The following is a 244,571-nucleotide window of genomic DNA, read 5'->3' on the forward strand; positions in this document are numbered from 1 at the left end:
CCCAACCAATCAAAATAAAAAACCTCAGCCCTTTTCTCTGGAATACGAAAGTGGCTGGGGTGCATCAGGCAAAGTACTGGGTCATGTCTTACATATTTTTAAGAACACCAGCTTCTGTTAAAAATCTAAAAACGCAGGACATGGCCACAATTGCATTTTCACCTAAAAGCATTAATGGGTGAAAAGGGATGCGTTGGTTATGAAACGGAGAGAAGCACTTTTTTCCGTAGCTTTTCCAGTTTCGAACATGAAATTAAAATGTGACTGACTAAGTTCATCTCCACCTGCACAAACTGGCTTGTCTTCTTTTGTTAGCAGGAAGTTGTGAGTAATGTGCGTGTGACCTATACCGAGGCGGCAGATAATGACTTCGTTGAAACGTTTCTGATGCACACATGAGTTCCATTCACCGAGCACTGGTTTTATTAAGTGTAGCTTGTTATTTACTTCGCTGTCCCAAGTGGACTGCCAAATTTTCCTTGCCTTACATTGCAGTAATTTCATGCAAGCTTTATAGGACACATTTGCATTCTTTATTTGCTTGCCACAAGCTTCAGCAGCACACAAATCTGCTCTTTCATTGCCCTTTATGCTGACGTGACTTGGTACCAGCAGAGTCTTATGTTTTGTCCTTGAGCTAGGGCTGTTGTAATGTTGTGTATGAAGTCGCCAAGCAGCGGGGTTATTGCATTTTTAGAATGAACGGCTGTGAGCACACTTAGCGAGTCTGTGTAAATAATACTGTTGGCGAGGTTCTCATTTACTATTTTTTCTATGGCTACACAGATAGCGTAACATTCCGCAGTGAAGACTGAAGCACACTGTGGAAGGCTTACTATTTGATTCCAATTCCCGTGTACCGCTGCACTTCCAACGTAAGCGTCTGTTTTTGAACCGTCTGTATAAAAAAAGCTGCGTAATTACTGTATTTTTGTTCAAGTGTGAGGAATTCTTGTATGATATGTTCTTGCGGAATTTGTTTTTTACGGAAGTCTTTCAAAGTGAGATCACAGGTCTCCGGAAAGTTGTACCATGGCGGAAGTCGACCTCGTCTTCGAGAAATGCTTGGCAATATGTCTAGTACGCCAAGGTTCTGGCACATGTCTTCGAATCGTAAGTACACTGGACGGGTAGCTTGCGGTTTATTGTTTAAGAGTACTCAAGATGGGCACTCTGTAGCGATGGGGTAACAAATATGTTTGTGCAGTGAACGAATTTTTAGAATGTACGAGCATGTGAGCATGGCTCTTCTGTCTGTAAGTGACGGCTGGTTGGTTTCAACATAAAGACTGTTTATAGGTGACGTCCTGTAAGCACCAGTTGAAAGGCGTAAACCTAAATTGTGCACTGAGTCGGGTCGTTTCAAATATACGATGGCCTTGCTCAACCATATACTATACTGCCATAGTCTAAGCAGGATCGTACAACAGAGCGGTACATTTTTAGAAGTCTTGCCCTGTCAGAACCCCAGTGTTTATGTGAAAGGACTTTGAGTATATTCAGTGATCGGAAAGTTTTCTTTTTTAATGCATTAATATGAGGCAGGAAAGTGAGTTTTTTGTCAAATGTTATACCTAAAAATTTGTGCTCATTTTTTGCGGGCAACTCGGTGTCGTTCAGATGTAGGGTCGGATCTGCCTGTAATCCTCGTTTTAATGAGAACAGAATTGCCACTGATTTCTGTGGGGAAAACCGGAAACCATTTTTATCCGCTCATGCTGCTAGTTTATTTATTGTGAATTGTATTTGTCTTTCACATGTTGATACATTGAAGGATGTACAAGCTATTTGAAGGTCGTCTACATAGACTGAGTACATAACGGACCTCAGGATTATTTTACTAAGAGAGTTCATTTTTACAACAAAGAGGGTAGTGCTCAAAATACAGCCTTGAGGTACTCCATTTTCTTGAATAAAATCTCTCGAAAGCGTTGAGCACAGGCAAACATTAAATGAACGGTTAGACAAAGTCTTTAAGAGAGTTCAGCATTCTGCCACGGATGCCGAGCTCAGCTAAGTCCTGGAGAATCCCGAACCTCCATGTTGTATCATAAGCTTTTTTCTAAATCGAAAAAGACTGCAAGATAGCATTGTTTGTGGATATAAGCTTCTCTGACAGAATTTTCTAGACGGGCTAGGTGATCTGTTGTGGAGCATCCCTTTTTAAAACAGCATTGATGGATATCTAGAAGATCGCAGGATTGAAGGACGAAAGTTAATCTTATATTCAGGACCCTTTCAAAGGATTTGGCGAGGCAACTGGTAAGGACTATGGGTCTATAACTGCTAGGAGATGTTGGAGGTTTATTAGGTTTAAGAAACGGTACAATAATAGCTTTTTTCCAGGCTTCAGGTATTTTCCCCGAAACCCATACTTTGTTAAAGAATCTTAAAAGTGCTTCTACGGCAGGCTCAGAATGATGGGCGAGCATTTCATAGTGTATTTGGTCGGCTCCTGGAGCAGTTTTCTTTCCGGCAGACAGTAGTGTGTTTATTTCTTGGAGAGTAATTAAATTGTTGTATTATTCTTTTTCACCTCCATTTACTGGAAGTCTTCGTTTTTCGGTTACATTTTTGTGTTTTATAATTGACTGCGTATATTGCGATGAAGTGGAAACTGCAGCGAAGTGTTCACTCAAGATGTCTGCCTGTTCCTTTGTGCTTGTTCCTTTGTGCCAGGTGCAGTCAGAAGAGGAATTGTGAACGGTGAGAAGTTTAATTTTCGAACCTGCTCCTACATTTTTTTAGATGTGATTTGACTGTTTATAGATGAAACATAACTCTGCCATGAAGCTTTCTCGGCAATGCGACGGATGTACCGAGCTTTAGCTCTTGCCTTTTTAAAATATACAAGATTTTCATAAGTCGGATACCTGCGAAATTTACCCCAAGCTCTATTTCGCTGTTTTTTTCTTCCCTGCTGTCTCTTGACCACCACACTTTGTGTTTTTATCACACTACTCCAGAAGACTGCGGAATAGCTAATTGTGCAGCCGTTACGATACAATTCGTGAACTTTTCGTTTATCTGATCGATGGTCAGGTTTTCTAAATCTATATTTTGTAAAGTGGCTTTTGCTCTAAAAAGTTCCCAGTCTGCTAGATGCAGCTTCCAGCGCCGCGGTTTTGTGGGGATTATTTCCGGTGGAGATATTAAACTGATTAGTATAGGGAGGTGATCGCTACCGTATGGGTTCTCAATGACATCCCATTTAAAATCGTTAAAAACAGAAGGTGAAGTAAATGACAAATCTAAACAGGTCATTTTCCCCGAGGTAGGGGAGCAGTATGTGGCCTTTTCTGCATTAGTAGTTATACATTACTTGTAAGGATAAAATCTTCGATTATTTGTCCCCTAAAGTCACAGCGCTCGCTTCACCAAAAAGGGGAGTGAGCGTTAAAATCCCCAACTACTAAATATGGTTGTGGAAGCTCATGAATGAGTTCTTGTAGATCATGAACCGTTAATGTAAAATGTGGAGGAATATATACAGAACAGATAGTAATTGTTTCATAGCTGATGATGCTGACCGCAACGGCTTCAAGTTTTGTTTTGATTTTGATTTCTCGAGGAGGGACAACGCTTCGAACGACAATCGCGACGCCTCCTGAGAGTCTATTAGCCTGCTCACGATCGCGTCTAAAAGTTTTGTAATGTTTCAGGATATTCATATGTTGTGGACCTAGATTGGTTTCCTGAACACATAAGGCTACGGGCAACATTGACCCTAAAATATCTGTTATGTCACTGTAATTCGTCAACAGGCCTCTACAGTTCCACCGAACTAAAAAAGCCATGCTTATATTTTGGGGTGCAACGATATGAGGTTTACTAATGTTCTGGACCCGTTATGAGGGGCCTGTCTTTTTTCGATCGAGAGAGCTGTTCCGCCTCTGTAAAAGAGGCGGAGTGGGAGTTGTATCCATAACCTCAACAGAGGTGCTGGAGGGCCGCGGAGAAGCCGCGGTTGTGTTAGTTTCAAGCCTCCCCCGACGGGGGGAAGTCCTGTGGGATGCCGACCCATGGACCGACGCTCCCTGCTTTGATGGTGGCAGAGCAGCCTTCGCTGTCGCTGCCTGGGGCGTGGAGGGCCCTGTCATCGGCTCGATGGAAGTGGCCTCGGCAGGTGCCGGAGTGCTTTCTGGTGCTACGCCCCTGCGCACCACGTCAGCGAAGTTTGGTTTTGCTGTGAAAGAGGATGTGTTGGTAAGCGCAAAACGCCTCTTTGCCTCTTTAGATGAAATGTTTTCTTTGGTCTTTATGCTGATGATTACTTTTTCCTTTTTCCAGGACGGACACGCCCTGGAGTACGCAGCGTGGTCTCCTTCGCAGTTTGCGCAGCGCAGTGCTGCGTCACATTTCTCAGAATGGTGGTCCTTCGAGGCGCATTTCGCGCAGGTTTTGCGGCCGCGGCAGGTCTGTGAGCCGTGGCCAAACTTTGATAGTTGAAACATCGGCGGGGATTGGTTTGGTTTATGGTTTATGGGGGTATAACGTCCCAAAGCGACTCAGGCTATGAGGGACGCCGTAGTGAAGGTCTCCGGAAACTTCGACCACCTGGGGTTCTTCAGCGTGCACTGACATCGCGCAGTACACGGGCCTCTAGAACTTCGCCTCCATCGAAATTCGACCGCCGCGGCCGGGATCGAACCCTCGTCTTTCGGGCCGGCAGCCGAGCGCCGTAACCATTCAGCCGCCGCGGATGCATGGCGGGGATTGGGTATATAAAGTTTGACATTGACTTTCAAATATCCAACTTCGATCTTTTAGGGCAAAGTGCTGGTGTTAAATGTGAGGACCATGTGTTTGGTGTCCATTTCTTTATTATCCTTGCGGATTTTGATTCGGTGAACGTCAATCACATTCTGGTCGATGAGCCCTTGAAGCATTTCGGCTTCTGTTAAATGGATGAAGTCACTTTCTGAGATAACACCTCGGACTGTGTTAAGGGATCGGTGGGGAGTCACGGAGACAGGGATGTCCCCTATGGAAGTAATGGTTGAGAGTTTCGAGCACTGGATGCTCTCGCGCAATTCAAGGAGTAGGTCGCCGCTGGCCATTTTTGATATCTTGTAACCAGGGCCCAAGGCATCTGTTAAACACTTGGACACAAGAAATGGTGATATTATTCGGGCTTGGTTTTGTTCGCATTCACTGTGGATAACATGAAACTTTGAAAATGTTTGTTTCTTTTTAGGGAAAAAATCCGCTTCGTTCCGCCCTCTTTTTCGAGAGCGATCAGGTTTTGGAAAAGAGGGGAGCCATAAAAAATTTAGTTTTTCGGTCATGGTGCCAGCCACCCACCATGGAGCCCAACTAGGGGACGGGACAGGAGCTTGCTAGCAAGCCCTGCCCACGCGAGCTGTACACCCTAACTATAACCAAATATGACACAACACAGGGCAGTTGGCCACACAAGGTTAACCCTCGCCGCCTATGAAAAGTGAAAAAACGGAGAAGAGAGGAGGAGACAGGAAAGTTGTAAAATAGATGATAGGAAAGTGAAATACGGAGGGGAGGACAGGAAAAGGCGACTGCCGATTTCCGCCGGCCGGGTCAGGCCAGAGGTGCCGTCTACAGGAAGCTGGGGCCAAAGTGGTGTGTTGCCTCCGCCGAGGGGCCTTAAAGGTCCAAACGCTCGGCATCGGCTCAACCACCAGGATCCACTTTTCCACGGACACGGCGATGCCACGAACGGCTAGGCGCGGGTGCTCGGGCCCATGGTGATGCACTGTTCACCATCATCCCTTTGCGGGAATGTCCCTGCGGATGCTCGGGAACCCGTGGTGTCGCCACTCACCAACGCCTGCAAGCTGCAGACGCCCCCCTGAGGGGACCGCGCCCCTAAGAGAAGGAAAATGAAATGAAAATTGGTTTTAAGGAAAGGAAATTAGGCCTGTCGCAAGCTTAAACTCCCCGCGTTGACCTGCTCGCTAAAGAGAACGCTAACCAGGAGGATTGGGATGTGGACGCTGTCGACTGCGTCCTGTATGTTTATATGTGATCAGTCTATCGCGGAGGGGTTAGAATGATCGCTGCTGCTTAAAAGCATACTGTGGAATATCCAAAACAGTCAGCTTTGAACCGGCTGAACCGCCGCTTCGACGCGTGACGTCACGCGGCGAACCGCAGAGAAGCGGGCCGATTCCAAAGCGAACCGTTTCGTGGATATACCCTCAGCATATTTCGTTCCGATATTCTCGGGACGTCGTCATCACAACCGTAGTGCATAGTAATGAAAACTTTGGCTAGCTCACTAGGTGAACACTAAGAGAATGTTGTCCCGGTGATGTCTACTGGGTGGTGTCGAGCATGGTCTCATCAGTGGTCGCGTGACGCAGCTCGGCATAGCAATGCGTGTACTTCCGGGGGCTGGTGCGCGGTGCGACTTAACTGTCGACGTCACATCTTCCCGTATAGAATGAAAGCTTTGCAGGTTTCCAAGTCCGGTCTCTGGAGGCCCCTTTATTAGCGCTGCAACTTCCTTGTCTCCCAGCCATTTTTCTTTTCTACAGGCAACGCGGCCTCAGTCGGTTTGGCTACCTCAATTGTGTTGATTTGCCATGTTCACCCCTGACGGTCTACTGCCATCTTGCTCAAGAATACAGGCCAGTGGCAACATCTTGCGACAGAAATGAATGACGAGAAATGACTGAAAAGAATACGAGAGAAAAAAAACATTCTCGCTTGGTCTTTCAGTAAATATAAGTAAGTACCATAAAACATCCTCTCCAGAAGAGAAAAGAGTCAGTAACAACCCTTGCGGTCTTTGCAGCTGGCAGCTAGTGCACAAGCCATGGATGCACAGACGGCATCTTCAAGGAAAATCGAGTTATGCACGCATTTACAATTGGTGCACATGGCTAGCCATGCACAACCTTAGTTGTGGTTTCGCAGGCGAGTGTTACTCCTATTTTGACAGAGTTGGCGGCCTAAAATTACACCACTACAAGAGATAACGACGATAGGGTTTATAGCTCTTTCTGAAAGGTAAACGGCGTCACCGTAGCATGCCGCAACCTGTAAACGCAGTTTTCACCCGTTGGCTAATTATACTGCTATTCAGGCCTGCCTCAGGTATGACATGTTACGTTTCGCCTACGACGCGCGGTATAGCCGGCGCGGATGCAACGGACGCCGCGGCTTCGTTCAAAGTGGCGGTCATTTTTGGCCCGTTCAGTGCTGCCGTAACGCCTCTCGCCAAGCGCGTCCAGGCAGGTTTCAATGCCACGTGTCGTCGTGTGTGCGTGCGTGTGTGTGTGTGCATGCTGGTGCCCACGCTTGTCAAAGCGCGGCAGCCGGGGAGAGGAGCTCCCCAACTGGGAGGCGAGGAGGTCTGACCGGCGCCGGCCCGGCGGACGCGCACGTCACGTCTGAACATGTCTGAGCGTCGCCGTATCGGGCGCCTCATCCCAAGCCGTTCCTTCTTGCCCTCGACTCCGAGGGTATAAAAAGCCGCTGCCCCGAACGCCAAAGAGACTTCGATTTTCTTCCTTCGAGTAACGTGGTCGCCCTGACCGGCTGCTCTTTTGAGATGCCAGAATAAACAAGTTGTTCTGTTGCCAGTCGACTCATCCTTTGCCAGGACCTTCGGATGTTTCCAGTTGTGCCCCAGGCAGCCAGGCCAACGCTACCCTTGGGGCTTGCAACCCATTTGCAACAACTGGTTGGCAGCGGTGAGATCGCGACAACGGAGGCCAGCAGCGAAGATATGCGGTCAACTGTATGCTGAGCAGCTCAACGACCATCCGGGAGCAGTGCAACGAGCCCCGTGTGATGACTGGTTGCCTGCAGCGGAACGACTGCGCTGAATTCTTGGCTGCGAGGTTTGGTGAGTGCGGGACTTTCTTCTTCTGAGTTTTGCCAGGCTTTTGTTAGTGTCAGAAACAGAGCTGGTAATTGTGTTGTCGTTGCTGCCGGGTTAGTTTGCGGCAAGACAATAGTAGGCAGTAGAGAAAGCAGCATTCGGAGCAGCCATGGATTTGAAGTCGTTGCGCAAAGCGAAATTGCTGGAGCTTGCAAGAGAGTTGGGTCTGGATGTCTCAGACAAAACTCAGAAAACCAGAACTGCTAAGGGCTATTCTTGAGTTGGAGGCTGAGGATGACGAGCTGTCGGAATGCCTTGAGACCATTGAGGAGAGGGAGCAAAAAGAAGAGAAAGACGAGCGCGAACGTAAAGAGCAAAAAGAGAAAGACGAGCGCGAACGTAAAGAGCAAAAAGAGAAAGACGAGCGCGAACGTAAAGAGCAAAAAGAGAAAGAGAAAGAACAGCGCGACCGTCAACACGCTTTGGAAATGAAGCGTCTCGAGGTAGAGATGGAACGCGCTCGTAATGGAAGTCAGGCACACGGTGCAGGAGAACGAGTATCGTTCAAAATGACTGACCTGATGCGGCCGTTTAAGCTTGGAGAGGACATTGGTTTGTTCCTGGTTAACTTTGAGCGAACGTGCGAGAAGCAGGGGTTCTCTCGGGAAACGTGGCCACAGCGCTTGCTCACTTTGTTACCCGGCGAGGCGGCCGACGTAGTCGCTCGCTTGAAGAGAGAGGAGGCAGAGGATTTCGACCAAGTGAAATCGAGTCTGCTAAAAAAGTACAGGCTGTCAGCGGAGGCGTTCCGTCGGAAGTTTCGGGAAAATGAAAAAGGCAGAAGTGAGTCATATACAGAGTTTGCCTACAGGCTTATGTCAAACATGCAGGAGTGGCTCAAAGAAGAGAAAGCGTTTGGTGACCACGAGAAAATTCTGCAGTGTTTCGGGCTGGAACAGTTTTACAGTCGGTTACCTGAAAACGTGCGGTACTGGGTCTTGGATAGGCCAGACGTTAGTACAGTGGCTAAAGCCGCCGAGCTAGCCGAGGAGTTTGTGACGCGTCGGGCTCGCGGAGCTAAGGACGGTCAAAAGGGTGAATTTGGCTCCGAGTCTGAGAGGCCGAAGTTCACACCCATGAGAGCAAGGGGGGACACACGTAGTGCGTATGCGAGTGAAAGCAGACCGACCGAACGTAAGGAGACGGCGGCAGCCGAAGCCGAACGCAGAAAGCGGTTCGAGAGGAGGCAAGCGCGCGTGTGTTATACGTGCCAGAAGCCGGGTCACTTTTCGGCGCAGTGTCCGGAAACAAAAAGAAAAGTCGTGTGTTTGTTATTATGTAGCACTGACGAGAACATGAAGCTTCTCGAGCCTTACATGCGAGACTTCCTCGTGAACGGGAAAGAGTGCCGAGTGCTTCGTGATTCTGCAGCTACAATAGATGTAGTTCACCCCTCTTACGTAGAACCCGATATGTTCACGGGCGAGTGCGCATGGATCAAGCAAGCCGTGGAAGCTCATAGCGTGTGTCTGCCCGTAGCAAAAGTGCTTATTGAAGGACCTTTCGGAGCACTTGAGACGGAGGCCGTAGTGTCATCTATGCTGCCCCCCCCCCCCCCCCCCCCAGTACCCGTACCTATTTTCGAACAGGTCCGATCACCTCCTGCGCGAGAAGGGGCTTTTGTTTGATGAGGCTAGCGTTCAGGCCTTAACCAGATCGAGAGTTCGGGAGCTCGCTGCAAAGGCGGTAGTTGCGGGGCCGACGTTGTCGAACAATGAAAAAGGGTCGGAGGCGCAGCAAGCTGATATTCCGAGCACGTCCGAACTGGATAAAATTGAGCCTGTAGCGTTGAAGGCACCAGGTACTGGAGAGGAAATGCCCGACACGGGAAAGTTAGAAGAGCTTCCGGTCGAGCTTCCGGGACTAGGCTCAGTGACGAACAGGGAAGACACCGATAAGGTCATTAGTGACTTAATCATTAAAGCACCGCTGTCGGCTGAGCAGAAAACCGAACTACACCAACTCTTATAAGAGTTTCAAGGTCAGTTCTCTGAGAGGCCTGGTAGGACTTCTGTCCTTAATCATGATATAGAACTTACCTCCCCAGAGCCAGTACGATCCAAGGCGTACCGGGTGTCACCCCGCCAGCGCGATATTATGGAGGCTGAGGTAAAGAAAATGCTACAGCTCGGTGTTATTGAGGCGGGTGAGAGTGATTATACCTCCCCTTTGATTTTAGTTGAGGTACCGGGCAAGGAACCTCGTCCTTGCGTCGACTACCGCAGGCTTAATTCCATCACTAAGGATCAAATTTATCCGATCCCTAACATCGAGGAGCGCCTTGAGAAAGTTAGTAGCGCTCAGTTTATTTCCACCCTAGATCTTGTCAGGGGTTATTGGCAGGTTCCACTTACAGAGGAGGCTAGTAGGTATGCGGCGTTCATTTCACCAATGGGAACATTCCGTCCTAAAGTTTTGAGTTTTGGTTTGATGAACGCGCCATACTGCTTTTCAAGCCTCATGGACAAAGTGCTGCGGGGACAGGAAGAATTCGCTTTACCGTATTTAGACGACGTAGCGATATTCTCCGCATCCTGGTCTGAGCATATGGCACACTTGCGGGCAGTGCTAACCCGCCTGCGCGAAGCGGGCTTGACAGTCAAGGCTCCCAAGTGCCAATTAGCACAGGCCGAGGTTGTCTACCTCGGTCACGTGATTGGGCAGGGTCGTCGCCGCCCCTCTGAAATAAAGGTGGCCGCTGTGCAAGACTTCCCGCAACCGCGCACGAAGACCGATATTCGGTCGTTCTTAGGTGTCGCCGGCTACTATCAGAGGTACATCCCCAGGTACTCCGATATCGCGGCTCCCCTGACGGATGCTCTAAGAAAAACAGAGCCCCAAACAGTCGTCTGGAGCGAGACAAAGGAAAGAGCTTTTAGCGCCCTAAAGAGCGCCCTAACAAGCCAACCTGTGCTACGATCGCCAGACTACACAAAAGGGTTCGTTGTTCAGTGCGATGCTAGTGAGCGAGGCATGGGCGTTGTACTGTGCCAAAGGGACAATGGAGAAGTGGAACACCCCGTCCTGTATGCTAGTCGTAAGCTGACCTGTTGTGAGCAGGCGTACAGCGCCACCGAGAGTGTGCGTGTCTCGTGTGGGCCGTTCAGAAATTGTCATGCTACCTAGCCGGCTCGAGGTTTATCATTGAGACGGATCACTGCCCTCTCCAATGGCTGCAGACCATCTGTCCCAAAAATGGCCGCCTCCTGCGCTGGAGCCTCGTTTTGCAACAATATTCCTTTGAGGTGCGTTACAAAAAGGGGAGTCTCAACGGTAACGCCGATGGCTTAAGTCGAAGCCCCTAACGTAGGAATCCGCCTCACAGTTGTTTGTTACTGATGTTTTCTTCCTGAGGCAGGATTTTTAACATATTGCTTTTGTTTAGTGTTTCAAAGTGATGACGTGCTTTCTAGTGCAATTTTCTCATTTGTGGACGCGTTCTGAGTGCTGCTTGACTACTGTAAGGAACTAGGCAGTAGTATAAAAGGGGAAAGAGCCTGGCAGAGCTTAGTGAGGGTTGTCTCGTGCTTGCTGACTGAGCGGTTGCGTTTCGGCGTAGTTCTAACGCTTGCTGGGAACGAGCACAAAAATGGCAACTCTCCCGAAGTCACTTTGCAGTGCCCTGTGTGAACCTGAACCTGAGAACGAGGCCTTCTCTGTGCGCTGCGCTCAAGCAACGTCGAGGGACGACCGGTTTCGATTACGAGCATCATCGAGCGACATCCCTCCGGACAGCGGATGCAGTCCCCTGACCATCGGGATCTCCTTCTCCCGGCGGGGCGGTCTGTTACGTTTCGCCTACGACGCGCGGTATAGCCGGCGCGGATGCAACGGACGCCGCGGCTTCGTTCAAAGTGGCGGTCATTTTTGGCCCGTTCAGTGCTGCCGTAACGCCTCTCGCCAAGCGCGTCCAGGCAGGTTTCAATGCCACGTGTCGTCGTGTGTGCGTGTGTGTGTGTGCATGTTGGTGCCCACGCTTGTCAAAGCGCGGCAGCCGGGGAGAGGAGCTCCCCAACTGGGAGGCGAGGAGGTCTGACCGGCGCCGGCCCGGCGGACGCGCACGTCACGTCTGAACATGTCTGAGCGTCGCCGTATCGGGCGCCTCATCCCAAGCCGTTCCTTCTTGCCCTCGACTCCGAGTGTATAAAAAGCCGCTGCCCCGGACGCCAAAGAGACTTCGATTTTCTTCCTTCGAGTAACGTGGTCGCCCTGACCGGCTGCTCTTTTGAGATGCCAGAATAAACAAGTTGTTCTGTTGCCAGTCGACTCATCCTTTGCCAGGACCTTCGGATGTTTCCAGTTGTGCCCCAGGCCGCCAGGCCAACGCTACCCTTGGGGCTTGCAACCCATTTGCAACAGACAGCAGATGGGCGCCCTCCAGTAATCAACGCTCACGGCCACGTGATCCCAGCTGTGACATCGTCTGAATGAGTGCGGCTCAAAAAATCGCCACATGGTGCATTCCTTTGTTTATTTAGTTCAATAAGAAAGCATTACTAGAGCAAAATGAATTTCATGAAACCTGAGTGAACCTTCTCGTGTTGGTGCGACGTAGCTATTGGTGACGTATTTCTCTGAAGGCGGCTGGGAGTTTTATTTCTCACTTGCTCATTTACACCTGCATGATCAGTTTTGTAGCGATAGCTACATTACGGTAGCATTTCGAGCCTTCAGCGTGGCTGCACCGCCACGCTGTCACGTGGTTGGTCACGTGGTGCGGAGCAGCTGATGGCGGCGCGGCGCCGTGGCTGATCACATGGCTAGTCACGTGTTTGATCACGTCACCAAGTTCGACCCGGCCAGGTGTATACCTATCGCGTCCCTCCAGGTTTAACCAGAGCTAAATTTTTTGATGCCCCCCATCGTCTTTTTACCGTGCCTTAAAAAACCTACAGACCAACATGGAGGAATTTCTGAACGATCCTATGGAACCGGACATTGAGTTCCTGGTTTATCCCGAAGACAACCAGATCTATGCGACCATCAAAGCCCACCGGGGGATCCTAGTCATCAGGAATGAAGAGTTTCTGCAATTGCTCTCCTTGCGGCATCCAGGGAAGACAAACTTCTATACATACACGACTTGCATCTGGATGGCGTCCTCGTACTGCTGAGGTGAGTCTCCGCTTTGCACACGGATTTTCTGTCAACGCTAGCGAACCGCCAGAGGCACACGCCAATGTGAATTTCGCAGAGAGAAATGCTCTGAGCTGTAACAGTAAAACATTACACGCAATTAGAAATGAATCAAAAGCAATTATCGTCTGCAGCGCTTCCAAGTAATTTACTTTTCAGTATCGTGCCTCTGCCTAAGAATTGCCCAGCGTTAACCAGCTGCGGATAAGGTGAAGCCAATATGCAAGGAGAAATTTTTGAGCGCTCAATTGTATAAAAAAAAATTGTGGTCCATTAAAAATGTATCACGTAAAGCCGCTGTCGTCAGCGCTTCAAGTACCGTAATCACCCCATTCTAACGCCCCCCCCCCCCTCCTGCCTAGATTCTAATAAGGAAGTGATTATCATGTTTGCAAAATGGAAAATTTGCCCCGCCGCGGTGGCTCAGTGGTTAAGGCGCTCGTTTACTGATATGGAGTACCCGCGTTCGAACGCGATTGCAGCGGCCGCGTTTCGATAGAGGCGAAACGCAAAAAATGAAGATGCCGCCACCGTCTGGAAGACATAGAAGTAACGAGCGTTGGCTGTTTGGTTCACTAAAATTGATATGAATGAGACTAAAGTGAGGTGCACCAATGAAAATGCGAATTTGACATCTTGGATTTATAATAATAATAATAATTGGTTTTGGGGGGTAAGGAAATGGCGCAGTATCTGTCTCATATATCGTTGGACACCTGAACCGCGCCGTATTGGGAAGGGATAAGGAGGGAATGAAAGAAGAAAGGGAGGATAAGTGACGTCACCAATCAATCACCCATTAAAAATACGAATGACACCACCAGTCAATCACCAATTGGGCTGCTATATCGATTTACTATAGGGGCCGCTATCTTGAATTCCTCGGACATAGAAAAATTTACGTCGAAGAGAGGTGGCAGACCCCAAGCAGTAGAGAAACGTGATGAGTTAGAGCTAACGCTCTTAAAGGGGCTGTGAAGGGGGCTCTAATAAAGTTGCGGCATGCCTGGGATATTGAAGCACGCTGCTTCACGAATAGTGTCCAGCAAGGATTTTTTTAAATGCGCTTTGTAGAAGCTGAGTTATATGTAGTCAAAATTTGAATTTCAGCGTCTTCGCGCCTTTCCCTCTCCTCTCGTCACTTTTTTCACGCTGGAAGGTAGGCGCTCCTTCGCCGGCCCCCCTCTGGGAGCGGGCTTCCCGACCCGCCGGAAATAAGCGGCTTATTGGCCACGGCCAGGGTAGCTGCCTGACGTCTGAAAGAATCTTACCAATGGCCACCTCTCACCTTGTCTACGCAGATGCGGGGTACGGAGGAGTGTGCGAGCAAGAAAAAGTCGCCGGGAAGGGCTCGCCAACTTTGACGCGTGATTGTGGGTCGTCTGCTGCGTGTAGGATATTATTTGGCTCTGGTTTGGTTTGGTTTGGTTTATGGGGGTTTAACGTCCCAAAGCGGCTCAGGCTATGAGAGACGCCGTAGTGAAGGGCTCCGGAAATTTGACCACCTGGGGTTCTTTAACGTGCGCTGACATCGCACAGTACACGGGCCTCTAGAATTTCGCCTCCATCGGAATTCGACCGCCGCGGCCAGGATCGAACCCGCGTCTTTCGGACCGGCAGCCGAGCGCCGTAACAACTCAGCCACCGCGGCGGCTGGCTCTGTTTCCATGGCAACACAGTGCAGTGATTGAGTTAATGTGCTTTCCTCGGAAGGCGTTTCAGAGCCCCTTTAAAAGACGCCCGTGTGTTGTGCGATGTCGTATCATGGGTGGTACTACCAGCACCATGATATCCGATTTAATATCTGCTGTGAGTCCTTGAACTCAAGATATTAAACTTATTTTTGGAATATGGCGGAGTGCTTGGCTTGAAGCACTCTGGCACGGGTCGGCCCGGTATTGCACTGCCTCCGGGATCAGCCCGGGGCATATTAGCGCGCGCCTTTTCTTTCTATCTTTGCTCTCCTATCCTTTAACTCTCCCACTTTCAGCACGCGGCAGCGAGCGTGGCTCGAGCTTGAGCCAGTAGACAGGCCCGTGCACTTTCCTTTTCTTCCTATTAGCAACAGCAGTAGCAGTGGCAGTGCGATGTCATAGCAAATTAGAGATCCCCAGGTAGTAGAAATTATTCTGGAGCCGTCCACCACGGCACCTCTTTCATTTCTTCTTTCACTTCCTCCTTTATCCCTTCCCTTACGGCGCGGTTCGGGTGGCCACCGAGATACGTGAGACAGTTACTGAGCCATTTCCTTTCCTTAAAACCAATTTTCAATTTTCGAGCTGGGAATGAAAGAAGAAACAGGTGCCGTAGTGGAGAGCTCCGGGATAATTTCGACCACCCGGGGATCTTTAACGTGCACTGACATCGCACAGCCCACGGGCGTCTTAGCGTTTCGCCTCGATCGAAACGCGGCCGCCTCGGTCGGGTTCGCACCCGGGAACTAATAATAATAATTGTTTTTTTGGGGGGGAAAGGAAATGGCGCAGTATCTGTCTCATATATCGTTGGACACCTGAACCGCGCCGTACGGAAAGGGATAAAGGAGGGAGTGAAAGAAGAAACTGAATAATTTCTACCACCTGGAGATCTTTAACGTGCACTGACATCGCACAGCACACGGGCGCCTGAGTGTTTTTCCACCATAAAAACGCAGCCGCCGCGGTCGGGTTCGAACCCGGGAACTCCGGATCTGTAGCCGTAGTGGAGGTCTCCGCATATAATTTCGACCATCTGGGGATCTTTAACTTGCACTGACATAGCACAGCACACGGTAGCCGTGCTTTCGCACAATACGTATTTATCGCTTACAATGCTAAACCGCCAGGCAATTTTTTTTCTTACTGCTTCCGAATATCTCGCTGCCTATCGTAACATCGTTGAGAACCGTACCATGCTTAATATTTTCTGTTCTTTGTTCTGTGCTGCTAATGTTGCTCACCATCGGGCTGTTCCACAGGTACCTGTACATGGAGAACCAGGAGGAATTTATCCTTAGCTCCGTAGAAGAAGCATTTTATACGCGCGAAGCAGCCAAGGTATAACAAGAGAAGTCCCTGAAGAACATCTGCACTGAATACATCAGGGCTCAGCTGACCCCGGAAAATGTCTGCGAGTTCCTGAACTTACTGAAGACTACGGACATCGACGTCTTCGACAGACCAGCAATCTCATTCCTTAAACATGTCGGTGTTGGTGTCCTGATGTCTAACTGCTTCATCAACTCGCCTGACACCATTCTGCAGGTCGTCCTGGACAATGTGGTCGCGCCCGAGAGCTTCGTGGCCTCTGCCCCACTCTGCAGGAAGTCCTGGACAATGTGGTCGCGCCCGAGAGCCTCGTGGCCTCTGCCCTGCGACGTTGGGCGGAGGACCGTGCAAAAGTCGAACAGAAAGCCGGAACCCCGTCGGAGCTGAGGGAGTTGATGATGCCTTTCTTGCCCAAGCGCCGGCTCCTGACGCTTACTGCGGACGAGTACAGGAAGGGCCCCGGTGCGTGGGATATACTCAAGATATCCTCAAAAATATCGAAGAACCCGGCTCGGTGGGACTTCCCAATGGGTGAACCCCCGTAGAGAGTTTCGCGACGTGTTCGAGTGAGACGGAACGCGAGACGAAACAAAAACAGCCTCCATGCACAACTGCAGTCGATCGCAGTGTCACTATTTGTCCTCTCAGAAAAGCCACCTCTCACCGGGCCACCAGCCACTTCTCGAACCACAGCTGGAAGCAGAGTGTGTGTAACGCCGTGGCAAGGAACATCCGTTATATCAGGAACGAACGCAACGGTGTTCCATGTTTATCGGTCCGGGTTATAAAACATTCTCCTGAGCAGACTACTGGCCTATTTGGGCACAACTACCAGCCGCAAGGTAGCTTATGGTAGTGCGCGCTTTTCAATAAATAATTTAACATCGGGACGTTCCTGGATTGTCCGGAATCGGTGAAAAGCTGCAGTTGGCTGCTGCAGAACAATTTTCGTCGCGGCGAGCGGAGTAGCCGATTTGACAGGCCGCGCTGTCACGGAAACTGCGAAACCCACCCGGTTGCTTCATCATGAGCTAATCAAGCGCGCAACCTGTGCACATTTCTTATTGTGTAAATAGTTTGTGCACATTACCTCACCCCCTATACTCTCTTCCTGTCCCCTCACCTTTTTCATTTCTTCATTCTGCCTGCTATCCTTTATTTCCGCTGCCCCAACTCAGGTGCTTCAGTATCGATCGCAGATGCTGTGGCTAGCGAAAATTTTCTCCTTCCTTTGTATTATTTTAATAAACCACCACCACTACTACTACTACCACCCACTCGGCGCTCGTCTACTGAGCCGGAGTACCCGGGTCGGAAACCAACCGCGGTGGCCACGTTTCGATGGAGGCGAAACGCAAAAGGCGTCCGTGTGCTGCGCGTTGTCAGTGCACGTTAAAATCCCTATGTGGTCGAAATTATTCTGGAGACATCCACTACGGCACCTCTTTCTTTCATTCTTCTTTCACTCTTTCCTTTATTTTATACCTTCTCTATACGGCGCGGTTCGGGTGCCCACCTAGATGAGACAGTTCCTGAGCAATTTCCTTTCCTAAAAAAAACAATTTTCTGCCGTGATGCTTTGTTATTGAATAATAATAATAATAATAATAATAATAATAATAATAATAATAATAATAATAATAATAATTGGTTTTGGGGGAAAGGAAATGGCGCAGTATCTGTCTCATATATCGTTGGACACCTGAACCGCGCCGTAAGGGAAGGGATAAAGGAGGGAGTGAAAGAGGAAAGGAAGGAGGAGGTGCCGTAGTGGAGGGCTCCGGAATAATTTCGACCACCTGGGGATCTTTAACGTGCACTGACATCGCATAGCACACGGGCGCCTTAGCGTTTTTCCTCCATAAAGACGCAGCCGCCGCGGCCGGATTCGAACCCGGGAACTCCGGATCAGTAGTCGAGCGCCCTAACCACTGAGCCACCGCGGCGGGGGTTGTTATTGAACTCCAGAAACTGAAAAGAAGGCACCATGGGGCGATGTTCTGAGCTAAACTGCCTATAGGAGGTATTCACTGAGGCCGCGCTGCCAGACGGCACGAGAGTCGTCGTGGCAAACGCGCCATGATGGCGGTCGTCTAGTTTCACTCCAGCTCGCGCAGTGTCGCGGTATACGTTGAGGTACCCGGCCTTAATGGTTAATGATCCACAACATCTTTGCACGTTGCTAAATGCGGCAACGTCCACTTTTCTTTGTGGAACGCATATTGTGCATGAAGTTTGCAGCAGAATACTCCTGTGCCGTGATATCACCGAGCTGCCTGCCGCAACTCGGCAGCGAAACTGGTCGGCTGCACTGCACGCAAGAATGTACACGACAAGTAATTTTTAATATAAGTTGATAGCACTGGCGAGCAAAAGTTTAAAAAGTAGTTTTCAGAAACGCGAGACCACAGAACAGCTACTGATCGGTCATCACGTAGCCATCAATATGTCACTACCCACTAGTATTGACCCTGCGCTAACTATTGCGTGTTTAGAATGGCCACTATGTTTACGAGAGGATGTTTTCGAATTGTATAAACGCATGTATGCGTAATATGGCGATGATAATGTGCGCAAGAAAGGCCTTTTAATAAATAAGAAAAAAAGAATAAATGCTCGAGTTGGGTTCCTTTTACCCCTTTCTCTTCCTTGATGTCAGCCCGAAGGGGAAAGGTAGAAGTTGTTGGATGCCGACGTCTTGAGGTTCTAAACTTGCTCAGTCACATTACTCGTGGAACTTCAGGAAGTAAACTGTTTAATCACACATAAAATAGTTAAGACAGAACGGAAGGTGCAACAAGGAGAACAACTATGTACATAGTGATTGATCCGCAGAGTGACCAGACGAAATCAACCCCCGGTCCCACCAATACGTCTTCTTTTAATCCCTAAGTCCCCGCCCTCAGTGGGGACACCAACCAATTAGGTCAAAACACAAGCACACATCCAAACAAGGACCGTGGAAAGGAAAACACATCCAATAAAACACATGGGAGAGGAAAACACATTGAAAAAAAGACAGAGGAGCGTAAAACACGCCCAATCAAAGATTGGGGAGAGGGGACAGGTCACTGTCACGAATACTAACAATTCCCCTCTCGGATCACTCCATCCTCCCCCGCGGGGCGGCATGATTACTCGCTTAAAGAGCATGCGAGGGCCGCACAGATTGTCGAAAGCCGTGCCACTTAAGGCGCCGCCGCTCCCCAATTCTTCCTGATGCCCCACGTGCACAGGAAGTGCCTGGCAGTCATATGGAGCTGATAAGCGCTCACAGTGAACATGAGGAATGCGTCTTCAAAATTGCCTCCTAGCCACACACTGAACGACCGCCGCCCGGGTAATGGCCTTGGGCAGCGTCGCCGCGGTGGGGATGAAAGGCGACGCGCCTTCGTTGCTGCTTCTCGGAGCGGGCGGCGAACAATGGGGCCCGGCCAAGCTGGGTCGTCTGCGCACCCCGAACTCCCCTCCGTCGCCGTCCGCTTGACTCGTTAGTTCCATGTGGAGTCAAAAGGAAATGGATCACAGCGTACGCACTCTTGTCCACATACAGGCGGCGTTCCGTACGTGATTACTTGAGGCTCCGGATGTGTCCAAGCCAGCCGCGCACGACACCTCCCCACCAAGTGTGCTGCATAACATCTTGGAATGAAGCACACACAGAAAACCGAAACAGACCAACGTGCCGCGGGCCCGGAGCCGAAGAAGCACCATCTGCCGCTGCCGAACCATATGCGTTGCCAAAGCCTCAAGGTACACCTCCATACATGACATAACTCCAGGCCCCGGATACGCCCACGCCTCTAGTTGGCAGCTACGAGTCGCGACATTGCATCGGCATTAGCGTTTTGCTCCCCCTTTTTGTGCTCGACCCGGATATCGAATCTCTGCAGAGCGAGTGCCCAGCGTGTCAGCTTGGCGCTGTGCGGACTACTCAGAGTCAAATATTTGAGCGGGTTATGGTCCGTTATGACCCTAATTTGTGCGCCACACAACCAGACTTCAAGTCGCCCTAATGCCCAAATGATGGCATAAGCCTCCTTCTCGATAGTCGCCCAGCGGGTCTGAGCCGGGCTTAGCTTTTTGCTCAGAAAAGCGATAGGCTGCTCGCGGCCCTCGTCATCGCACTGGGCAAGGCAGGCACCCACCGCGTAGTCCGAAGCATCGGTTGCGAGCACGAACTCCTTACTTGGGTCAGGCGCATGAAGTGAGGATGCGCTCTTCAAGCAAGCTTTCACCTCATCAAAAGCTTTCTGCGCCTCGTCATCCCATGGGAGCCGCTGCGGTGTCCGCCTGTTAGTTAAGCTCGTCAGTGGGAGCACGACGCGAGAATAGTCGGGGACATATTGTCGGTAATAGTTAGCTAAGCCCAGAAAGCTTCTGAGCTCCTTCTTTGTTTGGGGCCTCGGCATCTCGTCTATTGCCTTGACCTTTCCTGGATTAGCGCTGTGCTTCCCCGACCCAACCACATGGCCCAAAAATTCGACTTCTCGTCTCGCGAAATGACATTTGCCTGCGTTCACGGTGAACCCGGCGGCTGCGATCGAAGCGAGCACCGCCCGAACGTGCCTCAAATGCTCCTCCCAGGTGTCTGAATAAATCGCGAGGTCATCTATGTAGGCGCATGCGTACTCGCGGTGCGGTGCTAGTACCTGGTTTATGACCCTCTGAAATGTCGAACTCGCATTTCGAAGGCCGAAGGGCATGACCCTCCATGCGTACTGCCCCACCGGAGTGACGAATGCCGTGAGGGCCTGTGCCTGCTCGTCAAGGGATATTTGCCAATAGCCTCTCAGCATGTCTATTAGGCTGATGAAGTTGGCCTTCGCTACTCGGAACAGCAGCTCGGACGGTAGGCTCATCGGAAAGGCGTCCTGCTCGGTTATCGCATTCAACTTCCGATAATCGCAGCACAGGCGCAGCCCCCCATCTTTTTTAGCGACGCAAACCACTGGGTGAGCATGAGGACTCTCAACGGGATATATTAGTCCCCACTCCAGGAGCTCATCTACTTGCCTCTCCACTTCCTTCCGATACGCCATCGGGACCTTGTACGCATGGCCAGCCCGTGGCTGAGCACCCTCCTTTAGCACGATTTTGTGCGCTCCTAGCGTGCATTTGCCGGGCCTACTGCTGAAAACCTGGCCATTCTCCTCGATCAGTGCCTCTCGATCTCGGCGCTGCGCTTCGTTCAAATGTTCGAGAGCACCCGGCGGCAGCGCGTCGCCTGGCACTGAGCGCATGGGTAACGTGGGCACGTCGCCGAACTCCGCGTCGCCCTCGAATATCACCCCTACTACATTCACCCGTGCGTGGTATGCTCTGAGCTTGTTTGCGTGGACAGCCCGACATGCGCCATTGTCGAGTTTGATCAGATAACTGTACGGGCGCGTCTTCCGCATTACCGTCACAGGCCCCGTCCACTTGGACATCAACTTTCCCTCGCCATCCCTTTCAAGCAACAACACCTGCTGCCCATCTGTGAAGTGTTTATCGACAGCGCGCAAGTTGTATTGTCCAGTGTACCTGCGTTGCGCTACCGTGCTGTTGTTACTAGCCTTTATCCGCTGAAGCGTTTTCCGCCCGCCGAGATGACCTGCCCACACTGAGTCGTCCGCCATTTTTAACACCTCTGCGCGTCGCTCGGTTGGGAGGACAAGCTGAGTACATGGATGCCCAGCAACAGGCTCCTGGTGGAACAAAAGCTCGTCCCGGACCGCCATGCCGTGTGTTCCCTCTCCAGCCTGAGCCCACGCTTCCTGGAGGGATTCGTCTCCAATCTGCGCCTCGCGAAACCGTTGCCGCGTCGTCTGTGCCACCGCGGTTTCCCCTTCGCTGCAATCTGCTGCTACCGCGCCCGCTAGAACCTCGTCAACCCGCTTCTCCCTCTCTTCGATTTCTTCGTCAGAACCCTCGGCTTCTCCCTGTTCTTGCGCATGGACACGATCGCTCAGAAGCTGCTCATAGTCTTCGGGAGTGATTAACGCGCTTATCCCAGTTATAAGCTCGTCTGTGACTGCACACAGTATGCCCCGCTCCGACGGGTCAAATGATACTCGCGGTGCTCCCTGAGTTGTTACTAGGGGAACGTACGCCAGCTCCGCGACAACCTGCTTTCCGAAAGCCCCGGTGAGTTTTATTGTTGCCCCCGCGCATTCATATCGCGGCACGAGCGACCTGCGGATGACCGTGATGTCGGCCCCTGAGTCAATGCGCGCACTTATAGCGTTCCCGCTACTCAACAATGTCACCTCTCCGGCGCTGACCTTCTCCCCTGCGGGCTGCCTTTCCACTGAGCCGTGCACTGTCTCCCTGTCATGCAAGGGGACCGATATTCGGGCGATTACTGATTTCTGGTCTGCGCGTCCGCCCCCCATGTCTGGCTTTTCCGCGGTTTGTCTTTTCGGGCAAAATCTTGCGATGTGCCCATGCCCGTGGCAATGGAAACACTGTCCACGTCCCCGGGGCCGCGTGTTGTTTGGTCGGGACTGGGTTCCGTCGCGCTGTGTTGCCTCGACTGCCTCGTTCGTCGCCACCGCCGCGCTCGCTGCTTTCCCGACCTTATATCTTCGGCTTTCGTCGTAGTTTTCTGCCAGCGTGACAATCTCACTAGGTTTTAGGAACCCTGGCTTATCATTTAGAGCAACGTGCGCTCTCGCCTCTGCACTGAGGGCTTCCTTTAGTCGGTCCGCGACGGCTAGCAGTTTGAACTCCTGTAACGAAGTTACCTGACAGCTGTTTAAATAGTATTCCAGGTAGTTCTGCAGGCGTACCGCAAACTGCTCCCACGTCTCATTTGGGTTTTTGTTCGCGGATGAGTAAAGACGCTTGTATTCGGCGGCAGTGAGCCTCAAGCCGTCTAACACTTTAGCCTTCAGGAGTGCGTACTCGCTCCTTTCCTCTGCGGACAACCGCGTGAGTAGCATGCGTGCCCTCTCGCTTAGGTGTGGCAAAACTAGTCCAGCCCACCACTGGGTTGGAGCTTCGTATGACCCCAACGTGGCCTCTACGTCCTCGAACCACCCTGGTACCAGGGCTTCTTGAAGCGGCATCGGCGTGAGGACGCCTTTCATAAGGTTAGCAAATTTCAACCTTCTGTCCTCGTCCATTCTTCCGCTCGCTCCCGCGCTCTCACCAAGCCCACCCGCTGTTCCGCTCTGCTTAAGATTCAGCCTTGTATTTTCCAAAGCCAACCGCTCCTTTTCCACCGCTAGTTCAGCAATTCGTAATTGCACTTGCAACTCGGTCATTTGTTGCACCGGCGCGCTAACTGTCAGAGGGTGCGTCGGACCCTCATTTGCCTGACCCGCGGCTGCCAACTCTCCGTTTCCTGCCCCGTTCTCCATCTCTTTCTGTTTAACACTGTCACTTCTCAAAACCCAAGGCTTTGGCATAAGCACAAGCCCGACAGAAACAGAAAGGTACTCGCCTGGCTACCGAAGCTCCGCTTTACGAGGCTGCCGGTGCCCCAGCATGGAAGACTGGCCCGGAAGTTGGTCGCTGCGCCGCACGGTCCCGGTTGGAACTCGTCTCCTTGATCCGCGTCGTCGTCGGCTCCTCCTGATCAACAGCGCCCTCCTTGACTCTGGTCACCTGGTTCCTTCAGCTGCCCGCTGACTTGGACCTTCACCGTCACGTCGGCGTTGACCAGCTGTCACTCTTCAAATCTTCTCCTCTGGACGTGCCACGCTATAGCTCGTCCGCCGCCTTGTACTTCCGCCCTCCTTCAGTTGCCTCGAGTAGGAAGACGTCGCATCCTGCCGACTGCGCCAGTTGGGTCCCTTTTACCCCTTTCTCTTCCTTGATGTCAGCCCGAAGGGGAAAGGTAGAAGTTGTTGGATGCCGACGTCTTGAGGTTCTAAACTTGCTCAGTCACATTACTCGTGGAACTTCAGGAAGTAAACTGTTTAATCACACATAAAATAGTTAAGACAGAACGGAAGGTGCAACAAGGAGAACAACTATGTACATAGTGATTGATCCGCAGAGTGACCAGACGAAATCAACCCCCGGTCCCACCAATACGTCTTCTTTTAATCCCTAAGTCCCCGCCCTCAGTGGGGACACCAACCAATTAGGTCAAAACACAAGCACACATCCAAACAAGGACCGGGGAAAGGAAAACACATCCAATAAAACACATGGGAGAGGAAAACACATTGAAAAAGAGACAGAGGAGCGTAAAACACGCCCAATCAAAGATTGGGGAGAGGGGACAGGTCACTGTCACGAATACTAACAATTCCCCTCTCGGATCACTCCATCCTCCCCCGCGGGGCGGCATGATTACTCGCTTAAAGAGCATGCGAGGGCCGCACAGATTGTCGAAAGCCGTGCCACTTAAGGCGCCGCCGCTCCCCAATTCTTCCTGATGCCCCACATGCACAGGAAGTGCCTGGCAGTCATATGGAGCTGATAAGCGCTCACAGTGAACATGAGGAATGCGCCTTCAAAATTGCCTCCTAGCCACACACTGAACGACCGCCGCCCGGGTAATGGCCTTGGGCAGCGTCGCCGCGGTAGGGATGAAAGGCGACGCGCCTTCGTTGCTGCTTCTCGGAGCGGGCTGCGAACAATGGGGCCCAGCCAAGCTGGGTCGTCTGCGCACCCCGAACTCCCCTCCGTCGCCGTCCGCTTGACTCGTTAGTTCCATGTGGAGTCAAAAGGAAATGGATCACAGCGTACGCACTCTTGTCCACATACAGGCGGCGTTCCGTACGTGATTACTTGAGGCTCCGGATGTGTCCAAGCCAGCCGCGCACGACAGCTCGACTTAGAACATTCGCGCAGAGTGCAGCCTGCCATTAAGGAAATTAAGAGCAAAAGATAAAGGATTGCGCGTATTGTAGAGAAGGAACTAGAAAATGGTCAGTTATCTTTGTTGGAACGAATTACCCAAAAGAACAAAACCTTTTGCTACAAGAAACTATTTCTACCAGGCAAATATTGAATTAAAGAAATGGCGCCCGATTTTTACTACCTAAATTCCCCCCCCCCTCGCCAAAAAAATATGAAAAGGTCAAGTAAAAGAAGGGTTTTATGTACATTTTACGTTGGAACAAATTTGGGGCGGTAAATGCTACTTTTGCTACTTTGCACACAGCTACTTTTGCCTATAGTGTGGTTCTATTTTGACTCTTTTATCAGTTGCTAAGAGGCAACCCTGATCATAAGCACCCTTGACTTTAAAAGAGAAAGCTCTATCGGCCAGAGCTGCAAAATGCGGGCCATCCGTCAAGCTTTTACCTTTAATCAATCAATAAATGAAATAAATATTGCCGCGACTGGTACTCGAACCCGCGAAGGCGCGAACAGGTCAGCTTCGCTGGACACTGCACGAGAGTACTATGCTATATCGCCGCAGGCCGATCACGCCTAGTGCTAAACTGCAACGCACTCTCGCGCTGTGCATTGCACATCGTGGCCTTCATCAACTTCCATATGTGACGCGAACAGATCAGATCAGCTTAACCTGAGTCTAATATCGTCGCCAGACGTGCCGACTACCCAGCAAAGCAAAACCATGAGCCAATAAGGCTAAACACGTGCTTGCTCACGTCTACTCGGTTTGACGACTTTAAAACCCTACCATTTGTTTTACCTTGGTCGAAGTCTACAGTGCGCAAGAGGTGAAAATTATGAACTCAACTTTCCACTATAGCATGAATTCTTGACTTGCTAGATCAACAAGGATCTGAAGGTCCACACAACCGAGGAGGAGGAATAAAAACTTTATTAAAGTGAAGGGGAGCTGGGCGAACTTACGGGCTGTGTCCTCATTCCAGGGCTCCACTTGCTTGAGCTGCCGTGCGGACCTGTTGCATGACGGCCCGTTGGTTCTCCAGGTTATCGCTAGTCAGCAGCGCTTCCCGCCGCTTCAAAGACATGCTTTTTCATTATACATGAACTAAACGGGCATTTCTCACATTAGGTGCTGATCTCTAGCCTACCTATAATGGATACATGAGCTTCAGTTCGGAACCACCCGAACTGTATGTTCCTGTATACTGTCTGGGAAATATCCGATATTGATCTCACTGAAGACGTCTGGAAGTTTTTACGTATGTTGGTGTTAATTGAGAACTGCGATAACTGGCAAATAAGTTACACAAAGTTACAAAGATATTCCTTTTTATTGGACTCTTCCATCTTGGGTGATCAGTTCTGCAGCGAAAAAGCCGCTCCTCCACGCGACGGCGTCAATCTTGACCAGACTTGGATGGCGGCCTGGGACGCAGTTCCTAAGGTATAGCTCTGTAGTGACGCTGGAACTGGCTACGAGCAGTGCTGTCAGTGTTCACCCAAGACGGAAGCAGCACTGACCCAGGAGCAACGATGTTCTCGAGGATGGCGTAATTCTCGCTATCACTGAGTATGTCCCAGGAGCCAATTCCATTGACGTACTCGTCCGCAGTGAGGGCCAAGAGCCGGAGCTGGGGTAAGAATGGCTGCATCACTGTCTTCAGCTACAACGCGGTTCCGTCGGCGTACAAGTCCTTTTCGCACTTCTTTTCCGCCCACCGCCGCAAGGCGTCGACCACGAGGTTCTCGGGAACGCCGGCCACCACGTCCAGGATGACGTGCATGGTTGTCTCTAGTGAATCTACGAACGTGTCCGAGCGCAGCACTGAGGCGCCGCTGTTCTTCAACATCGCGATGGCAGGTTTGTCGATGAGCCCGATGTCCCTGGTGTTCAGGCAGTCCAGGAGAGGACAGAGGTTGTCCACGGTCAGGTGCTCAGCGATGTACTTTGAGCATGCGTTTTCAAGGCCCAGTTCTTTGTACCGCTTGGCAGCTATGCGGGTGAGCATAACTTCTTCGAAAGAATTCGCACAGAAAGTGCCAGAGTAGAGATACCTGCGCAGCACAGACCGTTCGCGGGCAACATTAGCAGCACTTAACTATGAACGGAAAACAGCAAACATTGTTGTGATCGCGTTTACACTTAGTCCACATCGCAGCGGAGGATTTAGGCCATTTGGGGTTCTTTAACGTGCACTGTCATCGCACACCACACGGCCGGTTCGGCTAATCCCATTGATTAAAATGCAGCCGGGATTCTAGCGCGCAACGCAGGGCAGCAGTATGAGACACCGCGGCGAGTGAGACGAAGTCTGTCAATGCATATTCTGTACAGCGTTTGTAAAAAGTTTAGAGTCCAGGGGGTTGGCTTCTAAGTCAAGAAGTAGGCATCTTGGAGCATCCGTGTAAATCTAGGGGGCAGGACTATAGTTCCCTTTACACGGAAGAGATCTGCAACGCTGTGGTGCATAACGAGTCATACGGCGTGGCCGAGAAGTAAACATCTTGAGAAAACGAAGCAGCACGAAAAAACCGGGACGAAAAAGACACACATACGACAGAACGAAAGCAGCCTGTCCTGTCGTATGTGTGTTGTTGTTAGCCTATCAAAAGATGGCACATACCCACACTGGGGGATCGGCCAAGCATCGGGTGGCTATTCACCTGAACGCAGTTAACAAAAAGGAAAAGCACGTGGGAGCGCAACACCGGTGAATTCTTCGTCATGAACAGAAAAGGGATGAGAGTTTTGATTTCAAAATTATAAGAATAATAATAAAGAGAGGGATTAAATAATAATGATTTAGTAAAAAAAATAAAACTAGTCTTTTTCGTCCCCGTTTTTTCCTTGCTGCTTCGTTTTCTCAATATGGATCATTACCAACTAGCCCAAACTTCGGTGCTTTTGCGAGAAGTAAACACGTTGGCCTGTTTAATTTTTGACAAAGAGTGCACATTTCTAGTAACCAAAAACCTTTCAGACCTACATCTGAATGCCTGTTTGCCAGTTCTGGCCAGAAAGGCCAACGTAAGGCGCAATTTATGCCCGAAACGCACTCACTTGAGCAATCCGTAGAATCCGTCGGGATGCAAGTCGTCCACGTAGAACTTCGTGTCCCCCCGGTGGCTTTCGAATAATAGTTCGTAAAGCACCTCATTCCTCATCGCCAAGAACTGCTTGTGCACACTGATGGTCCTTGGGATAGGGTCGTTACCGGTGCGAATCACGAACTCCGCGTCCGAGAGCGCAGGGCTGTTCAAGTACTTCGCCATGTTGATCTGCAAGTTTTGAAAGAAGCGAGAACGGGAGAGAGAAATGAGAAGGACTTCATTGGCTTATATAGTGCTTGATACAATGATACCAATAACACACAGATGGGTACGTGTGTTGACGCCGCCTGGGCCTTTACAGGTACAGGTAGCGACAATATGAAAGGGAACACGGGAGCGCTTGGCATTCACGCTTGCTGCGCATGTGCCTTTGCTGCCAACTCTCGCCGCATCTCGGTGGCAGCGCTTCGCGATGCTTGAAGGCCACGCACTCCCGTGTCCCCTTTCATATTGCCGCTAGCTGTACTTTAGAACATACGGTTCGTGAGATGTCACGCAGAGGAAAGGACGAACAGCGTTATAACATGGGCCTTGACTCGCGTTTGTGATGTTAGAAAGTGTGCCGTCTTTATTGTCTTTTTTATCTGCGTCCTCCAATTATCATCATCCCCCATAAAGACGTTGAAAGTAATTAATTTCCTGAGAACACCGGTTAGTATTAACTTTAAGATACACACCAGTAATCGTCTGGTGCCTAGCGGTGCCTAGAGAGTCGGCAGCGTTGCGAGCGAAAAAGCAAGTGGCCTACCTGCCACCTATGTCACATTACCTTGTGATGTAATCACAACTAGCTGCCCATCGTGGAAGGCGGCAACCTTCCCACCGGATTTCGCGCAAACAGCCCATCGTGACAAGTGGCAGTAGATTATTAGTCGCGAAAGGTTGCTCAGGAAGAGCACCCTGGGTCTCGAAAGCCCCACCGGGGAGTTGTGTTTGAAACAGCCACCAGTCGGGGCAGTGGCGCATAGCTCAACCGCTGCGCCAGTGCACCAGGGGTGGTGTAAGGAAACCCCGCAATCTGTGAATGTAAAGCAGAAAACGACCAATTCTGCACATATGGGCATCAAGGCAGAACACAGGCGAAGAGACATGCAAAGAGGACCTCGGTCTGCTGAAGAAACCAAGTAACGCTATCGCGTCGTACTCTTAAGGTGGAGCTCAAGTGACCCCTCAAGTTTTTTTAAAAGAAATCTGCTTTGAGAGGTGCAATGAATGGGGTAAAATGGGACTTTAGCTGAACTTGACCTAATCTAAAGTTCGAAGCTATGAGATGGGAGCTGCGCAAATGAACAAGGGGGTATAACACAGAAGGAGGCAGGAAAGGAGTAGCGAGCATTACAGAACACATTCGAGTTAACATCTTAGCGAAAGTAAAAGGCAGCAACACATGAACCTTGGAAAGACACTCGATGATCTGTGCGGGCATCAGGAAAATGGTAGCTGAGGTCAGCATATAATTGTGTGGCGAGATAAAATAGGAAAATTTATTACGCAATGGGTGGCCGCGGCCGTATCTGGGAGAGGACCAGTTGGAGACCACTGAGAAAGGTTATTGTCCTGTCGTGGATAAACAAACCCCAGTTGATGAGCATTATTACGATACTTACGACTCTGGCAGGCGCCCCCGCTGTGGTATCTTTTATAGAGGGCATGGCGAAAAGAGGTGGCCGCAGCTCGAAGGCCTCCACAGGTGGAGCTGCCGCTGCTTGCAATGGACGTGGAGAACGACCGGCTTCCGGGATCTGCATCAGGTACGAGTGGCCCATTTCATTTTCAAAGTAGACTGTAATGAGTCTTTATGACTAGGCAACATAAAAACTTCCGTGAGACTTTTGCCACATTGCGTACCGCTAGCGCTCACAGCTGGCGTGCGCCGTCAGTGTGCATGTGCAGGTCGCCCTTGGGCGTCAGATTCATTCGCTCATTTACAAGCAAATGGAAGGGCCCAAGGTAAAAGCAGCTATTCCGCAGCTTGAGTTGTCGCTGGCCCCCTCTTTACATATAGGCTAATTACCCGATGGAATAGAACTTTGAAAAGAAAAAACTTAAAATAACGTGGTTACAGTATAGAAGGGTGATTTGAATGATAAGGTGCGGGGTTCGATCCCCAGTGCCACCGGGTAACCACCGGTGGTACAATGGGTACAAGCTCTCCCCTGCCTGCTGCTCGGCTTCTTTAGGGTGAAATGCTTGGGAAATGGGTTTTTGACCCCACCCCACCTTGTGCAATGAAAACTGCCTTGTGCCATGGCGCTCTTTGGCCAAAGCTGCCCTTGCGATATAAAAATTCATCATCATCATCATCCTTTCTTAAGAGAAGTGAGCGCCGATGGTGCCAAGGGTTGGATGCCAATTCCTATATTCAAGTAATAATTTAATAGCCATGGAAAGGTGTTAGCCATCATCTGACGGTCATTTGTTCTTGGATGTGGAATATACCTTTTTTTAATGACTGTGTGTATTGTTTTAAATTTGTTATATTTGTTTTTACATTATAAATTTTTTAGAGAAGTAGGCACGCAAAACTTTTCGCTTGTAAAGCTGATGACTTTCAGTATGTCATACTTGCTGAAAATAGGCTTTTGGCGTATGAATTGCAGTGCATATTTACAATGACACCTATTACTTTTTTCATTAGCAGTGTTCTAGAGATTAGAAACTGATCTGCCCCATGAAAGATGGCAATAATTTACATATGAGTTTAAATTATCATTTTGGATGATCTTGATAGAAGCTACAGATTTTTATTATACCTGCAATGCGGCTTACTTGACTTAGTTTCTGTAGCATAAAATTCACATGAGCATCCCATTGCAGCGCGTCAGTAAAAAGTAAACTAAGTACTTTTAACGAGTCAGTAACCTGTACATTTTCTGAATTATATAAAATCTAGAGGGTCAGTGGGAATCACCTATGCCTATTGTTCTAAAGATTACTGCTGGTGTTTTGTAGCGATAGCTACATTACTGTAGCATTTCGAGCCTTCAGCGTGGCGGCACCGCCACGCTGTCACGTGGTTGGTCACATGGTGCTGAGCAGCAGCCGGCGACGCGGCGCCATGGCTGATCACGTGGTTGGTCATGTGACCAAGTTCCACTCGGCCAGCTGTAGCTATCGCGTCACTCCAGGTTTAACCAGAGCTAAACCACTGCCAATTTGTTTTTCTGGCTTACCTAATATATTGTTCTAGCTCCATTTTGTGGGGTTTGACATGGGGAGATAAGTACTTTCTCCCCACTCAATCGCGGCTGACACGGTTCAAAGCCGCCCGGACCCCACCCCGTGATCGCGTACGCTACCGAGCGCTCGCCGACCACGGCGGGCTTTGCTCTGGGGGAACAAAGGAACGACACATTGGCTGACACAAACAGGCTAGCTCAGTCGGTAGAGCATGAGACTCTTAATCTCAGGGTCGTGGGTTCGGGCCCCACGTTGGGCGCCAGATGTGGGGTTTGACATGGGGAGATAAGTACTTTCTCCCCACTCAATCGCGGCTGACACGGTTCAAAGCCGCCCGGACCCCACCCCGTGATCGCGTACGCTACCGAGCGCTCGCCGACCACGGCGGGCTTTGCTCTGGGGGAACAAAGGAACGACACATTGGCTGACACAAACAGGCATTTATTGCTACAGAAACAATAACGCCAGCTAGCAACAAGGTACGCTAATGAATCGAGGTCGTCCGACTCACCAGCAAGGTTCCGAGCGAATGTTCGCCCGCGCTAGGGCAAGGGATATAAACTCCGCAGGCCGGACGGGACGAGTACGGGAGCCTGTCTCCCCGTCGCTTCTTCGCCCCATCGGCGAAGAGCGGAGCCCCGAGCGACGCGTCCGCTCAGGCTCATTATCCCGGCCGAAGAGAGCCCATCTCCCGCGGGCAGGCTTCAGCAGTCTCCCGCGCAGCGACGCAGGCCAGTTAATGTAACTGACAAGGGAATCCGCTCAGCCTCGAGGTGAGACCGCCGCTGCACGGTGCCTCGCGGGAAAGCAAACTCAGGGGCTGCAGGGCAGGTCCCCACAATTTTGAAAGATGTTTGGAAATTGTTTGCTGCACTAATGGAGCTTGTATTGAAATTTAATGACAAAAATATTCATAAATTTCATAAACATGCACAGTCTGAAATTTTCTACTCTGTGGATAAAAGCAATGTCATTTATGTATATATTGAATATAATGCTCTATAGATGGTACCCCTTGCCCATCAGCTGCAGGTACACTTGCCATGTCGTGGTCATGGCGCATGCGCGCTCACGGCGCACGTTAGCAGTACGCGCTATGGTAAAATTCTCTACTGTTAATGCCGTACAACGGCAGCTTCTTGATATCCTGATCGCGTTCTCGCATAAGGCTCACAGGTATAACTATCGCACTGTTGTGACATTCCAAATTATGAATAACAATTCTTTTTCACACTATAAAGTCGTACCTTGCATAAATTAAACACATATTCGCCTTGCCCTTTTTCTCCTCTCCATAATGCACTCTCATATACTGTGGTTACAATAAATAAAGATTAGTACCTGACATCAAAAATCGCGCAAATAATGCATTAATCAACTAAGCGGAGAATAAAACGGCAATTCATGCTTCCCGCAATAGTTAAGAAATTGATAACACTGGATTCTGTGTTCCTATAAACGCTCCAACTAACACCACTCGGGTCCGTTCACTCGAGAAAACAATGGGCGCAATTAAAGCTTGGAAACTAAAGAATAGTTTCAAATTTGCTACCAAACGACACACTTCCATATGCAAGTCGCTAAGTGTACAGGTCGAATAATGCAAATTACTATATTTACTCGCGTCATTTATGCACCCTCAATTTATTACCCCGATCTATATATAAAAAAACTTCCCTGCGGGTGCGTTCAGGACAGTCTTGGAAAAATGGGTGCGGCCGCGAAAGGTCATTGGACATTGGCAAGGCCAAGCAGCCCTGTGGTACATATCGCGAGGGGTGAGCACGACCGGTTTTTTTTTTTTTTTGGATGAGCGCCACATTCAGGCACCAGAACCAGCGTGCCTCGATCTGCTGCGAGAGCAAAGTTCCGGTAACCTCCGGAGCGTGCACGTCGCGCCAGAATCCGAAACTACCCAACCGGTGGCTGTTCTGTTTGCCGCCACTCAGCAGGGCCGCACGCGAGGTCGCCGTTTTATCGCCCCCTATCTCCATTTGCCTCTTAGTGCTGGCTTTGCGATTTCATCTTTCCACCTTTATTGCTTTGAGCTGCACACGCGCTGTCATTGCATCTCGTGGGGAAATATAAACACATAAGTGACGCGGGGGGGGGGGGGGGGGGCGAGGGGGGGGGGGGGCTGTACGACTTATATTTGAGTCAACTTTATTTTTTGGCCAGAGAGAGGTTCGAGTTGGGGGGTCGACTTATACACGGCAATACACAATATACTGCGCGTTATGACCTTTGTAGAGCTTTATTTTATAAGTGGTCACGAAATCTCGGCGCACGCCCTTTTTGAGGCACTAATTTTACGCAGGTAAAAACGGAATGCCACAGGAGCGCGAAAACCGTCGGCTAGAGGCAGGCGCGAGAAACAGAAATGTGAGAGCATCGTGGGATCAGTCGGGCAGCAATGGAACTGATTTTATTCGCGCGCCCTGACCAACACCAGTGTGAGCTGGCTGCGACCGCGCCCATGGCGGCGACGTGATGGGCGCCACTACACCAGCACCTTCTGTACTCACCAGTGTGCTCTCGCATATTCCTAGGAAGCGCGCCAAGCTGCGGAAGCGAGTTACGTTCACACTGTGAAGAGAGTTCATGAGCTTGTCAGGAGATGTTCATCGTGCGGAACAATTGAGCAGTGCTGATAAGAATTAAATACCAAGAACCACAAGGTTGACGCTTTCGTTAACGCGATATGTAAAAGCAGATTTCAGCCGGCTTAATATATGACAATTCACCATTCTGATTGCAGGTAGGAAATTGAGTGAAACCACTGGCAATTGAGAAAAGCCCTATTCTTCACCATTAGGTATATCCATAAAAAAATTTGCAGCAATAAAACTTCTCCCTACTAATTTTCCCGTCTTTTATTTTGTGCACTACTCTTCCTTTTACTTTTTTTTTTTGGCTGCCGATAACAGACCCCCACAAAGAGCGGCACCTCGGCGAGTTAAACGCGCTGGCTAGTCTGCGGTTCTTTTCACTTCCTCTGACGCGGTTTCTCTGTTTCTCTCCTTGTCATCTCAACTCACCACGCGAACATTACGCGAATTTCAATGCAAAACAAAATTGCACGGAGAAAACCAGAGTGCGGCATCGCCCGGTGTTTGCGGGCACAATGGCACCACAGAGCTAGATTTCACCGCATGTCAAGTGCTGTCAGGCACGCACCGTTCTTTTCTAAAGCTCCCAGGCCACAGACATTGCAAGCGGGCCATAAAGCGGAGCTCTAGAAAAGAAGAGGTACCACCTTAAAGATTTTTCACGCTGTCGCCAAAACATGGGGCGAACCTGGAGCTTAGTAAATAACATTATTGGAAGACCCCTAAGAAGAGTATTGACGTCACTCTACAACAAGCTTTTCCGTCCAAACTGCTGCAAACACTTGCGAATGACTTCAATAAGCATTTTGTTGACTCCGTTCGTAAGCTGCGTCTTCAGAATCCACCTATTCAACATCAGTACACCCGTCCGTCGGCAAACATTCACTCTGCACATTTGCAAACAGTGGATGAAAATGAAGTATGGAATATAGTTTCGTCAATATCAACCACAAGATCACCAGGTATTGAAGGCATTAGAATAAGCGACATTGCACGGAAATTTCCACCACTAAAGTAGCTGCTGCTCTATATCATGAACAAAACGTTGACCACAGGACTAATTCCGAAGGGAATGAAGATTAGTGTAGTAAAGCCTCTGCCTAAGAAAGGATAAAAAAATTCACTAGAAAACTACGCACCAATAGCAATCCTATCTACTCTTGCTTGCATATTAGAGAAGATTGTTTACAAGACTATGATTAGTTGCTGTAATAGGTATGATTTACTGAACCCAGCCCAGTACGTGTTTCGGAGCGGGTTCAGTACAACACATCTTTTAGAAGGTTTTAATTACTTCATCTGAAACGCAATAGATAAAAATAACACAGTCCTTAGCCTCTTCATCGATCTAGAAAAGGCATTCGATACGAAAGATGACGACTTACTTTTAATCAAAGTGTACAATTTTGGTTTTCGGGGTATATTTCAGAATTTTTTAAAGATTACTTCACCGATCGCGCTCAGTGCGTTTGTGTTGCCAATTCATTCAATTCAATGCTTGACTTCATACACGGGGTTCTAAAGAGGTCAGTCCTGGGACCTTTGCTGTTCAATGTATACGTAAATGAGCTGCGTTATCTTCCATTGATATCAAAAATTTATTTATATGCGGATGATAGAGCCCTTGCTCTCCCCAGTGCAAGGTATGATGAAGCAATGCATATTTCACTCAACATACAGCTATACTTTTAAACTGGTTTTCTACGAATAGAATATTTGTAAGTGAATCAAAGACAAAGCTACTCTGTTTCCATAGTCCACACAGAAACCTAACTCCCAAAAAAATCCATTTATCTACGTGACGTTAGCTGCCAACGCTGCGATTGCCGCACGTTGCCATTATCGAAAACTGTCAAATATATTGGTTTGACTTTCGATGATACCTTATCGTGGGTGAACACATTGATGAAATAGCAAAACGATTAAAAGCTGTCTGCGCACAAATGTACACATTAAGATCTTCGTGCGATCTGCCAGTGAGGAAAATGGTGTACAAATCCCTAATCGAATCGGTCATAAAATATGGTGTTACAATTTATGGATTCGCTTCTGCACACAAGTGGACTAAATCGCACCATTCATAAAATATGCAATAGTCTCACTTACGGCACCCGATATCACGGAGAAAATTTCTTAAATACCATGTGAAGATTAGACATTCTTTTCACTGGAGAGCAGTACGTGTGTGTTCGAGATCTTGTGCAAGAACTATGTTTCTTTTGCCTTCAAAACTGACAATATTAAAACGCATGCCCTTCGGTCGACAGAATGTTACGTGCTACCTCGATTTTTTTACTAAACACGGCAGAAGGACTGGAAAATATTATACACCGTTGTACTTCAACCAGCTTGTGTACGATTGCTGCTTTCTGAATTCAGTTCAGTAAAAAGCTCCTAAGAATGTGGCTATCAGCTCACATATAATCTTTTGTTCGCTACTGGTTTCTGCCCTTTGGATTCCTAGCGACGACGCCTATTTCAAGCAGTATCTTTTTGAAGTGTTTTTCTTAAGTGAATTAAGCACGATGCACTTTATTTTTTCTTCCCCTTTGCGTTTAACACCTTTCTCTGTACATATACTATCTGCACGTGTGAACTTCGCATCGACTGTATACCGTTTCACAGTGGCCATTTGTTAAAGTTGTTTTGCAACTACGCCTAGCAACGATTTCTGTTTATATCATGCAATATCATTTTGAAGTGTCTTGTTTTCTTTTTAGAGTTTTTCTTTTTTCTCGCTCAGGAAGTTAAATATGCGCGTTTTATTGTCTTGTTTTCCTTTTTCCTTTCTCTTAAGCATCTTCCTTGTCAAATGTGCTCCGTACACGTGTGCACATTGCGTGGATACGCTACCTGGACACAGTGGCCTTTTGATTCTGCAAAGCCGCTGGACTTCCCAGCTTCGCACACAAGCGACCCCACGCTTATGAGAACTGGATACAAACTGTACGTTATATGAATAAAAAGCTTAGTATTATTATTGGCAACCACCCCACGTTTATGCGAGCTGGATAGAAACTGCATGTTATATGAATAAACACCTTATTATTATTGATGGCAATCTGAAGCACCGATCACGAGAGAAAAATTCTCACCCTCTAGGTAATCTTCAAGGTTGCAACGAGATACAAGGAACACAGGTACGCCCAGAAGCAGACCCCGTGTCATACAAGCTTTTGCAAACGGCGGTGCGTAGTTTGACCGGTTCAAAACTACGTCACAAATGTCCAACTTAATTGTGAACCTAGATGTTTTGGGACAGCGGGAAAGATGTCCCACTTGCTTCAAATGCAGACAAACGGATAACGGTACACTTACATATGTTTTTACGCGCTGAATAATCCCGAACTATCAAACAAACCATTAAGTGCGGTTTTATTTTATGCCAATAAACTTCCTTGGTGTCCTGTGTTTTATAGAAGAGCAAGGCGAAGTTCGACGCGGCACATTTAGGCGGGTAAAAAAAAATTTAAAAATCGGAAACTCTTAAGCTTTCTAGCTTTTCCCAGCAGTCAATTAATTGCTTCATAATACTTCAATCAATTCCCAACTATAATGCTTATTCTCATAGATAGAGAGGACAGAGGTAGGTACGGATATATAACAGATCTGGGGTCTTAAGGTACAACATGTACAGTACTCACGGATTGAAATAGGACATTCGGAGCGCGTGGCCGTCGCTTCATGGAGTGCCGCCCGTAGACGCTCATGAAACCAAGGTGGTGCATTGTGGTATGGCGCGAGAGGGAGAACATCTACAAAGCAGAATTGTTCCTTCCAGTAGTCAATGAGCCGGCCTGTGGTTTACCACATGCCGCGTGGCACTGCAAGGTTAGCGCTCCGAATGTCCTATTTCAATCCGTGAGTACTGTACCTAAAAATCCTTGAAAAAATTCGTCGAAACAACATGCAAGGAACGTCATTCGATTTATAAGGACGTTCTGGGCGCAATTTTGTCCATTTGTATCCATGCCAGACATGCATACAGCTGGCGCCTTATAAAGAAACAAAAAATGAGGGGACGCGAATGTCATGCGTACTTTTTCCGTAGTATGCGGAAAGACGGGCGGCGACATTTTCTACATCTATGGATGATAAGCTGCACAGACGGGTTGAGTAGACCCGCCACCAGTCTAGCTGTTATCAAAAAGCGCACACGCACTAAACGCCATTTCGAGGGCTTTTAACACATGCCGAGAACCAACGGCAAACAAACACCTCACTGAGTCCCGAGGCCGCGTGCAGGCACGTCGATGAGTGGGAGCACTGGCGCTCGTAGCTGCCCAGCCGGTGACGCTACAGGCAGCAGGAGAAAAGCGTGAAGAGGAGTCGGGTCACAGCTGCAGAGACTCGGCTCGCAAAGGAAGCAAGCAAAGTGCCGGTGCCTCTTCGAACCGCCAAGCGCGACTGCGATGCAGCGCTATCTCCAAACGCCTCGTGGAGCGCTATCCGGACACGTTCCCTCGGTGACGTAGCGTCGCCGGCAGAACACCCCCCTCGCCCCACCCAGCGACCGTTTGTGACCTTGACTAACAACGCTTGCTACGCCGCCGCCGGCACAACGGTTGCGTTCGGATGCATGCGCGAAAGGCTCTTCCGCTTACGCTCTCCACGCAACGGCTTTCGTGCCAGCACTGAAATTGGAGAGAAGCGATCAGTGGGGCGGCGGCATGCCGACCGTGCTGCACCGTAGGCGGTCTCACCATGCCTCACGGTCGCAAAGCAAACACATCATCTTATCGCTACGCGATAACCTCTCTCTCGGACCGTCTCGCTTCGGCCAGGGGATGCGCGATGCGTCGAGCTAGTGTGCAGCGATGACCTATCTGTGCATTCGTAGTACTACCCTAATGCCTGTTTCACATGCAAGCGAACCGCTCGCGAACTCCGCCGCGGCGGCGAGTACACCCTCTCTCAAGCGGCGGAGAAAGCCCCAGCGGCTGGAGCGGCGAGGTTCGGGCAAGTTGGAAATTTTCGCGGCGGTGACGCGGCAGCACCGCATCTCAACCAATGACAGCCCGGCGTTGTCACGTGACCAGTAGAGGCCTCGTGCTAGAAAGCATGCACCAGTGTTTGTGTTTGTGTCCTACACGTGCAACCTAGAACATGCCTCGCGAACTTTTCAATGAACTGCTAATTGCGGAGGTTGCAAAGCGGCCACTTCTGTGGGACATGAAAGACAACAACTTTCGAAACCGGGCTTGGAAAGAAGCCCTTTGGGAAGAAGTCAGAGACGCCCTGCGCAAGAACTACGCCACCGGTAAGCAAAAACACGAGTTGTAAAGAACTCCTGGATTGCGAGTTTTTTTTTTTTTTTTACGCTGCAGTTTCTTGAAGTGCATGACGCTGCGTGTGCTTTGTCGTAACAAATTTTTCTCGCCACTCCAGTGAGGCGGCGGAGCTTTTCGGAAACTCGGGTTTTTGTCGCCGCGCAGACCGCACTTGTGCGATTGCAACGATTCGCACACGAGCGCTCTTCTTCGTCGAGGCTTCTCCGAGCACGCATTTTCTATGTATGTTTGAGACGAATAAGCATACAAGTGTGCATTGTACTTGTCCACGCACACGTTACTGTAGGCTGCTCAGAATTTAATTCTTTTTCCCAGTGCGCTCGGATGCTCTGTGCAGTCGAGTTGTACCAGTATTGTTTGCTTCACGTGGCCGTCAGAAAAAAGCTGGCGTTCGTGTGTAGCCTTTTAGTCACTCGTGAAATGTAATTTAATGCACTGCCTGCCTGCTTTTATATGCAACTCTATGGCGCGTTTGTAAACGGGAGTCGGCCCTTTCGATTTCGCACAGGTGTGGACTTGTTGTTGTTAACATACCCACACTGGGGGATCGGCCAAGAATCGGGTGGCTATTCACCTGAACGCAGTTAACAAAAAGGAAAAGCACGTGGGAGCGCAACACCGGTGAATTTTTCGTCATGAACAGAAAAGGGATGAGTGTTTTGATTTTAAAATTTTAAGAATAATAATAAAGAGAGGGAGTAAATATTAATGATTTAGTCAAAATGTAATAATTGATAGAAAAGAAAAGGTTGGAACACTTAGCAAGGCAGTCGGTGAGATTCTATCAGGAAATTTAGAACAGCGGTACAAACAGATCTGTGGCTGAACCCTAATGTGGTGGCGCCAAATGATAGCATTTTAGTGGTGCGTGCACAGGCTGCAGTATCTGCATGTTCATGCATGGTTTTAACACTTTTATGTGCACTCATAATTCTTTATTTCTTATTTTAATTAACATCACGCTGCGTGCTGCTCCCCATTTCAGTGACAACGGAAGAGGTGATGAACCGATGGAAAAATCTCAAAGATACTTTTAGGAAAAAGATAAAAGATGAAGCTGACAGTAAGAGGAGTGGGGCAGCAGCTGGCATTAAATCGTCGTGGCCCTACATGCAGCAGATGGAGTTCCTCAGGGACACCGTCGAAACAAGACGGTAAGCGACGAGTAGTATAAATGTGAAAACGATTTAACAGTTCGCGTACATTCCTCCCAGGAGCTTCTGCAACCTGGCGCCAACTGATTTGTCGGTTGGCAGCGCAGAGCTGCACATGGCCAGCCCTGTGTCCAATGAAAAGGAGCCAGAGACGCCTCTGGACGAGCTTGAGGCAATATTTGGAGGACCAGGCTACACAGAGGGCAGTGAAGCCGGGCTACTTCCAGCGCCAACCCAAAGCACAAGTGCTGTTCCCTTAAGGGGAATAAAACGGCAAAAAAAGCGGCAAGCAATTCAAGAGGCAGAGCGAGAACTACACTCAGTAAGAAACGCCATTACGTCCCTCAGGCCTATGGACGCCTCAAGCCACTTTTTATTATCTTTAAAACCACAGATGGATGCCACTCCGCCACATATGCTCATGCATTTAAAAATGGAGCTGTTGCATGTATGTGAACAATACAGTCAAGGTCAATATCCAACTGACATGGCTGTGAGAGCACCACATGAGTAAAAAGAACTAGAAAAGTGTACTATAACAGGCCTATCTCTCAAACATGCATATGTTGCAAAACAATAGAACACATTATATACAGTGCTGTGACCTTCAAAACAATTTCTTTTCGAATGTTCAACCTGGATTCAGGCCTGGCTTGTCATGTACGACTCAACTGGTAGAGTTCTCCCATGATCTATTTTACTCTTTTCACCTTGGATTTCAGGTAGACTGCATATTTTTGGATTTCCGGAAAGCTTTTGACACCGTTTCTCATGCATTGCTGTTACATAAATTACCTTGTCTCGGTATACACCCTGCAATAGTAGATTGGATTAGAAATTGTCTGTTTATAGATATTTAGTCTTTATAAATGACATTGTCTAAAATCTAGAATGTAAAGTGAGATTATATGCTGATGATTGTGCCATATACAGGAATATAGAAAATGATTGTGATGTTAGTAGTTTGCAAAACGGGTCTGTTTTGGGGCCTTTCTTTAGTCTTTATATAGATGTTTATATAGTCTTTTTATAGATATTTAGTCTTTATAAATGACATTGTCTAAAATCTAGAATGTAAAGTGAGATTATATGCTGATGATTGTGCCATATACAGGAATATAGAAAATGATTGTGATGTTAGTAGTTTGCAAAATGGGTCTGTTTTGGGGCCTTTTTTTAGTCTTTATATAGATGTTTATATAGTCTTTTTATAGATATTTAGTCTTTATAAATGACATTGTCTAAAATCTAGAATGTAAAGTGAGATTATATGCTGATGATTGTGCCATATACAGGAATATAGAAAATGATTGTGATGTTAGTAGTTTGCAAAATGATTTAAACAAAATTCATGCTTGGTGCACTAAGTAGGGCATGTCTTTGAACAATGCTTAATGTCAACTTGTGCCATTCACCCGTAAACGCTTTCCTGTGAGATCAGTGAATAAATTGGACGGACTACTTCTTGAAAAGGTCCAACATTACAAATACCACGGGGTCTATTTCTCAGAAAGTTTAACATGGAACAGACACATTGAATACTTAACCTTAAAGTCATCTCGTATGCTAAACTTGCTAGACGTATCAGGCCCCCCAGAAAGTAAGCTTTACATAACAAACGTTCATCCGGTACTCGAATACACTTGAGTGGTATGGGACCCTCAAAGCTGTAATCTTGTTGAAAACCTTGAACGCATCCAAAACCGTGCTGCGAGATTTGTTTCTGGTAATTATAACTTTCACAGCAGTATTACATTAGTTAAAGGGAACCTTGGTATGATAACACTAGCACACCACCGGTTAACTGTAAAATTAGAACTTTTTTCCAAATTTACTCTGACCTCACAGGAATAAATAAGAACTTGTACATTTCCCCTCCCCATTTCATCTCCAAACAATGTGATCACGAGCTGAGAGTTCTTGAAATGCACTGTCGTGCTGATGTCTACCGTAATTAATTTTTTCCGCATGCTTCCGCACGGTGCAATAGGCTTCCCAAGAGCATTGGTGAATGCAAAATGTGTTCAGAGTTCCTGTGTTCATTGTCACGCAGTCTGCCATAGATTAATATCTCATTAACTTCATATCTTTTGACTGGCATTGTACTTCAAGCGATAGTGTACCCTTTCCATTTCTGTGTTGTAATTTTGCACCGCGGTACACTGAAGACCGTTCGCCCTCGAGATGACTCATCGATGTTACCTATTTAGTTACTTTCTTGCTTTTACCACCTGTGCTTAGCTGTTTGTTTTTGTCACATGATCATTTTCCTCCCATTGTCACCTCTGCAATAATGCCCTTGTGGTGCTGCAGGTACCTGTATAAATTAATTAAAGTATATTTTAGTAACTTCAGTAGAGTTAGTTCTTGGGCTAGTTGGTATTGTTGATTGAAGTTCATAGTTCTTCAGCGCAACGGCACGTTTTTAGCCAAGGAAAAGAAGACAAAAGACAGAAAAGAAGAAGAACGAACAAGGACGAACACAGCGCTGACTTACAACTGTTTATTCAGAGTCACACACACAGCTTAAATACTCTCAGACCAGCGCAGGCGCACACCGTAAAAGAACCAAAAAAAGGGAAAAATAAGAAAAACAATCTCATCATATCTTTATCGCAGAAACTTTGACAGGAACGCCTTTTCTGTATAATCTCATCATATCTTTATCGCAGAAACTTTGACAGGAACGCCTTTTCTGTATTATACAGAATGACTGAGGTATCGCTGACACACTCTGACCCAGCTTTTTTAATATAGTATGCCTCTATCGTTACACGGGTTGTTTTTAATTTGCTTCTGCTTAGAATCTTCACTGCCGAAAACATCGGTGTGCAATCTTTGCAAGTTGCGCAGTGCTCAACAAGGTTAGCACCTTCCCTATTCCTTAAATCTCTTTCGTGTTCCCTGAGACGGTCGTTGACGCAGCGCCCCGTTTGCCCTATGTAGGACTTGCCACACGTCAAGGGAATTTCGTACACAACGCCTGTGGCGCATTCCGCAAAGCGGTTCCCGTGCCTCTTTTTACACCCAGGTTTCTTGTCATCACCTGTGATGCGTCGGGCCAACTGGCCTAGCTTCCGAGGGGCTGAAAAGACCAACGGCACATTGTGCCGGTTTGCCACCTTTTTGAGGCCATGAGATAGTTTGTGCACGTAGGGCATCACTGCAGGTTTTACTTTAGCCTGCGGGGGTGTTATTGCCTCCTTCCGAGTTCCGGGCTTCAACTTCTTCAATAACGCTTCTGCAACAGCGACAACTACCGAGTCAGGGAAGCCGGCGGCCTCAAGCCTAGCCAATTGGTTCTCAAAACTATCTTGCATATCATGCACACAGGATTTTAAGAGTGCAGATTCTAAGCAGAGTTTTGCGATCCCTCTCTTCACAATCTTTGAATGGGATGAACTATAAGGCAAAAGTTCTTTTTGTGCTCTGGGCAAGTAAGACCAGCACACGTGCTTATTCATAAACCTTAATCTCACATCCAAGAACTGCAGGCTGTTTTCAACCGGGAGCTCATACGTGAAAGTGAGCCCCCTTCCATGCTTTTTGAAGTCATGCAGTACACTCATAAGCGTATCCTCATTGGGAATGGCACAATGCTTGTCTAAAACAATTAAAAAGTCATCCACATAACGAAACACTTTTCGAACACAGTCAATCTTAGATTGCTTAAAATGATAACATCCATAGAACTCCTCGCCAAAAATGGATCATTTATCTTGAGGCCATTCAACACTTTTTGAAGGAATCTGCTGACATGATTTTGCCATGTTCCCCTTTCACTTACAATTGTACGAAGGGGGGCATCAGGTTTATGGGTCTTCACACTAAAAAACACCTGTAACCCGCCACTTTCACTACTTGTGATGGCTTTAGCAAGCGGTAATAGCTCTAAACGCTTACAAAATTCCGCAAATTTGCCTTTAATCTGGGTGTCACGTTTTTTCACTGCTACGAAATTTTTATTCACTGCTTGCAAAGCTTTTTCAACAAACATGGCTCTGGGCATGGCAACAAAACCTGTGATTTTATCCGCCTGTAGAAGACAAAGCTCATTATCCGTAAAAAAATTCACAATACGAGCCAAAGATTGTTTAGCCTTGTCTTGTCTCTTAAGTTTTACATTCTTTGACAGACAGTCTATGCCATCTAAAAGGCAACGTCCCTGATTTTCCTGAGCTGCCTTCTCGGCTATGCGACGGTTCAGGCCCACAAGCTCATGAGGGGGTACACAAGGTTCCAGACCGAATTTCGGACCTTTGTCAAGCAAGTTCGAGATATTGGCTGGGACAGAAACCCCGCCCATCACTACAAGTCCTCCCTTACTGCGCCCTTGTTTCTTAGGCTTCCTCGCGCTAGCAACAATCCATTTCAAGTTCTTGTTCCACCAAACTTCTGTCAATCTTGCAGCTTCACTTCTGAGGTGATGAAACAGTCTTGAAGCAATCCATTCCGGATAGCGCGCAAAACATGCAGCGCGCAGCCAGTCGGTGTATAACCTTACTTGACGCCACATTTCAGACCTTAAGAGTTTGCAAACGCGTTTCACATGCCCCCACGACGGCGGAACAGCACCAAACAAGGCACTCACTTCTGCGGGCGTCACTCTCTTCTTTAAGCAGAATGCTTAAACAGTAAACAGCAGTAAACGCTTATTTTCATGTTACAATTGCTTGCTGCACCGCACACACGCACACATAGGCGACATAATAGCATTTGCAATAAGGAACGTCTTGCAAAGCACTGCATCGCAAACAACCAGTGGTACAGTCGAGCTACAGACCAGAGGCAGCGGTCAGTCCAGAGCACGCACGAGGGACGGAGCGTTCGGCGCTTCTCGTTGTCTTCTTCGTTAAGCGCCAGCCTCTGAAGATTCCAAATCCGAAGGCCAGTCTTACAATTTCCCCCCGGCCGAAAAGGCGCCATCCTGGCACCCTAGGGCGATGTGACGACGGCGGGGCCATAGCATGGTTTGAGGCGGGTCGTGTGGACAATGGCGCGACCTCGGCAACGATGATCAGGGGACAACATAAGGGGCTCGATGAGGTAATTGATGGGGGATGTCTGCTGAAGAATATGGTGGGGTCCCTCGTACTTGCTAAGAAGTTCGGAGGAAATACTTGGAGCTGGGGAAGGTAAGCGGGAGGGAGTGCAGGGGGATCACGGGTGCTTTTCTGCAGCTGGGCGCGAGAAGTGAATGACCGGGTATGCTGTCGGCATTCTTCGGCTGAGTTGCGGCTTGAGAAAGAGCTGTAAATTCGGAAGCATCACAGGGCAGTAAGGTAGAATGGTGTCCATTGTGCAAGAAGGCTCCAGCGGTTCCCGGTTGATGTGCTGGGAAGAGGACTGTAGAGGTCAATGCTGACACAGCATTCGGCGCTTCTTGTCGTCGTCTTCGTTAAGCGCCAGCCTCTGAAGATTCCAAAGCTGAAAGCCAGTCTTACACAGTCTTCAGTGCCGCAGCCGAGCTGACGTCCACTGCCATGGCACAGCTCCTTGTGTGCTTGTGAAATACTTGTTGAAGATGTCCCTTGTTGCAGCTGCATTACGACTGTAGTTATGGCCCACTGGAGGCTCCAAATCATGCATGGCTGTTGTACCCTCTTCTTCTTGCCGCCACTGACCTTCAGTCACATTGCCGTAACAATCTTCTGTGTCTGCATAATTTGGAGGCATATAAGCTGTATCTTCAGTGAGGAAATTATGCAGGACACATGCTGCCAGTACCACATAATCTGCATTCTCAGGCAGCAGATTAATTACCCGGCGAAAGATTCGGAACCTGGAGGCCATCACCCCGAAGGCGTTTTCAGCACACCTCCTGAAAAGAATTTTGATAAAGCACATTGTGTTTGTGATATCGAGAGACGCGTCAAATTATGTCAGCATTTTTTGCCACCCTGCTAGTGATGACACCTTTACAATAAATCAACTTATCATTGCAACAAACCTTGCTCGGCTGAGCCGGTAGTTGTATATTCTTTTGTCGTCATCCAGGCCTCTGCCTGGGTAAGGCCGAAGAAAGTCTTGCCGAAGCTGAAAAGCTTCGTCCCCAATGAAGACATGGGGTGCCACCGTTGACGTTTCGGGAAACAATGCTGGTGGCGGAAGGCCAAGAGGGCCACGCTCCAGGGCTTTGCCAAATCTTGATGATCCGAGCGTCCCACCATCGCTTTGCCTTCCATAGGCCCCAACATCAACTAAAATAAACTTCAAGTTGCTGTCAGCCACAGCCAACAGCACTATAGAGTACGTGCCCTGTAATGATGAACAGTTCATATATACAAGATAATAGTGAGATTTTCAAAAAAAATGGGGGGAGGGCAATGTGGACATTACCTTATAGTTGAAGTACAGGCTTCCTGAATTTGGTGGGGCCTGTATCTGGACGTGTTTACCGTCCACGGCACCTACGCAATTGGGGAAATTCCATCTCTCAAAAAATCCCTTGGCGACCTGCTGCCAGTCAGCGGTAGTTGGCACCTGTGCTGGCAATGAGACACAGGAAAGCATTTCTGGTGTAAAAAGACCAGCAGTGCAAACTAAAAACAGGTATGCGAGAGAAGCACCCGTCTTACACTTCAACATCTCGGAACCAACATGGTCGGCAACATACACTTCGATAAATTTTTAGTGTTTCAAGCAACTGATCACGTGCTGTTTTCTTTCTTGGGGAAGGGAGGAGGGTGGCATGTGAGCTGTAGGACTAGTTTACTAATCATGAGATTCAAACTTGCGCATGTGGATGGGAAGACTTAACGGGCTTGCAATTGCTTTTGTAGCATAACTGTTGGGTTTGTATTTAAAGAGACGGGGGGGGGGGGGGGGGCTTCTGGACATTCCTGACATGTGCTTCTCCCTTTCATCTCATTGTTTCCTTGTCTCATTTTCATTATCGTTATCATTTAAAATGTGTAAATAGAGCAGACAGCGCCTGTTTCACATCATTCGTTGCTGAGCTGTTCCTGAAAACAAAGGTCTTATATACAGCACTGAATTTTTAAAAAATAATCTTTGTTTATTATGCATTAGAACAGTTGGTGCCTTTCCATTATGTACGTTTCCTGCTCGGTGATGTGAAGCAAAAAACAGGAAAACGATTAAAGCGAATTCCGTAATATAATACCGCCTGGAGCTCACTGGCCTGTGCTGTGAGTCTGCACTCCGTCACTGGTGCACCTGCACAAGCAGCGTGCTCTGAAGCCAATATTTAGCTCGTTTACCGGAACAAATTAGGAAGCAGCACATTTACGTCCTTTTGCTGCCGACAACGCACCTTGAGGAAAATGGGCTGGAGAACTTGCCACAGCACCTTGCACGTCTCGTGGATAATATTACTCGCTGTGGAAATGCCCACTCTGAAGGCCATGGCGACGTCCTGAATTTGCATCCCTGATGCCATGTACCTAGAAGAAAATGGAGAACTGTCAGCTAGGTGTACTGGTGTCAGCGATCGTCAGTAAATGTGAGCGCACTCCCTAGTACCTCAGAGTCATCGCAAGTCTTGCTCGTGACGGTATGGGTTCGCGCACAACGAAGAGCTTGGTGAGCGGCCCTTCGACTAAGGAATGCAGTTCCTCAAACTTTTCAGAAGACATCCTGTAGTACTTCTGAAAGTACTCCGTGTCCCCGTTCATGAGCAGCGGCATCTGTAGGAAAATATTGCAGTGTAAAGAACCAGCACACAATAACTCTTCCTATGCGAACAAACTCACCGCGGTGTGGAACTCGGATTCCTGCTTCCGATTCTCCCATATGGGTCTCACCCACCAGCGCCGCGGAGACGGGAGTTCGAGCAAAGCCTTCTTCTTTTTTAAAAGGCAGTACTCCTCGAGCAACAGAAGATTAAGTAAAGAGTCATCATATGGCGCGCATACATCCATTTCGGCTGTGAGCTCAGTCATCTCATCCGACTCGCGAGCGGCCATTTTTGGAAAGTATCTCGCGAGTTTGTACACCGCAGGTACGAACTTTTGTTTAAAAAATAAATTTTATAAAGTGCTTTTTAATGCTCAAAACGCAATAATTATATTTAATTAAATAAACTGTGAAAAGAATTTACAAAATAATGTTTACATAGCACGCTTTTATTGTTTGCAGGCTACCAAAACCGGTTGAAGGCGCATATCTTTTGCCAGCAACATTGGTTTTCGCAGCGGTGGGAAACGCTCCGCGGCGATGCATGTGAAACGAAAGCTTGCGAACCACTTCGCAGCGCCGCGCCGCTGTTCGCTCTGTTCGCAAGTTCGCTTGCATGTGAACCGCCCTTAATGCGAACGACGCGAGTAACATAGTGATGAGGTCATTAAGCGTCGAATTACTGAGGTGGTTATGTGTAATGAATACTAAGGTCTAGAACATAACCACGATGTGCACTAAGATTTTTCGTCTTTTAGAAAGTAACGATGACCGCCACTCGCTGGACAAAGTTTGGCGAGTACGGGCTTCCCTTCGGGGTTCTCCGCCGCGAAAGAACCTCGCGAGCTCAAAGTACGACCGCACTCCGTCAACACAAGCTTTACTCTGATGTGCATGAAAGCTCGCACAGCAAGCGCGCTTCGGACCGGCCAAGCATTTTTTTTTCTGTGAGGTGAACAAAAATCAATTTCTGAGATTATACCTGGGACGGTGAGATCGACGTGAAGTGCCGGAGACAGGGATGTCCCCTATGGACACAATGTGTGACAGCTTTGAGTACTGCACAGTGCCTCGTCATTCGAGCAGTAGGTCGCCCCTGGCCATTCTCGATACCTTGTAACAAGGCCCAAAGCCTATGTTAAGCACTTTTATACGAGAAACGGGGATAATATTGATGGTTGCTTTCCTAATATTTCGCTTCGGATCACATGCAATTTCGGGAATGTTAAGTTTTTTTCTGAGAAAAAGGAAAAACGTCCCCTGCATTGTTCCGCACTCTTTTAAAGGGATCCAGAAAGGGGGTTTCAATAAAGGTGCGCTATGTCTGAGATGTTAAAAGACGACGGTTCATAATTATCCCCCAGCAAGAATTATTTTAATGCGTGTTGTGGGAGCTGAGTTATATGCAGACAAAATTTGAACTTCTGCGTCTTCGCGCCTTTCCCTCTCCTCTCGCACGGCAAAACGGCGGCGCTCCTCCACCGGCCCCACTCGGCCCCTCCCCTACCTCCGCCGGCTGTGGCGCGCGCGGAGTGACCGCGACCGCGGTAGCGCGTGACGTCTGAAGGAGTTTGGAGCTCTGAACCAATGATAAGCTCCGGCTGCTGACGTCATTTGCAAGACGTGACGTCGTCTGCCAGGTTTTTGTGCGAAAGCCCGGCACCGCGCGTCGCCGCGAGGTGCGAGAGCGGGAATTTTTAAAAATGTATTGTAAATTTCCAGCTCGCGTCTGAATTCTCGCATGCGGCATGGACGCTCGGTGGCCTGTACTCTACACAGAGCAAGAATTTTAAAGCCAAGCTCAAACACCCCTTTCTGTGGCCCTTTAAGCGTCCTCCAATTTTTTTTCTCCGAGCGTTAGAAATTCTTGTATGGTATGTTGTGGAGTTTTTTTTTTGCGAAACTGAGTGAGATTGAAATTGCAGAGAGCAGGGAAATTTTACCAGGGATGTAGTGGGTCTCGTCTTTGCACAGTGCTAGGTAATGTGTTGAGTACGCCGAGATTATGAAATATCTCTTCAGATCGTAAGAGCAGTGGCCTGGTAGTCTGAGGTTTGTTAAACACTGTTCTAGATGGGCACTTTGTGACTATTTCATAACAGATATGTTTCGGTAGTGAACGAATTTTTTAGAATGTAGGAGCATGTGAGCATGCTTCTTTGTCTGAAAGGGCTTGTTCATTAGTTTATACATAGAGACTGTTTATGAGTGACGTCCGGTTGAAAGACGCAAGCCTAAATTGTGTACTGGGTCTAGGCGTTTAAAGTATGAGGGCCTTGCTGAGCCCTGAGCTATGCAACCATAGACTGAGCAGGATCGCACCACAAAGCGGTAAATTTGTAGAAAGTGTAGCGGCAGTTTCAACATCAGCAGTGCTGCGCCGCCTCGGTGCACTGTAGCCTCGGCTCGTGACATGCGCTCGCGATGGCTACGTGGGGTCGCACAACTCTCACCGGACAATCCGAATTCATATATTGCATCGACTCAGGGTCCATATCATCGTTCACCTCTTGATTTCATCAGATCAGCTCAGCTTTTTTCATTTATTTAAGCATGTTACTCATCTCATCGGTCATGACAAGTACTCTGTACGGGCGTTGCGTATGCTTATATTACCGGCAGCTTTGTCGCACTGAAATACGCGATTTTGACGGGAGCGAAGTGCGAGTTTGTAAATACTGCAGATTTGAGTTAAGCGATTTCCCCGTCTGTGTACAGTACACACCTTAGATACCCCACCGGCAATAATGGCCCTCAGCAGCTGAGAAAAGAAAAAAAAATAAACTGACATTAACAGGTGATACAAATTCACTCAGCCACCTAGCTCAGGCTACTGTTCTGCTTGAGGAAAGATAGGTTACAACAGTAAAAGGACTATAAATCAAATTTAGCAAATATTTAGGGCCTCTTGTTAGTAGTTAAAGCCTGATATTACCAAATTTGTGCACCCGAAACATAAATCACGAAAACCAGCGTAAACCCAATTCCTGCTCAAAAACTGGCAGATGTCTTGAACCTCAAGGCAATGGATAAACTGGCCATGTGATGGTTTCCATGTCATGAATTACTGAGGAAGACATCGTTTTGTTTATGCTCTTTTAAAGTGCAGTTTCGGGTAATGCCAATTTCACAAACTGCCAGCAAGAGCCCAGTGCTACAGAATCCACCTCGTTTGCAGCGAGTTGCAATCCCAGTAGCACTGCTAGGACTGTTATCTTGCCTTTCTAAAATACCTAGAAAGAACATTCAATTTAAAGGGCCTCAATTACAATGTTCAGTAGGCTTCAGCACCCGTTTAGCAGTTGTAAAAGCAGTATGTTGGCGAAATCTTTTTTTTTTCATTAGCTTTGTGGAGCATTTTCTGCTGCAATGGCATAAACAGGAAGGAAATATGCGGTTCTGCAGCAACACTTCAGACTGTGATGCGACACGCGGCAAGCACTTACCTCAAAGATGAGAAGTTGTTACTCATTTATTCATACGCTTCATCAATTACTGACAAGGCGTGTCGGTAGGAATAGTTTATTTGGCAAGGAAGTCCTGGCCCACGTGGGCCTAATGTGACTGCCTGTAGGCCAAGGTGCAGACTTGTGGGCACAATCTTGAGCCAGTAGCCTGGAACGGGGAATAGGCGCCTTGGACCAGAGAACGCTGCGCCATGCATGCAAGGTCGGCTGCTGCAGTCCCTCCACTAGTGTCAGTCATACACAGGGTTGGAGGCCATGAAAAGAGATAAAAGTACGCAAGCTCAGAACAATAAAATGCAACTGATAAACCACTAAGAGAAACCGACAAACAAATACACAAAAAATGGAATGCATATGTAGGAATTTTTGGTTGGAGTGTTCTTAGTTTCAAACATTGCATACTCCCACCAGGCGCGTGATACGTGCTCCGCAATTCAAATATGCAGATTAAATATTATTGCATTATTTCCGAGCGATTTCGGTTTCTGAGTGTCGGGGTGCACTATGACGTCACTCCCGAGGAAGAGCAGCAACTCTGGCCATGTGGGCTCCAAAAGTAGTGACACAGGGACCGCTGCATCGTCTGCTCTCGTACACATGCTGTGCATATCAGGGCCTTTCGAAATGCCGGCCAGTACTCTGATATGCTTTATTTTCGAGTAGTTCAAATTATAAAACAGATATTTGAAATTACAATACAAACATGTTTCCACAAAATGCAGTGATGAAAAGAAACATTTCACATAAATATTTCATTCCTCTTCATAATTTATCGCACCCTAAAGCTTATTGAGCATCTCAATGAATGAGGGAAAATCATGTAGAATGGTACAATTAGTCTGAGCAATAACTGTGTTCAGGAAAAAACATGACAGCTTGACTTTGTAAGCTGCCGAACGACAATCTTTCGGCTTTTCATTTCTCGGCCTTTCGGCGATCATAGGACCGAAGTGCGGCCTTGTGGTAGAGCATGCGCCTCACATTCGGGAGGTGCTGTGTTCAAATCCCAGTGCCGCCAGGTACCCACCGGTTTTAAGATTTCCCCGCCATGGTGCTCGGCTCATCTGGGGTGAGATGCTTGGGAGAATGGTCTTCGACCAAACCGTTCCCTTGATGGATAAGTTCCGCCGTCAAGCAACCCTAAATCCACCTCGTGCGGTAGAAGCCCATCTTTTTTTAACCCGTTATGCACACCTGCCGATGCGTGTGAGCCAGCCAGAACGGTAGCAAGCAAATACCGCTGCACTTTGTTCGAAGGGGGTTTGTGAGCGGAGAGTGCTATGGAACATCTCTCTTGAGGCTAGAGAAGTGAAAGTTGTAAGTTTTGTAACTGGCACAAGGCGAGGAGTTTTGGACTGCGGGTTTTAACCACTTGGAGACGTTTTTGTGCCCGCATTTGACGGGAATTTTGAGACGCAGGCTATCCTTCCCATGCAGTGCACCCGTGGAGAGCCAAGCACTAGGCCGGGGGACCGCCTGTTCCCACTGGATTAACCGGCTGGTGGACTGGAGGCCCCGGGAGTCGTACCCACGACCTCCTGTAGCCAAGGCGAGCACTCAAGCATGAGGCCACGGCTGCGGTGGAGATGCTCTTCTAGTCACAATTCAGACACTGAAAAGGCATATGACGTGATGTGGCATTGTTGAGAAAGAATGACACAAAAAATCGATGAACAGCAGCTTAAGCTACAACAAGAGTGAGAGCATTAATAAGACGACCTCTTCCACACTACCTTGCAACACCTTCAGCTGTGGAATGCTACCCCAGGTGCAGCATTCTTGATGGGACATGGCCCGCTTAACTCTTGTGTATGTGTTTCACCCCACAGGAAACCCTGGCCGTAATGGACCCACAGATGCTGGCACATTTCAACTAGGAATCTGTGCAGGAATTTCAGCAGCTGTTTCCCTTCTCACTAGATGAAAAGTGCCTGGCTGATCCAGTCTTAGATTTGGAAGTTTCTTAAATTATGCTCAAAAGTATTTGCTTTCTTTTATTGGGTTATAAGAGTGGTGGCCATATGTGCTGACATTACATGTGCTTTCAGAAAGAAACAAACAACTCTACTTTGAGAAAATTCTGTAAAATTTCTATACGGTACACTGCATGCTTTCTGGGGCTCCACAGACTTCTCATTGTACTGCAAAAGAATATTTCAGGCTTTCAAGAAGCAACCCTTGAACAAGAGGGCTGAAAAAGTTTGGTTTGCTCATCACTGAGAAGTACTGCCTTTCCAATGAAGACACACTCTGGCATCCCTTTCGATAGCAGCAATGCCACAGGACAAGCACCAAGCGATTTCCACAAAAAGTAACAGCTTTTTACGGCCTTGTCATCACAGCTCGAACCGCAGAGAAACTAGCCTCTATTTGTTTGTTTCTACAATAGCCTACAAGATTGACGAGGCCTGAGAGCAAGATTTACAGATCGATTTTGATGCCACACTGGGGTGGCGTGGCACCTCGCATATGTATACTGAAAGTGCATGAATTCTGCACATTACTATGACTACGGCTTATCCCACAGAAAATACTTTTGAACGTAGCTGTGTCTGTTCATATGCACCAGACCAAATTTAATGAGGAGCGTGGCGACCTGTACAAAACCAACCAGTATATAAAATGCTCACCTAATTTAAGACGAGAAAAAGACAGCTAAAACAGACAGGCTGCCATGCCTAATACTCGTTAGAAGCAAAAATATGTCATGCCAATAAGAACGAACCATGTGCTGGACACTCACAGTATTGTTAAAACTTGCAGCAGACCTCTGCGTTAATTCAAGTCCGTCCTTTTCCCAGACTTGACCACTTTCTTGATGGTATCCCTCACAATTCCCTGATTTTTCCAGGTAAACGAAATTCCTCCTGACACTTCTAGTTTGCTTGGCACCCTTTAATACCATCACAGCCCTTCAAAGAAATACAGTAGAACCTTGCTGTTCTGTTCTTGGTTAGTGTAATCAGCAGTATCACAAAACCAATTATGCATGTTGCGCTATTTTTATTCACAATACAAACCCTGGATAACTTTTTGAAACGATTCCCTGGTATACATGTCCACTATTTTGCCAAATTCTGACCATATGATGCATTCAGAAACCAAGAGCAAATGCCAGCCAGCCACAAATGGGCTTCTACCGCACAAGGCGGATTTAACGTTGTTGATGGCGGAACTTATCGCTGATCGATCAGAGCAACTGTGGTCAAGACCCTTTTCCCAAGCATCTCACCCAGAAGAGCTGAGCACCAGGCCGGGGGAAATCTTGTACCATTAAAAACCGGTGGGTACCCGGCGGCACTGGGGATTGAACCCAGCACCTCCCGAATGCGAGGCGGATGCTGTACCACAAGCAGTCACACTTGGCGACAAGTTCACCGGTAGGTACTTTTTATTTCTAGAGATTATATGCGCCTGTGCTGCGATTTACGACGTTTGGCTCTCGCACTCCCGTATTTAGTTATGTTGCGTAACTGCAGACGATACTAACGTCGGCGGTACCCTGTCAGCGCTATTGGGTCTGGGGATTGCAGCCTGCATATAAAATGTTATCAACGAATTACCACTTCTGCACGCGGTGTGCCCGTGCGGTGTGCATGACGTCTTTTTCTTTCAGTTCTGCAAATACGGAACAAATTCACGAACTTGCGCACCACCTTCACACGCGAGAAAAGGAAGATTCAGAAGCGCTCTGGTGCCGGCACTGACGAAATCTATGAGCCCCGCTGGGTGCACTTCAGACGGCTACATTTTTTATCGAGTGGGTGTTCATCGGAGCCCAGCATTTCTACCATGGACACTGAGGAGGGAATTGAGGTAGGTTTAAAATATGATTTGGTTCCTGCAAATATTTATTCTTTGTTGGCATTGAACATTGCAATGCTATATATGGCAGAATACAGTGTTATACATGGTTCGCATGACTTCAAGCAAATGCACAAGCAAATGTACAATCCGTCGTGCTCCTGAACAGCATTTTAAGACTCAAGAATACATCTCAAGGAGGGTATCCTCCCTACATGCAGCCAAAACGCAGCTTCTGCCCATTAGGCATCTTTTTGACAGCTGTCTAAATGTTAACATGGCAGCACGACTCATTCTTCGTGCAAGTACTCAAGGCATACCAAGCCTTCAGAAAACGATCGCCAATTAAGAGCCGGACTGGTGATGACTGGTCATAAGAAAATGGATTATACACAGAAGACTTTTTTCCTTTTATTTCAGCAGGTAGATTCTGCAGAAACCTTTCAAACCACTCTGGAACCTAAACAGATATCCACGCCTGCCAGCTGTGTTGACGCAGCTACAGGCAACCATGCAGGAAGTGTGGATGCCCAGTTCCAGGAGGATGCACTAAGGAACTCACGAACCAGGGCTGGGGAAAAAAGAAAAAATCAGGATGAAGAGAAAAACCAACGCAAACGTCTCCTCACATCAGCTGTAGAGGCATTAGAAAGTAGCCAGAGGCTGACTGCTAAAGATGACTGCGACACCTTTGGCACACTTGTAGCGCATGCCATGCGGCAAATAACCACAGGGCCTCAACGCCAGTTGGCCATGTTGCAGGTCTACCAGTCTGTAGTGAAGTGTAGTTTGTCCGTTAATGGCACAAACACTGATGTTAATGTAATTGATTTGCAGCAAATATGATAACATACTATTGTTGTATCCCGTACCGTTGGGGAACTGCCCGGTCCGACTGCCCGGAGCAGCCGGAGCACCACCACGTCAAGCACCCGCCACCTACATACCTCGACCAACTCTCTTATTCCAGTTCAATGATGAATATATATACAGATGTGCGAGTCAGCTGACCAGATAGGGTGCATGCCTAGCGCCACCTAGTTTATACAAACATAACTACAGAATACAATACCACATTATTCCCCCTCAAAAGAGTTAGCAACTAACACTGGAAAAACACAATAAACACTCAATGTCTTTCATAGTCTTTAAACCACACTGGTGGTCTTCTTTGTCTCGTCGAATGCCTCAGTCCTGGAACGTCCCTTTCAACTGGCGTCTGAACAGATGGCTGCTGGGGTGGGTCGTGGTTCTCCTGCTGTGGTTCGCCAAGTGGTTTTGCTGATTCAGGCGAACAACTTTTCGGAACTGTAGGTGGTGGAACTGGTTGGGGGCAAGGTACCAGCCGACTCCGATTCCATGTGCGGCCATCATTGAGCTTGTAGGTATCTTGACCACATTGATCCACAATGGTGAATGGACTCGAGTAGCTCAGAGCGCCCTTAGGCACGTGACCAGGCAACTTGACTCTCACCGGTTGACCTGTTGTTAATGGAGAGTACTTTGCAGCTCGTCGACGGTCAGTGTAAGTCTTACTTGCTTGTTGCCTTTGTGCTACTCTGCTGTGGATGGACTTCATCGCTGCCTGCGGATCTTGAAAAAACTCTTTACCTGGCGCTCCTACAACATCAAGTTTTGTTCTGGGATGACGGCCGTGAAGAAGGACGGAAGGCTTCACTCCTGTGGTCGCATGTGGTGTGAAACGGTAGACTCCCAGGTATTCGGTGATAGCTTCCTTCAAAGGCCGATGTTCTTGTGCGCAGACTTGAACGTACTCTTTGAGTACTCGATTAAACCTCTCTACCTGCCCGTTAGCTTGCGGATGATAGACTGCCGAATACGTATGAGCGATGCCACGTTCTTTGAGGAAACTGTCAAACTCCAAGGCTGTAAACTGAGCACCATGATCACTCACAATCTCGTCTGGATATCCTTCCCTGCTGAAGATGCTTCGCAGAAAGGAGATGACTGTTGCAGTTGTCACCCTTGCTGAGAAACAAACCTCAGGCCACTTGCTGTAGTAATCGATGGCTGTAATGGCAAAACGGCAATCTGCAGGCACTTCGGAAAAAGGGCCCACAATATCGATGCCTAGCTTCTGCCATGGTGCAGATGGGAATGCAACTGGCTGCAGAGGTGGTGTCACGGGTTTTGCAGACTTGTCAACAGATTGGCATACCGCGCAGGATGCAATGAATTGTTCTACTTGCTTGCACATAGCAGGCCACCAGTATTGCTCACGTAGTCGCTGCTTTGTCCTCGTTATTCCCGGATGAGACTCGTGGGCTGCGTCAAGAAGCCGTGCTACGAGGGACGAAGGTACCACAAATTTGTCACCACGAAGCAGGAGGTCTCCAACGACTGAGAGCTCAGTTTGCACCCGGTAGAACGGAACTGCTTCGGCAGGCAACATCTTCACTGCGGGCCATGCCGATGTCACCCACTTTATAACCTGCTGCAGCAACGGGTCCTGCATCGTTTCAATGACAAACTCTTCATGAGTAATGCATGTTGAGACAACACAAACAGTCTCTTCTTCCTCTTCCTCCACACGACCTGGAAGGGGCATCCTTGAAAGAGCATCAGCAACAGTATTCTTGTCACCCTTGTGAAATTCAATCGTGAAGTTGTATGCCAACAGCCTGGCGTGCCACCTCGCAATCCGGAACGGTCGGCGACCTACTCCCTTTGTACTAAGGAGTGTGACCAGAGCCTGGTGATCGGTGCGTAATATGAATGAACGACCCCAAAGGTACACTCTCCAATATTCGCATGCCCACAAGCAAGCAAGGGCTTCCAATTCCCCTACAGAATACTTCTGTTCCTGTGAAGTAAGCCTGCGAGAAGCAAAAGCAATCGTCACCAGTTCATCATTCCTTGTCTGTTGCAACACTGCTCCCAAGCCAATGGATGAGGCATCCGTAGTGACAATAATGTCACCCGCAGGATCAAATAGCTGTAAACATCTTGTGGCCAGGGAACATTTCAGTTGCTCGAAACAAGCTTGTCTTGCAGGGTTCCATGTGAATGTGGCATTCTTACGTAGCAACTCTCGAAGAGGCTCGACAACCACCGCATAGTCAGGTATAAATTTGGCGTAGTAGCCTACCATGCCCAAGAATGAGCGCAGAGTACCGACATTTGTTGGGGCTGGCACAGCCTTGATGGCATAAATGTTACTTTGTAAAGGGCGTATTCCCTTGTGACTGATCCTGTGACCAAGGAAGTCGACTTCTTGCACATTAAAAATGCATTTGTCATTCAACTTCAATCCAGCCTTTGCAATCAAGTGCAGAACTTGTTTCAAATTCTTGAAGTGCTCTTCACGTGTGCTTCCGTACACAATGACATCATCTATGTAGCACAAATTGTTTTTGCAGTTCTGCAAAATAGTGGCCATCATTTTCTGAAACGCAGACGGTGCTGATGCAAGACCGAAACAGACGCGCTTGAATCTGTACAGTCCACTATCGGTTATGAAGGTAGTCAGTTCCCTGCTTTCAGGGCTTAGCAGAACTTGGTGATATGCAGCTGCTAAATCAATCTTTGAAAAGTAATTTGCGCCATGAAGTTTGTGCAATATTTCTTCCGTGTGCGGCAGTGGAAATTTGTCAACGACAATCGCTTTGTTTGGTTCGCGCAGATCGACACAAATTCTTATCTTGCCGTTTTTCTTTGCTACTACTACGATTGGAGACACCCATTCAGACGTGTCAATCTTTTCTATGACATCTTCTTGCTCAAGGCGCTGCAGCTCTTCGCGTACTCGGTCTCGCATTGAAAATGGCAAACGCCGCAACTTAGCAACAACAGGCGTGATTCCTTCTCTTATCTTGACCTTATGGACAAAATTTGTTGCAAGCCCTAACTTGCCATCAAACAAGTGCGGAAACTGGCAAAACAGTTCACTCACGGTCAAGGCCTTCTGGCGCTTGCGTAATATGGGTGCATTGCAATGACGTACCGTTGATTTGCAGACGCAGCGTTTCGACAGCGTCGATGCCGAGAATGTCAGTACCGTCCTTGACGACGTAGAAGAGAATGTCGGCCTGCCGATCCTGGAAGATGACTGGCGCCGTGAAACACCCCTCGATGGTTATTCTGCGGCGAGAGAAATCGTAGAGTGACGCTGATGTTGGCTGCAAAGGGAAGCGTTTCAACCTTGAATACGTGGCGTTCGACAGAATGGAGACAGCAGAACCCGTGTCTACGAGGAAACGTATAGGAACATCTTGTACGAAGACTTCTGTGTGTATCCCTCCTTTGCACTGCCGGTCGAGAAGCAACACGTTGAGATCGCCGGATGCACTGCAGGTGTCGACTTCTCGGACAGCAAGGGCCCTTTCGTCAGGCATGCCGCTTCTACAGACACGCTGAAAATGTCCTCGTTTGCCACATTTGCTGCAAGTTTTACCCCGCGCCTTGCATGTCTTGGAATCTGCAAGATGCCCTGAAGACCCGCAACGGAAACAGGACTTCGGCTGCTGCGAACGCGGTAACTGCGTTTCTGAGCGGCATGGCATCCGATGTTTTTCGACCTTTTGAACGCTCGCAGCCGATGACTGCAGCTCAAGTGAGTATTTCGTGGCTTCTTCGATACTGTTTGCAATAGCCAGTGCGCGTTCAAGAGTGAGCGAAGTGCCTTCAAGCAGTAAGCGTTCCCGAAGAACAGGGTTGCACGTTTTCGCTACAAGTTGGTCACGAATAAAATCGTCAGCCTGCTTACCGAAGTCGCAACTTAATGCCAGCTCACGCAACGCCGTGACGAACGCTGTTGCAGTCTCCCCGGGCAGTTGGGTGCGTTGTCCGAACCGATGCCGCTCCACGACGACGTTCGTTTTAGAAGTGAAGTAAGCGTCCAACGTAGCCACCGCTGCATCGTACTCGTCGCTCGTACCGCTTCCTTCCTTTCCTTCTGTAGGCGGCGTCGACGATTTCTCCTCCGGCAACGCGTAGTACAAGCGTTGGCCTTCCACACCCAAACAGTGTAGCAGCAAAGCTTTACGGCGCGCAGGTGGGTGAGCGTCGCTCCCGGACGCCAGGAGATAGTTCTTGAAAAGGCGGTGCCACTGCGTCCAAGGAATGGCGGGCTTCCCGGGCGTCGGCAGGAACTCGGGCGGTTGATGCAGGCTCATTGCTTCCGCGTTCGGTTACTTCACCACTCGTCGCCAACTGTTGTATCCCGTACCGTTGGGGAACTGCCCGGTCCGACTGCCCGGAGCAGCCGGAGCACCACCACGTCAAGCACCCGCCACCTACATACCTCGACCAACTCTCTTATTCCAGTTCAATGATGAATATATATACAGATGTGCGAGTCAGCTGACCAGATAGGGCGCATGCCTAGCGCCACCTAGTTTATACAAACATAACTACAGAATACAATACCACAACTATGACACCAGTCGCCACTGCCAGCTGAGTTGACCTTCTTTATAGAAGTAGTCTTTAAAATCTCTGATCCTTCGAGCCTCCTGGCTACAATTGCTTCCTCTTTTCTTGAGTGGCTGCACTGCGCCTGCTTGGCAGTCTGAATGCTGCCCCGTTCCCCGCTGTATATCTCCTGCAAAGAGCATTAAAACATCAAACTGACGTGACAGCTGTTTTTTGATATTGAACTAGGTAACACTTACTCTGCAGTATGAAATTGTTTCTCACAATTGTACCACAGATTCTGCATACATGCACCTGCATCAGGTCATGCTACAAGTTTAAAAGACCATTGTATGCAGTCTGCTTGCAGTGGATTTCAGAATAGTAGTATCAAATTACTTGCATGCATCCCTGGCTTGCATGGATGCCTATCCTACTGAACTATTTCTTGGGACATAAGCATTTTCTATATTCAATGGCAAATGATATAATATTATGACACCTCATCAGCCTCGTCTAGCCCAGCTTAACTTGAGCTAAGGAATATTAGAATAAATGCTGTAACTGAGGAAATTAGTAATCTGTCTTGTTATATCAGGAATTTTTCCAAATTTCTGTTTCATGATAGAAAGCATTAGTTGTTTATACCACACAAAACACCCCAAACTTCACTTCTTTGTAATGATTAACAGGTTATTTAGATAAGATTTCATATGGTAGATTAGACCAAAACTAAAGTATGGCTGCGTCATCACCTATAGATTCACAAACATAAATAGTATGCTGACACAGATCCCAGAGAATTGGCTGCACAATCATTCTCTTCAAAGTTATGATCATAGTTTGTCTAGACATCCTGAGAACTAAGTGCCATGATGAGTACAAGAAGACCGACGTCTCGTGGTTGGCAAAAAAAAAAGCAACGTGGATAGAAATTGCAAAAATTTGCAATTTCAACCATGGGATTCGCGCCGTGATCATTTACAGTTGAAGAAATGTTGGATGGACCTAAAGCAGAGATGGAAAGAAGCAATCGCTAAACAAAAGCGGGAGCGCCACAAGACTGGTAAGCGCGCATTGAAAGTTTTGCATGGCTGGCACATGTTGGGCGTTTATATTTCGTTCGCCCTCATCTTTTGTATTCAGTGGATGGGTGTGTGCCAGTTCAGCGTGCTGAGCATAATTACGGTCGTAAGCGCTATGGAAAACATCATTATGGAAAATGTGGGACTAGGACAAGAAAAATAAGCTTGAAGTGATGCTTTTCGCACCCCATGTTATTAGTTACTTTATGACCACACGTACAGTGAGGCCGTAATAAAACGCGATAGCATGCGCTCTGTTCACTTACTTTTCTGCAAAACTGTCCTTTGCTCCTCTAATGCTGCATTGCAACACCAACATAATTTGTTCTTCCCATTTGTGTGCTAAAGTCTATTTATTCTGTTTCAGAACTGTCAACTGTCTCATCAGGACCATGACATCCCGTTTTACAGCACAAGCACTGCGTCAAGGCTCTAACAGTGCAAAGATAATTAAAGACTTCGTTCAGGTTCTATCACGCGGGGAAGTGCGTGCAAATGGAGCAGGATTCCCGAGTCTGTCAGCGGCAGTTGGCCTTAAGGTCACACTTTTTTGCACCCTCGCATTGTTGTACTACTTAAGCACACAAGGCTTCAAGCATTTCATGGCGTCTTGTTTAAGCCAAGACCCACTGAAGAACTTCTTTGGCATCGTAAGGCAGTCCTGTGGATCTAATAATCATCCAACACCAACCCAGCTTTTGATAGTTGTAAATTGCCTTTCGTGCCATTCAAGTGCACTGCACTTGAATGGCAGGGAACGGCGAGGCCTGCGCTCATATTCCTGTCATTCTTTTCTTCATCGAGTACAGTGTGCGTGCTCGGCAAGAGCGTTCTTGCACCGACAGCGTGAATGCCTGGCTTCCAGCCCACGTACGAAAAGTGGAAGTGTGGCCCATTGCTGCCATGGATTTCGTCGGCTCAACTGTGAAAGCACTTCAGTTTGTGCGCCCAGCGTGACCGAGTGTACTAAGGCCCCTGCTCCAACGAAAGAAGAGTGGAACTTCTTCTTCGGGGATCTTTTAAAGTCCGGACATCGGCCAGTTGTGACGAGCACGGACCCCAAGTGCAGCGACATGCATGTGCCTGCGGCAAGAGCCTGCAATGGTGCAGACCTGCGTCGACTGTACGACCGCACTGCACAGAGCTTGTCTTCCCTTACAAAAATAAGCATTGCCATTTCGTTGACCAAATGTTGACATCTTATAGAATCAATAACTACAGGTAAAATGTAGATAGCAAAAATAAAAAACACAACCATACTATAAAAAAAAAACAGAAAATAAATGCAAAATTCACGAACATTTTTTTGCTCAACTAATTACACATGCCTATATTGCAAAAAAAAGAAACATGTATAATATAGAAATCATATATACCTTTCAGAAAAAAGGTGCAAAATCATGCAGTTACACACATACAAGTAATACACAAACGTCAAGAGAACAAATCAATTTAACAATGTCAATATTCAAAAGGAACAAAAACGCATGAGTGTGAAATTCACTATTTGTGCAGCCAACATTAGTTTGTCCTGGTTGTGGCTCTACGATTGTTGCCACATAAGGCCTACTGACATTACACAGCCTCAAGAAGGAATCTCTCATGCAGTGGACACAGGAACATATAGTTTGTGCCATCCAAGCAGATACACTTGATAATTTTTGCGGCATTCACAACACAACTGTGAGTAGTGGATTCCACTTCTACAAAATTCAAAACGTTGTCCAGAGGAAGACCCACAAGCAACTGCTGCTTTGTGTCAAAAATATTGATGCAAACACTCACTTTCTCACTGCCTGTTCTGCATGAGCTGCCTTCACAAATAATTTTGACAATGTGGCCAAAAAGTCCATTGGCATACACATATGAATTTTTTCAGCGAGATTTGTCTAGCCTTGCTGTACAAAAAAAACATGAAGGGCCCAATCAACATTTTCTGAAACTGTATCTTTTTCACTAGGTTGGCCTTTACCCAAAAGCAAAACAACTCCTTTTTTCACAGCATTCTTTCAAAGACCATAGCCTTTGACCAAAGATTTAAAGAGGGAATGTTTCCGGTCCTTATTTTCTGTTATAGTATTTAACGACCACAACTTCGACAGCATTTGAAGCATGCTAAACTTCTGAATCACCTGAAGGTGTGCATATCGAGTGCCATTTACCAGTCTTCCCAGCTTTCCATTCATGGACTCAAATGGAAAAAGTGAATACCCCCACAGGGGACCCCAGTTCACAACACTTTCCACAAGGTGTATGAGGTGAGAGTTGTAGCTCATGTATTCCATGCCATAGAGTTCCTTATACTCTAAAAGGAATTTGGCCATCTCTTTCTTTAGCTTCAAAACTTGTTGTATACAGACAGAAGGTCCAAGGAGGTAGTGCATCATACCTACGAACTTCAACCAATGGCAGTACTCTCTTTCAGGAATGCGATCTTTTAGAACAATCGGTGAATAGAAAAGTAGCCAACTGCGCCAGTCTGCAGCCTTCCAGTCCTTAATGTCATATAAAGACCTTGGCAGTCTCGACATTTCCCAAAGTGGGGTGAGGCCTGAAAGACAGCTGTCAGCACTAGCCAGACGACGACGGAATGGAGACTTTTTACATCGTTTAGAGTTGAGCCACATAAACATGGTCATTCGCGCAAAGCCTAAGCAAACTGCGTGCATGTAGTCCACTCTTGACACAAGAGTGAAAAATGCAAGCAGGGAAAGCACAGACGGACCTTTGATACCACAACTAGGAGTTTTCTTTGTCCTGGCTTTGTTGGCATGCGCAGTGAATGATTCTGGAGTTCTCAACTTTCCTTCTGAGGCAGATTGTGGATAAACACGGCAAAACCCATTGCCCTTTGAAACGATGATGCCTGTATCCTCGCACCATGCACATCCATTAGCCCCATTGAATTGCATGGTGTTCATTATCTCGCATCTTGCAACGGTGTCAACAGCAAAAGGGCCAGGATATGCTTTTGTCACGTGCATGTCCCCGTTGTCATCACGCCATGTCAGTCCGTTAGTTGAAAGGCTATTCAACATCTTTACAAGGGGAAGCAAAAAAGAGTTCATGACAGGCTTTTTTGGACCTAGCCACAAGCCTGCAAGAAGTAAACTTTGAATATGCTGTTTATAAGGCAATTCATTTATCATTAAAAAAATTGGCCACATGGATACCTTTGAGCTCTGGAAAAGGGGCATGCCATCTGTATTTAGTGTGAAGGTCACATCACCTGGAGCTAAAGGCAACTTATTGTAGTCCACGCTCTGAGTAATGTCCTCCACATCATAGGACATGGCTCCATAACGATTTTGTAGAATGCCAGACTGCAGTATGTCACGCAGCTGGGCTTCAACATCAAGGATGAAGAAAAATGATGACGACTTCACAAGGCCGTCTAAGGTGTGTTCACTCTTGCATTGCTGGCAGGAGACCTTTTCTTCAGTTATTTCTCCTATATATGCCATACACACATCGCAAAAGAAGTGTCTAACATGCTGTGCTTCTGCACCACAAAACTGCCGAAAGAAAGAATACTTTGATGTTGGGTACAGTGTTTCAGTAGGCAGGTGGGCTTCAATGAGCTGCACCAAGCTCTCAGTTGCTTCCTTAGAGCAACCATGACGCAAGCTGTGTGCCATCACCAGAAGGTAACTTTCAGCTCTGGTAAGCTTTGCTCCAAAGAACAATGGCTCTCCCTAGAGAAATAAAAGAAAAACAAATGAACCCCTTCATGGGACTATAAAACAATAAAAATGCAAAAAACGCACAAAATTTCCAGACCATCAATTTTCTCTACTCTAAGACAATAAGACTGCAATATCCGTACTGCTGCCACCCCCTTCGTTTAGAATGAACACCAGCCAAAAAGGACGAAGAAAAAGAGGAGAGAAAGCCACACAAACTAACGTATCTGCTGCTTGCCTTGCTGGGGGAGGTAAAGCTGTTGTAAGTCTCTCTTCATTTTGTGGCTTTCATCTTGTCATTCATTCTTTTTGACTGGGGTTGGTTTAAAAGAATGTACCAACTAGCCCAGATTTCGACTCTCCTGCATCCCGTTATCTTCCCATCCTTTAAAGCTCCCACTGTTGGGCACATCTGGATCATCTGGGCAATCAAAGCAATCAATCGAGAGCGTTAATTCTCAGGTCCACGTGAATAAAGCTTTCAATGGGTTCAATGCAGCAGTTTTTGGTTATGACATACTACGACTAAGCCGACGGCATCGCCGTGGAGAAAAAAATTGTGGCTCCAATCCACACTGTGAAGGTGGTTGGACAGTAGCTGTACAACAACATCCAATTACCAATTGAGATATCACTAGAAAATTCACACACGTGGCTGTACAAAGTGAGAAAGCTGCCATTGACCCCTATCTGAGCTTCTATCCCAGAATCGACGGAAACCAAGTCCGCAACCAAGTTTCGTCGCGGCGCCTGTTTCCTCGGCCGGCTCGAGCAGCGCTAACTAGCGCAGCTGCCCAATCGAAGTGGCGTTCGTTTACGGCGTAGTTACGCGCGGCTATCGCGCCGAGCGACTACCGGCCGAATCTCCGGTGCACGTGGATTCCAAAACGGCAGTCTGAATACCACGCGCGAGGAAAACATGCTTGCGGAGCAGGAGTTCGTCTGCTACCTGCACCTGAAACATGGCGGCCGGCGGGTGCACCAGTGCATATATTACCTATACCAGAGTCGCTCAATACTTCTACTGGTCAAAAACTTCGCCGTCACGCTATGGGAGAGCTTTGTGCGCTGCCAGCAGCGGCCGCAGTGCAGCGCTGCGTGCAGCGGAGGGGCATCGCGGCGGCGGCGACCGAAGGCGGCAGCTGCTGTCAGTCCGGAATCGCGTGGCATGTGTGCTCACAGTTTTCGGCTTCTCCCTGTGCTGTGTCTTATGAAAATGTGCCCTGGGTGTGCCTGAAAGTCAGGTCAGGATGCCGCGTACTTGTTGCGTACCTGGATGCCGCTCCGGGTACTGGGGAAACGAAGAAAAAGTGTTGATGTTCTGCCTGCCCAGTGACAGCGACCGGCGGGTAAAATGGAAGCGCGCCATACCATGCCAAGAAACTTCTGGCTTCAGTTTTGACTCCCCGCATGTGCGTGTCTGTGAAAAGCACTTCGATGCGAGTGACATTGTGCGTGCAGATCAATGGGTAGTTGATGGCGTGGTTGTAACGTCGCAGCGCGATGTGCCAAAACTTTCGCCGGATGCCGTGCCGAGGATTTTCGAAGGCCTCCCTGCGTATTTGTCAAATCCGAAAAAGCGCAGAACTCACTCGCCTCGGCAGCTCAAGGTTACCAAGCGTTGCCGAGAACCGTCAGCTGATCTGGAGAACTCTGGCGCTGCAGCGACGATGTGCTCGAGTTCGACGGGCACAGATGCAACGGAGACTGACGCAGGTAATGAAAGTAGACATGCGTGTGCCTTGTTGCTTGCCACGGGAGATCTATGAGTGAAGTTTTCCCTTCTTGCTTTTACGTAGGCACTGAGGTGAACGGAAACGGACGTGTAGATGCCGCCTGTCAAACGGAGGGAGCTGTATGCAGCTTCTCGCAGCTAAAAAAATTGAAGGCACATATCCGCTGCTTGGAGCAACGACTTCAGCGCTGCCAACTGAAGCTCGCCAGGGTGGCAGCTCAAGAGGCGAAACACCGAAAAACTGAACTAAATTTGCGCAAGCTGTCAAAGCATGAAAAGTTAATTTTTGATCAGTGTTTAATGAAAGTGAACGTGAAGTCGCCAAAAGCAGTACGGTAAGCTTCAAATAGATAGGCACATTACTCAGCGTTTTATTTATTGAGATTTGTACATTTTGCCTGCTTCGCTACGAAAAAAAAAAGAAAACTTTTCCAACAGGTACAAGAAGGAATGGCTTCATGACTGCATGCTGCTGAAGATAAAATCGACATCGGTGTACATATTTCTTCATGAAAATGGGTTTCTTCCCCTGCCACATCCTCGCACGTTGTACACTTATTTGAAGAATCTAAAAGCAGAGTGGATTTGACAACAATTTGTTTCATATTTTGAGGGAAAAGCTACAAGGTCTGCCTGAAAGGGAACGTCGAGGTGTGCTTTTATTAATTAAGGTTTAAAATGGTGACTAATTTGTATTTCCTGACAATTCACTCTGTATATTTTCTTCACTTTCAGGAGTTTTGATGTTTGATGAAATGAGCGTGAGGAAGAGTGTTCACCTACGAGAAAGTGACATGAGGCTTCTGGGTAAAGTTGATTTCGGTGAATACACCAGGGAATCTGATCACTTCAAGGATGGCGATCACGTTTTGGTGTTTGTGTTTCGGCCATTCCTTGGCGGTTGGTCACAGACCGTTGGTGTGTTCTGTGAGTCTGGTGCTGCTCCAGGCACAGTCCTTGCAAAACTCTTGTTGGAGTGTATTGTTCACCTTTGTAACGCTGGAGTGGTTATAGATGCAGTCACTTGTGACAATTCCGCATCTAATAGGTCAGCTTTGAGCTCACTAGGCAAATATTTTACTGTATAAGACGTATTAGTGGTATTAAATTTGCGAATTGTACATCACACATATGGCAATTTTCTTTAGGTGTCAGTGGAGAAATCAATGGACTGCAGACCTCTTTTCAACATCCATGTGATCCCGGGAGAACCATTTATGCTGTGATTGATCCGCCACACATATTTAAGTGCATACGAAATACTTTTTTGAACAGCTGCCTGGTGACAAAGAAGTCTGTCATTCTTACTACTCGGCCTTGCTGGAATATGAGGAGCAGCAGTCTGGGCTACGTGCTGTCCCAAAACTCACAAAAGCTCATATATTTCCGAATCCATTTCAGAAAATGAGTGTGAAGCTTGCAGCTCAGGTATGTTTACGTGCTGGTTACAGGATGCTTTCATTTGTGGTTAATGAGCCTTATAGTATATTTCTTACTTTTCAGTTGCTGAGTGAAAGTACAGCTTCAGCCATGGAATTCTACAGCAAACAAGAGAACTGCAAGAAGCTTCATGGATCCATAGACACTGCTCATTTCACAAGGCGCATGAACAATTTATTTGACTGCCTGAACACTAAGTGCACAGAGCAGGTTCTGTTCAAAGAAACTGAACATATTGCAGTGAGTAGTATAATTACGGTTCTTTGCTATTAGTAATTGGCTATATTAAGAAAAAATTTTGTGCATTATGCAAAGAAAAAACTTTTTGTTTTCAGACTCTGAAAGACAACATTGCATGGCTCGATGCTTGGTCTGCTTATATCAATCAAATCTTTGCCAAAACAGCAACAAATTTTCTTCTTAAGCAAGCCAACTTGTGCTGCTCTCAGAATAACATTGCATAGCACTGTGTCCCTTATAGAACGTCTCCTCACTGCTGGCTTCCGTTACGTTCTCGTAGGAACTATTGGACAGGACCCCTTAGAGGTAAGCCAGAAAGGTATGCCTGTCAGAAAATGTAATGTCCTATTCAGGTTGCCTCTTGTGCTCGCTGCCACATTCTTAGAGCTATTACATGTTTAATGCTTATAAAGTGCCTAGCGACGAATGAATGCATGTTTATGTCCTCTTTTTTCTAGCGATTTTTTGGCATAGCTAGACATGTGGCCGGAGATGGAGGTCAACCAACTATCCAGCAGTTCTTGTTTATCTACCGTATGCTGAGTGTCAACAACTTGGTACGGCCTCCAAAAAGAGCGTCAGTCGAAGGTGAAGCACCAAAGTTGCTCCTCAAGTTGCAAGATATTGACTGCAAGAAAGCGCCTTCTCCAACTCATGTAAGTTACGAATTTTTGTTTTGTGACAAGCTTCTATGCAGTTTTTCATTGCATATAAGCAACAGTACTGCAAATTGTGTATTTATCAGGCCGATACACTGGCTGTGCTCTTCGATGATATTCTTTTACAGCCTGCTGACTGCATGGAAGGCAACAGTGGCACAATGCAGCCTATGTCACCCAAGGAGTGCATTCTAGATCATCTTGCTGGCTACGTGGTCAAGAAGTTTGCAACGATGGCTTGCTCGTGCTGTGTCCAAACCTTAAAAAATTCAACTCGGAAGCCAAATGATTTGACAGCAATAAGATCAAAAGGCTATCTACAGGTGCCTTCAGATCACTTGCTTGGCCTTTTAAAAATAGTAGAAGGCTATGTGGAGGAGTTCACAGTAGAGAAAATTGCATGCCCTAATCTCTACATGAATATTATTGAAAGCATATTGCATGACAATAGAATTCCCTCTGCTAGCGTGGGCTGTCCATCACATTTCGTGGCAACTACTGCAGAAGTTATTCATTTTTTTTCTGAGATGCCGGCTGCATTTCTTCACCAGAGAAAAAAACAAGAAGTCCAGGGAATCATCGCGCCGGTCTTGTCCGGCAAGTGGAGGGAAGAAGTTGAGCTAAACGTTGTTAAACCATTCCGAGTTATGTAGCTCTGTCATGCCTCTGCAAAATGAAAAGATTTGTGTGATTTTTCGCTTTAAATGTTGTTGTCCTGTTTTCATGAATAAAACTATTGACCCCACTTTCTTCATCTTTGACGTTGGAAACTGTTCTGACTTAGTTTACTTTATTAATGATGGTCTCGGTCATGAAGAAGAATTACTTGATTGTATTGATAAATTATCAATAACAGTTGCAATGAAAACGAATAAAAGCAGAATGAAAACTACAAAATACTGTATGTGCAACCTTAACCCTTTATAAGGCAATGGGACATATACATCCCACTTTTTACGCCGCCGAAAAGGGCTCTTCAAAGGCATTGGGAAGCATGCATCCCATTTTTTACTGTGCTGCCATCTATCTGTGAATACTGTAATTACTTTTGAAAGTAGTTTTGCTGCTTTCCGACAGGTGGTACTAGGCGTCCGTTGTTTGGAAAATTGTGTCTCCGTTCGGGAAGGCGAAGGAATTTTTTTCTTGTTGTGTCTCCAAACAAGAATAATTCGAGATGTCAGGTGAGCATTTCCGTTTCTCTGCTTCAAAACAAAGCCCACTAGCTTGTATGAATCGCGTTTTTGAGGAATACAAGCAATATTTAGCCTGGAAATCTTGTATAAATAGGACCACCCTTAGAAGAAGAAGAAAGGGAATTTTAATGAAAGAAAGGCGGAGAGGTCGGCCGGTGGTAACAGGGCCCTGGCCTGCTACTCCACACAGGGGAAAGGGAAGAGGAGGAAAAGGAAAGTGTGAATGAAGGCTGATGATGGCATAATACAATGAGTTTCACGGGTGATGTCTATGCACACGCACACACACACACACACAACACTGGCTGGCGCTCGCATCGCGGTTACTGGACACACATAAAACTCAAAACTGGTGTCTGCAACACAACACCGACACATGTCATTAACCATGTAGGTTGTGCACAGGCGGTCACAAACGAGTATCCAGGCCTGTTTCACACAAAAAGTTGAGCAGGGCTTTTGTCACACGCCACCAATCAGAACGTCTCGTCCTTGCGCCCAGAAGAGTTTCCTCAGAGAGAGGGCGAGAGTCCAGGTTTTTCACGGTCGCCTCCAATGTTGTTCTTTCAGAAGTATACTTCGGGCACGCGCAAAGAAGGTGTCCAATAGTCTCTGGTGTGTTGCACTGTGCGCAATTTGGGTTACTTTCGATGCCGATCTTGTGAAGAAAACAGCATGAGTTATGCTAGGACTAACTTCCCGATTTTCGGGGCAATGTGTTGAGGAATACGTTACTCAAACTTTTATATTTTGTTTGTTCTTGAAAATGCAGATAATCGATTTCTGACGGCAGCAGAAGCGCTTGAGCTATATTTTAGCCTTCCGGACGACCCCACGTCGAGTGACTCGGATGGGGATACAGACGTCGACTTCGTACCAGAGCTCGCTCCGCCAGACTCTGATGACGAAAGCGGCGACGATGGAGCAGCAGCTTCAACAAGCAGACCTAAAAAGCACAAGGCTATTTACACGAGAAAGACAAGGAAACGACCGAAAGCGCCTGCAGTTTCTGCTGAAGAAGAAGTCGAAGAGGAGCCTGGAGTCTGGGGTAGCAGCGAACCGGAGCACGCCGTCCGCGACCTGAAAATTTGGGACCCACAGTTCTCATCAAAATCACCGGCGAGGCCGTGTGAAGCTTTTGCTCTATATTTTGACGACAGTGTCATGCATACACTAGTAACAGAGAAACCGGTTTGCAAAGCAGAAAAACCGCAAGCACTGGAAAGAGCTGACAATTGATGAACTTCGCGCATATTTCGGCATACTGCTGCTGATGAGCACGAATCCAAGGCATCAAATGTATCTGTACTGGAGCAGCGACAGTTTCTTCAATTGTCCCGAAATATCAAGGGTCATGTCTTTCCGCCGTTTCCAAAACATTATGAACTGTTTACATATCAACGACCTAAGCAAAGAAAAAAAGAAAGGGGAAGACGGGTACGACAGACTGTCGAGAGTACGCCCTCTCATACAAGCGCTGAATGCCAGCTTCAAAAGGCAATACCCTCCGTCAAGCCATCAATCCATTGATGAGAGCATGGTGCGCTTCAAAGGACGGTCTTCGTTGAAGCAATACCTCCCTATGAAGCCAATAAAACGCGGATATAAGGTTTGGTGCCGCGCTGACTCCCAGACAGGATACCTTATTGATTTTCAGGTTTATGAAGGGAAAGCTGCTGACCGCCCAGCCAGCATGGGTCTTGGAGAACATGTTGTGCTCTCCCTGCTTGATGGTGTGGAGCCTGGTACACAACTATATTTTGATAACTTTTTTACATCCACACGGCTAATGGAGGCCTTGAAAGAAAAGGAAATTCTGGCAGTGGGGACCGTTCGAACAAATTGCAAGAATCTCCCTGAAGAAATCAGACATGATAACAAGCTGCAGAAGGGTGACTATATATGGCGGACAAAAGGAAGCATCACGGCTTACCAGTGGAAGGATACGAAAAACGTCCACGCACTTTCCAACTTTCATCACCCGAACGACACTGCAGACGTTGTTCGAAAGCTTGCCAATGGCTCGTCCGTGTCTGTCCAATGCCCAAAGGCCATCTCAGACTACAACACCTGGATGGGTGGAGTCGACAGGTTTGACCAGAGGAGAAATGCGTATCCGGCAGACAGAAGATCTAAAAAGTCCTGGTACCGAATTTTCTACTTTCTGCGGGATGCAGCAGTAGTGAATGCTTTCCTCCAAATGAAAGAAGACAATCAAATGAGCTACCTGTGGTTCCGGCTTGTCCTCGGTCGCCAGCTGATAAACGGCCAAACCTTCAAAGGCTCTAACAAACAAGCCACAAACAAACAAACAAAGCCAATAAAAAAGGCACCAAAAATGGCCAAAAAATGGTAGGAGTTCAGGACGAAGTCCAATTTCTGGGAGATAGACACCACCCTCAGAAAGTCGCGAAAAGGAGGCGATGTCGCTGGTGCTCCAGTGCCAAGAAAGAAGCTCGCACCAATTTTTTGTGCTCTGCATGCAATGTGCCACTTTGCGCAACATGTCTTGGGCCTTTTCATGCTGGTCGAAAGTGAAATGAAAGCCCTTGAGAGGCGATGGGACAAATACGTCCCACTTTCTGAAATTTCATTGAGTGTCAGTGGGACACATCTGTCCCACTTTTTCTGAATAAACTACTTGTTCTTATGGCTTGAAATTTCATGCAAACTATTTCTGTTGGCTTCATTTAGTCAGATAACACAACATTTTTCTTAGTTCTTGAAAAAAATATACCTTGCCTTACAAAGGGTTAAAGTCAAATGTGGCACGAAGGCAGTGGCAGTAAAAAAAAAAAAATCATATGAAACAGCACTCGGTCTTCATTGCTTATTCCGGAATTCGCATCAGTGCTTCATTCATACTGATTGTAGTTATGAAAGGGAAAATAAATGTTTGCAAGTAAGCGTCTATATAGGAAATAGTGAGGCGTGGTCGCGAATTACAACAATTGTAATTTGTGGGAGGCATTAAGGCTGGTCCGAGTCTTTAAAGTGCCGTGGATCGGCTACTGAAATTTGCACTAAATGCTTCAGAAAAAAAAAAAACATGTTTTATCAACATTGTGTGTTGCATAGCATAAATAACATGCTGTAATTGCCATCGAAATTCTCGTTCTAAAGCTAGATTTCATACTAAGCCCCCTTAATCATCGTTTACCCAAATTTCCTTCAAGTAGTGCGAGCAGGCATAGCCAGGGGCGCCCATTGCCGGTGCGTGTATGCGCGCTGCGCCTCGTACCTTGAACGGACGCGCCAGCCCCGCTCCATCGGACCGGCAGGTGATCATCTCTGTATCTTAATACGGACTAGCCAGCATATACCATGCTAGCGCCTGTCTTATTTGTTTTTTAAATAGGAACTAGTATTTCGCGAGCGAGGCCCGCTGGCTTCCTGCGCAATCGGTTGCGTGCGAATTTTCCGAGTGTTACCGTGTTCGCCGGCCGCCAGTGCGCTGATAAACAGTTTTATTTTTCTCTGTGCCTTCTCCTGCCCAGAAACACATCCTTCTCACAGTAGTATCACTCCGGAGATGTATTTATTTGCATTTTTCAGTTCCGTCGAAGGCCGCAGAGCGCCAGCGCCGGATTCACTCCGATGCCCCCCGAATGGCGAGGGCGCCCCTAGCGGCCACTCTTGTCCCTATATCAAACTTTCGGGGGAGTTTCATGACCAGTAAAATATTGAGGGACTCTGCCTATACCATTAAATTTTTAGCCTGGCGTTTTTTGCTCACGCCGACAACACGAAAATTTCCTTGCACGGTAGAAGTATACAGCTTCGCTGTAAAACTATATTAAAAATAAGAAATTAAAATTTTGAGATTTCACGTCTAGAAGCGACCCATAGGCTATGAGGGGCGCTTAGTGAAAGACCCCGAATTAATGAGACCACCTGCGTGGGATTCTTCAACGTGCGCTAACATCGCGAAGCAAACCGGCCATTCCATATTACGCTGCCATCGAAATAGGGCCACCGCGGCCGAGACTGTGCCTGCGAACTTCGAATTAGCAGCCAAGAGCAAAAGTAACTGAGCCACTGCAGCACATTATCGCAGCGAGAGTTATAGTTACCGCTGTGGTTCTAAGTTGACCGAATGAAAAAAAAAACGGACTACACGAAGGTCATAAGAATAAAGTACGCCTTTCCTCGCGCTAAAAAAGCAGGCCCGTGAAATGAAAGAAAAGAAGGGCGAAAAACTCACCAGTTCGTCGTCCCGGATCTTGCTGTCGCTTCGGAGGTGAGAATCAGCACCATCTGACTCGGAGTCGGAGCTTCCCTCGCTTCCTGTAGCCAAGTCTCCCTCTTCTGTCTCCTCTGGCTCATTTTCCGTGCCTCCGAGTGCACATTCTTGCAGCTCCCTTGACAACGCAGGTGGCTCCTGGAGTTCGTCAGCAGTAGTAGAGACATTGTTGAGAAGAGCCAACTCTCCATTGCCTGAACCTTCGCTGCTGCACTCTGAATCTTCAGGACTTGCAGGCAGTGTGCCAGATTTGCTGCGACGTTGGAAACGGCATTTCGAGCGATAGGGAACGTCAGCGGATGCGTCCCAAAGATATCTGCTGAATTCTCGCTTACGGGACATTGTAAATTGTCCACCATGCGGCTGAACTGAACTTTATACAAAACACAAGTGATAACCCAGACGAAATAGTAGCGATTCCACTTCCAGTTACAAATAAGGCTCAAAATTATGCGCAGCTACAAATTCAGCCGCGTATAATGCAACTCTGTAATCGTCTCGCCGAGATTGACGAACTGAAAGCCGCCAGGGCCGGATTGCCGCGAAGGGCTGAAGTGGTGCCATCAAATGACCTGGGGCCCTATTCTCGACACGCATGGCCGCCGTTCGCCGCCATATTGTCTCTCTGATTGGCTCATTGGGCGATCACGTGCAAGTCACGAGTTTTAAATTTGTGGCGCGAAACCATCAGGCTTCGAAATAGCTTTCTGCCGTGACGTCAAAATGACGTGTACTTGAAGACTGATTTTTAGCGCAGTTATATTTTGTGCCGGGTTGGTAAATTTAAATGTCTGTGGAGGGGAAACGAAGCTACAGCTGGCATAGAAGAAAACACTTGGCTCGTTTTAGCAATTTTGAGGAAAAAAAGTTCGTACTGTGAGGGTTGCTTCCTAGAATGTGATTGGCTGGAGGAATGTCACGTGATTCACGTGATACGCAAGCATAATTCAGTGATGTCAAAATGACGTTTAGTGACGCAAAGGAAATGCTGCCATTGCTGAAAAATGCCCCATTTCGCCGTCGTAATTTGGTACGGCCGCGAGGTGGTTGAATTACGGCCAGAAGAAAATGGCGGATACAAGGCTGAGTTATACGTCTGACTCCGCAGTTTGGTACCAATTTATTTGAAGTGATGAATTATGGCAAGGTAAACCTTGTTTTGAATGTAGAAAACTTTGAAACAGCTTTTTAAGGGCACTTATATAGTAACTATTTGTTGGAAGGACCGACACAAAGAAGGTTAATTTTTTTAATCGTCTGAGGAGGTCTCTACGTACTTTTCTGCCTCAAACACTTTGCGGACGTTACTACGGCATCATCAACGCACCGTCTCTTCCACGACGACGAAGACGCGGAGGCAACATGCGACGGCATGGGCCATCGTATTTGAGGCAACAACGAGGACGTTCGGACTAGCTAGAAGTTCGCTAGAAAGAAGTTCGGACGATGGCTTTGTTTCCGGCATTACCCGTCGTATTGGACTGGCTAGGAGTGCTTTCGGACAGGCATTATCGTGAGCGTCGAGACGCTTTCGAGATGCCCGATGACTTGTTCAGGCAGCATTTTCGCCTGACAAAAGACTTGGTGAGGTGGCTGTGTGACGAGTTGCGGGAAGATCTGGAGAGGCAGCGCGTCAACACGGCAACTGTGCTCACCGTGGAGCAGCAGGTGCTGTGTGCGCTCCGGTTTTACGCCACAGGCAGTTTTCAGGGCATGATTGCAAGCGACGAACACCTAGCGGTTAGTCAGCCGAGTGTGAGTCGCTGCATCCATGCAGTCACCGACGCGATTGTGAACTGCCTGGGACACGAGTGGATCTCCTTCCCATGCTCTCCGGCTGAACTGGCGACCGCACGCGAAGGCTTCGAGCTGCTGGACAGTAGATTCCCGGGATGTGTTGGCGCCATCGATGGGACACTTGTCTGCATAGCCGCACCATCTGACGAGGTCAACAGACCTGCGTACTTCTGCCGCAAGGGATACTATGCCTTGAACGTCATGGTGGTAAGAACGACAACAATAAGCTTTGTAGCGGCGCTCTTCGGTGCATGACCTTTGGTCTCATGTAACCAGAAACATGACGTCGTCGGCACTCGTTTGCGGCGTGCTTACCTGCATGTTTTATTAGACTAAAGGGAGAACGGTCTGCTGGAGAAAGCGGGTTAACATTTGTGCCTGTAAAGGAAAGCAGAAAAAAATGGCACAATCGTGCCTTCGGAAAAAGAAACATACAACGCACGGAGCCTCCAAAGTGCCTGGAGTGCAGCCTTTGTGATTTTCTGTATTTTGCTGCGTCTGAGTTCTTATATTCTGGCAACATGACACTCAAAGGTAGAAAGAAAAAGAGGTAGTAGACTGGCACTTGCACACATAGCCCATTGCATGCCCATGTATTTGTTCCTGTAAGCCCTGCAACTGCACATTACTGACAGGACAGTGTTCATTGCTGGAGTAGTGGGAGTTGCACAAACAAGGTGCTCTTGGACAAGGATTACACAGTATGACCTTGTTTGCACAGTTCATGTCATGTGCTATGTTATCTTTATTGTTTTATGACACTTTGTCTTGGGTGATGCGGGTGTCCCCACTTCACTGTGAGATTAGATTCTGAGTGCTCAGTCCAGTTAGTGTTGGAGCCTCTTTTTTCTCATCTGTGTCAAATATCACAATCAATCACTTTGGTTTTATGGTTTCAGTATGCTGTCTGCTGTAGTGCAACATACTGTACCAGTGTGCAGTTGATAATGCAGTGGAGGAAAGTCAGTGTTTTGGCGCATGTCTGTGCTAGCAAAAACTATGGCATAAGGTAAAAAAAAACTGCTAACAACAACACAGACGGCGGCTGAAGTTGTTAAATTGCAACACAAAATATACACCTACGCCACATCATAAATGTTACAATACGAAGACTGGTTCGCACTTGTAAATTGGGCGGGTAAAAAAATAAATATTTGTTCATGCTTCTTTACAGGTGTGTGATGCCCATCTTCGCATCAGGGCACTTGACGCTACATTCCCAGGGTCTGTGCATGATTCCTTCGTGTGGCGGACATCACCGGTGCATCATGCACTGTGCAACCACAATTTTCTGCAATGCGGGGAATATCTACTAGGTATGTGAATTCTGGCACAAGGGCGAAATAGTTGGACTGAACAAATGTAAATCCAGTCAGTAGATCTCAGACAACAGTTGCATGTAGCTGGTTAAGCATATCTACAGTGAACACACTGTTGAGGCAAGTTGCTTTCAAATTAATGCAAATCCAGGGTTTCTACATGTCAGCAGTAGTGTCAACGAAGGTGTTGCATTAGTGAAACTGCTATCGGTAAGGAAATCGGAGGGCAGGAAGAGTTGAGGCTTTCCTTCAAGGTATTTATAACAACATATGTACATAATAACATAATAACATTAATAACACAGGATGCAGACCTGCTTATTCCTGCACACAGAGTGAGTCAAAAAATAAGATATTTGTTCACGTTCCTTCACGGGTGAGCAATGCAATATAGAGTAGTATCACAACTATGTAACAACATAAATATCACAACATGCAGATTTGCTTTTACTTGTAAACCGAGAGGGTGGAAAAATAAGGGATACTTCTTTATGCTGTACCTCAGAAAATGTGAGGTCACATATAGCTGAGGCTCTCCTTCAAAGCTGATATGTCTACCGGTGCATGTTACTATTTGTATACAGCAAACTTACAGGCTGCCATATTGCCTGTATCATGGCTGATAACAATGACAGCAATAATTATTGTATCATAAATAGAGGCCTTTGTAATGAGGGGAGAAAAGTAATAAATGATGAAATAAATAATGGACTGAAAAATTCATGCACCCAAATTGCAGACGTTGCGCATTTTGAAAAATGTCAGTCTTCATTGGCCTGCAGGTGATGGCGCCTACCCGCTGCAGCCATGGTTGGTCACACCCATTCCAGGATGTCACGCTCCTGGCAGTCCTGCTGCCAGGTTCAACAGTGCACATTCATCGCTGAGGTCTGTTGTCGAGCGCACGATTGGTGTCCTGAAGAGCCGGTTCAGGTGTCTACAACGGTACCGCGCACTGCACTACGAACCGGAGACTGCAGCGAAGATTGTAGCAGCTTGTGCAGTGTTGCACAATGTGTGCATATATTCACGGCTGCCTCAACTTGCCCCCCCTGACAATGGTGACCCTGATGATGACACAGACCTCTGTGATGACAACGGTGCCTTTCCTGCTCTATACCAGGCAGGTAGATATAAGCGTGACCAGCTGCTGCAGACATTTTTGTGCCAGCCTCGCCTGTAGACACGTTTATGTGCAGCCAATCAGCTGCCTCGGCAGCACCAGCCGCCTCGCCTGCACCAGCCACCTCGCCAGCACCAGCCACCCTGCAAGCAAGGATTGGCATTATTGCATACTTTGTTTCATACGGCAACAAGTATGTTGCACTGTTTATTTTTAAGCTTTTGTTTAAAGTGAAAACTGAGTTCCAGCTATTTATTTAATATACTCGTGCCGCAGCATGTGCTGCGTTTCATCATACTGCATTGTGTCTGTGAGCACAGAACGCTGCCTTCGCAGTATTTCTTCCCTGAGGCACGAAGCCTCTGCTCACTTCTCATTGCATTGTCTTCATCAAGAGGATGTGCCCCCGCAAGGAATTCAGCTTCAGTGGTGCTGTACAAACGCAGTGTACAGTGTGCTGCTTCAAGCTGAGTGCTTCATGCGTGAAGTTATGTGTGGTGGTGCAGTGTTGTGAAAAGCTGCTACTGTGCACAGTGCTCTTTACAGTGGAATGTGCAGCATTTGGCGAAGTCCTGTCATAGTCGTCATTGTGGCAGTGGTCGTCGTCGCCCTTGCACCTGCCATCATTGTAGTGTTAAAGGAGGTGGGCGTCGCCCACCATTGGAGCAAACTGTGGCCATGTGAGTGACCTTGTATCACGCCTATCCTACACTCTGTGAAATGTGGGCTGTATGTTAATGCTATCTTCAGGACTTGTTTGTATGCTGTGCCGTGTACTGTCAGTATGTATGCAGCATGCCAAGAGAGCAGTCTGTGCGTTCACCATCCACCTGCAAAAGAACTTAACTTTTTCCCTGTCCTCAGTGCCTCCAGTATGGAGCCTGTGTCGTGTGTGTTGTGTTTTGGCTACCATTCATTGGCAACCACTTGAGCATTATGTTACCTCTCTGGGCTGCAGCATCGCTGCAGGTCACAAGGTGCGCACAGTACGCAAGATGCAAGGTGGCAACGGTATCTCCCTGAGAGTGCAATTTCATTAAGTAGAGAAGTGTTTGTGCAAGACAGGAGAGGAAATGTTCGCTGTGCTTTTATCTAGTTATGAACTTAGTATAACATTGAACTCTGACTGATGTGCTTCGCATGAGAATCGTAGTTTTTTACACATCCTTAATGAGCAACCTTACATCTCGTTCCGTTTCCGCTTCACTGTCACGGGCAAGACACGTTATATCAGAGATGTAACAAGTTCTAAAGAGTTGCCATCCTGTGCTGCACAGTCGAATGGCATTACAGGTTCAGTATGAGCTCAGAAAGAAATGTATACACAATTACTTGTTCATTGAAGGAAATGATGTTAAGGGCATACGTGTTTTTGATGAACACACGATGAACACAATGCCGTGAAAAGCAGTCATAGTGGCCCTTATATTCCATGCTGCATTTGCCACCTTTGCGTTGCTTCCAAACACTCTCATTGCAATTTTTGAGTGATTGGAGTGTCTTGGCTGGACTTAGACAAACCTCACTTGCTGTATTGAGGCGTTGCCTACATTTTACTTGTATGTTAATGTGAAATTTTTTTGCTTCTGTTGATGACATGTGCTACCTGTGTATGGCACAGTAGTGTCACCATTAAGTTCGTGGTTATAACCTAAGGGCACATTTATACATTGCCAACACCTCTGGTACACATTGTACTGTAGATTGAGTTGCCACCTGACTGGCTTTATCAGCATGCATGCTATAGCATCTTAATGTGCCACTGCTCCCTCCTTTTCTTTTATCGCTTCAGACCATTCATTGTTATCCTTCGAGGACTGTCTCCTGTCACATATGCCAGCTATTATGTGTTTAACACCTTAAGCTATGAAATTTGGTTTTTATAGAAAGGAAAGACACAGTAACTATTCCACTTCCAGGAGGTCACCTCAACAGTGCTGTCGGCGAAGGGATGGAGGAGGAAATGAAAGCAGGAAGAGAGAAAAAGGCACAGTAGCAGAGGTTCCTGTATTAATTTTGACTGCCTAGGGCTCCTGATCATGCACAGACATTACATAGCTCATGGGTTTCTTCGGCGTTTTGCCTCCATCGAAATTCGACCGCTGTGACAGGTATTTAACCTGCATCCTAGAACTGAGGAGCAAAAAATACCTCTCCGTACAGTAGCCTGCACGACCTATCATGGCTTTTCTCACTACACTGCTCTGACTGCCAAGGTCATGCTCTTTTCTGTTCCTCTGAACTCACCTTATGGATCGCCACCATTCTCACAGGGCACCTGGTTGCAGCCCTGCAGTGTGCTGTTAATGTCACGCAGGGCCTGCACCAGCTGCTCGACGGCGTTGACCTGGCGGACCTGCAGGCTTTCAATCTTTTTTTTGCAAAGACAACAAGCGTTCTTTATCACCGTCCTGGGGGAAACACTGAACAAACATAGTCAATAATACTTTACCCCTGCCAGGTGGGTCCTGATGTGTGCCAGGGCTGTCGTTATCTGCCGGAGCTGCTGGTCCTGTATCGTGGCCAGGCGCCCTTGTTGTTCTATTAGGGCGGCGATCGCGTTGTGCCTTTGCTGCACACTGCCTGGGTGGTCTTGCTGGCGAGGTGGAAGTGCATGCGGCCGCCTGATTGAGCCACCTTGCTGGTGCGGTGCAGCTTGTATTGGTGGCGGTGCAGCTCGCGTACCTGGCTGGCCCTCGTTCTCTGCATATGTGTAATTTCAGTGTGTTTTCCTGTAGTGAAACCACAAGACACCTCTGCCTTGGAACATGCGTCACATTTCTGTTGCATTGTGTTATGCCTCACTTTATTGCAGGAGCATTTTTTGGGTCGTACACCTTTTTTCATTTCAGGTACCATACATTGAAATTTGCCACCATGTGTACAACACAATTTGGCCATAAATGCATAAAACTAATGTTATGACTGCAAAAACAGAAATGTTTTACTGAAAAATACAAGTTTGTTCAATGTAAATCAGCATATATATTAGCCAACTGACAGTGTGATAGTTATGATCACATTTCCTGTAACAATGCTTAAAAGCTATGTCTCACCATGCTTGCAACTAACTGTAACCTGCACCATGCTTAGAAAGCTGTTGTCTACTGAAGTACATGACAAACCTTGTACTGAGGAATAGTCATGCTCGTCCATGACTTGTGACGCCTGTGGCGCTGGGCTGGGTGCCTGCGAGTGCATAAGATGAATACTCACAGTTCAGTCATACTTCAGCGGCAACACAAGCATTGATTTCTGGTTATGCTTTCGACGCTGTGTCATGCTATATTTAATTTTGAATGAAAAAGATTTTATATATTTACGATCACAGCTTCATTCTTTTTGAGACATCTTTCGCTGTGGCATATTTTCAGAAGGATGTTACGAATTTACCTTGGTGATATGGGAACAAACGCTATGTCATTTTACGCACGGCCAACACGTATGCTTGCGTCATTCTGTAATGCGCTTACAGAGTTGCCTTGCGATTTCAGCTCCTGCCTGATAGCAGCCACCGCTTGCTGTGGAAAGGTGCTTACATATCTTTTTGCAAGTTGGAAAAACTCTTTCATAGTTACTCACCGGTGAAACTGAGGCTGCTGGTGCCATGCCGAATACGGCCGGGGACCTGCACCCCACGGAGCAGTCTTTGCCAACGATTGCCAAAATGCGGGCATCACTTGGGCTCAGCACTGCCTCTGGGTTCGGCAGCCCCCCGCCTGTAGTTCTGCATGAATAAAAGATATGGCTCTCATACCTAAAGTGGAAGTGAGGCGGGAGAGTTATAAGCATTCCGAGAGGCCCGACTATTTCTTGACAAAATCTAGGACAAAAAGCTTGCAGCCTAATATGCCAAATGTATAGGTTGCCCTGCTGGATTACACAGAGTAAGGTATTCCAATATGTCCAGTTTTTAACTATGTGTCTCTTAACGGGTCTCGTGCTGAAAGTCATGTATCGCAGCACTGGTTGTTCAGAAGCCGCCAGAGCGTGTGACGACGTTCGGTGCGTCTGCGTATGTTGCACTGGGTAAGCACAAGTGCACAGCAGTATACTGGCCTTTGCACAGGCGCTCCTAACTGGACGAGCAGGCAAAATTCGCAAGCACCGAAGAGCACACACGTCATAGTGAAAGTGTAACCATGCCATGCCGCGCACCGAAAGCAGATTAGCTCACCTGTGCTCTGCACCGACTAGCGAGCCTGCAGTTCGCGCTTGCCTCACCCGATGCTGCCAGAAGCGCTTCCAGCCTTCCGGCGAGCGCGTTGCCGGCCCCAGCCCGTTCAGCTCGGCCGCGAGCTGCACCCACAGGCGCTGGCATGTTTCTGCTGGCATCGCCTCACTGGCCCCGCGGCCCAGACCGGCATGCTGCTCGATAAAACAGAGCATGGCTTCTAGTTGATCTGCGCTACAACGCAATGTATAAACACCGCGCTGATTACTGTTGGCCACGCTCGCGCACGGAGGCTCCATGTTCGTCACTGGCGCTCCGTAGCAGACGACAGCAGACGACTGCCAAAACAAACACTGCTCACGAGAGTTCAGTCGCAGACCCCCCCCCTTTTCAGTGTAGTAGCAGGTGTACAAAAATAAAAATTTAGTTGCATTTATTTCATTGCGAAATGCCTCTAGTTGTTGGATGAGCGTCATTTTTTAGCGCATCACGAAGCTGTCGAAATCATCGGCATTTTTTGTCACCAGAACCACTCATATACAACGGTGCGATGCTGGGGCCATGGAACAAAATTCGTTTCCAGCGGCCGAGGCGTTGCTTAATGTGCTTTTTTCGTTTTTCGACCGTGGCACTTTGCAAGGCCCAGTTTTCAAGGGCAAGCATTACTCTGCCAGTGAAAGTGCGCGCCATTCGCTGCATATGCGTGTTCTCACCGAAGCCGCTGTGGTCTGTGTGTACGCACCGTTTGATCCTGTTTACAGCTGGTGCCCAGTGAGTGCTGTTTAAGACGGCCTCGCAGCAGAATGACTATAATGACGCTCCCCGAACGTCGTTCTTTTTCGCACTTGGCGCCAACAGTAGCAGACGACATCGTTTGTGTTTATCCTTTTTTGTTTTATTCTTCACATTTCATAACCTCTTTCAGTGCTTACGTAACCTGGCACCGCCTTGATGGTTACGTCACGCCTACATCACAATTTGAACAAAATGGCGAAATGTCGAGAATAGGGCCCCTGCACAGTTGTAATGCTGACCTCAGCGCCCCTCGCGTCATGGTGCTTTCTTACGAAAACAACAGATGGCACCGTTAGCGCCCTTTGGCGAAAACCATGAGTTGCGACTTTCGGTTCTTCGATTTCGAGGCAGACGATTACGGGTTTCCATCATGCGCGGGTGATCATGCCCGACTCGCTTAGCCCACCGTGTCTCCGCAGTTTTGTTTAGTAAACGTTGCACGATGGCACGACCATAAAACAACGCGATTCGGCAGAAACCAATGAGGCACAGAAGCAGACGCCGCGCGTGTTATCTCGGCGCCGCAACCGATGCGACCGAGCAGTTACTATATGCATCTATATAGTAGCTTTAGCACTCTCTTACAGCCAGCGCCCTCTACGCTTTTCATCGCTCCAGCGACCAACACAGCGCGGACGGTAAATTGGCGGGCTTGGCAGACGTTGGCGGGAAGACGTAGGGGGGCTTTGTCGTCGTGACGGCGTTGCTTTGTTCGTGACTCATGTCGGTCTACCCACAGCGACCCGCGGGAAAGTTTGCATTGACGTTGTGCCGGAAAATGAAGTGGAAGGACGAAAATAAGTGGGACGTGTACCCTGTGAAAATGATTGAGGATGCCGCTGTGGGCATCAGCCTGTTAACCCAGGAGAACGCCATTAGTGAACTGCGCGGCCAAGAAGTTCGGGTGCGCTGGGAGGAGGGTCAGGATGCTGCACCAGCGGAGCTGCTTGCTTTCGGTAAGTTTTGTCTAACAACGTTCCAGCACATGACTACGCAAAAATGAAGTGCTGGGTAGGTTGAGTTCATATTGGAGCTTGTTTTAGAAGGACCTCGCCAGTCTTTACCATCTATAGTCAACGCGCAAAGAAATTGGACCAGCGAATGGCCTGTTTACGTTGCTTTCTTTAGGTGCCTAAATTGCCAGTTTTCGCGATAACTCGCTACGGTCGAAAAGTTTGCAAACCGGAAACTCTTGCGACGTAATATCACTTCCTTTGTCGTCATATGTTGTATGAAAGGCGCCTTGTGCTGTATTTTTTTTTAAACATATATAACTGTAAGCAGACTGGAGTGCTCAAGCAGTTTAACAAAGCAGAATATTTGTGCACCTGTTATGGGCTTCACGACTTTCTATGGCGTTTGTGTGCTTCGCGTCATATCATTAGTGCAAACAGTCTCTGAAACTAAGCATATTCTTTAAAATTTCGCTTCCCTTGTTCCGGAGAACACCGCTCGAACACTCTAGGCTAGTGCGCTAATGACTACACTGTAAGAGCTATCTGATGCGACGTTTTTAGTGCAGATGATTTTGAAACCATGCTTTAAGATCAAGATTGAGGGCTCTCTTGCAAGCATATTTTGTGCCACCCGAAGGCCCTTTAGGGGCATTCATCACATACTTTTGTGCATTATGTACCATCTTTATTTACAAAACATTACACCACGCTGCATAATATTGTTTATGCATTGTTTCAGGGAAACCAACTGTCCTTGAGCGGAAGAGAAAAAAAATTGTTGCTGCAGCGGCCAGCGCTGAAGAGATTGCGACTGCATCTTCAACAAGTGTTCAAGGGAGTGGGGCAGCATCACCTGTACAGGTAGTAACTCCTGGCTTTACTTTAAACATCATTCAATGTGTGTCAAACATGCTGATCCAAGCATGCTGATCCATGCTGACCCAAAAGACGCGGGTTCGATCCCGGCCAGAGCAGTCGAATTTCGATGGAGGCGAAATTCTAGAGGCCCGTGTACTGTGCGATTTCAGGGCATGATAAAGAACCCCAGGTGGTCGAAATTTCCAGAGACCTTCACTACGGCGTCCCTCGCAGCCTGAGTTGCTTTAGGGCGTTAAGCTCCCATAAGGCAAACCAAATTCACATTTTTACTTTCTTAGGGCTGTGGAAGAAATGTGCGTGCATCTAGGGATATTGCAAATGCTAGGTTCTGAAGTTTTTAGTTGTGCTAACTGAAGGTTTAAATTGGGTGGTCACCAGTCTTTACTGAAATGTGTATTCTTATCGCTTATTTTTCGTTTAATGCATGCACCTTATCATAGCTGGTTAGCAATTGGTCTCAAAATATACATAATAGAATTTGGACGAGTTGGTTATGGACTTTCATATTAACAGCAACAGCGCAATGACTGCACAAAAGAAATAAACACCAATTATGATAAGCATTTGTTATTATTATTGACATTTATACAGTATTGACTCATTTTCCATTCACTCCGCATTATCCTACAGATATTTTGGCCTCCATCTAACACCATCGCTATCATGGGTAACTCACATTCAAAACATCTGTGCTGCAGCCTCTCGCACATTCGGGTACCTGCGCCATAACTTGAACGCCGCATACCCTGACATAAAAAACTAGCATGTATAACATTCATTCAGCCAATTATACTAGAATATGCATCATCCATTTAGCACCCATCACAAGCATACCTCGCCGCTGACCTTGAAGCCGTACAGAATCGCGCCATCCAATTTATAAAGTCTTGCTATTCAAGGAAAACCAGTATCACCGCACTGAAACACTCCCTTGCCATTCCATCACTCTAGTCACGCTGCATCATATCTTGCCTCTGCCTTCATCATTTCTATTATCACTCACGCACGAGACACGAAAACCTACAACCCCCGCACAGGACGTCTAGCCACCTAAGCTATGACCATAGTATTGCACGCATCAGCTGTGGCACCTTAGCACTAAAGTCATAATTTTTTCCGGACGCAATAGCACTACGGAATGGCCTGGCCAAATACCATCACATCATGCGCTGACCGCAAATCATTCCAGTATAAACTAAACGACCATTTTTTATGAGGGCAAAAAGTTCCTGCCATATTCACCTCGGCATTTTGAACAGCCGTTTATTGTTGCTTTTCTTTTTTATGTCATGCCTTTTGCAGTTTTTCCTGTTTAGATCCCATGCATTCCACTTTGCATTGTATACGCGTCACAAGATTATTTAACTGCTATATCCTGTTTTTTTTCTTACTGTTCTCTTTTATGAGTCTTCTTTCTCTCTTTTGGCCTTGATTTTGCTCCCCCTTACGTAATGCCTTTGGGCCTTTAAGGGAAAAAATGAAATGAAATAAAGTGCATGTTTATCATCAGCCTAACATCTTTCTATTCAGAAGAGGAGGCCTCTTGTACCCGAATATTAGCATCTTTCAGTTGCTCCGTCCCGTTGAAGAAAAAGTTAAAGGGATCCAACTCGCAGAAATGCTGATGAGTGCTCATTCAATATGTGTGCGGGTTCTTGTGCTCATCTACAGCGTCGGATAAGAAAGCCTCTGTGGATGCTGTCAAGTACTACCAACTTGAAAGGGGTACAGACACCAGATTTTGGTTGCATGTTGTCTTGTTAATCATGCGTAAAACATTACTGAACATGGATCATCATATGGTATAAGCTAGAATGTGTAAATCATTTATCGTTGAATTTTTCTCTCGCTCGTTTTGGTTCCTACAGCAAGATGACGGCTATGACGTCAAATAAGGTTTACCTGAATGTTTCCTTATCTGAACCTGCATAGTGTCTGCATTTTTTAAACAAATGGCTTCTTGCAGAGGGCACTGTGTTGCACTGCTGAAACCGATGAGGAACAGTTCATGTACGACTATGAGAAAACGCTTATGTACTGCAGGCGAATTGAACAGACTGCTAGTAAACATTTACTGCTGAACACAGCTGCCTCAAAGGGAACTGGGCAAACTCGCTTCATGCAGTGCACACATACTTCATGTTGTCTACATGCGTAGCTTTGATACCATTTCTTCAGGAAATTCAATAGATATGCCAGAGATTGAGGAATTGCGTACCATAAACTGTAATACATTTTGCTGGTAAAAATATTCTTAATGGGGTGCAAAAGACTGCTTGAATGGATGCCGGCTATACTTCAGATGGATTCTTTGTCATGCAGATGCTGACTCAAAAAGAATTAAGGGAATGCAAAGGAATGGGAGTATTTCAATGAAGAAATTTCAAAATACAAGAAAACAAAATGCCACCCTCAACCCTATTAGCACTGTGAATGTAATCAGCTGAACTCGTGTCCACTGATTAACTCGGCAATGATTCCATTTCTGTGCTTGTTGCAGATGCATACAAGATGGTGAAAGTCTGAAGGGGATGATGGCCAAATTCGAAAAGAGTCCTGGTCCCTGCACGCCAGCCGATAAGGAATGTGCGCTTGCTCACTTGTCACCATCAGTGTGTAGGCATTCTCATATTACTACTAGACAGACTCATTGCAACTGGATTTTGATCAGGTGGCATTCGGACTATAGACAAAGCTCGGCAGTGCTCCACAGCTATTTTCAGGGATAATGATGACATTTGAGGTTCACTCACAGATTGCTGTCATAACTTTGTGTCCCTTTTAAACATGTGACTGGATACAAAAGGAATGTGAATAACCCTTTAGCATGCTTTGCACACAATTGTGCACAAAGCGAACTCAGCTTTTTCTGAGACTGCTGCACCTAGTTGTGATTTCCTTGTTTCAGGTAAGTTTTGCATACTTCATGTTTCAAATAAGGTGGTTTCTTGATATCTTTTTGGAGGCATATAATCTACCACCAAAAGTAACATCACTTTTTTTATATGCGAAAGCACTATATGGTTACATCGCGTCAGCAAAAAGTGTCTACAAAATTTTGTCTGCATGATTATGTCGTGCGGAGCTAAATCTGGAAAAGCTTGATTGTGTTAGGCAGAGCGTGAGTAGGTCTTGAAATGAAAAATAGTTTGGTTGATGAATTTTGTTATTTAAATAATTTAATTGAATTATTATCAGCAGGTTTTGCGTGACTGATTTAAAGAAAGGTTATATAAATGCATGAGAAGGCTTACTTAGAATAAAAATAAATGAAAAACAATGAATTAAATAAAAGGCAAATTTTTAAAAATGAGCAATTGAGGGAGAAAGAAAAGAAATGGAAATGTGAAACTTTTAGGCAGACTTAAGTGCAATCCTGTAATTTTTCTTTCATAATTATAAGCATAATGCATACATACTAAATTGAAAATATTTTTGCAATTTTTATGGTATTAATTTGATAAATTGCATTTTGATGGTACCATTTCCATTAGCCATGACATTTTGAATGAAATTTTTGACATCCCCACAAAAGATTACCTGCTAATATCGTACGCTGGAAAACTAATTGTCTTTATTAAGGGTATTAAAATATTTCTTCAAATATTTTTCTTACAGATTTAAAAACAATAGCATAGTTGAGTTTGTAAATGATGCCGGGTGCCCATTCCTTCCATGCTTCCATGCATGGTCTTTGGTGCTTGTTTTTCAAGTGCACAAGGTGCCGGAGGGCTGTGTGTGGCTTGTGACTTGAAGCTTTCCGTGTTCCCAGAAAGGTAAATGTATTGACCAGCCATCTGTTCCTTGGCAAAAGGGCAGTCACTAATGCTAGCACTCTAAGGAATATATTTGCCATGTTTTCCAAACTGGTATTTTTTTCTTTTTGAAAATGGTTTTTGGGGAGAGGAAATGGCACAGTATCTTGGGGGAAACCTGAACTGTGCTATCAGGGAAGGAATAAAGGAGGGACGGAAAGAAAAAAGGAAGAAAGAGGTGCTGTAGTGGAGGACTCGAATAATTTCTACCACTTGGGGACCTTTAATGTGCACTGAGATCACACAGCACATGGGACCATCTCCAAACTAACAATCAGGACACATCAAACACTCTGATTGATTAGAATAGCCAACAAGCACCGAGGCATGCGTGAGCATGACCCGAGGCATGGTTTACTCCCTTCCTTACCTCTACCTCACAAAGGTGGAAGAGGAGAAGGCAAATGCAGTAATAAGACAGGCATACAAGGCAGCCTTAAATCTCCCACAACGAGCTCCCACCACCCATCTCCTATGCATGGCAGTACGCAGTACACTACAAGAACTGAAGCTCATTGCACGGCTCAGATCAACAGACTCTCCTCCACAAGTACAGGTAGACACATTCTCGCCGCTCTAAAGATTCGGCCAACAGGTCCACCCCCCAACAACTCCCACACCATCCCAACACACATCAGGGACAGACTCGTAGTTCACCCTCTGTCCAAAAACATACACCCAGTTCACAACCAGGCCAGACGTGTAGCCGTGTCAAGGGACGCCGTCTACGCGGACGCGGCTGAGTACATCCACAATTCGGCCTCTGCCATCACTGTAGCATCACATGACCTCAAACACATAGCCTTGTGCTCGACCAACACAACAACCTCACTTGAAGCCGAAGAAGCAGCCATAGCGCTTGCCATTTCTTCCTCTGCTTCCACACTCATTCTGAGTGACTCTAAAACAGCAATCACGAATTTTGCACGGGGACAGATTCATTCTACCACCCGAAAAATTATCAATTCTTGCTCCACAGAACCCCAACCCCGTTCAAATAGTTTGGGTGCCAGCCCATGCAGGCAATCCCGGCAGCGAAGTGGCTCACTCTCTTGCTCGAGCGTACGTCAACCGAGCAGACCACACCCTAGACCGGGGTAGCGTTAGGGACCGGCTCGTCACCTATCAAGAAATAACCCTCTATTACAGGGAGCAAAGACTCGTCTATCCGCCACCAAACATCTCCCTCGAAAGAACAACAAAAGACATGGAGACAGCTCCAGGCTCGCACATTCCTTTCACCGGCTTTGTTAGCCCTTATCCACCCAGGCCAATAAAGACCTGAATGCTCTCTTTGTGGGGCTCCGAGAGCCAACTTTGACCACATTTTATATCTCTGCCGAGAATTCCAACCACCACCTCGCTGGAACCTCACGGACAGAGAGGGTTGGGAGATCGTGGCCTCCAGCTTCGAACCGGCCTCACAAAGGTGGCTGGTAGAGTGGGCTGGAGAGGTCGCCGCACGTCATGGACTGTTGGCCACCACCCGGGATCAAGAGCCAGACCAACCCTTGGCATTATCTCATCCATGAGGCTCATCAGTAAAGTTTTCACCTACCTACCAGCACACGGGCGCCTTTGCATTTAACCTCCAATGAAACGCAGCCGCCCAAGGTCCGGTCCGAACCTGGGTACTCTGGCTCAGTAGAGGAGCACCTTGGGGGGGGTGTTTGCTGAATTGCTTTTGAGGTCATGTCATGTCTCGCTTTGAGCGTTTTTTTACGTTGTTGCTCTTGGGTTGCTTTTACCTCGGAAGGTGCTCCTAAATTTGTTTTTCTATTTTGCTACATAATCGCTGGATGCAAGTTAGGCTTTTGTGATGACCAGTTCTCGGAAGGGCTCCTAAATTTGTTTTTCTATTTTGCCACATAATCGCTGGATGCAAGTTAGGCTTTTGTAATGACCAGTTCTCGGAAGGGCTCCTAAATTTGTTTTTCCATTTTGCTACATAATCGCTGGATGAAAGTTAGGCTTTTGTAATGACCAGTTCATCACATTTGACTCTTTTTATGTTATTGATATTTGGATTATTTATATTTTGGGCCATGTTTATATTCTGCCACCTTGCGAAAGCTGTTCTTCCTCAGAAGATGCTTATGATTAGCCCCTCAAAGCTCTTTTGCCTACTGCCCTTGTAAGAGTGATTTTATAATATACAAGCACTCTTTGGTTCCTACAATCAATCACTGACGTCACTCAGCTTGAGAGAATGCAACGAAAAGCTGCAAGGTTCATTCATAAAAAATACAAACCCTCTGACTCCCCTACTGATACTACCGCATTAGCTGGCCTTCCATCACTATCACCTAGGGGAAAAGAATCTCACCTGAAGTTTTTATACCAATTATTATGCAGCAGCTATAGTGTAAATGTGTCTAAATATGCATCCTTCTGACACTCACTGCAATCCCGGCACAAGCATGCACATACGCTGACTGAATACTCACGTCAAACCAACATTCTCAAGCATTGCTTCTTTACTTTAGCCATCAGCAAATGGAATTACCTCAATCCATTGATTACTAGTGCGTACTCACTATCACTATCTTCCTTCACCTCTAGATTAGGATTCAACAAAAATCAGTAAAGTGGTCATAGTCCTACATTCTACCAGATGACTGCGCAGCCATTACTTGTTGCCATTTCTTGATATGTTATTTTTACAGATGGTTGTGTGGACCATTGTGACCTGTTACCTTCTTTTTCTAGCATGCTTACTAGCAAGAGTGCTACTCTCTTTGTTTTCTTTTTTCTGCTGCTCTGAATTTTTAAGGTATTCTTTGGTAACCTGCCTACTAGTATTATATAACATCTATTTTCAAAGTTTCCTTTCTGTACATCCTCTGGAAGCAATTTCTCTTTATTGTTTTGAACTTTGTATTGTACTGATTGCCCACCTCCTATGGTCTCGTATTGAGACTAGCAATAAGCCAATTATACTGTATCTTATGGCACAACCCCATAGCAGGAGCATGTTTCATTATTAGGTAGCAGTTTCTGTGTGGTCACTGTAAAACAAGGCCTTCTATAAAACTTTGTTCTCTTCTCTTTTGCTCTCTTGCGAATGCTTTTGTCACAAAGGTGGAACATGCTTTGTCTTTGCAGGTTGATATTGGTGGTGGCGTTCTTGTTGATAAATCGGTGCTCGGGCTGTTGAACCATCCGAACAGTGGGCCTGGGAAGTATGCCCGTGCGCTGCTCCGCCATGTTTTCGCCTGAGGAGCTGCAGGGCAGCTCTCTCTTCGGGCAGCAGAACACTCGCACACACTCCAAATGTGGGTCTCTGGACCAAGAGAAGGTCTCGGCAGTAATTGGTAAGTGTCCTTTTCAGACATATTTTTATGTAGGAAGCCATCTAAAATACTGTTTATAAATCCATATTGCTCATTTAGAGTTTAGAACTCTATTATTGCTGAGGGTAAAAAAATCCAATATCTTAGGTTGAAAGCACTTGAGATTTTTTTGCAAACAAAACAGGAATCCAAACTAGAGAAACGAATGGTACTTTTTTAAATTGAACATGAGTAGTGTAACTGGCCTACCAAGTTTAAAACGAATAGAATATTTGTGGCAATATTTGCTACTTGTGCGAATAATCGGACAAAACGGAAGAATAGCGTTAAACATTGATGTGATAGCGGCAGCAGGGGCGTAGCGAGGGGTGGGGGGGGGGGGGTATGGGCCTTCAGCCCCCCCCCCCGAAATTTGACAACATGAGCCCCCTCGAACAAAATTTCTGGCGGTGCCACTGCAATTGAGCTGCGGTGACGGCTCTCCAATCTGCTGCTCTCGTGGGTAATTTGTTTATTGCGTGTAAGCGAACCTCGACAGTGTTCACATGCGCCACCCTCGTCATACTGGCGGACGCAGCGCGTCTTTTATTACTGTGAGTGTGACGTGGAACATCATCCAAACATCATCCAACGGCGAGGGCGGAAACTGTGCGAGAGCCCTCTTATGCTAACTATGGCATCAAGACTTCCAGAACCGAGACCCTATATGTGTGTGTATGTGTGTACATATATATGTATACACACACAATACAGGGCGGCTCGACGACATGAGCCCCTCCCCCGAACAAAATTTCTGGCAACGCCACTGAGTGGCAGCGTTGCAGTACGATTCTAACTTACGGAGTTAAAGATATAGCTGTTAATTACGCAGCACTAAGGTGCTGCAACACGTATTCATTATGTTAACTCTATGAACGTCAAGTTATGCGTGTACAAAAATTATTTTCTTATTGACAATGATAGAGAATAAACCAGAGCCACAGCTAAGGGCATGAGAGGGGCGAAAGCATAATTAGCCATGGCCTCCATGGCTGTTAAACTTGGCGAAGCCTAGCCGTGTTGTCGTGTCTTAGAGGTCATGTATGAGCATTACGAATGCTGCCACACGAAAGGACCATGTAGTGGCACTAGACCCTTCATCACGCAGATATTGATCACCGCAGGATGGTACCCAGCATTAGTGTGTGCCCTGTTCTTTGAAAGAACAATCATTGAGGGAATATACCATGCCAAGCCTTATTTGAACATTATGCCAATTGTTCAAAAGCTGTTCGAAAGTTCATAGCCAATTTGATCCGGTTCAAATAATTTCCAAAATACACTATTTGACTTGTTCGATATTTTATAATAGTCCACTGGCCGCAATGGCTGAGTGGTTATAATGCTCAACTGCTGACCCGAAAGACGCGGGTTCGATCCTGGCTGTGGTGGTCTAATTTCGATGGAGGCGAAATTCTAGACGCCCGTGTACTGTGCGATGTCAGTGCACGTTAAAGAACCCCAGGTGGTCAAAATTTCCGGATCCCTTCACTGCGGCGTCTCTCATAGCCTGACTCGCTTTCGGACATTAAACCCCCATAAAGCATAAACCAAATGGTATGTAAAAAAAGAAAAGAATAGGAAAGAATGAGAAATGTCATTGCTGAATGCCTTGAAATTGCAGATTGCATGCACGCATACAAGAATACTGCTCCCACTATTGTGACACGTATCTGTTAAACTGCATGAAGTAACTTATTATATTTGCTGTTATTAGCAATAGCTTCACACTGCACATTTGAGAGGAATATAGCTGTATTGATTATATCATTGCTTATAGTTTTATGGAGAAAACAAGATTTACTGTACAGATAAGGAAAAGGATAGGACAAGTCGATTTGGCAAAGGCATATATGAATGTTGCAGAAATGTGAGGGTGATTTTTTTACTTGTTCAACATCAGTTTGCTATTTTGTTTTCAGGCTTTACATGCAGGAAGTTCCCAGATGCAAGTGCAGCCCTAATCAAGAATAGCCTGGCGAGCTACCTGGCTCGCCTCAACAATGGCCCGGCAGCAGCAATGCCAGAGCAGGCCCTCTGGAAAATAGCGTCACACGCCATGTGACGCGCCTCATTAGATGGAACCCCGTTCATATATGTTCTTCACCAGACCGGGGAAAAAAACCACATAACTGCCGGGAAACTGCAATAGTGAGGAAAGCTCCGAAAATGAATGAAAACAGTGCAGCTTTGACTTTAAAACTATTTATTTCCAGATAAAAAATCGAGAATGATGGATTGCCGTTTCTTTCGCTCGCTGGAAAGCACCACGCGTTTCTAATAGCCTGGAAGGCCGCATTGTTGTCAGCGTAGCTTTGGGGTGTGACGTCTCTGCGCAGGTGGTCCAGAGCCGCGAAGGCTTCTCCAAAACTTGTATCTGCCAACTCCCCGGAATCATGCGGCTCGTGCTGTTCATCGTCATCTCAGTCAGCGGCTTCACTCGCGACCGAGTTCGCAACGATTTCGATCATGCTTTGGCACCCCGACATCACTACGGCAGCATCCACGGCGACATAGTCGTCCATACTTGGCGCCACCAGCCTGCTTAGCTTTCGGGCCAAACATGGCGGCATTCGCTTCTATCGGCATGCTTCGAGACAATGCTGTTAAGCGTTGAGGGAGGCAGACCAAGGTCTCGGCGTTGTGGAATATATTCCGCGCTGGCTCCCTGTCGACTGTGTTTAGTACGTCCAGTTTTTGCTCAAGGGGAAGCGCCTTCCACTTTCTTGATGCCATCAAAGCACGACAAAAATTGCAGTTACATTGTTCTATGTTCACGGGGCAGATGGCGATCTAATGGCGACCTCTCCAGCTCTTGTGCGGCTTCTTGCAGCCACTTGCATACAGCAAAGCCTGGCCAAGACTTGTCAAAAGTAAAAGTGGCGGTTGGCGCGCATTGCCCAGACGGGTTCGGGGTGCCAGGTTGCGACGTATCATTCTGGAATGGTTTCACACCTACAACAGTGGGGTTCCCAATACATTGGATCCTTTGGGAGATATTGCTGGGACCGGATGAAAGCGAGCAGCAGCCGGAAAAATGCGCAGTGAAGAACATAACAGCGGGGTTCTACTGTAATGGGCCGGCAGCAACATTCACCTGCTGTGACATATAATTTTTAATTAGTTTATTTCTTAATTACAACTTCAGCTCTAGTCAGGCACCTGTGATATTTTACAAATAAAACAATTTTTAACATTTTTTTCTTGTACATCTTGAAGTGCATGCAGGTACGTGTGCCACAATCCTCATTTGCATATATATATGTCCTTCCAGCAGGATTGCCTTTCTGTGTGCATCAACAAAATGACTACAACTTCTCAACTCAACAACGGTTGAACAGGGGATCAACAAGGTTATCTTTCTGTGTGCATCAACAAAAGGGCAACAACTTCTCTACTCAACAATGGTTGAACAGGGGATCAACAAGATTATCTTTCTGTGTGCATCAACAAAAGGGCAACAACTTCTCAACTCAACAGGTTTCAACAGATGGTCAACAAAAAAGTGTGCCAATATGCAAGAATTTGGCAACAATAAGTTGCATAGCCATTATGTTGATATGTCATTGACTGTGTTGACGGAAGTCCACGAAACGATCACTAAAAGAACACACCGATTTTTGTAAGGGTTATGACCAGCTGGCACAACACTGCAGAATTGTTTACAGCAAGCTAAAAATTAGTGATGTGCATATGCAGTCAGCAGCATAGAACTAGGCAACAGTCGATGAGTACTCAGTGGTTTGCATACAGGGCTGGCCATATCACAGCGCCCACATTTATGATGTCTGTCATACAAGACTGGAGGTGCCTTCAATCAGCTTACCGAAGCGCATTTGCTACCCGCATGAAAATAAAGTGTCATCAACTGCTCTTAGGTGCGGCAGGCAAAATGAATCAAATGCGCTCGGAGAGTCCAAGCTGACTGCCACAAAGTTTCACCAACAAGTACAGTTTAAGGAGGCAGGGCTGCTAGTTTCACAAACCCACATTTACCTTGGTGCCACTCCTGACATGCTGGTAGAATGTGCATGCTGTTGTGAGGGCCAGTTGAAGTGAAGTGTCCCTGGAAAGTCAGGGATGGGAACTTAAGTGACCTCCTGTGTGATGCAAACAGCTGTGTCGTCCAATCTGATGGTGCACTTGAGGTCCAAATGTTTGTGCGCCAGAGAACTTACTGTGACTGTGTTGTGCAACAAGAATGGAATGAGCGTGCAGAGTGAAGGCAGAATTCTCTTTTGTTGTACCTTTATTGACAAGAGCAGAGAAATTTTTCTGCAAGGTGCCTCTGCTTGAGCTGGTAAGGCCGTTGGTATACAAGGCAAGAAAACAAAATCGACCTCTAACACTGGGTCAGTCTGCTGCAGCCTCAACTGCTAACATGTCTTAGGCCAAACTGGACGAGTCCACTACAGCCTCAACTGCTAACATGCCTCAGGCAAAACAAAGCCAAAAGTTGTCGAAGAGGACTGAAGGTAATGATAGTACGAAGTACTGTGTGCAAGGGACCAGAGAAATAATAATTGGTTTTGGGGGAAAGGAAATGGCGCAGTATCTGTCTCATATATCTTTGGACACCTGAACCGCGCCGTAACCCAGGTGAAAATTTCCTGCTGGGAATCTGCTGGTTTGTGCTGGTCCCAGCAGCAATTTTGCTGGTTTCGGGCTGGGCCTGCTGGTCCCAGCAGCACCATTTGCTGGTTTCGGTCTGGGCCTGCTGGTCCCAGCAGCACCACTTGCTGGTTTTGGTCTGAACTTGCTGGTCCCAGCAGCACCACTTGCTGGTTTTGTGTTGGGAACTGGTCCCAGCAGCAATCTTGCTGGTTTTTATGTCTGAGCTTGCTGGTCCCAGCAGCACCACTTGCTGGTTTTGTGTTGGGAACTGGTCCCAGCAGCAACCTTGCTGGTTTTTATGTCTGAGCCAGCTGGTCCCAGCAGCACCACTTGCTGGTTTTGTGTTGGGAACTGGTCCTTACACTGTCTGCCATGCCATCAAAGAGAGTCATTTACTGTGACACCATACAGTGATACCAGATATAAAAAAAATCACCATGCACAAAAAAAACAGGGCTGTAACATGCCCACAAATTTTACAGCGCACAAAGCATAATTTTTTGCAGGGAGCTGCGTGCTTAGACAATGTATAGTGGTGCTGTTTGAGATGGCACCTGTGTTATATAAATGGGAATCCTGATTTATACCATTAATTTAGAGCTGTTTTTCAACTATTAATGGCAAAGCTGCTTTGAAATTAAACTGCGAGACTAACTTCTATGCTGCAACACTGCACAAAAATTGTGTGCATGGACTGCCACTGCTTTTGGCCTGCTAAGAAGTTTCACATCTAGCACAGTCAATCATAAATGTGATTTTGGTCACTATCACTTCAGGAAATTAGCACTTCAAAACAGAGTGTTTTTCACCAACTTTGGTGCACTGCTGATTATAGTTTATAATCGTGTACAACTCAAAATTAGCGGCAAATGTCCCTCAAAGGGGGCCTCAGCCAATGGTGTCGACAGATGCTCCTGTTTGGCAAGTGCAAAGACATTAACCATATGACATCATAACAACCACTCGACGACTATGACCAAACAACCTCTTTTGAGGGGCATTTGTACACTTCGTTCGTGAGATGTATACAACTACTGAGTCATTTGTAGAGTCCAGTTAACTAGCAGACTGCACCTTCAGAGAGTGTTTTATGAAAAATATGTTTTGATCATGCTCTATGTATGTACACGGAATGACATTGGTCACCAATTCAACAAGGTTCTTTGAACCTGTTCTTTAACACTTCATTATATGCTTGGAATTGTGTACCAGTTGTGAAGAAAATGCCTCGGAGACAACAAAAACCTTTGGATGCCCACTGAGGTCCTTAAAAGACACAATGTGCTTTACTTTCAAGCACATTCCTTCGTTTGTCACCAAGGCAGTACAGTTTGTCTTGTTTGGCCTCGCATATTGCTCACTATGGAACATGTGCCCAGACACTCTAGCTCGGTCATGCTCCACAACAGGCCCATTTATGTTGCCAATCTGGTTTTGAACAAAGTCGAGCAACGGCCCAGATACATCCCGTGGCCTGCTCAGAAGCAGAATGCCTCCAGTACATGCTGTGCGAGTATCAGACAAAAAGTGCTGAATCCGAGGACTGGCTTGTGTTCTCAGACTTTTGTAGTTACTGGCCAGCATGAGGCGTTCTACTATTTGTAGAGGCACACCTTTTGCCGATGTCACAAGTTCCTTCAGGTGGCCAATGTTGGATTCAAAGGTGAAACAAGAGTGCGCCCACAGAGGCCCTTGGTTTACCACACTCTTTGCAATGTGCAGTAGCTGGTGCACATTGTAAGTCATGTGCCTTTCTCCATACAAAAACTGCACGTCTACAACAAATTTGACAAGGCACGCTGTACTAGTCTCAACATCAGCACTGCACACTGTTTCCTGCAAAAGAAGAGCAATGCCCTGTACAAGAAGTGCAAAATGCTTGAAATACTGCCTTGGAAGGATGCCCTCCAGACATGGCAAAGAAAAAAACAAAAGCCACTGTTGCCATTCCGAGGCCTTCCAGTACTTTCTGAGAGACAGCGAGCGGGGGAGCCGAGAAATGCAAAGATGTGGCCGTATGCTACAAAGGCGCCCATCTACTGCAGATAGACAGTGCGGAGCCCCAATATAATATGGCTCACCTACATTTGAAAGCCAACATTCCGTTAGCTGCCGTGATACCCCTAAAAGAACACAATGCATGTAATCTGGAGAGAAACTCCAGATTACATCGAAGTACGCAAGATTGATTAAGGGTGTTACGCCCTTCAACCCCTTGATGACCTCTCCGGTTGCCACAGCTCGGTGCATCTTTTTCTTTGTGCCCTCCATACTTCTGTCACGCACGACACAGTTGACTGGATACTTGACAGTTCCTGTTTGGCACAGTAATATGCAAGAAGCAGAAAATAAGTGGCACGTACACAGCCTAATATGTCAATATGTCAGGCAATGATTTAGCAAACAAATAAGAAAAGAAACTGCACTTGAAAACTTTCTGTGACATGTCAGAAGAAGCTATAGGTGCGAGCAGCTAGCTGAACACCTACAACGAAGTAGGAAATGCCCCTCAAAGAAGGCCTTCCAACCAATGGCTGCGACCAATCCTAATGACGTCGCGGTCAATCCCCTCGCACTTGCCAGCCACTTTCAATATCACATAACAGGTAAGAGGATTAAACGAGACGCCACGACAATAGGTCAACACAACTGGTCAGAAGGCCTCCTTTGAGTGGCATTTGCAACTTGATTCTTGAGTTGTATCCAACTATAGCTTGCAGGTTGGCCTAGTTGGGTTGCACGCCTGTGAAGAGGTGGCACCCTCTGGCAGCTTCTACAGCAATGCTACAATTTGGCCCTGAATATAACATTCCCTCATACAGATGTATTTCTGAGGGGCAAAAATGGCAATTTGTGGAACGAATGTGCAGGTTTTCTTATGCTGACCTATACAAGACTTTTCATTGTGATGTTGGTTCAGATCACCTATATGCAATGTAAGAGTGTATGTTAAATAAACTACTAACATACATCACATACCAATTATTTGAACGCATGCTTACAATTTTTTAGCAGAGATATAGTCAAGGTGACGTGTTGATCTATAACCTTGACCAAAGCAGGTGGACTGACCAAAATTACTTGAGAAAAAAAAGAATGGATGGTTTTGAGTAATAATTCTCAGTATGGTAGCTCACAAGCACTGCCTCAAATGAAGTTGACTGGCCTCTCTAAAAAGATGTTGCTACTTCAAGGCCAAGCCTTTGAAAGGGTGCACAACCTACAAATGAATCCAGAGTGGTACTGCATTTCTAAAGCTAACTCAAGAAGCTGACCTGCACATGGATTGGACATGACGCCACAGGTGCCATGTTCGAACGCGGAGCCCAGCTTCCACAGTGAAGGCTGGAGGAAGTCGTGATACGCGCATTATAAAAACGCGGAGGCTTTCACCACACAGCAATCTCAAATAAGCCGGTCGCTATGACATCTGTGCAACCCATGTATGTTTGCGCCTAACTATAAGAAAACAAATATGTGGTATATAGCTAAGTCAGTTATTCAAATGTGCTAAAGATAGCCTTACTTACCATCAATGGTTTTCCCGGGGTGCAAGCACCATGAGCAGCCATAATATCCATTGAACTGCGTAAAGTGCTGCATAGCTGCTCTAGCAGGCGAATCTACGCAACAACTGAAGCAATAGACCTGTAATCAATGAACAGCACATCAGCTTAAGGTGTAAACAAGCTTAAAACAGTGACAAACTACTACTAGGAATGAAAGCCAGTGTAAGCTTTGAAGATATGTGCCAAGTCTGAGTGGGCTTTGTATTCGTATTCATGCCTATTTCTTTACAAAACATGCCCTCTATGTGCTCCCACTGGGGCTTTATTCATCACACATTGGCCGTTGACTAGAAAGTTGACAGATGTGCCACGTGCACTGTTCAGGAAAGCACGGTAGTACTTGCAACACTACAACAGTGCCTAAATGTGGTGCTAAAAGAAATGACAGAGAAGGTAATTGGCAGCTGTACTAGCTAGCATCGAGTGTAATGGCATTAACAGATATTAAAAATACATTCAGGTTCCCAATTTTACTTTACATATTTACTTTAAATGTCCAGGATATGCAGCATATATTTGCACATCTGTCACGCAAAGCGACACACTTGAGTGCATCTTGAATTAAAGATAGCCGCATTACTTTCACTTATAATAAATTGCTTCAAATACAATATTTACCTTTGAAGCCATGGACTCAGTGGAAGCTCTCCACGTCACACCATTGCTGCTTAGTTCTTCCATTTGTCTGACAAATGCGTTGAGGAAGAGAGTCATATCAGGATGCACCTGACCATACCACAAAGCGGACAATAGCACATTTTTTTGCCGCATACGTGGTGGAAGTTCATTTATGGTCAACTGTATTGGCCAGATTGAGTATTTAGATGATTTGAAGACTGGGCTGCCATCAGCATTGAATGTAAGGCTCAGGTCATCTGAGGACAAGTTTCGCCTGAATTCTTGGTACATCAACCCGTCTGTAATATCAGACATCTCGTCTGTATTTAGTTCGTGTCTCAGGTTAATTGTTTGGAGTCTACTGTGTAGTATGTTGGCAACTGAAGCATCCGTAAGGAGTGACGACAGCTGTTGTCGAACAGGCAAAGTTATAAAGAAATGTCCATCAAGCAACATTTGCCGGCCACAGTAGTGGCGTCCGCACATGGAGCAGTTTCCCTGTACACGATTTCTCGCGGCAAGATCTCCTGAAATTTCTGCGACAAGCTTCATGCACGGCGAGCAGTAAAAGTGGAACTTCGCCTTGTCAATTCCAACTCCAACGCTTTTCTTAAAACGATACTTCGTCGATGGAAGATCATGCCTGTCAAGAATATACAATATCAGTCTTTGAAGCGCTTCGATTGCCTTCCAAGACAATCCATATTCAATGGCAAAATTCACAATCAGTGCAAGTAAGTCCTCAACAGTTAAATCACTGCATTGCATCTGATCTGACGTCTCAGGGTGCTCAGAAAAGTCAGGCAGTTGCGTGTGATCGCACAACGATGTAGGAGCTTCCGTAGGACCTTTATAGCTGCTGCCATAATCATCCCCATCATGATGCATGGCCTGTGGTGATGTCTGCGCTGGTGAAGGTGACCGCGTAGGTCCTTGCGGAGATCCTCGCGCTGTTGACGTTGGCTGCGTATCCCCTTGCACTGGCGACGATTGGCGCGTAGGCTCTTGAGCTGGGGACGTTGGGCGTGCAGACATCCGAAGATAACTTCTGGTGGAACTCGGAAGACCAGCATCGCTGCCTGGGTCAAGGTAGCGCCGGTACCGCTTATTCCTGCGGCCCATTCTTTCAGCTCACTGTGACAATAATACCACGGCGCACTTGAACGTCGGCCGAAGAGAAGCGCTAGGCCTGTCACCTAGAGTCGGGGATGGCTGTTGCTGCTGCAGGATTTGAATATGTGGCTTTCTCTTTGTATCGGGCGGCCCTTACGAAAAAAAAAAACTCCGTAAGTGTCCTAGCCTATTTTGCAGGAGGCCCTATAGTTACTGAAAATATATAGTTCACTGCACTACAGTCGAGTTGAACGAAGCATCTAGTTGGATTTGGATTGGATTTGGAGAGCCTAGACTAGCGATAATGCCGCTGTGGCTATCCCTCAGCAGCTCAATGCACTGAATTAGGAGTAAATGAGCACATTTATTTACATGAACATGCTACTAAAACTTAATAAGTAACTTTTCATAAATTGTTTTGTTTTAAAACAATTTTGAAAAACTTGCTCACTGACTTTTTTTTTTGTTCGAAGTTGGTCTCGTCAATTTTTAGAGATAGCAACATTGGGTAAATGTGTACCTTTCTTTCTTTTTTCCTGCCTTCGCGGAGTGCACGGACGCGTATCCACCGCTTCTCTCTGTTATTGTACTGCGGCGACATTTATTTAAATTACTTCGCTAATCCGAACTATCCGAACTTAATATATCAGTTAATCTGCGGCCGATCTGCGCTTGCATACTTATATTTATAGTTATTTTTGGTACGCATCTCGCCCCACAGCCACGTGCGATGTTTGCCGTTGTCAGGTTTGTGCATGATATTGACAAGAAGTTGCACGTCATCCCTGCAAAAGACATTGCGAACTTCAACCCAGGACACAACACAGACTTCAATACGCGGTCTGTGTACACGGCGTTCTGGAGAGATCCGCTGGACGGCCAGGACAGCGGTCACTACAGCGCCCAAGTCCTGATGCTAGGAGGTAACGGCTTAGTTTTGTGCACCTAGCTTAATTGCGAGATTTTCCCACGCGAACTGGGTTACTATAATGTGTGTGTGTATGTCTGAATTTCTCACTGTAGAGTCGGAGAAAGAAATCCGGGAAAGAATGGCAAAGAAAAGACTTGCTATGCCAAAAATTCCAGATTATGAAGAATCGTCAAGTGAAGAGGAAGAGGAAACAGCAGCCCAAAAGAAGAAGGTGTGCTTGCATTGTGCAGTTTTATATATCTTGTTTCATTGTGCAATCTCGTGAAATTTTACCTGCGATGTGTCGTAGTGTATGCTTGTTGCAGCACACTCAACGGAGTATGAGACCATACTAAAAAAAAACATGGATAATGCCAGAACCAAAACACTGGCAGCTCAAAGCCGTGACACCCGCCAAGCGGTAAGTAGTATGCTTAGCTGTAAGCTGCAGACACCTTTAAATGTCACAGATTAAATCTCAAACCGTGAGTGAAAATTCTTTATAGGCCAAGAAGCGAGCACGTGCATCATCAGAGTCTGCTTCTGAAAGTGAGGATTCACTTTGTGCCAAAAGTGAGCTGCAGGAAGCAATCAACCAGAAAAACTTCTGGAAGAAAAGGGCAAAAGAGCTCGACGAGGAAAGATTATTTCTTCGAGAACAAGTCAAAAGTCTGCAGCGGTGCTTGGAGAGCAAGATTTTTCAATGTATGATGCCTCGCTTCCATTTTGCTTTGGCAGTTTACTACTTCAGTGCTTTGCTTGTTTGCATTTGCAGAAATGTGCAATTTATTTTAATGCTGTGGACACAAAACTGGCTGGAGCTCAACAGGCAGATGGCAAGAGTGCAACAGGTTTGGTACAGTTTCAGCCTATCGTAATGATTTTTCACTCGGCTATCATGGGCACATATATGTTAGCCTTTCATGGAAATTATGGCTAGCGTGATGTTGGAAATGCACTGTTCTGTGTCTCCCCTTTCTCTTCTGTCATCTCCTTTCCACTGTTGCTAACAGTATGTTTCAGCAACTAGCCCAAGCTTTCACTCAAGTACTTGCTGAGAATTTTTTTGCACAAAGAAAAACATGAAATGTTTTTATATATTCTGCCATTTCAAGGCAGTCTGCTCAATATTTTTTGTCCCAGAATTTTCTTGCACTCCCACGCTGCCATCTTCAGAGCAGGCCACAGCTGTTTGTACACGTAAGTACCTTATGCCTGCTTGAGTCAAAAAAGCTAACATTTCAAATATAGCAGGCTTATATTAACTGAAATGCGGTCCAACTGCAGAGCCTACAGCCACCCCAGGTACCTCTCAGGAACAAGAGAAGGCTGCAAACTGTAAGTTTTCTTTATGCTTCAATTTCGACCTTTCATAACGGCAAAATTTATCCAATGCAGCGTCACACCCAGCTGAAGATACAGAGGTGGCTCATTTACGTAAGTTTATTACTTCATATAGCATTTTATGGCTGAACACCTCAAAGAACAGTTCTTAAAAAATCATTTGTGATTTCAGCAGCAAGGGAGGACTTCACCTATCTGGACGATGGATCTGTGAGTGGCAGTACTTTTGTTTCGACTTTCACAAATCATTCCTAGTAGTGATAACTTTGCGAATTATGTGAATAGGTTATATGTTCTCTCTCTCTCTCTCTCTTCCTCTGTTAAAGTATTTATGGTCTCTCACTTTTTTACACAAGAAAATGTGTAAGGCAAAAAAGGAAAGTGAACACTACAGTATGCGCTCTTTATTTTCAGCTGCATTCCATGTTGCATGGTGAAAGCTTGTTTGCATTGTGGTTGCTTTTGTCATCATATTTTTGTGCTAAAGGCACAATCTAAACTGTACCTTATGTTTCTTCCAAGTTTCACCTGTCCAAAGGAATAATTATTACTGCAGCTGGGGCTGCGAAAATACTACAAAATAAAAAAGGCACCTTAGTGTGTAAAGATGCTGCTCATGCCATATGGGGTCCTGACACCCTGGCAGTCCGCAGCGTGAGAGGGGTGGTTGCATCCACAAAGAAGGCTTTGGGCGAAGAGCCCAAGCAGCCCCTTACTCCAGAGAAGATTGGGGTCATCGTAGGTACGTTTCAGCCGAAGTTTTCAGCTAGTTGCTGCATGTTCATCACAGTGCTTTAATTTTGGAAGACCATACAACCAGATATAACATCTGCAAATTGCACATCATCTAAATAATCAAAGTATAACTAACTGTGAGAGAGAGAAGCCCTTTAATCAAATGCAGAAAATTTAGCCCACGACATGGTACTCTGCATGGGGAAGGAATTGGGAAGAGAGATGCAGAAAATGGTAAAGTAGTATAAAAGGCTAAAAGGAAAGGAGAAAAATGTCATTGATTTTTTTCTTATATGCAGCAGCGGTAATGTGAGTGAATATTGAATGGTGAAGTGCACCGTCCTACAATAGGCTGACAAAGTCCATGCGTGAAAAGTCCATGAGGGTAACACACAACTGTATAAACTGTGCTGTACTGTACAGATATGTGTTTACCTGGGAAACTTGTTTTGCACAGTGTAAAGTGACACTGATTATTCATTATACAAATAGCTTGGTCTACCATAAATGACACGCATGAATTTTAACAGTTGGCTAAAGTTCTTTAGTTACTATAGCAAGTTGGGAGTTATGTGCACTATGCCCCTGCAATCACCTGCTGGATCCGACTGTGTCGCACCCCTCCTTCCTTTCATATGGCAGCTATCTCTGCAGCACCTTATTAACAGTTGTAAACACTTTTTTGCAGCCACGGTCAAGCACTGGGGCCTACAAAGGGGCGTGGATGTTGACCCTGTGGTAAAAAATATAAACAGGATTCTCAGCGAGAAGATCCAAGATATTGTTAAATCCAAGCGGAAGGAATGAAATTTCCTTTCACATGAAAATAAACATGTTCAACTCCACAAGATGAGTAGATGTTCCTGCCCTGTCTTGCTGTTGAGAGCATGTAATGCATTAGTATGCGCCAAAGCAGCAAGTGGGATTCTGTGTCCAATGAGCTGTGTTTGCTCGGCAGTCTCGGATGAGCAGAACTGGCACGTTGGTTTAGCTTGGGTTCATCGAATTCTGCGTGAAGGAACTAGAACAATAGAAGTGACACCAATACCATACAGCTCTGTGTTGGTGGTATTTGCCTCGTTTCTACTGATCTTATTCTTTCACACATTTTGAGAGGTCAAAGCTCATTTCAATGCCTGCTGGCCCCACTAACACCTGCTGGTCCCAGCAGCGCCTGCTGGTCCCAGCAACAACTGCTGGTCCCAGCAACGCCTGCTGGTCCCAGCAACGCCTGCTGGTCCCAGCAACGCCTGCTGGTCCCAGCAACGCCTGCTGGTCCCAGCAACGCCTGCTGGGAATCTGCCAAAATCCCAGCAGTGTTGGGACCAGCAGATTCCCAGCAGGAAATTTTCACCTGGGAAGGGAAGGGGTAAAGGAGGGAGTGAAAGAAGAAAGGAAGAAGAGGTGCCGTAGTGGAGGGCTCCGGAATAATTTCGACCACCTGGGGATCTTTAACGTGCACTGACATCGCACAGCACACGGGCGCCTTAGCGTTTTTCCTCCATAAAAACGCAGCCGCCGCGGTCGGGTTCGAACCCGGGAACTCCGGATCAGTAGTCGAGCGCCCTAACCACTGAGCCACCGCGGCGGGGAGGGACCAGAGAGAGGAAAAATGATTGCCTGCGATGGCTCGAACTGCCCTAATACATGGTTTATTTTTAAGTGCATGCTCAAAAAGCTACAAGTTTGAGCTTCGATAACACTGTTGTAAACAAAATAATGTAACATGCTCTTTCGTATTCTTTTTCGCCTCTTTCTAGAGACTTGTTTCTGTAGGTTTAAGAAACATTAAGACGAAACTTTTTGTATCTGTCGGTGCACTCTTTCAGCCCCTTTCATCAGTATGTGGTGTCTTTCTTTAAGTGTGCTATTTTAAAAATTTTTGCTTTTTAGATAGGAATACAACAATAGCCTTCTCCTGTGCTTTGTTATTGAGCTGCTTCTCTCTCAAAAGGTGTTTTTAAATTTATGCTATTTGGTGTCTATTAAAATGAATCATTTGCAATCATATCAATTGGTGGCCACTTGTCAACTCACCATCTGCAGCACGCAGTTAGTAACTTGGATGCTGAAAGCTGGCAGAATTAATAGTGCACTGATATTTTGCGTGCAGTTAACACCTTGGATACAAGTGGTCAACTCAACAAATGTACACGGCGTCAACAACTTGGTTGCTTACAGTAAGGTTGATATTGTACATGCGGTCAACTACAACAAAAGTTGTAAACTCAACAACCGTCAACAACTTCTGTGCTAAGTCAACAAATTTGACACATCTCAACAGGCAACAATATTAGTGCACCCAGTCAACAATTTGGAGTGCACAAGATGTAAACAACAGAAGTGTGGGAATTTTGTGGAACATTTATTGACTTCACGTAGTAAACACTGTGAACACATACTTTACACAGTCATTTTTGTAAGGGTCTGCTAATTTTTCAATGGTTGACCCTATCAAGAATGCTAAGTGTTGCAGGCTGTCAGCATACTTGCCAAGAAGTCACACGCACTGTACAAAGTGTGACGTCTACCTCTGCCCGACAGGCAATAGAAATTTTCTTTTACTGTACTGGAAGTCATACTAATAAAATCCCAGCCCAAACATAAGTGTGGTTTCATTTTGAACATTAAGAAGTAAATATTTTCATCCTTTGATGATGGAGGTTAGTTCAGAGGTCCACACAAAGAAATAATCGCAGGAAAAAAAATGCCATTTGTCCGGCTCTTTGTGCATGGGCAGGAAAGGGGATAGGGTGGTAGGGAGTCGTAGTTTTCAGCCTGTTGGAGATGAAAAGGGGGAAAGGTGGTTTGCTTGTACGAGCACTCGACGCACACACAAAGTATTGAAAATAAACTAGGGCTCTATTACCGATACAACTCAATTCTCGTTCGTGTACTTCAATTGTCAAGGGTTTGCAATGTCCCACACACGTCCGTTCACTATGCTCGTGCACTACTCACTGCCAGTGCCCCTCCCACCGTCGTCACTGCTGGGTCAATGCTGCGCACTTCAGAACATCACAAAAACAGAAACTGCGTACAGTGTTGGGAAGAGAGGAAGGAGGAAAGGGAGGCAATGCTGTTGGGTCAACGTACCGAGAAAGACGTCATGTGTGCGCCCACCAAAGAACCAAGTGCCACCCAGGGCCTCATCCCGCCTTCTGCGAGATGCTACTCGAAGACATCAGAGCGTAGCCCTAATCCCTTATCATCGATGAGAGCACGGACATTTCATGCAAAAAAGAGATGGCCGTTGTCGTTCGGTACTTTTCTATGAAAGCAGATGATTTTCAAACCAGGATTTTGGGACTAATTCCTATTACAGTGAAAGCTCGTTAATTCGACCCCCGTTAATTCGGACAATCGGATAATTCGACCTGCACGCATGGTTGAACTTCAAAAGCGAAAAAAAACTCGCATATTGTATGCTACCCGCTGAATGTCATGCGATACCTGCTTTTGCTCCAGCCCTAAACATGCACTACAGTGAGTGAGGGTAAACTGATCCCTACAGTTATATATAGGAGTCTATGGGGCAAAACTCTCGTTAATTCGGACAAATTTTACCGCCCATCGGTTATTTCGACCTAGTTCCACGGCCCGCCAAGAGCGGCGCTACTGTAAAGTTGGAAAAAAAGAATGTAGCGTAGGCCATCCGTACGGTCATCGTCATCAGCAGTGCGAGAGAGGGCGAGGGAAGCAAGGTTAGCAGTGGCCGAAGCGCCCGGTGTCTTTCTTTGTGCTTCGTTGCCTCTTGCAGTCGTGCTCAGTCGTCGTGTTAACCCTATCTTCAGAAAGTCTCGTTTTGGCGTGTGTCGTCGTTGCCCCGTGTTTCTTGCTGCTACGATCGCGGTTATTGAACCCTAACACGCCTTTTCTGGATATTGCGTGCTTTGCAAGGTGTTTACTGTGCTGTTTTCGAGTGCGTGGCGCGCCGTGCCTGCGCGCCTCGCCATCGCGTCCTGCTCCGATGGCGACACCGGCAAAGCGGCCGAAGTACAACCAGGCGAAGGACCTAGCCACGAAAGTGGAAATATTGAAGGTGCTGAAGGATGGTGTTTCACGCTCTGACGTGATGGTCAAGTATGATGTTAAAAGAACCACCTTGGCCACTTACGTGAAGAATGAAAACAGCATTATGGAGGCGTTTGACAGTGAAGCCTACGGTGACAAAAGGAAACGACTGCGGACTGCAGCCCACCCGGAACTCGAAGAAGCCGTAATGCGATGGATTAGAAACGCACGTGAGGCCTACCTCCCTGTGAGTGGGCTTAATTTGTGCCCAGGCTGAAAGGTTCGCCACAAAAATGAACCTTGAAGAGTTCAAAGCTTCTGAAGGTTGGCTTGCTCGCTTCAGAAGCCGTCACAATCTGACTTTAAGAGTGTGTGTGGCGAAAGAGCATCCGTGGACGAAGACAGGATCGAGAAATGGCGGATCACCGGGCTTCGTGAACACCTAGCTGCGTACGACGCTCCGAATATATTTAACGCCGACGAAACAGCGCTTTTCTTTAAAGCACTCCCGGATAAGACGATCACCTTTAAAGGTGACCCCTGCACAGCAGGGAAAAGAAGCAAAGAAAGGGTCACTGTGCTACTTGCCGCTAACATGACGGGAACAGAGCGTCTGCCTCTCCTAGTGATCGGAAAGGCTCAGAAGCCGAGGTGCTTCAAGAACGCGCGGCGCCTTCTGGTTGAATACCAAGCCAACAGGAAGGCTTGGATGACGTCCAGCATATTTCAGTCCTAGCTTCATCAAATGGATCGGCGTTTTCGAGCTGAGAAACGGGAGGTCCTCATGGTTGTGGACAATTGCAGTGCTCACTGCAAGGTGTCGGGCCTGGAATGGATTAAGCTTGTGTTCCTCCCGCCGAATACAACCGCAGCCCTTCAGCCCATGGACCAGGGCATAATCCAGCATACAAAATGCAAGTACAGAAAGCATGTATTGCGCTGCATGCTTCTCTGTATGGAAGCTGGGAAGAAGTACGACCTTACGCTCCTCAGCGCTTTGAACATTCTGGCGCACGAATGGGCCAACACGCCTACAGCAGTGGGCCTCTTCGATTTTCTACGCTCGGGCAGCCCGCTGGCTGCCAGCAAGTTAGCCCCTGACAGGAAAACGAGTCATGGTCACGTGAGCTGGCAGCCACCGGAAACCGTAAGGAAAGTTTCGAGCCGTCGGATCGCGCGTCGGCGTCGTCTGCTGCGTCGTCTACTGATCACTTTCATCATGTCGAGCGAAGAGGTAGCTGCACTTGCTGCGCTCACCGATTCTGTTGACCGGAGTGAGACCGTTGACTGCAGCGAAGATGACGACGGTGACGAGTGCGTTGTGCTTGTCTTGGCGGCTCATGTAGAGAGGCAGGACCGCCACAGGGTCCCACTCTATGTGGAGCGAGTCGTTCCCACATATTTAGAATTTGAATTCCGGAAGCTCTTTCGTATTTCGCGAAGCTTGTGCGCAGATATCACTGGCGAATTTGAGGCATCGGCCTTCTACCCGGAAGGATGTCGAGGACGGCGCCAGGTGTCTGCTCACAAGACAATGCTAATCGCCCTGACCTACATCAGAACTCAAACAACGATGTACCAGATCGCCGACAAATTTGATGTCAGTGAGTCGACGGTACACGCGGCAATAAGCCGCATCTTGGATTTCTTGTTTTCGATAAGCAAGAGGGAGATATGCTGGCCGGACCCCGACGAGCGACAGCGCAGAAATTGAAGCTTTCTGCCAGATTGGCCGTCGCGGACGAGTGCTGCCGGACGTCATCGGGGCCATCGACGGATGCCATGTCCGCATTGCTCGACCCTCGGAGTCGGAGGAAAGCTATTATAATAGAAAAAAGTTTCATTCGATCATACTCCACGGGGTCTGCAATGCTGACATGGTCTTCATTGACGTCTTCGTCGGCTTCCCCGGCAGCGCGCACGACTCCAGGGTTCTCCGCGAGAGCTTCCTTTTCAAAGACGGAGAGTCTAAATGCGAAGGTGAGTTAAAGAACTTCTTATTGTTACATCACTAATGCGTGTTTAATACATGCATTATGCGTGGAAGAGTGTTCAGAAAACTGAAAGCGGCGCGCGCATATATGCAAGAGATCGATCAATCGTCTCGATCGTTCCCGCTTGCTTAATTAATTTAACCAAGCTGAACTGTGAGCAACAGCTATAGATATATTGATGCTCGGAATTACGAGTTTGCAGATATCTACATATGCTACGGTCGGTCATATACGCCAGAGGTTCTCGTTAATTTTTATTTCTTACGTACATATAATATATGTGAATTAATTCGCTCAGGAGGATACCTTTTGGGCGACGCTGCTTATCCGTTGCTGCCGTGGCTGCTGCCGCCGTACCGCCAGTCCACGACCAACTGGCAGCCTTGGATGACGGCATTTAACAATGCGCACAGTCGGCAGCGCGTTGTTGTGGAGGGCAGCTTCGGCCTGCTGAAGGGGACCGATTCGTACAAGCACTAGGTGGAGGTCCCTAGTATGGGACCCCAGTGGCGGTTGCCGCCGCCCGGGCGCGCCCGACTAAGGCTTGTTGGGCCTGTAATTTCACCACCACCACCACCACCTGCGACCGCCGCGACAAAGACCTCTGCGACGCTGCTCTCTCTGCCGGGCTGCTGCCGCTCAATCGCGGAGACCCAACCTTCGTCCACGCGATGGGAGCGCCCACCGCCATTGATGTGACGTTCGCCACGCAGGCGTGTGTGGCGGACTATGTGTGGCGGTGCGCGCCGGACACGCACGGGTCCGACCACCTTCCGATCGCTGTGGTGCCGCCCGTCACGCGTCCCCGCACGCGGACTTATGTCGTGACGCGATGGGAGGTGTTCCGCGAGAGGTGCGCGGCGATCCCGGAGGGCGCGGACTTCCTGCAGAGTCTCGCGCAGTGCGCCAAGGCGTCGTCGACGGTGTGCGTGGTGCCGGTCGGCGCGCCTGTGCCCGACATTCGGCTGCTCAACCTGCGCGCCGCACGCCGACGCGCCCAGCGACGCATGATCCGCACGCGGCGGCCGGCGGACAAAACGGTGTACAACCGCATTGACGCAGTCTGCCGTCGCCACGCGCGTCGCCGCCGCCGGCAGAGCTGGGCGTCGCTCTGCTGCACCCTCGGGCAGTGCGGGAACCAAAGCAGAGCTTGGCGGATTGTGCGGGCCCTTCTAAACCCTGGCCTGCCGAGACACCCCGTCCTCGCCGTGGCCATCCACCTGGGCATCACGACAGAGGAGTTGGCGGAGCGTCTGGCGCTCCAGTTCATTCCCGCGGCACCACCTGCGAGGCCACAGCGTGCGTTGCCTCCTCCCCCTGCTCGCCCCATCTCCGAGCAGGTACGAGGGCAGATTCTCACGCTCTGCGAGGATGCTCTCACCATGCAGGAGCTGCAGTCTGCCCTCTCAGCGCGCAAACGACACAGCGCACCGGGGGAGGATGGCCTGACGTATCAGATGCTACGCAACTTGGACGCACCGCAGCGCCAGACTGCGTCGTTCAACGCAGTGTGGACGAGCGGCGCCCTCCCGGACACCTGGCGAACGGCTGTCGTCATCCCGGTTCTCAAGCGGGGCAGGCAGAAGAGGCTACTCTTTTCATACCGCCCGATTTCGCTCACCTCAGCCGCGGTGAAGTCGATGGAGGCGATGGCGCTCTGCCGCCTCAAGTGGATCGTGGACGCGAGCGGCACGCTCCCCCCGCAGCAGAGCGGCTTCCGCCACATGCGCAGCACCGCGGACTGCCTCTCTGACGGAGATTCTTCCGCCGGCTGTCGAGGCGGTCGGACGTGCGTTCGGCGAGCTCCGTCGACATCGGGGACGAAGTCGTGCTCAGGAGCCTGAGGACGACCCAAACTGGCTGGAATCAGCGTCGGAAGAGAACCGGAAGGCTAGGAACACCAATAACCAACAAGGTGGGCCGATTTTCCTGAATTATAGGGCCGAGAAGGCCCCAACGGGAAGGAGACCGGGCTAAGCCTAACGAGGCTTAGCCAAGACAAAGGAGAGGCCTAGGCCTAACGGCCGACGCCCGAGCCCTCCCAGTGCCATGGAGGTGGTTGAGAGAAGAGAGATAGACCCGGAGGAGCTAAAAGCCCCAGGGCAATGGTTTAGGACAAGAAAGAATGGAAGACTAATTCCGGAAAAGGAAATAGCCGACGACCCCGTGGTCGAGACAAAAGCTAAGGACAGGACGGCCGCAAGGCAGGAGGGAAGAAGACTGGCTGCGAAATCGGTGGAGAAACAAATAACGAGAATTCCGCAAGATTTCGACAAAATAATCATGCGTCCCAGAGGTGGGATAGAGAAGCTACTTGTGCACGGAGGAGCGTTTCTGGCGAACGCCATCGCCGAAGCGGCCGAGGTCGGAGAAGGCAGCAGAGAGGACATAATCACCTTCAACAGGAAACAGCAGTCCATCATGATAGCTACCGGAGATGGAAATAGAAGAGAGAAATACGCGTCGCTAACAGAGCTGAAGATAGGTGACGTAGAGACAACGCTGAACGCATACCTGACCCCGCCGGAAAACTGCGGGAAGGGAGTGATCTACGACGCCCCGGACTTCTGGACGGAGGAAGACATTTTCGAAAGACTAGAGCAACACGGAGCCAAGAACCCACCCATACTGGGAGTGAGAAGATTAGGGAAAGAATCCAAGGCCGTCCTAATCCTGTTCGAAAGCAACAGGGTGCCATGGCACGTGTACCTATCCCCAACGCCGACGAGGTGCGTCCTCTACAAGAAAAGGTACGAAGTCTGCTACGCATGCGGACGAATGGGACACCGACAGGACGTCTGCCCGGACCCAGAAAACAAGAAGTGCAGAAGCTGCGGAGAAGAGAACCCAGCAGAAGGCCACAAATGCAAGACCAAATGCCAACTATGCGCAAAGGAACACCCACTAGGAGACAAAAGATGCAAGGAAATATACAGAACACCGTACGAGATCAAGAAGAAGATCTGGGAAAAAAGGCAGGAAGAGACCCGCAGGAAGGACCAGAAGCCTACAGGAAGAACGGATCGCCGAGACGACAGCTTCCCCAGATTGGGGGAAGGCGAGGCAAGGAACCAGACGCCCCCAGGAAAACCGGGAGCCCCCAAAGGACAGGGAGGACTCGGGGAACAAAGAAGGGCGAGATCCAGATCACGGTCCAGGGACCCGGAGAGATCGAGGCCCAGGGACCCAAAGGACCACTGGGGAAAAGGACGCAGCGACCGGAGCAGAGAGCCGAGCAAGGAGCCGAAAACAGTAAGCTTTGCAGGAGGGGCCTCCCAGGCTAAAGATGATAACGACAGGGAGATAGAAAAACTTAACAGAGGGGCCTCCCAGGCTAAAGATGATAAAGACAGAGAGATAGAAAAACTTAAAAAACAGGTAGAGGAGCTACAGAGACTCCTGAAAAATCACATAGAGGGGAGCGCAAAAGCAGCTCCACTAGAGATGAAACAAGCAGAACAGCCCAAAACAGGTACAAAGCAGACCGGACCTCTTACGCAGAAACCCCAGGCGACAGGGCAGGTAACGGAGGAGGCGGAAAAAGCTAGGAGACCCCCACGCAAAGGGGACGAGGAGGTAGATATATGGGAAACGCTCAGGAAAGAGAGCGAAGCGAATAGGCTAGCAATCTCCACCCTACAAGCCGAGATGAGGGAATTCATGATGCAGATTACGCAGGCAATAGGACAGCTGCAGTCTGAAGTCCAGGCTCAGAGAACAGAATTACAAAGCCAGAGAGCGGAGCTGATAGCCCACGCGGAGCAACATAAACGAACGGAGGAAGCAATAGCACGAATCCAACATGGATAGAAAGGCCAAAAACAAGACCCTCATTTGGCAGTGGAACTGCCGAGGCTTCCGAAGCAAGCGAGCGGTATTGCAACAATACATCGATACATTAGAGGAAAAGCCCCTGGCCATAGCCCTGCAAGAAACTGGTAAGCGGCTAAATCTACCAGGGTATCAAGCATTCCACAGTGATAGAGGGGAGAAATCTCACGTCACCACATACGTTAAAAGGAACATAGCAACAACTGAGCATGAGCTAAACACGGCAGAGGCAGAAGTCGTCCTAGTAGAGATGATAACGGGCAAAAAGAATGAACCAAGCCTGTTCCTACTAAACGTGTACTCGAGACCGAAGCAGCAAAAAGTCAGGTTCAGGGCAATATTTCGGAAAGCAATGAAAGTGGCAAACATTAGCCCACTGATCATAGTAGGGGACTTCAACGCCCATCACGAGGAGTGGGGATACAGTACGAGGGACACGAAGGGACGACACCTATGGGAGGACATACAGGAGTTAGGCCTAACCCTGCAAACAGATCCGGGGTGCCCAACTAGGAGAGGGAATAGCGTCATGGCGGACACCACACCTGACCTCACGCTAACCAAAAACGTTAGGGCAGCCACTTGGATGAACACAGGAACGGACCTAGGAAGTGACCACCTCATTATCGCCACGACGGTACGCACGGGCATCAAAGATAAAGCGGGTAGACTGCCCAAAATCACGGAATGGGACAAATTCAGGGCCCAAAGGGACCAGCAAAATTGGGGAACCATCCAAAACATAGAGGAATGGACAGAAACCCTTAAGAAGCACGTGTCGGAAGCGACCGTAACTTTGAAGGGGCAATATGTTCTAGAACTAGCAGACAACAAACTGCTGAACATGTGGGAGGCCAAAAATGGACTCGAACGCAGATGGAAGAAGCAGAGATGGAATAGGAACCTCAGGAGAAGAATAGCAAGACTAAATCGGGACATAGAAAAATATGCACGACAGTTGTGTGAGCAAAACTGGTGCAGCAGGTGCGACGAGATGGAAAGGGGTATGAGCTTAACAAAGACCTGGAACCTATTAAGGCACTTACTCGACCCTACCAACTCTAAAACGCAGGCGAGCATTAGTCTAGCCAAGACAAAGCACATCTATGAGGGGACGGACGAGGAGTTCGTTAAAGAAATTATACAAACATATATAGGGGACACGAAGAGGGTAGAACTCCCAGAGTACCAGGGTCCCACGATGGAGCTTTTAGACGGCCCAATAATAGAAGCGGAGGTAAGGGCGGAAATAATTAAGCTAAAGTCAAAATCGGCCCCGGGCCCAGACGGCATCACCAACAAAACCCTGAGGAACCTAGATGATGGCTCGATAACAGCAATTACTGCATATATGCAGAAGGTGTGGGAAACCAGAAAGCTTCCCACGCCATGGAAAGAGGCGAACATCATACTCATTCCAAAGCCGGGAAAAGCGCCGAAGCTCGAAAACTTAAGACCCATATCCCTCACATCTTGCGTAGGGAAGCTAATGGAACACGTAATTCAGACAAGGCTAACCAGATACATGGAAGACAACGAGCTCTGGCCAAGCGAGATGATTGGCTTCCGCCCGGGGCTGAGTACGCAAGACGTGATGCTGAGGCTGCAGCACGACATAATCGAATCCCAATCCAAAGATGCAAAAGTAATCCTAGGTCTCGACCTCAAAAAGGCGTTCGATAACGTCAAACACGAGGCTATACTAGAGGAACTACATAGTCTAGAGGTAGGTCCGAGAACATATAACTATGTCAAGGACTTCCTAACTGGGAGTACAGCGAGGATCAAATATCAGGACATAGAATCAGGGAACATAGAACTGGGCAGCAGGGGCACCCCCCAAGGGTCGGTACTATCCCCACTCCTCTTCAACATAGCAATGAGAGGGTTACCTAAATAAATTACTTCAAGGAATAGAGGGTCTAAAGTTCAGTATGTATGCAGACGACATCAATGTCTGGATAAACAAAGGAGACGACGGGCAAATAGAAAGGAAACTCCAGAAGGCAGCAGACACTGTGGTAGAGTATGCAGCACAAAGAGGACTGGCATGTTCACGAGAGAAATCTGAGCTTCTGGTATACAACCCAAAAAGAAACAGGCTCAAGCAGGGTGAGGACTTTAAAATCACTGTGGAAGGAAAGCTGGTGCCTAAGGTAGATATGATCAGGATTCTGGGCCTATTCATACAAAGTAACGGCTACAATGATGAAACCCTAAAAAGATTGGACAAGTTTGGACGCAAGTCACGGGAATTTTCAGAAGGATATCGCTTAGAGGTAGAGGCCTCAAAGAGAAGAGCCTAATGAAACTAGTACAGGCATATATACTAAGTAGGATCAGCTACGCGACCCCCTTCCTCAAGATAGGGGCAACAGAAAAAAGGCAGCTTGATGCCATAATCAAGAAAAGCTATAAGAAGGTGCTGGGCTTGCCAATAAGCACCTCAAACGAAACGCTACTAAATATGGGGCTTCACAACAACTGGAGTGAGATAGCTGAAGCGGTAAGATCAGCGCAGCTAGATAGGCTCAGCAGGACGAGCACCGGCAGAGCTATACTAGAAGCGGTCGACAGGCAAACCGACAGGGGGATGCAAAAGAAACAAGACATTCCAAAATGTGCTAGGGAAAAGATCAGAGTAGACCCATTGCCCAAAAATATGCACCCAGAATTCAACAAGGAAAGAAGGGAAAAGCGGGCAGAAGCCATGGCCAGAGGACTGGACAGTCTAGATAAGAAAGCAGTGGCATACACAGATGCAGCAAGTGGGAAGCTAGGAGCAGCCGTGGCCTCAGTGGTCAACGGAAAGGGGGAACCTGAGATAGCAGCATCCATTCGAAGCCGCAACCCGGAAACGGCGGAAGAAGTCGCAATAGCGCTCGCATGCGTAGGAACGCAGGCCAAAATTATAGCTAGTGACAGCAAAACTGCAGTCTACAATTATGGCAGAGGGAGGATTGCCTTAGAAGCAGCACAAATTCTAAAAAAGAAGGAAATTGGGAGGGACGTACGCATCGTGTGGGTACCAGCTCACGCATCCATCCCTGGAAACGAGGCGGCAAACACCCTGGCTCGAGACCTCTACTTCCGAGCCAGGGGAGAGCCGCCCGACTGCAAGGACCTGGATGAGAGACTGATCAGCTATGCAGAAATAATAGAGAGCTATAGAAGTCAAAGGAGGATTTTCCCTCCGCCGGACAAAACACTAGGGAATAAAGAAGCTACAACATGGTGTAGACTACAAGCTGGGAACTTCATAAACCCGGTGTGGGCGTCACACGTATTTAGGGATAAGGAAATAGAGGAAAAATGCAAAAAATGTGAGAATAGGGGGACCCTAGATCACATCATTTGGGAATGTACACACTCCCCAGGGATTAAAGACGGAATAAATAGCAAGGAAGCCTGGGAAAGCCTTCTGCAAAGCGCGGACCCCGCCGTGCAGAAAAAAGTCATTCACCTGGCACTGGAGGCCGCAAGAGACCAAGAACTCTATGCCTGCCTTTAGATGCGAGGCTCCCGGCCCCCACCCCTAGGCCTGCGTGCCAGAGATGGGGAGTAGGGGAGCCTCTTCTCTGGTGGAAATAAAGGTTTTTGGAACGGAATGGAATGCCTCTCTGACGTGGTGGCCACACTTGAACAGGCCCGCGCCCTCGGAGAGGCAGCATTCCTGGTTTTGCTGGACATCAAGAGCGCCTTCGACTGCCTGCCCCACTGGGCCATCCTCGACGCCCTCGATGCCCTGGGCATCGGCGGACACCTGCTCCAATTTCTGCAGGCCTTCCTGCGGGACCGCTACCTGTGTGTGTGCGTGGGGCAGACCACCAGCTCCCGACACTCGGCCGCAGGGCAGTGTGTTGAGCCCGTTTTTATTTAACCTCGTGCTTGCGCAACTCCCACAGTGCATCCCACCTCGTGCGCGGAAGCGAGTGCGCGTCGCTGTGTACGCGGACGACATCGCGGTGTTCGCACGGACGCCCACCCGCCGCGGCCGCTCGGTGCGCAGCCAAGTGCAGCAGACACTCGACGCGATCAACGTCCACCTGCGCAGCATCGGACTCGCCCTGTCACCGCAAAAGAGCGAGGCACTCATGGTGCATCCAACCTCGGCGGCACGGCGCTGGACGCCCCCGCTCCACCTGGATGGCACCCCGCTCCCGTGGCGCAAGTCCGTGCGCTACCTGGGGCTCCCGATCGACGCGAGGCTGACGTGGAGACCCGCTGTCAAGGAGCTTCGCAGCCAGTCAGCCATCATTGCCTCCCTGGCACGGCGGTTTCTCGCCAAAGGCAGCGGCTGCTCTCCCGCTTTCTGCCTTCGCATATACGAGGCGGTGGCGACGGCCAAGGCCTTGTATGCGCTCCCCCTCGTTGGCCTCTCCAGGGCGCAGTGGAATGCTGTGGACAAAGTGCACCGCGGAGCCATCCGGCAGTTCTACGGCCTGCCGAGGAACTCCCCAACGGCGGCTACGTACGCAGAGACGCGCTCGTGGCCGGTCTCGCTGCGAGCCATGCTCACCGCGCTGAATCACATCGAGTGCATGCAGCGATCCGGCACGTGTGGCGACCTGCTCGCGCATCTCAAGGCGCAGACACACAGCCACATGGGGGCAGCTGTCAACCAACTCTACAAGCTCCTGGGCCCGCCGCCGCCCCCCCCCCCCCCCCGCTTTCCGCCGCCGCACCAGTACCGGCCGCCCCGAATAGACGCAGTGCTGCCGGGCGTCCGGTCCAAGCGCAGCACCCCGCATTGCGCCCTGCGCCAGGAGGTTGCATCAAAGGTCCATCAGGAGTTCGCCGGCCACACCATTGTCTACACAGACGGGTCTGTGAGGGAGGACGCCGCGGGAGCGGCGTGCATCGCCCCCTCGCTGCCTGCGGTGCGTCAGTTGCGCCTCAACACCCCGGCCTCGTCACTGACGGCGGGACTCGCGGCCATCTCCCTCGCGGCAGACGAGCTGGCGGCGAACCCGGCCGTCACACGGGCAGCCATCCGGACGGATTCGCGGGCATCCCTGTAGGCACACCACAGCCCCGAGAGAGGTTCGCGCCTGCTGCGCATAGCAGCACTCAAACTGCACCTGCTCGGGGTTCGTGGATGCAATATTTCTATGCAGTGGATCCCCTCCCACATTGGCGTGGATGGCAATGAGGCGGCGGACGAGCTGGCCCGCGCAGCGCTGCACCCAACAGTCCCACTCTCGCGCATCGTCACTCCGTACGACAGCGCGAGGCTGGCACTGCGTCGTTTCGTGACGCGGCTGCATCCAGACCTTCGCGTGGCCTCGGCGACCGCAATGACGACCATCGACACCACGCGGTTTGCCAGGGCCGACTACGTGCTGCTCCTTCGGCTGCGCACCGGCTCGGGCTGGACGCACGATCGCCTCCGCCGCCACCGAGATCCCCCGGCGGCCCTGTGCGCGCAGTGCGGGAGCGCAGACACGCTTGAGCACATCCTGTGCGTGTGCCCGGCATCCTCCCGCGAGCGCATAGCGCTGCAACAGGGCTACAGGGACCTGGGCCTGCCCTGCAGTGCGCTGAGCGAGGTACTCTTCCCGGCAGCGCCTCCCATCAGCCAGACTGCCGCGCTCCGCCACCTACTGCGATTCATCAGTGAGTGTGACCTGCGTCCCCGCCTGTAGCTATTACAGCGGGACTTTGTGCGCGGCGGTTAATTTCTGCACCGCGGAGTCGAACGGTGCATGTGTGTGTGTGGGCGCGTCTGGGCGGCGGCCGTGGCGTCGCGGTTTCGGCCGCATTGGAGTGGTCCCCAGGTTAGGTGCGCGCGCCTGTGCGCACTGAGGGTGCCAGAGTGCACAGCTGTCCCCCTGGTCATAACCCTGGGCCCATCCACTCCCTTCCGCCGTCGCCTGTTCCCGTGTAGCCGCGGCCGCCGCTCAAAACTGGCGATTTCCAGCATTCACCGTACCATCCGCCGCCCGTCCCTCATTGGCTGCGCCGCGTCGTGCTCCGCGACGTCCGCGCCGCCTCGGTGGCCAATCCCGTCGCTGCCGCTCTGTTGGCCTCGCTGGCAGAGCGCAGCCAGCCAGGGTTGCCGTTGGTGGCTACTTTGCGCCAAATTGGCTACTTTTCGACCCCGTCTGGCGATGAAAATTTCACGTTGGCTCCTTGGCTACTTTCTGGCTACTTTGAACTTCTATTTTGGCGCATTCACTAGCCATTTTTTTTTGCAATTGCATATAGAATAGCAAGCAAGAACAAAGAAGAACAATTATTTTTAAAGCTTTGCTCTCCTCATGGCTGTTCCGGTTGCCTTGACGCGCGCGCGCCATAGCGCGCGCGTCCTGTACGCATATATTCTCTCCGCCGGCGGTGCGCACATAGAGACCAACTAGCAGACGCGGGTGCGCAGACGCACGGACTCTGGGTGATGGGCGCACGTCGAAGCAAAGCCCGTGAGGACGTTGCGCGCCATCTGGAGAAAGTAACGCTAATTCTAGCGCACGGCGAAGCAAAGGCCGCAAGGACGCTGTGCTCCATCTGGAGAAAATAACACTAATCTAGAGTACTTTCTCCGTTAGGGTCATGCATCCGAAACCATGCGTTTAGGTGCAGCCGTGTGCACGGCATGACACCAGAGAGGAACGAGCAGTACAGGTGAAATAACACTTGTGTACCCCAAGGCGACAAAGCTTCTGTTTTTGTGCCTTCGGCTTGCCGACACCGGCGTCTACCATGGGAAAAGACGCAAGAGCAAAGCGCACGTTTCGAGAAGAATGGAGAAAGGACAAGAAACTGAGCGGTAAGCAAAACGGAAACTATTCTTTAGGCGTTTAGTCGCATGCGGCTTAGTATCTAATATGCATATTACCATGCGTTACAGGGTGGATTTCGTCACGTGACGGCGGAACGACTGCTCACTGCAAGTACTGCAATTGCAACATTCGACCCCACTACAGTGATCTGTTGAAGCACGCAGAAACCAAAAAGCACCGCGAGTGCGCAGTAATCCCAAGTTCGCAACAAAAACTGCCGCAGCTTCTAGCGTCTTCGAGTCGAACGTACTATGAAAAGGCTCGCCGAGAGTTAAGGATCGCCTTGTACACTGGAGTGCACACTTCCATAAATGCTGTCGACGAACTTGGTGAGATTCTGCATTCCGAATTCAATGATTTTGATCTGCACAGAACGAAGTGCACGGCTATAATTACGAATGTTCTCTTCCCGTACTTCACGGAAAACATGGACAAACAACTGAACGGCTCCAGCTATTCTCTAATGGTGGATGAATCAACCGATGTATCCACGACAAAGCAACTTTGCATGGTTGTGCGGTTTCTGAGTTTAGAAGAAAACAGGATTGCAACCACCCTTCTTGATCTCGTAGAGCTGTCTGATGGAACGGCAGAAACGCTTCATGACACGGTATTGAAGACGTTGGACAAGCACGGCCTATCGATCAAGAACTGTCTCGGACTCTGCACCGATGGTGCAAATGCCATGTGCGGCAAACACAATTCTCTGTTCAGTCGTCTTAGTGAGGACAACAAAGACTTGATTCTGATCAAATGCTCTTGCCACAGCCTGGACCTTGTGGCATCCAAGTCGATGGAGGCGATTCCTTCTGCGGTTGAGCACTTAGTGCGAGAAACCTACAACTACTTTGCACACAGCAGCTGCCGGCAAGATGCTTATAAGAGACTGTATGCCAGTATGACAGTGGAAGATGAAAGTGCAAATCCACCGCCTAAGATTCTGTCGCTTTCGCAGACGAGATGGCTTGCTATTGCAGACTCTATAGAAAGAATTTTGGCGCAGTACCAGTCTCTCGAAGAGTTTTTTGAGAAAGCAGAAGATCGCAGCTACAACGTGCGCATTTTACGAGAGATGTATCGAGACAGAAAAAATTATGTTTACCTCGTGTTTCTTGCCTCAGTTCTCCGTAACGTTAGGCGAGTGAACAAAATGTTCCAAACAAACACAACTGACCCACTGGTTGTCTTCCAAGAGCTAGAAAATTTGTATTTGGAAATTCTTAGGCGGATTTTGAATCCATCAGTTTTGAGGCACAACACAACGGCAAGTATGCTGTCGCTAGACCTGGCAAAAATGAAGTCGATTTTCCTGCAACCAGAGGTAGCGGACCTAGGTGACATCTTCAGAGAGAAGATTTCACTAATCCCTATTGAAGACCAACGGGCCGTGAGGGAGCGCTGTTTCCAATTCCTGAGGCAAATGGCGATGGGACTGCAGCAGCGACTTCCAAATGCCTCCTCTGCACTTCGAAGACTGTGTGCCATAAATCCCGATGGCATAGAAAGTGCTAAGAGCCGTGAATGCATAATGAAGCTACCGCTGCATTTTTTTTAATGTTCCTCAATCGAACTGGAGTCTGAAATACGCCAGCTGCAGAGTGTTAGCGGTGCACTTGATCGCGCATCATGTTTGACTTTCTGGCACGCAGCGGCATCGTACAAGGACCCTTGCGGCGAATGCCCTTTTCAACACCTGGCGCAAGGAGCACTGAAAATTTTGACCTTTCCAATTTCTAACGCTGATGCAGAGCGCGTGTTCTCTTGCGTGAACTTGACGAAAACAGAGATCCGTAACAAAATGAAGCTGGACTTGCTCATGGCGATTCTGCGAATCAAATTTGGGCTACGACTTCAAGAAAAAACAGCATCATCGTTTGACGTTCCTGCTGAGTTGTTGAATAGAATGTGCCAAAATTACTCCGGCATGAACACTATCTACTCTAGAGAAACTACGCGGACTGAACTTTTATTTATTTGCAACGTACCTGATGCTTGAAGGCCAAGCAAGAGAACCAAATTTCCTTGCTCTTTATTTACTCTGTGTTCTTGTGTTGATTCAAAATGATATTATTTATTGTTCATTAATAAAAGTTGCTTATAATAATGGTACTTTTCTACTTGGCTACAAATTTGGCGCCAAGACCAGGTGGCGTGGCTACTTTTGGCTACTTTAAGCCTCAGTTCTGGCTCTTTTTGAAAAATTCCCAACAGCAACCCTGCAGCCAGCTCCCCGTGAGTGCAGTTCGTGCACCGAACGATGTCGTGCGTGCTCATCGGCGCCCGCGCTCTCTCCCGTCTAAAGTCCCTCGATAAAGAGAAAGTACCGCCACGCTTTGTACTTTGCCGCCGCCGCATCACCTCACCTCCTCGCCACCTACTCGGATTCAGATCTCCGCGGAGCGGCTATTCAGAGGAAGATGATCCTCGTTGCGATTGGCCAACTGAAAACAGACGTCACTGCTCTGCGCTACGTCACTCTGTGGGGACTTTTGGGGAGCATTGTGCTTCAACCGATAGGGAGAATTTCAACTCTTTGCGAAAATCCTTGCTTGCGCCGCGTTCCTTGGTACGATAGGTGCCCATATCCCAAGGTGCATCTCTCTCTCTCCCGCCATTTCCTTTCGCCTCAAGCATGCAGACGGACGTGAGCGCTGGTGCTGCTTCAGCGACCACCGGCAAAAATTCCGAACGGAAGTGGTGCAAGTTTTGCGACAAGGCGTTCTCCAACACTAGTAATTTAAGAAAACACGTAAAGAACGTTCACGGGGAAGAAGCTTTGCAGCATGTAAAAGACGAGGAAGCGCTGACGATGAAGGTACGGTCGTTCTCATGCGACATGTGTCCGAAGCATTTTGTCATTCTTCGTGACCTGCGGCGGCACCATGTGGACGAACACAACTTCGAGGAAGAAGTGGAGAATCTAATCTTCGACTCTAATACAGGTAAGAAACGAAGTCGATGCTATTGCATGCATGCACGCAGTGGTCACGACAACAAAGGGGCAGAGCGGGAGGCAGTCGGACGCTCGTTATAGCTTCGATTACTGTTTTAAAGTTGTAGTTTACTGACCTTTCGAGTGCGCGCTTTTGAAGTGTGTTAATACAAAGCCCGTTCGTTTTTTATTTTTATTTACGGGCTTACACTCACCCGGGGAAACGTGCACGTGGTTTTGCGCATAAAAACTTCGCGAGTCAAATTTGAAACGCAGCGTACTATGACCTATGGAAGTCATGATTGTAGTCAGTCATTCTGCAATGTATCATGACTCGGCACTTTACAAGCGACGTAATGACCGCCGCGGTGGCTAAGTGGTTGAGCATCCGCCTCGCATGCGGGAGGTGCGGGGCTCGATCCCCAGTGCCGCCGGGCCCTCACCGGTGATACAATGGGTACAAGTTTTCCCCTGGCCTGGTGCTCGCCTTATCTGGGGTGAACTGCTTGGAAACGGGGTCTTTGACCCCACCCTGAAAAGTCAAAAATACCTTGTGTCATGGCGCTCCTTGGCCATAGATGCCTTTGCGCCATAAAAATCGATAATCATCATACAAGCGACGTAATGAAATTTACAAAGTATGCGTAGTCCTAGCCGCGACTCATAATGGTTATGAAGCATAGCATGACTCAGCACTTAAGTAATGCAATGTGTACAGAGGTTGTACAAAGTTTGCTTAGTCATGCTACGCAGCCGTGACTCAATGATTGCGCATTCTCGCTTAAGTGTGTTTGCATATTTTTTTTGGTATCCTAGGTCCTCCATAAGGGGCTCTCTTTCATATTTAAATTAGCCACTGCAGGAAAAAAAACTGCTCGTGCAGCCTATCCTAGCAGCAAGACTCGGTGCTACAGGCCTTGCTTATGCTCTGTTGCACCTGCGATGTCTTGACCGAACTGCACTTCATATCTCCATCACAACCGCAATGTGACAGAGGTACACACATACAGGACACACGACATTGTCGCGGCATGCACTGGCTTGGCAGTGCTGTAGCCATCGCAGTTGCAACACACAGAAGTGTGCAGGAGGAATGCCCAGTGTTATTCTAGCCTCTGGAAGTCAACAAAGCTGCCCTGAATTTGTGGTCCAAGGACAGGGCCACGTAAAAGGTTGCCATGCAGGAATGAGCTTTGCAGAGGTAGACTATGTAACAGTTCGTGTAATCAGTTAACCTAGTATATTAAACAATATTCTCCAGAAATTGTTGCTCATGCACCAGTAGCATGAAAAACCCGTAAGTGAATGACTGATCAATTTTTTAATAGTAAAAATAAGCTGGGAAACGCAGTTCTGCACTACTGGCAAAAGGCAAAAAATGGTCAACTAAATCCGTGATTGTCATGTGCACTTGGCACAAGCAGAGCGCCAGTAGTAGCGCGGGAGTATTGCCCGTGTTCCCAATCCATAGTGCTTGCATTTTTCATTAGTCTATGTAAAAAGAGCAAACTTCACTTTGCAATTGCCTTTCAAAAAAATGAAAGTGGTGTGATGCACAAAAAAAGAGAATTTTTGCCAAAATTCTATAAACATGCAAAAGCAGAATTGCATGAACGTTGCCTTGTCTTGTTACTTCACTGTTGGCTTTCTAATGTTGCCTTATGCCGTTTTTCATGCACTGTCATTGTGTACATTTTTATCAAAATGAAGCACATGTATGTTCAGGCCTGTTTTTTTTTTACTTTTTTAGTCATGGACTTTGATCACGTCATAACTATGCTGTAATGCTGCTATGACACTGTGGTTGCTATGTTGCCGTTGCTATGCTCTTGGCACAGACCCACATACTTCACAAAATCTTGCTCGGGTGCTTACGCATCAAAATAGTGCTCTTGCACCAATAATTAACTTCTACTGTGTGGAGTGCTTAGTTATGTTTATAATTTTTCCATTTCAGAATTTTGCACCTGGAAAGATGGAGAAGAAAGCAGAACTTGCTGTCATTTCATAGCTTCAACAGGAAGGAAAGAAAGCGCATCAAGCGTTTTCAAACGCTACCTGCATTGCCACCGTTCCGGCACGCACAAACAGCTTCCTATAGAACAGCGCCAAAGGCAGAAAAAGGGGTAAGGAAGCTGCAGAATTGGCAAGCATTGCTTTGCAACTCTAGAGGTTACGGAGAAAGACAGCAAAGTATATGTAGTGTTTCAAAAGAAACACTACGGACACTTCAATGAAGTCTGCCACCAGAGGCTGTCCCAGGATGAGGCCAGAGTGCTTGCAGGTTAGCCACTCCTCTTGTACAAAGCGTTTGTGCATGCAGTGTTCACTGTACCAGAATGTAAAAACATTTAGAGGCTACACTCTATCAACCCTTCATATGGTGTGAGACAAAAGTGCATTACTAGAAATTTAGGGAAATAATTTGTTCATTGAACTGAAGAGTGATCATTACAATGAATTTTCATTCTCCTGCAATGCACTCATGGCACAAAAGAGGTGGTACGACACATGAAAACACCTATTGTAAAGTGGGAAAAGGTATGTCCCACAAAATGAGGGGGCAGAATAAGTTATAGTAGGATACAACTTAAGAACCAAGTGACCAATGCCCCTCAAAGGAAGCCTTCTAGGCAGTGGTGTCGACCAATTCTTATGATGTCACGTTAATCCTAAGGAGTAGCATTGCAGGATGGTGGCATATGAACGGGGATTAGTTGCGGCTTAACTGCTGGGTCATGAAAATCAGCTGATACCATTGAATGGAGGGTCTTCTTTGAGGGCCATGCGCCACTTTGTTCTTGAGCTGTATCTGACTATAGTGCAATACACTTGAGCTTGCTTGGTCGCATGGAAGGGTGAAAAACAATTGATCCACAATGGCACATTGCAGGCGCATTATGCGTACGAACTTCATGCTGTTTAGTTTAGAGATGCTTTGTGGAAGTGGTCCAGTCTTTCAAATTGAACATGATTAGGAATGCCGTCTAGAACTGAACCACTGCAGTGTCTGTTTTCTTTTGTAGCGATAGCTACATTACGGTAGCATTTCGAGCCTTTAGCGTGGTGGTGGCACATGACCATGGCCACCGCAACATGGCCACGTGGTTCGTCACGTGACCAGCCACATGGTGCAGAGCAGGCGAAACCGAGCTGCAACATTTGTGCGCATGCGCCATGTCAAGTGGGACGAAGGTGAAGATGAAACGCCCAGCAAAACGGAGCGGCGAAAGACTGACTTTGCAATTCGACTAAGCGAGTTCCACTCGGCCAGCTGTAGCTATCGCGTCACACCAGGTTTCACCAGAGCTAAACCACCGCCAATTTTTTTCTGCTGGTTTCATTGACTATCCTAGGTTTGTCTCTCAGTCGGCTGACATTAAACTTCAGCCACAAGAATTTGGCTTGAGCTCCATGAAATGCGTCTTGAATCACAATTGCAGCATCAAGAGCCAAATAAAAAATTAAATGCTAGCCCCCATTTTGGCCGCCTGTCGAAAGCGTAGGCAGTTTGTTCTGATAAGAGCAACAACGCTACCAGGCTAACGGTTGTATAAGGGGCATGTTTTTTCTCACAAGACAGGTTCGTCTGCAGTGAACTTTCATTAATTCGGACTATTTCACTGTGTTGTCACTTCATTACTAATGCTCGCAGGAATGTCAGTAAGCTTTACAGCAGCCCATCCCATTGTCATTTTCCCTACCATCGCCAACTGATTGAGCATGCATTTAGAGATCCTGCAGCTTCCTTTGGTGTTGGCTTTGCACAATCTAATGTCTCCGTGAGAACCAAAGTGGAGGGTGCTCGAAAACCACTGCCCAAATCATTCAGTGCCTTGCTTTTAATCGTCAGTTCTAAGGTCTCCTCAGTTATCGGATCCCCCTTAACTATGAACAATGAAAACCTGTTAGGTCACTAGGTGAATGCAATACCAAGAAAAATTACTAAGGGCGCTTAAACTACTTACATGAGTGTGAAAGCATTTTTATTTCAGTTCCTTTTCATTTCAAATTTTTCTCTTTCTATTTACACACCTACTCATTAGCATACATTTGTAAGGTAACGCATAAACTTGGTTCACCTCTGCTCGCCCAGACGCAACATGGTTTTGTGGCCTGTGGGTTCCCCGCTCGCTTTGCAATCTGGAAGTCCTGGGCTCAATTCCCTGCACCTTCGAAATTTTATTTTTATTTGATGTCACAGAGACATCATCTGGGATTTTTGGGATCACTGCTGGTTAACGCCGCTGCAGAGTTTCGTTGCATTAAAAATGTATGCCTGGAACAGAGTCATTGCTAATCGTAATGATTCCTCACTGATGCCCACACTTTCAAACATAAAACAGAGTAGTGTGCATCCAGTTACGAAATCCACTCACAAACAGGGTCCCGACATTCCTGTTGACATGCGGAATATAACAAAAATGTTCTTGGAAGCCCGGATCAAGATTGTGTCGCTTCCAAAAAATGCCAGCTGGAAACATCACTCGTCAGAAATGAGCACGAAGTTTAACTGCTGATATTGCTTTCACCATGACACAAAAGAAAAATAATACATTTATAGTTCAGTGCAGTGTTCATATGAGGAATTTCCGGTCCTAGAGTGGCAATGGCCATCTCACAAGCTATACACAAATTGTAAAGTTGTGCAGGTGGGAGACACCAGTGTCCGCTGTTGCCACATAAATAGTTAAAGGTTATTATGGTATCAGTTAAAGGTTTTGTTTTTTCATGTATTAACTTTGCGTGACCATAACTGCATTTCTATCCTCTCCAAATTTTGTACTACGTGCAGAAAATTTTTGTTTCATGAACCCATGTTAATAAGCCGTTTAGAGTACTTATAACAGGCTGCATTAAAGCAGTAGAGATACCAAATTTTAGCTGTATGTTCAGTCTTTGCAACGATGCACAGCACATGAGAAGATATTGACAACCATGTGAATTGTGCCAACAAGCGACAATAACTGAATGTTTTTCTCTTATGCTGTTACAGTTTCAACAGCTGAATGGTGGCTGTGACGTCACAGATGATTTGATGGTCACTGCTTTCGTCGTTTTAATTCGCAGCATTTGTTATGCAAGCCTAACCCGCTGAAGTGGTTCAGTGGTTTGAATGCTACTGAGCCGGAATACCCGGGTTCGAACGCCGCAACAGCTGCGTTTCGATGGAGGCGAAATGCAAGAGGTGCCCATGTGCTGCACATTGTCAGTGTCCAAAGATTCCAAGATGGTTGGAATTATTGCGGAGCCCTCCACTACGGCTTTCCATTGCTTCGTTCACTCCCACGTTCCTGCCTTCCCTCATGGCACGTTCAGGTGCCCACAGTGCCATTTCCATTCCTCAAAAACCACTAAACACAAGCCTGGACAAGAGTTCAAATCACAAAAAAAAGAACAAGCAGATTATATTGCAGTTTATGCATAACTTGCACACCCTTAAATAGACTCTTACTTAGCAGCAGTCATTCGGTTGCTGAAGCTGAAACAGCTTGAGAAAAATATTCACTTAGAAATTATTCAGGATTTTACATTGCGCCTCATGCACAGTATTGTGCTCCAGTCCAAAGAAACAAAGAACGCATTCAGAAATTTGGTTTGTCTACTCCTTTAAAGGTGCAGTCAGGTCAATTGGTGCACTTTCTGAATATGTAGAATGAAACGGGACTGAATGAGAACCAGATGTCCTTGTTCTTTTCTTGTCCACATTTTCAGAGCTTTTATATCCTGCATTTATACCAGGCTGTATATAACTTTCCTGTTTTGCATTCTATGCATGTTTAAACACTCAAGCACATAAAATGAATACCATCTGGCTGTGAAACAAGCATTTTGTCGTGTGCTGTGCAGTGCCACAAAAGTGAAATTAAAGTTATGATGTAATTTGTGTCATCTGTAAAAAAGGAACAAGGCTGAAGACAAAGGAATCTGACAAGAAGTATCTGTCACTTTATTACATGGCAGTAAGCAAATGTACCAGACATGCTAACAGTTTTTTTTTTCTGTACAATTTTCAGGTCGGTTAGCAGAAGGAGTGCCCGCAAAAACCGTTGTGCACAACATCCGAGCAGGCACAAGTGGATCAAGCCCACGGATGCAACTTGTGACCACTAAGGACCTCCGCAACATTGCAGATAAGTTTAGGATTGGCAAAGAAGAGCAGAGAGAACCAGACGATTTTAAAAGTGTTGACTTATGGGTCGAAGAAATGAGGGCGGAAAACGAGTCACCACTGTTGTATTACATGAAGAAGGGTGACCCCAACAGTCATGATGGTGACTTTGAGCTAGCGTCAATGACATTCCCACAACGAGAGTTACTTTCTAAATTGGGGACAGAGAAACTGTGCATTGACTCCACCCATGGCACAAATAAGTACAAATTTCAACTGACAACCCTGCTCACAATTTCTGAAGACGGATCTGGTATCCCGTGTGCCTATGTGATTTCAAAAAGGGTGAACATGGGCACCATGGTGAGGTTTTTCGAGGCCATCAAAGAAAAAACAAACACAGTACAGTGTCAGGCATTTATGTCTGATGATGCCCCTGTTTATGGCAATGCATGGGAGCAGGTGATGGGTACCCTGAAGAGTCGACTGCTTTGCAGCTGGCACGTGCTGCACAACTGGGGCGCGCGCCTGAATACGGTCACAAACAAGGACTGCAGGGATAAAATAAGGGACATGCTACACACTGTGATAAAGTGCACAGATGAGACAGAGTTTCAACAGTTGCTCCCTGCGTTTCTTAGCAGTTTATTCCAAAGAGCAGCAGCTTAATCGCCTTGCTCCAAAGGAGCTGGAAGAGCTGGATGGCTTCATCAGATATTTTGAAAAAACATACGCAAAGAGGGCATGTCAGTGGGCTTACTGCTATCGGCAGTACATTGGATTAACAACAAATAATCACTTGGAGTCAATGCACAAGACACTGAAGTACTCTCACTTTGGTGGCAAGATAAATGGGCGACTGGATAAATTAATCAAAGTACTTTTTTATTTGACGTCTGACAAGCTTTACAACAGGGCTATTGCACTTATGAAAGGAGGAGCAGACCACCGCAAATCTGCCCTATTTGGGAGGCATAAAGTGGGGATTGAGCTTTGTAAGACCAGTACTGAGAGAGTGGGAGATGGCCAGTGGCATGTAAAGTCACAAAGCATGGTGAACTTCAAGCACACAGTGCAAAGGACTAGAAAATCATGCAGTGGCTGTGAGCTTCATTGCAAGCAGTGTGAGGCTTGCCACAACATGTTCACATGCACATGTGTTGACCATGCAATGCATGCGCACATGTGCAAGCACATGCATGCTGTTGCTTTAATGGAGCTGCAGTCGCGCAAGTTGCAGAGCAGCCAGGCCACCTGTTCCAATTGTCCTTCCAAAGATGGCATCCAAGACTATGCTATCGATGATGCAGGCTCCTTAATGGCCAGTGCTCAACATATTATGCAGAGCACTCAGCAAGGCTCCACACTAAAAATATCACCAGAAAGAACTAATGTGCTGAAATTGAAAGCTGGGTCTACCTTCCAAATGCTGATTAACCAGCTTCCAGAGAAAACTGCCGAGGAGCAAAAGATGATAGACGAAGACCTGACAAAGTTTGCTGCAAAGCATAGCCTTGCAACCGCAAAGCAGCCAACAGAAAAAAAAAAAACACGGCTGGTGCCTGCAAATAAGAACGTTGAAAAGCAGCCGCGGTATGGAGCACTGAAATATGGCAAAATCAAGCCTGCATTGGGCCGTCCTCCCACAATGCTGCAGCAGGAAACAGTAAAACGGCAGCTTCTCTCTCATGGACTGGATGAAGAAGTCTTGATTATTCATACCGGAAATGACCACAATTACTGTAAAGTAAAAAAGTAAAATAATGCTTCCTTGCGGATTGAACTTTGTCCAAAGCTGAGAAATGTGCACTTTATCCCTGTGTAGCAAAATGTTCATGGAGTGCATTGACTGAAAACAGTAAATAGCAAGCATAAATAAGGGAAGTCATAGATAGTGCATCTGTTATAACATAAGAGGCATCTCGCAACCATTATGAAAGGGAACACGCAAGCATGCCCCAAAGCGAGCCAGTGCTTTACCCAACATGTCTTAAAAAAACAAGTATGTCATGCTTTTCAGTTGTCTTCCATGAAAAGCGGAACAGCAGTGCTCACTGAATTGATAAATTGGAATAACTGTTCTTGACCACATGTTCCTTTTTGTACTGCCTGCACTTGTACATAGATGTGGTATGGTGTGCAGCCATGTGGCAGTGGCTTGGATGGTGTGTGCGTTAGAGCGCGAGAGGCACCTCCAACCTTGTCACGTGTGCTGCTGGTATGTGTGCATGGAGTGTACATAGATGTGTGGTATGGTGTGCAGCCACGTGGCGGTGGCTTGGATGGTGTGCGAGAGAGAGGCACCTCCAACCTTGTCACGTGTGCTGCTGGTAAGTGTGTGCATGGAGTGTACATAGATGTGTGGTATGGTGTGCAGCCACGTGGCGGTGGCTTGGATGGTGTGCGCGTTAGAGCGCGAGAGGCACCTCCAACCTTGTCACGTGTGCTGCTGGTAAGTATGTGTGCATGGAGTGTACATAGATGTGTGGTATGGTGTGCAGCCACGTGGCGGTGGCTTGGATGGTGTGTGAGAGAGAGGCACCTCCAACCTTGTCACGTGTGCTGCTGGTAAGTCTGTGCATGGAGTGTACATAGATGTGTGGTATGGTGTGCAGCCACGTGGCGGTGGCTTGGATGGTGTGTGCGTTAGAGCGCGAGAGGCACCTCCAACCTTGTCACGTGTGCTGCTGGTAAGTGTGTGCATGGAGTGTACATAGATGTGTAACATAGTGTACAGCGGTGTGGCAGTGGCTTGGATGGTGTGTGTGTTGAAGAGCATGAGAGGCATCTCCAACAGTGCCACAGGTGGAGCTGACATAAAGTAAATAGCAAGCTCTCAATGCAAGCCCAGTTAAATTCTAGAATATGTTGAAGTGAGAAAACAGTCTTTTGGTTGCGTATATATGCAGTCTAAGGAAGCATGTGCAAATTAAACTCAGCTGTCACTTTTCTGTTAACCAGAACTTTCACAATACACATTGTTGCAATACTTCTGCCCAGGTATAACATGCCATTAAGGTCAAAAAGCACAGGACAGCAGATGTGCTAGCTCAAAACAGCGATGAAACATGCTCACAAGCTGTTGACGATTTGGACAGCACAAAGGGAACTAAGATTTAAAAAAAAAGCTGGCTGAAAATGTCCATGAGACATGCTCACAAGCTGCCGATGATGACTCAGACACCAGAGATGCCGTTACTGAGGGAGCACCAGTGATGTGTATGGCTGTTCTCAAAGAGTCTGAATTTTATTTTCGCAGCATGACTGCACTGAACACTTTCCAAGGAAAGTGCAGCAAATGAAGTGTTAGCATGTTTCATCACTGTTTTCAGCTCGCAAGCTGTTGATGATTTGGACAGCACAAAGGGAACTAAGATTTAAAAAAGACTGGCTGAAAATGTCCATGAGACATGCTCACAAGCTGCCGATGATGACTCGGACACCAGAGATGCCGTTACTGAGGGAGCACCAGTGATGTGTATGGCTAATCTCGAAGAGTCTGAATTTTATTTTCGCAGCATGACTGCACTGAACAATTTCCAAGGAAAGTGCAGCAAATGCCATATTGTTGTTTTGATGGACCAGTTGCTGTGGCATAGGCAAGCTTACAGTAAAGACTTAGCCTAAGTGCATATGAATGCATTGCTGGTAATGTACTGAAGTATTTGCCTAACTCTTTCCTAACTGTATGTTTCATTCTCACTTAGTAAAAACTATTTAAGCAAAAGGTTTGTGCAATGCCAGACAGTATTTGGGTGGAACTTATAAAATTCTAATGTAGCAGGCCAAAGCGGGCTGTTTGTATAAAGTGCAGTCAGGTAACGGAAGAACCCTGGTGCCCTGAATTATAGTGAGCCTACCTTGTCATTCAAGTGGCAATATCAATGATCCTGAGTACAACTCCATTTAATGCTACGGGCTTGCAGGTTGCTGACTTGAGCCATGCTAACATCTGGGGCAATGTACAGCTGCAGAGCTGCGGGTTCAGGTTGAGGGAAGCCAGCACCTCCACTAACTATAAGGAGGCATTCTAATCCTAAGCATTGTTGATACAGTCCAGCAATACATAGTCCTTGCCATGCTTGCATTGCAGGAAGCTTGCTGTATCTTTGTGTGCAGAGCAGAATGGGCTGCAAAACTTTTTTATAGAGAACTAAATTTTTACACCAGACTAGCCATCCAAATTTTAGGCTGAACCACACTGGTCATAGGGACAGGTGCTCACTTGTCCTTGACTAGAGAAAATGTAGCTTTTTCACAAGTTGTGTGCTTGCCTTGCTTGTGTTTGTTTTTTGCAGACTTGATGAGGGAAAATATTTAATGCAGAAAGTAGCACCTGAATGTGCTGGCTGTTTGTAGACCCTGCCAACTGAAGATGGCAGATTTCAGGTGAGGATTATTTTGTGAGGTAGTTGCTGGGCTGCTTTGACAAAGTTCTTCAGCATAGCAAGCTCAAAACACAGCAGGGAAGAGGAGTGCCATTTGCTAATTTTCTTGAAGCCCGCATGGTCATAACAAGGGAACTGATATCCCATGTCAAGCAGCACCAGTAAGGGTACACTACAGGCCTCAAGTAATTCCTTTCTTGTCATTCTTTCTTCCCGAAATTTTCCTCCTAGGAATGGAGAACTCATCCCGCTATGGCACCTCAGTGGCTCTGGCGTCTTTAGACTGCTTACCCCAGGGTTTGATCCTGGCCGTGGCGGCTGTATTTCAGTGGAGGAAAAATACAAGAATGCCAATATGTTGTGCAAAGTCAGCGCACGTTAAAAAGCCCCAGGGGGTGCAAATTAATCCAGAGACCTCCATTATGGTGTCCCTCATAGCCCATGTGTCGCTCTCAAATATAAACCCCACAGTTTAAAAATAAGATATTTCAGGCCCCTCATTCCCCACTCAGAATCTGCATGTGTGAGTAAATTTTCTCTGGTGCTGCTCAACAGAGAACCTCTTGACAATTAGCAAGCATTTCTCATCTTTAGGCAATTAGTGCACTCTGTTGCTTGTTCATACCTGCCTTGCATTCACTATCATTTTTGTTTGCATGTGGTGCACTTCAGGAAAAGCAGTATCAAGTGGCACTCCATGCTGCATACATACCTCTTTGTCATGTCGTGATGTCACAGTGAACTGCCCTTTTAGAGGACAGTTGAGAATATGTAGAATATGTAGCGGAAGAAAAAACAACGGGCCGATGGCGCCATCCCGCCATCGGCCCGTTGTCTTTCTTTCCGCTTTACTTTAATTTCTCAATCAAATCATTACAAGACTGATTCAGCTCAATGTAAACTACTATAAACATTACAAACAAAACATCCCCATGCGTCCACCTTGGAATCGTAGACTGCTCGCTCCTTTCGTTGTATAATAACGAGCCCCTAATTATCCTTTCAATTTTCTGCTTAACATCTTAATTAGGTGTCATTTATTCGTATTTATTTAGATCGCTTTATATATATCTTCGTTTTGAATTATTTCATTTCGTGAAATCAGTTTGCGATGACTGATTTCAAATTAAATACATCATAAATTGTTATTTTTATTGGTTTCTTGTAATTTTTCGTTCAGCCGTGGCATCTCGCGTCTTACCCTTAGATATTTCTTAACAGCTTTTATTTCGGCGCGAATACGGAGTTCTAGCTGCGATGGGCTCTCAGTACCTTTCGGAATATTACAGGGATGGTTATGCGAATAAATAGTTGGTATTGCTGTTTAACTATATAAATTTTTAGCCGCGTCATTTGACGGAAATTGATTCATCCTTCATGAGAGACCTAATCTTCGCTTTTCATTCTAGGCACATTTCAGTGACGATCAGTTTGAACCACTCATATTGCAAAAATATGGGAAAAAGAAGCTGAAGCCAAATGCGGTTCCGAAGCTTTTCTCGCACAGACCTGCTGTAAAACCAAGGAAACCGCCCCGACTAAGAATTGACCCCCGGGAAAACAGAAGTGAGTGATAATTGCTGGTTTTTTCTTTCTTTGTCCATTTATTTGTATCAGTTCTGTCACTTAGCGATGTAGCTCATCGCCTTATTTTTTTTTCTGCAGCAAGTGTAAACAGTGCGGGTTTGCCTGATTCCTGCAATGTCTCCAGAGCAGAGTCTGGCTCTTCTTCGAATGAAAAACTCTGTAAGCGATGTTCTTTGTGATGACGCATGAATTTAGTGTGTGGTCATGCGTTCTTACAACCAATGTTCATTAGCAGCAGATGGAGGGAGCTCCGAGCTATCTGAGGCGCGCCATGAACCTGATTTAACCAATGGTAAACGTCAATTTTTCATTTTTTTTGAGCGCGTGATATGAAGGAAATGGTTTTTCGTGCAGTCTCTTGTACCTCCGCTTTGCCGCCCGCTACATTCCATGCCTCGATACCCGCCACAAATCCCAATGAAGTCTTTTATAAGTCGTACCCGTTTTAATTGCGTCTGAATTTCGTACACTCCTGCAATAATTTTACTTCTCAATTCTCGCTGCTACCTGATGTGGCGCGGAAATAACGTTTGGCGAAATGTATTAGCAATCCTTACTATTCATAAACCACCTCTCTCTGATCTTTCATGCAGCGCCTTCAGCCAGGACATCCTTGCCCGCTGCATGCAGTGTCGCAGCAATAGGGCCTGTTCCATCTTCGAGGGATCGCTTTTGTAAGCATCTTTTTTTATTTCCTGCTGAATTTGGCTCCGATAGTCAGTTTCTACATTAGTTTCATACCTCTCTCAGCCCCATCTAAAGAGTGCCTTGAGCTACCAAATGCGCGCCATGAACCAGATTTAACCAATGGTGAGTTAGGTTTTAATATTTTTCTTGTATCAGATGATAGTGTGATTTTTCATGCAGCACTCGGTACCCCAGCAGCAGTCTCCGCAGACTTCAGTGAGTCAGCAGTAAAGTTCACCGCTACAAGTGAATCCTGCTGTAAGCGGCTGCCTTCGTACTCATACTTCAATATAGCCCGTAGTACATGTTCAGAACATTGTTTATTTTTTTTTTGTACAGCCCCATCCGAAGTACATCAAGAGGTACCATACACGCCCCACGAGCCGAGTTCAGTGAATGGTAAATGCTGCTTTTTGCTGCCTTCGTACTCATACTTCAATATAGCCCGTAGTACATGTTCAGAACATTATGTTTATTTTTTTTTTGTACAGCCCCATCCGAAGTACATCAAGAGGTACCATACACGCCCCACGAGCCGAGTTCAGTGAATGGTAAATGCTGCTTTTTGCTGCCTTCGTACTCATACTTCAATATAGCCCGTAGTACATGTTCAGAACATTATGTTTATTTTTTTTTTTGTACAGCCCCATCCGAAGTACATCAAGAGGTACCATACACGCCCCACGAGCCGAGTTCAGTGAATGGTAAATGCTGCTTTTTGCTGCCTTCGTACTCATACTTCAATATAGCCCGTAGTACATGTTCAGAACATTATGTTTATTTTTTTTTTGTACAGCCCCATCCGAAGTACATCAAGAGGTACCATACACGCCCCACGAGCCGAGTTCAGTGAATGGTAAATGCTGCTTTTTGCTGCCTTCGTACCCATACTTCAATATAGCCCGTAGTACATGTTCAGAACATTATGTTTTTTTTTTTTACAGCCCCATCCGAAGTACATCAAGAGGTACCATGCACACCCCACGAGCAGAGTTCAGTGAATGGTAAATGCTACTTTTTGTTCATTATAGTGTAGCTTGTAACATACAGCAATTTAGAATACATTGTGCTGCCATGCGACTTCTACTACTATACTAATATACGCCAAAGAAAGCAGAGCTTTCGCGCCTCATTAGAAACCCTGAATGTTGTTTCTTAGACTTTCGTGAGTGTAGGACTTAAATTTCAGTTTTTGAAATCGGCTTTCTTTTTTAGCATCCCAGCAAGCACTCCTGGAACACATATCAGATTTGGAACGCGCCCAAAAGGATGCTAACAGAAAACTACAAATTGCTAAAAGGAGATACCTGAAGTGCGAAGCGGAGAAGGAGCAGCTACAGAAGAAAATCAAGCACCTCTTCAATGATGATCAAATGTCCTCAATGGAGCGGTTGTCCAGTAATAGTTCACGGTGGGAAGCTGACACTCTGGTGAAGTCGCTGAGACTACGGCTTGCATGCGGGACGCGAGGCTACAATCTGCTCCGAGATTATGGTTACCCACTGCCTTCTGAGCGCACACTGCAGACACATCGAGCATGCGAAGTTTCGACCTGGAATTCTAACTGATATTTTGGAACCGTTAAAGATGAAGGTAACTGTGAATTTTTTGCTAACAGAGCTTTTTGTCGATTTTTCTACAGTACGATCTCATTTTCCTGAATTGCTCTCTAAGTATGGGTGTAGCTATTCCCGCCTTTTTACTGTCCCATCGTTTTCTCTGTCCATATTTTTTTCCATCTTAGCATTACTAGTGCGTATCAACCTTTAGCCGTTATTAATGTTGATTTGTATTCTGCAGGTCAATCTCATGAAGCCGGAGGAGCGCCATGCTGTTATTATGCTTGACGAAATGCAAATCGCGTCAGGTCTTGTGTATGATCATACGGTTCGCGAAGTCGTGGGTGCACCCACACTGCCGTTATCCGATGGATCGTTACCTGATGATTGCTTAGCTACACACGGTTTGGTATTCATGATAGGTGGTTTATCAACTAGATGGAAGCAAACAATAGGATATCATCTAACTGGGAACTCCATTCATGCTGCAAGCTTGAAACGTGAATTAGTTGATTTGATTGCCCAATGCGAGTCTATCGGACTAAGCATTCATGTCGTGGTGTCTGATATGGGCAGTTCGAATCAGGCACTTTGGAAACTTTTCGGAATTATTTCAGGAAAGCACAGCAGGGCGCGGACTAGCTGTCGTCATCCATGTGACGCGCAGAGAAAGCTTTGGTTCATGGCCGATGTACCTCACTTGTTAAAAAATCTTAGAAATCATTTGACTATAGGGCACCTCATCTACCTTCCCGAAGAAGTTGTGCAAAAACATAACTTGCCAACTAATGTCGTGAATTTTGAGTTCATTAAAGTACGTGTAAGGCACGATGAAACGGATGATATAGAACTTGCCCCGCACCTAAATGCTTCCTGTCTTGATCCAAGCCACTACGATAAAATGAAGGTAGGCCCAGCTTTTTCCATTTTCCATAATGACACAGCTTCAGGCTTGCGCTTGCTTCAAGACAGAGGAAAAATTCCGAGAAACGCTCTTACTACTGCATCGAAACCGTGTTCAGGTGGTTTCGCCTGATCACGTCACGGACAACAAAGCTAGCTTTTAGCCACGCAGTTCAAGAGGAGTATGACTCCAGTGTAGCATTTTTGGAAATGATAATCGAGCTCTTCTCTAAAATTCAAATTGGACGTGAAAAAAATGCTGTCTGGAAGCCTGTACAATCGGGAATTATACTAGCGACAATAACAGCACTAGAAGTACAAGACGTCCTTCTCACAACGTACAAATTTCATTGTGTGTTCCTGAGCAGGTTAGGCCAGGATGGGCTTGAAAACTTTTTCTCTACATTACGCGCCAAAAACCCCATCCCGAGACTATATGAGTTTAAATGTAGCTTAAGGAACGCAACACTAGGTCAATTTTTGAAGCCTAGCAAATCAGGAAGCTACTACGAGGAGGAAGGTTATTTACTATTACATTTACGCGACACAAGTGAAGCAAGAAGCGACACGGATGCTATTCAAGCGCCCGATGATATTCTAGACCTGAGCCCTGAAATAGAGCAGTCATTAACGTACCTAGCAGGCTACGTTGCTTCAAAACTTGTGAAGCGAGTACAGTGTGAGAATTGCTATAATTCTCTGATTGAACGAGACAGCTCTACGACGCTGATAGAGCTCAAAAACTTTTCAAAGCACCAGCAGTCTTTGACCACTCCATCGCAAGGCGTGATTGAAGTGATAAAAATAGCAGAGAACTACTTCCGCACTAATAAGGAAAGGCTAATCCGTAATTCTGTACATGAGTCGGAGGTGCAAAAAGCCATTACCCAAAGCGTAACTTCGCAGACATGCTTTCCTTCTTGCCATAACTTACTTGAAGACATTGTTAAAATATTCGGCAAACTGCGCATGGAAATTTTAGTGAAAAGTGAAGCGGCTAAAAGATCTTCTATTGAGAGTTCCAAATGTGCCAGTAAAAGCATTGGCATGCGCGTTGCTGTTTCAAGCATTAAATGATGTGTAGACGCTTCATTGCTTGCGAAGCAAAGGACCTTTATGTGATACTTTTAAAACAAATATCTTTCATAAGCAGCAAGCCACTGCCTGGGATAAATTTTAAAATTTTACAGCCACTGTGTAGTTAATATCTAACGTGAGGATTTCGCTTTTCATGTCGAAATAAATTTTGTTCACAACAGAAAAGACTTTTTTTTATTTCAATCCGCTTTCAATTTACTGTAACATAAAACTGAAGGGGCTCAATGGTAAAGTGCACCAAGAAAAAAAAAACTTCAGAACGTCCACAAAGGGTGAAGGAGAGACAATAAACGTTGAAGAAAACTGCGTTCCGTGCGTTGAACTTCCTTTTACTGGAGAGTTTCGGCTCCAAATAATGTGCTGGCCCTTGCACCACGTAGCATCGGCTTCATTACATGTCTGGAAATCGTAAGCAGTTCATGCTTGGTACCGTGTTGATCATTTTTCAGCCGCACTAAAACCGATTCATTCATAGCGTGATATTGCTTTTGTACAATTGTGCTTGCTTTTTGTGTTGTGTTTTGAACTGTCAGTTTTGTAAGTTTTTTTAAGTCCATCACTTCTGCGCCGCACATCTCACTGCATGCACCTGCGTTCACATCAGGAAACTAAACACATCGTCTTGCACAGCACTTACAACTAATTTATTGTACGCCGCCATAAACACTAGCAAACCGTTAGATGTCTTGCACTGATAAGCTTAATACGCATTAACTTATGCCTGGAGCACTACTTAGTTGATTACACGCCGCAAAACATCACATCTCCTTTCAGAGACGGTTTTCGTAAATGACACCCGCAGAAGAATGTTTTCTTCTGGGAAATATTTAGAAATTAAGTGCCTTAAAAAAAGAAAAAAAATCCACAGAATTTTTTCTCAGCATTCTAATCGCTTGGGTAACCGTTTATGAGAATTACTTTCACTACCGAAGCTGTAAACGGTGCTTAAAAAGCACGCCAGCGTTCAAAGGCGCGGCTGGCCGGCGGGCGCTTGGGTGAAAAAGAGTGCCGTGTGCAGCCAACACCACCTTGACTTGACAAGGCCTGTTCATGTCCTCCTCTCCAGACTGCCTACGTCACGCTAGTTGTCCGATTCTCCTGTTGCCGGCAGGCGCTCTCGCGACGGGGGGACAGGGCGAGTCAAAAATTTTTGACAAGTCGGAACGTGTTTGCCACCCGCCTGTCCTTGCTTCCTCTGGTTAGGTTCAGTGCTGCGTCGCACTGCGCTGACATTCTTTTTGCGCTCTTTTCGTTTTTGGTGAAGTGTCTTATTTTACTATCTTTGCGTTTGTGTGCGATCGTGCTTGTGTGTCTGTGTGCAGAATAGTTGCGAAAGTGTTGCGTGCAACAATCCTGTGGCTTTGAGCAAAAGCAAACGCCTCACTTTGTGCGACATGGGACGGTGTTGTGTTCCGGGATGCCGCGGGAATTACGACAATGGGCCCAAAGTGCGGGTTTTATCTTTCCCCAAGAATGAAGGTCGGAGGCAATCCTGGATTAGAGCCATTCCGCGCAAGGATTTCACACCCAGCATACACTCCAAGGTGAGCAGACGATATTTACTTCATTACATTGTGCATCGCATGACTCGCGTTCTCGCTTAGTAACTCTTGAAGCAATTAAGTATGGTTTGTGGTCAAAACGTTCGCAGTTTTATTGCGCTTCCGGAAGGACAATGCGGTGTAAACGAGCAGAAATATTCAGGACAGTGTCAAACTGCATCATAACAGATGTTTCATAAAATAGTGTGTCCACGTATCGATGATAATTCAGTCGTTTTCACGTGTGGCGCAGGTTTGCGAACTTCACTTCCAAGGGAGTGAACTCATCACGAAGCTGTCACATTTCGATGCAGCGTCGGGAAAAACTGTGACAGTTGACAGCGAGAGGGTGCACCTAGTGCCAGATGCCGTACCGTCGATTTTCCCTAACTGTCCAGCGTACCTGAGCACAAGCAGTACTCGTCGCGAATCTCCAGCCTCTAAGAGAGCACGAATGGAAGACGAGGCCTTGAGCAAGGCAATCAAGAACTCCATAGACACAAAAGGAGAAGAAGAGGAGAGAAATGCAGTGTCATCACTTGAAGACTTGAAGGGCAAACTTTCTGCTGTCTGCAATAGTCAGTTCTGGACCGTCAGCGTCAATGATCGCTGTGTAATGTTTCTCCGCATCGAGGATAATCCTGCACCGCATGTTAGGTTTTCCGTCACAGTGTTTGCTGATCTCTCAGTTTCAGTGTCAGCAGGTATGATTAAGCTTATTTCATTACCCTGTGGACGCTCAGTGCCAGATGCAGTGCGTGACACCCGTACGTTGTCCTTAATGCTCGAGCAGCTAAAAAATCACATTACGGAGACGCCAGAAGCTACAAGTGCGTCAAAAACGAGTGCTGCAGCAGATCGGCTCCTTGCTCAATGAACTGTCTGAAGACAACGATACAACCAAAGAGCAAAGTGCCTTGTTTCGTCTTCTAAACGAGCAGATTGCTCTCACACTCGCTGACCCCATTCGTCGATACAGTGCTGAAACTTTAGTGTTTTCTAGCATCCTGCACTCCATTTCCCCGCACGCTTATAACTTTGCGAGGTCGGCGTCGATGTTGACGTTACCTCCATCCTTCAACACTGCGCCGCGTTTGCTCCAAGTATGGAGGCGATCCAATGCAGGAACAAAACCAAGCCCACTTTCTTTCCTACATCAAAGAAAGGGTGAAGTGCATGGAGCCGCACGAAAAGACTGTAGTGCTGATGCTTGGTGAAATTCACACCAAGCCGTACTTCGATTACAAGGGAGGCAGCATAGTAGGATCATCAGCCAATTCTCAAGAAGCAGCCACAACGGCCCATGTTTTCATGGTTCAGTCGCTCCTGTCAGCCAACAAAGATGTGATACACATTCTGCCCGTTTCTAAAATGAACTCCGAAATCCTACATGAGTACTGCAAGAAGATAATTTTGGAGGTGGAATCTATGGGCCTTAAAGTCATAGCTGTAGTTACTGATAACAACTCGCTCAATCAGAAAATGATGTCGCTTTTCTCAAGGAACCATGAAGTGAACATTGTTTATCCCCACCCAGCCGATAAAAGCCGTCCTCTTTTTTTTGTCATCGACCCTGTGCACATACTCAAATGCGTCAGGAATAATTGGATCAACCAGAAAAACGAAGGAACATGTTTCTATTTTCCTGAAATGAGCCTGTCTGGAGAACTGCCCGTAGGACCTCCCAGAATGAAAGCTGCATCGTTTGAAGCCGTGCGACAGCTTTATTCATCGGAGAAGACATCGCTCTTAAAATTCGGCTACAAGCTAAATGCCAAAGCAGTCAATCCAACACCTATGGAAAGACAAAATGTAAAGTTGGTTTTAAACGTCATGAACCCGTTTATCGCAAACGCACTTGAAATGCGTGGCGAAGCCTTCCAACTCATGAGCGCCAATTCAACAGCCCTCTTCATCAACATTATAACGAACTGGTGGAAGGTCGTCAACGTAAAGAGCCCTTCCAAAGGTCGCCGACTGAACGACTCCCTGCAGAATCCTGTGACTACGGTGGTGGATCAACAGCTGACTTTCCTGAACGGCATGGTAGACTGGCTGGACGCTTGGCGCAGTGTCAACATGACCAGTGGCTGCATGACGAAGGAAACACATACTGCTTTGAGGCTAACTTGCTACTCTCTTGTTGAGTTGTCGCGTTACTGCCTAGAAGACGTGAAATTCAGGTATGTTCTCCTAGGCAAATTTCAGACGGACACACTTGAGGATCGCTTCGGTCGATATCGTCAGCTTGCTGGTGCACAGTATCACATTTCTGTGCGACAGCTTCTCGAATCAGAAAAGAAAATTCGTCGACAAAAGCTGCTGATGCTTCCGCAGCCAGAGAACAACAGCGCGAGCGACACGGAAGAAATTCCGCAACACAACTTCTCCGTGCTGGTCTCTGGTGAAGAAATTTCCAGCCCGAAGCACGACATGGAAGTCGTCGCCTACATCGCTGGATACTGTGCCCATTCAGCTCTCAAGAAGGTGTCTTGCACATTTTGCTGCAGCGTTCTCATTCTGGAGAATCGGGATATAGAAGTTGAATCCACGAAAATGATTGCCAACTTATCAAGGGGAGGATTAAAGTTCCCGCAACCATGCACTGTGCATATGGTGCTAATTACAACCCTTGTTGTGGAAAAACTCACCACGGGAGAAAATGCAAATTCTTTCCTCGCATCAGACAACCAACGTGCCATTGTCAGCTCCATTTCCGCCTCTATTATTGGAGATGTTGATCCAGTAACGTGCGAAAATGGACACACTACAGAGACTCTCGTGCGACAGGTAGTGCGTGCTGCAACGAACGTAGCTTTGAACAACTTTTGTAGACTACAAAATGATACGATTCACAGCTCTGCACAAAAGAAGGCTGCAGAGAGAAAGATGAAAACATTAAGCAAGAAATGAAAAGGGTCAGTTCTAGCCATGCTTTCCAATAAAGCAATTTGTACAAACGCATTTGTGGCACTGTTTCAGTATGCTGTCGTAAAGACTAAAAGCAGCCTCACATATTCGCGTTGCATGCCTTGGAGTCGCAAACACTATATTCTACTACAAAAAAAAACGCACCCCGGTTTTTATCCTAACAAGCACGCAAGACATATCTAACGCGAATGCGTGGCGACCGAAAGGAGCGGCCGAGGGGGGGCTGCCGGGCCACTGGAGTGACGTCACGGCCTCCGTGGAGGGGCCTTGTCTAGTCTAGGTGGTGTTGGTGCAGCGCGGGCGGCTGGCGGGCGAGGAGAAACGAGGAGGAATGCGCCGCGAAGGAGGAGAGTGTCGCTACTTTCAAAACATCAAGGGGCTTTACTCCCGTCCCCTGTGCCCGGCTCCGTGGACACCCGGCTGACTTCTAGGTGCTTCGACGCGTGTGGTGGTGACTTCGGTGTTCGCGTGCGTCGGTGTGGGTGCCCTGTGTGCGGCACTAGTTGCTCGGCTCCCGAGGTGGGACTCCGCCGCCCGTGCCAACTGAGGACGGCAGGAAGCACGGCTGACCCCCCATCCCGGACTCGTTCGGACCTCGGACCAGCCGAGCACTTCGCCACCGTCTGCACATGGAAATGCTCTTCGCTGGCGCGCGCGGGCGCCGACCTACCCGGGTGTTGATCGCTCCTCTTGCCGTGTCGCTTCGCGGCCTGCCCTGCCTCCACTCGGTGCCCCTTTCATGCCCCAGATCCGCCTCCTCTCCCCTACTCTATCATCCCCCCCCCCCCCCCCCTCCCCAGCAAAGCCCGGTTGTGGTGACCCCTTCATTGGAGGCAATTACCGGGCTGCGCTAACCCCCATTTCTCTCCCCCCTGCCCTGCGGCCCCCCTTGAGAATCACAATATATATATATTACAGGTGGTGAAGCACATCATTGACATTACAGGAAGATGCGGAGCCTTTTTCGTTCAGGTTTATCACAGAAATTGGTGCACATTTGGAAAGTTGGTGCAGCGCAAAAGGGATCTCGCCTGCGCACGCTGCAGAAATATAGAGAAGCTTAGAGAAATTATCCCTGGTTACCTATGGAGAGCACGTAAACTTGTGTGTGTTGAGTGATGCCCTCTACACTTCACTCGTGTGCGGCAGGGGCAGGTGGGACAGAAGTGACTAGAACCCTCATGGCAACAAGTGCCTAGGTGGGAGGATGAGAGAGCTGTTGTTCTGTCAATGCTATGCGTATGTATGTGCCTGCCTTGGCACGAAGTGACAGACACGGCACACACTACATAGGAAGGACGTTATGTGCCGTCAGCCTGTGCCATAGTTCTGCAGTAGCTTTGAAGAAGCACTTCCGCATGACTCTCGGGTCAATACCACTCGCCCAGCCGTGGACCTGCGAGGGAGCGCATGCCAGTCTTTGAGATGGCCAATAGTGATCCTCCGGTCGTCGGACTGTCGCAGTGCCGATGTTGTACTGTAGCCTCTCCCTAGAATAACTATGCATGTGCTGCTTTGTTTTGTAGATGATTTTGCATGTGTTCTTATGTGTGCTAAGTAAATCATCTGTATTGTTTCTTTGATAAACAAACCTTGTTTTTGTTTGTGAACCTCTGACTCCAACCCATTCTCTGGTTTGCGACCGAAGAAAGGTGGGCACCAAATGACCCCTCCCCGTTGCCAATTTGTGGCTGGTTTCTGGCTGAGCTTGCCATGCATGCTGAGTAGAGGGCATTTCATGAGAGACTGCAAAAGCTACCCCCGCATGCTCTAAGGGTGTCTGGGAGTGCAAAGAACCAGTGCGCATGGTCATGCCTGCCGCATGGGTAGGGTCTCTCCGTCCCGGCTGAGTAGCTTACGTCGTTTTGGGGTCCAAGGCCCCAGTGTCTTTTCAAGATAGGATCACAGTTACATGCTGCTCCTATCTCCTCGTTGCTTCGCTGGAAGCATGGAGCACCTCTCAGGACACCCAGGCAACTAAATGGAGCAACCGAGGAAAGCAAAGTCCTACTGCTATGGCTTCCCTAGTGAAAGCCACGGATGCAAGGAGGTCAAGAGCTGCCCATCCTGAGCCTTAACACATGCCTGACATGAAACTAAAAAAGAAAGCTACCAATGGCCATCGTGATGGCCACTACCGCAAGGGCAGTGATGGCTCAGAACCCCTAAAACTGCAAGATGCTGCCTGCATACACACGGAGTTTCCTTGAACTTGGCAACCACTCTGGACATTACTGGGCAGTTTCTTTCAGGCTGACAAAGAAAAACAAGTGATTGGGTCACCATCTTTAGACCCATTGCTTTGGCCTGGGTCCAGCATTCTGCGCCATGAACAGTATACAAGCTCACAACACGAGCACAAATCGGCACTTGAGAGCAAGAGTTTGCGCCTCTGCTGTGCTAAGACCGGCACTGTTGACGCCACCTCGCTTGTGACCGAGGAGCAGAGAATCCCAACACTCTTGCAGCAGCCAAAACGCGGTTAATCCATGCAGGGAGAGCGCACTCCCATTCTATGGACACCAGCTTTCAGCCGCCTCGTAAACAAATGCAACATGTGCCTCAAAGGTCGCGCGAAGCCTGGAGAAGCTCCCACAGCGCCCTTACCAACAGAAGGTTTGCCGTTCTGAACAGTTTCAAGTGGTTGGAATAGACTTCGCCGGACCGCTCTTCACTAAGGACAAGGACACGGTCTCCAAATCTTACATTGCCCTCTTCACTTGCGCAGTTACGAGAGCAGTTCACCTGGAGCTTGTCTCGAACCTATCATCCGAAATGTTCCTACTGGCTTTCCGAAGATTTACCGCCCGACGAGGACTGCCCTCATTGATATACACTGACAACGCCAAAACCTTTCAGAGCGCCTCTAAAGAATTTGCAGCATTGAGAGACCCCTTGTTTGACGGAAATTTCCACGACCACTGTTCCAAGACAAGCATCAAATGGAAATTCATCGTGGAAAGAGCAGCATGGTGGGGTGGATTCTGGGAAAGGATGGTAAGAACTGTGAAAGTTTGCCTCCGTAAAATCATACACCAGGCAAGACTCACCTTCGAACAGCTTACAACAGTACTGCAGGAGGTGGAAAGCATTGTTAACTCCCGCCCCCTAACCTACATTTCTTCGTCACCAGAAGACCCCGAAATTCTTACTCCGGCGCATTTTTTGGTAAGAAAGAGACGTCACTACCTTCTCCGTGTCATGATGTCAGTTCGTCAGCGCAAGCTGTGACACGAAGGTGGATGCACCGCAAACGATTGCTGGAGCAGTTTTGGAGGCGATGGCGGAATGAATATCTTTTGATGCTAAGGTCGGCGCACACTTGCAACAAACAACAGGCTCGACAGACCTCTGTAGGGGACTTAGTTCTCCTCCGCGAGGATAAGGCGCTGCGACACATGTGGAAGACGGGGAGGATCATCGAAGTGATCCACGGGAGAGATAACCAAGTCCGAGCGTGTGTTGTGAAGCAGCCCAATGGATCCACATTGCGAAGGCTGGTACAGCTTCTCTACCCCCTCGAGTTGTGTGTGTAAAGCTGCCACTGTTGGGGCCGGGAGGTTGTTGTGTATTCTGTCTTTTTTGGGGGAAGGGAGAGTGCGTCTTCCACGAACGGCATCGTTTACTACTGCCTGTGTTTCTCGTTGCCCGTGTGCCCTCCTTTCAGTTTTGTGTGCGTGTGTTTCCTTCGCACGTGTGCGCGACAGGGTGCCATTGGGGACCGGAGCAGTGCGGGGACACTCCCAGTTTTTGGAGCGCCGGTGCCTGGCCCGGGATCGAGTTTCGACGCCGGCGCCCTGGAGGCGAGTTGGGCAGCGAAACGGCCGGGTGCAGCTGAAAACGGCCGGGCCCCTCGGACTCTCGGCAAGACAGTGGCTTCTTAGACGGCAGAGAAGAGAGACGTTTGTGCCGAGTGTTCCGTCTGACCACTCTTTGTGTACCCGTAAAGTCAATACAGTTTTCCTTGTCTGTTTGTTAAAGAATACGCCTCCGAGTCATCACTGTTTCCTGAATATTCACCGTCGCGCGATTCGACTCTCCCAAACGAAGTTTCTCAAAGACAACACGGCCTGTGCATGTCCTCTCTGCAAGCCATCTGAAGAATTAGTTATCAGATATCACTTATGATACATAGACAGTCCATGAGATTCTTCAGGAAGAAATGCGTCGACTGCTCGCATCTTTAGCACAGTGTCAAGTGGCAACCCTTTTGGATATGATGCGAAAAAGGTGCAGTAACCACTCGGCGCCTAAACAACAAAGCCCAACACGGCAAGGAGTTTCGCCCATGAAGTATGCCATTGCACTGTGCACACTGAGCCCTCCAAAACCATTTTTGCGGCTGCCTGAACCCAAAACAAGAGGTTTTGGTATATGCGTGCTGACAGGAGTCTCCAAACCTGCCACACTTCCCCAAACTGCAACACTTCATCCAAAAGTGGGGGTAGGCGACGATGTGGGAGCACATTGACAACCACACTGGCACTGAGCAGTTCAAGAACGGGGCAAAGAGAACAAACCCAAGCTGGCTACGAATCATGCCCACTGTAAGAACAGCATGCCCAGCCCTGTGTCGATCATCGCCTGCACTGCCATAGCTATGATCATCAAGCACCATATCGCCATACCCACGTCGAGATGCCACCTCGAGATGTATGAGTGAACAGAGCATTCAGTACTGAATCAAATCCGTCACTGGTCTTGTTGAGTGCGTCTAATTCCTGCTCTTCCTGCATCTCATTCCTGGCCAGAGCCGTCATACACGAGGAGCTTCAGGACCATCTCCTCGTGTACACCGACAGCTCAGTGGTCCAGGACAGCCACTCCCTCGCAGCGGCGGCTACCATCCCCGCACTTTGTCTGCACAGCCAGACACACACTACCTCCCTGGGCTCCTCCACCACGGCGGAGCTGGTGCCTCCTCACGGCATCGCTGGCAACGAGTGCACGGCACTTGCGCAAGCATTGAGTGCCTAGCGCAGAAAGGATGCATTGTGCATGCACAGTGGGTGCCTGGTCACTGCGGCATCGCTGGCAACGAGGAGGCCAACGAACTCGCGACCGCCGCACACCAACTACCTCGAAGTGATCTCCCCCTTGCACTGGAGGACGTGTGTGTGGTCATCCAGGAACATCTCCAACGGCAGCACCCCGACCTACGCATCGCCGGAGGTGAGCGTATCACCAGCATCAACGGCTGCCGCGCTCTTTCCCGGTCGCAGCGAGCAATCATCGGCTGCGTGTGGCCTGGGGAACGACGGGTGCATCACGAAATCGCGACGTGTGATGTGTGTGATGGATGCGGTGTAGTGGAGACACTGGAGCACCTGCTCCTTCGTTGTGCTGCATTCGCTGACTCTCGTCGTTATATGCTCGTGGCCTACAGGGCGCTGGGCATACTCCCAGACTCGCTCAAGACGCTATTGTGGCCGCAGGACAGTGCGCGCACCCGTGAGCGAACCTTGGTGAGCCTATGTGCATTTCTTGAACAGACGGGCTTGACGTCCTGTATGTTTTGCGCCAGGTAGTGACGCCAGGGACTCCGGAACAGGGGGGGCAGGGGGGGGCGGTCGCCCCCCCAACATTTATCCAGGGGGGGCGCCGCCCCCCCCCCTCCTCACTTTCCGACCGCTTACGCTGAAATCGAATTTTCGATAAGTGCTGAAGTTCTAGTGCTTTATAATTTTAAAGAATATTGACATAGTACAGAGATGGCCAACAAACAAACAAATATCATTCAGCACACACAAATGCCAAATTCCCATCATAGGAAACAAATGTAACCTTTCCCCCCCCCCCATAAAAAAAACAATATATCCTCGATATATTGAAAAAGTTAAATATACTAAACTCTCCTTTCCTATCTCACAACGAATCCAAGAAAAAATCTCAACACTAACAATTAACCTCAGCCGATTCACAAGACACACTTGAGGTATGGCACCAAAACACCTAAAGGACGTTTACACCAGGGCGACTGAACGCATCATTCTGTACTCCAAGTCTGGTACAAACATCACAAGTGCGCAGGAAACTACAAACTATCCAACGCTTCCCTCAGAATCACCAAAGCCTTCAGAATAACACCTAACATAGCCCTCCCAATACTTGCAAACGTACCCACCATTCACAATATTCGAAAGATAAAACGCACTTTTCAACGCCCTTAATAACAACCCTTCCTTTACAAACGACACCCTCACTATCCCCCCTTCAGTCATCACCACGAAAATGGACCTCCACCTCACCCACCCAACGCAACGCATCAAAATCAACTACTCTTCCGGGCCCCTTACACCATCAGACCTGCATATTTACACCGACGGATCGAAAACAGAGACATGCTGTGGCCTAGCATATAACGTTCTGACAAAAAAAGAATCGAATCACACAGTATAAACTATTTAAACTTTCTGAATACAGCTCTAACTTTGAGGCCGAGGCTGTGGCCATCATCAAAGCCATTGAATACACAAAAGCCACCACTTCCCAATCAAAACACCATCCTCGCCGACAGCCTCTCAACACTAAAAGGGGCATTTGAAAAGGGGCAATCGTGCCAGGGGCTTCTGAACTCGGGGCTTTTGAAAAAGGGGCAAATGCAGCGGGGCATTCGGCGCGGGGCATTTGACACTGGGCTTCTGACATCGGGTGCTTTCGTGCACCACCCGGTGGAAATATCAAGTGCAGAGATACGTTTACTGCAGCAGCAGCAGCACTGCGGGTAATGTTTAAAAGAAAGATACATGTATCAATTTAAAATAGAAACCAAGGCATTTATTAAAAGGGAAATTTTTCTTGAATAATGCAAAAAATAACAAAGAACCATAGTGCCAGGTATATCAAACATAATGCATCGAGCAAATAGGAATTATTAAAACAAATGTCAAGTACAAACAGTTGAAAGAAGGTGAAGTCTAATAATAATTTTAAAGGAACGAATAGCTTTAAAATCCTGAGATAAGGTGTAATGAACGGGAGTTTGATTAAAAACTGAGGGAGTATGAGTCTGAGTATGAGTATGAGTATGAGGGCGTGTGAGTCTGAGGGAGTATGCGTCATGTTTAATGAATTTTGTATTGAAATAATTCGATTGACTTTATTTCTTTGGAAACAAACAAAGCAGTTTGAAGTAAAATTATGTCTTCTAAACGAAGTATTTTGGAATCTACTAAGTAATGCAACGTGTGATCTTCAGTTCTTAAACACTAAATGGCACGAATCGCCCTTTTTTTTTTTTTTACAAAGAGGAATGAAGTAGTATTCTGTTTTGTCGTGGTGCACCAAACTAACAAACAATACTGGAGTCGAGATTCTATAAGCAAATAGTACAGGAATGTTTTAAGCCAGACAGGTAAAAGATTTCTATATTTGTTGATGATACCGAAGGACCTTGAGAGGCTATTTTAAGTTCGCTACGTGGGCATTGGAATGCACGTGGCGCCAGTTTTTGCGGGCGCCAGGCGACGCGCTTTAGACAGAGCGGCGAGCGCCGCTGTTCCGTCGGCTAGCCAGAGAGACCCATTCTTGGGGACAAAACAGGTTGTTGACCCTACGGTGGTGGCGGGACGTGCTCTTCTGGGAACAGGGGGACGGAAAGGACGCAAGGGAGAAGATGAGGTTGTAGAGACAAGGTCCGCTGTTCCGTCGGCTAGCCAGAGAGACCCATTCTTGGGGACAAAACAGGTTGTTGACCCTACGGTGGTGGCGGGACGTGCTCTTCTGGGAACAGGGGTACGGAAAGGACGCAAGGGAGAAGATGAGGTTGTAGAGACAAGGTCCGATGTCATTCATCACACCCGACCGCAATGTCTCCACCAGACGAGCGAGTAACAACGAAGAGTGTACGAAGAGATCAGCTCGCGAGGGTCAGGGGCGCCGCACCGCCATGCCAATACGCAGCCGTCGACAGATGCTCTACGAGGAGCGTACAATCTCAGACAGCCGCCATATCTGCACTTTGACAAAGTGGGGATGCAATTACCGTGGAGCGTGGTTGACAGGGGTGGGGTCTGCTGGCTTTGGCAGTGGTCCTGCCCGGCCGCGCTTGGCACTGTGCATACGCAGCTCACGTACGTGAAACCTGTATACGTCTCCGCTAGTACATCTCCTGTATGCTAAATCTCTCTACTATCATCGTGGCATGTGGAAAAGGCAGTGTTTCCGATCAAAACGCTTTTGTTTTGTAGGTCAGTCCACCTGTAACAGCCGCTGGCAGGATTTTTACATATATGCGGCGCAGGTACTCATGCCTAAATAAGGACAGATGATTACGCAGCACTATACAGCAGCAAGTTACTGCTATACGGTGCAATATTTTGCCCTGCGAGCCAAATTTTCACTTCTGTTGTCATCCAATGCAGTCTGTCGCTGTTTCGTATTCAAACACTGTAAATTGCCATCGTAAATGCATATGCAGCAGTTGCTTATTTAAAGCTTATGCCGTAAATAAGAACCTTCAAGTGTAACACATTTCGTTCGCGTATTTCATTGGCACCAGCGAGCCAAGTTGACTCATACCTCTTTGCACACGCATTAGGCGAGCGACGGCCTGCCAAGAGAATAGATGACTTTTCCTCTAAATTATTGTTAGAACAATCTGCTCTCATGATTTACATATATACTGCGACGGGTGATTACTTTCCATGACCGCTCACCTATTTAGTGTATTTTTTTTAATAACTGCAGATTTACAATGCCGTTGCCTCGGAAGATGCCAGGGTCTCAAAAGAAGATCGACAACTTCTTCGTGCCGGCACAGAAGCGTTTATGCCTTGGAATTGAGGGTTCACAAGGTATATTGCGCCACATTTTTGTCGCCATTTTGTTTTTTGATGTTTCTAATGCCCCTTTGTATTTGTCTTCGGGCTGGCAGCGGGAAACGATTCTCACGAAAGTCAGCCAGCTGACCGTGCGATAGGAGCAACAAGTATTAACGGTACGTCTTTGCAATATTTTGTTTATACCATGCTCTTCATGAGCAGTTCATGAACATTTAGCGCTTGATGCATTTTTTTAACTTCTCTTACTGTTTCTTTGAAGGGATAATAAAAATAAAAGATCCATACAGTGGTCGGCTAAGAATTCTTTTTATCTCACTTATTGCAGAGAACCCAGCAGAGGTTGTACTAGATGGAGAGCCCTCCTTCACAACAGACTTGGACTGGACTACATCGAATTCCGGCGCCTGCGCTCCGGTGGAAACCGCAAGACGCGACGACTCGCCCCAGGATGTCCCATCACTGCCTCCCAAGGGCTACAAATTTCCAAGCAACCAAACCGGAAGGTCCTGTAAATATGCATGGTTCCAGAAATTCACATGGTTGTCGTACGACTATGAGCGCGACGTCGTCTTTTGCACTGTGTGCCTCATAGCCTTCAAAGAAAGAGGAGGAAACGTTGCAGGAGCAGAACCATGTTTTATTCGCGCTGGTTTCAATAACTAGAAAAAGGCTATCGAAAAGTTTCAGTGCCATGAGAAGAGCCAATTTCACTGTCCGCAAGGCGCCAACTGTCGAGAGAAAAAGGAATGCACGTAGTGCAGCTATTATCTCAACACAGCAGCAGACAGCAAGAGGAAGCCAGGCAGGCACTGCGCGCTATAGTAAGCTCAGTCCGCTACTTATGCCGCACAGGCCAAGCTTTGCAAGGGCAAACAAAGGATGACGGAAACCTTCTTGATCTGCTAGATGAACGATCACAAGACGTGCCTGCTTTGAAGAGATGGATGGAGCAGCGAGATAGATGGCTGAGCAGCGACATACAGAACGAGCTCATAGAAATTATGGCTCACAGCGTTCAGCGGGGCATCATAAGAGACGTCAGATGTATTCCCTTCTATGGGATAATCGCTGACCCCTTCCCGTCTGGACCTCCGAGGAGTGCGGATGTGTCCTACCTCTCCTCTCGAGACGTGCTCGTTATTTTTGACGACTACGCCTCGCCTCCGCCGCGCCCGGCGCACCCTCCTGCCCGCCCCTTGGACGATCGCAAGGAGCTCCGAGCGCGGCCAGCGCCGTCCGGCGCCCATCCCAAGGAGCCACTAGGCCTTCCCGCCGACTCGTCGCCCGCGTAGGGCCCCGTCGCCCTACTCCTAGTAGGCCTACCCGCCCGGCGGCCGCTTCGGCGGCCGGGTAACCCTCGCCCGCCGGGAGAGCCTCTTCGGGCCGTCGTCGTCAGCTGCAGCGGCGGCGGCCCATGTTTCCTGTGAACCCCCCAGCAGCCGGCGCACCTGATGACGGCGGCGGCTTGTTCGCCTCCCTGACTCCTGCTGTGCTGCCCCGGACGGAGCGCGGCTTCCCTGCTGCCCTCCGCCCTCCCCGCACGCACTCGTGCGTGAGGGGCCCCGACACGCCGTCTTCATGGCGGTTCCCAGCGTCTCCTCCCCCTGCTGCTGTCCTGACGCAGCTCCCGGCGTGAATTCGAACATCACCGCCAGTCCCTGGTCGCCAGCCTACTGACGCCCTGCTGTTACTACAGCCCCTGCGCGCCGCCGGCAACGGCGGTTCCCAGCGCACCCCGCCGCGCTGCCTCACAGCAGTCTACCAGCGGTCCCCTACCGGCCACCCTTCGGTGGCTCTCTGCAGGCAGCCTCGGCTACCTTGCAGCCTTCGCCTGCCCCGGTCGGCTCTCCGGCTGCTCCGGGGTGACGGCTCCTTGCCCCCGACGACGCGCGCCACTCCTAGCGCGCGCCGTTCATCTTCCCCTCCCCAGCGAGACGGCTGCTTGCTGCGTGCCCGGTGCCTCGGGTGTTGTCTCCGGTGTCCTGTGAAGTGTGAAGTGCTGTCCTTGTCCCGTGCCACCACCCCAATCCCCCTCCCCTCCCCCACATCCCAATCCCCTTCCCCTGGCCCCCAAGAGTGATGCCCACGAGGCCAACATAAGTCGGGGCCAGTATCCCCCTCCCCAGAATACCCCTTAGCATCAACCACCACCACCTAATCGCTGACGGCACTACCGATGTAACAGGGAATGAGCAATTCACATTTTGTGTGCGATGGGTAGATGGGATTACACTGGAAGTTCGTGAGGAATTTCTTGGCATGTACAATGCACCAGACAGTAGAGCTGAGACCTTGTATAGAGACGTAAAGGACATGATTTTGCGTTTAGGTCTGGACTTCCATAACCTAAGGGGGCACTGTTTTGATGGGGCCGCGAATATGGCAGGCAGATTTACCGGCGTGCAGAAAAGGATCACGGACTCTGAACCGCGGTCAATATTTGTACACTGCAGTAACCACTGTCTAGACTTGGCACTCCAGGAGGTCGCAAGGAACTGCGAGGTTGTCGGCAATGCTCTGAACATTGTGAAGGATGTTTCCCATGCAATACTCGAATCTAAAAACAGGAAGACTGTTTATTCTAACGTTGTCCTTCCTCCGGGTAATGATGCCAATGAGCAGGATTGTTCCAGGCCGAACACTTTGCTACCATTGAGTCCAACGAGGTGGACAGTAAGAGTGAAATCAATGGAAAGGTTTATCGAGAACTATGAAAGGGTGCAGGCGACATTGCAGGAACTGGTACAAGTTCAAAGCTCTCTCATTGGCACCAGCAAGACAGCACTGAAAGGATATGAGAAAGTATTGGGGAAGTTCGAAACTTTATTGGGCATCAACCTTTCTATAGCCCTATTTGGCCTATGCGAGGAGCTAGCGAGGATGCTTCAACGCCCAGTTTATCGCACTGCAGGAGCAAAAGAGGCAGCAGAGGCTCTTTGTGACAGCTTGTACAGGCTACGGTCTGACGCCGCATTTGGCGTCCTATGGTAGCGGACGCACTCAAGAGCAACACAGTTAGGGCTAAAGGAGCCTCGAGTGCCCAGAGTCTCGCAGCCGCCGAGAAGGACTCAATTCACAGACAAGCCTCAGGAGCCTGCAGCGCTTGACTGCAAGTCATTACATAGAAAAGAGTTTTTTGCCGCTATCGATCGGATTACCAGCGAGATCTGAAGGCGATTCGAACAGCCTGGCATGGAGCAGCTGATTAGTCTGGAGCGCATTCTGACTGACGCTGCTGGAGGTCGAAACTTCGCGGCACACGACTTAAATGAGCTTTTAGGAGCACACGCTGCAGATTTTGACACCAGTAGACTTTCAGCGCAACTCGTGCTTCTCCCAACGCTCCTGCGTGACCAGGGCCCGGCCGCAAGCGAACGCATTTTGCAAATTCTACAGGGGAAGTCTGCAGACATGCGTGAAATGATGGATCAAGTTGTACGGTACCTGCAACTCGTGTTCTCTGTACCTGCGTCAGCTGCTTCAGGAGAGCGCTCTTTCAGTGCCCTGAGGCGAGTAAAAACATTTTTGCGCAATCGAATGACGCAGAGGAGGCTGACGCACCTTCTCCTGCTGCACGTGCACAAGAGGAGAGCTGCGGACCTGCAACTGGATGTCATTATGAAAGAGTTTGTGTCCAGAACGGCAGAACGAACAGCAACTTTTGGCCTCCTTTGATATCCTCTCCTGCCCGACACCCCCTTGTCATACCAGCCACGAAGCTCATCAATGCGTGGGAATATTCTTGTACTTAGTGCCTAAGCCTTACCTTACTGTGGGAGCGAATGCAGAAACAAATAAAAGACTTTTTTCAGCTTTCGCACCCGTTCGTTTTTCGTTTCGAACGCGTCATTTGCTTAGTCTGCGCATGGTTTGGGAACTTCAGAAATTTCAAACCATATTTAAAGTGCATGATAATGCAGAAAAAGCAAGAATGCAAATATCTAAAATTTAATACTGTTGAAATTACTCATTAAATTAATATTAATTAATGATAATATTAACATTATCATTAATGAAATGTAACAAATAAATAACAATAGAATATTATAATTATAAAATATTGACACAAAAATAAATACATAAGTAAATACGACATAGAAACACGACCAGGCTTGCCCCCCCCACTCCCAAAAAAGTTCCGGAGTCCCTGAGTGACGCGCAGCGACAGAACGCTCCGTGTGCACTACGTTGTGTACGTGTTTTTTTTTTAATTTTTTCTTTCTTCACTGCACATGAGCCCATCCGGGACAATTGTATTGTTATCCTTTGTAAATAGTGTATATATGACCACTGCCTGCTATACTTTATTTCCGCTGCCCCAGCTCAGGTGCCGCCGCTGTGATGGCTGACGGCGGGGTTAGCAAAAATCTTTTAACTTCCTTTTTGTTATTATTTATAGTAAGCACTTACTACTACTACGTGTGTACTGTTCATGTCCGGCTGAATAGTATGCATTTATCGCCTTGAGTTCCTTACCGTTAATACTGAAACCGGGCAGAAAAAGAGCGAGTGTTTGACCCTCTGCAAATGCTATGCCAGTGTTGAGGCGTGTACATTTTTTTAGGGATGCAAGAAAAAACAAACGTGAGCAGCGCAAACAAACACTATTTATTTGAAAGCTGCCATGTCGAACCCACAGCCAGCAGGGATCCCTGAGCACTAAACTCTTTCAGTCAGCACGCGTGCAAAGAGTCGGTTCAGAATCATTGCCAACTGAGCAAGGAGCAGATTCATTGTAATTGTACCCAGTTGCAAATCAGGATTAGTACTTTCTGCTTGGTTATTTAAGTACCACATAATGCCATTATTTACATGTGCAAGGGTAACGCATTCAGACTGAGCAAGTGTGTGGATGTGCTAGACGTATAAACTTTTAACGACTTTCTGGACTGAGGACAAAGTTCTCAGCATTCACCTGAATCCTACTCAGAGCGGACTGGCGTAGCCGCTTGGTCCTCTGTTGCTATTGCTGGAATCCGAAACTGATCTTGTTCTATGTCGTTGTCATTCTGCACGTTAATGTAATTAGGAGAAAGACGACTGACGCCAACCAAGGTCATTTTTTTGAAAAAACACCACGTTTCGGAGCATAAATTCAGAAAATAATCTATGTACAGTCGAAACCCGCGATAGCGAAATCTCGAGAATACGAAATTCTCGCCGCAACGAAATATTTCCGAGATCCCGGCAAATGCCCATAGGGGCCAATGTATTTCGTATCTCTCGGTAACGAAACATTTTTGTACCGCAATCCCACGATAACGAAATTTGCTGCAGCGTCGGTCCGCATACTGTCTCCCATATTATGAATAACAGCGTCAAAAAAGCACTCAAATTGAGCAAACTGCAATAGCGCGCTTGCGTGGCTACAGCGAGAGCATTGGCGCCTGGCAACCTTGCAGCCGGAACAACTTTAAAAACTTTAGCCACCTTGAGCCGGTGCTAGCCACCATACCGGCGCAGCGCGTGTCCTCTGTGATCGGTTCCGCGTGGTTGTTTATCTCGGAGGCTATGTTCAGGGAAGGCAGCCTCGCAGCGACACCATCAGGGGGCGACACTAGATCATCAGCGCTGCACTTTTAGGCCTGCGAGCGGTGCACATGTGTTCGTTGTGTGTGGTGGCGGTGTGTATGAGCAGCAGTCCGCACGTTTGCGTTTGAGATGTCTCCGCCAGCCAAAAAACGTGTGCGAAACTGACGACACCGAGGACCAAGGTCCACAACATGGAGAGACGGTAAACCCGAACCCGAGGAATGTGTTGGACGCCTTTGACACGATCCGGTCGTTCTTAGGCGCACACGACGACGACGTGGCAATGGATCACTTCTTGCAGTGTGAGAATAGAACCATGAAGTTGCTGCAAGGCAAGGCTCGGCAAACTAAGCTGACTGACTTTTGGCAATAAATTTTCTTTTTGCGGGCTGTTTTCTATCTTTTCTGTCTCATTTTCGCAGCAACGAAATTCTCGCGAAAGCGAATTTTTTTGCTGTCCCCGGCGATTTCGTTATTGCGGGTTTCGACTGTATTCGCTGCTTGAGTCAGGATTTAAAGACACTTCTGAAGGAATCAAGAGAGAGATTCTGTAACGTGATGCTCATGGAATTTCTTAGCAAGTCGCCTGGCAAATTCTGGCGCTATATAAACCCGTCTAAAGTTCTGCACCCTGCTCAGACCGAGGAGAACGCCCATAAGCATGCCGAAGATTTTAATTTATATTTTTCATCTGTTTACATACGTGATAATGGTATACTGCCTCCTTTTAATGTTGAAACTGAAAGACCTCCTATTACTGATTTACAGATTGGCGACACCAAGGGTTCCTGAGCATCCCCAGGGACATCCCCACAGGGGGATGATGGTGAACAGTGCATCACCAAGGACCCGAGCACCCGTGCCTAGCCGTGCATGGCATCGCCGTGTCCGGGGAAAAGGGGATCCTGGTGGTTGAGCCGATGCTGAGCGTTTGGACCTTTAAGGCCCCTCGGCGGAGACAACACACCACTTTGGCCCCAGCTTCCTGTAGACGGCACCTCCGGCCTGACCCGACCGGGGGAAATCGGCAGTCGCCTTTTCCTGTCCTCCCCTCTATCTTTCACTTTCCTATCTTTTTTCTCACAACTCTCCTTTGTTCTCCTCTCTTAATTACTTTTTCCTTCTTCCTGGCGGCGAGAATTAAACTTGTGTGACCAGCTAACCAGAGTTGTGTCATATTGGGTGATAGTTGGGGTGGACAGCTAGCGTGGGCAAGACTTGCTTGCAAGTTCCTGTCCCGTCCCCAAGTTGGGCTCCATGGGGGTGGCTGGCATCATGACCGAACATTAAACAAACTTTATGGCTCCCCCTCCCTCACAAAATGATCACGCTCTAAAAAGAGTGCGGACTGAAGACATAACTGCCCAGTGTTTCCAAAAAACAAAAGAACATTTCCCGAGGTATCATGTTGTACATAGTGAAGATGCAGAGCAACCAACCAGAAAAATGTCTCCATTAATTGTTTCCAAATCTCTTACTGATGCCCTGGGCCTTGGCTACAAGGTGACGAAGTTAGCCAGTGGCGACCTCCTCCTCCAAATCAGAGACAAAGCACAATACTCAAAACTCCCAACCTTAGTGTCCTTCGGAGACATCCGTGTAACCGTAACTACCCACCGATCACTGAACACAGCCAAAGGAGTAATATCTGAGAATGATTTCCTGAACCTTTCTGAAGAAGAGATGTTGGAGGGTCTGAAAGACCAGAACGTCACTGAAGTCCATCGTATCAAAATCCGAAAAGACAAAAAAATACCAACAAAAAACATAGTCCTGACCTTTGCCTCCAGCCAACTTCCCAAAACCATAGAAGTAGGATATCTTAAAATAAATTTATATAAGACCATACATCCCCAACCACAGATGCTGCTTCAAATGTCAAAGATTTGGCCATGGCTCAAAGAGCTGTCGTGGCCGCCAAATATGTGCCAAATGTTCGTCAAACAATCATGAATTCGTGGACTGCAACGCTTCACCACAGTGCGCGAACAGTGAAGGGGATCACAGCACGTACTTGAGGAATTCGTGGACTGCAATGCTTCACCACAGTGCGCGAACTGTGAAGGGGATCTTAGCACGTACTTGAGGTCGTACACGACATGAGAGAGAAAGAAATAATAACCATAAAGACAAAGGAAAACATAACTTATCAAGAAGCACGAAAAAGACTGCCCTCAGCCTTCCAGTTCACAGCAAAAACAAATGCCGATGTGGTACGCAGGGGCGACACACCACACCAGGCTTCGGCCACTGCCCAGGCAAAGCCTGAGGCAAGGCCACCCCCGCCCCCGGCAGACGCAGCGAAGGCTGCCCTGCCACCTCTGAACAAGGACCCACCGGCCCCTCAGTCAGCCGCCCGCAAGGCTTCCCCCAGTCGGGAGAAGCCCACAAACTGCACACCCGCGGATTCACCGCGGAAGTCCAGAGCCTCTAGTGAGGCGATGGACATAACACAGAACTCGCCTTTGCTGCTGCAGGGGCAAAGCTCCTTGGAGCAAAAAAGAAAAAAGACCCTAGTATTGGCACACCAAAAAAAGGTATCCCAAGTTTTAACTACACTCATCAAACATGGCGTTCGTTATACAGTGGAACTGCCGAGGACTAAAGAATAACTACGGTGACATAAAAGAGTTTTTAAACACAATGTCCCCGGTGGCTTTATGCTTACAGGAGACCAACTTAGGTCCAAAACAAAAAATATTTTAAACAAGTACAATGTCTTTCGGCGTGAGCGAGAGCACGCAAGCAAACTGTCTGGAGGTGTTGCTATTGTCATCCAGATTGGTGTAGCAACCCACAAGATCAAACTTAAAACCAAATACAAAGCCGTCGCAGTCACTATCCTTCATTTTAAAACACTCGTAATATGTACCATATATCTTGAGCCACACCTAACAGTAACACTTCATGATTTAGAATCCCTTTTAGAACAGCTACCAGAGCCATATCTGCTAGTTGGTGATTTTAATGCCCACTCTGGATTTTGAGGAAGTGCACACCATGATGCAAGAGGTCATATTGCCGAGAATATTTGCAGTGTTTGTTCCTTCTTCAAATCTGCCGCCACACCACTTTATCGCTTTGTTTGCGACCCAAGACGCGACTAGATTTATCTCGATTGATCACAGCCAGGCAGAGCTGATTCTACATTGTTCCGGAATGTTCTAGTAACTTTGCACGCTTTATCTCGAAAGTTCGCTATCAGCTTTAAATTGAGCACGGCCGACAGCGCCGGGCATTCTGTTCAACAACCGCCAAGCACGCTTGTTGCTTCGCCGCCGCCGAGTGATTCAGTACATTGTGGGCGCAAGTGAGCCCAATAAACAGTTTTCTTTTAGACCTTTTGTCCGTGTTAATCGCTCCTTCAACTGCCGTCACCACTACGTGACATATGGTGGAGGTGCGGGGTAGTCTTCCATGTTCCGAATGACCCCCTTTCAAGTCGTGGCGCCAGCCCCCAGCGCTTCGCACCCAAGAACGAGCCAGCAGCTCAGCGAGCCAGCCGACGTCTCCAGGGAGAGGAGCCCGAGTTCGGGACCCTGCCAGACCGCACCAGACAGCGAAAAGACACTGCTAAGAGCACTGCAACCTCGCCAAAGATGTTGACACCGATCATACTGCAGCAGCCGCGGGTGCCGCCATCTTTCAATGGATCCCTAGGCGAAGACCCCGAAGAATGGTTGGACCAATATGAGCGTGTGGCGTAATTCAACAAGTCGGATGATGCAGCAAAAATTGGGCACGCATTTTTCTCATTGGATGGCCGCGCACGCACGTGGTACGAAAACTACGAGTCGTCACTTACGACATGGGAGCTATTCAAGAGAGAGCTATTGAAGGTATTCCCCAGTGTTGTGAGGAAAGAAAGAGCCGAATGACTCCTCGAGTCCAGGATCCAGGATCCAGCTTCCGAATGAGCCCGTCCGTGGTTACGTCGAGGAGATCAAGCGCCTATTTCGCCGCACCGACCCCGAGATGACTGAGGGGAAGAAAGTTCAGCTCTTAATGCGGGGCGTAAAAGAACAACTCTTTGGCAGCCTCGTCCGCCAGCTGCCAAAAACAGTCGAGGAATTCATTCAAGAAGCCTGCATGATTGAGAAGACCTTCGACGTCCGAGCTCGGCAGTACAATCGCCCTTCCTCTGCCTGTGCAATCCGTTCGGACACAACGGCCGCCACCAGCAACAGCATGCGGGAAGGTATCCGCGAAATCGTCCGAGAGGAGCTAGGCCGATTACTGCCATCATCCCAACAGCCACAAGCAGCGACTCTGATGGATGTGGTATGGGAAGAAGTGCAACAGGCACATGGCACCGCGACGGCCACAGAACCCCAGGCCATGACCTACGCCGCTGCAGTAAGGACTCCTCAGCCCCAACGACAACCCCTGCATCTTGTCCGACATGAACAACTTGTTCCCGAACGCCACCTCCCTGCCACCGCCCGCCCAGCCTACGATCGACGCTCAAGCCCCCGGAAATGCGACGCCTGGAGGACTTCCGACAACCGCCCGTTGTGTTTCCACTGCAGTGAGGCCGGCCATATTCTTCGTCCTGCCCATACCGACGTATCGGATCTGCCGTTAATGCCCCACGACCACGCTTTGGCCAATGTCCGCAGGAAATCGACAAGTACCTGCGTCGAGAGGAGTACACGCCGAACTGCTTTTCGCGCTCACCATCGCCGTCAACCTCGCGCTTTGCGTCGCCACACCGCAGCTACGCAGCCGCGGTACGAGGACTGTCTCCCAGCCCCCATAGGGGAAACTAAAGATAGCAACCTCTGGAGGTGAGGTTGCTCACAAGCGAAACGCCGCAGATCCTCCACCGACCACGACCCATGAAGACGCTGCACCCGCGACGCTGCATGAAAAACCTACACTCGCTGCACGACGACGCACAAAATTACAACCCCGACCACGACGCAAACTGCCTTCAAAACGACGCCGCCACCCAGAAAAACTTCGACCACATGCCCCACCCGCGACTCGCATGCACAACGAAGCCGTGAACCGACGCCGAGAGCGACACGCAATGCAAGAGCCAGGACCTTCGACTTAGAAGTGACTATCGACGGCCGGAAAGTTACCACTGTAGTCGACACAGGAGCAGATTACTCGGTGATGAATAGAACATTCGCTGCGCAGCTGAGAAGTCACAACGGCTTGGGACGGCCCACAAATTCACACCGCAGGGAACCACCTCATTACGCCATCAGGACGATGCACGGAGCAAGTGACTGTCAAAGGACATACCTACCCTGCTACCTTTGTAGTGCTACCGCAATGTTCCCCACGAAGTGAACTCGGGTATGGATTTCCTTAATGAGCATCAGGCGATCATCGACCTGCTATCCAAGCTGATCACGCTTTTGACGGACGAAGCCATCACTTCGATGAAAACTCGGGAAAATCCCGTTGCCCTGAGTGTCCTGGAGGAAGAAGTGAGCGTCCCACCCTGTTCAAGCGTTATCGTGACCGTAGGCGCCACGAAAGCCAGTAACGCTGAAGCCATCATCGAGGTGAACATGCAGTTGCTTCTAGACCGAGGAATCAGCATCGCAAGAGGCATCACGCATTTCCGCAATGGCCAGGCCAAAGTACTGCTGACTAACTTCAGTGAAGAATACCAGCACATTAACAGAGGAACGACGATTGCTTTCTTCGATGAAATATCCGACGTACGAGACTCCTTTGCCCTCTCCGACCCCTCCGAAGAAGATTTGCCTGACCAAGAGAACTCGCCCACTTTCAACATCAACCCAGCCCTGCCCCGGAACAGACAAGAACAGATCCGTAATCTGCTTCAAAGCTACAGTGAGTGTTTTTCGACATCGCCGAAGGTCCGAAAAACGCCAATTGCCAAGCATCGCATTATAACGAACCAACACGTCCGACCTCTCCGTCAAAGCCGCTACCATGTGTCACCGCGAGAACGACAAGCCATCTGGGACCAAGCCGAAGAAATGCTTCGCGACGACGTCATCCAGCCTTCAAATAGCCCTTGGGCGGCACCGGTTGTTTTAGCGAGAAAGACGGCGCACTTCGATTCTGCGTTGATTCCCGCCGCTTGAACATAACAAAGAAAAACGTCTACCCCCTCCCCCGCATCGACGACACACTGGACCGGCTCTGCAACGCCAAATATTTCTCATCGATAGACCTCAAGAGCGGCTACTGGCAAATTGAGGTCGACGCAAGAGATCGCAAGAAGTCAGCATTCATAACTCCGGATGGGCTGTTTGAGTTCAAGGTGATGCCATTTGGTCTCTGTTCTGCACCAGCGACGTTTCAGCGAGTAATGGATACAGTGCTGGCAGACCTGAAGTGGCAAATTTGTCTGGTATAGTTAGATGACGTCGTCTTCGCCTAGAACTTTTAAGAGCACCTCAAAAGACTTCAAACAGTACTTGACGCCATCAAGTCTCGCCTAACCTTGAAAGCAGAAAAGCGCCACTTTGCCTATGAAGAGCCACTGTTTCTAGGCCACATCGTTAGCAAGGAGGGAGTACGCCCAGACCCACAGAAAACAGCTGCTATTGAATACTTTCCACTGCCGGCCGATAAGAAAGCAGTGCGCAGATTTCTCGGAGTGTGCGTATATTACCGACGATTTGTGAAAAACTTTTCGCGCATCGCCGAGCCCCTGACTTAACTGACGAAGGCAGTCATGCCGTTTAAATGGGAAGCGCTGCAAGCAGAAGCCTTCAAGGAACTTCAGCGTCGTTTAAAGTCCCTGCCGATCCTCGCGCATTTCATGAAAACGCCGATACTGAAGTTCATACCGACGCAAGCAGTGTGGGCCTAGGCACCGTCCTCGTTCAAAAAAGCGATGGGCTGGAGAAAGTCATCGCATACGCTAGCCGTTCCCTTTCCAAGGCCGAGGCTAACTATTCGACAACTGAGGAGCGCCTTGCCATCATCATCTGGGCTACGCACGAAATTCCGCCCCTACCTGTACGGACGACCGTTCAAGGTGGTCAGCGATCACCACGCGCTGTGCTGGCTTGCCAATTTGAAGGACCCCTCTGGCCGACGCACTCGATGAAGTCTGCGTCTCCAGGAGTTTGACGTCATCGTCGTTTACAAGTCCGGACGCAAGCACTCTGACGCCGATTGCCTCTCACGAGCCCCTGTAGATACACCACCGCCAGACGACAATGAGGACGCCTTCCTGGGACCCATCAGCCCCAGCTCTTTCGCTGAGCAGCAACGTTCGGACCCCGACCTAAAATGCCTCATCGAGTACTTGGAAGGCAAGGTTTCTTCACCCCCGTTTCATTCAAGCGAGGACCGTCTTCCTTCTGTGTGCAGAATGAGGTCCTCGTGAAGAACTTTGCAGCGAGCAAAACAGCCTACCTCCTTGTTGTACCTGCTTGTCTCCGTGAAGAAGTTCTAGAGGCTTCACACGACGAGCCGGCAGCTAGACATCTAGGGTTTACTCGCACCCTCCACCGCATTCAAGACAAGTATTACTGGCCCCGACTGTCTGCCGATGTCGGAAAAACCTGCCGAGATTGTCAGCGACGAAAGACCCCTCCCACACGACCAGCAGGATTTCTGAACCCCACTGAACCTCCCTCAAGGCCCTTTCAGCAGATCGGCATGGACTTGCTTGGCCCTTTTCCAACGTTAACGTCTGGAAATAAGTGGATCATTATAGTGACCGACTACCTGACCCACTACGCCGAGAGGAAAGCCCTACCGAACGGAACAGCAGAAGAAGTTGCCAAATTTTTTGTGGAGTGCATTCTTCTTTGACACGGCGCCCCCGGTGTGCTCATCACGGACAGAGGAACAGCATTCACGGCAGAATTAACGCAAGCCATCCTGCGTTACAGCCAAACCAGCCACCGGAGGAGTACTGCATACCATCCGCAGACCAACGGACTGACCGAGCGCCTGAACAAAACCATCGGCGATATGCTCGCCATGTATGTCAATGCCGAACACAAAACCTGGGATGTCATCCTGCCTTACGTCGTTTTCGCCTACAGCACCACAGTGTAGGAGACCACCCAGATGACGCCTTTTAGGCTCGTCCATGGCAGAGAGGCCACAACCACGCTAGACGCCATGCTGCCCAACGATACAGAAGAAGAGAACGTCGACGTTGCCGCCTACCTTCAAGGCGAAGAAGCTCGAAGGCTTGCCCGATTACGGATCAAATATCAGCAGCGGTCCGACACTAGACGCTGCAACCTATGAAGACGCAACGCGGAATACAAGCCAGGAGACCAAGGCTGGGTTTTGATGCCCATTTTCCGCCGTGGATTGAGTGAAAAGCTTTTGAGCCGCTATTTCGGCCCGTACAAGGTTCTTCGTCGGCTAAGTAAACTGGATTATGAAGTCATCCCCGACGCAATGACTGCATCCCAGCGATGCCACGTACGACCAGAAGTTGTCCATGTAGTCCGTCTGAAGCCGTATTATGCAATAAAATAAAATAAAATAAAAGTTGTCAACTGCAATAAAATAATTGAAATGCTTTAAGTATGTAGAAATATATGAGGTTCAGCTTGATATGTTCATGCTGTTATTGTTTTCAAATTGCATTTCATTGCACCTAGTTATGAAAGAACACACAGCCCAATTTTTGTAGATAAGGTAAAACAAATAATGCAAATCGAAATGGAGAAACAAAAGCCCTCTGCTAATGCTGCTAAAGCTGAGCGTTAGCACAAGGCTGATAAAAGGTAGGAGATATAACTGAGCACATACCTGAACATTGATGGAAAAATATCCTTTTCTGTTCCGGAACACCTTGGCGTCCTTGCCCCAGGGAATCTTTATGCAGACGTGAGTGTAATCCAAGCACCCCTTTCCAGATCCCTCTTACCACTTCATACCTATTGTAAATCCACAGTGCCCTATTTTTCATGACAGCTTTAGTCATTACATATTTTTCATGCTCTGTCAGATACTCAGCACCATTATTTATCCAAACCCCAAAATACTTGTACTAATCCACTACTTCTAGCGTGAACTTCTGTATTCTATATGCTCACCACCCTCATCATTAAATATCACGACTGCAGATTTTTCCTTACTAAACTTGAAACCTAATCCATCTCCTTTTGTACCACAAATGTCTATCAACTTCTGAAAATCTTCCTTGTCAGCCATTAGCACTATATCATCTGCGTACATTAGTCTTGGTAATGACTGTTTAGTCCATTCTCCTTGCTTGAAAAAAGAAAGGTTGAAGCCTAGTCCGTTAGCTCCTCTCTGGTTTGGTCTCTAACTCTTGCAGGTATAATATGAACAACAGATTAAGGAGACAGAGGAGATCCTTGCCTAAGCCTCCGCTGTATATCTATAGGCTCTGATATTTTTTTTCCCATTTTATAAGCACTCTGTTAGCTTTATATATATCTTTTAGAAGATTAATTACTCCATCTTCCACACCAAATGTGCACAGTATGTCCTACAAATACTCTTGAATAACATTGTCGTAGGCTTCCCTAATATCCAGAGATGCTAGCCATAGGGGGCTGTGTTCCTTTTCAGCAATCTCTATACACTGCGTCAACGAAAATGGATTGTCCTCCAACCTCCTTTGATTCCGGAACGCATTTTGTAGTTCCTCTAGCACCCCCTCGTTCTCCACCCAAGCCTGCAATCTGTCCTTTATAATCTGCATCACCACACTGTAAACCGCAGATGTCACTGTTATGGGACAGTAGTTACTTAAATCAGCTTTGTCACCCTTTCCCTTATATATCATATCATGTTCATACTACTTAATCGCCATTCATCGGGGACTTTCCCATCCACTATCATTTTATTCACTGCCTGTATTAATGTTTGCTTGGATTTTGGCCCTAGCTTCTTTATTAACATAATCGGAATAGCATCTGGTCCTGTTGATGCGCCACTAAGAACCTTCTTCTCTGCCCTTTCCCACTCTTTGCTCAAGTGAAGCTATTGCAGTAACCGGTCTATCCTCCTTCAATAAATTATGTGCAACATTTCTTTCTTTAAATTTTTCTGTCATCCTTGTTCCTATGTGTTTTATCGCTGCATCCCCTTCTAGTCGAATGCCCTGATCTGTAAAAATAAAGCTTTGCTCTAGCCTAGTCTTATTACTCATTGCATTTAATGTTCGCAGAATTTTTGAGCTGCTTTTCTATCCTTTTTGTTTACTTTTGACATCCATTGGGTACCCTTTCTTCTAATTCTCTCATTAATGGAATAGGATGCTTCAATTCTACACTTTATGAAGGTATCTCATTTTCTGTCTACTTCAACTTCTGGTTCCCCCATCTTCTTGGAATGTCTATGTTCCCTGGACGCTTCCTGACATCTATCGCCCTCTTGACCTCGTCATCCCACCAACTTTTGGGTTTGCGTCTTTTCTTTTTAGCTTTACTCGCACCTTCGCTAGCTCTAGCTCCAGTAATCGAGTTAATTTGGTGTAAGTCCATTCTGTCTCATTATCCTCAAAAATTATTTTCTCAATTTGTTTGGCTGCTGCTCCCAATTGCTTTTCTGAGTAAAAATTCCCCTCCGATTGTTCATCTCGCTTCAGTCCTGCATTGGTTTATCTTCTGAAACTCAACTTTATACGCTTGTGGTCACTACCTAGACTTCTGGAACCATGTTCATCTATGCTCATTACGCCTAATCTATTATACATCCTCTCTAACATTAGTGCATAATCTGTCGTCGAGTGCAGACTCCCTGCGTGCTATGTTATGAGCCCTTCACACTTCTCGGTACTGTTGCATACAACTAAATCATGCTTGTCACACATGTCCTGCAGCATGCTTCCTGTTGAATCTATGTACCCATCCAGGTTTTCTATATGTGCGTTCATGTCGTCTAATATAATTATCTCGCCCTGTCCTCCTAGCTCACCAATGTCGCTTGCAATACATTCTAACATTTTCCTGTTTTCCTGTTTGGCATTAGCTCCTGTCCACAGGTATACAAAGCCAAGGAGTGTTTGCTCCCCTGCCACTTTTCCTTTTAGCCATAAATGTTCCTTGCATCCCAGTTTAACCCTTCGAAAATTCATACTTGTATGAATGAATGCCCCAATTTCACCCCCCCCCTTCTGCTGCCCTCTGTTCAATTGCAATATTCCCATGCGTAGTCTGGGTTACAGGGTGGTTGCTCCACGTCTCGAAGAAGCGTTTCCACTAAACCATATACCATTAATTCCTCATGCCTTAACTGTTCTATTTCCTCCCATTTCAGTCTGTTCCTGCCACCTTGCAAGTTAATGAAACCTATATCTGAATTAACTTGGCCCTGGCGCTTGTGTCTATTTCTTCTCCAATGGTTCCATCGTCCCTTTTATCTTGGTTATTCCTTCTTACACTGGTACCCTCAGAGCTCTGGGTCCCCCCAAAAAGTTGTTTCCTGGCGACCTATCCTACTACCCGGTGTGAAGGGCCACATACGGGAGGCCCAGGCATTGCTGAAAAGAACTAACCCGGTGACCAGTGCCCAAGAAATTTTGCCTGCCTTCAAATTTATCGACCCAGACATGTCGGCGAAGACGGTGGTGGGGAATGCGGCGGGCGATGCAGAAGACACGTGCAAAGACAGCCTTACGGCTAAAGAGGAGAGGCTGCGAGCGGTGCCCAACGCAGACGCAGTCTTCCCTGCGGTTTGTGCGGTGCTCCCACCCCACCGGCGTGCAGAAGAGTTCGTTTGTGCATTTGTGTGTGCAGGCCGACAGGTGACCTTACTAGCAGCGGACACGACAGGCTGCATAGCGGCTCGAGGTGGCAGAGGAGGTCGGCGGCTGGCACCAGACGGGCTGCTGGCACAGGAGGCGAGACTGACTGCAGAGAAGCGTTGCCCTCCGAGGGACACCTGATCCCCTTCGACCCATCCCCAACGAGGCCATCGGCCTTCCCGTCGTAACGGCCACGGGTTCCTAGAACCTTCGCGGGTGCCCTTGGTGAGCAGCGACGGCGAAAAACCAATGGGCGAAGATTACCCAGAGAGAGAGAGGGAATCTCCGGAGAGACGCGGCGGGTGGCAGCAGAGACAAAGGAAAGGATTCAAGCAGACACGGGCGAGGCAAACAGACGCAAGATTGCGCTGGTCTATAGTCAGCGAAGCCGGACCTCAGGGACCGTAGCGAACGGACCGCCAGCCGAAACGCCCAAGAGGCCTGTGGCCTCGACCCGTCAGAGCACCGCCAGCTGAAACGGCCAAGTGTCCTGCGGCCTCGACCCATCACAGCAACGCCAGCCGAGACGCCGGGAAGAAAGACAGACTACAGGAGAGCCGAAGCAGCCGCGGCCCGCCGACGCGAGACGATTGGAGTGGAGCCCCGATCTACCGGAGCGCCAACCAGGAGCTCCTAAAAGCCAGCGGTGAGCGGACCACCAGTTTCGCCTTCAGGCAGAGAAATAAATAATGTTTTGCCACGTTACCGCCTTGTTGGCTCAATTCTCCTCGCTTCAGCAGGACTCGCAGATAGCAACATATTAGGTTGCTTTGTGACGGACCCCCCCGGAAGGCGGGAACATCACAAGCGGTGGCAGCGGTGGGATTTTGCTGAAGTTGTGGTGCGCGACATTTACCCTTGCACACGAGGAGAAAGGGGCCAACATGTTGCAACTGCAATCACAGAATGCTCACGACGGAACGTTGGGAGCTAGTGCACTAATGCTGGGCGGTATAATTCCGACATTCACAGGGGACGACACGGGTCCCAAAATCAGAGACTTTCTTCAAATTTTAGAACGGGTGGCGAACTTGTGAGGATGGCAGGAAAAACAAACGATTGGGATGGCGCGGTGCAAAACGGTCGCGACGGCTCAGGATTTCGCATGGAGAGATGAGGAGGTGGCTAGCGCTGCCACATACAAATCTTTCAAAGCGCTCGCATTGAAGCATTTTGATAACGAACCGGCGAGCACAAAAGTCGAAAAGTTCTTGAACGCGCGCGAGAACTTTAGTGAAGATGTACGCTTTTTTGTGAGCCATTTGGAGAGACTTGGGGTGGAGACCTTGAGGGACGTTGATGGCGAGGACACGTCGAAGAAAAGTGCAAGGCACGAGATCTTAAATGAACAACTTCTCTCCCAATTCCTTACTGGCTTTCGTGACCCAGACCGGCAGTTCGCTCTGCCGTGAGACCCCAAAAACTTCCGACGCTGTAGAAGTGACGGCCAGGGAGGAGGAAATTGAGAAGACTTCCCGTACACGCGCTGCGTGTGTCAGGCAGCTTGAAGGCTCGGGGAAGCAGGGCGGACTTGGCTTGCGTTTGGAACGCCTAGAAATACCCCTAGAGGAAAGCCTCCAAATACGCAGCCAGCCCGAATCGAATGGTGAGCCCCGCCAGCACGATAACTTCGGTGTTTGCTTTTCTTGCCGCAGGCAGGGACATTTCGCTCGCTTCTGTCGGACACGTCAGGCGCCCCGCCCCGCTGGTCCAGGCAAGGGTAGAGGACCCAGTTTAATAACTGTCGCAACGAGGACCAGACGGCACCAAAGATGCAGGAAAACTGAGTAAGGCCTCCGTCGTCAACCAGGGCGAACAGGGGCAGTGCGAAGCAGTTGTGAATCTGTGCCGGGAGACTGGCCCGATAGTCGAGTGCAAGGTTTCAGGCAGCTCTGTGAAGTGTCTAGTGGACACAGGTTCCAGTCAGCCTGTTAAAGCGCAGCGCACTGACAGGTATAAACTCAAACTGGGAGAATGTCTTCGAAAGGTGCGAGAGCCAGGTAACCCTTATCGGCATCACCGGAGACCACATAGGCACGTTCAGCGTCTACCGCGTACCTTTGGCACTTGGAAGCCACTCGTTCATTAGCAGTTTTTTTGTGTGCGACGACAGTGTCATGCTGCCTGTGACCGGCATCATCGGACAGTACATTTTAAGAGACCAACGGATCGACATTTTCTTCAGCCAGGGCATGGTTCGTGTAGCCGGAGCTTATATCCCGATCAATAACTGGGCGCGCGGTGGGTCCGTGATACGGGAAAATGCGTGCAGTGGGCCCGAAGGGTGCATATCAGTCGCGCTGATCGAGACTACAGTGCTTCCAGCGATGAGCGAGCGCCTTCCGGCCTGTAGACCTTTGTCGCCCGTATCAAGCGGAAAGATGAAGGTGATAGAGGTGTCTCGACTGGAGGTAAATGGACTTGTGGGAGCGCCCGCCCTAATTACAACACACGAAGATGAGGCTATCCCCGTCAGGGTGGCCAACCTAACCGTTCAGGACATAGGCCTCGGGAAAAACAAGCTACTCAAAGACTTGGTAGACATGGAGGTGGACGATCCGATGCTAAACGTTAACTCTAAAGAAACAGCAGGTGCGCGGCATAACCTGCTGAGGATGTTTGAGCTCTCGCACATTGAGGAACCACAGAGGATCAAAATCGAAAGTCTGATTTTTGATAATAGCTCAATATTCTCAATCAGCAGAACCGACCTCGGGCTTTGCCAGGCCATTAAGCAGCGGATACCCACTGGGGACGCTCGCCGTCTACCGTCGAGCCTATAGGATCCCTTTTGCAAAAAAGGGGGAGAGAGAAACACAGAAGACTTGCTTAGGGATGGTGTCATCGAGCATTCTGGGTCACCGTGGTGCGCACCAGCCTTACTGATGGTGAAGCCCGATGGAAGCTACCGTTTCGTGGTGGACTATAGAGACCTTAATAAGGTCACTAGGGTGGACCCCTATCCGTTGCCAAACATCCACGAGACCCTGTCGCAGCTCGCCGAAAGCGAAGTATTTCACTGTTGTGGACATGGCGAGTGGATACTGGCAGATAGAGATGGATCCCTGAGACCAAGAAAAAACAGCTTTCAACACTCCTTTCGGGCACTACGAATGGAGCCGTATGCCGATGGGACTCGTAAACTGAGCGGCAGTATGGCAGAGAATGGCTGACGTCATACTCGCTGGGCTACTGGGCAAGGTTTGTCATGTGTACCTCGATGACATCATTACTTACCGCAAGTTTTTTGAGAGCCACTTGCGAGATATGAAGCAAGTGTTCAGTCTTATAAGCGAGGTGGACCTTAAGCTGAAACCGGCCAAGTGCTAGTTCTTGAAACCACAGGTTAAGTACCTGGGACATGTTTCGGCCACAGGCGTCCGGCCTGATCCAGAGAAGTTGGAGTGCGTGAGGAGTTTTCCGCGACCGAAGAGCAAAACCGAAGTCCGCCAGTTCCTTGGTCTTGTTACCTATTATAGGCGTCACATTCCCAATTCCGCTGCAGTAGCCTGGCCACTGACTGCACTAACGAGCAAACAACCTTTTCTGTGGTCTTCTCAGGCTGAGAGAGCTTGTCAGGAACTAAAGGACAAACTTGTGGAAGCACCTGTTCTTCACTTCCCAGATTTCAGCCAACCATTCATACTAGCCACTGATGCATCTAAGCATGTCCTCGGCGCAGTCTTGTCACAGATGCATGACGGTGAGGAACATCCGGTAGCTTACGCGAGTAGACAGCTTAACGCGGCTGAGCAGAACTACGGTGCAACCGAGCACGAGTGCCTGGCAGTGTTGTTACCTCTTCGGACACCCTTTCAAAATTATTACTGACTGTCAACCGCTGGAGTGGCTAATGAATAATGAATGTCAGAGACCCGAACTCTAGACTGGCTCGTTGGAACCTGCTGCTACAGGAATATAGCTTTGAAGTCCTTCATTGCCCGGGGAAGACAAATCAGAACGCTGATGTGCTCAGCCGTAACTCGCGTAAGCGAGTTTTTCCCCTCGGTGGAGCGGGCTCATCTACACGATGAGCAGAAAGTGGACCCGTCAATTAGGAAAATTGTAGATGAGTGTGAGAACTCGGAGGGAGAGGAAGCTGGCCGATATTGTCTGGATCAGCAGGGTATTCTAAGGTTCAAGGAGAGGGCACACGACACGGGTTGGAGCGTTGTTCTGTCCTCTATGAGAGGGGAAATCCTGCGGCTGCATCACGACATACCCAGCGCAGGCCACCTAGACTTCCGAAAAACCCGTCAGAGGGTCAGCAAAAGGTATTTCTGGCCTGGCATGAGGAAGGACATCGCTCAGTATTGTAGGAATTGCGAATCCTGCATGCTTTGAAAAATCTCGAAAGTAAAGAATCCCGCTCCACTGCAAGTTTTTCAGGACGTACACAGACCAAGAGGACTGCCATGGATATCGTAGGGCCTTTGCCGAGCACAACTTCCGGCAAGCACTACACTTTCGTATTTGTGGATCACCTGACGCGGTATGCAGAAACGTTTTCTCTGGAGAACCAGAAGGCTGACACTGTGGCGAAGGCATTTGTCGAAGGGGTGGTATTGCGTCACGGAGTTCCTTCACAGCTACTCACTGACCAAGGGACTAATTTCACTGGAAAGCTGATGCAAACTGTTTACCGCTTGCTGGGCATCAAAAAACTCCAGATGACAGCCTACCACCCTGAATGCAACGGGGCCGTCGAGAGGTTGAACCAGATCCTTTCGCACTATGTGCATAGGGATCAGCGTGATTGGGATCATTGGCTGCCATTCGCAACATCGGCATACAATTCTTCCGTGCACGATGGAGCTCAGGAAAGCCCCTTCCTTCTACTTTACAGGAGGCAACCAGTGCTCCCCGGGGCCACATATGAGGAACCGAAAGGCCACTATGGCACCTTAGACGACTACCGGGCTGAGCTCGCGCAGATTGAATGACGCACACAAGACAGCAAGAGAGGCCCTCCGGTCAGCCGCAGAGTCACAAGTAAGGCGTCTGAAAAGCGCTAGCAGGAAGGCAGATTTCAAGACAAGCGATAGAGTATCTGCGTGCTGGTGTCCCAACAAAGGGGCTCGCGAGAAAGCTGTCGCCACAGTGGGTCAGACCATATCGAATAGTGGAAAGCCTGTCCAACGTGACCGCTCGCAACTGCCACACCCAGTCTAGAGGCGAGAAGATAGTCCATGTTAATAGGCTGCGTCATACCGGAGGTGCCGAAGCCTCCCCCAGTGCGCTAGGAAGTTTGGCGCGACCACGCCTGACGGTGAATTCCGGGTCTCCACCACTCGATGTCTCTGAAAATGGTTTGCAGAGCGTCCCACCAGAGGTATAGTTCGAGCTCGCCAATCAAGATGAGACTCGCGCTTCGATGATACCTCCGACAGCCCACGACTACGCCCCAAGGAGTCGTGGACCGCCTATATACCCTCCATAATCACTTATAAACACTCTAATACGTTTTGGCAATCTAGCACATTCCTACGAGCTGCTGCCATTATTTTTTTTTTTTGCATGCTAATAGAATGGGAAGAGCGGTTCCTTTTAACTGCTCCCGTGGCTTTTCTGTGGTTGCGTGTTTTACATGAAGGGCAGAGTTGTCCGCACTGTGAAATTTACTCTGCCTGGGGGGATTGAGGGTCCGCCCACATTGTGCCGTACCATGCAACTGGTGCCACTTGTGTGCGAGGACGATGTTTAGTGGTTTTGCCGTACTCGCACTGTGACTGCGGCTAAAAGACTGAGTTGCGAACTTTACTACGTACTGCCGGTTGTGAAAGTGAGATGTCCACGAATTTTTCGTAGCAAATTTCTTTCTAAGAAGAGGGGGTTGTGAAGGGCCGCATACGGGAGGCCCAGGCATTGCTGAAAAGAACTAACCCGGCGACCAGTGCCCAAGAAATTCTGCCTGCCTTCAAATTTATCGACCCAGACATGTCTGCGAAGACGGTGGTGGGGAATGCAGCGGGCGATGAAGAAGACAGACATGCAAAGACAGCCGGATGGCTAAAGAGGAGAGGCTGCGTGCGGTGCTTAACGCAGCCGCAGTCTTCCCTGCGGTTTGTGCAGTGCTCCACCCCCCCCCCCCCCCTCCTGGCCCCACCGGCGCGCAGACAAGTTTGTGCGTTTGTGTATGCGGGCGGGCCGAAAGGCAACCTTACTAGCAGCGGACACGACAGGCTGCATAACAGCTCAAGGTGACGGAGGAGGTCGGCGGCTGGCACCAGACGGGCTACCGGCAGAGGAGGCGAGACTGACTGCAGAGAACCGTTGCCCTCCGAGGGACACCTGATCCCCTTCGACCCATCCCCAACGAGGCCATCGGCCTTCCCGTCGTAACAGCCACGGGTTCCTAGAACCTTGGCGGGTGCCCTTGGTGAGCAGCGACGGCGAAAAACCAATGGGCGAAGATTACCCAGAGAGGGGGGGGGAATCTCTGGAGAGACGCGGCGGTTGGCAGCGGAGACAAAGGAAAGGAGTCAAACAGAGACGGGCGAGGCGAACAGACGCAAGATCGCGATAGTCTATAATCAGCGAAGCCGGACCTCCGGGACCATAGCAAACTGACTGCAAGCCGAAACACCGAAGAGTCCTGTGGCCTCGACCCATCACAGCACCGCCAGCCGAAACGCCCAAGAGTCCTGCGGCCTCAACCCATCACAGTACCGCCAGCCGAGACGGCGGGAAGAGAGGCAGACCACAGGAGAGCCATAGCAGCTGCGGCCCGCCAACGCGAGACGATTGGAGTGGAGCCCCGATCTACAGGAGCGACAGCCAGGGGCTCCTAAAAGCCAGCAGTGAGCAGACCACCAGTTTCACCTTCAGGCAGTGAAATAATGTTTTGCCGGGTTACCGCCTTGTTAGCTCAATTCTCCTCACTTCAGCACGACCCGTAGATAGCAACCAATTAAGTTGCTTTTTGACTGACCCCCCCTCCCCGGAAGGAGGGAACGTCACACCGCCCTCTTGCCAGTGGCACCACCGTAGTGAATGCCATCCTGTGCAAAAGGGTGGGGCCTGATCTCGTACACTTCCCTGTTAACTTCCATTACCTCTTATCTTAGTCGTCGACACATTAACCAAATTACACGGTTAGCCTCAACGACCCTCTTTTCCGTTTCGCTAGCCTGCCTCTGGACCTCTGGGATTGAGCATATGGTCACATGCACACACTCAGAGGCCTCTCTAAGCCTACGCATCCCCACTTCTAACTGCTTCTCGAGATTCTGGCTCCTCCCCTTCAGCACATCGTTGGGACCAGCATGGATAACGACAAGGTGTTCGCCATCCATGCTGCCCCTCACCACCTCGTGGGTTTTGGCCATTGCATCTACCATGCACTTCCCTGACTGGGCCTCCACCTGCACCCGCCTGTCCGCCTTCACTGTCGTCAAACGCCTCCCTCAACCCTCGCTATGTTCGAGTCCCCGACCACCAGTACTCTCTTGCGCTAAAACCATTCGCTTCATGACTGCGACTGTTGCCCTCCGGATCGCACTAGCTGTATCTCCCGCCGCCGTACGCTACTGTCGTGAGTCTCCGTGCCCGTTTTTACCTCTCTCTCTTCCCCACTCAATGCTCGCTGCGCTACAGCACTGTAGGATCGACGAGCCTCGTCCTCCACCTGACACTTCTCCGAACTGGGGTGCCCAGCGGCCGCGACCTGAGCGCTTCAACCTATTTTTCTAGCTGGGTCCGCTTTTCCCGCTTTTCTTTCATCTCGCCCACAATTCGCTTCAACAGGGCGGCATTATCCTCCTCCGTTTTAATCAAATCGGCGACCTGAGCTTCCAGCTTAATCCGTGCCTCTCGTTCTACCTTCAGGTCCGCGCTAAGTGCATTAAACTCACCTTCCCATTCCCCTTTTAACGTATGAACGGCGTCCTCAAACCGCTTACACATCTTACACGCGAAGCTAGCCTCATCCGCCTCGGCTAAGCTCCTGAACCCAGCCTCATCTAAATAACACCAGCGGTCGCACTCCTGGCACCGCACTAACTCCCTGTCCCCGTCCACCTTGACTTTCCTAGCTTGCCGACCGATGAAGATGAGCTGCTGCGCCGCACCTCTCAAGCAACGGCGCATCTCTTTTTGACGTTCCGTAAAGTAGCAGGCACACAAAGTACAGAGGAGGCCGTGAGGCCTCTTTTTTTCCTAACAGCTCCAATTAAACTAACCCTTCTTCAGTTAGAAGTATACAGCAGGCGTTGACCAAAAATGTCCCTGCTGCGGTACAACTCGACGCTAGTATTCTTATAAGAGGGAAACGCTCGTTGTCGAAGCAAGCAAAGCAACACGCGAATCCATGCACGCTCACAACACCAACTGTCTCCGCCACCAAAATACGTTGGCAACTGCACACTGTGCTTTTCGCGCTTAGCGTGCCGTACACTGCGTACTCACGTGCTTCAGGGGTCAAACTCGGTTTCGTGACAACGACGTGAAGTGTGGACAGCAGCGGCCGAGTCCAGTCACGTCTTGCAGCTGCGCACCAGCGTGTTCACAATGCGTCCGGCTACGAGATGCTTGATTTGGCTTCTTCAGGAAAGCATATCGAACAGCCACATCTCAGCGATATCAGCTAAGCGCACCTGTAAAGCGACTCAGAAACATTTCGGCGTCACAAGCGCGAAAGGCATTCACAAAGGAAACACGTGGAAACGCTTACGACCATAGAGTTTCTAACTACGCTTGCGACCTTGCGACCCTCGTGGCTTTTGCTTACAAATATCACTTGACGTTGGCCTAGCGGTACATAATTTTATAAATAAACTAAATTTTTTATGAACAAATGCGAATAACTTTTTTCTAAACAGCAATTTTTCATTGCCCTGGACGGATACGCACATGAAAGCTGGCGGCTTTTGAACGCCCGAGGCATGCTGGGAAGATAGCAAACGAATTGACGTCTATTGGCTTGTTGACTGTGCTGTGGATTGGATATTTTTGGTCTCAGTTTCGTTTTAATCACTGTAGGTTTGCTGATGTTTTGTGTGCTTTGTTTTTGTGTACTGCGATTCCGCAAGCAGTTCATTTCATATCCGAAGCATCTGAAGGCGCATGACCCGAAGTGAGCTGAGCACAGTGTCTGGTGCTTGCTAGGGCTAAATACCGCTTGCCCCCTTACTGGGAGCCATTTATATGCAGCAAGCTGGGTTTAGCTCAGCGCGAACCTGTGCTACCTGTGCATTGAACTATGAAAGAAGGGAACAAGTTTTTTTGTGCAAGTGAACCACTGATCTCTACTAGGTGGCTGGATGCCGCATTCCCGCTTTCCGAAATGGGCGAAAGGGAAGCCACCGGAAGTTCGGAGGCATGTCCCGAAAGTTCGGTGTCTGCTGTGTATTTCAATGCAAAAAGTCGCGTCTTTCGCCCATCCGTTCTCAGTTTTTCGCGTTGTTTTCGTGTAACGTCTACTGTAATATCAAAGTAATAAGCGAGCTCAAAGCGAGAAATGTGTGCATTGTTTGGGGAACCCTGTAATTTCAGAGAAACCGAAGAAAAAAGGCATGCAGGTCTCACCAAGCTGCAGCAAATAGGTACGTGCATTGAACAGTATTTTCTGATCTGGTTCTTGTCTTCCGAGCGTAATTAGGACAAGTAGTGGAATGACGATGAGTCTAGGTCATCTTAAAAAAGGCAACGGCGCGAAAATCCTGACACTCGACTCGTTATACAGCTACCGCTGTTTAAGTTTCGGTTTTCTGGCGGTTTTATTTGCGGAGTCCACATTATAAACTAGTGTTGCACCCGTATTGCGTTCAGTGTGCTTTCCCGATGACACCAGTTTTCAGCACGCGATGATACCACTCCGCAGAGCGATGACAGTACTACCATAATAGTACTTTTCCGAGCGGCACCATATAGTATTGACACTATAGAGTTTGTTACTGTACTATGTTAATAGTCAGAAACTCTATGGTTGACACCGGCGTTCTCAGACAGTTTCAGTTGCTCAGCCCCGCTCGGGAGGTGGCCACAGTTAGGTTCACTGGATGAGAAAATTATCTAGTGATTCTAGCTGCAGCGGCTGTCGCAGGAACTAGTGGCGCTGTGGTTGAGCTTTTCTACATCGTCTGCTGTTGCGGTTGTTCCGTTCGCAGCAGTAACGACAAGCTGTTCGGATTTTCAGGCTGGTTTTTGTGTGAGTGGTGCTCGCAGTGATTGTTAAAACTTCGCTGTGATGAGATTTGGGCACTTGGTGACTTTAAGCGAGTGTTGCACATGTCATTCTGCTTTGCGCACGGCTGCACAATTGGACAGAAACGACGCCATTGTTCATTATTTTTTTCATACCGCGGGAGCAAACAAAATGCGCCACAACAGCAGCTGCCTCGCACGTGTAATGTACAGGGGTGTCATTTTGAGGGTGACGATTATTATCAAGGGCTACAAGCAGGTTGTAAACGTGAGAGAGGTGCTAATATTTTGCTGAAACTGAGCGGTGCCGTTCCCGTGCAATAGTGAAATCGAATATATATATATATATATATATATATATATATATATATATATATATATATATATATATATATATATATATATATATATATATATATATATATATATATATATATATATATATATATATATATATATATATAGTGGAAGCAGTCAGGATTGCTCAATGGGCCAGTGAAAACTTGCACCATGAAAAGGTCACAACTGGTACGATTATCTTCGTTTATTCAACGGTTTCAGACGGTGGACCGTCCTTCATCAGGGTGTTAGTCGAAAACAAAAGATATCCCAGGACATGTTTAAAGCAATGAAGCCGGTCAAACCAGTCCCCGGGCGCTTCTACCTCCTCCCGAAAATTCATAAACTAAACCGTCCTGGTCGTCCCATTGTCTCAAGTAATGGCACACTCACCGAAAAAATTTCTGTCGTTCTCGACTTTCTATTCAAGGACATTATACCAACTATCCCCGCCTACGTTCAAGACACTAATCACTTCCTCAGAGTGGTGTCTAACAGTGAAATTCCCGATGAGAGCTTATTAGTCACAATGGACGTGACGTCTTTATATACAAATATCCCCCACTCAGACGGCATACGCGCGGCGGTGGATGCATACCTGCGGTAGGATCCTCCAGTTCACCTGGATGGGGAAACTATCGCAACTATTCTGAGTTTAGTACTAAATTGCAACCACTTTCAATTTGAGGGAAGGCACTTTCTTCAGGTGAACGGTACGGCGATGGGGAGCAAGATGGCACCTGCCTACGCCAATATATTCATTGCGGCACTTGAAACACAATTTCTGGACACTCAGCCTTCGAAGCCCCTCCTCTACAAACGCTTTCTGGACGATATCTTTCTCATCTGGCCTCACGACGAAGCTAGCCTATTAACATTTATAGGAAACTACAACAATATTCATCGATCGATATCGTTCACCCACAGCATTTCCAAAACATCTATAAACTTCTTGAATGTAACAATACAGAAAAAAGGAAACGTGTTTAAGACAACGTTCTACATAAAGCCCACCGACCGCCCGCAGTATCTACATTTTAAGAGCAGCCACTCGCACCACTGCAAGACGAGCATACCTTACTAGCGCAGGCGCATAGATACTGACGGATATGCTCCGAGCTCGATGATTTTCACCGTCATGCTGAACAACTAAAGACAAATCTTTTACTGGAAGAATATTCCGCTTCCATCGTGGAGGACGCTATTCTGAAAGCTCTCGTTCTAGACAGAAATAAAATACTGAGTTCCCAAAACTTCCAGCAAGGTGAAAGGCAAACCAACCTCGTTCTCACGCATTCATCAAACATGCCACGCGTGAACAATATCCTCTCAAAACATTTTAACATTATCCAGCAAAGCAGTCACCTGTCCCGCATTTTTAGGCAGCCACCAAGAGCGGTATACCGGCGCAGCAGGAACCTCAAGGATATTTTAGTTAAATCCAGAACATCGCCCAATGCTAACCCGAACCCCGGGTGTCAACCCTGCCGAAAACCACGCTGCAAGGTATGCTGTCACATGCTGACAACAAACATTGCAAAAGCTACCTTCTCTGACTTTACTTTCACAATCAAAGAAACTCTAAATTGCGACAGTGCAAATGTGGTCTACATGCATCACTGCGGTGTATGCGGCATGCAGTACATCGGCAAGACAGAAACTTCGTTCAGGTTGCGATTCAACAACCACAAGGCCCACATTCACACACTGCCAAACCTACCCTTTTCCAAGCACCTGTGTCTGCCACAACATGTAACATTCGAAAGCATCCGGGTCATCTTCCTACAGTCGGGTTTTCAAACAGGCCTCCAAAGAGAACAAATGGAATCGTATTTCATACACAAATTTCGGACATTAACCCACGGCGTCAATGAGAACTGGGGCAATTTTGCCTTCCTCAAAAACCATTCCAACTGAGAAAGAAGCTCCCGTCTGTTATTTTCCATTTGTTTTCCTTTAATCCTGCTCACCATGCCCCCCCCCCCCCCCCCCCACCCGCTTTTTTTCCCATGACGGTTCCCCTTTTTCCTCCTTGTCCTTCTGGCCCCCTTCTCGGAATTGTCAGCGGTGGGACACGCGGCGCAGGCGCCCTCTGACGAACGGCCGGTGGTTGTTGTCTAGAGGGGCTAGTTGCGGGGTCGGGTTCCCGCACAGCGTATGGACGACCGCTTTTCCGCCGCTGGGGCGACACGCCGCCGTCGTAACGGTCACCGGTGTTTTCCGTGTTTTGTTATTCTTTCCATTTGTGCTCGAACTTCTCGCTTCCGCAGAAGGAAACCTTCCTTGCTTAAACCCTCTCAGCCTCTGCTACTTGTCTCTCACCTCTGTAGTTAAACTTTTTTTTTCTAAATTGTTTCACAACCCTGCTCCTTTCCCCTTAGTGGACACCGACACACTTGTCTTCTACTCCGTGATGTGTGTGTGTGTGTTTTTCTCCGCAAAGAAAAGAAAGAGAGAGAGAGTGCCTCCTCTCCCTCTTCATTTAGCTCTGTAAATACGCAGATCTCTCTATTCATTCGACTTAACACCCTGATGAACGACGGTCCACCGTCTGAAACCGTTGGTGAATAAACGAAGATAACCGTACCAGTTGTGACCTTCTCGCTATATATATATATATATATATATATATATATATATATATTCGAATTTTTGCTGTGTGGGCTCTATGGGATGGAATACCTGTGGAGGGAGCAGGAAGTTGGTAATAGGTGGTGCTTATGGAGGGTACAGTTTGGCGGGCGGTAGATGGCGCTTCTGGACGGTGAAGGTGCGGGACATATCCGTCGGAGGTGGACGCTTTTCTGGGAGCTGCAGCGACTACGTCCGAAGCTAAGTGCTTTTGGTATTTGCGCTTGTATACATGCGTTCGGGCGGTAGTTTTAGACCGAGTTAAGGGTAGGGAGGCCAGCGGAGGTGTGTGAGAATAATTTTTGGCGGGCTTTTACGTTGCGCAGTGCCGAGGGCTATCTGCAAAGGAATTTTGGCGGGCTTTCACAAGGCTTAGTCGGCCGGACGATGGGTCGGCAAGCTGGGAAAGTTAAGGTGGACGGGGTCGGGGAGTTAGTACAGTGACAGGAGTGCGACCGTTGGTGTTATTTAGATGAGACTGGGTTCAGGAGCTTAGCCGAGGCGGATGAGGCTAGCTTCGCGTGTAAGATGTGTAAGCGGTTTGAGGACGCCGTTCATACGTTAAAAAGGGGAATGGGAAGCTGGGTTTAATGCACTCAGCGCGGACCTGAAGGTAGAAAGAGAGGCACGGATTAAGCTGGAAGCTCAGGTCGCCGATTTGATTAAAAAGGAGGAGAATAATGCCGCCCTGTTGAAGCGAATTGTGGGCGAGATTAAAGAAGAGCGGGAAAAGCGGACCCAGCTAGAAAAACAGGTTGAAGCGCTCAGGTCGCGGCCGGCTGGGCACCCCAGTTCGGAGAAGTGTCAGGTGGAGGACGAGGCTCGTCGATCCTACAGTGCTGTAGCGCATCGAGCATTGAGTGAGAACAATGAGAAAGAGATGAAAGAGGTTAAAGCGGGCATGGAGACTCGCGACAATAGCGTACAGCGGCAGGAGAGTCAGTTAGAGCGATCCGGAGGCCAACAGATGGAGTTAGGAAGCGAACGGTTAGGGCGCAGGAGGGTTCTGGTGGTCGGGGACTCGAACGTAGCGAGGGTTGAGGGAGGCGTTCTGACGGCAGTGAAGGCAGACAGGCGGGTGCAGGTGGAGGCCCAGTCGGGGAAGTGCATGGTGGATGCAATGGCCAAAGCCCGGGAGGTGATGGTGGGCAGCATGGATGGCGAACACCTTGTCGTTATCCATGCTGGTCTCAATGATGTGCTGAAGGGGAGGAGCCAGAATCTCGAGAAGCAGAAGTGGGGATGCGTAGGCTTAGAGAGGCCTCTGAGAGTGTGCATGTGACCATATGCACAATCCCAGAGGTCCAGAGGCAGGCTCGTGGAACGAAAAGGAGGGTCGCTGAGGCTAACCGTGTAATTAGGCTATTGAGTCGGCGACTAAGATACGGGGTGATGGAAGTCAACAGGGAAGTGTACGAGGTTAGGCCCCACCCTTTTGCACAGGATGGCATCCACTGCGGTGGTGCCACTGGCAAGAGGGTGGGTAGTAGGATAGGTCGCCAGGCAACAGCTTTCTTGGGGGGACCCAGAGCTCTGAAGGAACCAGTGTAGAGAAGGAAGGATTAAGATCAAAGGGACAATGGAACCATAGGGGAAGAAAGAGATGCAAGCGTCAGGGCCAAGTTAATTCAAATATAGGTTTCATTAACATGCAAGGTGGCAGGAACAGACTGAAATGGGAGGAAACAGAAGAACAGTTAAGGCACGAGGAATTAATGGTATATGGTTTAGTGGAAACACATCTTAGAGACATGGTGGTGGTGGTGGTGGTAAAAACATTTATTAATTATAGAGAGAGGTGTTGGGGTCCGTGACCTGAAGGGTCACGCCCTTACAACCACTAGGTGGGGATGCCTAGTCAGGCACCCCATTGGCGGTTGCCACAGCCCGGGCACGCTGCGTTAAGGCACTTTGGGCCTGGAGGGTGCAGCAGCCGGACAGGGTCGCCTCCCAGTCCTCTCGGGTGGGGTTTGGGATAGGGGGTAGCGATGGGTTCTGCTGGCAGGCCCACACCATGTGGTAGGTGTCCGACACCTCCCCACAGTGTGAGCACCGCCCGTCGAATTGAGGATTGAAATGCTTGAGAGTTGCCGGGCACAGCATCGTGTTAGTGAGCAGGCGCAGGAGTACCCGCTCGTTGGCCTTCCCCAGCCCTTTGCAAAGAGTGGGAAGAGTTTGGTGGGTGGATTTGTAGTAATCGCATATTTCTTTAAAAGTGTAAACCGGATTGAAATCGGAGTCCTGGTCATCGTCGGGTCCCGAGGGAAACGCCCGGAGAGAGAGCGCGCGGGCGGCGGCATCGGCTGCTTCGTTTCCGTGGAGGCCTTGGTGACATGGAGCAACCACCCTGTAACCCAGACTACACATGGGAATATTGCAATAGAACAGAGGGCAGCAGAAAGGGAGGTGGAATTGGAGCATTCATTCATAAAAGTATGAATTTTCAAAGGGTTAGGCTGGGATGCAAAGAACATTTATGGCTAAAAGGAACAGTGGCAGGCAAGCAAACACTCCTTGGCTTTGTATACCTGTGGACAGGGGCTAATGCCAAAGAGGAAAACAGGAAAATGTTAGAATGTTAGAATGTATTGCAAGCGACATTGATGAGCAAGGAGGACAGGGCGAGATAATTATATTAGGCGACATGAATGCACACATAGAAGACCTGGATGGGTACATGGATTCGACAGGAAGCATGCTGCAGGACATGTGTGACAGGCATGATTTAGTTGTATGCAACAGCACCGAGAAGTGTGAAGGGCTCATAACATGGGAGGCGGGGAGTCTGCACTCGACGATAGATTATGCACTAATGTCACAGAGGATGTATAACAGATTAGGGGTAATGAGCATAGATGAAGATGGTTCCAGGAGTCTAGGTAGTGACCACAAGCGTATCAAGTTGGGCTTCAGAAGAAAAAGCAATGTAGGACTGAAGCCAGATGAACAATCAGGGGGGAATTTTTACTCAGAAAAGCAATTGGAAGCAGCAGCCAAACAAATCGAGAAAGTAATTTTTGATGATAGTGAAACAGAATGGACTTATACCAAATTAACTCGATTACTGGAGCTAGAGCTAGCTAAGGTGCGAGCAAAGCTAAAAGGGAAAAGATGCAAACCCAAGAGTTGGTGGGATGAGGAGGATAATGGTTGCCAAGAACGAATAGAAAATGTTATTTTGTGCGAAGTAATGCAGCCGGTGTTGTTTTGCACGCCGATCGTTTTACTGCAGGAACTTTACGATTGTGGGCAGCAGCTTAGCGCTGCTATCGGGAGCTTATGCACGCGTTTTTTTTTATTCCCCTTCCGTGGAGCGAGCTACGAAGGAAACATTTCGTGACTTCGGGCAGCAATGAGGCAAGCTTGCGCTTTTGGGCATGAACATCGTGGACCGCCGTCGGCTTGTATTGAATGTTTCCAAGCAGGACGAATCCTACACCTGACAGTGTCACAGGTACGTAAGTTCATTGTATAATTTCACAAGCTAAATCGGATACATTTTATTTAGTATGCAATCGGATACCGCGCGTTCTCGACTCTGCCATACGACTTTGTCCGCCGTATGCAGGACACACTGTGACGGCCGTGTGCGCACCGGTGTTTGGCCGTGATCGTAAGACGATCTGTGCACAGCAGGCCTAGAAACCAACTTCGATGGCCATTTTGCGCACTTAATCTTGTGGAAGGCCAATATGAGAGTTGTGTTCCTTTTACCCCTTTCTCTTCCTTGATGTCAGCCCGAAGGGGAAAGGTAGAAGTTGTTGGATGCCGACGTCTTGAGGTTCTAAACTTGCTCAGTCACATTACTCGTGGAACTTCAGGAAGTAAACTGTTTAATAACACATAAAAATAGTTAAGACAGAACGGAAGGTACAACAAGGAGAACAACTATGTACATAGTGATTGATCCGCAGAGTGACCAGACGAAATCAACCCCCGGTCCCACCAAAACGTCTTCTTTTAATCCCTAAGTCCCCGCCCTCAGTGGGGACACCAACCAATTAGGTCAAAACACAAGCACGCATCCAATCAAGGACCGGGGAAAGGAAAACACATCCAATAAAACACATGGGAGAGGAAAACACATTGAAAAAGAGACAGAGGAGCGTAAAACACGCCCAATCAAAGATTGGGGAGAGGGGACAGGTCATTGTCACGAATACTAACAATTCCCCTCTCGGATCACTCCATCCTCCCCCGCGGGGCGGCATGATTACTCGCTTAAAGAGCATGCGAGGGCCGCACAGATCGTCGAAAGCCGTGCCACTTAAGGCGTCATCGCTCCCCAATTCTTCCTGATGCCCCACGTGTACAGGAAGTGCCTGGCAGTCATATGGAGCTGATAAGCGCTCACAGTGGACATGAGGAACGCGTCTTCGAAATTGCCGCCTAGCCACACACTGAACGACCGCCGCCCGGGTAATGGCCTTGGGCAGCGTCGCCGCGGTAGGGATGAAAGGCAACGCGCCTTCGTTGCTGCTTCTCGGAGCGGGCTGCGAACAATGGGGCCCAGCCAAGCTGGGTCGTCTGCGCACCCCAAACTCCCCTCCGTCGCCGTCCGCTTGACTCGTTAGTTCCATGTGGAGTCAAAAGGAAATGGATCACAGCGTACGCACTCTTGTCCACATACAGGCGGCGTTCCGTACGTGATTACTTGAGGCTCCGGATGTGTCCAAGCCAGCCGCGCACGACACCTCCCACCAAGTGTGCTGCATAACATCTTGGAATGAAGCACACACAGAAAACCGAAACAGACCAACGTGCCGCGGGCCCGGAGCCGAAGAAGCACCATCTGCCGCTGCCGAACCGTATGCGTTGCCAAAGCCTCAGGGTACACCTCCATACATGACATAACTCCAGGCCCCGGATACCCCCACGCCTCTAGTTGGCAGCTACGAGTCGCGACATTGCATCGGCATTAGCGTTTTGCTCCCCCTTTTTGTGCTCGACCCGGATATCGAATCTCTGCAGAGCGAGTGCCCAGCGTGTCAGCTTGGCGCTGTGCGGACTACTCAGAGTCAAATATTTGAGCGGGTTATGGTCCGTTATGACCCTAATTTGTGCGCCACACAACCAGACTTCAAGTCGCCCTAATGCCCAAATGATGGCATAAGCCTCCTTCTCGATAGTCGCCCAGCGGGTCTGAGCCGGGCTTAGCTTTTTGCTCAGAAAAGCGATAGGCTGCTCGCGGCCCTCGTCATCGCACTGGGCAAGGCAGGCACCCACCGCGTAGTCCGAAGCATCGGTTGCGAGCACGAACTCCTTACTTGGGTCAGGCGCATGAAGTGAGGATGCGCTCTTCAAGCAAGCTTTCACCTCATCAAAAGCTTTCTGCGCCTCGTCATCCCATGGGAGCCGCTGCGGTGTCCGCCTGTTAGTCAAGCTCGTCAGTGGGAGCACGACGCGAGAATAGTCGGGGACATATTGTCGGTAATAGTTAGCTAAGCCCAGAAAGCTTCTGAGCTCCTTTTTTGTTTGGGGCCTCGGCATCTCGTCTATTGCCTTGACCTTTCCTGGATTAGCGCTGTGCTTCCCCGACCCAACCACATGGCCCAAAAATTCGACTTCTCGTCTCGCGAAATGACATTTGCCTGCGTTCACGGTGAACCCGGCGGCTGCGATCGAAGCGAGCACCGCCCGAACGTGCCTCAAATGCTCCTCCCAGGTGTCTGAATAAATCGCGAGGTCATCTATGTAGGCGCATGCGTACTCGCGGTGCGGTGCTAGTACCTGGTTTATGACCCTCTGAAATGTCGAACTCGCATTTCGAAGGCCGAAGGGCATGACCCTCCATGCGTACTGCCCCACCGGAGTGACGAATGCCGTGAGGGCCTGTGCCTGCTCGTCAAGGGATATTTGCCAATAGCCTCTCAGCATGTCTATTAGGCTGATGAAGTTGGCCTTCGCTACTCGGAACAGCAGCTCGGACGGTAGGCTCATCGGAAAGGCGTCCTGCTCGGTTATCGCATTCAACTTCCGATAATCGCAGCACAGGCGCAGCCCCCGATCTTTTTTAGCGACGCAAACCACTGGGTGAGCATGAGGACTCTCAACGGGATATATTAGTCCCCACTCCAGGAGCTCATCTACTTGCCTCTCCACTTCCTTCCGATACGCCATCGGGACCTTGTACGCATGGCCAGCCCGTGGCTGAGCACCCTCCTTTAGCACGATTTTGTGCGCTCCTAGCGTGCATTTGCCGGGCCTACTGCTGAAAACCTGGCCATTCTCCTCGATCAGTGCCTCTAGATCTCGGCGCTGCGCTTCGTTCAAATGTTCGAGAGCACCCGGCGGCAGCGCGTCGCCTGGCACTGAGCGCATGGGGAACGTGGGCACGTCGCCGAACTCCGCGTCGCCCTCGAATATCACCCCTACTACATTCACCCGTGCGTGGTATGCTCTGAGCTTGTTTGCGTGGACAGTCCGACATGCGCCATTGTCGAGCTTGATCAGATAACTGTACGGGCGCGTCTTCCGCATTACCGTCACAGGCCCCGTCCACTTGGACATCAACTTTCCCTCGCCATCCCTTTCAAGCAACAACACCTGCTGCCCATCTGTGAAGTGTTTATCGACAGCGCGCAAGTTGTATTGTCCAGTGTACCTGCGTAGCGCTACCGTGCTGTTGTTACTAGCATTTGCGTTTGCCTCGGCCAGCTTCTCGCGCAAAGCTGACAGGTACTCTGCCGCCGGCGTTGCCAAAGAATCTGGTACTGCCCAGTCTCCCGTCCAAGTTTTTTGGAGAATGGATAGCGGTCCGGTCGGTATTCTGCCATACATTAACTCAAACGGCGACTGCCCGGTCGTCTCATTAGGGACCTCTCTGTAAGCCCAGAGCAAGAATGGCACAAGCCTATCCCAGTCACGTCCGTGCTCCTGAATAATCTGGAATAGCATGGATTTGAATGTTCCATTCCAGCGCTCGACCAGACCGTTGCTTTGAGGGTGGTCCGGCGTGGAAAACCTCGGAGAGGCGCCCAATTTTCTGAGAAGCTCTTGTGTAAGCTTTGCGGTAAAATTTGTGCCCTGGTCACAGCACACTGTTTCAGGGACTCCCAGGCACGCGAATACTTGCAGAAGAGCGTCACACGTGGCCCTAGCGGTCAGCGCTTTTAAACACACGACTTCGGGCCAACGCGTGTTCATGTCCACTACACAAAGTGCATAGCGGTGCCCTCGAGCTGACGGTGGTTCTATCGGTCCTATGCAGTCGATGTTTACCACTTGGAATGCGGCCTCTGGTCTAGCGATCGGCGCGATCGGCACTCGATCTGCTGTGCGTGCACGCGACTTCACCTGACATGAGTGGCATGAGCGGCAGTACTGCTTCACGTCGCGTGTGACCCCGGGCCAGAAGAATGAAGCCTTTATCCGCTGAAGCGTCTTCCGCTCGCCGAGATGACCTGCCCACACTGAGTCGTGCGCCATTTTTAACACCTCTGCGCGTCGCTCGGTTGGGAGGACAAGCTGAGTACATGGATGCCCAGCAACAGGCTCCTGGTGGAACAAAAGCTCGTCCCGGACCGCCATGCCGTGTGTTCCCTCTCTAGCCTGAGCCCACGCTTCCTGGAGTGATTCGTCTCCAATCTGCGCCTCGCGAAACCGTTGCCGCGTCGTCTGTGCCACCGCGGTTTCCCCTTCGCTGCAACCTGCTGCCACCGCGCCCGCTAGAACCTCGTCAACCCGCTTCTCCCTCTCTTCGATTTCTTCGTCAGAACCCTCGGCTTCTCCCTGTTCTTGCGCCTGGACACGATCGCTCAGAAGCTGCTCATAGTCTTCGGGAGTGATTAACGCGCTTATCCCAGTTATAAGCTCGTCTGTGACTGCACACAGTATGCCCCGCTCCGACGGGTCAAATGATACTCGGGGTGCTCCCTGAGTTGTTACTAGGGGAACGTACGCCAGCTCCGCGACAACCTGCTTTCCGAAAGCCCCGGTGAGTTTTATTGTTGCCCCCGCGCATTCATATCGCGGCACGAGCGACCTGCGGATGACCGTGATGTCGGCCCCTGAGTCAATGCGCGCACTTATAGCGTTCCCGCTACTCAACAAAGTTACCTCTCCGGCGCTGACCTTCTCCTCCGCGGGCTGCCTTTCCACTGAGCCGTGCAGTCTCCCTGTCATGCAAGGGGACCGATATTCGGGCGATTACTGATTTCTGGTCTGCGCGTCCGCCCCCCATGTCTGGCTTTTCCGCGGTTTGTCTTTTCGGGCAAAATCTTGCGATGTGCCCATGCCCGTGGCAATGGAAACACTGTCCACGTCCCCGGGGCCGCGTGTTGTTTGGTCGGGACTGGGTTCCGTCGCGCTGTGTTACCTCGACTGCCTCGTTCGTCGCCACCGCCGCGCTCGCTGCTTTCCCGACCTTATATCTTCGGCTTTCGTCGTGGTTTTCGGCCAGCGTGACTATCTCACTAGGTTTTAGGAACCCTGGCTTATCATTTAGAGCAACGTGCGCTCTCGCCTCTGCACTGAGGGCTTCCTTTAGTCGGTCCGCGACGGCTAGCAGTTTGAACTCCTCTAACGAAGTTACCTGACAGCTGTTTAAATAGTATTCCAGGTAGTTCTGCAGGCGTACCGCAAACTGCTCCCACGTCTCATTTGGGTTTTTGTTCGCGGATGAGTAAAGACGCTTGTATTCGGCGGCAGTGAGCCTCAAGCCGTCTAACACTTTAGCTTTCAGGAGTGCGTACTCGCTCCTTTCCTCTGCGGACAACCGCGTGAGTAGCATGCGTGCCCTCTCGCTTAGGTGTGGCAAAACTAGTCCAGCCCACCACTGGGTTGGAGCTTCGTATGACCCCAACGTGGCCTCTACGTCCTCGAACCACCCTGGTACCAGGGCTTCTTGAAGCGGCATCGGCGTGAGGACGCCTTTCATAAGGTTAGCAAATTTCAACCTTCTGTCCTCGTCCATTCTTCCGCTCGCTCCCGCGCTCTCACCAAGCCCACCCGCTGTTCCGCTCTGCTTAAGATTCAGCCTTGTATTTTCCAAAGCCAACCGCTCCTTTTCCACCGCTAGTTCAGCAATTCGTAATTGCACTTGCAACTCGGTCATTTGTTGCACCGGCGCGCTAACTGTCAGAGGGTACGTCGGACCCTCATTTGCCTGACCCGCGGCTGCCAACTCTCCGTTTCCTGCCCCGTTCTCCATCTCTTTCTGTTTAACACTGTCACTTCTCAAAACCCAAGGCTTTGGCATAAGCACAAGCCCGACAGGAACAGAAAGGTACTCGCCTGGCTACCGAAGCTCCGCTTTACGAGGCTGCCGGTGCCCCAGCATGGAAGACTGGCCCGGAAGTTGGTCGCTGCGCCGCACGGTCCCGGTTGGAACTCGTCTCCTTGATCCGCGTCGTCGTCGGCTCCTCCTGATCAACAGCGCCCTCCTTGACTCTGGTCACCTGGTTCCTTCAGCTGCCCGCTGACTTGGACCTTCAGCGTCACGTCGGCGTTGACCAGCTGTCACTCTTGAAATCTTCTCCTCTAGACGTGCCACGCTATAGCTCGTCCGCCGCCTTGTACTTCCGCCCTCCTTCAGTTGCCTCGAGTAGGAAGACGTCGCAATCCTGTCGACTGCGCCAGTTGTGTTCCTTTTACCCCTTTCTCTTCCTTGATGTCAGCCCGAAGGGGAAAGGTAGAAGTTGTTGGATGCCGACGTCTTGAGGTTCTAAACTTGCTCAGTCACATTACTCGTGGAACTTCAGGAAGTAAACTGTTTAATCACACATAAAAATAGTTAAGACAGAACGGAAGGTACAACAAGGAGAACAACTATGTACATAGTGATTGATCCGCAGAGTGACCAGACGAAATCAACCCCCGGTCCCACCAAAACGTCTTCTTTTAATCCCTAAGTCCCCGCCCTCAGTGGGGACACCAACCAATTAGGTCAAAACACAAGCACGCATCCAATCAAGGACCGGGGAAAGGAAAACACATCCAATAAAACACATGGGAGAGGAAAACACATTGAAAAAGAGACAGAGGAGCGTAAAACACGCCCAATCAAAGATTGGGGAGAGGGGACAGGTCATTGTCACGAATACTAACAATTCCCCTCTCGGATCACTCCATCCTCCCCCGCGGGGCGGCATGATTACTCGCTTAAAGAGCATGCGAGGGCCGCACAGATCGTCGAAAGCCGTGCCACTTAAGGCGTCATCGCTCCCCAATTCTTCCTGATGCCCCACGTGTACAGGAAGTGCCTGGCAGTCATATGGAGCTGATAAGCGCTCACAGTGGACATGAGGAACGCGTCTTCGAAATTGCCTCCTAGCCACACACTGAACGACCGCCGCCCGGGTAATGGCCTTGGGCAGCGTCGCCGCGGTAGGGATGAAAGGCAACGCGCCTTCGTTGCTGCTTCTCGGAGCGGGCTGCGAACAATGGGGCCCAGCCAAGCTGGCTCGTCTGCGCACCCCGAACTCCCCTCCGTCGCCGTCCGCTTGACTCGTTAGTTCCACGTGGCGTCAAAAGGAAATGGATCACAGCGTACGCACTCTTGTCCACATACAGGCGGCGTTCCGTACGTGATTACTTGAGGCTCCGGATGTGTCCAAGCCAGCCGCGCACGACAATGAGCCATTCGCGTGATTACAGCAGCGTATATGTACCTCTGTACACTGATAAGTGAGAGTTTGCTATTGCGATTTATGAACGCGGCTGTCCAGTGCGTTCATGAGCGGCTGCGCTTTCAAAATGATTTAAAGATTTGTTGCCTGTGTACTTCTGCACGCTGTTAATGAGCGAAAGTTTGTTACATTGCGATTTATGAACGCGGCTGTCTAGTGCGTTCATGAGCGGCTACTCCTCCCAGCTTATTTATTACTGCTTTTATTGACAGCGATCGTCGCGTTCTGCGAAAAAACAAATGCCAGGGGCCGATGTGACTCGAGGCGAGAGCGCGCTCACGTGCGCGGAGAAATCATGCGATTACCTGGTGCACGTGAGAACGTGGAATTCTCGCGTGACAAGTGTGCCTTCGCGTGCCACGAGCACGGAATAATCGCGTGTGCTGAGCAACAAGCGCGTACACGTGCACCCGCGTCAAGTGTGCAAGGCAAGAACGATCCATGCAGTGAACTCATATATTTTCGTAGCATCGCTAACACCGCGTGCACTTCGCCTAAATATCTTCTAAAACAGTGCCGAAAAGCACAAGCAAGGTGTACTTACCTCGCACACGCGGGTGTTTTGTGTAGGCTTGAAGTTCTCCCTGCCGATTCTGTGTAACGACGCAGAACGACGCTCGCGTTCATTTTTCACAGTCGGAATCGAGAAAAAAGTCTTTCCCGACTCGGTTCGTTTGCTGCATCCGAAGGCAGAACATCAGCCAGGCATATGATTTCCTTGCAGTCAAACGCGAGCGCGACAATCAAGAAACGTAGGAAACCTGCCCTCCCTGCGCTCTAACTCAGCCGGCCCGCCCGGCGCTTGGAAGGTCGAAAGTCCCCAAAGTCACGTGGTACGGTTGGGCCAATGAACGCGTCGGCGGCGAGGGGCAAACGAATGCGGTACTCTGAAATTTTTTCCAGTGACTCTAGTAAAGGTTGACTCACAATGGCGGGAAAGAACTAGAAAACTAACCAGTAAGTATGCCGGACACGAGGGCGGAGGAAGAACGAGCATTAAACGACAGGTTAATGTAAACTTGGAATAATTCAATGAAAAATAAGCATTGTGCAGAACTTTGTCGATACTGGAAAAGACAGATCAGGAAGGAAGCGTTCTATGATAACTCAAGAGGCAGTGCCTTACTCTTTGAAGGCAGATCTGTATTAAAAAAAGAAAACACATCGTACTCAAATGTGATGGTATCCATCCGCATGCCGATGCAGGCACAATCACTCTTCTTGAGGCCCTAGGGTTTAGAGATAACAATGGTCATGTAAATAAATCTGACGAGGAAGTTAGAAAAAAGCGATTGGAAGTTTGTTGGTTCAAAAGCAGAGAGGTGACAAAGTTAAAAGTGTAGGACGACGTATTTAAAGAAAATGGCGAATTTTAAAACAAATTTACAACACAATTAGACAAAAATAAGGAACAAAAAGCCGAACATGGCGGCAACTGCCACCACACCGTTTCAAAGGGGACGCTTCCAACTTCCATCCATCGATCCATCCTTTCGGTGGGCAGGTTTGCGGTCGGAAGGTGAACCGAGGGTTGCGATGGGTGTGTGTGCAGACCCCTAGCTGAGTGATGGGTGAGGAGGTGTTATTAATTAATTATTAATTGCTTTTTTCGGAAAGGAAATGGCGCAGTATCTGTCTCACATATCGGCGGACACCTGAACCGCGTCGTAAGGGAAGGGATAAAGGAGGGAGTGAAAGAAGAAAGAAAGAGAGGTTCCGTAGTGGAGGGCTCCGGAATAATTTCGACCACCTGGGGATCTTTAACGTGCCCTGACATCGCACAGCACACGGGTGCCTTAGCGTTTTGCCTCCATGAAAACGCAGCCGCCGCGGTCGGGTCCGTACCCGGGAACTCGGCATCAGTAGCCGAGCGCCCTAACCACTGAGCATTTTTTTGTCTTTATTGCCTGTTTCAACAGTTTACGACAGATCACAAACATGTTCTGCGCTACATTCTCACACATCAAGAGCGGACATGCGTTTCACTCACGTGAAAAAATCAAAACTGTTTCAAAGAACACAACTCTCCCATCAATTCGATAACTTCAAAACATAGCTCCTTGTACACTTCACGCAGCTTAAATACGTTGTCTTTGAAGTAATCTCGTACAGACCGCGCATCTTCATCGCAGTGTCGCACAGCCGTCCTGCTTCGCCAAGTACTGTGCAGGCCAAGGAGGAAAACTACATCGTATTTATAAGGATCCGGCTCAACGTCCAGGAATCGTATCCCATACGGCGTCAAGGGTGAGTGTTTCTTTATTATACGCTGGAGCGCATCCCAGCAATCAATAAATACGTGTTCTGTTGACTATGGTTTGTGACATAACAAGCAATCAGCACCCAATGGTTAAAACAATCCCTTCTCCACCATCCGACGTTTTAACCTGCGACGTACCAGTGTGCAACTTGAAGAAAAACGTGTTCACACCCGCTGGCACCACCATTTTCCTTACTCTTCTTAAAACATTTCCTTATTGGCGTCCACTATACAGAGATCGATATATTGGCTCAGGGAAGACACAGTCAATCAAATCTTTTAGCAATTTCTTACGCGTCACATTTCAAAGGTATTCTTAACTGAACCGAGCATTTACAAACCGGAAAGCAAAGACCACTTCTTTCAAAAATCTACTTGCACTGTATCGCATCCCGTCTGCAGTGGAAATAACATAGTTTGGCAAAGCCGATGAAAGCCTCACTTGAATAAAAGTCCGGTAGAAAGGGTCGCTTTGATCTCGAAGAAACATAAATCTTGACACCAGCTGCCTCAGGTACAAGTGTGTCAAAGAAAGACCCCCTTTTCTCAAACGCAGAAATAAATTATCAGGTTTAGTCCTCTCCCATGAGGACTGCCATACAAAAACGGCGAAGAGACGATGAAACATTTGAATGTTAAGTCGAGAGCACGAAAGGACCTGCAACAAATAGCACAGTTTTGGAGCCAGATATACACTACATATGTTTGTGCGCGCGAATATAGACAGCCCCTTTCCCGACCATTTCTGTGTACGCCTGGACAGCTCTTGAATTTTCTCCTTCCAAAAGCCATCGCTATCTCGATAGTTCTCAAGAGGAATGCCTAGGTACTTGGAAGGGACATGTGACCAATTTACACTTACTTGAAACAAAGGCGCTGATGTCTAGTTCCCATGCCAAAGGCCCTCACATTTGTCCAGATTAACAACGCTATTGGTTACATTTCAAATCCTGCGAACAACCGACATCGCATGTTCTATGCTGTTGTGATCGCTGCAAAAAATTGCCGCGTCATCGGCATAAGCCAAGACTTTAATTTCACATGCTTCTAGTTCAAAGCCACGAATAGAGCAGTTATTTATTACATTCCGGCAAAGTGGCTCTAGGTACAGAGCGAAAAGTAGAGGCGACGATGGGCAGCCATGCCGCACGGATGCTTTCACGGCAATTTTGTCTGCGAGCTCTCGGTTAACAACCAGATTCGTGGTACAGTTACTATAAGCCATTTTAACCCCTTTTAAAATAACTTAACAAACAAAGACATGTTCGGGGATTTTAAAAAGAATGTCATGACATACACGGTTAAAGGCGTTCTCTAAATCAATCTGCAACATTGCGACTCGCCTAAATTTAGCGTCAAAGCATTCCAGTGTACTTCGAGTGACATGATCGAACATTCGTGAAGATAGTACGCCCTTGAATTGCACACGTCTGGTGGGGGCCAACCAAGATGTTCATAACTGACTGTAAACGTTTGGCTAATACTTTCATAAAAATAATATAAAATAATAATAATAATAATAATAATAATAATAATAATAATAATAATTGGTTTTTTGGGGAAAGGAAATGGCGCAGTATCTGTCTCATATATCTTTGGACACCTGAACCGCGCCGTAAGGGAAGGGATAAAGGAGGGAGTGAAAGAAGAAAGGAAGAATAGGTGCCGTAGTGGAGGGCTCCGGAATAATTTCGACCCCCTGGGGATCTTTAACGTGCACTGACATCGCACAGCACACGGGTGCCTTAGCGTTTTTCCCCCATAAAAACGCAGCCGCCGCGGGTTCGAACCCGGGAACTCCGGATCAGTAGTCGAGCGCCCTAACCACTGAGCCACCGCGGCGGGGCTTCATAAAAATCTTATAATCAACATTACTAAGCGTTATCGGTCGATAACCAGTAACCTGCCTAAGCTTCGCAGCATTGTCAGTTTTTGGTATGAGTACTGTATGCGCACGATAATACGACGGTGGCAAAAAAAAAAACCGTTCTAAATGACTCTTCATAAACGCGTTGTAAAATGAGAGCAGTTTTGCGTTTGAATGCCTTAAAAAATTCCGCTGTTATCCCATCAGGACCTGGCGATATCCCCAATTAAAGCTCATCAATAGCGTATTCCAATTCCGCTGTCCATAAGTCGGCAGACAAGATGTCAGTGTCTTCATTGGTCAGTTGGGGTAATAGATTTTAAAACTCATCCTGAGAGGCCTGTACATCCGCCGATTTGGAAGCGAACAAATCACGGTAATGCTGACGGAAAGCCTCCCTTTTCACCTTCGGATCGTCCGTCAGAGTACCCTTGTTTTCAGTTTCTACGATATTTTTCCTTCTAGCGTATCTTTTTTCTGTCGTCAAATTCCGCCTACTGGACATATCATCTGCCAGCAAGCGATCCGTCCGTGCCCGGATTGCAGCTCCCTGAAACCTGGTCACATTGATAGCCTCAAGCTTGGCTTTAACTTCGCTGATAAGATCAGTGTATAATCCTGGAGCTCTATATTTTTCTAAAATTAATTATTTCAACATCTGTTTTAGGTTCTTTAGTTCCGCTCTTTCAGCATGTTTGATTTCTACGGACTTTCGACAGCCCTCATTTTGACATAAAATTTAAATTCCTACCACTTTTCTGCCCAACTTTTCTCATAACTCAGCCAAACTTTTCCTAACATGTTTTTGGTTTCTAAAAGAAACGTATCGTCCTTTAATAATTTTGCATTGAGTTTCCACAAGTCCAAGCTGAATTTCGCTTGAGGTGTCAGGTTCTTTCCCATGGTGAATATGACACAACAGTGATCGCTAAATGTAACTGGTTCGATGGTGTAGTTATCGCAAATCGCCGCTAGCTCAAGGGAAACGTAAGCTCTATCTGCCCTAGCATGACTACGCCCTTGGAAATGCGCATAACGACATCTCATTTCTCCCTCTGCATACTGGGCTACGTCTTGAAGTGAATACTTTTCAATGTTTTCTGTCAAGAAAACGGCACTTTCGCTTTCGGTGACCGCTGAGCCTTATCGGTCATCTGCACTGAGAACACAATCGAAATCCCCCAAAAGAATGGCAAGTCTATTGCATTCGATCTACGCAAACAGTTCCTGGAAGAACAAAAGACGTTCACGCGGTCTTGTAGGAGCATGCACACAAATAACTCTCAAATTTTCCTTCCCGTACAACAGATCACAGAGCGCAAACCTGCCCCTTGTGCAACACACGACTGCTTGCTTCTCGATACCAAGACAGTTCTTAACAGAACACAGCTCACTGATGTCCCCACTGCATGACTAGCACGCACGTTATAACGCGATTTGAACTGCGCAACCATAGCAACCTAACCACTGAGCCACCGCGGCGGGTGGTGAGGAAGTGGCTGCTACTTCTTTCGCACTCGAAGGCCTCGCAGAGATAACGCTTGCATTTTCGCCAAGTGCCGGTGGTACTGTATCTCATCAAAAATGGTACTGAGAACATTACCGGTTGCAAGTCGAGAGAGTACAACCCTGTAGTACTATGTTACAATCTTAGACATCGGACGACTTCGGACAGTGGGAATAAGCGCTCTTAATTGTGTTCTTATCAGTTGTCATCAGATTTTATTCAGGCGGCGCTGATCCATTATCACCATCATCTGTTATGGTCACTCAAAGGCGACTGACAGAGCGGTGAATCGCTGTGCTCTGGGCACGACATACGTTTCGGTTATCCGTACAGCGAGCGAGAATGCGCTCGTTTGCTTCTCTTTTTCCTTCTCTCTTTTACTCACTAAGCAGTATTAGCCGGCGTGTGTCTCTGGGCGGCCGTCGAGTGAAGCCTCCGGCGCCTCCACCGAACCGAGCGTAGCCGAGCGCGAGAAACGTCCATCGACGAGATTCGAGAAGGCAAATGTGCATCGATAGAGGCTGGAGTCGCTGGAAATTCCGGTGATTGTAGAAGAGGCTAACTACGCCCCCTAGCGAGCGGCGAGTGAGGAGAGAGGGAACCATCGGCTAGTCCGACGCTGCACGCCAAGAAAGGCGAAATGCGCATAATGCAAACCCGTAGCGGTGGCTCAGTTGCTAAGGCTCTCGGGTAGTGAGCCAGAGTACCCGTGTTCGAACACGACCGCGGCGGCCGCGTTTCGATGGAGGTGAAACGGAAAAAGACGCCCGTGTGCTGTGCAATGTCAGTGCACGTTAAAGATCCCAGGTGGTCGAAATTGTTTCCGAGACCTCCACTACGGCACCTCTTCCTTCCTTTCTTCTTTCACTCTCTCCTTTATCCCTTCCCTTACGGGGCGGATCGGGTGTCCACTGAAATATGTGAGACAGTTACTGCGTGAGTTCCTTTCCTGAAAACCATTTTTCCTTTTCATAATGCACCCGCCGCGATGGCTCAGTGGCTATAGGGCGCTCGGCTACTCATCCGGAGTTCCTGGGTTCGAACCCGACCGCGGCGGCTGCGTTTTTATGGAGGCAAAACGATAAGGCGCCCGTGTGCTGTGCGATGTCAGCGCACATTAAAGATCCCCAGGTGGTCCGGAAATTATTCCGGTGCCCTCCACTACGGCCACCTCTTTCTTCTTTCACTCCTTCCTTTATTCCTTCCCTTACGGCGCGGTTCAGGTATCAGCCGATGTGTGACAGATACTGAGCCATTTCCTTTCCCCAAAGAACCAATTATTATTATTATTAATATTATTATTATTATTATTATTATTATTATTTTCATAATGCAACAAATGCGAAAGCATAAAAAATAATTAGCGAGCCATAATGCCAGCGAAAATAAATCAAAATGTAACTGTATCAATATAAAGCAAACAATGACTTGCGAGCCATAAAATCCAGCCAGAGCAAAGCGAAATTAATCGTTGCAGCTTTCAGGCAATGAGATGCGGCGAAAGAGAAAAGCATAAAATGGAAAAGCATCACCCTAAAATCCACCCTGTTTACGCAGTTCATCGCCTCAGACTATCTCTCAGTTTCTCGTTTTTACCCTTTTTTATTAATTCTGCATGTCTTATTCTCACACTTCTGCAGCCTACTGGTTTAGTCTTGGACATTTCTTGCGTCCGTCCGTTGTAAAGGGGCTGGCCAGCACTACGCAGTCTGCATCATCATCCTTGGGATTGTATTCCGTCGAGAGAAGGGAATTATGTCACCAACACGCCCAGCTGTGTGCCTTTGTTTGGTTCGCTAAAAGGTTGAAACAGCTTTCAAAGATTTGACGAAAGGTTTGCGTTGATTCTCAAGTAAAGATACAAGAAGTTTATGCGAACCAATCTCCTGGCGGCAGAAATATTATAGCTGCGCACGCACTCGAGCCAGCCAGAACGAAGAAGCCAGAGCTGAGCCGTGGCACGTTTATGGCTCGAGTGCCCCAAGCTTGCAGGCGAAGAAAGCGACAGTGTGTATTTTTTATTTCTTTATTTTCCTTGTTCTTCAAAACTGTTTCATTTTTATTCTAGTCTTCGTTCGTTTCACTATTTTACATTTCCTCCTCATGCCTCTCTTTTCCTCGCAATCACCTATGTGATTTTCCTTGCATTCACCACCGAACCCTCGCCAATCCCCCGGCGTGGGTATGTGCCATGTTTACAGGGGTAAAGAAGAAGAAGAACTGCTACCGTTGAGAATCCATCACTTTCGGCAACAGCAGCAACAGCGTCCCTCCATCCGACTCTGCAACGCAACCATCCCTTTTCACGAGGTGCGGGCCTTTCTCGCTTTATTCGCAGGCATTTATAAGTGGCGGCAATTTAGGGCCCCCTGCCTTAATTCGTTCTGGTTTCCTGAAACGTAATCCTGATGCAGTCAGTACGATAGACTAACTTGCCTTCGTGACGGGATATATCACCACCTGGTATCTTGCCACACATCTAACCACATATCGTGCGCTGCAGTGCGTTGCCGCGAATAATCTTATCCGCGTGGCGCTGCGCTTTGCTAGATGACGGCTCGCGGAAGGTAGCGCGACAACTTCTGAAGTTTGGGCGCTCGCGTTCCTCCGACGTCCCCTGGCGGATTCTGAACTCAAAGCGCAGGCTAAAAAACGGCTCTCGAGTTTCCGACAAGCCACTGCAGGCTCATTACATGAAATATTATTTCCGTCGTGCTTTACGCCACCTCTTGCGCTATGACATTTCAAAGAAGATCACCGTAATGATTTGGGAGAGCAATTGTTCTTGCACGCTTTCAATATTTCCTGCAGCACATAAGGAACTGCAAAACCACACGCTATATATCAGTTTTTATTTAAAAGTTGTGGTGGCTGCCTTCTTGTTTCGAAGCCAAAATGAATGAGGTGCTTCTCAGAAGGAAGCTTCCGACCACTTCATCCAAAATCAATCAGCGTGTCATATTTCTTGACGCAGTGCAATTGAAACGCCCTTCTTTCTACACCAATGCTGCGGAAACCAAAAGTCCAGCTTAGCCATTTACTCTGAACAGAGAGCACAATTCAATGAACATGTGCACTGTGTCGTTCATTCGGTCAAACCTGTCTAAATTTCATGTCGTGAATTTTCCGCAAGCTTTCCCTCAGTTGGACTTGACGGATCTTTACTTCTTTTTATTTGACCCGCCTGTTTGTATGCATCTAAACCGCTACTGCGGGCATCTTTGAACTTTCGCGCCCAGGTCATCATGCCCAAACCAAGCGCAAGCCACGGACACAGTGGAAAACGCCGGCAATCCACTGGGGCGGAGAATGCCTCCGCGAAGTCTCCGTTGTCGGGCCGCACGCCTTCGCGGATCATCACGACCTCCAAGGCGGCCGACGGCAAGCCTACGGCCTCCAGTACCACTACTGTCGACAAAGCCCGCAAGGAGACAGGCCCGGAAGAGGCTGCTGGCCATAGCCCGGGCGAATCTGCCGCATCACCGACAGCAAGGGCCTCAGCAAGGGGACACGAACGGCGGCACGGTCCCAGCCAGTCAGTCCAGCTGGGCATGGCGCTACCAGATGCGGCAAGTCATCCGGCTTCACCGTCAGCCGCAACTGCGGGTTCACAGCTGAAGGTGGGCTTTTCTTTATTTTATTGTGATATTGCATTAGCAGTCCCGTTCAGTAGGTAACCCGGTGTCCGTCAGTCCAAGTCACGAAAAAGGAGGTGGTCCACCTGCTCAAGGGGCTGTGGACATGACAGGTGGCAATGAAATTAATTCAAATAAAGTCAATACAGTTGCCGCTTTTCTACCGTGGCAATGCGTATCAGCTTATTGCTCGAGTAATTGAGAGCCTCCCGAAGATCCATCTGTGCAAAGATCAGCCTTTCGGGAGCTCAGGAAGAGCAACCTGCAGGTTATCAGAAGCACCACCGGTGGCCGTGTTTGAAACAGCCTCCAGCCAGAGAGCAGTGGCGCATCGCTTAACCGCTGCACCACTGTGCCGGTAGTGGTATGAAGGCTCCCTGCGATCCATGAATCTATGAAAGAGAAGGACTACTTGCACGGGAAGGATGCGCGGGAAGGAATAGCTTCCGCAAGTTTCATTTTTGCACAGGTAGTTTTTCGGGAGGCTGTATATCACGCGATAGCTTTTAAGGCCCCGTTCACCTGAAAATCCGAGGTCGGCGTTGTGAGCGAAGAAAATGACGAGCATGGATCTGGCAGGTAGTGGCCAGAGAGCAACCTAGGAGGCAGGTGGGCCACCTAGGTCACGTGACCTTGAAGCGCTATCAAAACCTGCCCAACGAATAGTGAGCAAACTGCCCGCCTTGGAAGGCGGTAGTTAAATTAATAATTGGCCGCTGGGTCGCACAAGGCCCACCGCTGGGAGCCCCTAGCATCGCTGGGCAGTGGCTCCTGGCTTTACTGCTGCACCACTGAAAGTAGTAGTAGTAAGTGGTTTTTATTAAAATAATAACAAAAAGGAAGGAAAAGATTTTAGCTAGCCCCGACATCTGCCATCGGTACTGAAGCACCTGAGCTGGGGCAGCAGAAATAAAGGACTGCAGGCAGAATGGAGAAATGAAATGAAAGAGGTGAGGGGACAGGAAAAGAGGATAGGGAGAGAGATAATATACACAAACTATTTACACAATAAGAAATATATCCAGGTTGTGCACGTGATTAGTTCATGATGGGGCAATAAAAACGCGCGCACAGCACTGTGTTGACTACAACTGGAGTGGGGCGTCCAGTTGTTAATCGTACAAGGTAGAACTCGCGGAGCTTTCGGTCACTGCGTGTAACTACCTGGCGGAGAACAGACGGGACGTCAAGCCCGTCTGTTTGAGGAATGCACACAGGCTCACCAAAGTTCGCTCACGGGTGCGCGCACTGCCCTGCGGCCACAATAGCGGATTGAGGGAGTCTGGTAGTATGCCCAGCGCCTTATAGGCCCCGCAAGCATATTGCGACGAGCATCGGCGAACGCGGCACAGTGAAGGAGCAGGTGCTCTAGTGTTTTCACTGCACCGCATCCGTCACACACATCACTCGTCGCGATTCCGTGACGCTCCCGTCGTTCCCCGGGCCACACGCAGCCAATGCGCGCGCGGAGGATCATTGTACGTTGCGACCGCGTAAGTGCGCGACAGCCGGTGATGCTGTAGATGCGCTCACCTCTTGCGATGCGTGGGTCGGGGTTCTGCTTTCGGAGATAGTCCTGGATGACCGCACGCAAGTCCTCCAGCGCTGGGGGCAGATCGCTGGGAGGTAGTTGATGTGCGGCGGTCGCGAGGTCGTCAGCTTCCTCGTTGCCGGCAATGCCGCAGTGGCCAAGCACCCACTGTACACGCACGACGCATCCTCTATGCGCGAGGCACTCGATGCGCGAGCTACCACTGAAAATGGAAAATTTGTTTTTTGCGGAAAGTAAAAGGCGCAATAATTGTCTAACATTTCGGTGCACACCCAAACCGCACCGTAAGCGAAGTAAGGATAAGAGTAAAAAGAACCGCGACGGGAACAGGACGTAGGAAGAGAAGTGGACAGGATGAGCAGTTCTGTTCCTGTCGTGGTTCTTTTTGCCCTTGAACATATCGGATAAACCAGCCCATAACTTCGCTGTGCGGAAGGAAGGAAAGTGAGAATGCACTAAAAGAAAGAGAAAGAGGTGTCATCGTGGAAAATTGGTTTTGGGGGAAAGGAAACGGCGCAGTAATTGTTTAACATCTCGGCGTACGCCTGAACCTCACCGTAAGGGAAGGGATAAAGGAGGGAGTGAACGAAGAAAGGACGGAAGCTTAGGTGCCGTAGTGGAAGGCTCCGGAATAATTTCGACCACCTGAGGATCCTTAACGTGCACTGACACTGCACACGGGCGCCTTTGCGTTTCGCCTTCGTCAAACGCAGCCGCCGCGGTCGGTTTCGAACCCGGGTACTCCGGATCAGTATCCGAGTACTCTAACCACAGAGCCACAGCGGCGGGTCATGTGTCGTAGTGGAGGACTCCTGAATAATTTCGACCACGTCGGGATCTTTAACGTGCACTGATATCGCACAGCACACAGGCACCTTTGCGTTTCGCCTCCATCTAAACGCCGCCGCCGCGGCCAGGAGGGGTATGGGGACACCCAGGGATCTATGTAGGTAAAGTAGAGAATGACCTGCTGCATATATGAGAATTAACCCACTATGCTATCGCGCCACAGCCTGAAGGCGGAGCTTAAATTTATCCTCCATTTTTTTTGCACTTGGTCCTGCTGTTGTCGAAGTCTTTGTCTTCTTAGGAACATTAATCTTTGCTAAATCATTCTTCGTGCTGCGTCTCCCTCGTCTTCCCTACTCTAGTGGAAGGGGAGGGGAGAGAGATGCAGTAGGAGTAGGGTTCGGTTGACAGGTGGCAGATGAAGAGAGATGCCCCTAAGCACCACCTGGCAGGTGGAGGCTTCACACCAACACCGCTGACGCAGCCGGACGGCTTCCGCCTTCATGGCCCTCCTAACGGTATCGCGCCAAAAGCCGGTCGTCCTGCCTTACGTACAGCGTTTGTAAAAAATATAGAGCCCAATGGGTTTGCATTCTGAGTCCTGAGCGAGGCTCTCTAGCTCACTCGGCAGTCCTAAATTGTACGCATTGTTTTGAACGAGAAATACTGCCTCTTTCGACAGACTTCGATTGCCGACGATGCAAAACGGGCCACAATGTATGGCCCCGAAGCAAACGCGGTGGGCTGTGTATGTCTGACAAAGACTGTACTTGCATCGTTTTCTGCATCGGTTGCACAACATGGCTAACCGGTATCGCTTTGGAACGGCCATGTCTGCCGCCATGAACATGTCCATGGAGTTTATGCGGAGCGGAGCGCAAGCGACCAGATGCTTTACAAAGTGCAAAGCGCTGCGACATTGAACACAAATAAGGTTTTGTTCCGTGTAGCACACAAGCAGCTGTATAATTAAGGGACGATTACTTTGGCGATTACTATGTCGGTCTAACCGGCGTCTGCCTGGATGTCCGATTAATTGAAGAAAAAAATATTTTCTGTCGACAGGTTTCTCTCATTTACCTAAACGCTCTGCAATTGAAAATGTTACCCGCTTTTCCGCGCAACTGTGGTGCTTGGTAAGAGACGCGACCAGCCCACGAGGGAAGTAATAACAGATTTCTCGTAGTCAACGGCAGTGGTAGCCGCGTGATCGATCCTTCTATTTCTCTGACAACAAAAAGAGCGTCCGTACCTTGCAGCAGCGGTCAGTTAGCCTCTCTATGCTGCAAGCATTCATGGTTTTTGTCGGATTTTTTTTTGCTCTAACATGTATGACACACCTGTTTCGTACCAGGATTTTTGAATGTTTGCTTATGTCATTTCATGCTTTGTGTCTGCCGCTTTCGCTATGATGAAACTAGTTCGACAAGGTAAGTTCTTCGGTGAGTTGGTGACGATATTCCACGACTACAGTGCTACGAATGGGACATAGCAAAAGCAAACATGCAAGGACACAACACAGCGCTGTGTTGTGTCCCTGCGTGTTTCCTTCTCCTATGTATGTCCCGTTCGTCGCGCTGTAGTCATGGAAGAAACTAGTCGTAAGTCAGCCTCGTGTGTGCATTTCGTTCTTTTAGGCCTTGTTTCTTTGCGCTGATTTCTGACTATGAAGCCACTCCATTTCCTCCAGTTAAGCGTCCTTTCACATTCAATGCTGTTGCCTTTAAGAGCCAAGGTTTGTTGTCCGTAACGACAGATTATGAACCTGCCACTCAGGTGAAGCAGTGCCTTCAATAGCGATTTAAATGTGTCACCAAATACCGAAAGCTCTTAGTTCTTAACGCACATTTGTTCAGGCGACAAGTCCGAAAACCAGTGGAAAGCACGGACATGGAGAAAAGCGTCACTACCAGCATCGGCACTCGACCAAGCCAGAACCCACCGCGAAGTCCCCGCCTGTCGCTACTTCTCCAAGGTCCACCACAGGCACCCGCAAGGCCCTTTCAGCCGCAGATGCAACCGCAAAGCCCCATCCGAGTGATACTTCTCTGATGCCGAAGGCAGGCGTCAAAGTCCCCGGTGGCGCATCTGCCATTCCGAACGTACGCTCCGCAACGTCTCGAGGCCTTTCGACCTCCAGCGGTGCTGAAAGGTTCTCCCCAGATAGCACGGCACTGAAGCCCATCGCAGGCGATGAAATGCTCGAAGGAATTTCGCCCATTACCTCGGCAGCGATGTCCCCACTGGGATCTCCTCGCACTGCAGCCTTCGAGGGCCCATCGGCCCCCAGTGCTTTTCCGAGGTTCCCTCCAGATATCATGGATATAATGCATATGGCAGGCACCGAAGCGCCAGAGAGCCCTTTGCCCGTTATATCGGTCGTGGTGTCCCCAGCTGGTGGCTCGTCTCCAATCCCCACCGTAACCCCCAAGGGTGCCGCAGTGTCCCGTCCAGGTGGCAAGTCCCTTGTGGCCAAGGCAGACCCTGAAGCACCGGACGGCCTTTCACCTATTACCTCAACCGCAGTGTCCCCACTCGCGTCTCCAATGTCCACCATAGCCAGCGAGGGCATTCTTTACCCGAATACTTCTGTGAATGGCGACAAGCCTATAACACTCCCTGAACCCACTGAGCCGCACGAAGGCATGCCGCCCATTACCTCCGCAGCAGTGTCTCCGCTCCGTGGCGCGCCTCCGATCCCCACCGTAGTCGGCAAGAGCATTTCGGGCTGTAACGCTGCCGCAGAGTTCTCTGCCGGTGGCGAATCTGTTTTACCCACGACAGGAATGGATGCAGATGATGGTTTTTCTCCAGTTACCTCGGCCGCGGTATCCCCAAGCGGTGGCGTATCCCCAGTTCCCGCCGTAGCCTCCGAGGTCCCTCCGACCACCGACACTGCCGCTGGCGTTCAGGAGCAAACGAGTGCAGTGGATGCCACTGACCAACACGAGTATGATGAATCGCTGGGTGCAGAAGCGCCCTCTCCACGGACCCCAGCTGGACAACACATGCACAAACAGCGCACATCCAGCGGACCTTCTGCACAACGAGCGACAGCCAGAAGCCGCACAAGGGTCGGTGTAGATTCTGCGCCGACAGTCGTCCCTGCTGACGAGCCGGATAAGGTAACCCATTTCGCTTAATCAGAAATGATTACCTTTGTTTTATTTTATGTAATTATCTGTGAAACACACTGAATTAGCTACACAATTATGGTGACAATATGGTAGCCGGTGCCAAATCTACGCTCAAGTGTCCATGTACCAAGTGTGGATATTTCACTCCACAATTCGGATCGAGTTCGTAGTTGGGCGCATATAGTTGTAATCGTCATAAATAAGCACAATTTACTCAAGGATTTCTTCAGTTTCCAGATGCAGAAAAAAGTATTAAATGCCTGTTATGGCGTACAGACACCATAGTTTTGGCTGCATCATTTTTTTTCGTTGTAAGGATACGCGGCGCGTTAGTGTATATATGTATTACGCATTAGTGTATATAGTGTATATATTAGTGTATATTCGCATACGAGCGCTCAATAATTTTCAACTTTTCGTCATTCGCTTTCAGTTCGTTTAAATAGCCGAACAATGGCCATGACGTCAAAGTTTAGTATAGGTTATGTGAGGCATGAAAAAACTCGTATAATCGCTGCTTCATCGTTTAAGTTCAGTACAGGGCTGATGCCAACCTGCCTCGAGAACTGGAATGTGAGCGAATTATACCTAGCCATTACGCCTTCTGTGACCTATACTAAGCTCCGTTGTTGCAGCCATCGTTCGGCTGTTGAAACCGAAACAATATGAGATAAAATTTGGAGTATCTTCATCTTCAAGCATCATAGCAAATAAGAAGACACGCAACCAAAATTTGGTGTCTATACTTCTTCATTATATTCAAGGAAAAGATAGTTTAGGAAACGGTAGACTATTAACAATCACTCCACTCGAAAGGAGCCATGCAGGCGCTACTCTAGGCCTGGTGTTAACGCTAGGCGCCGTTACGCAGAAAATCCGGGTTCGGCGTTGTCGGCTATGCGAGTGAACTATATGCAGCATGACTCCGGCAGGTGGTGCCTAGAGAGCAACCTACGTAACAGGTGGGCCACCTAAGTCACGTGACCTTGCGGTGTCATCACAACCTGACCACCTGATAGTGAGCAAAATGCCAATCGTGGCAGGTGGCAGATAAATTAATGATTTGTCGCTCGGGAAGAGCAGCCTGGGCCGCACAAGGCCCACCGCTTGGAGCACCTGCAGCCATCGCAGGGCAGTGGCGCATAACTTAACCCCTGCACCACTGCACCAGGAGGGGTACGAGGAGTCCCAGGGATCTAGGAATGCAGAGAATGACGTTCCGCATATATGGTAATCAACCCGTTACGCTATCGCGTCATACCCTTAAGGCGGAGCTTAAGTGTCACCTCCAAATTTTTACCTCGTTATTTGTTCATGTTCTCGTAACTGCGTGAAGCCGCCAGTATATTTTTTGGTTGTTGCTCTCTCGTTTAAGGCTGCCTCCGTACCAGAGTGCTCGTATTTAGGTGCCAGAAGGCTTAGTTGTAAGCCCTCAACCAGTCGTTGCGAGCCAGTTGTATTTTCCACGCGTGCATCGCTGGCGTCGTTGAATTCCCATTCCCAGGACGAAAACCGTTCCCCCGACTCCGGTGCCAAGGGGATAGCCTCGCCGGCCTCCGGGAAGCTGAAGGGAATGATTGCGGACGTGTTCGACTCATTCACCGGTCTCGAGAAAATTGTGAGTAGGGTGGACTATACTCACCATTGCGATGGAGAAGAGTCGCGAAGAGCTCACATTTGAACGCGCAATAACGTACGCATGAAGGCTAGCAGTGGACACTTACGCGTGTTTGCAGTCGCTCAAGAACAACAGCGAGTGAGAGCGAGCAGAGTGACGTCACAGCCGTCCCGGGAGCAATATAGCTCACGGCGGTGCAGCCGCTGCCTGCCTATGCGAAAGTTTTGGCTAGCATTGAGAATGACTAGAGCACGCAGGGTGACGTCATCGCGGACGAATGATATAGCTTCCAGCTGGCCAGGCCATATCCTCCACACGGTCAGCGAAAATATCCGCCCCAAAGCAACTGTGAGCTTTAGTTATTTACCTGGAAAAAAGTAAGGGCCCCGGAACAATTTCTGAAAGCGCTGTAAATTTCATGCTGCGCACGAGTCTCAGAGGATACGCTTTTACCCCGGTTTCAGTACACGCTAAAAAAAAAAAAACTCTACAGAATGCTTATTCGAAATGACGAACTAACCGCTGGAGCATATCTTTACTGGCACTACTTGTCCAATATGCACGAAATATTTTTCCACCCCGTGTACTTAATACATGGACACGGCGTTTACTCACGACTTTTGCAAAGACAGGTATGCATCGTTTCTTTCGAGAGCGCAGTAGTTTCCTGAAACTATACAAAAAAGAACTTTTCCAGTGTTGCTGCACTCCCCTTTAACAGTGTTTTTTTTTTCTGGACTTAGGCGAAAACTCCGAGTCCGGACCGCGAGTCCTTTCCGGAAAAGAAAAAGCTTAACCTCAGCCAAGTTGAAGTCACCGTCGCGTGCCTCGGAGTCTGCGCCATCTTCTCCTTCGCATACTTCCTTGTACTCGTCCCAAGGTTGCATGGGAACTACTACAAATTGTGCAGCACTGCAGATTGCCACCGTCATGCGGCGCTTCTCACCGCGCGCATCAACTGGACATTGGATCCCTGCGAAGACTACGAGGCATTTGTCTGCTCCGCGTGGGATCCCTCCAAAAATCACCGCGACGTGGCTTCTTCCGCCTTGGACGACCTCCGGTTCACATGGTACGACCGCTTCTCGGACACACTGGTCAAGGGTTCGCTCAAGTTCTCTGCCGGACGCAAGCCGCTGGCCATGTACGAGATGTGCCAGAATAACTACCCTTACAACCAGTCGCAGGTGGCGTTGATCCACAGCACCCTGCATCAGATTGGGTTAAGCTGGCCCGGACTACCCCATGACCTGCAGCCGCCGCTTGGCTTGCTCGTGGCCCTCAGTTACCAATGGCAGTGGCCAATATGGATCACTGTAAACATGCTGCAGCCAACACCCTCTGGAAGGCGGCGCTTATTGATCAGGAAAAGCCAGAGCCTGCCCATTATGTGGAATCACCACCGGTCAATCTCCCGTCACTACTTCGACTACTGGAACCAGTTCCTCGTCTTACTCTACCCAAACAGCGCCACTCGACCATCGGTAGACGAAAAGGTCGTCAACGAGATCCGCGCCATGGAATCAGACGTGATAACAACGCTGCTTTCCGCGGCCAAGTCTTCGGCACCACGGCCTGCGTCGTTCTCCTTCAACGAGATCGGTGATCACGTGGTCAATGTTTCTGCCACCGAATGGGCCGACAGTTTCCAGTATGGTGTGCTGCTCCGGCCGAACCTCACCATGGAGGACAAGATTCTTTCTAACGACGCCTCCTTCCTGGAGGCAGTCGCCATGCTGATAGCGAAGTACGGAAAGCAGAAGCTGAACAGACATGTATCGTGGCTCATTGTGCAGTACTTTGGTATTTGCACCGACTACTCCCTCCTCGTGAGTTACACTGGCAGCAAGGAGAGAGCCGCATGGTATCTTCCGGTCTACTGCGCTATCCATGTGGAAAGCTCGTTCAAGGTCCTCATTTCCACTCTAGCTTATGTCGCCCGCTTCTCGGCGCGAGACCGAGACACCATCGACAGTGGTTTCGATAGCCTTGTCCTGGCGGCCGTAGAGCGGGTCAACAGCTCGAGTTGGATGGGCGAAGATATCAAATCGCACGCGAGTCGGAAACTCTCATCCTTGAAGAACGCTCTCTGGCCCGCGGAGTCGCTACTCAGTGACGACGTGCTGCAAAGTCTTTTCGCAGGCTTTCCGCTGGAGGAGCCGTCGTACGCTCACTACTGGATCAAGACGCGCGAGGCCGCAGCCCGGGTTAATAGGACTCCCGAATACGACGCGGCTTTGATGCTGCCGGGCAACAACTATCCGTACTACGCCGGCTACGAGGACTTCACCAACTCCGTGGAGCTGGCGATGGGCGCTGCCACCGCGCCGGCATTCTACAGCAACGGTACCAGGGCCATGCTTTACGGTGGCCTCTTCTTCCTGATGGCCATGCAAATTGTCAAGGCTGTAGACAACATAGGCATCAGGTTGGCGTACAACGGTACCTCGTTCGAAGAGACCATGCTTTCCCCGGCTGCGATGCAAGAGTTTAGCACCAGGGCCGAATGCCAGCACGGCGCGAACAACGAGAGCGTCTTTCCTGAGGTACCAGCCGTCGAGGTAGCCTACGCTGCGCTCAAGGACTCGCACCTGGGGGGTGAGGACGAGCCCCTGTCACTTGGAGAACACCTGCCGGAGGACAGAGTCTTTTTCATGACGCTCTGCTACCTGACATGTGCCCGTCCGGGTTACGAGAGCCTCATCGCGGCGGATTGCAACAAGATCGTTCGGAATTCGGAAACTTTCGCCCGTGTTTACAGCTGTCCGAAAGGATCCAAGATGAACCCCGAAACGAAATGTTCGTTTTTTCCTTGATCTGTCCTGATATGAAATTTGCCGTGGACCATCTCACTTGGTGGAACGCGTCACTACGTGCAACCTACATTTTGTGTTCCTCGAGTGAAATCCAAGATTAACCTGCGTGATAATGACTCATTAGTGCGTCTTATTTGCGCTGTAGATGTAGAGAATGCTGCCGATGGACGTGAGCGTTCTGTGCAGCACTCTTTTCAGAGGCCCCTTTACTTATAACTTTTGCGCAGGCTTCTCAGATTATTTTTGTTCACATTACGCAACGGCAAGTTATATGTTCTGTATATATGTTCTTGGCATGATTTTGTCACTAATCGTTTTTGGCGCATGCGTTTGTCATCCATTGGAGCGAACATGAAACTAAGCCACAATCTTTGCTAGTGTGTTCGAAAATATGAGACAGTGTTTGGCACAACATTGCCTATTGACATTATGCGAAACATTTCTCTCCGCGGACGGGTGCAGTACTCAAAGGCGGCTTCGCACGACTGTTGGCCAGCTGCGTTTTCATGAAGCTATAGCTGTGGGTCATTGCTCATGTATATTGTCGCCTTTTAGGGCTGCAACGTGTCTTAACCCACGTTTAAACGTGTCTGAACTTACGTTCATTTGCTCACTGGATGGCATGCAGCTATGGTGAGTTCTACAGCGTTGTTTGTTTTGCGTTTTGCGACTAGCACGGTTATGTGGACCATGCTTCGTGGCTTGTGCCGTTGTGTCGCATTTGTTGTGCCATTGTGCCAGGAAAGTCCGGGAACCTAATGCTTGTCATGTGTGCATCCTGGCTTCAGAAGTACTTTACCAAACGGCAGCAGTGAAAACAGGGAGAATGTTATGAACTCGTTAACGTAGGAGTTTGCATTAAAATTAGGTCCCCTATCTTGTCCAGCTCTTGACGTATTTGTGGTCCGGTCACTAAGTCTCTCTAGCTTTCACTCGCTGCTACCCCTTAGGGGTATGCACGTTACCCACAGTGTTTCATTTCGAGGGATAGCAACGAGCCTACGAAACAGGAAAGAGTACTGTGTACCTGCATATAATTACTTTGACACAAACAGCGAGTTCGACGGACTCTTTTGGCTGCCAGTGTAAATAAAGTGCGAGTCTTGGCCGATACTAAATAAGCCCAACATTTCATTTTATTCGCCTGCCAAGTGTGTGACATCAGTGCAATTGATATGCGATCACGAGAACCAGAAGGTTGTAGCTACTGGAAAACTGCTTACAATAAGTGTAAAATTCGCACAGAATGATTTATGCTATTTAGAATTCTCAATGATCGAGGGCTATAAATGGCAAACTTTACCTTAAAAAGCAAAAGTTTCTGTTCATGGAAACGACAAAACAGGACGCCCTGAGGCCAGATAAGAAACACATGAGAGTGTATATAAGAATAGCGAATCTTGCAAAAAGCATGTATTTGTTAGGTGCGGTACATACCACTGCTGCTTTAGTTATCTCTCGCCTGAACATCGGCAGTACTACGATGTAAGCGACAGTCAGTGCTGTGCCCCTCAAGGCGGACGTGTTAGGCCCAAACTCTGAAACCTTCCTTGCTGCAGGCTGCGGGAAGCTCAGTGTGGCGACTATCTCGGCCTCCCGGCTTTCTGCTTTATCGTCGCGTCGGTCCGCGATCGCGAACAATCGCCGGTGATTGGTTGGTCGGTTTTTGGGGAAAGGAAATGGCGCAGTATCTCGCATATATCGGCGGACACCTGAACTGCGCGGTAAAGGAAGGGATAAAGGAGGGAGTGAAAGAAGAAAGGAAGAAAGAGCACAATCGCCGCTGAAGGCACTGCATGCAAGCCGCGGAACCAAGGCCGATATAACACCTCTCGGCACGCGCTGCAGCAAAATTTTTGCCACCAGCAACTTTGGCGCAACGATCTTACGTGTCGCCTCAAGGTTTTTTCTTTTTTTATGTGATAGTGTTAAAGAACCCGTTCACCAGAAAAGCAGGTGTCGGCGTGGTCATCGTTGTGAGCAAAAACTCACGAGCATGAATCTGGCAGGTGGTCCCCAGAGAACAATCTAGAAGGCCACCTAGGTCGCGTGACCTTGTAGCGTCATCACAACCTGCCCACCAGGTAGTGAGCAAACTGCCCGCCGTAGTAGGTGGCAGTTAAATTAATGATTGGTCGCCCATCGCAGGGCAGTGGCGCATCGCTTAACCACTGCGCCACGAGGGGTATGAGGACTCCCAGTGATCGATGAATACAAAGTAGAGAATGGCCGTCTGCATACATGAGAATCTACCCAGTAGGCTATAGTTTAAGTGCCCCCTCCAAGTTTCTCCTTTTAGCTGTTGCTCTCTTTCACGGTATAGACGGTCGCACCATTAGGTTGCTTTTTCGGGAAAACAGTTGCGTTCAAAGGTACGATTCTTAGCACTTAGCTATTAGCCTCTAAAGGACTGAAGCCTCTAAAGGACTGATTGTCTTGGCACTACAGTCCGTCCTATAAAGGGCCAACTTTTCGTCCAAAAGACCGAAAAATTGCTTAGGCTGTGCCATTATGAAGGAGCAATTAACAAAAATCCAATATGGGTGGAATATAAAAGTGTTATTACTTAAAGGGGCTCTGAAAATTCTCTATAAAGATGCCTCTTCACAAAAATATTGCCGAGGAAGAATTTTTTTAATGCGCTTTGTAGAAGCTGAGCTATCTTTAGTCAGAATTTGAATTTCGGAGTCCTCGCACCTTTCTCTCTCCTCTCGTCACTCTTTGGAAGCTGAAAGGTGGGCACTCCTCCCCCGGCCCCACCGCCGGGGGTGGAGCTTCCTGAACCGTCAGAGCTATACCTACGCGGCTTACTGGCCGCGGCCATGGTAGCTTCCTGACGTCCGGAAGAATCTAACCAATAGCCATCTTCAACCTGTATGGACCTCCTTCACCCCGCGACGTCACGAAGATGCGGTGGCGCTGATGTTAGCAGCGACTTTCGCATGGTAGGCAAAACAGGTTCCGCTTGCCCGTGCCTACCGTAGCTGCCGCAGCTACCGGCGGCTGCTTCAAGCCTGTGCACTGCAGAAGCACCATGTATTGACCAGCTTCGTCACTGCTGGATCCGCGTAGTAGCATAAAAAATATTAAATTACCCTCGATAGGTTTCTCGCGCATAAATGCCGCATTAGGAAACTGGCTAACAGGCATTGGGCCACGGTAGTAAAGCGCGAAGTCTGGGAGTCGATAGGCACTGCCACTCAATGCACTTAATAGCATACAAGTTACTGCGTTCATTCACCTGAACATCAGAATAGTAGGCTGATAATTGCTCAAGGAAAAAAAAAGACATGTAGCTGCACACGTACTTATCACCTTGAGCCGGAGTGCACGGGGCGCCGACAGGTTCACTCGCCCCAAGGAATGCGTTTTTTTGTTAATAGCACGCCATGTTTTAATGGTTCGTTTTATGGCATTTAATATTTACTTGAAACTGTTTCTTGATATGACGACGTAATTATTTCATTCGAGTAGAAAGAAGTCTGGTAAGTTGTGTCAATCTTGCGCAGTCGCGTTGGTGTGCTTAGAATAGCGTACCTTAAGTGTGCTAAACGCCATTTGTTTTTTATTGCATCATGCATGTGTCATGTTTCATGAGGTAATACATGATCGCGAAGCTTGTTTGGAAAGAAGCAGCCGCAGGCGTGCTACTAACAGACACGTGGCGAGATTGAGAGGTGGCGCGGCAATGAAAATTAAGTGTTTTCATTATTCATGCACGCGATATGTAACTAAACTTGGTGCAAATATGAAATTCCTACGCTAGTTTCAGTAATTCCTTTTAGTTATAGCTATACCTGGTGCAGTTCTGGGTAATTATAATTAACACAGTCGTCAAGTCCCCCCAAGGTCTCAAATAATTGAGTAGAAAGTGCGCAGTTTTTTTATGCCAGCATGTACACAAAGCCCTGTTCTGTACGATGACGCGATTAGTTCTTTTTCTATATGATCAGTACTTATGCTTGCATAGTTACATGAAAACGTTTCTTACAAAAAAAAAAAAACACAGTACTGCACGTGTAGGGAAAAAAATCGAGAGGTTTATTACGCTCCTCAACGTCTCAGGAATAGTTTGCGACAAATGGAATCATTTGATTTTCATGCGAATTACGAAGGTGAGTAATCCAGTCGCAGAAAATGTGAGAGGCCAGAAAACGAACCTTAAAGTTTATTCCCTCGTTTATGGCATCTTCGCTTTCGCTTTGGTCAAAGAAATGCGGCACTGAAATCAAAGAAATTACCTCACAATTTTTGACGACCACACTTCTAAAAAGCGTAATTTATAAGTTTGTGCTCAATATTTTCCTATAATTTTTCGTCACGAAACTAGACTTCAGGGCTAGGAAAGAAAATAATTCTAGATATCAACAATTTTCACCAAATCGACCATGCAGCTTAAAAAGAGGACAAGTCGGCCTGGCTGATGCGTGGTCATGCGGCTAAAACCAGCGCTAAGCGAGACAGGAGATCAGGGACACGACGCTGGCCCCGCTTTTCGCACAGCGCGACACGTACCTATGTCAGCAGACGATGAGCGCACGTCTGCTCCGACGAAACAAGGCCAGCACTTCCGCTCACTATTGTCCCGAAGTAAGATCATTCCGGCTAGTGCAGAGTGTCAAAACTTGTTTTATTCAATGCCTAGCGCATAAATAAACGGCAGGAACGCTTTCTACATGTTTACTACTAACCATATATACAATACACAGTGGAAAACTATTTCTCTTTATAGGGCGCACGTGGCCAACGCGAGCTCGTGTACTTCGACAAATTACTAAGTTGGAAGCATCGACCATTGCTATGATTCGCAGAAACTGGAAACGCGCCTACAAGCCTTGAAAACCCGCGCTCGACACCTATCCGCGACGCCACTCCCCGACCTTTTGCCTACCACGAGCTCGCTAGCGACTGCAGCGCCACCTCGTTTGTTTACAAACATGCATAATAATAATAATAATTGGTTTTTGGTTGAATGGAAATGGCGCAGTATCTGTCTCATATATCGTTGGACACCTGAACCGCGCCGTAAGGGAAGGGATAAAGGAGGGAGTGAAAGAAGAGAGGAACAAATAGGTCCGTAGTGGAGGGCTCCGGAATAATTTCGACCACCTGGGGATCTTTAACGTGCACTGACATCGCACAGCACACGGGCGCCTTAGCGTTTTTCCTCCATAAAAACACAGCCGCCGCGGTCGGGTTCGAACCCGGGAACTCCGGATCAGCAGTCGAGCGCCCTAACCACTGAGCCACCGCGGCGGAGGTCTGCCACCTCGTTTGTTTACAAACATGCAGGAGGTCTATCCTCCTGCATGTTTGTAAACAAACGAGGTGGCGCTGCAGTCGCTAGCGAGCTCGTGGTAGGCAAAAGGTCGGGGAGTGGCGTCGCGGATAGGTGTCGAGCGCTATCGAGCGCGGGTTTTCAAGGCTTGTAGGCGCGTTTCCAGTTTCTGCGAATCATAGCAATGGTCGATGCTTCTAACTTGTAATTTGTTGAAATACACGAGCTCGCGTTGGCCACGTGCGGCCTATAAAGAGAAATAGTTTGCCACTGTATTGTATATATGGTTAGTAGTAAACATGTAGAAAGCGTTCCTGCCGTTTATTTATGCGCTAGGCATTGAATAAAACAAGTTTTGACACTCTGCACTAGTGTCACTGCACTAGTTTTGCACTCTGCACAAGGACAATAGTGAGGGGAAGCGCTGGCCTTGTTTCGTCGGAGCAGACATGCGCTCATCGTCTGCTGACATACGTACGTGTCGCGCTGTGCGAAAAGTGGGGACAGCGTCGTGTCCCTGATCTCCTGTCTCGCTTAGCGTTGTTTTTAGCCGCATGACCACGCACCAGCCAGGCCGACTTGTCCTCTTGTTAAGCTGGTCGATTTGGTGAAAATTTTTGATTTCTAGAATTATTTTCTTTTCTAGCTCTGAAGTCTAGTTTCGTGACGAAAAATTATAGCAAAATATTGAGTACAAATTTATAAATTACGCTTTTTAGAAGTGTGGTCGTCAAAAATTGTGAGGTAATTTCTTTGATTTCAGTGCCGCATTTCTTTGACCAAAGCGAAAGCGAAGATGCCATAAACTTTAAGGTTCGTTTTGTGACCTCTCACATTTTCTGCGACTGGATCACTCACCTTCGTAATTCGCATGAAAATCAAATGATTCCATTTGTCGCAAACTATTCCTGAGACGTTGAGGAGCGTAATAAACCTCTCGATTTTTTTCCCTACACGTGCAGTAAGTACTGTGTTAGTTATTTCTTGTAAGAAACGTTTTCATGTAACTATGCATGCATAAGTACTGATCATATAGAAAAAGAACTAATCGCGTCATCGTACAGAACAGGGCTTTATGTACATGCTCGCATAAAAAAACTGCGCACTATCTACTCAATTATTTGAGACCTTGGGGGGACTTGACGACGGTGTTAATTATAATTACCCAGAATTGCACCAGTTATAGCTATAAATAAAAAGAATTACTGAAACTAGCGTAGGAATTTCACATTTGCACCAAGTTTAGTTACATATCGCATGCATGAATAACGAAAACACTTTTCATTGCCGCGTCCCCTCTCAATCTCGCCACGTGTCTGTTAGTAGCACGCCTGCGGCTGCTTTTTTCCAAACAAGCTTCGCGATCATGTACTACCTCATGAAACATGACACATGCATGATGCAGTGAAAAAGCATATGGCGTTTAGCACTCTTAAGGTACGCTATTCTAAGCACACCAACGCGACCGCGCAAGATTGACACAACTTACCAGAGTTCTTTCTGCTCGAAAGAAATAATTGCGTCGTCATATCAAGAAACAGTTTCAAGTGAATATTAAATGACATAAAACGCGCCATTAAAACATGGTGTGCTATTAACAAAAAAACGCATTCCTTGGGGGCGAGTGAACCTAGTCGGCGCCCAGTGCACTCCGGCTCAAGGTGATAAGTACGTGTGCAGCTGCATATGTCTTTTTTTCCTTAAGCAATTATCAGCATACTATACTGAAGTTCAGGTTAATGAACGCAGTAACTTGCATGCTATTAAGTGCATTGAGTGGCAGTGCCTATCGACTCCCAGACTTCGCGCTTTACTACCGTGGTCCAATGCCTGTAAGCCAGTTTCCGAATGCGGCATTTATGCGCGAGAAACCTATCGAGGCTAATTTAATATTTTTTTATGCTACTACGCGGATCCAGCAGTGACGCAGCTGGTCAATACATGGTGCTTCTGCAGTGCACAGGGTTGAAGCAGCCGCCGGTAGCTGCGGCAGCTACGGTAGGCACGGGCAAGCGGAACCTGTTTTGCCTACCATGCGAAAGTCGCTGCTAACATCAGCGCCACCGCATCTTTGTGACGTCGCGGGGTGAAGGAGGTCCATACGCAGGTGCGAGCAACGGAGGAGGATGGGATCATGAAAAGTCGCCGGGAAGGGCTCTCCAACTTTAACGCGTGATTGTGGGTCCCCTGCTTCTTATTGAAGTGTATTATTTGCCTCCGCTGTGCATGGCAACTCCATGGGTGATTAAGCGAGTTGATGTGCTTTCCTTGGAAGGTTTTTAAGAGCCCCTTTAATGCGTAGAAAGTTTTGCTCCAAAGAAAATTAGGACAGCAAGGAAATGCAACCCTTCAGTCAATAGCTAATGCAATTCAAGCGAAGAATAAGACGCAAGAGGCGGAACAAAGTAAAAAATCAGGCTGATAACTTAGACTGGCAAAGAAAATTATTACCGTAACACGGTAACAAATTTTGTGACGAAATCACCGCAGTGGTTATGGCGTCATCTTAATCCGACAAAAAATAAGCAATGAAAGTTATTTATAATGGATGCTTTATTAGTGATTCCGATGCAATTCCTTCTTAATCTGTCGCAGAAAAGATAACACAGAGCTCAACCCTCAATTTATCATCCCTTATAGCTCACCGCCATAAAGTTTCCATTCCATGCTGTCAGGGGGGCCAAGGGGGTGGTTGATTCCCCCTCTCCATATCTTTAGACCCCCCCAGTTTCTCCAGCCCAGAGTTAGCGGGCTTTGACTTACTGTTACCAGATGGCGCAACTGTGTTTACATCTAAACACATGTAAAGAAGCGACGATGCGGCACGGCAAACAGGTGTCGTATTTGCGCTATTTTACAGCGTTTCGCAGTGCAACGTGCGCTGCGTATGCAAGCTTTCTGAGGTCCACGTAGGGTAGGCAAATGCGTCTAGCTTCACGGACGCATTTGAAAAGCCGCTGAGTCGGCAGATAGCTGAAGTACACTCGGTACATATTTACATGCAGGGAAAAAGATTATTAAAGTGCCTGTAGCATCTCACTCCACAGAAATGCTTGCAATGCTCCGTATTTTTGTTTGCAATAAAAGCTGGGCGTCTGCCATCATAATCACTAGCTTTAGCCTTGCGGTAACTCGTTACGGGAAAGACGGTGCGCTAAGACGTCTTTTGGCGTGCGCAGCGCTAACCGGAAAGTCCGGTAACACGGTATCATAAACACGGTATCGATATGCTATAGCTCTGTAATTAGAGAGTTATAGCATATCTTTACCCGTAAAGTGCACTACAGCAATTTACAGGGTTCTTTAAACTAACATGGCGGCTCACTGCGCGGCCGCTTCGGACCGAATACAGCACCGCCGCCGCGTTCTTCGGCCCTATTTCTCGCTTCAAATGAAGGCATTCGTGTTTAATTCGCATACTTTCACTCATACGTCGAGGTTTGAGTGACAAGCAGCCAATTTTTAAAAGATAATTTGCCAATTTTTGAGCAGTGAAGCCTAACTATGTGTCGTTACGTATAAAAATCGAAACAACTACACTGCAGCTCTTCAGTTTTGTGCCCGATTTAACATTTTACTACATTTTCATAGTTTTTCCTTGACAAAAAACACGTAATTTTTTTATTATATTCATCAGTAATTGCAGACAATAAAAAGTGCACTGACATCGCACAGCACACGGGCGCCTTAACGTTTCGCCTCCATCGAAACGCAGCCGCCGCGGACGAGTTCCCTGGTACGAACCGGAACGCGGCGGCTGGTTTCGATATTTCGATAGAGGTGAAGGCGCCCCCACATGGTCGAAATTATTCCGGAGCCCACCACTACGGCACCTCTTTCTTCCTTTCTTCTTTCACTCCCTCCTTTAGAGTTCCCGGGTTCGAACCAGACCGCGGCGGCTGCGTTTTTATGGAGGCAAAACGCTAAGGCGCCCGTGTGCTGTGCGATGTCGGTGCGCGTTAAAGATCGCCAGGTGGTCTAAATTATTCCGGAGCCCTCCACTACGGCACCTCTTTCTTCCTTTGTTTCACTCGCTCCTTTATCCCTTCCGTTACGGCGCGGTTCAGGTGTCCGCCGACATATGAGACAGATACTGCGCCATTTCCTTTCCCTAAAAACCCATTATTATTAGTTTCCAGCCCAGAGTTGATGCGCTTTGACTTCCTGTCACTACATGGCGCCACTGTGTTGACATGCAAACATTTAAAGAAGCAGTAGAGTGGACAGCTGGGCGAGTCGGTACATGATTGCAGAAAGAAAACCAGCGCAAAGGACGGATACACAGAACAGGAACACAGGACGGCGCCGGACTACCGTCGTCCTGTGTTCCTGTTCTGTGTCTCTGTCCTTTGCGCTGGTTTTCTTTCTGCAATCTAAGGAAGCGACGATGCGGCACGGTTATTCTAGTCCACTATAGGAGGTATTCACGTGACGTCATCCGCAAGGGGCGCTAGTGGCCGGCGCGGCATTCGCCATGTTGGTGGTCGCGCGCGCGGCAGCCTCAGCATTTACCTCGCTTGTGATGTGTGAAATGTGAGTGTATTTAGCGTCTCGCGCAAATCATTTCTGTCCGACCGGTAACACCGTGTGACTGAGTGGATACGCCGTGAACTGCGCGAAGCAGAAAAGAGCGGGCACGCTGAAAATGTTACACTTTGTGAAAACGTCGACGCGTAGGAATGTGCAGGTGCCGGCGTGGTGTGCGACGTACTACAAGACGGCTGCCGTGCGTTGAATTCACCCATATTAAGGCCCGCCTTGTGCACGGCGTAATTTTGCCGACAGGTCGAGAAATTATAGCATTCAAATCTATAAGAGTGTGCAATTGCTTGACAAGCGGTCGACCCCACATCCGTGCTGAGAGTGCCGACGGCCGAAGTGCCGTTTTTCACATAGGTGAGTAGTTAAAAGTGTTTGTTCGTTTAGCTAGCTTAACTTGTCATCTCTGTCTGCTGAAAGTGACGTGTTACTACTGAATGTAGTGGAATCGCTGCACATCGCGTTGCTGCGAACCGGCCTACAGATTCCAGGTCTTGTGCACTGGAAGCAACGCTACGTTTCTATACAATAAAACCTGCAAAACATTCTTGTTATGTCTGCCATTCGTGCTGCGAGTGCATGACAGTATTTGCTCGACCATTTTATCGCGTAAATAAAGCAGCTATGACGCAATATGCGTTTTTGCTGAAACAATGAGGCTTCGGCAGTTCGCGGACTACAGCCGCTGGAAATATGAGTTTCTGCAGCGTCCGTTTAGGAATATGGGTAATCAATCATGTGCTGTGTTATCCACCATGTGTCCTGCATGAGTAGCTGACAGCTATGAACTGATATTAAAAGCGGCAAGTCGTGTACATTCTTGCGTGCAATGCAGCCGGCCAGTTTTGCTGCCGAGTTGCGGCACACAGCTCGGTTAAATTACGGCACAGAATTCTGCTGCAAACTTGATGCACAATAAGCGTTCCACAAAGAAAAGTGGACGTTGGCGCATTTAACAACGTGCAAAGATGTTACAGATCACTAACAATACAGGCCGGGTACCTCACGGCGTACCGTGACACAGCGCGAGCTTTCGTGAAACGACCACAAACATGGCGCGTTTGCCGCGGCGACGCTCGCGCCATCTGGTAGCGCGGCCTCAGTGAATACCTCCTATAGGCATGGTAGAAGATGTCGTATTTGCGCTTTTTTACAGCGTTCGCAACGCAACGAGCGCTGCGTTCGAAAGCTTACTGATTTCTGCGTAGCAAAATTCTCTACTGGCCAGGGTAGGCAAGGTGCCTAGCTTCACGGGCGCATTTGAAAAGCAGCTGATTCGGGATGCTAGCTGAAGTGCAGTGGGTACGTCTTTATAAGAAGGGAAAAAAGTTTATTCAAATGCATGTAGCATCTGACTTGATAGAAATGCTTGCAATGCATCCGTATTTTTGTTCGCAATAAAAGCTTTTGGCATCTACTATCATTATCACTCGTTTTAGCCTTGCGGTAACTTGTTACGGGAGAGACGGTACGCTAAGACGTCTTCTGGCATGCGCAGCGCTAACCGGAAAGTCCGGCGTCCGATAACACGGTAACGTAAATACGGTAACGGTATGCTATAACTCTCTAATGTAAAGCATGGTGGGGCTCAGCTAGTTGGCTTCGTAACCAGTCGTAAAGCAATGCGTAAACCAAGCGAGTAACGATCGAAACGTATGTGCGTACTGTGCAAAGAAAGACGAGGGCACAAGGAAGACACATGAAACACACGAGCGCTGAATTGCAACAGTTTATTTCGAACCTCAGACCAGTATATATAGCCGAAAAAACCGGTCAACAACACGCATGCGCAGTAGGCGACACATTCATAAGTTGACGTAAGTATAACTCCTTACGCGTGAGCAATCGATGGCTTGGGCACGCAGGACCCACCCAACCTGCCTATCATTTCAGCGGCCTCTATGATTTCTCGTGTCAGTTGACAACGGTTTTTGGCGATAACCTTGACCTTGCAGCATTTATTTCTTTTGGGGCACTGCATCATTTCTTCCTAAGGTGACCGCGTCGCCCACGGCGAAAACAGCGGGCGTTAAGCCAGCAGCAGGCGTTATCGTGGTGCTTCGCGTTTCCACATCGCCCGCAATGTTGAGCCGCGCGTCTGGTGTGGTTATCTCAAGACGATGAACGATGATGAGCTCGCATTATGAACATCGTGTATGAAGAAAAAGGAACGCCGATCAAAAGGTTGTTGTTTAAAACGAAGACGTTTCGGCTTCCATACGGAAGCCTTGATCACTGGGCGGAAAGCACAAAGCTTAAGTACGTCGCAGTAATCGCCTCAAGCATCTTGCGTACGTAGGCGGGAGATTGCCTGCGTTGTGGTTAAGGGTTTTGTCTGTAGTTTGGATTATCAGGGATTCCAGATATCGACGTGACAGCCAATTCTTTTCTCTTGCGAAGACTGATGCTTCTTCCCAAGCTATATTGTGCGTCGCGGCTTCCACGTGTTCCGCAAGTGCATTAGATGCAATCTTTTTGTTCCTGACGTCGTTCTTGTGGTCCCTCAATCGCCTTTCGAAATTCCCGCTCTCGCCGATATAGCAGTAGTCGCAGTCTGCGCAGGGAATCTTATAGATGACGCCAGGAAACTTCTCTTTCTTTATCTTGTCTTTGGCGGCCACCAGCTCATGCCTCAGCTTGCACGCAGGAACGTGAGCGACGTGCACACCGTAAGTGCGCAGAACGCGAGCCAAAGACTCGCTCACGCCCGGCACATATGGGATAGCGGCTCGGGCTCGGCAAGGAGGACCAACTGCTTCTGATGGGCGTGAAGACCGTTGAAGAACAGAATCCACGAAGTGCTTGGGGTAGCCGCATTCACTCAATTCTCGGCGCACTTGGCGTAGGTCAGCAGCCCGATCTTCTGGCCTTGGGCAGATGTTTTTGGCACGTCGGACGAGGGAAGCCACGGCGGAGAGTTTGTGGAAAACCGGGTGGACAGAATTAAAATGAAGATACCGGCCTGTGTGGGTTTCTTTTCTATAAACTTTGAAAGCAAGGCGGTTTCCACGGCGTTCCACCAAAACGTCCAGAAAAGGAAGACGGCGTGCAGCCTCCTCCTCTACAGTGAATTGAATGGAATCTTCCATACTATTGATGTGATCTGTGAAAGGACCTAACACATTTTTTTTGATAATACAGAAACAATCGTCGACGTAACGCACAAAAACCTTTGGGCGCGGTTCGAAGGTAGCCAGTGCGCGAGCTTCTATTGCTTCCATGGTAAGGTTTGCGGTTGTCACCGATACAGATGCGCCCATAGCAGTGCCATGAACTTGTCTATAGACTGTACCCCGGAAAACAAAATAAGTGTTCTCAAGGCAGAACTGCAACAGCTTAAGATCCGATGCTTCGATAGGGGTTCTTTCACACAATCCGTCGTCATTCTGCAGCGCTGAGCGGCACACCTCCACAGCCAGATCCACGGGTACGCTGCCTCACAAGGTCAAACCGAAGTGAACTGCGTGGTGGTATGGCCCAAGCTATGGTAGTATGACCACGTGATCATATGACTATGACCATTGGGTACCCTACTTTGACCTTACCATTGATCGTGACATTTCACTTGAGACAGTGGAAACCACATCGGTATTGACCTTCAGTGGCTCACAACGTCAAACCGAACTTAACTTCGTGATGGTATATGGCCCAAGCTATGATAGTATGATCATGTGATCATAATACTCTGACCATTGGGTTCCTGAACTTGAGCTTGAACTTTGATTTGAGACAGTGGAGAACATGCCTAATAGAGCTTTAACAGCTTTACCATGCTTAACAGAGAGCTATAACTAGGTACAAGCCACGTTGAACCCCAGCCATTTTTTAATTCAATATCATCAGCCATAAATGGATCTTTTTCTGCCGGAAAAACGTCAACATACCCTGAAAGATCCCAAAAACTAAATTTTAGTGATATCAGTGATTAGATGATGATGTCCTTAGTATGCCTATGAAACATCAGACACGGCGCATGGTAGGTTACCGCCTAATGCGGAGAGCCATGCGAAAACACATTCACAACCCTGCCAAGTGCTTGCTCCACATTATTAAACGCATACATTATCCTTCGACACTCCATTCATCGCAGGTACCTCTACGCAGGCGTGTTCAATCCGGGCAGCTTCGAGGCGGCAGTGTTTACCCGCGAAGCGGCAAAGCGGTATGAGGTCAAGGACCTGATCAGTGCCTGCTCAAAGTACATCGAGGCGCATCTGATCCCGGACAAGGTGTGCCCGCTCCTGGACTGCCTGAATACCAGGGACCTCGGTGTTGCCGACAATGCGGCCATCGCGATACTCAGAAACAGATGCGCCGCAGTGCTGCAATCGGCCACGTTCCTCGACTCTAGTGACACCACCGTGCACTTCGTCCTAGACGTGGTCGCCAGCGTGCCCGAGAGCCTCGTGGCCGACTCTTTGCGGCGATGGGTGGAACAGAAGCGTGAAAAGGACCTGTACACCGACGCAATCCCTTTCCAGCTAAACGTAATAATGAGGCCGTTCTTGCCACAACTGCGTCTCCTGGCCCTTACAGAGGATGAGTACATCAAGGGTCCTGGTTTATAGGAGGTAATCACGGACAGCGAGCATAACGCCATCCTCCAGAACATCGTCCATGCTAACTCAACGCCTCTTCCGCGTTGGGTGAACCGCAACTGCAGTGCTTGAAGCCCATTCCAACGTCACTATCGGTAGGGTGTCGGTGAACCTATGGACGCTTCATCTTCAAGAAACTCGTCCTTATCAACTCGGTGCTTGCCCCAGTTTGGGTTAGCCGTAACTAGAGTGCAACAGCATAGATAAAGAGCATGCGTCTCGAGTGCAAAAGGACCATGGTTCGAACCTCGATGTTGTGCAATTTTCCACCGAAGAAAAAAATAAAACCCGAGTGTCGACGAAATTGAATAACCATACCTGGGGTGTGGCCTGGTGCTGGTGATCAAAGCCAGCTACGCACCCTTTCCCCAGAACACGATTCTGCCACTCTGGTGTAGTACTCGGCCACCGCCTCCTAGATGAATACACCGGTCAACCTCCTGCGCTCAGTCCCCAGCGGCTGCGGAGCAAATGTCCAAGGCGGCGGTCAGACCGATGATGCTGCGGAGGTTGCTAGGAAACTCTACCTCCAGACAGACCGCCATTGGAAACTGAAACTGGCAATTTTAAACACTAGAATCTTATCTAGTGAGACTAGCCTAGCAGTGCTGTTCGAGGAACTATAGCGGGTATTATTTGGGATGCCGTAGGGTTATGGTGAGGTCTGGAGGACAGGTGAAGCACTTACGGTGTACAGGACGGGCATGTACTATGCTATCGCGGTGTAGCCGACCGGCGAACGATAGGTGTGGAATTCCAGCTCAACAAGGATACAGCCGGCAACGCAGAGAAAGTCTACAGATTTTAACCAGATTGCGGTACTTATAAAATTCGGCAGAGAAACTTACGACTGCTTACGTGCGGCAATGCGAAAGCATTACTTTCCCTGTGTGTATTGGCACCCACAGATAACTCACAGATAATTTTGACTGCAGAAAACTCGGTTTCCACAAAAGACATTAAAAAATTCTTTCTGGAAGATATTTGTGAAGCGGCTTCCTTTAGCATCCTAGGCACACTGCAACATTATCGGCAGCCCCTCTCAGAACCCCTTTAAGGGAAGAGGTAGAGAGTCTGGGAAGTCATACAGTGGAACATGCATAAGTCACTTATTCGAATACCTGTCGCAAGCTAGTCTCCGACTGGCACTATGCAAAAAAAAAAGCGCTCGCTAACTCAAAAAGCGTATTTTTAAAAACTGTGTAAAATCTTGCCTGACACACCCTGTATATATTAGCGAACGTACCTACACAACTTGATGAGCGAATGCGCAGCGTCCCATGGTGCATACACAGCGCAGCTAAGTCATCACCTAACAAACTCATGATGCGCCTCCACTTGAAGTAGGCCGGGCCAAGAAGGTTGTGGGGTTTTAACAACGTTAAACCGAGTAAGCGTGCGAAAGCATTTGTTTAGCCTGCATGGCCAATGGTTTCGCTTTGCTATGTCGTCGGCACGTCTGGCGACGATGTTAGACTCAGGTTAAGCCCCGATCGAGGCTAAGCTGATCTGATCTATTCGAGCTGCAGATTGAAGTTGATGAAGACGACGATGTGCAATGCAGAGCGCGAGAGTATGTTGCAGTCGAACGCGAGGCATGATTGGCTGCGGCGATAGCGTAACTCTCTCGTGCTGCGGCCAGCGAAGCTGATTTGTTCGCGCCGCCTTGAGTTCTAAACCCAGTCACGACAATATTTATTTTATTTCTGCACCCTCAGGGTCATGCAAACCACAAGATTCTTCGTTTGGTTTAGCCCCGTGAAGTAGCGCTTTCGCACTGAAAGAAGTTGCAGGGGCATTCACGTAATGTGGCGCGAGATATAGCTGGATGTGTAAACAGGTATGTATGAGAACCGCCTCATCTGCTTGGTACGTGACTGTCTACGCTCACGCACGGAGCAACTTACGTTTCGCCACCAGCTGTATCTAGTACGTAACGTAATATAATAATAATCCTTATAATCAACTAAATTCCATCCGCTGCAGGACAAAGTCCCTCCCATCGATCTCGCATTAACCCTGTCTCACGCCACCATACGTAGCCATCTCATCCCGCAAACTCCCTAGTTTCATCCATGGTCCAAACACCTGACTCTGCTCTCTTTTCACACCATGCACGTGCTGCTTTCCACCCTGCACACGCCAGCTGCACAAAATTCACTGCAGGTGCAGGATGTGAGCAACCCAGCCCATGCAGGTCATCAGTAGCTGGCACAATGGCTCCTCCAGCCTCATCGTTCAGAGAAGTTGAGATGTCTCACTTCGTCAACCACATTATCAGCCGCAATGGAAAGCAGCCTTTCTTCACGGTGCAACGTCTGCGCTGCGTGACTGCCTTGTTTCTAGCGATGAAGGTCGGTCGCTGTGTTGTACTGAGGTCGCAGCGGTCGGCAGCCCTCAAGGTGTGCAGGCCACACCTGCGGCGCTCTGCGACTTTCAGTGCGTGTGTCATTACTTTCTGTGCTTGCTACAGACCAAATTTCTCTGCTTCCTCTTTTCTCTTTATGCCCCTCTCATCCCTCTCCCCCAGCGCAGAGTAGCCGACCGGAAAGTCCTTCTGGTTAACCTCCCTTCCTTTAATCTACCGCTTTTATCTCTCTCTCTCTTTCGTTTTCCTGCTCTTGAAGGTCACTGCGCCATCGCGCGATTAACTTGCGTTTGTTCCCTGATGCTCTTTTCCTGTCTCTACAAGTTACACCTAAAATTTTATTCAGCAGAGCGCTGCGTTGCCGTCGATCTTATCTCAGCTCTTATCGTTTTAGTGTTCAAGTTTCTGTCCCACAGTTGCGTACCGGCATTGTAAAACTGTATTACATAGTTCCCTCTTGATAAATATTGAGAAGCATATGCGGCTTCTTAAATTATATATGCGGTGTGCCAAGTTTGTCGCGAAGCCGTTACGTGTCACGGCGCTCAAGATATGAAACCTTTCGCATCTGCAGAATCTCCCCGGCCGCGGCAGTTGTGTTTCGATAGCCGTCGATCATACCATGCTGAATACGCCAGTTCTTATCCGCAATCGAACCTAAGCAGCATTGCGCTCGGTCACACTTGGGAGGGAGACCACCTGTGAACGCCTAGTGCAGATGACACTTCTTTTATCGGCATTTTTGACCCGCACGCGATGGTGGTGGTGAAAACTTTATTCAGTGAAGAGAGTTTGCAGGCCAAAAATGGCTCTTTATATAGATGGACTACTTAGTCCGGGACCCCGCTAAACGAGGCCGCTCCTCGCGCCCGTTGGACTAGAGCCCTTTGAGACTCCAGCCCCGGGCGATTGAGCAGGGCTGCTTCCCATGCATCTCGGGAGGGGAAGTGTTTGGAGGAAGGGAAGGATTCTACTGACAGGCCCAAACCACGTGGAGGTTATCAGCCACTTCCCCACAGTGAGGGCAGCGCCATCAATTTTGTGGTCAAAATGTTTTGCTATTGCAGGATACAACAAAATGTTGGTCTGCAAGCGCCTGAGAGTTTTCTCATTCGCTTTGCTCAGGCCCTTTGCAGCGACCGAGAAAAGCCAATGTCATTCGCAATAGAACTGCAGAATTTTCCGGAACAGCAGAAGCGGTTGCCTAATCTCTCAGCCAGAGGAGCCTGGACGAGGTGTCCGGTGGGTATGCGCTCGGCCGGTCGCGTCCGCAGTCTTGTTACCTCTAAGGCCCTGATGGCCCGGAGCCCAAACTATGCGTTTGGGTGACGGGTCCTAATCCCTTACTGCCAGCTTTAGAGTATGGTAGGCTAAAGGTTAAACCTACGCAGCCAGGTAGGGTCCACATGCTCGACGCGAATCTATGATGATTACCTTCGAATTCGGGTCCGAAACGGCAAGCGCAATGGCTACCTCCTCGGCTCGCGCTGAATTTGGAGCTCGACATGCGAGGCCGTTAACGTGTTGGTCCTGGTGAACTACGGCGGCCGTATGAATCCAATGGGTGGTTCAGTGGTTAGAGTGCTCGTCTACTGATCCGGAGTTCCCGGGTTCGATCCAGACCGCTGCGGCTGCGTTTCGATGGAGGCGAAACGCAAAAGACGCCCGCGCGCTGCGCGATGCCAGTGCATGTTAAAGATCCCCCGGTAGTCGAAATTATTCCGAAGCCCTCCACTACGGCACCTCTTTCTCTCTTTCTTCTTTCACTCCCACCTCCCTCCCTTCCTTCACGGCACGGTTGAGGTGCCTACCAACAAGTGAGACGGTTACTGCGCCGATTCCTTTCCTCGAAAACCACTATGGAAGTGAAACGCAGAACACGCCTATGTGCTGTACTACGCGCGTGAAAGCAACGCGTTAGTCTAGGTGGTGTTGGTTAACGTTACTAAGTAATCCCCACGTGGTAGGAAATATTCCAGAAACCCCCAGAATTAACGTCATGTTTTCCCCTCTTTCTCTTTTTACTACCCACTTCATCTCTTCCGCCACAGCGCAGTTGAGGTGCCCACCGAGTGGTGAGACAGTTACTGCGCCCTTTATTTTCTTCAACACCAATTTTCTCTGCTTCGCCAGAGGAGCACAGAACTGTACATACGGCCAAGGTGTTAGACTAGGTTAGGTGTACGAACAACAACCGCCGACTTGTCGTGGCCGCAGCTCGTACTGTGCGCGTTCTTCGGCAGGCGGCGCGCCAAACTTCGGGTTTTTAAGGGGCTTTTAGAGTTACTGTATAAGTACCAACAGTTGCGCGTTCGTTTCCCTGCGCCGCTCGCGCCTCTATGGGCTAAACGCGATCACATAGTTGTAAACCATCTATGCTTTGCGCCGTTTAGCACTAGACCGTTGCTGATACTCCATTCGTACACCTACTGTTCTCGTGCTTTGCAGCATTTTATTTTGTCCGAGTGCACATGTTCAGTGCAAATAATGTTTCCTTATCAGTAACACGCAATTTTATCGCAAGTGATCGTTGAATGTTAAAACGAAAACGTTTGTGATCTGTGCCGTTTACATTAGATGGCGCCACCTATCCATCACATGGTGCGTATTTTGTTCCTAGCTCACTGCGATAGGGCTTGGTGCAGCCGACGCATTATAAGAAAGCCTGTGGCGTTCAATGCAACAATAATATGCCTAGTATACAGCAAGTCCGGCATCCAGAAGCCTTAGCCTGCATTCTCTTTACCCACTCCACCAGCTCCGTTTCCTGCATGCAAGAGTTGCGGCCTTCCCTCATGTTTTGGATACTTGGGGGAGCAAATGGCGGACCTACGCGAAGCTCTAGGTACTATACAGTAAATATAGGGGTTTTGTGCGCTTTGATGACTCTCTAGGGGCCTTGGACTCAGAGATCAGTGCTCGTAAACATGCGAGACCATTCAGGCATTTGAACAGAGTATGGGCAGGGTGAATACGCGCGCTGGTAGGTTGCGCTGTTTGCTTGCCTTGTTGCCACCTCATCCCCAAGTGACAAAACGTTATAGACCACTGCGGCGACCCGCATTGGGCGAATTCGAAAGCAAACGCATCAACGCGCACCTAATCACACAACGAGATACTGCAACATTCGACACATACAAAACGAACCCGCGCACTCAACGGCAGCAAGGCAACGACTGATGCAAGAAGGAAGTGCCGAAAATATCCCTCTACCGCTTCGTACCCATTCTAGTTCCACGGCCAGCGCCATCTCTAGGCGTGCGGCGGAAGCCCGGTTGTCGCACCACGGCGATCATGGAGGAAGAAGGTTTCCTTCCTCCGTGACGGCGATCATGGCATATCTCGCGCTAACTGCTATATGCAAGACGATCTCGCCTCGCGGCCTCGCCTTTCAGTCGGAGCGCGGCGACGGGGCCATCTAGCGTCGACTGCGCTAAGTAAGGCAGTAGCTCAGAAGCTGAGGCAGCCCACGCGCTCAGATACGTGTCCGACGAGCCTACGGGGCGTCGTTTGCGAGCAGCGTTTGCTCTCGAGCAGCCGATTCAACAGTCGGTGGGTTGGGTCTCGGTGCGGCAAGTGGCGATGGCTTGGCGCCGCGTTGACAACGGGCGTGGGTTTAGCAACCGCGCGCATTGCGTTAGAGTTAAAAAGGTCGATCTTCAATGGGCCGAACCATCGCAGGGATCCTCGTGCGCCGAAAGATAAAGCGCGGAGCGTAGTTGCGAATTCCTCGCACGGCTCTATGCGCGACGAGCAAGCTAGAATTCACCGTTTCCTTTGCACAGGCGGTCTGTTTGCGCGCAGTGGTCTGCGAATGCTGCGACGCTGGCTGCACACTTCACCACCGGCTGTCAAAAGCCTGCGGAATAAAATATTAGCAAAAAAGCGAGCTTTTCACCGACTTTCGCACGCACTCTGGTATGGATGTCAGTCCTCGTCAGACACCATCATAATAAACGGTCTGTATGAGCTGTTGATTTCTGCTCTGAAATAAAGAGCTTTACTATACAACTAAGCTATTCAGCAATAGGAAATTCCATGTTTGTTGCTTTGCCTAAATCAGGCTCCTCTTCCTAGCGAACAAACCCCTCGCAAGTTTCTCTTAGCTTATCGTAAGATCACTTGAAATTTTCATCGAAATACGCACTCCGTATTCCTGAAAAACAGCGCGAACTTGAACACGGACAGAAGGAAGACAACAGACGGGCGCTGACTTACATATGAAATTTTATTGCTGGGAGCAGGGAAATAAATAGGTGCCACCAAACAACAAAAAGAAGCACAACACTACCAACTCGCCCAAGCATCTGTTTTAACGCACTCCGTCTTGTATGCATTTGGCTGAATGTAGTACGTCGCAAGAGGTTATCGCATGTTTCTGAGGCGCCCGTAGGAAAGAGCATGCCCAAAAGTGATAGATGAAGACTCGTTGGACCTTCAGCTGAAATTTTTTCGGGTGCATGTTACATCAGGCCAGAATGAGACGCGAATAGCATTTAAAAAGAAAGCAGAAAAATGTTAGAAAAATGTTCGACTTTCTGCTTTCACCTATAGCATATACCACTAGTGTGGTTCTCGTTTGTGTGTGATGGAGCCAGCGAGGTATGCTCATATTGCCGCGAAGCTTGCTTTTTGTTTGATCTTCTTATCGCGGCAGGCACGCCACATTATCAATTTTCTGGGACGCGAGACGCGACCAGAGTTATCTCGATTTTTCCTAGCCTCGCGCAAGTGTGCCTACTATGTTCTGGAACTTTCCTTGCCGCCTTTAAAATCGAGCACGGCTAAGAGCGGCGGGCATTCTGTTAGTCGACGACCGCCGAGCACGTTCGCTGCTATCGCCGCCGCTGAGTTTTCAGAGCTGTTCTTAGTGGGCGTAAGCCAGCCTATTAAAGTATTCTCTTACGAGCTGCTCTGTGCCTTCCTCAAGACCGGACCCCAATCGGTGCTACGTGACCCCGGCGGAGTTCCCGTCACTACCTCGTGACATCTGGTGGAGGTGCTGGGTACAGGCACCCAACCCAACCTGGAAGATCCACCGTAGAGAACGAGAGCCAAGAAGATCCCGAGGTACGACACAGCCGCCGTCTTCAAGCCTGCAAGCTCAGCACGGATTACTACCAGATCCTACTCGACAACGACAACAAGCTCCAGCGCCCACCATGACCGAGCCAGCGACGTCCACCCCTGTCATGCTCCACCAGCCACGGGTGCCTCCAACCTTCCACGGCTACCCTGGCGACGACCCGGAAGATTGGATAGACAACTTTGAGCGCGTGGCTACATTTAACAGGTGGGAAGATGACATGAAGCTCCGCTATGTTTTCTTTTCCCTTGACGGTCCTGCAAGAACGTGGTACGAAAACCACGAGACTACCTTGAAGACCTGGAAATTATTCAAGTCTGAAGTCGTGAAGGCGTTTTCCAACATTCTCCGGAAGGAAAAGGCGCAGATGCTGCTGGACTCACGGATGCAGCACCCAAACGAAACTGTCAGCATGTACGTCGAAGAAATGCAGCGTCTTTTCCGCCGAGCTGACCCGAATATGACGGAGGAGAAGAAAACCGGATATCTAATGCGGAGCGTAAAGGAGTATCTTTTCACTGGCCTCGTACGAAATCCGCCCAAGACTGTCGCCGAATTCGCCGAAGAAGCGTCAACGATTGAGAAGACCCTGGACGCCCGCACAAGGCAGTACAACCGACCACCGCAGGTCTGCTCCAGCTTTCCGGACACGACGACTACAACCAGCGACTTGCGGGAGATCATCCGTGAAATCGCCCGCGAAGAACTACGCCGGCTGCTGCCATCATCTTCACAACCTCAAGTAGCGAGCCTGACGGAAGTCGTCCGTGAAGAAGTGCGGCATGCGCTTGGCTCCCCTTCTGCGACGACTGAACCTCAAGCTCCAGCCATGAGTTACGTCGCTGCAGTACGCAAGCCCGCGCCTCGATGTGCCACCCCAAGCCCTATTCGATGTGAGCCAGCAGTGCTGGACCGCCGCCCTCCGGGCCCCGCCCACCCGACCTACGAACAACGTTCGGGCCCAAGGACATGCGACACCTGGAGAACCCGTGACAACCGTCCGCTGTGCTTCCACTGCGGTGAAGCCGGTCACGTCCTGCGTCACTGCCCGTTCCGACGCATCGGTCTTCGCGGATTCGCCGTTGACGCACCACGACCACGCTTCGGCCAACATCCACAAGAAATCGACGACTACCTGCGCCGCGACGAATACGTGTCGAGCCGATTTTCCCGCTCACCCTCGCCGCGAGCCTCGCGCTTCACGTCGCCCTGCCACAGCTACGCAGCGGCTGTGCGAGGAATGTCCCCCAGCCCCCGTAGGGGAAACTGAAAATAGCAACCTTAGGAGGTGAGGTTGCTTCCCGGCAAAAAAACGAAGACCCTCCAACGACGAGAACTCACGGCGACGCCGCACCGACGACGACACGACGCAACTTAGAGACCCCCAGGCCACCGACATCGACAAGCCCCTGCAGCCGCAGTCGCAATCACCGACCAAGCCGTGACCCGACGCCGAAAGTTACGTGCAACGCAAGAGCAAGGACTTCCGATCTAGAGGTGACTGTCGACGGCTGAAACGTTACTGCTCTAATCGACACGGGAGCTGACTATTCCGTGCTGAGTGGTTCCTTCGCCGACCGGATCAAGAAAGTGACGACGACTTGGGATGGCCCGCAGATACGCACAGCAGGCGGACACCTCATCACGCCATCAGGAAGGTGCACTGCGAGACTGACTGTCAACGGACACACATATCCGACAGTATTCGTCGTACTTCAGAAATGTTCCCGTGACGTCATTCTGGGGATGGACTTCTTGACACAGCACCGCGCAGTCATCGACCTCAAGTCCAAGTCCATAACACTTTCGACGGACGAAGCTTTACCTCCGAAAACGACCCCAGAACAGTCAAAGGCCCTCAGTGTTCTCGATGAAGAACTAACCATCCCACCCCGGTCCAGCGTCATCGTCCCCGTCTGTACAAGAAATTTCGAAGACGCAGAAGGCATCATCGAGGGAAACACGCAGTTGCTCTTAGACAGACGACTTGGCGTCGCAAGAGGCATCGCTCGTTTGCGGCATGGAAAAGCTGAAGTACTGGTCACGAACTTCAGCGAAGAATACCGACACCTCAACAGAGGCACTACAATTGCGTTCTTGGACGAAGCAACTGATTTACTGGACGCCTTCATCATCTCCGACGAACCTGCAAATGACAGCCTAAAGCAAGACCATGCTCCCACGTTCGCCATCAACCCAGCATTACCCCGGGACCGACAAGAGAAAATCACCCTTCTTCTTCAAAGTTACAGCGAATGTTTCGCCTCGTCATCAAAGGTGCGACAAACGACGATAGCCAAACATCGAAATATAACCGACGAACACACCAGACCTCTCCGCCAAAGCCCTTACCGTGTGTCGCCGCGAGAACGACAGGCCATCCGGGACCATGTTGAGGAAATGCTTCGCGACGACGTCATCCAACCTTCGAAGAGCCCATGGGCGGCACCGGTCGTTCTAGTGAGAAAGAAAGACGGTGCTCTTCGATTCTGCGTCGATTATCGGCGACTGAACAAGATTACGAAAAAAGACGTCTACCCCCTCCCGAGGATCGACGACACTCTGGACAGGCTCTGCCACGCCAAGTATTTCTCGTCGATGGATCTCAAGAGTGGATATTGGCAGATTGAAGTCGACGAAAGAGACCGGGAAAAGACTGCCTTCATCACACCGGACGGACTGTACGAGTTCAAAGTCATGCCATTTGGGCTTTGCTCCGCACCCGCAACTTTCCAAAGGGTAATGGACACAGTGTTGGCAGGCCTCAAGTGGCAAACCTGTCTCGTCTATCTAGACGACGTTGTAGTCTTCGCAGCGAGCTTCGAGGAACACCTCCGGAGGCTGAAGGCAGTACTCGACGCAATCAAGTTATCCGGACTTACCCTGAAGCCTGAAAAGTGCCGGTTTGCCTACCACGAACTATTGTTTCTCGGCCACATCATCAGCAAGGACGGCGTGCGCCCCGACCCGCAGAAGATAGCCGCCATTGCCAATTTCCCGCAGCCTCATGACAAGAAGGCGGTCCGCAGATTTCTGGGATTGTGTGCTTATTACAGACGCTTTGTGAGGAATTTTTCGCGCGTCGCGGAACCTCTGACCAAGCTCTCCAAGGCAGACGTACCATTCACATGGAATTCGGCACAAGCGGAAGCCTTCAACGAACTTCAGAGTCTCCTGCAGTCTCCACCGGTGCTAGGGCACTTTGACGAAAACGCCGAGACAGAAATCCATACCGACGCAAGCAGCTTTGGTCTAGGCGCCGTGCTCGTCCAGAAAAACGAAGGAGTCGAAAAAGTAATAGCATATGCAAGTCGTTCATTGTCGAAAGCAGAAGCGAACTATTCGACCACTGAAAAGGAGTACCTTGCGATCGTCTGGGCTACATCGAAGTTCCGTCCCTACTTGTATGGACGCCCGTTCAAGGTTGTGAGCGACCACCATGCATTGTGCTGGCTGGCTAACTTGAAGGACCCCTCTGGCCGTCTCGCTCGATGGAGCTTGCGCCTCCAAGAATTCGACGTCACGGTGGTCTACAAGTCTGGGCGAAAGCACTCCGACGCTGACTGCCTGTCACGAGCCCCTGTCGACACGCCGCCAAAAGACGATGACGACGACGCTTTCCTTGGACTGCTAAGTTCCAGCGACTTCACACGACTGCAGCAATCTGATCCTGACCTACAGCGCCTGCTCGAGTATCTTGAGGAGAAGTCTCCTTCACCTCCTGCCCTCTTAAGGCGTGGACTATCGTCCTACTGTCTGCAACAGGGAATCGTCGTGAAGAAGAATTTCTCACCGAACAAGGCCGCCTACCTTCTCGTCGTCCCGAAGAGCCTTCGGGAGGAAATTCTGCAGGCTTCGCATGACGAACCAATGGCTGGCCACCTCGGGTTTACTCGCACCCTCCGCCGAATCCAAGAGAGATATTACTGGCCTCGTCTATCCTCCGACGTCGCGCACTACGTTAAGAGTTGTCGTGAATGCCAACGCCGGAAAACGCCACCGAAAAGACCAGCAGGGTTCCTGCAGCCGATTCGACCGCCATCAAGACCTTTCCAGGAGGTCGGTATGGACCTACTTGGCCCCTTCCCAACATCAACGACGGGCAACAAGTGGATTATTGTGGCGACCGATTATCTCACCAGGTACGCCGAAGCAAAGGCCCTCCCGAACGGCACAGCAGCAGAAGTCGCCAAATTCTTCGTCGAATCCATTCTTTTACGACACGGCGCCCCCGAAATACTGATAACAGACAAAGAGTATGGTGGAGCTGCCATAAAAAAAAACGTAAACCAATGAGCTCCTGCCTGTACCACTAAAGTATCACAGGCTTAACCCAATCGTAATATAAATGAAAAGGCCCGAAGGCAATGTTGTACTTTTGCCACCCGAAGGTGGGAAAATAAAAAAATAGGGTAATGCTACTAAGCGACCCACAGCCGGGGGAGCGGGCCCGGGGAGACTCCCCTGATCTCCCCTGGGACGTAGCGGAGGGGGTGGGACATAGGTTGTGGGAATGGGACTGAGGGAAGGGTTATGGGTAATGTGATGGGAATGGGGACAGCGAGATATTGACCCTCATTTTATCATCGCTCGACTCCTGTCTGGCCAGGACAGGGAGGGCGTCGATGTTGTCCAATGGTGCGGCTCCACTCACGGGATGCCCGACCACCCAACGACGCAATAGCTCCGACTCGGAGACAGGGAATCCTAACCCGGGGCAGCTGCCTCGGGCTCCTCCACGACTTTCGGGGGTCCGGTTCGGACTTGCATTACGCTCCCAGCTACTAACCGTCGAGTGTTTTTCGCGGCTTTTCAGACTCCGGAAGTATGTGTGGTGGATCCAGCCAATGGAATTAGACTCCCAGGGACCCACCTGTGCTTCCAACCAACCAACCTTGCACTTATTTCCTCCCCTGGCTTGCTCCACACCTACTGAGGAGGGAGTGTTCAGGGCCGGGCTGACCGGGCCACAAACCAAGAACCTGGCCGAGGGTGAGATAACCCGGGCCTACTCCACCGCTACTCCACAACATCGACGGTTTTTGCATCGGTCCTACTAAGGTCCCCCTTACCTCGGCGTCCCGCGCTCTAGCCTCACGGCCCCGCGGTCAGCCATCCCTGGCTGCTTCCCCGAGGACATCGCTCCCAAGGAGCCCTTCTGCTGGAAACCCCCGCGCGGACCTGGCCTCTCCGTGGCCAGAAACCGACGCGCCAGCCGGTAGCCACGCACGCCCCCGCGTGCAGAGGCCTTTTGATTTTCGAGCGCTTTTTGAGCCCAATTCCGTGAGTCCAACCTTATTATGAAACCAGGCCTGCCTCCGCACAGGCATCGGACCTCACGTGCGCGACTGGCCCACTCAGTCGCTTGGGAGTCGCTGCCACTCCCATGGGGTTTTGCATCCCCAGAGGACGGGCCCCGGCCAGCCCATCCCCACCGCTGTGCGTTGCACCGGAACAAAGCCTAGTAGCCGAAACTACACCGGCCCGTATCCGGTGGCAGGGGGGGGCCACGGGCAGGCCGCACAGTCGGATTTCCCCCCCACTGATAACAGACAGGGGGACAGCGTTCACGGCGGAGCTAACCCAGGCCATTCTGCAGCACAGCCATACAAGTCACCGGAGAACAACTGCGTACCATCCGCAGACAAACGGGCTTACAGAACGCCTCAACAAGACCATCGCCGATATGCTTTCTATGTACGTAGACGCAGAACACAAGACATGGGACGTCATTCTTCCCTATGTGGTGTTCGCCTACAACACCGCTGTGCAAGAGACCACCCAAATGACACCATTTAGTCTCGTCCACGGGAGGGAGGCCACGACCACACTCGACGCCATGCTGCCCGACGTTACCGACGAAAGTAACCTCGACGTCGCCGCCTACCTGCAGCGCGCAGAACAAGCTCGACGACTTGCCCGTGAGAGAATACAAGACCAGCAGCGCACCGACGCCCGACGCTACAATCTTCGAAGACGCGCAGTGCAATACAAGCCAGGCGATAGAGTTTGGGTTTGGACGCCGATTCGCCGCCGCGGACTGAGTGAAAAACTTCTGCGCCGCTATTTCGGCCCGTACAGGATTCTTCGCAGACAGGGTAATCTGGACTATGAACTCGTCCCTGACGGAGTTACAGCATCCCAGAGACGCCGCACACGCTCAGAAGTTGTCCACGTCGCCCGTCTGAAGCCTTACTATTCGCGCTAATGACTCTTTGTGTTTACATTATGAGTATTTATTTTGTATGCTCTGTATCTTTATGTCCGTTATCCCTGTTTTTAAGCATCGGGTCGATGCTTCTTTAAGGGGGGAGTAATGCCGCGAAGCTTGCTTTTTGTCTGATCTTATCACGGCAGGCACGCCGCATTATCAATTTTCTGGGACGCGAGACGCGACCAGAGTTATCTCGATTTTTCCTAGCCTCGCACAAGTGTGCCTACAATGTTCTGGAACTTTCCTTGCCGCCTTTAAAATCGAGCACGGCTAAGACCGGCGGGCATTCTGTTAGTCGACGGCCGCCGAGCACGTTCGCTGCTATCGCCGCCGCTGAGTTTTCAGAGCTGTTCTTATTGGGCGTAAGCCAGCCTATTAAAGTATTCTTTTACAAGCTGTTCTGTGCCTTCCTCAAGACCGGACCCCAGTCGGTGCTACGTGACCCCGGCGGAGTTCCCGTCACCACCTCGTGACAATATATATATCTTTGACGCAACATGACGAGTTATAATGTTTAAATCATAACCATAAAACAACATCCCCAATATTCTCATGCAAAGCGAGCATTTCAGCAAAAGTTGCAGTTGGGAAATGTTAATCCAAGTTTTTTTTTTCTTTTATTGATTTCCCGGTACTTCTGGGTGGTTGAGGCCGTTGCTGGGTGGAGGGCACAAAACATTTTTTCGCAACAGAAGGCAATTATTTTTAGAAAAAATAACAAGCCAGCAATAAAAACAACAATACTTGAGTGCAAAGTTGCAACGTATACAAAATGCATTTTACAGCTTCTCGTTAATCCTGTCTTGAAAGGATGGCCACGTGTCATATTCTAAAACAGCAGCTGCTAAGGAAATCTGGGGCCAAATGAGTAGGCATATGCATTAATGCGGGATTGTGTGCCTTCATTATATTCATGTCTTCTTAAATTATTTCATCCTCGTAAAGCTCAGTAATCTGTTGTGTCAGTATTAAAGAAGTTCCTGAATAATAATAAGGGAAGTTTCGGCCTAGCCGGCTTCCGACGAAGTGCATTTTGAAGACGGTAACTGTGGTGAATTCAGCATTTGTTCTACCGAATCCTTGTGTGAAAATTTTTATAAGATGAATCTCGCTGCTCAACGTTGCACCGTCTCGAGTCTTTCAATGAACCCGACAGGGAAGGGGTCCCAGGCGTCACTGGCACAATTTAATGTGGGTCTGACGTATGTTTAACAGGCTGTAAGTTTAGCCTATTTTAGTGCGCGTTGTAAAATTCGACATAATAACCACAGTTTCTTTTCTCCAGTTGAACAAATGTTATTTCTACGGGTACTACTGCTTAAGTAATTAGCTATCGTTTATTCTTAATATTTCTCTTTACGAACTGTATTTAGTTCGCTA

General features: G+C 48.6%; 7 protein-coding genes and 2 long non-coding RNA genes across 20 annotated transcripts; 6 read left to right on the forward strand and 3 right to left on the reverse strand.

Moving 5' to 3' along the window:
- Positions 1-26,143: 26,143 nt before the first annotated feature.
- Positions 26,144-38,347, reverse strand: LOC144132720 (BTB/POZ domain-containing protein 1-like). 4 transcript variants are annotated; one of them, XM_077665328.1, is made up of 4 exons: positions 37,937-38,347; positions 29,550-29,684; positions 27,893-28,110; positions 26,144-26,886 (listed from the first exon to the last, which is right to left on the reverse strand). In XM_077665328.1, exons 2-4 carry the CDS (start codon positions 29,592-29,594, stop codon positions 26,496-26,498), a joined length of 654 nt encoding a protein of 217 aa, XP_077521454.1. In that variant the 5' UTR covers positions 29,595-29,684; positions 37,937-38,347; the 3' UTR covers positions 26,144-26,495. The 4 variants fall into 4 exon arrangements, with proteins under 4 accessions (XP_077521454.1, XP_077521453.1, XP_077521452.1 ...); XM_077665327.1 differs by having other exon boundaries at positions 37,955-38,346; XM_077665326.1 differs by having other exon boundaries at positions 37,950-38,345.
- A 377-nt stretch (positions 38,348-38,724) lies between these two features.
- LOC144132721 (uncharacterized) lies at positions 38,725-42,516 on the forward strand. Its single transcript, XM_077665329.1, has 3 exons — positions 38,725-38,991; positions 40,008-40,176; positions 40,237-42,516. The coding sequence occupies exons 1-3, from the start codon at positions 38,838-38,840 to the stop codon at positions 40,688-40,690; spliced, it is 777 nt and encodes a 258-aa protein (XP_077521455.1). The 5' UTR covers positions 38,725-38,837; the 3' UTR covers positions 40,691-42,516.
- Positions 42,517-55,095: 12,579 nt separating this feature from the next.
- On the reverse strand, positions 55,096-181,057 carry LOC144132733 (uncharacterized). 5 transcript variants are annotated; one of them, XM_077665345.1, is made up of 7 exons: positions 180,593-181,057; positions 125,823-125,911; positions 82,558-82,702; positions 82,101-82,164; positions 81,428-81,678; positions 81,223-81,346; positions 78,981-79,118 (listed from the first exon to the last, which is right to left on the reverse strand). In XM_077665345.1, exons 3-6 carry the CDS (start codon positions 82,582-82,584, stop codon positions 81,224-81,226), a joined length of 465 nt encoding a protein of 154 aa, XP_077521471.1. In that variant the 5' UTR covers positions 82,585-82,702; positions 125,823-125,911; positions 180,593-181,057; the 3' UTR covers positions 78,981-79,118; position 81,223. The 5 variants fall into 5 exon arrangements, 4 of the variants coding, with proteins under 4 accessions (XP_077521469.1, XP_077521472.1, XP_077521471.1 ...); XM_077665344.1 differs by lacking the exon at positions 125,823-125,911; XR_013314921.1 differs by lacking the exons at positions 78,981-79,118; positions 81,223-81,346; positions 81,428-81,678; ... (1 more) ...; positions 82,558-82,702; positions 125,823-125,911 and adding exons at positions 55,096-55,656; positions 60,480-65,238.
- On the reverse strand, positions 97,001-102,539 carry LOC144132732 (uncharacterized). 2 transcript variants are annotated; one of them, XM_077665340.1, is made up of 3 exons: positions 101,728-102,539; positions 101,071-101,188; positions 97,001-99,855 (listed from the first exon to the last, which is right to left on the reverse strand). In XM_077665340.1, the coding sequence occupies exons 1-3, from the start codon at positions 102,493-102,495 to the stop codon at positions 98,717-98,719; spliced, it is 2,025 nt and encodes a 674-aa protein (XP_077521466.1). In that variant the 5' UTR covers positions 102,496-102,539; the 3' UTR covers positions 97,001-98,716. The 2 variants fall into 2 exon arrangements, with proteins under 2 accessions (XP_077521466.1, XP_077521467.1); XM_077665341.1 differs by having other exon boundaries at positions 101,071-101,866.
- Positions 104,557-106,677, forward strand: LOC144135065 (uncharacterized). The gene is made up of 6 exons (XR_013315364.1): positions 104,557-104,601; positions 104,894-104,950; positions 105,038-105,088; positions 105,149-105,187; positions 105,267-105,304; positions 106,518-106,677. It is a non-coding gene; the product is annotated as an uncharacterized LOC144135065 (long non-coding RNA).
- Positions 136,091-142,111, forward strand: LOC144132735 (uncharacterized). Of its 4 annotated transcripts, XR_013314924.1 has the most exons (7): positions 136,091-137,625; positions 138,060-138,140; positions 138,217-138,276; positions 138,334-138,411; positions 138,798-138,857; positions 138,950-139,009; positions 139,098-142,111. It is a non-coding gene; the product is annotated as an uncharacterized LOC144132735 (long non-coding RNA). The 4 variants fall into 4 exon arrangements; XR_013314923.1 differs by lacking the exon at positions 136,091-137,625 and having other exon boundaries at positions 137,929-138,140; XR_013314925.1 differs by lacking the exons at positions 136,091-137,625; positions 138,798-138,857; positions 138,950-139,009; positions 139,098-142,111 and adding exons at positions 138,493-138,552; positions 138,645-138,760 and having other exon boundaries at positions 137,929-138,140.
- On the forward strand, positions 153,333-156,852 carry LOC144132734 (uncharacterized). Its single transcript, XM_077665347.1, has 3 exons — positions 153,333-154,980; positions 155,061-155,123; positions 155,294-156,852. Exons 1-3 carry the CDS (start codon positions 154,881-154,883, stop codon positions 155,629-155,631), a joined length of 501 nt encoding a protein of 166 aa, XP_077521473.1. The 5' UTR covers positions 153,333-154,880; the 3' UTR covers positions 155,632-156,852.
- A 6,868-nt stretch (positions 181,058-187,925) lies between the features above and the next one.
- LOC144132722 (uncharacterized) lies at positions 187,926-216,267 on the forward strand. The gene is made up of 7 exons (XM_077665330.1): positions 187,926-188,753; positions 198,027-198,174; positions 203,763-203,871; positions 204,801-205,181; positions 209,394-210,662; positions 212,179-212,292; positions 213,036-216,267. Exons 1-7 carry the CDS (start codon positions 188,711-188,713, stop codon positions 215,106-215,108), a joined length of 4,137 nt encoding a protein of 1,378 aa, XP_077521456.1. The 5' UTR covers positions 187,926-188,710; the 3' UTR covers positions 215,109-216,267.
- A 12,172-nt stretch (positions 216,268-228,439) lies between these two features.
- LOC144134226 (uncharacterized) lies at positions 228,440-229,493 on the forward strand. Its single transcript, XM_077667185.1, has 2 exons — positions 228,440-228,450; positions 229,016-229,493. The coding sequence occupies exons 1-2, from the start codon at positions 228,440-228,442 to the stop codon at positions 229,491-229,493; spliced, it is 489 nt and encodes a 162-aa protein (XP_077523311.1).
- The last annotated feature ends 15,078 nt before the right edge of the window (positions 229,494-244,571 follow it).

Source organism: Amblyomma americanum, chromosome 5 (assembly GCF_052857255.1).
Source record: "Amblyomma americanum isolate KBUSLIRL-KWMA chromosome 5, ASM5285725v1, whole genome shotgun sequence".
In the NCBI taxonomy this organism is placed as follows: domain Eukaryota; kingdom Metazoa; phylum Arthropoda; class Arachnida; order Ixodida; family Ixodidae; genus Amblyomma; species Amblyomma americanum.

Bases quoted from the DNA above. Each gene is read 5' to 3' on its own strand.
- LOC144132720 (XM_077665325.1), bottom strand. From the start codon at position 37,807: ATGTCGCCGCCCGTCTTTCCGCATACTACGGAAAAA. The intron at 29,685-37,771 runs GTACGCATGACA...TACCTGATGCAG, and splicing joins TTCCGCATACTACGGAAAAA to ATCCCGGAAGCCGGTCGTTC. The intron at 26,887-27,892 runs GTGAGTGCGTTT...TGTGCTGCGCAG, and splicing joins GGATTCTACGGATTGCTCAA to GTATCTCTACTCTGGCACTT.
- LOC144132721 (XM_077665329.1), top strand. From the start codon at position 38,838: ATGCCTCGCGAACTTTTCAATGAACTGCTAATTGCGGAGGTTGCAAAG. The intron at 38,992-40,007 runs GTAAGCAAAAAC...TCCCCATTTCAG, and splicing joins GCGCAAGAACTACGCCACCG to TGACAACGGAAGAGGTGATG. The intron at 40,177-40,236 runs GTAAGCGACGAG...CATTCCTCCCAG, and splicing joins GACACCGTCGAAACAAGACG to GAGCTTCTGCAACCTGGCGC.
- LOC144132722 (XM_077665330.1), top strand. From the start codon at position 188,711: ATGTTTCCAAGCAGGACGAATCCTACACCTGACAGTGTCACAG. The intron at 188,754-198,026 runs GTACGTAAGTTC...TTGTCTTTGAAG, and splicing joins TACACCTGACAGTGTCACAG to TAATCTCGTACAGACCGCGC. The intron at 205,182-209,393 runs GTGGGCTTTTCT...ACATTTGTTCAG, and splicing joins CTGCGGGTTCACAGCTGAAG to GCGACAAGTCCGAAAACCAG.
- LOC144132733 (XM_077665343.1), bottom strand. From the start codon at position 75,078: ATGTCCCGTAAGCGAGAATTCAGCAGATATCTTTGGGACGCATCCGCT. The intron at 60,649-74,697 runs GTGAGTTTTTCG...TGCTCTTTGCAG, and splicing joins AGATCCGGGACGACGAACTG to GAGATATACAGCGGGGAACG. The intron at 55,657-60,479 runs GTTGTGGTATTG...TTTTTTCCCCAG, and splicing joins CAGTGGCGACTGGTGTCATA to CCCTGGTTCGTGAGTTCCTT.
- LOC144132732 (XM_077665340.1), bottom strand. From the start codon at position 102,495: ATGCAATGCAGTGATTTAACTGTTGAGGACTTACTTGCACTGATTGTG. The intron at 101,189-101,727 runs GTAAATATTGTA...CATTGATTACAG, and splicing joins CTGAGTCCATGGCTTCAAAG to GTCTATTGCTTCAGTTGTTG. The intron at 99,856-101,070 runs GTAAGTAAGGCT...TGTGCCAAACAG, and splicing joins CCCCGGGAAAACCATTGATG to GAACTGTCAAGTATCCAGTC.
- LOC144132734 (XM_077665347.1), top strand. From the start codon at position 154,881: ATGCCGTTGCCTCGGAAGATGCCAGGGTCTCAAAAGAAGATCGACAAC. The intron at 154,981-155,060 runs GTATATTGCGCC...TCGGGCTGGCAG, and splicing joins TGGAATTGAGGGTTCACAAG to CGGGAAACGATTCTCACGAA. The intron at 155,124-155,293 runs GTACGTCTTTGC...CACTTATTGCAG, and splicing joins AGGAGCAACAAGTATTAACG to AGAACCCAGCAGAGGTTGTA.